This window comes from Coptis chinensis, chromosome 5 (genome assembly GCF_015680905.1).
Source record: "Coptis chinensis isolate HL-2020 chromosome 5, ASM1568090v1, whole genome shotgun sequence".
In the NCBI taxonomy this organism is placed as follows: Eukaryota; Viridiplantae; Streptophyta; class Magnoliopsida; order Ranunculales; family Ranunculaceae; genus Coptis; species Coptis chinensis.
The window spans coordinates 86,347,430-86,635,787 of record NC_141460.1 but is presented as its reverse complement, the minus strand read 5'-3'; the positions used below and the strand labels follow the sequence as shown (position 1 = coordinate 86,635,787).

At 36.2% G+C, this 288,358-nt stretch overlaps 17 protein-coding genes, 5 long non-coding RNA genes and 5 pseudogenes across 38 annotated transcripts in view; 11 read left to right on the top strand and 16 right to left on the bottom strand.

Moving 5' to 3' along the window:
* The window catches only part of LOC147499676 (amine oxidase [copper-containing] alpha 2, peroxisomal-like), a 19,257-nt gene extending 4,027 nt beyond the window's left edge, over positions 1–15,230 (bottom strand). The window contains 2 exon segments of the mRNA XM_086563513.1: positions 1,607–2,068; positions 15,118–15,230. Coding sequence (XP_086419639.1) covers positions 1,607–2,068; positions 15,118–15,230 — 575 coding nt within the window.
* An 11,364-nt stretch (positions 15,231–26,594) lies between these two features.
* On the top strand, positions 26,595–27,723 carry LOC147499675 (putative glucan endo-1,3-beta-glucosidase BG4). Its single transcript, XM_086563512.1, has 2 exons — positions 26,595–27,092; positions 27,146–27,723. Exons 1-2 carry the CDS (start codon positions 26,708–26,710, stop codon positions 27,721–27,723), a joined length of 963 nt encoding a protein of 320 aa, XP_086419638.1. The 5' UTR covers positions 26,595–26,707.
* Positions 27,723–31,870, top strand: LOC147499674 (putative glucan endo-1,3-beta-glucosidase GVI pseudogene; annotated as a pseudogene).
* An 11,501-nt stretch (positions 31,871–43,371) lies between these two features.
* Positions 43,372–45,273, top strand: LOC147499673 (uncharacterized; annotated as a pseudogene).
* Positions 45,274–52,611: 7,338 nt separating this feature from the next.
* On the top strand, positions 52,612–54,266 carry LOC147499672 (uncharacterized). The gene is made up of 2 exons (XR_015196006.1): positions 52,612–53,789; positions 53,963–54,266. It is a non-coding gene; the product is annotated as an uncharacterized LOC147499672 (long non-coding RNA).
* Positions 54,267–54,628: 362 nt separating this feature from the next.
* Positions 54,629–55,385, top strand: LOC147499671 (purple acid phosphatase 5-like; annotated as a pseudogene). The gene is made up of 3 exons (XR_015196005.1): positions 54,629–54,754; positions 54,847–54,968; positions 55,049–55,385. The product of XR_015196005.1 is annotated as a purple acid phosphatase 5-like (transcript).
* A 149-nt stretch (positions 55,386–55,534) lies between these two features.
* On the bottom strand, positions 55,535–58,990 carry LOC147499670 (purple acid phosphatase 2-like). The gene is made up of 7 exons (XM_086563511.1): positions 58,828–58,990; positions 58,395–58,624; positions 57,518–57,656; positions 56,981–57,201; positions 56,444–56,561; positions 56,176–56,251; positions 55,535–55,601 (listed from the first exon to the last, which is right to left on the bottom strand). The coding sequence occupies exons 1-7, from the start codon at positions 58,988–58,990 to the stop codon at positions 55,535–55,537; spliced, it is 1,014 nt and encodes a 337-aa protein (XP_086419637.1).
* LOC147499669 (uncharacterized) lies at positions 57,658–61,580 on the bottom strand (annotated as a pseudogene). Its single transcript, XR_015196004.1, has 4 exons — positions 60,067–61,580; positions 59,425–59,684; positions 58,395–58,624; positions 57,658–57,785 (listed from the first exon to the last, which is right to left on the bottom strand). The product of XR_015196004.1 is annotated as an uncharacterized LOC147499669 (transcript).
* A 13,370-nt stretch (positions 61,581–74,950) lies between these two features.
* On the bottom strand, positions 74,951–80,847 carry LOC147499668 (amine oxidase [copper-containing] alpha 2, peroxisomal-like). Its single transcript, XM_086559154.1, has 6 exons — positions 80,597–80,847; positions 76,508–76,892; positions 76,306–76,419; positions 75,544–76,082; positions 75,295–75,463; positions 74,951–75,141 (listed from the first exon to the last, which is right to left on the bottom strand). The coding sequence occupies exons 1-6, from the start codon at positions 80,830–80,832 to the stop codon at positions 75,097–75,099; spliced, it is 1,488 nt and encodes a 495-aa protein (XP_086415280.1). The 5' UTR covers positions 80,833–80,847; the 3' UTR covers positions 74,951–75,096.
* Positions 80,848–90,638: 9,791 nt separating this feature from the next.
* On the bottom strand, positions 90,639–93,099 carry LOC147499667 (uncharacterized; annotated as a pseudogene).
* A 9,496-nt stretch (positions 93,100–102,595) lies between these two features.
* On the bottom strand, positions 102,596–107,962 carry LOC147499666 (amine oxidase [copper-containing] alpha 2, peroxisomal-like). 2 transcript variants are annotated; one of them, XM_086561470.1, is made up of 6 exons: positions 107,121–107,941; positions 104,317–104,360; positions 103,976–104,172; positions 103,773–103,886; positions 103,024–103,562; positions 102,596–102,943 (listed from the first exon to the last, which is right to left on the bottom strand). In XM_086561470.1, the coding sequence occupies exons 1-6, from the start codon at positions 107,894–107,896 to the stop codon at positions 102,733–102,735; spliced, it is 1,881 nt and encodes a 626-aa protein (XP_086417596.1). In that variant the 5' UTR covers positions 107,897–107,941; the 3' UTR covers positions 102,596–102,732. The 2 variants fall into 2 exon arrangements, with proteins under 2 accessions (XP_086417596.1, XP_086417595.1); XM_086561469.1 differs by having other exon boundaries at positions 103,976–104,360; positions 107,121–107,962.
* Positions 107,963–118,432: 10,470 nt separating this feature from the next.
* On the bottom strand, positions 118,433–120,976 carry LOC147499665 (uncharacterized). Of its 2 annotated transcripts, XR_015194499.1 has the most exons (5): positions 120,793–120,976; positions 120,636–120,689; positions 119,411–119,468; positions 119,148–119,326; positions 118,433–118,681 (listed from the first exon to the last, which is right to left on the bottom strand). It is a non-coding gene; the product is annotated as an uncharacterized LOC147499665 (long non-coding RNA). The 2 variants fall into 2 exon arrangements; XR_015194498.1 differs by having other exon boundaries at positions 120,636–120,970.
* A 10,060-nt stretch (positions 120,977–131,036) lies between these two features.
* On the bottom strand, positions 131,037–135,541 carry LOC147499664 (uncharacterized). Its single transcript, XR_015196002.1, has 2 exons — positions 134,384–135,541; positions 131,037–131,649 (listed from the first exon to the last, which is right to left on the bottom strand). It is a non-coding gene; the product is annotated as an uncharacterized LOC147499664 (long non-coding RNA).
* Positions 135,542–136,434: 893 nt separating this feature from the next.
* LOC147499663 (uncharacterized) lies at positions 136,435–139,687 on the bottom strand. The gene is made up of 4 exons (XR_015196000.1): positions 139,332–139,687; positions 138,326–138,558; positions 136,772–136,839; positions 136,435–136,683 (listed from the first exon to the last, which is right to left on the bottom strand). It is a non-coding gene; the product is annotated as an uncharacterized LOC147499663 (long non-coding RNA).
* Positions 139,688–151,153: 11,466 nt separating this feature from the next.
* Positions 151,154–153,800, top strand: ATS2 (Phospholipid/glycerol acyltransferase family protein). Of its 3 annotated transcripts, none has more exons than XM_086561466.1 (7): positions 151,154–151,448; positions 151,696–151,806; positions 151,880–152,077; positions 152,167–152,573; positions 152,671–152,772; positions 153,072–153,366; positions 153,545–153,800. In XM_086561466.1, exons 2-6 carry the CDS (start codon positions 151,704–151,706, stop codon positions 153,285–153,287), a joined length of 1,026 nt encoding a protein of 341 aa, XP_086417592.1. In that variant the 5' UTR covers positions 151,154–151,448; positions 151,696–151,703; the 3' UTR covers positions 153,288–153,366; positions 153,545–153,800. The 3 variants fall into 3 exon arrangements, with proteins under 3 accessions (XP_086417592.1, XP_086417593.1, XP_086417594.1); XM_086561467.1 differs by having other exon boundaries at positions 151,257–151,448; positions 151,699–151,806; XM_086561468.1 differs by having other exon boundaries at positions 151,257–151,448; positions 152,671–152,752.
* A 1,088-nt stretch (positions 153,801–154,888) lies between these two features.
* Positions 154,889–158,892, top strand: LOC147499661 (amine oxidase [copper-containing] alpha 2, peroxisomal-like). Of its 3 annotated transcripts, XM_086561464.1 has the most exons (6): positions 154,890–155,789; positions 156,282–156,469; positions 156,536–156,666; positions 156,780–156,893; positions 157,076–157,614; positions 157,763–158,283. In XM_086561464.1, exons 1-6 carry the CDS (start codon positions 155,014–155,016, stop codon positions 158,133–158,135), a joined length of 2,121 nt encoding a protein of 706 aa, XP_086417590.1. In that variant the 5' UTR covers positions 154,890–155,013; the 3' UTR covers positions 158,136–158,283. The 3 variants fall into 3 exon arrangements, with proteins under 3 accessions (XP_086417589.1, XP_086417590.1, XP_086417591.1); XM_086561463.1 differs by having other exon boundaries at positions 154,889–155,789; positions 156,282–156,666; positions 157,763–158,892; XM_086561465.1 differs by lacking the exon at positions 156,282–156,469 and having other exon boundaries at positions 156,612–156,666.
* Positions 158,893–170,024: 11,132 nt separating this feature from the next.
* On the top strand, positions 170,025–176,794 carry LOC147499660 (spindle pole body-associated protein). Its single transcript, XM_086561462.1, has 3 exons — positions 170,025–170,359; positions 175,540–175,681; positions 176,466–176,794. The coding sequence occupies exons 1-3, from the start codon at positions 170,067–170,069 to the stop codon at positions 176,544–176,546; spliced, it is 516 nt and encodes a 171-aa protein (XP_086417588.1). The 5' UTR covers positions 170,025–170,066; the 3' UTR covers positions 176,547–176,794.
* Positions 176,795–177,521: 727 nt separating this feature from the next.
* On the bottom strand, positions 177,522–180,564 carry WDR5B (Transducin/WD40 repeat-like superfamily protein). The gene is made up of 2 exons (XM_086561461.1): positions 179,785–180,564; positions 177,522–178,142 (listed from the first exon to the last, which is right to left on the bottom strand). The coding sequence occupies exons 1-2, from the start codon at positions 180,448–180,450 to the stop codon at positions 177,852–177,854; spliced, it is 957 nt and encodes a 318-aa protein (XP_086417587.1). The 5' UTR covers positions 180,451–180,564; the 3' UTR covers positions 177,522–177,851.
* Positions 180,565–194,809: 14,245 nt separating this feature from the next.
* LOC147499658 (thermospermine synthase ACL5-like) lies at positions 194,810–197,744 on the top strand. The gene is made up of 9 exons (XM_086561460.1): positions 194,810–195,110; positions 195,777–195,843; positions 195,940–196,034; positions 196,242–196,344; positions 196,534–196,779; positions 196,921–196,996; positions 197,092–197,150; positions 197,268–197,404; positions 197,504–197,744. The coding sequence occupies exons 1-9, from the start codon at positions 194,953–194,955 to the stop codon at positions 197,589–197,591; spliced, it is 1,029 nt and encodes a 342-aa protein (XP_086417586.1). The 5' UTR covers positions 194,810–194,952; the 3' UTR covers positions 197,592–197,744.
* A 775-nt stretch (positions 197,745–198,519) lies between these two features.
* LOC147499657 (F-box protein SKIP17-like) lies at positions 198,520–203,394 on the bottom strand. 2 transcript variants are annotated; one of them, XR_015195997.1, is made up of 13 exons: positions 202,938–203,394; positions 202,554–202,729; positions 202,067–202,258; positions 201,699–201,809; positions 200,553–200,638; positions 200,335–200,456; positions 200,153–200,217; positions 199,980–200,052; positions 199,827–199,889; positions 199,660–199,724; positions 199,506–199,583; positions 199,134–199,402; positions 198,520–198,945 (listed from the first exon to the last, which is right to left on the bottom strand). XR_015195997.1 is itself a non-coding variant. In XM_086561459.1 (13 exons), exons 1-12 carry the CDS (start codon positions 203,292–203,294, stop codon positions 199,189–199,191), a joined length of 1,602 nt encoding a protein of 533 aa, XP_086417585.1. In that variant the 5' UTR covers positions 203,295–203,390; the 3' UTR covers positions 198,520–198,945; positions 199,152–199,188. The 2 variants fall into 2 exon arrangements, 1 of the variants encoding a protein (XP_086417585.1); XM_086561459.1 differs by having other exon boundaries at positions 199,152–199,402; positions 202,938–203,390.
* A 7,341-nt stretch (positions 203,395–210,735) lies between these two features.
* On the bottom strand, positions 210,736–211,616 carry LOC147499656 (photosystem I reaction center subunit II, chloroplastic-like). Its single transcript, XM_086561458.1, has one exon. The coding sequence runs from the start codon at positions 211,533–211,535 to the stop codon at positions 210,906–210,908; it is 630 nt and encodes a 209-aa protein (XP_086417584.1). The 5' UTR covers positions 211,536–211,616; the 3' UTR covers positions 210,736–210,905.
* On the bottom strand, positions 210,736–216,597 carry LOC147499655 (splicing factor Prp18 family protein). The gene is made up of 2 exons (XM_086561457.1): positions 215,742–216,597; positions 210,736–212,708 (listed from the first exon to the last, which is right to left on the bottom strand). The coding sequence occupies exons 1-2, from the start codon at positions 216,552–216,554 to the stop codon at positions 212,307–212,309; spliced, it is 1,215 nt and encodes a 404-aa protein (XP_086417583.1). The 5' UTR covers positions 216,555–216,597; the 3' UTR covers positions 210,736–212,306.
* A 63-nt stretch (positions 216,598–216,660) lies between these two features.
* Positions 216,661–223,184, bottom strand: LOC147499654 (ent-copalyl diphosphate synthase 1-like). Of its 4 annotated transcripts, none has more exons than XM_086561455.1 (15): positions 222,971–223,184; positions 221,965–222,085; positions 221,147–221,209; positions 220,140–220,222; positions 219,754–220,057; positions 219,468–219,651; positions 219,044–219,261; positions 218,820–218,940; positions 218,593–218,705; positions 218,282–218,508; positions 218,076–218,191; positions 217,790–217,888; positions 217,468–217,704; positions 217,250–217,373; positions 216,661–217,151 (listed from the first exon to the last, which is right to left on the bottom strand). In XM_086561455.1, the coding sequence occupies exons 1-15, from the start codon at positions 222,998–223,000 to the stop codon at positions 216,732–216,734; spliced, it is 2,460 nt and encodes an 819-aa protein (XP_086417581.1). In that variant the 5' UTR covers positions 223,001–223,184; the 3' UTR covers positions 216,661–216,731. The 4 variants fall into 4 exon arrangements, with proteins under 4 accessions (XP_086417581.1, XP_086417582.1, XP_086417580.1 ...); XM_086561456.1 differs by lacking the exon at positions 222,971–223,184 and adding an exon at positions 222,151–222,556; XM_086561454.1 differs by lacking the exon at positions 222,971–223,184 and having other exon boundaries at positions 219,754–220,048; positions 221,965–222,556.
* Positions 223,185–223,791: 607 nt separating this feature from the next.
* FAP1 (Chalcone-flavanone isomerase family protein) lies at positions 223,792–226,998 on the top strand. Of its 2 annotated transcripts, none has more exons than XM_086561451.1 (4): positions 223,792–224,399; positions 225,097–225,343; positions 225,703–225,794; positions 226,543–226,998. In XM_086561451.1, the coding sequence occupies exons 1-4, from the start codon at positions 223,988–223,990 to the stop codon at positions 226,680–226,682; spliced, it is 891 nt and encodes a 296-aa protein (XP_086417577.1). In that variant the 5' UTR covers positions 223,792–223,987; the 3' UTR covers positions 226,683–226,998. The 2 variants fall into 2 exon arrangements, with proteins under 2 accessions (XP_086417577.1, XP_086417578.1); XM_086561452.1 differs by having other exon boundaries at positions 223,870–224,294.
* Positions 226,999–227,305: 307 nt separating this feature from the next.
* LOC147499652 (Metallopeptidase M24 family protein) lies at positions 227,306–234,837 on the top strand. Its single transcript, XM_086561450.1, has 13 exons — positions 227,306–227,663; positions 227,798–227,923; positions 228,023–228,142; positions 228,608–228,883; positions 229,176–229,348; positions 230,389–230,637; positions 230,901–231,052; positions 231,584–231,774; positions 232,106–232,214; positions 232,314–232,468; positions 232,937–233,029; positions 233,726–233,806; positions 234,539–234,837. Exons 1-13 carry the CDS (start codon positions 227,352–227,354, stop codon positions 234,611–234,613), a joined length of 2,112 nt encoding a protein of 703 aa, XP_086417576.1. The 5' UTR covers positions 227,306–227,351; the 3' UTR covers positions 234,614–234,837.
* A 10,040-nt stretch (positions 234,838–244,877) lies between these two features.
* On the bottom strand, positions 244,878–251,551 carry TIC (time for coffee). 3 transcript variants are annotated; one of them, XM_086561447.1, is made up of 12 exons: positions 251,280–251,551; positions 250,681–251,199; positions 250,083–250,577; positions 249,678–250,002; positions 249,547–249,592; positions 249,363–249,461; positions 249,004–249,277; positions 248,822–248,891; positions 248,624–248,702; positions 248,180–248,530; positions 245,558–248,075; positions 244,878–245,450 (listed from the first exon to the last, which is right to left on the bottom strand). In XM_086561447.1, the coding sequence occupies exons 1-12, from the start codon at positions 251,380–251,382 to the stop codon at positions 245,407–245,409; spliced, it is 4,923 nt and encodes a 1,640-aa protein (XP_086417573.1). In that variant the 5' UTR covers positions 251,383–251,551; the 3' UTR covers positions 244,878–245,406. The 3 variants fall into 3 exon arrangements, with proteins under 3 accessions (XP_086417573.1, XP_086417575.1, XP_086417574.1); XM_086561449.1 differs by having other exon boundaries at positions 244,878–245,421; XM_086561448.1 differs by having other exon boundaries at positions 250,083–250,541; positions 251,280–251,548.
* Positions 251,552–275,142: 23,591 nt separating this feature from the next.
* On the bottom strand, positions 275,143–284,437 carry LOC147499650 (uncharacterized). Of its 2 annotated transcripts, XR_015194496.1 has the most exons (6): positions 284,357–284,437; positions 282,572–282,666; positions 282,407–282,475; positions 277,121–277,178; positions 276,697–277,005; positions 275,143–275,875 (listed from the first exon to the last, which is right to left on the bottom strand). It is a non-coding gene; the product is annotated as an uncharacterized LOC147499650 (long non-coding RNA). The 2 variants fall into 2 exon arrangements; XR_015194497.1 differs by lacking the exons at positions 276,697–277,005; positions 277,121–277,178.
* Positions 284,438–288,358: the final 3,921 nt, after the last annotated feature.

The following is a 288,358-nucleotide window of genomic DNA, read 5'->3' as shown; positions in this document are numbered from 1 at the left end:
CTGGGGTCTGTTTGGGTAAAAAAAAAAATAGTATGTATCTAAATCTAAAGCCTAACCTAGTTGCCCAAAAATTTATTTTGAAGTCTAACAACCCAATAATAAACAAAAGAACTCGGCGATATCTCTTGAATATATAGAAATATATACATACGATAAACAAAAGAACAACCGGTGATATCTCTTGAAGTCTTGATTCTTCATTCCTCACTAACAACTCTAATTGCCTAATTCTAATCCACGTTCTTCACTCATTCTGCTATTCGTTCTCCTCGGGTAATTTATTATATATGTTAGTTTTTTTGTTTTTTTGTTTTTTTTTCTTTGTTTTTTAAAATATGAAATGGTGATGGTTAATTGGTTTTTTTTTTTTCCTTTGTTTTTTATTTTAATGTTTCAGACGTCTAAAATGCCAAAGGGGGTGCGAAAGATAGATTCATTCTTTAACCCAAAAGAAACCGAGGCATCCAATGTTGCTAGAACTATTGAAAAGGATGATCAAGGCCGTTCAAAGCTCCAAAGAGTTGAGCCCATTGAACAAGTTTGTCCCAATCCTCAAGGGATTGAACTCATTAAACAAGTTTGTCCCAACTCTCAAGCTAAGGGATTGAATCTAGCAAAACCGGTGTTACTAGTTCTTTAGATGCGTGATCCGGGTTACGTTGTCAAATAAGTGAATATCCTATTAATCAGCGTGACGAGATCCAACGAGCTTATGCCACATTGGGGCCACTTCATTCTAGACTCGACGAATATCTGCCCACCATTGATGGAAAACAAAACCGGTATTTTAATAGTCATTGGTTTGACAATTTTCCTTGGCTAGAATATTCTAAAGAAAAAGGTAGTGTTTTATGTTTTCCTTGCTGTCTTTAGTTCTAAATGTTTTAATTTTCTTAAGAGAATTCATTATGGAGTTAAATGTGCATTTTTGCAACATGTTGGAGGATGAGTTTCTTGCAGATTCAATAGTCATTTACATTGAAAGAGATTTTGCTAATGATATTGATATAGATTTGGTAATAGATGATTTTGGCCTTTTACAAGACTACATAAAATACCGTTTAAGTAGTTTAAACTTTTAAATAGATTTGTAGTTGAATTTAACCAATATTTTGATGAATTAGTATATATATTTGGCTATTTGTGAATTCTGGTGATTCAGTTGTTTATTTGGAATGTCTATTATTTTTTTTTGTTTAAGACTTTGGCTGTCGTTGTTTTAGCCCGAGGAGAGTTGAAATGTTGGGTCCGCCCCTGGTTGCCCCGAATGACTCTTTCTTTTTCACTACAAATTTTGAACACCTACCACATCACGGATACCGTAATATCCCAAAACCCACGACAAGCGGATGCCGTGATGATTTCTCAAAACCACGATAACTTCAATGCCTCCGGTATATAAAAGTTGTGGAAGTTTGTTGCCATGATAAAGGAGGGATACGTCGATTAATGGAAGAGTGCCAATACATACTTGAGAATTTGTCCAAGGGGTGAATCCCATTAGTATTTAGTAGGGGTGTAAATACGTCTTCGCCCCAAAACATTGAGACAAGATTGACAAATGGAAAACATCAAAATGGAAAAGATAATCTAATATCAAACAGACCTGATCATGTGTCCGTCAATCTGGAACCCTGGTCCGTCAGGTTGTGCAACCATTACACCGTTAACCCTTGGACCATACGGAGGTTTCTGCTTCGAAGCTTGATACTCAATCCCGTCAACTTTAGGCATAGGAACCGTGAACCTATCATAATACTTTGTAATCTTCATTTCATCAAGATCAACTACTACAGTTATTCCTTCCAATGGTCTAACATACAGGTTAACTGTGCCATCTAAGTAGTAGCATAAAATTTTCAACTCCCTTTTATCTTTCTTTTTCTCTCCGAACCACCCTATTGAAAAACTCTCACATACAACTTCTGTTAACTTGAGCTTTCTTTTGGTAACTGAAGCAATAAATGGCGGGTACTTTAGTGGTAATTGGTTTGCAGCTATTTCTTCTTCATATGTAATTGAAGGGTACCCATATCCGGCGTATACTCGGGTTGATAATATGAACTGGCTAGATAAGTTATTAAATGGTTTCGTGTGTTTGTTTGTTGACACGGGTTATGACCAAGGCCCCGGCGAGGTGGGGGTTGAGTAGTGTGATTCGATGAATGCCATTTGAGGATGGTTTGTTTGTGCGGGTGATTCTAGACCCACATATTGGAAAGTTAGATTGTGGGTGAATTAGGCTTGAGATTTTTTTATTATGGTTTGGATTTGGTTGAACTCTTTTGCGGTGAGTGGGTCTAGTGGGTGGTGGTGGTGGTGAGAATGAGTGTGGATTGAGGTGAATGAGAGAGAGAAGAGGAAGATGTATATGAGTGCCAGAGCCATGAGAGAGTCTTAGAGAAATGTATGATGAGTAATTGGTATTTAAATGATTCTGATTCTTTATAACAGCTAGCCGTCCTTTTTGGTATTTGTCAAGATGGTCTCTATAATCTCTATGAGCAAGTCAACCATTTGAGCTGAAGGTGCGCCAGGTGCAAGACATGTAGTACTTAACACTAGAATCAAAGTGTAGTTTAACTCACATTGACATTGGCGATAAAGCCTCGAATCTTAGATATGACTAGCATAAGTGCATATAGGAGCGGCGTGGAGGGCACAAAAACTTAGAGCAAGTTCAATGGGGATATATAGACTACTAAAAGCAAATATAATATTCTAACTACAAAAATGTCATTACAATGAGATATCGTAAAAGGTATCCAATAAGTTATTCGATTAACCCGAGGAGAGTAGGATACATTAGACTTCGAGGCGGCATCCCGAAATCCATTGGTTCAAGATAGGGAAAAGGATCCGGTTATGCTTCTAGCGGTGCTTAATAGCCCCTTACTCTATATAGATATATTGCCGCTATATCTGGTTCCTCACCACCTAGTTGCCCGGGACCTTGCCCCTATCCTCTAAAGCCGGTACCCACAAAGCCTATGCTACGCTACTAGTGCCACGGTTGTTATTGGCATAAAAATCCTGACCATAGTCATAGTGAATTAATCAATAAAAGCGTTTCCATTTGGGTTAATGCAAATTTAACCATCTTTAAACATTTTCATTTGGGTTAGTGCAAAATTAAAAACAATTATCTTTAATGCAAAAATTAATCAATAAAACGTTTTCATTTGGGTTAATGCAAATTTAATCATCTTTAAACGTTTTCATTTGGGTTAGTGCCAAATTAAATCAATTATCTTTAATGCAAAAATTAATCAATAAAACGTTTCCATTTGGGTTCATGCAAATTTAATCATCTTTAAACGTTTCTATTTGGGTTAGTGCAAAATTAAATCAATTATCTTTAATGCAAAAATTAATCAATAAAACGTTTCCATTTGGGTTAATGCAAATTTAATCATCTTTAAACGTTTCCATTTGGGTTAGTGCAAAATTAAATCAATTATCTTTAATCCAAAAATTAATCAATAAAACATTTCCATTTGGGTTAATGCAAATTTATTCATCTTTAAACGTTTCCATTTGGGTTAGTGCAAAATTAAATCAATTATCTTTATTGCAAATATTAATCAATAAAACGTTTCCATTTGGGTTAAGGCAAATTTATTCATCTTTAAACGTTTCCATTTGGGTTAGTGCAAAATTAAATAAATTATCTTTATTGTAAAAATTAATCAATAAAACGTTTCTATTTGGGTTAATGCAAATTTAATCATCTTTAAATGTTTTCATTTGGGTTAGTGCAAAATTAAATCAATTATCTTTAATCCAAAAATTAATCAATAAAACGTTTCCATTTGGGTTAATGCAAATTTATTCATCTTTAAACATTTCCATTTGGGTTAGTGCAAAATTAAATCAATTATCTTTAATGCAAAAATTAATCAATAAAACGTTTCCATTTGGGTTAATACAAATTTAATCATCTTTAAACGTTTTCATTTGGGTTAGTGCCAAATTAAATCAATTATCTTTAATGCAAAAATTAATCAATAAAACGTTTCTATTTGGGTTAATGCAAATTTAATCATCTTTAAACGTTTCTATTTGGGTTAGTGCAAAATTAAATCAATTATCTTTAATGCCAAAATTAATCAATAAAACGTTTTCATTTGGGTTAATGCAAATTTAATCATCTTTAAACGTTTCCATTTGGGTTAGTGCAAAATTAAATCAATTATCTTTAATCCAAAAATTAATCAATAAAACATTTCCATTTGGGTTAATGCAAATTTATTCATCTTTAAACGTTTCCATTTGGGTTAGTGCAAAATTAAATCAATTATCTTTATTGCAAATATTAATCAATAAAACGTTTCCATTTGGGTTAAGGCAAATTTATTCATCTTTAAACGCGTTTCCATTTGGGTTAGTGCAAAATTAAATCAATTATCTTTATTGCAAAAATTAATCAATAAAATGTTTTCATTTTGGTTAATGCAAATTTAATCATCTTTAAAACGTTTTCATTTGGGTTAGTGCAAAATTAAATAAATTATCTTTAATCCAAAAATTAATCAATAAAACGTTTCCATTTGGGTTAATGCAAATTTATTCATCTTTAAACATTTCTATTTGGGTTAGTGCAAAATTAAATCAATTATCTTTAATGCAAAAATTAATCAATAAAACGTTTCCATTTGGGTTAATGCAAATTTAATCATCTTTAAACATTTCCATTTGGGTTAGTGCAAAATTAAATCAATTATCTTCATTGCAAAAATTAATCAATAAAATATTTCCATTTGGGTTAAGGAAAATTTCATCATCTTTAAACGTTTCCATTTGGGTTAGTGCAAAATTAAATCAATTATCTATAATGCAAAAATTAATCAATAAAACATTTCTATTTGGGTTAAAGCAAATTTAATCATCTTTAATGCAAAAATTAATTAAGGTAAATTGGCATCAAAGGTTATTCCCTTCCATTAGTTGGGCTTCAAAAGTGGAGTTAAATAAATAAATGTCATTTAGTTCAATAGCGATTAGGCATTTAAGGCATTTAAGCTAATAACGGTTGTTTTAATTTATAATAATTGGTCTATGTTAATGAGCTGGGCGTCCAATGGTTATTTTTGCATATGGGCATCCAATGGTAATGTCAGTACGTTTTCTCATCTAGCTTCTTCTCCAAAAATCAGTTGTAGTGCAAATTATCTATCTTCATCAATAAATTTCTTAGTAACTCCTTGACTCAACTTTAATAAATCTCATGAGATTATTCTCACATTATTCCTCACATGGTGGTGTTTATTTCCCATCAATTGGTGTATTACCAACTTGCTCCTATTCATGCTCGTGCCTACTTCATTTCAAACTATGTTTACTTTGTCTATACCTAGGTAAACACATTGCAAAAATGTTTACTTCTTTTCAGTCATCGTTTCACCTTTTCTTCTTATTCACCTCATCCTTTCTCCCTGGTGTCGATTTCCATGATTTATTAGCAAAGTTTCAGTTACAAGCACAACATGGTTTTCTTAGAACAATCTTACCAGGTATTGAACACATTTTACTTCAGTTATCTCCATTTCTTTTCTTATGAATGGATGGATGATAGTAACACTGGGGACTGGAAATTTTTAATGGTATTACAGAGTTAAATATGGTAAAATTTAGAACATGAGATAACTAGACTGATTGGTAATATATTGTTTCATAAAAAATTGGTAATTTTATTGAGAATTTAACCATTATATTTGGACTCATATATAGTCGTTTTTTGTCTCGACAATTTCTGCATTTTTTTTTTCTTTTTTCCCGGTTGCACCTACCATCTCTACATCAAATCAGGGTATACTCCTTACAACTCTACAATTCCAATTTTTTTTATGAGATACTTGAATGTGGTCTACTATGTATTTGAGAATTGTTACAGTTACTCTATTTTGATGTATCGTCTTCTTTTTAATCGTCGTGAACATATCATCATTTTTTACAATTATTTTTACTTATATAAATTTGATATAGTAGCTGAATTTTTGTTACTTTTATATTTGAGTGCATTTAAATTGAAAATAGTTTTTTTCAGTTTTATGGGTTGTTGCACATCAGGGGCCAATTGTGTCGTCGTCCATTGCATCTGTTTGAGATACCTACCAAAATAATGACACATGCTTGCTTGAACCCACATATTTTCTTAGTTTTTTAACTTTTGGTTGCTTCATCACATTTCGTTTCATCTCTAACCTTAATTTTGATTGTCTTATAAAAGTAATCCTATTTTATTACCTTCACCAGAATGATATTTTTTTATTAATTAAGCAAAATAGTTATTCCAACAATAGCTTATAAATTGGATTTATGTAATATAGGGTAATAAAACGTGTAGTATATCGTTATTTTATCTAATTAATTGTGAAACTAGGGAAATTATGGGTCGTAAAGGAAATTGGATTATTTGGAATCATTCCATTCTTCCTTTGATAGTCCTGGTGAGACTTTGTCTAGCAAATTCTCTGATACTTCTAACATGAAGCTTGAAGACCAATCATGTATCTTTCTTTCTCTACATTCCAGCATTTTTCTTTTTTGTTCCTAGAAAAAGATTTTGAGAGATTTTTTTTATTCGGGGTTTGGTTTTCGGGTTTATAATTCTCTTAAAAATGTGTTTGGTTCCAAGGTACACCAAAGTCTGAAGTTCTTTAGAACCCATAACCAATATCTGGCGACTTCATATGAAATTATGATTTTAATTAAGATTCCTTTGTAATTAAAAATATTACTAAGTAGGTATACACAAGGAAAAGACAAAGGGTGGTCGGGATTTCATAGGGATCTGAGTTTGATGGGGGTAGGTGTGCATTCGATCATTTTGAAACATCTTTGAGTAATTTTTAATGTGTTAATTAATGCAAAGGGGATTAAGTAATTAAGTGCATAAAAGGATTTAGCATAAAAAATAGTTTACGTTTAATGGAGTCTCATTAGGTCTCTCGGGTGACCGGGGCTCCCTACTCCTCACTTGGTGGATCCTCTACATGCATTCTCTGGTAAGCTTGGTATTATTGTATTAGCCCACACTTCATTTTTGGCTCTTATCCCTCTCTTTTATTATGATTTTTTTGCTCTTATCCCTGTTTTAAACATCAACGTTTTGATTCTACACTTATTTATGTTTTAGTTAATTATCTTTTTTATCATTTTTTTTCTTCGTTTCTTGCATTTTTAGGTGTTAGTTTGGAGACAGGCTAGAGTAAAAGCTCAACTAAATTTTGCCAAAGAGTTTGGTTAGTTGCCTTTGCATGTCCATGACATGTCCAATTGAAGAAGTTGTTTTTCTATGTCCATATTATAGTGCTGAACCAAGCTTTAGGTTAATAGGATGCTCTTTGCGCGGTGCAAACTTCATGTTGAGCACAAAGAAAGATCCCAATCTGGATTCTATGTTGATACTCTTGATTCTTGAATCAAATTGGTAAATCTACTACTATTTTATCCAATTTGTTTGTGTTATTATCTGTTAGATTCTTGTATACATAAGTTTGTTGATTATGTTGACTGGGAAAATAATTAGTTACTATTTATATATGGTTAATTTTTGTAATAAACATTTATGGTGTCTGCGGTGTTTGACAAAATATCATTTACTCTCATGAAGAAACATTTTGTGACATATGTTTAATGATTATGTCACCACATTGTGTTTTCTTTCTCCACTTTCAAAATATTGCACCTTGCAACCTATGGTGAAGCAACTTTCACATCGATGCGTTTGCTCTTGAAGTTAACGTTTCTATATGGCATATCACCACAAAGTAGATTGGTTCTCCGATTAAGCTCTATCTCTCTTTAATTTGTTAGTATCTTAATATGTGTTTATTTATATATTTTTTTATAAGATTTTTTGCTTATTTGGTTCATGGCGATTATAGTGAATGGACTATGGATTCAACATGCAAATATATAAGGCTTGGACCTATTATGGAAAGAATCGACAATATGTCATTTGGTAGAAGTGTAAGATAATAGTGGCGTGCTCTGACTACAAGCGAGCAATTAAGTCCATCAACAAGAGAGAGAATTGGTGGCACTGCCCTTCAACCAATATGTATTCCTAGAAGTCGATGTAAGGTTGGTGTATCCACTTTTGGTATTTAGGGAAGATAGTTTAGGGGACTTACAAGTAAGCTTATAGTTAAACTTCTGGTATTTGATTTTATGTAAGTAAAGTGACTATGATATGAGTTAAACCAACATCCCCTTGCTCTCATCGATTGTATGCATAATTTTTGTTTCAAGTATTATTTAGTCTAAAACAAAGAAACATATGAAGATGTTAGAGTAGAACCGATCATATATAAATCGGGTGTTGTCCTTGGCATAACATAGTAACATTATAATCGGTTATGATTACATTGGGTCTTTTTTTGGTAGGAATTTTATAATGTCATTTATATGTTCATATGCATGCATTATTGTAATGAATATTGATCTGGATTACAAAACCATGTATTAAGTTTGGAATTGAAACAGTGTTGTGTTTAGAAACGACCGGGAATAGAACTATCGGAGGGATTGAATATATGAAATTTTGTGGCTACTTTTTGGGAACTATGAACCAAGAGATATCAATACCCTATTTGGCTTTAGAAATTAGCAATGAGTGCATGGTTAATTTGAATATATACATTGGTGTTTTCAATTCACAAACCTTAGCCTTAGTCTGACAACAATGTGAAGGGATTGGATCTAGGTTTCACATTGATAATTCAAAGAATCATGTTACATATATTGATTGCCACCTTTTTCCCGTTTTTGCATTCACCTTTGATGATTTGCATATGATTATTGTTCTTAATTTTATTGCCATTTTATTTTCTTAGTTTAGATGCTACCAAAATTGGCGTGGAAGTAGCGATGCTCAGACATGGAGCGAAGGACATGAAGGAAATGGTTGAAGTCATGCACCGACAAATTTTGTTGGAGGCGGGCACAAGATAAGATAGTTGAATCATTGGGTGAAAATGCAAATTATGCAGGAAAGTGTTGAATGAGGATCTTTGACCAACATAGCAAGCATTATAAATATGCATTAAATACATTTCATTGCAATTTGGTTGACCATCGGTTGACAATCAATTTATGTTTCGAAACTACTCTTGCATGCAATGAATCCCCAAGACATCCCACATTACTTGCCAATGATAATTGTAGGTGTACCAATGCATGATAACTTGGCCACCTGCAGTGTAAGAGCTATTATAGGTGAAAAACTTATTATTATTAAGTGATAAGATTGTTGTGAAAAGTGGGTATTGCGAAATGACCTTTGTTAGTTCAAGCACATAGTTACTTTGATAAGATTGTTGTGGAAAGTGGGTGTTGCGAAATGGCCTCTATTTGTTCAAGCACATGGTTACATAGAATTAAGTGAAAAGATAGAGAAGGTAGTGACTAAGTTGATGGGAATATATGAAGAAGTAAGAGAGAGGGGAATGAATGTATCCCCATCAAAACATGTATGAGATAGATAAAATTCTCTATCTTTGTAGTTTATTTATTTATTTTTCTCTTGGTAAATTATTGTTTATTTATTTATTGACATTGTAATGTAAAGGAGAACTATTGCCATATGTATGGCCCTTTGCTGACATGTTAAGTTCTCCTATTTTTTCAATCATATGTTTGTGATTAGATTTCATGTGTTATGTCTTTCTCCTCTAAGCATAGTATGCCATGTTCCATGACACTAATGCTTTAATTGTATTCTCTTTTGTAGACAATTTCATAGTATTTCTAATAAAGTTACAATATTATTATATCATAGTATTATAATTTGTAAACATCTTGAGAAGATGTGTTGTACTTACTATTAAAAACATCTATGTTTTCTCCAGCGAAGGAATGAGTATGTTTAAGAAAAGCGCTTTCGATTACATGCATGGTTTGATTGTCATAGTGTGCGAATATGACTCGGATAAAAATATTTGATTGATATAATTCTTTTTTATTTCCGATTTAACGATTGATATAATTCTATGAAAAGCAACATTAACGCGACATCCGTGCGTGAGCACGAATAATCTAATAGTATATAAATAAGTAAACAAACTTATTATATTAGGAGATGTACACAAAAACAACTTTCACGAGTAAGACACACACGCACGCTTACCAAAGAACTACTTTCCCTCGAACGAGCCGCGACTTCCGCTTTGTCAGATTCCGCGACGAAATTCAGACCGCATTTTCAGCACATCCAATCAAGGTTCTCACCGACCTTCCATTGAAGAAAGTCCTTCATAAAGAAAACAAGACTACTCGAATGGCGGTTTAAATAAGAACTCGGAGAACACCACATCGAAGTTCGTCCCCCGTGACTTCTCGTCGAGGTCGTCGTTGTTGATTTCCTCATGATTTCAAAATAAGACCCCTAATTGGGAGCAAGAAACCGAGCTCCCAAACACGCAATCGCGAAATAAATCACCCCGTCTCTCTTTGTGGATGGTTCGAGTAACCTCGCGGAAGCGGCATCGAGTCGCCTTTAGTTTCCGACGGAAATAATATGATTGAAAAGTCGGTTCAAGATTGACTTTGCCACTTCCAACAATGAAGCCGGAGTACGAAGCACTAATTAGGGACTAAGGATGGCATACCAAAATTTCGGGTGTCGAAGAGCTCCAAGTCTTTAGTGACTCGCGAACCGTCGCTCGCCAGTTGTAAAAAAGAGTACACCCACCCACGGCGTAACCTTTCAAAGTATCTTCGTGTCGTTCATCGCTTATTGCCTTTTTAAGCAGGTACACATACATCATTTCTTGCGGAGAGAATCGCCACGCAGCATACGCTTTAAATTATTTGGCTACCCAGCACCGAAGTCGTTCCCGACAAGTTCTCATTGAGGTAGTCGATCGACACGCATACCAAGTCGACCATACCTTGATGATAAAGCGACCTATTTCTCTCCCGCCCGTCGGTTAGGCCAAACATGGATGCAACCCATCATTGATTATATCCAAAGACGGCCGCCCCCAGGAACGCATCCAAGGCCAGCAAGTCTCTTTATCAAGCTCGGGCGCTATTGTTTAGTCCAAAACAAGCTATTCAGAAAATCCGGTGGTGGTCCGCGACTTACGATGCATTACCCTGCATCGAGGTCAATTGATTTTTTCTTAAATTCACGGCTAATGTGGAAATCACGCCGGCGGCCGCTCATTAGCCCACAAGGCCATCTCTCAAGGATATTTCTGGCCCCGGATGCAGATCGATGCTAAAGCATACGTCCTCAAATGTCTCAAATGCCAAACGTTCGGCCACAATATCATCCAACCCCCGCTCCTTCGACAACATATAGCGAGCCCGTAATATTTCACATGTGGGGCATGGACATTATGGGACCATTCATCCCACGTAAGAGCGGGCTTCCGCTTTTGTCCTAGCTGCCACCGACTACTTCACCAAGTGGGTCGAGGCCATTCCCCAAGACACGCCAAAGAGTCCCATGTCCGCGAACTTCATCCGGACTCATATTATCACCAGATTTGGGTTACCACATACACCGGTATGGACAATGGGCCTCAATTCAAAGGCGAATAATACCAAAGAGTTCCTAGCCAAGTGGAAGATCATTCATCGTTCTCTACTCCATGAAGACGCCGAGTAATGGTCAAGGTAAGCCGAAACAAAGCTATCTTGGAAAATTTGAAGAAAAAGATTGAGAATAATAAGAGCCAATGGCCAAATCAGGTTTGAAAACATTCTATGGGCTCACCGCCGCAACACCGCCCAAAGACGGGCGAAGTCGCCATTCTCCTTATGTTATGGCACGGCCGCAATTCCCACCGAATCGACCGACCACTACAACTCGATCGAACTTGTCGAAGTCAGGGGCATAACGACTCCGTGTTATCACGCGACGCCGACTTTTGAAGAAAAGCTGACTTAGTTAGCGCCGCCAGAGCCTCTTATCGCAAACTCTCGGAAGAACTCCTACAACAAGCGAGTTCATCCTAGGTCTTTTCAACCTGTCGACCTAGTGCTCAAAAAGACGCAGGACGACTCCAAGTTAGCACCCACATGGGAAGGCCCCTACATAGTGGAACGCTGCGTTGGCAATGGAGCATACCGGATAAGAACCCAAGAGGGAAGATGTTGCCTCGACCTTGGAATACTTATCTCTACAAAAAATTTTATCAGTAGCGCCATTCATGTTGTAAATCTTTTGTTTTCATTAATGTAAGACAAGTTTTTGTGCTGACTGATACTATCTACTCCAGTTAGTTGTATTGAGTGCGACTCACGCAGGGCATAGCCTCTCCAATTCTTGTAACGTCCGAGGACCTATATTTCTAGGATCGACTACACGAGAACGCCTCAAATGAGCGCATTTCCTCGGGGGGCTCACGTGCTACATAGCCTCTCGATTCTTGTAACGCCGAGGACCTATATTTCTAGGATCGACTACAAAGAACGCCTTCTCCGCGCATGACTCTCGAGCTCCGTTATTTAGCCTCCCCAATTCTTGTTACGCCGAGGACCTATATTTCTAGGATCGACTACACGAGAACGCCTTCGGCGAAGCGACATACAAAGCTCACAGGCTACATAGCCTCTCCAATTCTTGTTACGTCGAGGACCTATATTTCTAGGATCGACTACACGAACGCTTCTCCAATGAAAGCACTCTCTTCAAGCTCACGGGCTACATAGCCTCCCCAATTCTTGTTACGCCGAGGACCTATATTTCTAGGATCGACTACACGAGAACGCCTCAAAAAGCGTACGCTCTCGGGGGCTCACGCTACATAGCCTCTCTCCAATTCTTGTTCGTCGAGGACCTATATTTCTAGGATCGACTACACGAGAACGCTTCTCGAAAGCACCGATTTCTGAAGCTCTCTGGCTACATAGCCTCTACAATTCTTGTTACGTCGAGGGCCTATATTTTTAGGATCGACCACACGAGAACGCTCTCATCGCGCAAACGCTCTCCGGCGCTCACAGGCACCGTAACCCATCCAGTTCCTGTCACATCAACGACCTATATTTCTAGGGTTGACTACTTAACAGGACGCATATTTCTAAGATCAAGATATTAGTTACACACAAACACACAGCAGCATGCATACACATCCAAAACAACGTTACATGACAATACGTCATCACAACTACGTCCACCGATCTGCTGGGATTACCTAGGAAATCCAGATCGATGATCATTACAAAAATTCAACAAGTCTTGAATCGCCACTTTCGTGGAAACCGGTCCTCTCGAACAAAAGCGAATCGCGGGCAAGCTCGAAAACACAGCCTCTATTGTTTACTCGTATAAGAGAGAGAATGTAGACTATATTCACAACTTATGGCTTCTGAGACGGGCGATGATCACCTTATCAATTTTCAAGAATGACATGCTTGTCTTCCTGGTCGCTGAAGTCGGCGGTATGTCGAAATGACCTCGGCCATGGTCATACTTTTTCGCCCAGAGGCGGCATAGGCGATCTGAAAGCTTCGATATCGCCTTCTTCGCTTCGGCCACCTTCCGACATTTCTTCGCGTAAGCCGTCACAACCCGCCAGTTCCTTTTCCGGCTCGGTCCACATCCGACACCATGATGCCGCGTCAAGAAGATTCGTTACGGGGTACTTGAGTGGACGCATATCATCCAGTTTTTCTTCCACCCCCACGCAGCTGGATCAACCCTCCACCACGCGGGTTACCATAGTCTCGAACGCTGCCGCGGATCTTTCAACTTTTATCATACCCCTGCGAAAACTCTGCGTGAACATAGTTAGAACACCGACTCCAAGTCGGTCCATAAAACCTTAAGCTATCAAGAACTCACCAAACAAAGCGGCCATATCCATCGTCCCGATGAGTGTCCCCATGTCCTCGCCCTCAACTTCGCTTTATCTCCATCTAGCACATCCCTTCAACGCTTAGTCGCATGGAGCCGAGTGGAAGCTACAATCCGAAGCGTTTCACCATCCGGCTTCTTCCCGTCTTTCCTGTAGTAGAATTCGGCCCCCACATCCTTTACATGGCGGGCCAACTCTCACCGTGAATGGCTACCTTGCTGCTGACTCGTTAATTTCGGTCCGAAGCGACGGTTCGGTCACTTTCCCGTGGCGGCCAAGACAATTCGCCAAATAGGCACTATCTCTCCTTGCTCGCTTATGACCGCCGTTTTCTCCATCAAGAACCTTCCTCTTCCCCTCGATCGCCATGAACATGAGGCTCAAACTCCATTTCCTCCATTGATGGGGGCGTTTCTCTCACAAACGCCGCGACATCTAGCCATCTTACCCTAGCGTAGAAAGTTGCAAATGAAGAAAGTTAATACTTACTCTAGGTATTTCTCAAACCTGAATAACACGATAGAAGAAGCGACATAATACGATGAACAAGCTGCTACGTAAAAGCACAAAGGCAAGAGCAGAGCAACGATGAGGAAGGAAAGCTTAGGCAAAACAATGACAAAACCTCTTGATGATACGTGAGAAGCGGTTTATATTCCTTAGGAAACGTCTTTTCCTAAGTGCCTCATTATCACCTTGAGACGCCAAACGCCATCGCCCGCCATCATTATGTCCCATGAACCGCTTCGTCTCCTACATCGTGTCATGCACGCGAACGGAACACCGCAGTTGGCGGCGAAATCGAGCAATTCGACGCATCTCGAGCCGGACTCGAATGATCCGATGCTCCGCGTTGCGTCGCGCCAGCAATCTCAAGCACTCCAACAACAGGACGCTCCCCCCATTTTACCAATCATAAGTAAGGAGGTCGTCACCACAATGGGCCTACCACGTTCCATTCTAAGCCGTGTCATCCTACATCACTATGAGTGGGCAGACGACTCAGACATACACACAACACAACTATTTACCATCGCATATAAACAAGGGAAGTTCTGGTTTAATAGCTTTATCGATGCGATTTCGATTTTGAGCCGAGTTGCTTTGAGATTACTCAGGAAATCCAACCCGGCCCCACACGAGTTCGCCACATTCGGCTACCCCGAATCAGCAAGAAACACCTACTTGTTCAGAATTACAGTACACAAACATAAGAAAGGCGAACTGCCCAGGTTACCCCAGGAAACCAGTTCTATTGTATCACAGCACATAAGCTGATAAACAGACAAAGAACAAATTTTACAACTCGTCATCCCCAGCCACATTCACTACTCCTCCACGCTCAAACGCTTCATCGACCTCAGCCTCTCTCCCGTCCACAATGATCGCTATGCCATCCAACTCTAAGCTCATCATCGCATCGGGTGCAAATTTGGCCAGCCGAGCCACCCGAAACTACAGCACGCCATAGAATAGGGCAATCGCCCCACCGGCATCCCCTTGAACCTCCTCCACCGAGGGACGGGACGCACAGCGGGCGTGTTCCTCCTTCAAGGCATTGTAGTCAGTCTCCAGTTCAACGAAGTCTGCGTCCAGCGTGTCATAGGCCTGATTAAGCGTCCCGAAAGCAACCTTCTTTGCGGTCTGTGAATGTCGTTCTCCTCGATTTCCACGGTAAAGGCTCTCGCATTATCTTCAGCTCCTTCTAGCTTTTGCCTCAGCTCTTCCGCTTCCGTATCTTTCAACATCTTGGCCAGATTCAACGCTTCATGAGTTCTCTTCAAATCTTCCAGTTCCTCGCTCCCATCGAGGCGTCCCCGACATTTTTCAGCTCCTCACCCAAATTTCAAAGACCATTTCCCTATCGATTAACAGCGAATGAGGCGATCTCTTTCAACTTCGGAATCCGCCACCAAATTTGCACAAACATACACATGGTTAGCACAACAACAATTTGCATAAGCAAGCAAATTACCTCGGATGAAGTTATAGGCATACCACGTTCGCGGTTTCCATTCGTTTCAAGTTGTCGGCTAACCCTTCTCATCTCTAGCTCTGCGGTTGCCATCCAGAGCTATTTGTTCTAGCAAACAACCCGCTATCTTCATCGATCCGGCGGCCAATACGCCGTTTCCACAATCTTGGCTGCGCCCGTTCTCGTCGGATAGACAAAATGTCCTTCCAGGATCGGATCGTCAGACGCCACCGCTTTTCCGATTCGCCTTTACGTGGGGCCTTGGCCTTCTTCACCGGGATCGATCGTCCCGGTCGCGATACTGCTGGACCCCACTCAAAAGTGGCCAAGTCCATGACCGCTTTCAGTCGGGCTCCACTTCTGGCGAGATACCGCGCCCCGCCACCATCGATCCGCCCGTGCTAGCACCATCTTCACGAGCATGCCGAAGCACTTTCGCGGCTTTCAGCCCCACGCCCCGCCGAGGCATCGCGTGGCCTCCTCCCGACCTGCCTTTAGCACGAAAGCGATCAAAACCAATCGGCTCCAACTCTACGGAGCCTCGATCGAACCCCATTCAGGCCGATTGCCCGATCCTCCCAAATCGCGGTTCCCCTAACAGGCCGCCTTAGCCTCCACAGACCACTGCCTCTCCTCTCGTGTTATCGGATCACTTGTATGCGCTTCTCCATCACCCCTCGCCGTTCGACTTAGAGCCCGCTCCTTTTGCACCTTCCTCTTCTCCGGATCGCAGCCCTCCCTTTTCCTCAAAGAAATGAGCGACCTCGGGTAACCTCGCTTTGTTTTTCAAAGACGAGTCGGTAGGCGAATCTTTCTATCTCCCCACGATCGGGCGCTTCACGAAAACTCTGCGGCCTAAAGCAAAACAAAGACTGTTAGAGCGGCTATCAAACGTTAGAAAAATAACAACGTAAAAGTATTCCTACCCACCGGATATGTTACAAATCCTAGTTTGCGGTATACACCCGCTCACACAAGTAATTGCCAACTAGCAACAACGGTCTCTTAGTCCAGGCCTCATTGCTTACTCCATCGATCACTGCCACGCCAGCGTCGTCATGGTTTTGCAAGCTAAAGTTCATGTTCCCCGATCGACGATCACATAGTGCTCCACTATATCGATACACCTATGTCATATTCCCCACTCGCGTTCAAAGCAGTCGAACACCTTAAATAATCGCCCGGTGTTACCCACGAACCGACAGTATGACTTCCAACAAAGCGCCAAGAAGTCGCGATACCGCTTTGAAATCGGTATGTGCATCCGCGGCCTCACCGCCCCTCACAGATTATAACTCCACCGTCGGGCGGGTTATACTCCTCACTACTGAACATTTTCACTCGATTCGTTGGCTCGTATATCTCCGTGTCGACATTAATCCCATACGCTGGCGCCTCACCGGGGAAAGAGTTAGCAAAGACGACGGTTCACTTCTTCTAGGGGCACATCGCTGATGCCGACCTCTCCCTCGACCGACGATACTAGCCACGCCATCTCCTCGACCGAGATCGGGCGTTACCCCACGCATCCTATCTTCTTCTTCTAACTCAACCCCCACGCCGACACTTACCGATTCTTCATCCTCGTGATTTCCACAACTCAAAGATATCTCTCGGACCTCCTCCGACCGAGTGTCATCGAGAATCGACATTATAACAACCCTTTTCTATCAAAGATTCAGCTTCTAAACCCTATAGCCTTACAATAACCTACTTACTTAAAATAACGAACCGGACAGAGGAAAAAGCAAATGGAAATGGGAAAGAAAACAACGACAGAGCACTCACCGGAAAACCCTAGTCGCGTTTTTCGGAAGAAGAAGAAAACAAGTAACTTTTTTCAGATTCCAAATCTGATTTTGTATAAACCGCCCGCTCAGTTACCAAGGAGTAATCATTACATCCTACGCTTATAGCCCGCGACACGCGTGTTCCAAGGCATCGTCCTTTCAGCCCCATGATAACGCGTTGACACGCTTCGCTTCAATCGCTACGATTAAATCGCGTGCACGTAAGATACAACTACCTTTTTCCCGCCAGTTCACGGTGCCACAATATTCAAAAGTGGCGCCCACCGTCGGTTCATCCATCTCATCGTTTCACGCCACGCTCCACCACGCCGTCCGACTCTTTTCTCGGTAGCGTTTCCACTTACACCAACACCCTACCGGTAGGGCGTAGGGGAGCGATACCCATAGGGCATCGCGACTCGCGTGGAGCATAAGCTTAACCGAAGATAGCGAACTCCAAGACGGACTGAGAACAAATCTAGCGGGCACTCATAGATTAATCCAAGGCGACCCTCCTAGACCGACTGCGAGTAGCTCGAGTAGGTGGTGGCGAACGAAGACATCTCAAGATTTAACACTTCATCGAATATAGAACGCCGGATAGAAACACATCCCACTGGGGGTAATGATTGCCAATATCTTAGTGGTAATCTCAACACCGGAAATAGGGACTACCGTGATCTACCCCCAATCATAACAGATCCAACCCAACACTCATCCGCGATCTCCACCCTACATTTGTACAAAAGAATACACGTGGTCGGAAGGATCTCCTCTCAAAACTCTATAAATACCACCTCTTTGGAACTACGCCGGACTGATTCTTCTCTCCCGAAAAAGGAAAAAGCGAGAGAAGATATCGTTAGGCGGTTCACAAATGGCGACCTCGGGTCACATCAAAAATCCTAACCCTTCCCGTTCATCCTAGTAGTAATTAGGAGAAAACCAAAACGCTCCTTTACAAAGATGAGGCATACTAGTTGTGAAAGATGGATCTTTGTCACACTCATTGTTCTGACGTACCAAATGGTCTTCACTGGTAAAACCTCCGTAATTTGCTCTCTTGAGCAGTTGAGCCTATAGCATTTACCATGTTTGCTAAGTTGAGCCAATTTCTTGCAATTTCAAAATTTTGCTCCATTAGATGTTAAAACCTCGGGCCAAATTATATTTTACACAAAAAGCCCAAACTGTGCTTAGCTACTTAGCTCGATCTGTTAAATAGCTTGGGGCCTGGATTGGGTTGATTCCGAATCTGGTTGACCTGATGAAATATTTCCTTGACGATTGTTTTCTCTTACATTTTTTTCGTATTTTGCCAATTGTTTTTGTATAAAAGGCGAATTAAATTACTTATATTCTAATTGACAATGCTGCAGATGCTACCAAAAGAAGAGATGGTACAATTATTGGTGTCAACTATGGGTTGCTAGGGAACAATCTACCACCCCAAAGGAAGTAATAAAACTCATCACGAAAAAAGGGAATTCAAGGTGTCAGGATTTACGAACCAAATCACGAAGTCTTAGAAGCATTAAGAGGTACCGGCCTAATAGTCGCGGTAGGCGTTAAACATGTAGATTTGCCAGATCTTGCAGGGGAGCACGGAAGCTGCGAATAAATGGATTCAAGCAAACTATGTTCCTTATTACGAGGAGGTATTCATCGAGTATATCTCAGTTGGCAATGAAGCGATACCTGGACCCTATGCCAAATACGTGTTTCCTGCAATGCAAAATTTGGATGCAAGTTTTCGAGCAGCTGGGTTATATGAGTCTGTCCATATTAGTACTACAGTCTCATCTCAAGTTCTTGCCAACTCATATCCTCCTTCAAATGCAATTTTCGCATACAATTCCGCTTACTATATGAATGAGATTACGAAATTCCTTGGCACGAACGAATTCCCTCTCATGATCAATGTCTACCCGTACTTTGCCTTGGACGCTGATCCTAAGAACGTTGGATTGAAGTATGCAATATTCGAATCAGAAACTCCTGTCTTTTATGATCAAGGCCTCCCATATTATAACCTCTATGCAGCTATGATAGATGCATTCGTAGCAGCCATGTGGAAACCGACAGAAGGCCGACCTGTAGACATCGTTGTAGCCGAAACTGGTTGGCCTAGTGCTGGTAATTCACGCTTCGCAAGTGTAGAATTGGCAAGAATATATAACAACCATATTAAAAACTTTTCACAAAAGGGGACTACTCCAAAATACTCCAGGTATCCCATGGACACGTATATTTTTGCCTTGTTTAATGAGAACCTAAAACCAGAGGGTGTTGAGCAGAACTTTGGCAATTTTTATCCTAGTATGGAGCCTGTGTACCCCTTATGGTAAGGATCATGCATCTCTAGCATGTGGATTGTAATAATATTGAAATGAACTGAAATATTTCAAAGATTTTCATTCTTTTTTCATGTTTGTGAAATGTTCTGTAGTATTAGATACTAGTGAATGTCCGTGCTAGTTGACACAATACTTGTGCCTTGTTTTTCTTTTTATTTTGATGGGGAAATTCCCCCCCCAAGTACACAAAAAAAAATCAACTTGGGGAGACCCTAATTTCCCATTTAGTGGGGGTGGGGATCCCTAATTGGCTCATCTAGTGGGTGGGGATGGTAATACTCGTTAACCCTCGTAAAATAACTCCCAAAAGACGATCTCCATTGGTAACAGGCCGGATCAGATCGATGTTATTACTTATTTCACATGCACATTCAAGTGAGCTTATCAGAATCTTACATATGCATGTCATTTTCCGTAAACCAACTCATGGCACTTACTGCTTGCATACCAACTCATGTGGAAAGCAGGCTGTGTGGGTCATACCAAATATAATGATCGAAATTGTTTTCAGTGCTACTACACATAACCTAAAAGTACAAACCATAAAACGTTTGCAGAGATACGACCATGAATTAAACTAGTCATCAATTGGATTGGAAAGATGTTACAAAGCAATTTCTTCGTAAAATTGCAATGTGCAAACAGTGATGTAAAAGGCCCGATTGATTTCAACAATTTATTTTGCAAGTATATGGCTACCCTCATGGATACGTGCATCCAAAACAAAATGTACGATGATATAATTTGGTACCTTTTAACTTTCTTTCTTGGTTTCAAACCAGGATTTTTCTAAAACATTTTTATGGACAGAGATAAAATGGTGTCAGGTTTAAAGAATAATTTGATATTTAGTTTTCCCGTATAATCAATTTGCTTAAAAAGGGTGCATTGTCACCGGGGATGTCTTAAACCAAGGTTGCAGAATGCAACACTAAATGGGGTTCATTTCTTACAACAATTTTAGTTTTGCACAATTGATTTATCTGGGACTATATAGGTAAAAAATATTATAATTCCTAGACAACATTACTATTCAATTTATCTGAGAAAAGTAATTTAGCAAATTGACTTGCAAATTGTCGTAGATTCAACTCAGTCCCAGAGGCTTCAGGAGGATTAGTTCTCGAGTATGTATGCCAAGTGCTCTTGAAAGTTACATTGCAAAAGAAAGTTCATCCGTGAGTCTTGGATCAAAACACACAGATTTATTGTACATGGCACTTAAATTATGATAAAGCAACTAATTAAGCTCAAACCCCAATTCATTATTTTTTTTTTGGGCTCCCAAGGTGCTCTATAAGAAAGCTTCAATAATACACATCATCTTTCAATGTTCACTTTAATAACCCAAGACTTAAAATGAAGTTCAAATGATTGACTGACTCAGAAATATGTTGTTCTTAAACTATGATGAAAAATGTACCGATCTTATGCTTCCCGACTGACTCCCAATGTGAAGGCACCCATTCAAAGGCTACAATCCATAAGGAAAAACCCACTCAACTAAGATGGGGTAAAATGAACAAATAACTTTAAGGGTGCTCAAAATGGTAAGAAAGGTAAGTGGGTTCATGAAATTTGCTGTAGGAATTGAGTGATAAGCACGCTTCGGGTTATTCTTACACTTCTGAAGTTGCTAAAGCTGTTAATGAAATAAATGGTGTTGACTAATAACATGAAGTAAAATAGTTTGCCAAATCTATGTTTAAGGGTGCATCAATTAAGTAGCCCCTTAACAGTAAAACTTCCCAACATTTTCAAATTAGAACAATCACAATATACAAACAGTACAATGTATCAATACTAAGAAAAGCAATATGAAGCATACACATTCCATTTTTCATATACCATCATTGACAGAAATAAAATAAAAATTTCAGAGATGGCATAACATGTATGAAGCATGCATAAAATTCCCTTTCCAACTCCTAAAATTTGCTTCCAGAGTTGCATATTAGTATCATAACACTCATTTAGTAAAAACAGTAAAAAATGTACACCATAACACTCATTTAGTAAACAAAAAGAAGTTAAATCCACCCATTTAATATGAACACTACAAAAATTTCCCTCAACCTTTTTGAGTATCATAAGATAACAAACTTTGAGCTACAACATGAATATGAATAAATATGTAAGCAACATTTTCAATAAGAGTCAGAGATGACCCCAAATGCCCAAGTTAAATTTTGAGTATATATATTCTTATGAAGTAGGTGTTTTCCATGTTAAATATCATCAAACTTTGTTGTTTTCAGGTGGCTTCTACTATCCTAATCAAAGAGACACGAAGATTGCTTATGAAGCAAATAACAATCAAAATTTTCTAATTGATATCAATTGACACTCATAAAAACCACCTTAAATGAAATTTGCAAGCATAATAGCAAAAGTTAATTCAGTGATACTCAGGAGTTAAAATTTACAAATTTAACCAAATTGGGGAAGAATAAACAAAAATTTTACCAAGTAGCAGAAAAACAGCAAGTCTTTTTGTAGTACGTCACACTATATTAGTACGCTTTTGAGTTTAGTCACACGAAGTTCAAAATTTTGATTTTAGTCACACTCAGTTAACAAAGTCACGTCTCGGTTTAGTCAACGTATTTGACTAGGTTTGACTAACGGCTTGAGACAGACTTGTTAACGGGGTGTGACTAAAATCAAAATTTTGAACTTCGTGTGACTAAACTCAAAAGCGCACTAATAAAGTGTGACGCACTACAAAAAGGCCCTAAAAAACATGAAAGATAGGTGATGATTACGATGTAAAAAGACCATATATGCATACCTTATTAATGAAATTAACTGAAAACCTCAAAATCAATCTCCATCATCATCAACCGCTACTCCTCAAACAAAAACTCGTGTTTTTCTGGTTCGAACTTGCGACCTAATGTAAGAAAAGCCCATAATAACCAAGTGAGACCCGTTTCCGTTAGTGCACCAGTTTTACTAATTAATTGTGTTTCACAGCAGCCGTTAGATCTTGCTCAAAATGATTTGGACCATCCTTTATGTGTTATTTTGTCCCGGGAAAAAAAACCCTATCTTATTAGATACTAGTATTTACCCGTGTCGTACGGCACAGATACGCGTGCCTTCGGCGCCCCCGACGCGCATCCGCCTCCCATACTAAAAAAAACTCCAACCGAAGTCCGACTAAAAAAACTCCAATCGAAGCCCATTAGAAGCCCGACAAAAAAGCCCAACTAAAGTCCACTAAAAGTCCAAACCAAGATTTGTTGACTTCAAGAATGATACAACACTATTGTTCCACACTATTAAACAACCCACACCTCATAAGTCCTGGATTCGGGCACCTCATAAGCTAAATCCAAATGTTAGGGGGGTGGTTTGGATGTCCAAAGACCACCCTTATTTGTTATATAGATATCAAATGGGAGGCATGAAAATCAAGGCCGAAAGTTTCGAGATTTGAAGATATTTTGGACCCTTCCAAAATCGATATATATCGGAAAAATAAAAAAATCGGATTGATATATCGTTTTTGCCTATTTTGGTGATAATATTAAAAAAAATCGAAAAATTGGGATATATCGGAAATATCACCGATATATATCAGGATATATCAATCAATAGTCAACAAAATTGGTCAAAAGTCAAACTGTCCAACCAAGTCAAACGATATATATCGAAATATATCGCTGATATATATCGTTATATCGGTTTTACCGATATATATATCGGTTTAAAATTAATTTAATTTTCAGAGCTGATATTTCAAATGTTTCAAAGTCGGTAGGCTAAAAAAAAGATAAATATCGGCGAAAAATCGATTTTTCAACCGGTATTTTCGGGCCTGTGAAAATGTACCAACTTCGCCAGGATGAATTGCATCTATTCTGTGAATATATATGCGCCCCGAACCGACGGTACAAACTGTTTCTGGATAGCTAGGAACAGCAAAATCGGACTGTCTCCAGATGTCTAGAGTCTAAACTCTCCAAAAAAAGATGAAAATGCTATGGAAAGTTAATGACCTGGCTTATAACAATTGAAAAGTTACTTATTTCAAATCTTCTATAAGGAGAAACGGGGATTTGAATTAGCCTTATTTAGTAAGCTGATCATATTTCATTTATTTCCTAAGCAAGTCAACCCGCATTGTATTGGTATATATGAGAGGGCTCAAAAAGACTAGTGGTGGCAAGAACATCTCGAGTCATTTCTGGCTTTCTGATCCTCAAACTCATCGAACTATTTGGAATATCCAAAGATTATGAGGCATACTAGTTGGGAAAGATGTATCTTTGTCACACTCATTGTTCTGACGTACCAAATGGTCTTCACAGGTAAAACCCCTGTAATTTGCTCTCTTGATCAATTTCATTCAATTTGAAATGTTTGCTGCAAAATAAGATTTTAGAAGTTAAGATCTCGGCCCAAATTGTAGTTCACATAAAAAGCCCAAACTACTCAAGGGCCCAATTAAGCCGTTGAGCACTTGAGCCAGCTTTTGATTCAATAGAATCTGTCAACAGCTTGGGGCTGGATTGGGTTTATTCTGAATCCGGTTGACCAGATGAAATATTTCCTTGATCCAATTAATATGAATTTGTGATTGATTGTTTTTTCTTAAATATTTTCGTACTTGGGCAATTTTTTTTGAAAAAGGTGAATTAAATTACTAATATTCTAATTGACGATGCTGCAGATGCCAGAAGAAGAGATAGTAAAATTATTGGTATCAACTATGGATTGCTAGGGGACAATCTACCACCCCCAAAGGAAGCAATAAAACTCGTCATGGAAAAGGGAATTCAAGGTGTCAGGATTGACGAACCAAATCATGAAGTCTTAGAAGCATTAAGAGGTACCGGTCTAATAATCTCGGTAGGCGTTAAAAATGTTGATTTGGCAGAAATTGCAGGAAGCAAAGAAGCTGCAAATAAATGGATTCAAACAAATTATGTTCCTTATTACGAGGACGTATTCATCGAGTATATCTCAGTCGGCAATGAAGCGATCCCTGGACCCAATGCCGAATACGTGTTTCCTGCAATGCAAAACTTGGATGCAAGTTTTCGAGCAGCTGGGTTATATGAGTCTGTCCATATTAGTACCACAGTCTCAACTAAAGTTCTTTCCAACTCACATACTCCTTCAAAAGCAATTTTCGCATATGATTCCGCTTACTATATGAATGAGATTGCGAAATTCCTTGACTCGAACTCATTCCCTCTCATGATCAATGTCTACCCGTTCTTTGCCATGTACGCTGATCCTAGCTACAATACATTGAATTATGCGATATTCGGATCAGAAACTCCAGTCTTTTTATGATCAAGGCCTCCCATATTATAATCTCTATGAAGCTACGGTAGATGCATTTGTAGCAGCCATGTGGGAACCGACAGAAGGTCGACCTATAGATATTGTTGTAGCCGAAACTGGTTGGCCTAGTGCTGGTAATTCAACTTTCGCAAGCGTAGGATTGGCAAGAGTATATAACAACAATCTTCTAAATTTTTTTTGAAAAGGGGACCACTCCAAGATATACTAGGTATCCAATTGAAACATATCTTTATGCCTTGTTTAATGAGAACCTGAAACCAGAGGGTGTTGAGCAGAACTTCGGCAATTTTATCCTAGTATGGAGCCTGTGTACCCCTTATGGTAAGGGTCATGCATCTCTTTGCATGTGGATTGTAATAATATTGAAATGAAAAGATTTTCATTCTCTTTCCGTGTTTGTGAAATGTCGCAGTGACACAGTAGGATTAGATATGAAATGGGAGGCACGAAATGTACCAACTTCGCCAGGAAGACTGCATCGATTGTGTGAATATATATGTGCCAAGCTTCTAACCATTTATTCCAGGGTCTTCTTTCTTCTCTTTCTCATTATATCAAACTTCATGCAAGTCTCATTTGCTCATTAAAGTTTATTTGAATCTTAGAATTTTATCATAGGCATCGCGATGTCCATTCAGTTTGATGCCTCAGATGGGTGAAAATCCTTATTTTGAATTTCGCAGGTCTCGTTGTATACAAAAAATTATTTATGGTCTCGTTCACCTTAATATATTGAACCTCTATTTTCGCATATAGCTTTACCAGGTAATGCAAATCACCACGAATATTTAGAAAGTAACAGAGCTTACTTGCAATTTATAAAAATATTTGTTTTGCAAGTAGGCCTTTACTTGGATCAGCCAGACTCTATTTCCTTTCACCGCACCATTTTTAGATAATTGCTCGCGTTTAAGCTTTACATTGGAGTAATTGTTCAAGCGGAAGAATGGGAAAAATAGTATATATCTCCCACTTCATGCAAAAAACATAAAGCACCATTGTACTTCTCATAATTTAAAGGTATAAGACTGATCGATTTTTCCGAGTCTTGTCTTAAACTTGTATGTAATCAATCAGATGATATCTATGACAGCTCGACCCCTGGAGCCCGTCAAATAAAGCAATAAGGGTATCTCAATTTGTTTAACAATAATCGATTTGCTAACTTATAAGAAGGATCGGAAAGATGGAGGATAGAGATAATAGGGACTAAGAAAGAGAGAGAGCTGGCAAGATATCCATGAAATGTGGATTCCTTAAAGAAAACACGACCATTGTTTGTTTATACGTATGCGATAAGTGGCATTTACAATTTTCAATGTCAGCCCCGAATCTGTGATAACAAATAGTAATGCGCGCACTTGTGCAACTGTCCGGCCTTATCCCAAGAAAATTTGGGTCTTTATATAGATTTGTATCCTTTGAAGAGATGCAAAGTCTAACACAAAGAAGATGGATTTGCCAAAGTCGATAATTGTCATGGTTATGGTAATGTCTCAGCAGATCCTACTTCCAAATCTTGTAGGAGCAGTACCTGCAGTAGGAGTCAATTACGGATTAGTCGGGGATAATTTGCCACCCCCAAAGGATGTCATAAGTTTCATCAGAAGTAAAGGAATCTCAAGAGTTAGGCTTTTTGAACCAATACCTGAAGTCCTTGAAGCATTGAAAGGTTATACAGACATTGCTGTGTCGCTCGGCACAAGAAATGAGGAACTGCCTAATCTTGCAATGAGCCAACAAGCTGCAACTGATTGGATTAATAGAAATATAATTCCATATTCCAAGCAAGTTTCTTTCATATGGATCACGGCAGGTAATGAAGTCATCCCAGGAAGTTACGCTCAATATGTTCTCCCTGCTATAAAAATTTAGATGCAAGTCTGAAAGCACTTGGCGGCTTCCAAGATACAGTAGTCACCACTGTGGTCCCGTCAACCGTTCTTAGCACCTCCTATCCTCCATCAGAAGCTGTTTTCAATGATGAGAACATGATAAACGTCGCCAAATACCTGAATGAGAAAGGGTTTCCTCTTATGATCAATGTTTACCCATACTTTGCCATAGCCTCTGATCCAGCACACATTACTTTGGATTATGCTTTGTTCAAATCACATACTCCAGTAATTATGGATGGAAAGCTGGCCTATTACAATCTCTTTGATTCTATTTTCGACGCATTTGTAGCATCCATAGAGAAAGCAGTGGGAAGCAAGAACATTAATGTGCCAATCATTGTTTCTGAAAGTGGCTGGCCTAGTGCTGGTGGTCCACTGGCCACTGTAGAAAATGCAAGGACTTACAATAACAATCTCAAAGCTCATTTTCATAAGGGGACTCCAAGGTATAACAAACCGTTCGACGTATTTCTTTTTGCGGTGTTTAATGAAAACCAGAAAGCTCCAGGAGTTGAGCAGAATTTTGGTAATTTTTATCCAAGCATGGAACCTGTGTACCCCTTATGGTAATGGTTCTCATGTACTTTTGTAAATTACAATGTGTTATTTGTGTTCTGAGCCAATTAATTGATAGAAGAATTGGCGAATTCGGACTTAAAGTTGCTGGTATATATGAAGTGGTCTTCGGTTTAAGTTTGCCAGATTTGAGGATTGAGCTAAATTAGTTTCTTATCAAAAAAATATATTTTAAAAAGAAAAAGAAAAAGAAAAAAATGATTGAGCTAGCCCGGCCAATACTTTCACTTTAGCTGTTACTATCTTTGCAACAACTCAAGAAGACACGGTTGGGTTGGGTTGGGTTGTTACCAGCCTCACAGGCTCACACTTGGAACGGTTGTGAGGCAAGGTCATACGACACAATCACAGTCTCACACCACTAAATGACCTTGCCTCACATGCTCATATTTGGAACAGTGTGACCGCTAAAGTGGTGTTCACAGCCCTTCGAGTTCCTTATTAAGGTCATGCACATACACCATTCGGCCTAATACCTTGGCGTGACCGCTAAAGCGATGCTTTGAAAGATTTTAGCTCGGGATGAATGCTATGCCATCGGCACCGGGATTTAAAGCACCTTAAATTTTGCAACAATTTTTTGCTTCCGGCCCTAATCAAACATAGACGTGTGAGCAAGCAAACACTATGTTACATTAAATCTTGAACTTCATAATTGAGTCTTTTGTTTGTTTGCACACATGTCGGCATTTGAGCGTGACCTTATTGAAGGTCCAAATCCCACTCCAAACTATTGTTAAGGCTAGAAAACCTCAAGTAAAGCATCTAACAATCATTTATTTTACGTCACCGTCTCTGGCGAGGATGTTCCAATGTCATGGACATCAACATGTCAAAAATCATTCATTGTTTCCAAATTTCTAAACTCGCCAGAAAAGGATGGAGATTCTACATAAAATTGACACTTATAAAATATTTAAAAGCTAATTAAACTCCCCTACTTAATTTGTGAGGCAAATCTTTATAATTGGTATGTCAGTATGTAGGAGCCAAAATCTTTATTTTCTGAACTAATCAGTGACTGTAAGCAGATTCCCTTCAATTTAATGAGGATCATTCTGGGAAGGAGAAGGTGAGAAACATAATTTTGAAATGAACCTTAATCCCCTTATTTGGTAATCAAATTGTATCAATTTAATTTCTAAAACAAATCAAAACTCATTGTATTACTAATTTGCTATATATATATATAAGAAAGGGAGCTCAATGCTCAAATGACTTGTGGTAGCGACTTGCAAGAACATCTCAATTTCTCAAGTCATTCTTCTTCGGCTTATTAGTTTGTCCACTAAACTATTCGGTGAGTACTAGAGCTTATTAGTTAGTTATATGTTTATTAGTGATCTAACATTAGGATGCTAGTCCACCTTGCCCCTAAGCTTGGAACCAATCGTGCTGAGCTTGGTTTGCACCCAAAAGCAATCTGACTCCAATGGCCCAGTCCATTATTGGGCGAGACAGGTTGATAAACTAATGCAGATTGACTCTAATCTGACTCTGTCTTGTTTAAGCTTTTGTAATTGTCTCCTAACTCCAAAGTGATTTTTTTTTTTTTTTTTTTAAAACAGCTAGGGACTCCAAAGTGAATTTTGATGCATCATTTGGTGTCCTAACTTCCTGGTATCCAAAATGAAAAAAACAAAGCCATCACACACATACAAGTCACAACAAAAGATGAAAAATGTAAGCAACGCCTAGCGCTCTCATTGGAGGTCCTTGCAATGAGGACCCTAAACCCCAAGTTATTAATGAATTGGAGTGTTAGCTGGGTTTTTTTTTACACCCGAAATTCATGTCTCTGCCTAGTGTTGCGAGCTAACAATAGTGTTGCCTAAAAAAAAGGAAAAGAGTCAAAAACAAAAATGAAAACTCGATTTTATAATAGTGTATATTTGACTTTTTTAGACATCGGCAATGTATAGGCAGTTTTCGCCATTGTTGGTCAAGCTTCTGACTTGTTGTATACGATGTTTTGCCAATTCTTTTTGTTTTGTTTTTGATAAAAAATATTAAAAAAAAAAACAGAAGACTTTCCAATTCAAATATTACAGTCTTGTTTTAAAAAATTGATTTTTTTTTTTAAGTCCTCACAATTTGAAAATTGTAACAAGATTCCTCATATATGAAATTGCTTAAGATTTCTTATTGTTGTTATCTTGTAAAAGATTGCTTCATTATATCTCTCCTCTTCACTTTGGTAAACGTTAGTGAATTTTCCAACAACATTATAAATATTACAATTCTTTTTATTTTTCTTTTGATGGTTTGTTTTTAGGATTAATTAGTATTAATTTCCTACTAGATGAGCCAATTAGGATTTTCTTCCACTAGATGGGGAAATTAGGGTCTCCTCCAAGTACAAAAAAAAAATCAATTTAGATTGACCCATCTAGGGGGAAAGAATCCTAATTGGCTTATACCCTTGTTTTTATTGTGCAGTTGTCCCTTTGATTATACTTTAATGCATTCATTTGTTTTTCGGTTATTAATAATATACAAGAGCAAATGAGTATGCTAGTGAAAAATGTTAGTGAAATGCTTCAGTTTAAGCTCTTTTAATATATTGATTGATTGTGTGGCCTACAGAGCAGTGTAGGAGGCGATGGAACCTACGTGGGCAAAGTTGATCATGATTATGATTATATCTCAGCAAATAGGCTTTATAAGTAATTTCATACCACATTTATTTCATTTTTTATTAGGGTAAGAAAATTAAATAAATATGAGAACTTCTCAAAGTTTGAGGTGTTTGGATTCTATTTATTTACTGCCAAAAAGTGTTTATTAGTGAAAAAATATTTTTTGAAAAAATAAATGCGTTTGGTCTCTATTTTTTTTTTTTTTTAATTTTTCATCCAAAAAACTTGTTTTATGATAATTAGGTAAAACTTGTTTTTCAAGTTAAAAAACTGTTTTTCTTTGAGAGAAACACTTGGGCACTCGAAGCAAATGAACTGCCAGGATGATTTAGACTTTAGTACTTTATGCTGAAATATGTCGAGAAATATAATACAAAAAATGGTTTGATAAAATAGCTTTTAACAAAAATCACAACCCAATCATGTTTATTTAAAAACTGTTTTTAAAAATAAATATTTTTTCATAAAAATGTTTTTTAAGAAAAAATAATTTTTTGAAAAATAGAACCGTTACCCACTAATTACGTTTATTGGAATTTATTTTTCATTGACATTTTGCAGGAGCACCGGATGCTGGGATCAATTATGGATTAAATGGAGATAATCTATTACCCCCGAGCAATGTAATAGACTTCATCCACCGAAAAGGAATCTCAAGAGTTAGGCTCTTTGAACCAAATGCTGCAGTCCTAGAAGCATTGAGAGGTTTTACAGACATTGCTGTCTCTGTTGGTACAAGGAATGAGGATCTAGCTAGTTTGGCAAATAGCCAACAAGCCGCAACTGATTGGCTTAACACAAATATTGTTCCATACTACAACAACGTTGCTATCGTGTGGATCACAGCTGGTAATGAAGTAATTCCAGGGGAGAATGCTCAGTATGTTCTCCCTGCCATACAAAACTTACAGGCAGGTTTACAAACACTTGGCCTAAGAAACGTGGTAGTTACTACTGTTGTTGCAACTTCAGTTCTCGCTACATCCTATCCTCCATCACAAGGTGCCTTTGGTGATCAAAATATGATAGACGTCGTTGAACACTTGAATGGGAACGGTTTGCCACTCATGATCAATCTGTACCCTTACTTTGCCTTGGTCTCTGATCCAACCCACATTAGCTTGGAGTATGCTTTGTTCACTTCCACCACTCCTGTTGTCACTGATGGGAACCTACAATATTACAATCTCTTCGATGCTATGTTTGACAGTTTCGTAACAGCCACAGAGAAAGCTGTGGGAAATACGGACCTTAATATGTCCTTTATTGTTTCTGAAAGTGGCTGGCCTAGTGCTGGTGATCAAACCTATGCTACTATAGATAATGCAAGAACTTACAATAACAATCTCAAGAATCACCTTCAGAAGGGGACTCCAAGGTATCAAACACCGTTCGACGTATTCTTTTTTGCACTATTCAATGAAAACCAAAAATCTCCTGGAGTTGAACAGAATTTTGGCAATTACTATTCGGACGGGGTACCTGTCTACCCATTATGGTAATGATAACTTTGTGTAGATTATGAAATAGTGACTACATGTCTTGTAGCTTAGTAATATAAGCATTGGTTAATAACTCATGTCTAATGCTCCTGGTACAATAGAGGGGGATTTAGTTCTTGATCCCGAAGTGCTTGTAATCACAGTCTTTTCTTATTACAAACTAAGCATTGAATCCTGGTACGATAACTATGCTTCTTTTGTGACTCAAACGCCCTATAATAGGTCAAAACCATAGACCCTTGTTGATAAGATGAAGAACCTTCTACCACTGAGGAGACTAGAAAAAAAGGCAAAATACTCTGTTAGGTTCTTTTTCAAATTGGTTTACTTCCAACGAACAGGAAATTCAAAGAATAAACTCTGAATAATAGATAGATGGGCCTAAACCTTGTTCCATTTTCTTCATAAGGGATTATGGCCCAAGGACAAAGCCCAATAATAGTTTCGCCCCAAGTCTATCTTGAAATTTAATTATGGATTTGAGGAAAATCGGGCTGACGTAAGCAATCTTCATTAATAATTTCAGTTCAAGGACAAACCAGGCTGACATCATCATATGTAAATTTGTATTTACATATGACAATAATATAAAATTACGCAGTTTTCTTTACCCTATGTAAATTTAAAGTTTCATATGAAAATGTTTATATGAAAATGTAAATTTACAAAGTATTTTACATATGACAATGTACATTTACATGTGGAAATTTAAATTTACACAGTATTTTATGCAATTGAAGAAGTATGTAAAATTATATTAACATAGTTGTCGTGTAAATTTAAATTTTCATATGTAAATATACGAAAATGTTCATATGTAAATATATAAATTTACATTGTTGATGTCATCTTATTCTCTCATGACAAATATTCTTCTCACTTTGTAATCTATTTTTTAATTTTCCAATTCTAGATTATTGTTAATTGAAGAATAATTGGGTCAATTTCGACACCGATTCGATAAACAAGCAATTGAACAACAATTTAATTTCCTCTTCAAATCCTCGAATATTGTGTTAATCAATCGTGTGATTTATCTCGATTTTGATATTGTTGTCATTGATGATATTTTTAAGTTGGAACTTGGGAGTAGCAGTCCGATATACATGCAAACACCACTATGCATGTATGACATGTGTATACCAATATGCACACGCTATTATGTATGTGTGTAACACCCATGCAAACATCATTATGCATGTATACAACACACATGCAAACATTATTATATATGTGTGTATACATATGCATAACATACATGCAAACACTATTATGCATAACATACATGCAAACACTAGTGTATATATATCACACATGCGCACACCATTAATTATGCATGTGTGCAACAAACATGCAAACACTACTACTACACATGCACACACACCAGTATGCATGTGTCAAACAAACATACAAACACGTACCACTATGCATGTGTACAACATGAAATAAATTAAATATCTCATGTTAGTCGATTGTAACATAAAATGTGAGCGTGCTGGGGTGGTCAAAAACAAAATTGAAAAGTCGCGTTAGAATTTTCTCCACAGGCTGACATTTTGATTTTGATTTAATTGATAAAAACTTAAATGAGAGTAATATCATCTTTCAGCCGTGGTCAACCCGATTTGTCCTTAAGCCATAATTATCTGTCAACCCAAACTAGAAGCTAAATTAAAACTTGATTATGTCCTATGGACCCGTTCTTAAATGAATCTATCTAGCCATATTTTATTATGTGGACTATGGGTTTTGGGAGTAAGGACTTAGCCCAGTTATTAAGTTATCTAGTTGTTACTTGCCCTGGCTCATGAACTCACTATGGATTTTTGTAATGTTGGAAGCAGATTAATTAACAAGAAATTGGTTTAAAGGCCCATTTTCGAGGTGAAAAACACTCTCAGAATTATTCTTTTTTTTTTTAATCACTCTCAAGGACAATTTTTGGATAAAAATAACCCTGAAAACCAATTTTCGAGTGAAAATAACTTGCAAGGACAAATAGCCCAGATTTGAAATAAATATTTTTCAATTTTACCTTTTCTGTTGTTTTATTATGAATAATAAGTGTCCATACCTTATGTTGATGTATGAACAACCCACATAGGTGAACATACATTATATATACAATATATTAATGTATGAACAATGATTTTTCATAGCTCATATTGAGGTATAAATAATGATTATTCATATTTCAATCGGTATTCTTACTGATCTTACATTATGTTGAGGTATGAACATTGATTGTTCATATCCCAAATAGGCATGAACAATCATTCATACTCCAACACGTGTTATTATTGATCAAACATTATGTTGAGGTATGAATAGTGATTGTTCGTACATGAAACAGGTAAGAACAATGATTGAGGTATGAACAATGATTGAGGTATGAATAGTGATTGTTCATACTCCAATAGGTGTTTTTATTGATCATGCATTATGTTGAAGTATGAACATTGATTATTCATACCCCAAATAGGTATGAACAATCAGTGGTGGAGCCAAGAAATTAATCCAGGCAGGGCACCATAGAATGAATATAATAAATATTTCATTAAAAAAAACAACAAAAAAAAAAAAAAAACAAACCAATCAACAAGAATGACCATAGATTGTTTATTTAATAATAATATAAATGCAAAAAATATCAGTTCACATACCTCCAATAACATAATAATTTTCACAATTGCCCTCGGCGAGTTGAAGGATGCCCTGAAGCTGAACGACCCATCTTTTGGAAGTGTTGAAGGATTGCTTCATCATCAACACAATCAAAAATGTCATTTTCGATGTATGTAATTAACCAAACAATCATTCAGCCAACCATCTCCCATTCGGTTGCGCAATCGGTTTTTTATGATGTGCATAGCAGAAAATGCTCTCTCCACGATGGGGCGAGTAATGCAGACAAGATTAATGACAATGTCATCAACAAAAACACTAACAGATAGACGATACTTTTCTTTGTCTCTACCATCTTAATTCCTAACAAGATCACTGACTCCATTTAATTATGAAAATTTATGGCTAGAGCGCACATCGATAATATAATTATCTAGCTGATCATGAAGTATCATAAGAGTTTTAGGGGAAACATCACTCGGATAAAATTCAACAAGACGTATCAAACCTTTCTTATCAAATGCAACAAACAAATTACTTGGATTTAACAAACAAATTACTGAGACAGAAAGAGAGATAGCAGTTATACCTTTTTTGTTTTCCTTTTGAATTAATAACACTAGTAACTTTTTTTGGGTCCAAAGTTGAAGGGGCCCCCTACTTGTCCATTAATAGATCCGCCATGTTGATGTATGAACAACGATTGTTCATACTTCAAATAGGTATATATGAACAACGATTGTTCATACTCCAATATATGTTCTTACTGATCATGCATTATGTTGAGGTATGAACCCCAAATAGGTATGAACAATGAGTGATCATAGCTCATGTTAAGTATGAACAACCCAAATATGTATGAACAATGACTGTTCATACTCCAATATGTGTTATTACTGATAATACATTATGTTGAGGTATGAACAATCATTGTTCATACGAATATATATATGAATAATGATTGTTCATAGCTTATATTGAGGTATGAACAATAATTGTTCATGCTATATAGTATATACACCGAGTCGTTTCAGTTGGATCGGGCCATTTACTATTTCGTGCCAGGGGTATATTTGATTTTTCATTTACCCGAGCCGTTTTTAATTTCGCATTAAAAGTATATTTGACTTTTTATCTGCCCCTATCTTTATGAGTAATTAAAAAAAAAAAAGGTTATAAGAATTACTTTCCCCCGATCTATCCTGTCCTGCAGAGTCACTCCCCGATTAATTAAAACTTGGTTAGTTGATATCGCTGTAAACTTTTCGTGTTATCAAAAAGAATTTCACACTTAAAACATTTTATCAACATTCTTTCTTTGTTCTCCTTGTTTGTTTATGTTATTTGGTGGGGAGGGAGTGGATAAAATGTTTCAAATCATAATTCATATATGGATTGATAGTGCACATATCAATATATGATAGGCATGTCAAGGTCAGTTAGTTCAAAATTTCATTCTAGACTACAACTCTGTCTATTTCATATACGCAATGGTGGAATGGTGGATCATGTGATGTATTCATGTCATGTGCTTCTTTGGACACCTAATACTAGTAAATTCAGATCCATAACCAACCTTGAATTACAATTTTCTTCTCTAGGTTTATAGGAATTGATGAATATCAAACAAACTTATTCAACTATAATAATTGCATGTTTAGAGGAATTGGAGGAAAAAATTGCACAATAATTATTGAACAAACGTTTATTTATTTGTTAAGATCTTCATGATTCTAACATGCCTATCTTATTGTTAAAGTAACACATACACTTCGCAAAGCGTGATACTTTCTTCAGGATGAAAGCACCACCCAATGAATCTATGATAGCTCTCACTTTTCACTATTAATCCAAAAGCATGGCAACCACAAATCATGGTAACCTACTGCCTCTCTTTCAAACATATATTTCCTTTCCGTATGTTTTCCAAATTCCATGTTATAAGGGCATCACCAATGCGGCCTTCATAATGCAGCCCCTATATGGCCTTTATTCCTACCGATTGCTTTAAAGACCCGGCCCGTTTTGCTAATTTTTGGGAAGAGTCGAACTCACAACCTACTCACTCCCAAACTAACTCAAGACTCAAACATCTACCACTATTCCAATAGAACTTGTTATGATAGAGTCTCTCACGATTTTAATCTTACTTTTTAGAAGTTGCATTGTAGAACCCATTATTTGGAAGTCCTCAATATCATGTTTGTCCTTTATCCTAACCTCTAAAATGCTAACGTGGCCCTCTATTTTGAGGGCCTGCATTGGTGATGCCCTAAGAAAATATTCCAGAATTAGTATTCGAACATGGGCCATGGCCCACGGCCCATGGTGAGCAAATGTGACAATAGCAACAAGAACTCGCTTCTGTACACGATAAGTAGTTTTAAGTTTTTAATCTCTTTCAAGTTCCACGATATAGTTAGTTTTTGGAAGTTTTTTGGAATCTCTTTCAAGTTCCAAAACTTCCAACTATAAATTAGGGATTTTCTTTGATTTTGGGGATTTGAGGTTTCTATTCCAAAGAAATTGAATTCCACCCTAAAATCCTGGTTGCCAAACACACCCTTAGGGATTTTGGAATTATTGGAATTCCGAAAATCTGAAAAACCGAAATTCACAATATTTCAACCTATATCATATTTTGATTTCGATTAATTTCAAAATCATCAATATTTCGACTCTATGTTGTTTTTTTATCCTGCGGAATTCTGACATTCCATTCAGAATCATGAACACTGCTTCCAACACAATTTGAATGTATCAGAATTTAGTTATCATCTGCATTGAAAATACATTCAGCTTATATGTTCATAATTTTCACAAATTATAGAATTATAGACGATGGATGGTTGTACGTGGGCATATAAAAGTGGACAAAAATAGGTCGGTTGCACATAAACCATTGAGTGATTACCATGTGATTTGTCAATTTACATGTTGTACATGGAAAGTCTCTTTATTTAGCGTTACATATCAAGATTTTGGTGAAAATGAAATTTCATTCCTAAAAAAGCCTAACAAATAACAATATTAATGAACAAAACCACTACATTTTTCTCATTAGGCTATAATATTAGGTTGTTGTTAGGAAAATGTTTGCAAACTAAAGATGAACTTTGATAGTTGAGACCACAATCCAAGTCTAATTAAGTTTGTTAAATAGACACTTGTTATTTATATGGTCATTTTCTTCAACAAAGGTGAACCCCCTAACTAGCAGTTATTTTATAACCCCTAAGTAACTAGATCATCCCAACTAAAATTAAGTTTTACGTGGAGGCAAGTACAAATTTTGGGAAAGGTAAAATTTATGTAAGATCAACATTTGTAACTGAATATGCAGTCTTCAAGGGAGATATGCAGTCTATGCTCACTATTAAGGTGATCCTAAACACCTTTGCTTAAGTAACTGGTCTTAATATTAACAACTCCAAAACTACTCTCATCACTGGAGGATTGAATCTTGAAGAAAGTCAATTCCTGGTTAACATCATGGAGGTTAACCTTGCTCAACCACCTGTCACTTACCTTGGACTGCCTCTTGTTTCTTCTCGGTTTGGCAAAAGGGTATGCCAGCCTCTCATTGAAAAGGTTACTAACCGTATTCAAAATTGGAAGTCAAGGTGTCTTTCTCATGCTGGCAGACTTGAATTAATTCACTCGGTTCTCTCATCCTTTCATGTATACTGGACTAGAACCTTTATTTTGCCATTTTCTGTCCTTGATGAGGTCACAAGAATATGTAACAGATTTCTATGGAGTGGGCCTAAAATGGAAGGAAGCATGCACCATGCAAGTAGGGCCAGAACTACAATGAGTAAAAAAGAAGGTGGGCTTGGCATCATGAATCTTAGGCTCTCGAACAAAGCAGCATATCTAGGGCTGGTTGGTTTTCAAACTAGTGTCTAAAGAAAACTCTCTTTGGACAGAATGGACATGGCACAACCATATTAAACATCAGTTTTTCTGGCACCTCAAAGCCCCTAAAAATTGTTCATGGGTATGGCTTAATATTTTGAAGTCTAGGGATGACGCTAAGAGGTTTATTAAATACAGCATCTCCAATGGAGAAAACACTCATGTTTGGTATGACCCATGGTGTTCTGAGACTCTGCTTATTGACATGCCTGAAGCTAGAAATCTTTTGCATGTGTCTCTTGATGCTAAAGTCTGCTCTCCGGGGTCCTGGAATGATCATGTTATGTCTCTGCCTCTAGGACCTCTTAAAAACATGATTCTGGGTACAAATATCAACAGATTCCTACATGAAGATAAGATTATTTGGACTCCAAGTTCTAACGGACTCTTCTCCTCCAAGTTGGCTTATGAAGCTATGAGAATCCCTAGAGAGAAAGTGATTTGGTTCAACCTTGTCTGGGGTAAACTTGTCATGCTCAAGCATTCCTTCACTGCTTGGCAATTATTTGCCAATAGTCTTCCCACTCAAGATAGGCTTATTAAAAAGAAAGTCCTTCATTCCCCAAGCTGTTGTTTGTGTAACATGGCTAGGGAGAACTCACATAATCTCTTCTTTGATTGCCAATACTCTCTATATATTTGGAGCCGAGTCAAATCCATGTTAGGCATCAATGCATCAATTTTGAGCTCAAACAGTGAGTGACACCATATCATGAGTATCTGTAGCTCTAACTCAGCAACAGCTGAGATTATCAAAGCTTTTGCTTGTGCAGCTATAAGCTTCATTTGGAATGAGAGGAACCAGAGACGCTTTGAACATAAATCACTACCATGACAAATTATCTATACCAATCTTATGAACACCATGAAAGTCTATCTGCAAGAGCTTTTAATTCAGGTGAAGCTCAATCCAGATGCAAAGTCCCTCTTGGACAAGCTTGGCATCGAGGCTTCTTACAAACAATGCATTCAATCCAGTTGCATATGTACCAAACCGGAAGTGGACAAACAACTCGATGATGCTTCAAAAACCGATGATCACATATCCAAGGCCCAAACTATTTAAAATATCGAAAATATATAATGGTGGACCCAAATATTATTATATATAGTTTTATTTTAAAATGGTAAAAAAGTCCAACCGATATATCGGAAAATATCGAACTATTTTAAAATCGGATATATATCCATTTTTAACAAATATATTTAAAATCCTATCGGATATATTGAAATATCGGATTTATATTTTAAAATGGTAAAAGTCAACCGATATATATCGATTATATCGAAATGATATAAAGTTTCATATCGGAAATTCCGATATATATCGGGAAAAATTCTATATTCGATGGATATATGTCGGAAATCGATGTCGATTGTACCAAAATACCGATATATATCGGAGATATATCGGGCGATATTTTGGTCCATGGATAACACCGGCAGGTCTTATCGGCTCTAATGGAGAAGTAATTCTAGGCGCATTAATCGGGGAGGAACTAGGTTATGTTATATCAAGAGATGAAAGCCATTTATGAAGGCTTACTTGGTTGCGATTTGATCCAAAAACGAAAAAAATTAGTTGCTTCGACTCCATGAATGCAATTCAAATTTTGATGGGAAAGGAACTAGCTTTTTGAATGCTTCTTTGGGACATCCATGCGGCCATCAAAGATGTTGTTTCTAGGATGCAAAAGGTGGATTTCATTCACGTTTTGAATGTAATCGGCATAATTGGCGGAGATTTATAATGGTTGCAACTACTCAGAAACCCACTTTTGAAGCTAGACTTCAAGACATTGTGGGTGAGGACAAAGCAGGACACTTGTATTTGAGACGTTAATGAACAGGGGGGGTCTGTAACCCCAAGCTTTATTAAAAAAAAAACATTTGTAACTGAATATAAATTACTATACCTATATATATATACCTACCTATATATATAGCCCAGCTCCTAAAAGGACCTTAAATAAGGACCAAATCTAAAACAACTACAACTTCACCTACAAAATGATTTAAAACCTAATCTTTTGTGCATATGATCTACTAACCATAATGAACATCTTTACAAAAATTCAACTCGTTTGACAATTTTTAATATTGGCAAAAGATGATTGCAAAAACTAGACATTTCTGGACCATTAGATATTTTTTCAAAAGTGGACAACAATTTTTATCTAAGTTAGAGGATATCAAACGAGTTGAATTTTTGTAGAGATGTTCTTTATTGTTAGTAGATCATATGCATAAAATATTAGGTTTTAAATCATTTTGTAAATGAAGTTGTGGGTTATTTTAGATTTAGTACTTATTTAAGGTCATTTTAGGAGTCAGATATATATATATATATATATATATATATATATATATATATATATATATATATATATATTATCATTCTCAAAAAAAGTAGCTACATAAGTTAACTTAAAATAAGTACATAAGTAAAACTTCACCTATAAAATGAATTCAAATCTAATTTTTTTTTGTGGTTGTGAAACACTCATCATAAAGATCATCCCCACAAAATTTCAGCTCATTTGGAAACCTCTAACATAGATAAAAATTGTTGTCATCTTTAAAAAAAAATCTAACGGTCTAGAAATATTGAGTTTTTGCAATAATTTTTTGCTAATGTTAGAGGTTTCCAAATGAACTGAAATTTTATGGAGATGATCTTTACAGTGAGTATATCATATTCACAAAACATTGGGGCTGAATTCATTTTATAGATAAAATTTTACCTACGTACTTATTTTAAGTTAACTTAAGTAGCTACTTTTTAGAACAAAAAACTCGTCTCATTCTTCCAAAATTTGGAAGAGCATTATAAAAGCTTGCAATAAATTCCTGCCAAACTTGTGTTGGCATATTGGTAATGGTGCAAGCATTGACATTTGGCTGGATCTATGGATCCCTATCATACGTGACAATAAACTCTTTGGGCCACCACCCAAGCCAATAACCAGTTTAAGTTTGTATCCGATTTTATTGATCCCATAACCAGAGTATGAAACTTGATTATTATAAATGAGTTATTCATTTTCGCAGTGACAAATGAAATTCTTAAGATCCCACTCAGTCAAATTGTTCATGATGATACTATCAGATGATTGGGAGAGAAAAATAGTGAACTCACAGTTAAGTTAGTGTACAAATATCTTAGCAGTGATTACCAAAAAAATTCACATTTCTTTTGGAATTACATATAGCACCTTGACACTGCTCAACCGGTAAAGCTCTACTTATGAAAAGCAGTGAAAAATGCCTTGCAGACATAGGAAATTTGAGTTATCGGAATATAGCCCAGTTATCTATCTGTCCGAGATGTAATAATCAGGTGGAGTCAACCTCACATGCTCTCTTCCATTGTACTATGCTCAAGCGTATTTGGTATGATTCTGGTCTTGGCCTAAGAACTGAAAATTGGAACCTGAGTGATAATCTCAGCTCTGTTTTGAGTAGTCTTATCAATTGACACAATACTAAGCATGACATCATAGACATGCTTTAGCTCTCAGAGCTACAACCATGTACTCCATATGGATTGATCGGAATGATCTCATATTCAACAACAAATAAACTCCTATCATCGTTATCCTTTTCAGGGCAAACACTTACATCACCAAGAACAACAAACCACTTATTAGCAGGAGTACCAATTGGCCCAGCATAGGCTCAGATTGGTCTTATATATCTACGATGCATCCCGGGTGGACAATTACACCAAATAGGCTTCAATTTTGCTTTATGGAACTCGTTGGTGTATGCATTGATGCAAGACATGACAGGGGTAGAGTTGGGGACGCAAAAGAGGCTGAAGCCAGAGTTATCTTTGAAGGATTGAAATTAGCACAGCGGTTGCACATCAATAAAGTAGCAATATTATCATACTGCCAAACCCTTTGTTCCTATTTTGGAGCCGTGAGAAAACAATATTTTATTGGGGAACAACGTCTATAGCTCATGATATATACTATTTATTATCTAAATTAGTTGAGTATAAACTTTACTATGTTAGTAGAACTCTAAACTTTGTCGCCCATAGTTTAGCTTTTAGAGGTAGACGGCCCCTACTTACTTTTGTCTAGACCCTCATTCAGCACGGTCCTTAGTTGAATTGTCATCGAGTATGTAATTTTGTAATTTTAGGGAGTCACTGCTTTTTAGAGGCTAACTTCCATTTGCTCAAAAAAAAAATAATAAATAAATAAATAAATAATTATGAAATGATAATTTATAGGCCTTACCAAAAATTCCGGGAACAAAGAAAGGTGTAACAACTGTATTGTCGTTCCAAGTTGGGCTTCACGTATTCTCCCTTTCAAATCAACACCAGTCGGGTCTACATTGGAAGATCAGATACTTGTTGGGCATCTTTTGTTAGATTAATGTTCTGATCTTCTTGAAGGACCACATAGAGGTGCTACATCAATATTTTCATGAAGATGATGGCACCAATTCTTCTCCTCAAAAGTTTTGGGTTATTAGTGTCCCTCAATGTTTCAGGGTGACCCTCCAACTATACCACAACTTGAAAATATTAGTTCATTTGATCTACCCTCCACATTTTCAATAATAACAAAAAAAACGAAAAGAAAAATGTGCTATCGTAAGATGACACAGGGAGCTCATATCATAAAAAGACTATACTTCAATTCATGTAGGTCTACTTTTTGAATTAATATAAAATGCCAAACAATTTGGTGAGCATGTCAAATATTGCATAATTACATGTCAATAAATACTGTAATTGGATGTGTAATCCTTAAGCAACCATTGTAAAAAAAAAAAGGTTTACTCCTGATACCACAGGGCATTGAGTACTACTTCTACAGTTTTAATCATTTTTACTTCAATTTCCTGCTTCATTTAAAAAGTCTTACCCATAGAATACTTATTTCCCTACCAAAAAAAACATGAAAAAATTAGTAATAAGTTTAAGAATGCTGCTGGCATCATAACTTTGATTTCTCAGCTCTAATGGCATGTGATTATGTCTGTTAAAGAAACGGTCTTTATGTATTATTTTGTCCCTGTGTCTGTATGTGTAACTGAGACTCTCTGACCACTCTGTCTATGTGTGAGAGAGAGAGAGAGATTCTTTCTTGGCTTTTTCCAGGAGAAGTAATGTTGTAAAAACCAGCTTTCCAGTTATACCCCTGTTGTTTTTTAAACTGGGCTTGATGTTCATTATTACAAGGTCTCATTCCTTAGTTGTCTCTGTTCCTTACTATTAACCTCGCTCCTAAGTCCTATATCTATAAGTCTCACCTCATTCTCATCTTTTTTCAGTTAGTATCTTAGCTACGTACTGGTTTTAGCAAAGATACTGATGGTGAAACTAGTCCCATCTCTATCTCTCTCTCTTTGGATATTTTTTAGTTCTATTTTAAGAGTGGGGTCTTTGTCCTTTCTGTAAATTTTGGCTGGTTTCTGAATCTGTAAAGGAGATCTTTTGGAAAACAGTTTCTGATACATATAAGTCATATTTTCTTCATACTATTATTATTTGCTTTCTTAGTGATAAGCTGTTTTGAGACATGGTATCTTTGAAACCAGTACTACTCTCCACATTTCACCGATTTAAAGGTGGGGCCTTTTCCTTTTAGTCAAATTTGACTGATTTCTGTATATGTGAAGGAAGTCTTTTAAAATTTCAAAAAAATTCATATACCCAAATCATATCAAGCCTTGAAAGCAGTTTCTGAAGCACCTGGGATATGGTATCTTGATTTTTTGGTTGAGGTAACTTACCATCTTCATTTCTGTTTTGTTTTTTTACAATTTGAGTATATATATATAAATTAAGGTTAGTGAGTTATCCTATTAGAAGAAAGGAATAGAGTTGTGTTGTTGGTATAAGGATGAGGGATTTTCCTACCTGTTTTGGTGAAAATGCAGTCCAAATCGCTGATTCATCATCGAGTTCTAATAAAGCTGCTCAAAATTTGGTTACTTGTGTTTATCAAACTAAATTAAGAGGTAATTCTTGTTTAGTTAATGTTACATGGAACAAGAGTATGATGGGTCAAGGCCTTAGTGTTGGGATCGACAATTCGGCCAACCAGTGTCTCTGTAAAGTTGATATTAAACCTTGGTTGTTTTCCAAAAGAAAAGGTTCTAAGAGTTTAGAGGTTGATGCAAGTAAAGTTCATATATATTGGGATCTTTCATCTGCAAAATTTGGGTCAGGGCCTGAACCATTGGAAGGATTCTACCTCAAATAGTTTTTGACAAGGAGATAGGTCTCCTACTTGGAGATTTGACAAAAGAGGCATACAAGAAATCAAATGTAGCTCCAATTCCTTCAGACGCCAATTATATTGCCAAGAGGGAGCACATCTTTGGGAAGAGGTTTTATTGTACAAAGGCTCAATTTTCTGAAAATGGGAAGTTTCATGACATAGCAATTGAGTGTGATACTGGTGGCCTCGTTGATCCTTGTCTCATGATCCGTATTGACACTAAGATGATGATGCAAGTGAAACGGTTAAAGTGGAAGTTCCGAGGTAACCAGTCCATTGTTATTGATGGGAACTCCGTTGAGGTTTTCTGGGATGTTCATAGTTGGCTCTTCGGTACATCCCTGGGCAATGCAGTTTTCATGTTCCACACATGCTTTACACCTGAGAAGTTGTGGAGCAGCAATATGTCATCTGACTCTGCTATATTATCCCTGTCTAAGTCACTGACATTCCGAGATTCACAGTTACAAGGTCTTGGTTTCTCCCTGATATTATATGCTTGGAAAAATGAGTAGAAGTCTCCCTATACAGATATTTTGTGAGTGAGGGTTTTTATAGCCTATATGCTTGAATTAAGCCAAAAATTGTTTGTAAGTGGATGCATTTGTTTTCCCTTCTTGACTATAAACTATCAAATCTGATTTGATTAGAAACTATTATATTTCTAGTACATAGTCATCTGAATGTCATTTAATTTGGAAATATACTTATTATAACTCTCGAGAACTGTCTTTACTTGCACAGTTGCTTTTCCTTGCTAACAAAAGTTACTGACATCATGTATGTATCCTACAAGAGATTAAACATTTTGACACACTACTGCTATATAGTGTAATAGTGTAATCCCAAAACGAATGCCCCTGCAGATATGCAATATGTATTATATTGATACATGCTTAAATGTAGTATGTAAAAGCTTCATATCTGCTTTTAGTTTTGGCATAGATGTCTCCTTGATCAAATAGTTGTCAGTATATGAAGGTAAAGAAGGTTTTGCTTAGGTTTTCCCTATTGTGATGATTATAGAAGATGTTTGTTATTATCTTTTATCTTCTTGTCTTTGTTGATTCATTGATTGCTCTTGGCTCTTAAGAGGTTGATATCTTGAGCCATTTACCTATTCAAGAGCTTTGATTATACTTTTGTAAGTTTTCCTAATCCTGTTGTCTCTCCTGAAGCAATTAGTCGTGCCATATTATAGATAGATTGATGCTTTAGGTGAAGGAGTTGCATGCTTGTGAAACAACAGTGTAGTATCCTGTAGTGGGGCATCTCTGTCTACAGTGGGTAAGAGGCTTACATTGCAAAACAACTATTCCTGCTCAAAATAACTAGGTCATTAAGAAATGTGTATCCTTTTATTGGAAGGCTCACCTAAGCCCATCACCTCACACAAAGTCGCTCGGGTTCACTCCCAGTGCCTAGCCAATGCAATGCCTAAAACTGCAGAGGTATAACTTCATTAACGCCATCCAAATTGGTTTATTCGTTTTGAACTCGCCACCAAGGACTACACTTGCTTAAGGCTGACCTTGGAACTTCCATTTGGACTTGGATTCTGCAGATTGAATTTTCAATACATAATTTCAGCAACCTCTTTTATTTCTTTTTTATTGTCGGTAGTGGGGGAGGTTAGTTCCGAAAGACTGGAAATCAGTAAAATGAACTTGAAGCAGCGAATCTTTATTTACCAGGATCTGTTTGAGTGATTCAGTTTGTCAGGCACTTCATGTTATTATTGGTATGTCAAACTTGTTGGAATCTCTAAGTGTATTTGAAAATACTTGTGAGTGTGTGCAAAGTGGAGGAGATGAACCATATGTGTTCTCTCCACTTTAGTCATAGTAGATAGTCCCACATTGGTTATCCAACATCGGGTTGGGTTCGGGCTTGGGGCTTGGAAAACTTCTTGTTGTGGGTAGTGGTTTGACCAATGGACTAAACTTGTTTTGCTTTTTTCTTGAAAGGCAACCAGTTTCAAAGTGTTCTATTAGGAGTTGGTCTCTTCCTCCTAACCTCTAAATAGGAATTTTTCCATAGAGAGAAAAGACTTGATGAAAACTCAACTCGGTAAAAACTAAAACCAGTCCTTTTTCTTCTTCTCTTCTTCTGTCCCGGCCGCCCGATTATATATTGCTCTAGGGGGAACAAAGTCAGTCAGCCGTTAACCATTGAATCAAGACAATTTTTTCGCACCATTGGAAGGGGCGAAATCTTTTTCCTTAAGGGATGTTCTAATCCGCTTTGGTTATTCCCGATTCTTTATTGCTCTATCGGTTCTACTTTAGTTGCTGTGTTCATACAACTATTCTAAATAATCTTAAGGAAAGAGTTTTGTAGTAGAACAAAGGAGAGTGTTTTTAAGACAATCAAAAGATAAGTCTTTTACTTTGAGTTATTGTTTGTGTTATTGGGTTATGACTTTAGAAATTTTCTAATAATTTCGTTTTGATAGGGAACCAATTAAAGATTGAATATTTATTGATCTTTTGTGGTTTATCAAACCCTATATGGTTGTAGACTTTTCTCCCATGTTTGTGGGAGTCAAATATGAGGAAACACGTCAAAGTTCGTCTTTTTTTTTTTTCTGTTCACGGAAACTGCTATAACTTTCAGCTCAGAGGCTCGGTTTTGCAATCCGCTTCTTGTGTTGGATAGCTGATTCAAAGAGCTTTCCAGTGGTATAAGGCTTGATACCAATTCGTCCTGAGCTGGTTCAGAGTTACAGTTCTTTTGAACTGTTTTTCTGGAAGGAAGAAAATATGGTAATCCGGTTTTCAATCGGTTAGGTATCGTATTCTTTCACTATTTGCAATTCTTTTGGTTTGATTATATAGTGATATTCTTGCCTTGAGTTGCATGCTAGTTTTCTTAGGAGGGAAATCCCTAAGCTTAAACTTCTTTAATAACCTAGTCAACAAATTATACGTGTTTATCAATCGAGGAATTAATTAATTGGGTTGACTAGAAGTAGTTTGATATTAATTTTCTTTGTACATATGTAGATGTATGTAGATGGTCTAAGAGAGACCTTAAGATAGTTAATATCAACCACACTCAAATCTTGGATAGTAATTATAATGTATTCAATGCATAATTGCTTACCTTTATTGAAACGTGTTGTTGGGCGATGGTTATAATTGTCTTTTGTTGTGAAAATACATGTTAGATGAAGTAACTTGTAGCTTATATCTAATATAGCATATGTTAAAGTTGTGTAGCATGCTAATTTTGGATATTAATCATCGTAACTTGATGATAGTTTATTAGTAATTTTTTTCTAGTTGGAAGACATTAATGGGTTGAGCCATTAGATGTTGTGGTAATAATTTGAGGTCTTGTTAATAGGGTATCCTATCTTGCTTGAGCTCATGTAAAAATAGGAGGTGAAGTCCTCGGTTGTTTTGCATATTCATTGGCTAGATTTGCTTAAATATCGTTAATTTTTGTTGTAGGGGTACCTTAAAGTTTACTTTTCCCAACCTATGATATGATATTTACCATGTTTGGCATGAATGCATTATTTAACATTGACATGAAGTTTAACCATGTCATATATTATTAAGAATGAGTATCGTTGCTCACGAGAGGAAACAATATCAATTATATCCTCCTAAACCTAATTTAGTCAAGGAGATGTAAGGTTATGGATTGTCTTCTTGAGACAATATCCTCCAGATGACTATTTTTCCACAAAAGAGATGTATTGTCTTATTAGGCATTATCCTCCTTGACTATGGATAAATAGCTAAGGTGATGTACAAGTCGTGGATTGTCTCCCTATGATAGTTGAATGTTGAATGATGAAAAAGAAGGATGATAATGATATTATCTCTCGTAATCCGATTCTTCTATTCTTTAAGATTCATTAGAATCTTTTGTAGATTTCCTTTCATATAGATAACATGAACATAATATGACTATGTTTATATGATCTAGAATCATAGACTTGAGTAAAATATATTCTTGTCATAAGAAGAGTGCATTTTATTGTTGTTGTTTCTTTTAGTGTTAAGAAGCGGTATAATGTGTTTTTGCATGAAAGTTTGATTAGGTTGAAAGTAACTATTGAACTGTAGGGGGTGGTGACCCATATGCATAACACTTGTTTTACCATAGTTCATCTCACAAGATAATTGGAAGAGACATTTGAACTAACAAAGTATGGAAAGGTCTTAGGCCTATCAAAAATGCTTCAAAATGTGGGGGTGTCTTGCCAAAATATTGTGAATGAATCTAAAAAGAAGTCTTTTTGAGACCTAGAATTATCTAGTAGATATTCATTGGTGAAACTCATAATAGTGATGTTTGTTTTCTTGTCATGGTGATAACAATTTTGTAGATACCACACTATTATTGAATGTCTTATATGCTAATTTTATTTGAGGTCATTTGTTTTTTTGAAAATTGGCATAATGAACTACATAAGATAATCCCATTATTTTTTGGAAGACTATCAATTATTTCCACCATTCACGTGATGATGTTTATATGTTTCTTGAGGAAGATTCATTAACCTATAAGGAAATTGTCTCTTTGAGAAGTGTCCTTTTTGGAAGGATACAACTTTCCTCTAAACCTGGACTCTTGATTTATTGGGGATCTATAGGTTGAATTGGATCTTCAAAAGAAAAAACTAAAAGCGTTGATAGTTGTATTGCAAAATACAATGCTAATAATAATAGCCAAGGGGTTTCAATCGAGACAAGATTTATACTATTTTGAAACCTTGCTCATATAACTAGAATTTCTTCTGAGAATTCTAAAGACTCTAGTTTAGTTAATGCGGAACTACAATACTAAGTAGTACCGGTGATGAGCAATTTAGTTAAATCTTTGTATGAGTTGATTCATATAAATGGTATGAGCAATTCAACAACATATTAGTGTCATATGGATGTCAAAGCACCGTTGTTGATAAAAATGTGTACTTTCTTTAGAGCAAAACCAAGACATATGTGTTTAATCTCTCTTTGTTTAGATGATTTAATATCATGAAAAGCTAGCATTGAGAATGTGTATGAGACGAGAGAAATTCTATTTAAAACACATCATAAACCGTTGATAGTTTATTATGTTGTTAAACTCATTTCTCAGAATCGCTATATTCAGTTGTCAAGATGTTGACGTTTGAATATGGTTGAAGGCCACAATAATCCTTAAACCAGTCCCGGCCGGATGGTATAGGGAATTTCGGCACTACGTAATTGAATGATCGTGAATATAGGAATTAAAACTCATGTTGGTCTCATTATATTGTTATAGCACTTAGTAGAAATATTTTTCATTGAAAAGTATGGATATTATGATAGTAAGCATGTTTAACACCTTTTGTGGCAAATATCCATCTTATGAAAAAATAATCTCATTTTGTTTTCTCATACTAAATAAAGTCAATATCATTGGTAGCCAATTGTACTTGATGGATAATGTATGTGAGACATGACATTGCCTACATTAATGGCATAATCGAAATGATAACCCATTGTGGTCCTTATAAGGAACTTTGATGTATATTGTCGATTATCCAAGTACTATAGCAGAGCCATTGATTATGGACTATATTTAGTAGATTTCCATTATTGTTGTTAAGGGTAATATGTTGTAAACCGGATCCAATGAATGTTTATGTGTTTACCTTTGGTGGAAATTGAAAGTCTTGGATATCATCCAAGCTAATCGCCTTAGAAAAGGCATGTGATGATCTTTGAGTGGGTTAGCAACCTCTTGGCAAATCTTCCCATTGGCTCTAAACAACCTCCGATGTGTATATGCTTTGTAACTGCCTCATTGCAATAGCTAAGACATGTTAACTTATGTGCAAATCATGTAAGTTGAGATATAACTTAATTGCAACTTTATGTTAACTTAGTTTGGCCACATGTCTAACCGCACCACTTCTTTGGAGGCAAGTGGTTATCGCCGTCATGGGACTTTGCCTTAGATAGAGGGCTTTAATCGACCTATGTGATTGGAGATCCCATGAAGTAGGTTCAAAGGGAAAACAAGTCACCTCGTAAAAGCTCTTTGATTGTCTTTCTTTGAGACGCCCCACCCTATGACTAGATAGCATTATTGTATACTTTGTATAACTTGAATAGCAATGAGAAAAGGATGAGTTATTTTACTCTTAATGGAATCCATAGTCCATTATTTTTTTTATGAGATAGTGTATTTTAGTTTATGTACACTTGATGGATATCCACCTATGTGAATGTAGAACCTGGTCGGTTCTTATGAGTATTCGTGGTCTACATAACACAGTAGCTGGGCCAAAAAAGCAAACAAATGTTTGTGGGTGCATGTCCTCTATTTTACTACAAAGGAATGTTGGTTCAAAGATTTTTAATCCACCACTTTCACATTATAAGACATGTTACCCTATGACCGGTTCAAGCCCTAAAAGCACCAAGATTTATGCATTGTTTTTCGATTCTCTCCGGCATTCGTTAACCCTTTCTTTGTAATATCCTATTCCAAAATAGTGGGGGACTATTAGTATTTTGAAATAGTGGGGGATTTTGGAATCTCTAAGTGTATTTCAAATACTTGTGGGAGTGTGCAAAGTGGAGGAGATGAACCATATGTGTTCTCTCCACTTTAGTGCATAGTAGAGATAGTCCCACATTGGTTATCCACCACATCAGGTTTGTTTTAGTGGTTTGACCAATGGACTAAACTTGTTTTGCCTTTTTCTTGAAAGCAAAGGTTTCTTTGTTCTATTAGGAGTTGGTCTCTCTTCCTCCTAACCTCTATAAATAGGGACTGTGAGTCCATAGAGAGAGAAGACTTGATCGAAACTCAACTCGTGAGAAACAAAACTAAAACCAGTCCTTTTCTTCTTCTCTTCTTCCCGCCCGAGAGAGAGTTATATTGTCATCTCTAGTGCAAAGTTTGTTAACCATTGAATCCCGTGAGGAGGAAGACGCATTGGCCTTTAATGCACCATTGGAAGGGGCTTAAATCTTTCCTTAGGAACCTCCTAATCCAGCGCTTTGGTTATTCAGTTGGATTGCTTCTGTTTCCTCGTTTCTACTTTTGTTGCCGTGTTCATACAACTATTCTAACAAAACTTGGAAAAGGTGCAGGGGAGTTATGGATGAACAGCAGAGAGCCTCACTTCCTAGAGGAAACATCTTCAAAATTTTCAACCAGAAACACAGAGTACGTATTACAGTTTTGGACGTGTCCCTCGTGTATTTTGAGCCTATGAATGAAGGAGAGAAACAAACACAGTTACTGTTAAAGATGGCTGGGGGCATAAAAAAAAATTGTGCCTGTGAGAGTCATCATTGGGAGATGATCCTAGAATAGCGTCCTTGTATTGTTACGAGTTGTGGTTCCCATGTTCTATAAGGCCCATGTATCTGGATTTAACTAAATTTGTTTAAAAGGACTATTTGTGATAACTGCAAGAAGGGTAATTCAAATCGTACTCTCGTTGTAATTAACATATATAAAATTCAGTCTGAAACTCTGCATGGAAACTCATATAGAAAGCCTTCAATTTATTAGCTCTAAAAACTTATAGTTGATCAATCCAACATTTGCATGCTAAGTAAATATTGCTTGAGATTAGTTTCATCTCAGTTCTCCAACTATCAAAAATTTGATTGGGAGCTTCCCAGCGGATGGATGATCAACAGCATATAACAATATAAGGAGCTTGGGAAAGGGCTGCACAGGTCCAAGTCTTAAAAATAATATCGAAGTCGAAGCAGACTCTGACATTGCTTAAACAAAACCAGTATGTCATTATAGAGTTTATGAACTCAAAATTGAGTGTAGAAGAAGAAGAAAAAAGTTTTGCAACATTCAAAACAGTAAGGAAATCAAAGGTGTTTAATGGTTTTCACTTTTATATTGTCGAAGATATGATGTTCAAGTAGCCTCTTGAGATCATTTTCACAGATCACATTTTGGTCCAACTTTTCATTTATTTCTGCAATTGTTCATTCTTTTTGGGATCGTTCCAAATCCCGTTTCTAATTTCTCAACGTGAATCCTGAATAGTGACTACTTTATAATTTATAATTTCTTAACTAAATGGTAGTGCTAAGGTCTCTAGTTTGGTTATTGAAAAGCTATTGAACAGCAACTTACACCCCACACATGGTTAGCTTAAACATGAGTGTTGTAGCCTATAAAGTTTTGGAGGAAGGTTTAAACCTTAATCGAAGCACGATAATCTCCATTTCTTATTCTCAGAGGTATGAGCCGATCAATGCCTGTCATATTATTGTTCCTATCAAGTGTTATAGTGCTTCGATTCCATCTTTAAATTCCAGTTTTTTAAGTTTTTTCCTAATTTCAAGTGATGATGCATGTATGAGCTTGATTTAAGCTTCAACATCTGAAAATCTGTTCTTTGATTCTTTTAATGCATGTATGCTTGTATGGTTATCAATCTGCATTTAAGAAGCTCTTTTATTAAATTAGATTGTCTCTTATCAAAATGTTGGACATTTTAGAGATTTTTCAGATAATTTGGGTAAAAGCACTGCTTGAGATAGATCACCAATGGTTTATCATGTTTTGTACATCTCTGGTAGTGTTTAAGTCTTGTTGATGCAACAATTGTTGTATGCATTACGTTCTCATGTCCTACATCGGAGCTCTTAGAGTCCAAATGCTCATTAAGGAAATCAAAGGGATAACTTGGTATGTTTGGACATCAACGTTTTCTTTTCTTTCTTTTTTTTTTCTTTTTTTTGTGTGGAGATGAAATCTGAAATATATATTTTGCTCTGTGATTCATCTTCAGTTAACTACATTGTAATTGTTTGTGATTGCGTGTTTAGTTATGCCTTTAGCCTTTAAGGTTGGAACATTTAGGATTACCTTATGTAATTGGATTATTGGACTACTTCTATGAATGACCAAATGACCTTCTCTGGAATACATCCAAGAATGATAAAATGTCCTTTCTATAGGGAACTAGAATGTCGCTTACGAGACGTGAAAGACCATTGATTTCTCAACTGACAAAACCAGTTTTGTATGGGCAATACTGGTATGGTGTATCACCCGCCTGCTTGGTTCCGGGAGAGGATGATATTGATAATGACAGTTGAAATATCTCTTATAGCTTACTTTGTAGTGTATCGATCAAACAGTGAGATCAACAGGTTGGTGTTCTTACAATTTTTACTCGCTCAGTTTTCTAATATGTATATTATGGGCAGTCATATGCTATGATTGGTACTATGTCTTATTCCTTGTCGCAGCAAATACATGTTTTGGGTGTGATTGTGTCAATATGTTGAATTAATTTTTCGGTCCTCTGTTTTTATTTCCTTAGGTTATTGAGCGGCCAATTAGAGTCTTGGGGTTTCTCCTCCAAAGATAATTTCACCTGGACTTGATGTTCTATTTATCCTTATACCTTCAGTATTTTGTAGTCGCTGTGAATGCGACCATATTTATTACTGTGACTGTGATAAAGAGTCATTCTTTATGGACCACCAGGTGCGGGGAAAGCACTTTTGCATTACATCTTTTATTTATGTTGCAGAAACCTCTTTGGAAAGGAGTGGTTAGACACACACCCTTTGGTAAAAGAGTTGGGTCGTAAAAGGTTAATAATGAGGTGAGCTTAGAATTCACTATTATAATTTGTAGATGTGTTTACCGCGATTTTGCTTGAATCAAATTTAGAAGTGCGTTGAGATAATTTAGCTGGAAAGATTTGAAACTGATTTGTACTCAATCAAACGTGCCTCGGCGTATATCATTGTTCTTTCATCATATTCAGCTTATGGTAAACAATCTACCTGTTCTCAATAGTTCTTTTCATGGTAAACAATCTTGCAAGTGAATAGAATGTTTAACAAGTTGATAATTGCATATGGTTGGATTTCCTGTGCAGGAAAATATATATACCGCAGTATGTTTGGCTTCAAAATGAGTTCTCAAAGGCTGAATAGATCAGAGACCCCCCATGGTTGATTGTTCTGCTTCACTCTCCATGGTATAACAGTTATGAGTACCACTTTATGGAAGGAGAGAGCATGAGAGTGATGTTTGAACCTTGGTTTGTTGAAAACAAAGTGGATATTGTGTTTCTGGTCATGTTCATGCTTATGAGAGATCGGTAAGTTTCAGTTTGTGACCTTTTTACTACATGAATCAATCGTAAGTTCTTAATACTGTTCTAATTTGTAATTTTCTTTATATCTGCTACAGGAGAGAATTTCAAATATAGTATACAAAGTTTCAAATGGGAATTGCACACCAGTGTTAAACTCATCTGCACCGGTTTACATTACAATCGGCGATGGAGGAAACATAGAAGGCCTTGCGAATAAGTAAGTCTTCCTGCTTTTAACCTCGTTACAACAACATTATGTAGCGTCTTCTTGAATGGCGTGTTATTTTCTATGTGCAGGTTTACAGAGCCACAACCTAGTTACTCAGCTTACAGGGAAGCAAGCTTTGGGCATGCAATGTTGGAAATAAAGAACCAAACGCATGCCTTCTACTCCTGGCACCGTAACCAGGACAGCGAAGCAGTTCTTGGAGATTCTCAGTGGTTCTACAACAGGCAGTGGTATCCACACGAAGAGAGTAGCACTGCCGGTACTGTGGCTTAAGGGAAGAGTAATCAATTTTAAAAATCTATGTGAACCATATGAAATAGAGCATTCTAGCTTGGAAGTTTTGGTAGCCTATACCAGCAATTGTGCGAATAATGAGTAGACAGTCAATTTCAGTTATATTAGATACTCGATTCACATTCGTTTTCAGTGTGATTAGCTGCTCAATATTTGTTCTATCTTTTTCACAACCTTAGTTCTCTAGATCATACTAGTATGCTCAATATTGTTTTTTTCTTTACAAATTAGTATACTAGCACTAGATTTCTGAACTAATGTTAAAGATGATTGCCTGGAGCTGCAATCTCTTCATTCTTTTTTCTTCTTTTAACTCTTGTAACTCTTCTGCTATCAGAAATTGCAAAAGGAAAAAAAACATGTCCTAGTTCTAAGAGTTCTTTTTTTTTTTGGGTAAAGAGTTCTTCTGTATTAGTATTATCCGGTGAATGTAAACAAAATAAACAATACAGGTATTGATGGAAAGAGTCTTTTCTAAAGCGGAAACTGACTCATTTTACTGGTAGTCTGTAACTCCTAATATTCTACCTTTGGTTTTCCAAAACTTGAGTGGAACAACCAGAAATCCACTTCTTTCTCATTATCAAATGAAAATGCTTTATATCTTGCAACACAAGTATTGGTTGGCCAGGAACAGATAAAAATGTTACCATCAACACACGTCCATCAATTATCACGCAGCCTAAAAAGCAGCAGTAATGGTGGATGGCTAACTCAACCCGTCTTAACACACCAAGTGATCAAACAGATTCTTGAAATATGGAACTTAAAAAGAAGAATAAGTCCTCGGGCAAGAGGGCATTGATGAGCAATTACTTCACAATTCAATAAATTCCAAGCGGGGAAAAATGAAATAGACAATCTTATTATTTGAATGCAAAACGTTAATTCCCTTTCATACAACATGGACCACTTCAGAGTTTTGTCTAGTTTTAGTGCTGCAGCAAGTGCTATCTCTAAAGCAAAATCGTATCTACCTATTGAAAGTAAGCATGGGTCCGATTCTTAATATCAAACGTGGCATGACCAAAGCTTGCTTCACGATACGCCGAATACTTTGGTTGAGGTTCGGTCATGCTGCATATTCAAAGAAAACTTTATATATTCAATGGAGAGGAAAATAATCTATAAGTAACTGTCAGAATGAATGTATGTGAGTACTATCTTACTTGGTTGTCCTTCTAGATTCCCTCCATCACCAATGGTTATGTAAACCGGGGCAGATTGATCACTTATAGGAGTGCAAATACCATTTACTACATTGTATGCAATGTTTGAGACACGTTCCTGTAAGGAAAAAAATCTTTTCAGACCATAGCAGAGAAAGTAGCAAGGACGGCTACAATTCTTTTTACCATACTAAAAGCAACAAAAGATAAAATGGTATACCAAGGGTGAAAGAAATAAGAAGCTAATTTAGCAAATAGAGCCCAGTCCTATTGAAAAGTGAGATAAATAACCCACTTCATATAGAGATTACAAATTAATTTAACTCGCCATAGTATGAATCTTTACTTGGCCTGGAAAGAATGCGTACTCTTAGAGAGAAGTATGGCCAGCCATATAATACAGCAAATACTCATAGGAGTATATAAGCCAAATACAGTCACATTGCACTTGCCGATAATTTTTATGAACAAAGAAAAGGAATCAGGTTATCTAGATTAGTCAACTTAAACAGAACAGAGAGAAAAAAATGCACTTACAGATCGTTCATAGGCATGAACATGTCTAGCATATACAACATCTACTTTGCATTTTACAAACCATGGCTCATATATTACTCTAATGGTTTCCCCTTCCATAAAATGATAGCTGTAGCTGTTATACCAGGGGGAATGCATAAGAACAATCAACCATGGTGTTTCATTCCTATCAACTTTGGGGAATTCCTGTTCAAGCCATTTGTACTGAGGGGTGTATTTGCCTGCACAAGAGAGAGGAATATTGTGCCATGTAAAGCGACTGTGCAACCACATTAACCTTTTACTTTAAATACATGATATAACTAGCAGTTAACAATTTGGGTATTCATCAATCTAAATCATACTCTTTCTTCTGTTAAGATAACTAATAACATGCAAAAAAAATTGCACTTCATCATTATTGTCATTTCAGGACAGATAAGTGCTTTCATAGATGCTAACTTGTAGAGGGATAGTATGACGTTTTTGTCCAGAGACATCTTTGCAAGGGAGCAAAACATTAAGCACAACATGCATAAATAAGGTAAACAAGCTTACCATAGGCAGAATATGAAGAGAGGACAATGATATATGTGGAAGCTTGCTTGATGGAGTACCATAGTGGAGCGGTGCTTCCAGATGCTTTATAGGGCACATGATAACGGCGCATATAAGGCTTGAAAGGAACAGTCTCACCCTTCAAAATAAAAAGACCGCCTCCAGTCAGGAAATCAACTCTCAAAAAATTGTTTCGATTTGAACAAAAGCGGATTGTTCAGTGAAAACTGGAGGTAATCATGGAAACTGTTGGAAAGCATCATTTCAGCTGAAAGTGCACAAGAGAATAACTGGGTGATGATGAAAATTGTTATACTTTCCATTAACATAAGTTTGCATTTATCTCCCATAAAAACAATTTCAAGATAGACACACTGATTCAAAGAGCAAATAAACCTTCACAAGTGTGTTGGTTACTCAGGTCATTTTGAGGTAGCATAGTCGGTATGTATATTACCATAATATTATAAGGAGAGAAGGCCTAATACTTAGAGAACGGGTCTCCTCGGATTTCATAGTGTCCCTAAGATGAAAAAGTACCATTAGAAAAGGCAATCAGTTTAAAACCCAAAGAAAGGGGGTTTTAAGTCAAAGCAACCTAAACATTGATGAAGGCATGAACGACAACATAGTCAAGTAAAGATACTCTTAAAATATTTACATCTCTTTGTTTCTGTTAATATAAATGTTTCTAGTTTATCAACGACAATCTTTCAGCTGCGTAGGAATAACTAGCCTGTAAACTTTTTAGATAGAAACAAGTTTCTAGGAAATGTAAAAAAAATGATGTCAGAATTGTGGCATTAGGTGGAAATTTCATAGAAAAACTGATAAACATATTGACTTAATCTGCTTTGAGTAGATATGGAGTGCTTACAATTTCAGGAACAAAATCAATTTCATAATTCCCTGCAGTCCATATCCACGGTTGATAAGCAGTACTTCTCTCCACAAACCTGCCCCATGTATCCCATCTTACATTGTCGTGAAATGGATAGTTATCAGCATAAGAGAGATCGCCAACGAACAACACTGTCTGTCCTTTTGTTGGGTTCTTTTCATAATGAGTGAGTGTTATATTTGAATCATAACTTTGGTCAAGATCCCCTGCAAATGACGTCAAAAGGAATGAAAAATTATTACAAAACATGTCTTTATCAGCACTTGTAATTCTTTGAGTATCTGCCAAAGTTCTATATCATAAATTGATAAATGCAGATAACCCATGCTTTCCATTTAAAGCTTCATAGGAAATGCAATAACTGTTGTAGCTAGTAAAATTCACATGGATTAAGGTTCATATAATTTACCGATGAAACCAAAAGTATAAGGAACATCTGGTCCAACTTCAGGAGGGGTTCTAAACCAGAACTGCTTCATGGTGTTACCCACTCCAAGGGCATAGTAATATTTTGCCTTGGGATATAGCTGGGCTAGGCCATCAGAATATTCATTAGCCGGATAGCATAGCATCCTCTACAGTGTACACTGGTACCCATGCCTGAAATAACTAAGTCTCCTTTCAATTTTTGCTCCAACCAACACAAATAAAACTCCTATCCAAAAGGTAAAATCCAACGGTATCGACTTTAAATTCAGCCTTCTAAGGAAAACCTAAAAAATATTGTATGAAATGGCTGAACCTGTATCATCTACCACCTCCCCCTGCCACAAAACCCCACCACAGCCTAAACACATTACATCTAATCCACACAAAAAAAAACCTAATGATGGTGCACAAAGCAGCCAGAACTCAGACACAGCCTGGGTCAGCGTATCTTTGAATATATACCACCACACTGAGCTTTCAAGAACTAAGAACCGTTAAGAGACTATAAGATGTTCTCCTGCCCCATCTAGAAAAGACAATATACACGCCATGAAGTTAAAGAAACTAGCATTCCTACCATAGTGCAGCCTGCAACCTTCGGCAATGAACTTCTCCCAGTCATCAGCAGATTTTTCTCCACTTCCTTCTCAAGACATCAGTGAATCTTATTTCGTCAGTTTTACTAGCTCCTTCCCACCACTAAGACATCATTGCTTCTCACCACTACCCAATCGTTTATTCAGAGAACTGATTCCACTTAAACTCATAGCATCCCAATCCATTCTATATAAAACATTTTCCTCCTCCAAACAACTGTACCAACCCTTCAACTTCCTCCTTGAGGAAGAACAAATACCAAACCAAACTATGTTAGATTTTTCAAGAAGGTCAAGAATTGGAGCTATTATTAATTCTAGATAGAAAAGCATTCATCATTTCAAATTCATTTAAAAGTTATATCTCAGCTGTTGTAAATTCATTAAAAGCAGTCATATACATACAGAAACAATATGAAACTTTTATTTCCAACAGTTAAAGAGAATTGAAACTAAAATGACAAACTTCTCAAGGCCTTTAACAAGTATTAATGCACTTAACTATATCTGATTATGAAAGATGTTTTTCCTCAGTTAGGAAAATCATATACTGCAACAAACAAAAGAAGTACAAACGATAGGCATATCGACTACAGTTCCATACAAGAAAATAACAAACATACCAACTAGAATGGTAAGAAATAACAAAGGCACAGAGATTATGTTTCACATCCATGAAGATCAGGTATCAGCATCATCAGTGGCTTTTCCCCCAAAAGGATCGTGGGTAGGGCCAACATCCTCCCCAATATGGCGTTGAACCAGCCTTTGCAAATCAGCCATAACCTTGTGCTCACGTTTTGCTTTCTCCTCATAGTTGAACATTGCCAATGCCCTCTTATCCTCGGCACTGTAGACTTGGTTTTCCTTTTCTGATCTGAATGGCATTCATCCTTTGATGCCTACTACCACTCATAACATAACCAAGGTCTTCAAACCTCTGAATCTCATCAGCTGAAAGACCCACTTCTCCTCTTCTAGGAATACGCTTCCCCTGTTTGCACATACTGAGCAATAGCATCACCTTCACCAGGCCATAAAAGCTCCTCCATAACTTATATGCCCTTCAGCCCTCGGCAAAGGCATAGGACCCACAACAGCATCACTTTCTAAACCAGATTTCTTTTGTAATTCAAGCATCTCTTTAAACGCAAGAGCCTCACTATTCATCTCCGCTTTTAATCCATCATCATCAATCTCAATAATTTTTTTATCCGTATCAGAATCCAACAAACTTTTCTCCGAACCCTCACTAACTGACTCACTCCGCTTCTTTTTCTTACTGCTTTTTGAATGTGAAGCAGAACTAGAGCTTCTCCGATTCTTGGTTCTTGCATTATCATCCGCTGATCCGCTCTCAGACTTATCACTCTCAATATCCTCACTCTCACTTTCATCCGAGTCAACCCTACTACTTCTCTTCTTACTTTTGTTACTTCTCCGGTTACTCCTCTTTTTCACACTACCCCTCTTCTTACTTCCCGACTTCCTCTTCCTCCTCCTATCAGTCTCAGTCTCACTCTCATCTGATTCATCCGACTCACTATCATTTCTCCGTTTCGATTTCTTACTACTCTTCCTTCTCCTCTTCTTCTTCTTTTCCCTCATATCCTCATCCTCAGAATCATCATCACCATCCGAACTCGACAACCCCTTCCCCACTTGTTCCTTCCTATCCCCTTCATCTCTGAGCTCAATCTCAATATCACCTTCATTCTCATCCTCCTCCTGTAGGTCCCACTCGCTACGAGGAGGACTAGGAGTAATCCTATAAATACAATTCCTGATATTCTTCCTCAACTTAATCCTTTTGGTTGTTCGATACTCTTCGTAACTCAATCCTTTTAATTCCTCATCAGATTCATCACCTTCAGGTTCATTTATTTTCCCATTCCTATTATAATTATATTCCCTATCAAGAAACTTTCCAGTGGAATTACGGTGGTCGTATTCATCATACCTAGGGCTAGTTCTAGAATAGTCTCGAGATTTGTAATTATAATTTCTAGTTTTTGTACCTTGCTGTTGTTGTTCTGGTGAAACGCTACGGTGTCTTGAGTCTTTTTCGTCGCCTCTTCTTCTTGACATTATTGTGAGGTTTTCGTTAAAGAGAAAAGATGTTTTATTTATGGGTTGGATATTGGACATTTGGACGACTCACTTGGGCTTATTTATTAAGTCTGTCATCTATTCTAACAGTATAACTATACTTAAGGGCAGGGATCGGGTCAGGTTCGGCTATATCCGAATCCGAATCCGAACCCGATTATATCCGAAATTTAATATCCGAATCCGACTAATCCAATCGGATAACACTAAAAATTCAAAAAAAACCCAAAAATTATATCCGAATCTAAACCCGAACCCGAATCCGACCCGAATACATAAACGAATATGAAAATCGACCCGAACCTGATATATTCGGTAATCGGGTCGGGTCGGATTCAGGTCTACCCGACCCGATTCCCCCTAACTATACTAAAGCGCTTTCAACACACTTGTAATCCCAAATAAAGGCAACTCCAATGGGGGTGTAAACTGTATAAAGTGGAAATTTTACACTCCAAATATAAAAAAAACTTTTTCCAATGGGGGTGCTATACCGTAGGCAATAGTGTATTAGCTAATAGAGATTAGTTAATAAAAAGCCCGGGCGACACTCGAACTAACGTCTGAGTGAAATAATTTTCGGACGTCACTTGGAGTAACGTCCATTTCTAATTCTAAAGTAATTTTATAACTCGGACGTCACTTTAAGTGACGTCCCAGTTTGTATTCAATCAATTTAGGACAATCATCATTTTTTTCCCAGTTATTGTTTCTTGAATGAAAGACAACTCTTTCTCTTATCTTTGCTACATTTAGTTCATCACAATATGAATGATGCATACTTATCCACTAGCTTTGCGAGCTTCAAAATTAGAAAACAAATAGCGACTCTCAACAGGCTGATCTTCCATTCACATATATAAATTCTTTTGTTTCTTAAGGGGACAACACTACCTTGAATAACAATTTCATCTATGCATAAATTATTTTTTTATTTTTTTTTCTCAAATCTTTATTACAGGCGGAAAAAATGAAATAGCCAAAAACATTATAAAGTTAGTTTGAATTTTTTAAGATTTAGTGTTGTGTATTATTCTATATTTATGCCTAATTTTCACTTGAAGAACTTTCACATGTGTGATCTTTTTGTTTTATACATAAGCCAAGGGGGACTGCGGAACAATTATCTTACATTTAATTGATAGGAAGTGGTTGTGCCACCATATAGAGTCTCATTCCATTAATGTTTACCAAGTTGGATAGTGTTATTGATACAAAGTAATATCTCCGTAGCTTAGTTTGTTTCTTTTTGGTCTCAAAAAACATTCTAATAGACAAGAAATTTAACAATAAATGTCGCTTAATTAGTCACACTAATCAGTTCTCTTTGTATTGTGTTGCTTCAAGGGCATTACTTCAATCTTCCAAACAAGGAAGACATAAGAGGAACAAATAATGAAGTGTCGCAGCATCATAATTGATCACCATTCACATATTTATCTTAATAATATTTTCAATACAATTAGCACAAATTTCTAACTAAGAGTAATAATATTGTAACCTTATTATGAAGTAGATCAAAAGAAGGTGGTTTATGTTCTTTGCTTCCAAATTCTAGACTAAAATATTTCCATGAAACTAATAGGGCATTACATAATGTGGGCACTCACTGGTCTTTGTGTGGGTCATTTTAAACTGTGAAGCTTTGTCATTAGATCTGTAATTACATTAGTATTTGTTTAGTAACTAATTATTGTTGCTGGTCGGCCTTATGGTTTTGAATTTTCACATAATTAATCCAGTGATCATAAGCATATTATAAAGAATGAAAGAAGAGGTGGGAACCGGAGGAGTAGACATTTGTTGAGGTATAAACAACATTTTCTTCTTAGAATTTCTACTCAAATCAATTGCATAGTAGCTAATTATTTCATTACTTCAATGCAACTAGAATCAAGAAAAGTAGCACATAATCTGTAAAATAGTTAGACTTATAGTTCAATTGCTTTTTTTGTTGCAATTTGCTACTTTAACAACCACTTGACATGTTTGCTTCTATCTTGCTAATCAAATTGATTGCATAATATTTATATACTTCGTGAAGTTCAGAGAAATAATCTCAATTGCGCACAATCTGTAAAGTAGTATTTGCTAATTTACTTTTTAGGTTATAAGTTTATTTTTCTAACCAACTCATCAGATAATCCGAGTGTCATAACTAATTTCCTTATGGTTGTAAGGTATGCATTATGATTGGAAGGGATCATAATGCTAACCGTGTGTGCAAGTGCGTGTTCAAGTTGCTTAAATGTTATAGTCACTCTCATTTGTTAATGTTTATTGTAGTAAAAACTTGTTTGGATTTTCTTCATTGGGTTTTGATTTTTTTTTCAAACAATTTAGATTGAATTACAATTCACTGGGTCGAAAACAGGTTTCCTGTTTTTTTCCCAACTTTATTCGTTTTTTTTTTTTTTTTTTTTTTGGGTTTTATTGTTCATGGTATTGACTTGCAGTTACTGTTATATTGGGTTGATGTGTTTGCTAAAATATCCTTGCGAGACATGATGTTAAAAAGTTGATGATATATGTGTTAGAAAAATGATTTGCTCAAATCCATTTGAGATATGAATGAGTAATTTGTCTCCCAAGCTATCCCATATTGATATGAAATGGGTTTCTGAAAAGAAACAGTACGTAAAGTGATAAAAACCTTTTCGAAAGGGTGCACTGGTTCGAAATAGTGCATTATGCCGAAAAGGTGCGACCTTTCGAAATGTGCACTGGTTCAAAACAGTACATCATGCCGAAAAGGTGTGACCTTTCGAAATAGGCACTGGTTTGAAGCAGTGCTTTATACCGAAATGGTGTGTCTTTTCGAAACATGTGACTTTTCAAAAAGTTGCTTACTTTTTCCCAAGAGTCACTGTGTTGTTTCGAAGAGGCACCACTCACCTATAAATAGTGGATGAATTTGGAGAGAAAGGGACACCAGATCACACAGAGTTCTGATCTTTCTCTTCTCCTCCTGTTCTTAGTCAAATACTATGTTGTGTTCGCTGATTCTATAGAATTGAAGTGTTAGCTTTCTATAGAAGGAAATTCGTTCTATCTTGGGAGACAGTTTCCTATCAACCTTCAAGCACCGTGAGGGGGAAAATCTGTCTTAAGGATATAGTGTATCTACACTAGGCTCGGATTTAATTAAGAAGTACAAGACACTTACAAGACAAAAGGTTTGTATAGTTTGGTAATTGGTAAAGAGTAAGTACAATTAAGTTGTATATTCCTAACAACTTAAGACAGATTCTTTTTTCTTCTTCTTCTTTACCGAACAGAATTTGTTTCTGTTTTCCTTTCTTTTTTTATTTATTTAAAGGAATAACAAAGTATGGTTGTATTTCAGAATATGGCAACACCACCAATTACACCTACTGTTACTGTTCCTACTACTGTTCCCCATTCTGTTCCTCATGGGGAGAAGCCTGAAAAGTTCAATGGAACTGATTTCAAGCGCTGGCAAAATAAGATGCTCTTCTATTTGACCACCCTTAACTTGGCAAGGTTTCTATGGGATAAGGCTCATGATGTAAGCCCTGATGAAACCGACAAGGAGAAGGTTTTGGCCAAGGATGCTTGGTTTCATGCTGATTTCTTGTATAGAAATTATGTCCTTAGTGGGTTGGCTGACTCATTATACAATGTGTATAGTGTGTTCAAGACTTCTAAGGAACTTTGGGATTCGTTGGACAAGAAATACAAGAGTGAAGATGCTGGCATGAAGAAATTCATAGTTGGCAGATTTCTTGATTTCAAAATGACGGATAGTAAGACCGTCATAAGCCAAGTCCAAGAACTTCAAGTAATCCTCCATGATGTCATTGCTGAAGGAATGACCCTAGGAGAATCATTCTAAGTGGCTGCTATGATTGAGAAATTACCACCATCTTGGAAGGATTTTAAGAATTATCTTAAGCATAAATGTAAAGATATGAGTCTTGAAGAACTGATTGTCCGTCTAAGGATAGAGGAAGATAACCGCCTATCTGAGAAGAAAGGCAAGGATCCCATGGTGGCAAAGGCCAATGTTGTGGAAGGATCAAGTGCTAAGGGAAAGAGGAAGCGCCAAGACAAAGCTCAAGGTGAAGAGAGTAGTACGCCTACTAAGTTCAAGGGCAAGTGCTACAACTGTGGGAAGGTTGGACATAAGGCAAGTGAATGTCGCAATCTAAAGAAGTACAAGAAGCAAAAGACTGAAGCAAATGTGACAATGGACATACTTTCTGATAATATTAATGATATGAACCTATCTGCTGTGGTTTCTGAATGTCTCATGATTGGAAATGAAAAGGAATGGTGGGTGGATACTGGTGCTACTCACCACATATGCTCCAATAAGTCGATGTTCACCACTTATCATGCTGTGGAAAAGGAAGAACAACTCTTTATGGGAAACTCTTCTACGTCCAAGGTTGAAGGCAAAAGAAAGGTGGTGATGAGGTTAACTTTTGGGAAGGAACTAACACTGAATGAGGTGCTCTATGTGCCTGACATTCGCAAGAACTTGGTTTCTGGGTCGCTGGTGAGCAAGAATGGCTTTAAGTTAGTCTTTGTTTCTGATAAATTTGTACTAACTAAGAATGATGTATTTATGGGAAATGGCTATCTTCAGGATTGGCTCTTTAGGATGTCTTATTTTACTATTGCGTCAAAGAGCGCCAATAAAGTTGAATCTTCTGTTTACTTGATTGAGTATTCACATGTATGACATGGTAGATTAGGACATGTTAATTATGATACCTTGCGTAGATTAATTAATTTGGACTATATACCAAAGATAAAAATAGACCCACACCATAAATGTGAAACTTGTGTAGAATCCAAGTTGGCTAGATCATCCTTTCATTCCATTGAAAGAAGTACTGAACCTCTAGACTTAATACATACAGATATATGTGATCTTAAGTACGTACAAACTAGAGGTGGTAAAAAGTATTTCATTACTTTTATTGACGATAGCACTAGATATAGTTATATTTACTTGTTGAGAAGTAAAGATGAGACAATTAAAGTGTTCAAACACTATAAAAATGAAGTTGAAAATTAACTAAGCAAAAAGATTAAGGCTATAAGGAGTGATAGAGGAGGTGAATATGAATCATCTTTTGAAGGTTTCTGTTCTGAACATGGAATCATTCATCAAACTACGGCTCCTTATTCACCTCAATCAAATGGTATTGCGGAACGCAAAAACCGAACTCTAAAAGAGATGATGAATGCTATGTTGTTAAGTTCTGGTTTACCCCAGAATTTGTAGGGGGAAGCTTTACTTTCTGCCAATTACATTCTCAACAAGATTCCTAACAAAAAGATGCTTAAAACACCATACGAATTGTGGAAAGGTCATCAGACTTCCTATGAATTCTTAAAAGTGTGGGGGTGTTTTGCTAAAGTGGAAGTCCCTAAACCTAAGAAGGTGAAGATAGGACCCAAGACTATTGATTATGTATTCATTGGATATGCAAACAATACTAGTGCATATCGTTTTCTGGTTCATAAATCAGAAATTCAAGATATACATGTTAATACGATTATTAAGTCAAGGAATGCTTCATTCTTTGAAAATACGTTTCCGTATAACATATGTATTGAGCCAAGTTCAACAAAGAGAACTTTAGACGTTACAACTAGTAACCATCCTACACAAAGCGAAATTGAGGAGGAACCTAGACGTAGCAAAAGGTCAAGGACGTCAATGTCTTTTGGACCTGATTTTCTAACATACCTGTTGGAAAATAATCCTCAAACGTTCAAGGAGGCAATGTCATCTCCAGAAGGTACTTATTGGAAAGAAACAATAAATAGCGATATTGAATCCATAATGCAAAATTATATATAGGAATTGGTGGATTTACCACCAAGTTCCAAGACTTTGGGATATAAGTGGATATTAACAAAGAAATTTAAGACTGATGGATCAATCGACAAGTACAAAGCTAAACTTGTGGTTAAAGACTTTAGACAAAAGGAAGGATTGGATTATTTTGACACTTACTCTCTAGTTACAAGAATAATTTCCATAAGGATGCTAATAGCAATAGTATCAATACATGGATTTGAGATACATCAAATGGATGTAAAGAAGGCATTCTTGAATGGTGAGTTATATGAAGAAATATACATGGAACAACCCGAAAGGTTTATTGCTCCTGGACAAGAAAGGAAAGTTTGCAAGCTTGTTAAATCTTTATATGGATTAAAGCAAGCACCTAAGCAATGGCATGAGAAATTTGACAATGCAATGTTGTCAAACGATTTCAAAATAAACGAGTGTGACAAGTGTGTCTATGTAAAAAACACTCAAAAGGGATGTGTGATTGTTTGTCTCTATAGACGATATGCTAATTTTGGGTAGTAACATGGATGTCATAAAATCTACCAAACAAATGTTGTCTAGTAAGTTTGGCATGAAAGATTTAGGTGTCGCTGATGTTATCCTAGGAATTAAGATCTCTAGGACGGAGGATGGACTTGTTCTATCACAATCTCATTACATTAAGACGATTCTTGAAAAGTTTAAGAAATATAACATCACATCAAAAAGGTCACCAATTGACGTAAATCTTCATTTAGCCAAAAATACTGGAGATAGCATATCTCAACTAGAATACTCTCGTATACTTGGCAGTTTAATGTATGTCATGAACTGAACAAGACCTGACATAGCATACTCTGTGAGCAAGCTAAGTTGATATACGAGTAATCCTGGTACATAGCATACTGTGCGAGCAAGCTAAGTTGATATACGAGTAATCCTAGTAAAGATTATTGGACTGCCATACTGAGAGTTTTGGGGTACTTAAAGTATACTCAGAATTTTGGTCTGCACTATACAAGATATCCAAACCGCCCGTATGGGTACTGCGATGCTAATTGGATATCGACACTAAAGACTCAAAGTCCACAAGTGGATATGTCTTTACATTTGGAGGTACAAATTTCTTGGAAATCCTCAAAACAAACGCGTGCATACGAGGTCCACTATGGAATCGAGAATTCATTACATTGGACAAGATCGAGAAGAAGCGAGTGGCTTCAAATTTCTTAGAAGATATTCCAAACTGGGCTAAACCTGTGCCAGCAGTGTGTATACACTATGATAGCCAATCTACTATTGGTAGAGCACATAGTAGCATGTATAACGGGAAGTCTCGACACATACGTTGTAACGCCCGTATTTAAAATACGTATTTATCTATTTATTAATTTATTTATTTATTTATTTAAAATTTGATTGGATTGGATTTGGGATATGTGGGCCTGGTTTCTGGGTCCGAGTCTGTGTTGGGCTTAGGTTTCAAACTCAGATATATATTTATATTGTTATGGAGAATAGGGTTCTTAGATAATAAAATTAAAAAAATGGAGGCGGAGATAAAAGCTCGTTGGCTAGAGCGTTGGAGCGCGACGATTCGGACTATGAGGGATTCGTCGAGCTGTTAATAAAGGTGAGTAGTTATGTTTTTCGTTTTCACCGAAAACTGGAGTTGTACGGCTACGACTAAAAAGTTTTACTGTCGAGTGCTTCCGATCAGTTTTTGTTTTACTTATTTATGTATGTCGATATCTTTTAGCTTGATTGAAACTGTTGATATTCTTTACTGAACTGTGGGACCTTGGAATAGGCCGTTAATGGCGGCTAAAAGCCCAAAGGAAAGAATCGTCGAACTGTCGAACATTATGGATTGAACTTGTATATAGTTTTGTATATAGTTTTGATGTTTGGTTGGTATGGGTGCTTTTGGTGGATGGGTTGTAGACTGGTAGTGGGGGTTTGAGTGATGTCGGGGGCTGTTGGGAGCTTGGAGAAGTCGTTAATGGCTGACGATTCACTGTGGAGGAAGGGTTCGATACAATTCATTTTTTAGTTACCTTGGTTGGTTGAGAATTGATTGTAGGGGATGGGACTGAGTGTTGTGAAGTGGGGGAGCTCTTGAACAAGCTGTTAATGGCGGCAAGAATTTATCCAGATCTAGTTTGGAGGTAGGAGATTGAGTTAATAAATCGAGTTAGAGCTTTTAGTAAAGTTATAGGGTTTTTGATTTGGGTCAAAACCGATATGATGAAGAGGAGAGTTGGTGGCCGAAAAAGGTGTGGGGAGAGGTCTTTGGAGTAGCTAAAGAAGACGACCTGGTGGTCTCTCTTGAGCTTGAGCTTAGTTGGTTTTCCCTTGGGCCGAAATCTATTTGGTTTGGGGCCGGTTTCAGTTTTTGGGTTTTAGTTTTAGTTTTGGGCCAGACTAAATTTGTTAGTGGGTTGGGCCATTTTCTATTTGTTTTGTTTTGGGCCAGTTCTATCTATTGTTGTTGGGTTGGCTCACATTAGTTTTCTTTGGACCGGTTTTTCTATTTTTGTTTTGGGCTTGGTCCATATGTTTTAAAGTGGGTCAGGTTGATTAACTAGGCCAGTTTAGACTTTTGGGGCCGGGTTCTAAGGTTTGGGGTTTGGGCTGGGCTTTGTGGGTTCGAACCGTTACTTTAGTCATGAGCCCATGAGCCATGTACCTTTGACCTTAGCCGTGAACCATGGCTATGACCATGAACTTGTTGAACATGGAAATGACGTGTTGCCTTTGACTTTGACCGTTGACCATTGACTGTTGACCGTTGACTGTGGAATGTTGACTTTTTCCAAATTTTCACATATTTAAGAATATGGACAAATATAGTAATAAAATATTGTCGAAAATTGTATAACTTTGTTTGTCATTATCTAATTAAGATTTGACGTAAGTAGTGTGTAAAACATATAAATATTGGCACGTAACAATGGGGGAATTCTTATAAGACTTAGATATATACGTTTTTATGAGAATTAAATTATATACGGACTTAGATTCATGGACTTTAGTTTTGGGCTTTTGACGGCTGATCAGTTTGACTTAACTTGTGATTTAGACTCGAATAATTATGCGTGATATTTGGACTTGAGTTGTTCTTTCTTTTAAAGTCGCTTTATTTTGATATTTGGTGGAACGGACTTATATTTTAATTATTTATATACTATTTATATTGTGCACAAATGGAAATAATGCGTGCCATTGAGGGTGACTTGAGTTCACATAAATATATTGAACGAATATATTTCATGATTGATTATTATTATGAGTTGCTACTTAAATGAATTGTAGTATGTATGAAGGCTGAGATATTCCATATGGTGTAGTGCAATATATAATTGGCACGTGAAATAATAAGTTTCGAGATTTGATATAGAGATATTTGGATATCGTGCAATGAATAGTATTGGCACGCGATAATAATGGATTGTATTATAACGAAACGTTGAGCTTCGATACAATTAAGTATCTTGGCATGAGATAGAATAAGAATTATTCGAGATATAAAGGTATGACACCGAATAAATTACGAACGAAAATCCTAGAACCTAGCTACCACAACTCATGTGATTTGCCTTTGTGATGGGCGATGTGATATGATTGGCCCTTTGAAATGCTTCAGTGAATCTAAATGGCCCTTTCCGGGTAAGTAATGTGATTGGCCCTTCCGGGCGTTTCGATGAATCTGAATGGCCCTTCCGGGCGTAAGTAATTTGATTGGCCCTTTCCGGCATTTCAGTGAATCTGAATGCCCTTTCGGCGAAATTTAATAGTGGCCCCGACTATTCCGTTCGCAAAATTAGAACGAGACGCGCGATATTTTATGCCGAATAGTAGCAGTACTTACATAATGGCTTTCGTGTGAGGGTTACCTGGTGTGCGGCATCCCGCTCAGGGTAGTTACGCACGGAGTGGTTCATTATGTAAGGGAAGGCATGTGGATGTACATGTTCGGCGTTGGGAAGCGATTGTGGTAGCAAGGGAAACTAGGTAAGACATAGTTACGACGTAATTTTAGGGACACGCAAAGAAAGCCTTAATTAATATAATTATGGTAATATGTTGGTTAATGATATATCTTTAGATAGATGATTGTATATGGTTTTGCAGAAGGGTGGGTCAAACTAATTATTTGTGCAGAGACGACCCACTCTATAATTAAGCATAAAATGCGGTAAGTATAGAATATGCTTGGCTGGTTATTAGTTTAGTTAGAACCTAAAAATCTCGTGGAGGAACTAAATGCCTTTTATTATGCATGGTTTGTTGTGTGGTTAGTGGGAAGTTAAGGCTTCAAATGGAGGAACTACACCGCCTTTACTTATTGTAGTTAAGAATGTTGTATTAGTTGTTGGAAGTTAAAAGGCCGGTGGAGGAACTAACGCCTTATGGATTGTGTATGTATATGTATAAATATATGTTGTATTTTAGAGCTACTCACACCAAAGATTTTTATAATGTCACCGATTTGAATGTTTGCTTATCGGGTGTGTTCATTAAATGAACATAGTTGATAAGTCTTGACAGGTTTAGTGTTGAAGAAGGTTGGTTGCTGCTTGTGGTTTGCGTTAGTGTTGCATTTCAGGATATGTTTTGGTTTCCCTTGAGGTGATATAGATTTTCAGTTGAGACAAGGTTATTTGTATTTTCATTTGTAAATTTAAATAAAGAGTTATTGAAAAGAGATTTGTAACCTAATCTTATTTGTAAATTTTTGTAATGAAGATGACTTTTGTTTAAGTTAAAATTTTTATTGGTTTTTAATTATCCGCATATTTAAACTGTTTATGGGTTTTTGGGAGTTGAGAGTGCGTCACACCTCGAAGATCGAAGAGTCGGGAACAAATATTGTTTTTCCGAATTCTATCGAAATTCGGGGTGTGACATACGTCGTAGACATAACACCGTTAGACAATTGCTCTCAAATGGAGTTATCTCAATCGACTATGTAAGGTCAAAGATAACATTGGATCCGCTTTACAAAAGGTTTAACAAGAGAGCAAGTAGAAAGATTATCAAGGGGAATGGGCTTAAAGCCTTTGAGATAATCAACCAAGAGTCATCATAATGGAAAAACCAACCTAGTTAACTGGAGATCCCAAGATCTAGGTTCAACGGACCAACTGAATTATGTTTGTGACTCAATTAGCACTGGAGAGTAATATTATACTCTAACCCATTCCTATATAAGACAGTGAACCAGGATAAGTCCAGCTTTTAATGATTTACTATATCTTGGAAAGTTATGTTATCCAAGTGGAGTATTGCAGGATACTCTTTATAGAAATCACCTATGTTAATGCGAAGTGGGGCCGCTTCTATGATAATTTTTAAAGCAAATGTCTCAAAAGCACTATCTAAAATCAAGAAGTGTTCAAGGCCAAAATGAACACAAACGTGAGAACCAACAGTATTCGAGAAGGTACTGCGTGGAGATAATTGTTTAGGTTTATACAAACGGCTAACAGTTCAAGGACATTAATTGAAGTCTACTGATCGTCCAATTAAATCCGATCATCTTTCACTAAGGCAAGTTCAAGGCCTCCCATGCTACTTGACCTGATACGGTATCTTTTCATTTGTAAAAGAACAGAAATCCGATGTTTATGATAGAAGAAGCCAAATTTTCTTTTTCTTTTTTTTTTATTGGTAAGCCTGTTTTTAAATGAGATCGAAGAACTCTTTGATCTTTGGCGGGTTCGAGCCCCAGACCTTTGGTATCATCACCCAAAGGTTTTACCGACTTTGGTAGTCGGCACCTGCAGCCAAATTTTCATTCATGTGGGGGATTGTTAGAAAAATGATTTGCTCAAATCCATTTGAGATATGAATGAGTAATTTGTCTCCGAAGTTATCCCATATTGATATGAAATGGGTTTCTGAAAAGAAATAGTACGTAAAGTGAGAAAAACATTTTTGAAAGGGTGCACTGGTTCGAAACAGTGCATTATGCCGAAAAGGTGCGACCTTTCGAAATGTGCACTGGTTCGAAACAGTGCATCATGCCGAAAAGGTATGACCTTTCGAAATAGGCACTGGTTTGAAACAGTGCTTTATACCGAAATGGTGTATCTTTTCGAAACATGTGACTTTTCAAAGAGTTGCTTACTTTTTCCTAAGAGTCACTGTGTTGTTTCGAAGAGGCACAACTCACCTATAAATAGTGGATGAATTTGGAGAGAAAGGGACACCAGATCACACAGAGTTATGATCTTTCTCTCATCCCCCTGTTTTTAGTCAAATACTATGTTGTGTTCGCTGATTCTATAGAATTGAAGTGCTAGCTTTCTATAGAAGAAAATTCGTTCTATCTTGGGAGACAGTTTCCTATCAACCTTCAAGCACCGTGAGGGGGAGAATCTGTCTTAAGGATATAGTGTATCTACACTAGGCTTGGATTTAATTAAGAAGTACAAGACACTTACAAGACAAAAGGTTTGTATAGTTTGGTAATTGGTAAAGAGTAAGTACAATTAAGTTGTATATTCCTAACAATATGAAGTTTGAATTAGAACAAATCTTCGTTAATTTTTTTGAATGATCACTTCTACTTATTCAATAATGCATGGTTTCCTTACTCTATTGAATGCAAGTGTTTAAAACTCACCTCTTCTTTGAATGAGATTTTCAAGGTAAATTTTGGTTCTGCTTTACGGTTTGCATTCTATGCTTTGCTATCACATTTCATTTTATTCTCATGATCACTCCAAATTCCCTTTTTTGAAAAAAAAAATGATTATCATATGGACTGCTTCTCTTTGCAACAATGATAATTTTCTACTCCTTTTGATATGTGACATCCATCTTTAACAGTTGGTTTTATGGAAGAAGAACTGGCTGCAAAGGGAAAGTGCAACAAGAGCTATAATTCATTAGCAGTGATCTTAATTCCTAATGTCAGTCGTGATGAGTTTGAATTTGCATACTGACTACTACTTATTTGAGTAATTATTACTGCTTAGAATGCATGTTCGCTCATATAGTTATGTTTTCATTTGAAGCTAAATGCACATCATGATTCAACTGCTGGAATTGGACTATGTTGAATGGAAGGAGTACAATGCAGTGGCCAGTGGCTGAAATTGACTGCATGAAGATGAATACAAGAAAGTAGATTGGAATGGGAATAGAGTGCAGGGTTGGATAGAACTCACAGAGTGACTGAAAACAAGTTCCCTACGCTAGATTTATTATGTTGCATTCGCACTGTCAAAAAAAAAAAAACTATGTTACATTCAAACAAAAGCAGAATGAAGCAATAGTGAATTAATTGTATGGATACAGCTGAGAGAGTAACTGAAAACAAGCTACGCAATATCTGTTAAATGATTACAATAATTGTGCTTGGCCTATATGTTTTTTAATTATTTGATGGGGCAAACTTAAGGGATACTTATGAAAACAGCATTCTACTGTATATGTAAAATTGTTACGTGTTTTACATATTCGATTTTAAATCATGGAGTTTATCAACTGATTAATTATATGATCTATTCTTTTACTTAATTAAGATAGAGTTTTAGTAAAGTTTCAAGTTTCAACTGACTTCCGATGCTGGTTGTCCAAAAAGAAAAAATAACAAGTGATTTTCAGGGTGAAACTTTATCAGCTTATAACTTTCGTATGCATTGGAGGTTCCTTGAGGGTGGAGATTCCTTGAGGGTGTATTCGTTTCACTGTACTCTTCTCTTGGATAATACAGTCTTCACTTGACAACTTCACTTTTCAAACACGATCCATATTTCGATTCCTGTGCAACGCACAGGTAAACATGCTAGTTCAGTCTAAAGCAGGGAAAAATACAGATTAATTTCTCATTAAGTTGCGTACTTCTTTGGTACATTATGTTTCGAATAGTACTAACAAGTGTCTATGTAGAGGTGCAATTAGGCCAATGTGCAACCTTGGGTATCCTTGTTTTGAGAACGGGATTGCTGTCGAAGAAATTGGCTGGCCGGAGCTCAAATCCACCGCTTAGTGTTGGCATTATAGGGAAATCTTCTTGGTAAGGGACATGGTGAAAGCCTAATGTGTACCATAAGACAATATCTTTGTTCTCAATGTCCCTATTCCTGCATTATAAAATCAAGCCAAAATAATTAGTATTTTGAACTAATCGAGAACCAACCAGAGTCAGTGGTAGACTTGTTACCTTGCACTCCAAATGGCTAATGTATCATCTCCGCGACTCCTGTCAACATACTCCCCTCCGGCCCATTTCTCGGACTTGTTATAAGGGGTCACCCATACATGGTACTTGGTGAATTCTGCCCGAATCTGAGGGTAATCATCGTCGGATAAAAGTGGGCTAGCTAACGATCCTGGAATAAGACGGTAACCAACATGGTTTCCTATTTTAGTTTTCTTGTTGGGATTTATAACCAACAATTCAACGGGTTCTATACCAAGTTTTGTCTTTGCATCTGATTCCGTTTTAGCTGTTTCTCTCGCAACAGTCCAGTAACTCTTCCTCAGTGAACTGTGATCAGTAACTCTCTTGGTTACCAATTTATCCTTGACAAACGAGTTTTCGTCACCGTCAACGTCTAGATCAAGGTGATAGGTGAGGAAGTGGTCATGGTATGGGCCAAGAGTGTAATCCGCCAATAGTGTAGCATAAGGATCTTCCTTTATTTGGTCTGTGTGAGTGTAAGGTGCAGCCTTCACTTCTAGCACACCAGTTAGCCCAACCTGATACACATCATGATAGAACCAGTTAAATGTTGAAATGTGAATGTTCTGTAGATATATATAATTTCACGAGCAGCACACAAATATAATCATGTCTAGAATCATCATTAGCCCCTGAGGCCTGAGCAAATACTAATTCCATAGATAATAATAGCATTTCTAATATATACCATTTACCAGAACTTTAGATACATTGAGGTGAAAAAAAAAAAAAAATTTGTACCCCAACTTTGATAGAACCACTCTGCTTGAATTCCCAATCAACAATATAGTCATAGTTCGCCACAGTTGACACCATTCTCACTATTAGACTTACCTCAGGTCTAACCTCCCTTATCTGCAAATGCCACCAAATGCAAGTCAAACCCACCAAAATATCAAATGAAAGGATGAAGTATTAGTTCTAACAAGATGAAATCACTCACCTCTTGCCCAATAATCCCAGTTTCAGTGTGTCGCCACATGACATCCCCAGCATTTTTCTCAAATATACAGAACACATTTGAAATTTTAAAGGGCTTGCCATTCTGCCCTGCAAGATACCCGTCCATAAAAACTGCATTGGCTGGGCAATCAGTCATGGGTTCTAATGGTACTGCGCAAAGCCCAAACCCGGATTCACCTATATCGAAGAAGGTTTTGTAATACCATTCTTCTGTTGGGTCCATATATGGTATAAACATTTCTGATACGAATCCTCTGTATAATACACGACGAAATGTATCCTTCTCAAGATCATAAATTGATGCTAAAGATATGATTGGACCTGCTCGGATGTCAAAGCCCAAGTGAAAGTTCCAATTCGCCCACCTGATTATTGATTAAACGGATCATTAAGTTCAGTAATGAGAACTTTCCTCATTTGGCTCAAGTGGTGCATCAGTGCATGGACTAAATAGTTTGGCATATGAGAGATAGTGATAGTGTTAGTGATAGTGATAGTGATAGTGATAGTGATACTGATACTGTTTTTTATTTTTTATTTTTTATTTTTTGGTAAAGTTTTGCTTTGCTAAATCGCTAGTCAAATTACTGCAAACACTTGGGTACTTCTCAATTATTAGGCCCACCAATATCAATGAACACAATCTTAGGACCAGCTATCAAGGCCAAATTGTAAAATAAGAAGCAAAGTTGCCTTCGAAATCTGACCAAAATTTAAGTTAGACTAGTATCATGACGATTAGAATTACAGGAGTGACTCTCATCGACAAATCGGACGAAAAAGTCACTCTCTTATCACCACATTTTGTTTTTAATCACTCACAAAAATCGAGTAGATGAAAGATCAAGTATACTCTTGACGCAAAATAAAAAACAATTTGGGTAGATGAAATGTCAAATATACTCTTGACACAAAATAATACACGGCCTGGCCCAACCAAAACGGCCCGGTGTATATAGTATCATACTTCAACATAATGTATGATTCGTAAAAACACCTATTGCGATATTAACGTACAATCATTGTTTATACATCAAACATGAGCTATGAACAATTATTGTTCATACTTCAACATAAGCTATGAACAATCAATGTTCATATGAGCAATTACTGTTCATACTTTAACATGAACTATATACAATCACTGCTCATACTTCAACATGAGCTATGCACAATCACTGTTCATACCTCAACATAATGTATGATCAATAAGAACACTATTGGTGTATAAACAATCATTGTTCATACCTTAATATGAGCTATAAACAATCATTGTTCATATGAACAATCAATCAATGTTCATACTTTAACATGAGTTATGCACAATTATTGTTCATACCTCAACATAATGTATGATTAGTAAGAACACCTATTAGAGTATGAACAATCATTATTCTTATATAATCAACACAGTGTATGAGATATGTTCACTTATTTGGGTACGAACAATCACCAAATTTCTCTACTTTATAAACATAACAAAGAGGGGAGAAACTGATATTTTAAAATAAAATAAAATTTTATATGTTTTATATCTATAATAACACAAAGGGATAAAACTGGTATTTTAAAAAAAGTAAAAAGGTCGGGCCAACTTATTTTGTCATTACGGATTACTAAAATTGAAATCGTGGGTTACTTAATACTGGAATTTGTCTTTGTGAGTTACTAAAAAAAACTGGTGTCTTCTAGAGTTGTTTTGGCCCGAAATTATTGGACCTGATCTAGACTCTTTTCTTGTTAGAATTAAGCATGTGTTGGTAGGTAGCTAGGTAGCCGTCCATCACTAGTCTGTAGTCAGGGCTGGCTCTGAGGGATAGGCAGCATAGGCCACCGCCTAGGGCCCTACTTATTGCTATTATTTAGGGCCCCCAATGAGCTACATACCAACTACCCATGTCCATAGTATTATTTTTCTTAAAGTCTAGTTAAGCCCATTTGGTTCATAAGTCCAGCTGTCCAAAGTTTTCTAATGAAACAAAAGAAACAAAGTTATGGTAAACCTATTTGTTTTTATTTTTCCCAAGAAAAAGGGCCCATTTTGAGGAGGCTTGCCTAGGGCCACCCAAACCTCAGAGCCAGCCCTGTATGTAGTCTACATAATATATAATATCATCACAAACTTCACTATAAAGTTGATGCAAACTTCAATTACATACGCCAAATTAAATATGATACTACAGTCATGTCGAGTATAAAAATCGATTAACATGTGAAACACCAAAAACATGCATGGCGCGGTATTTACACCCCACTTTATGGGATTGGCCCCTTTTTGGCAAAAGGGTAGAAGAATAATGGTTATTTCTTATGTGTCCTTTTACACCTCGATCACATGCCCAATATTTTCATGACAGCGAGTTACCACGAGATCTCACATTCCAAGGTAGCAGGTTGCCATGAGTTTTCACATTCCACGGTAGCGAGTTGCTGCCAGGGGCAGACTCAGGAAAGGGATACACCAGGCTTTATTTAGCCCGGGTCCGTTTGGGTAAAAAAAAAAATAGTATGTATCTAAATCTAAAGCCTAACCTAGTTGCCCAAAAATTTATTTTGAAGTCTAACAACCCAATAATAAACAAAAGAACTCGGCGATATCTCTTGAATAGAAATACATACTATAAACAAAAGAACAACCGGTGATATCTCTTGAAGTCTTGATTCTTCATTCCTCACTAACAACTCTAATTGCCTAATTCTAATCCACGTTCTTCACTCATTCTGCTATTCGTTCTCCTCGGGTAATTTATTATATATGTTAGTTTTTTTGTTTTTTTTTCTTTGTTTTTTAAAATATGAAATGGTGATGGTTAATTGGTTTTTTTTCCTTTGTTTTTTATTTTAATGTTTCAGACGTCTAAAATGCCAAAGGGGGTGTGAAAGATAGATTCATTCTTTAATCCAAAAGAAACCGAGGCATCCAATGTTGCTAGAACTATTGAAAAGGATGATCAAGGCCGTTCAAAGCTCCAAAGAGTTGAGCCCATTGAACAAGTTTGTCCCAATCCTCAAGGGATTGAACTCATTAAACAAGTTTGTCCCAACTCTCAAGCTAAGGGATTGAATCTAGCAAAACCGGTGTTACTAGTTCTTTAGTACGTGATCCGGGGTTACGTTGTCAAATAAGTGAATATCCTATTAATCAGCGTGACGAGATCCAACGAGCTTATGCCACATTGGGGCCACTTCATTCTAGACTCGACGAATATCCGCCCACCATTGATGGAAAACAAAACCGGTATTTTAATAATCATTGGTTTGACAATTTTCCTTGGCTAGAATATTCTAAAGAAAAAGGTAGTGTTTTATGTTTTCCTTGCTGTCTTTAGTTCTAAATGTTTTAATTTTCTTAAGAGAATTCATTATGGAGTTAAATGTGCATTTTTGCAACATGTTGGAGGATGAGTTTCTTGCAGATTCAATAGTCATTTACATTGAAAGAGATTTTGCTAATGATATTGATCTAGATTTGGTAATAGATGATTTTGACGCACACAAGACTCGCAAAATACCGTTTAAGTAGTTTCGCTTTTTAAATAGATTTGTAGTCGAATTTAACCAGATATTTTGATGAATTAGTATATATATTTGGCTATTTGTGAATTCTGGTGATTCAGTTGTTTATTTGGAATGTCTATTATTTTTTTTGTTTAAGACTTTGGCTGTCGTTGTTTTAGCCCGAGGAGAGTTGAAATATTGGGTCCGCCCCTGGTTGCCCCGAATGACTCTTTCTTTTTTCACTACAAATTTTGAACACCTACCACATGCGGATACCCGTAATATCCCAAAACCCACGACAAACGGATGCCGTGATGATTTCTCAAAAACCACGATAACTCAATGCCTCGAGTATATAAAAGTTGTGGAAGTTTGTTGCCATGATAAAGGAGGGATACGTCGATTAATGGAAGAGTGCCAATAAATACTTGAGAATTTGTCCAAGGGGTGAATCCCATTAGTAATTAGTAGGGGTGTAAATACGTACTGCGCCGCCCCCAAAAACATTGAGACAAGATTGACAGGCGTGGAAAACATCAAAATGGAAAAGATAATCTAATATCGAACAGACCTGATCATGTGTCCGTCAATCTGGAACCCTGGTCCGTCAGGTTGTGCAACCATTACACCGTTAACCCTTGGACCATACGGAGGTTTCTGCTTCGAAGCTTGATACTCAATCCCGTCAACTTTAGGCATAGGAACCGTGAACCTATCATAATACTTTGTAATCTTCATTTCATCAAGATCAACTACTACAGTTATTCCTTCCAATGGTCTAACATACGTACAGGTTAACTGTGCCATCTAAGTAGTAGCATAAAATTTTCAACTCCCTTTTATCTTTCTTTTTCTCTCCGAACCACCCTACTGAAAAACTCTCACATACAACTTCTGTTAACTTGAGCTTTCTTTTGGTAACTGAAGCAATAAATGGCGGGTACTTTAGTGGTAATTGGTTTGCAGCTATTTCTTCTTCATATGTAATTGAAGGGTACCCGTATCCGGCGTATACTCGGGTTGATAATATGAACTGGCTAGATAAGTCGACAATGGTTTCGTGTGTTTGTTTGTTGACACGGGTTATGACCAAGGCCTGGCGAGGTGGGGGTTGAGTAGTGTGATTCGATGAATGCCATTTGAGGATGGTTTGTTTGTCTGGGTCGTCTAGACCCACATATTGGAAAGTTAGATTGTGGGTCGGGTCGGCTTGAGATTTTGTTATTATGGTTTGGATTTGGTTGAACTCTTTTGCGGTGAGTGGGTCTAGTGGGTGGTGGTGGTGGTGAGAATGAGTGTGGATTGAGGTGAATGAGAGAGAGAAGAGGAAGATGTATATGAGTGCCAGAGCCATGAGAGAGTGTTAGAGAAGTGTATGATGCGTAATTGGTATTTAAATGATTCTGATTCTTTATAACAGCTAGCCGTCCTTTTTGGTATTTGTCAAGATGGTCTCTATAATCTCTATGAGCAAGTCAACCATTTGAGCTGAAGGTGCGCCAGGTGCAAGACATGTAGTACTTAACACTAGAATCAAAGTGTAGTTTAACTCACATTGACATTGACGACAAAGCCTCGAATCTTAGATATGACTAGCATAAGTGCACGTGGGAACGACGTGGAGGGCACAAAAAAACTTAGAGCAAGTTCAATGGGGGATATATAGACTACTAAAAGCAAATATAATATTCTAACTACAAAAATGTCATTACAATGAGACTGCTAAAAAGGTATCCAATAAGTTATTCCAGAACCCGCAGGAGAGTAGGATACATTAGACTCGGGCAGGCGAAATCCATTCGGCAAGATAGGAAAAGGATCCGGTTATGCTTCTAGCGGTGCTTAATAGCCCCTTACTCTATGTGGTCTTTGCCCCCTATCCTCTAAAGGTTCCCTCACCACCTAGTTGCCCTACTGCCCACCTTTGCCCCCCTATCCTCTAAAGCCAATAAAACCCACAAAGCCTATGCTTAACTACTAGTGCCACGGTTTTATTGCTTGGTAAAATTAAGCCATAATCATAGTGAATTAATCAATAAAACGTTTCCATTTGGGTTAATGCAAATTTAACCATCTTTAAACATTTTCATTTGGGTTAGTGCAAAATTAAATCAATTATCTTTATTGCAAATATTAATCAATAAAACGTTTTCATTTGGGTTAATGCAAATTTAATCATCTTTAAACGTTTTTATTTGGGTTAGTGCCAAATTAAATCAATTATCTTTAATGCAAAAATTAATCAATAAAACGTTTCCATTTGGGTTAATGCAAATTTAATCATCTTTAAACGTTTCCATTTAGGTTAGTGCAAAATTAAATCAATTATTTTTAATCCAAAAATTAATCAATAAAACGTTTCCATTTGGGTTAATGCAAATTTATTCATCTTTAAACGTTTCCATTTGGGTTAGTGCAAAATTAAATCAATTATCTTTATTGCAAATATTAATCAATAAAACGTTTCCATTTGGGTTAAGGCAAATTTATTCATCTTTAAACGTTTCCATTTGGGTTAGTGCAAAATTAAATCAATTATCTTTATTGCAAAAATTAATCAATACAATGTTTCTATTTGGGTTAATGCAAATTTAATCATCTTTAAACGTTTTCATTTGGATTAGTGCAAAATTAAATCAATTATCTTTAATCCAAAAATTAATCAATAAAACGTTTCCATTTGGGTTAATGCAAATTTATTCATCTTTAAACATTTCCATTTGGGTTAGTGCAAAATTAAATCAATTATCTTTAATGCAAAAATTAATCAATAAAACGTTTCCATTTGGGTTAATGCAAATTTAATCATCTTTAAACGTTTTCATTTGGGTTAGTGCCAAATTAAATCAATTATCTTTAATGCAAAAATTAATCAATAAAACATTTCCATTTGGGTTAATGCAAATTTAATCATCTTTAAACGTTTCTATTTGGGTTAGTGCAAAATTAAATCAATTATCTTTAATGCAAAAATTAATTAATAAAACGTTTTCATTTGGGTTAATGCAAATTTAATCATCTTTAAACGTTTCCATTTGGGTTAGTGCAAAATTAAATCAATTATCTTTAATCCAAAAATTAATCAATAAAACATTTCTATTTGGGTTAATGCAAATTTATTCATCTTTAAACGTTTCCATTTGGGTTAGTGCAAAATTAAATCAATTATCTTTATTGCAAATATTAATCAATAAAACGTTTCCATTTGGGTTAAGGCAAATTTATTCATCTTTAAACGTTTCCATTTGGGTTAGTGCAAAATTAAATCAATTATCTTTATTGCAAAAATTAATCAATAAAACGTTTCTATTTTGGTTAATGCAAATTTAATCATCTTTAAACGTTTTCATTTGGGTTAGTGCAAAATTAAATCAATTATCTTTAATCCAAAAATTAATCAATAAAACGTTTCCATTTGGGTTAATGCAAATTTATTCATCTTTAAACATTTCCATTTGGGTTAGTGCAAAATTAAATCAATTATCTTTAATGCAAAAATTAATCAATAAAACGTTTCCATTTGGGTTAATGCAAATTTAATCATTTTTAAACATTTCCATTTGGGTTAGTGCAAAATTAAATCAATTATCTTAATTGCAAAAATTAATCAATAAAATGTTTCCATTTGGGTTAAGGAAAATTTAATCATCTTTAAACGTTTCCATTTGGGTTAGTGCAAAATTAAATCAATTATCTATAATGCAAAAATTAATCAATAAAACATTTCCATTTGGGTTAAGGCAAATTTAATCATCTTTAATGCAAAAATTAATTAAGGTAAATTGGCATCAAAGGTTATTCCCTTCCATTAGTTGGGCTTCAAAAGTGGAGTTAAATAAATAAATGTCATTTAGTTCAATAGCGATTAGGCATTTAAGGCATTTAAGCTAATAACGGTTGTTTTAATTTATAATAATTGGTCTATGTTAATGAGCTGGGCGTCCAATGGTTATTTTTGCATATGGGCATCCAATGGTAATGTCAGTACGTTTTCTCATCTAGCTTCTTCTCCAAAAATCAGTTGTAGTGCAAATTATCTATCTTCATCAATAAATTTCTTAGTAACTCCTTGACTCAACTTTAATAAATCTCATGAGATTCTTCTCACATTATTCCTCATATGGTGGTGTTTATTTCCCATCAATTGGTGTATTACCAACTTGGTCCTATTCATGCTCGTGCCTACTTCATTTCAAACTATGTTTACTTCGTCTATACCTAGGTAAACACATTGCAAAATGTTTACTTCTTTTCAGTCATCGTTTCACCTTTTCTTCTTATTCACCTCATCCTTTCTCCCTGGTGTCGATTTCCAGGATTTATTAGCAAAGTTTCAGTTACAAGCACAACATGGTTTTCTTAGAACAATCTTACTATTGAACACATTTTACTTCATTTATCTCCATTTCTTTTCTTATGAATGGATGGATGATAGTAACACTGGGGACTGGAAATTTTTAATGGTATTACAGAGTTAAATATGGTAAAATTTAGAACATGAGATAATTAGACTGATTGGTAATATATTGTTTCATAAAAAATTGGTAATTTTATTGAGAATTTAACCATTATATTTGGACTCATATATAGTCGTTTTTTGTCTCGACAATTTCTGCATTTTTTTTTTTTTTTTCCCGGTTGCACCTACCATCTCTACATCAAATCAGGGTATACTCCTTACAACTCTACAATTCCAATTTTTTTTATGAGATACTTGAATGTGGTCTACTATGTATTTGAGAATTGTTACAGTTACTCTATTTTGATGTATCACGTCTTCTTTTTAATCGTCGTGAACATATACGCCCTTTTTTTACAATTATTTTTTACTTATATAAATTTGATATAGTAGCTGAATTTTTGTTACTTTTATATTTGAGTGCATTTAAATTGAAAATAGTTTTTTTTTCCAGTTTTATGGGTTGTTGCACATCAGGGGCCAATTGTGTCGTCGTCCATTGCATCTGTTTGAGATACCTACCAAAATAATGACACATGCTTGCTTGAACCCACATATTTTCTTAGTTTTTTAACTTTTGGTTGCTTCATCACATTTCGTTTCATCTCTAACCTTAATTTTGATTGTCTTATAAAAGTAATCCTATTTTATTACCTTCACCAGAATGATATTTTTTTTTTATTAATTAAGCAAAATAGTTATTCCAACAATAGCTTATAAATTGGATTTATGTAATATAGGGTAATAAAACGTGTAGTATATCGTTATTTTATCTAATTAATTGTGAAACTAGGGAAATTATGGGTCGTAAAGGAAATTGGATTATTTGGAATCATTCCATTCTTCCTTTGATAGTCCTGGTCAGACTTTGTCTAGCAAATTCTCTGATACTTCTAACATGAAGCTTGAAGACCAATCATGTATCTTTCTTTCTCTACATTCCAGCATTTTTCTTTTTTGTTCCTAGAAAAAGATTTTGAGAGATTTTTTTATTCGGGGTTTGGTTTTCAGGTTTATAATTCTCTTAAAAATGTGTTTCGGTTCCAAGGTACACCAAAGTCTGAAGTTCTTTAGAACCCCGCAACCAATATCTGGCGACTTCATATGAAATTATGATTTTCGTAAGATTCCTTTGTAATTAAAAAATATTACTAAGTAGGTATACACAAGGGAAAAGACAAAGGGTGGTCGGGATTTCATAGGGATCTGAGTTTGATGGGGGTAGGTGTGCATTCAGGATCATTTTGAAACATCTTTGAGTAATTTTTGTAATTTTTAAATTAATGCAAAGGGTCGTAATTAAGTGCATAAAAGGATTTAGCATAAAAATAGTTTACGTTTAATCGTCTCATTCGGTCTCTCAGGTGACCAGGCTCCCTACTCCTCACTTGGTCAGTCACTCTCGCCATTCTCTGGTAAGCTTGGTATTATTGTATTAGCCCACACTTCATTTTTGGCTCTTATCCCTCTCTTTTTATTATGATTTTTCTGCTCTTATCCCTGTTTTAAACATCAACGTTTTGATTCTACACTTATTTATGTTTTAGTTAATTATCTTTTTTATCATTTTTTTTCTTCGTTTCTTGCATTTTTAGGTGTTAGTTTGGAGACAGGCTAGAGTAAAAGCTCAACTAAATTTTGCCAAAGAGTTTGGTTAGTTGCCTTTGCATGTCCATGACATGTCCAATTGAAGAAGTTGTTTTTCTATGTCCATATTATAGTGCTGAATCCAAGCTTTAGGTTAATAGGATGCTCTTTGCAGTGCAAACTTCATGTTGAGCACAAGAAAAGATCCCAATCTCGCTTCTATGTTGATACTCTTGATTCTTGAATCAAATTGGTAAATCCTACTACTATTTTATCCAATTTGTTTGTGTTATTATCTGTTAGATTCTTGTATACATAAGTTTGTTGATTATGTTGACTGGGAAAATAATTAGTTACTATTTATATATGGTTAATTTTTGTAATAAACCTTTATGGTGTACAGTGTTTGACAAAATATCATTTACTCTCATGAAGAACATTTTGTGACATATGTTTAATGATTATGTCACCACACATTGTGTTTTCTTTCTCCACTTTCAAAATATTGCACCTTGCAACCTATGGTGAAGCAACTTTCACACGTGCATGTTTGCTCTTCGAAGTTAACGTTTCTATATGGCATATCACCACAAAGTAGATTCGGTTCTCCCAGTCGCTCTCTATCTCTCTTTAATTTGTTAGTATCTTAATATGTGTTTATTTATATATTTTTTTATAAGATTTTTTGCTTATTTGGTTCATGGCAGTATAGTGAATGGACTATGGATTCAACATGCAAATATATAAGAGCTTGGACCTATTATGGAAAGAATCGACAATATGTCATTTGACGTGGTGTAAGATAATAGTGACGTGCTACGACTACAAACGAGCAATTAAGTCCATCAACAAGAGAAGAATTGGTGGCACTGCCCTTCAACCAATATGTATTCCTAGAAGTCGATGTAAGGTTGGTGTATCCACTTTTGGTATTTAGGGAAGATAGTTTAGGCGGACTTACAAGTAAGCTTATAGTTAAACTCTGCGGTATTTGATTTTATGTAAGTAAAGTGACTATGATATGAGTTAAACCAACATCCCTTGCTACTGTCGATTGTATGCATAATTTTTGTTTCAAGTATTATTTAGTCTAAAACAAAGAAACATATGAAGATGTTAGAGTAGAACTAATCATATATAAATCGGGTGTTGTCCTTGGCATAACATAGTAACATTATAATCAGTATGATTCGTAGGTCTTTTTTCGTAGGAATTTTATAATGTCATTTATATGTTCATATGCATGCATTATTGTAATGAATATTGATCCTGGATTACAAAACCATGTATTAAGTTTGGAATTGAAACAGTGTTGTGTTTAGAGAACAGCCTGGAATAGAACTATTGGAGGGATTGAATATATGAAATTTTTGTGGCTACTTTTTGGGAACTATGAACCAAGAGATATCAATACCCTATTTGGCTTTAGAAGTCGCAATGAGTGCATGGTTAATTTGAATATATACATTGGTGTTTTCAATTCACAAACCTTAGCCTTAGCTGACAACAATGTGAAGGGATTGGATCTAGGTTTCACATTGATAATTCAAAAGAATCATGTTACATATATTGATTGCCACCTGTTTTCCCCGTGCCTGCATTCACCTTTGATGATTTGCATATGATTATTGTTCTTAATTTTATTGCCATTTTATTTTCTTAGTTTAGATGCTACCAAAAATTGACGTGGAAGTAGCCAGTATCATAGACATGGAGCCGAAGGGCGAGAAGGACATGAAGGAAATGGTTGAAGTCATGCACCGACAAATTTTGTTGGAGACGGGCACAAGATAAGATAGTTGAATCATTGGGTGAAAATGCAAATTGTCGCAGGAAAGTGTTGAATGAGGATGCTGACCAACATAGCAAGCATTATAAATATGCATTAAATACATTTCATTGCAATTTGGTTGACCATCGGTTGACAATCAATTTATGTTTCCGAAACTACTCTTGCATGCAATGAATCCCCAAGACATCCACATTACTTTGCCAATGATAATTGTAGGTGTACCAATGCATGATAACTTGGCCACCTGCAGTGTAGAGCTATTATAGAGTGAAAAACTTATTATTATTAAGTGATAAGATTGTTGTGAAAAGTGGGTATTGCGAAATGACCTTTGTTAGTTCAAGCACATAGTTACTTTGATAAGATTGTTGTGGAAAGTGGGTGTTGCGAAATGGCCTCTATTTGTTCAAGCACATGGTTACATAGAATTAAGTGAAAAGATAGAGAAGGTAGTGACTAAGTTGATGGGAATATATGAAGAAGTAAGAGAGAGGGGAATGAATGTATCCCCATCAAAACATGTATGAGATAGATAAAATTCTCTATCTTTGTAGTTTATTTATTTATTTTTTCTCTTGGTAAATTATTGTTTATTTATTTATTGACATTGTAATGTAAAGGAGAACTATTGCCATATGTATAGCCTTGCAACATGTTCGTTCTCCTATTTTCAATCATATGTTTGTGATTAGATTTCATGTGTTATGTCTTTCTCCTCTAAGCATAGTATGTCGCATGTTCCATGACACTAATGCTTTAATTGTATTCTCTTTTGTAGACAATTTCATAGTATTTCTAATAAAGTTACAATATTATTATATCATAGTATTATAATTTGTAAACATGCGAAGATGTGTTGTACTTACTATTAAAAACATCTATGTTTTCTCCGCGAAGGAATGAGTATGTTTAAGCACTCGATTACATGCATGGTTTGATTGTCATAGTGTGCGAATATGACTCAGATAAAAAATATTTGATTGATATAATTCTTTTTTATTTCCAGTTAACGATTGATATAATTCTATGAAAAGCAACATTAACGACATCCGTGCCGTAGGCACATGCAATACCTAGTATATAAATAAGTAAACAAACTTATTATATTAGGAGATGTACACAAAAACAACTCAAGTAAGAATTTTTAACTTTTTTTTTTGCTTAAATACTTGACATGTATATATTATAGTAATATAGGAATACACTTAGAGTCCAAACAACATTTTGGAAGAGTACCCATATCAGATGAGTTAAACGCCCATTTTGTAAGATCATGGGCCTCTCCATTAAAACATCTTATTAACCAACTGAAGCATAAATAATTAAATTTACTAGAAACTCTAATAATGGTTTTAGCTATGTTGTGTAACGACCAAGCCAAACTGGACTCTAAGGCCTTCAACCTGTTAATGACATTGATGTTATCGACTTCAAACACAAAATTTCGCCCCCCTAGATGTTTTGCTAGTTGCACTGCTACCTCAGTTGCTAGAAGTTCACTCTCTTCAGCTGACTTTGCCTGAAATCTCCTTACTACAGCAACTACTAGAGATCCTTCCTCATTCCATGCCATGGCAGCAACACCTAACAGAGTCCTCTTATTGAAAGTCGCATCAAACCTGACATTTCATAATTAACTGAGTGAGCTGGTTGACACCTACTTACAACCAAATTAGTATTATTACCACTTGTAGAAGTTATAGCTTGTATGTTAGTGTGATTATTGCTACTTCTATTTACAGAATTAGAGCTAAGGTTAAGAGTCTCCCTTTCAAAGGCTTTGAGTCTTCTATCCCATTTGATTTTAGTGCCTGTCAGGATTGCATCTCTGTCCATAGCCCCTTTGTCAAGATTTTCTAAGTTTATGTTGTCCCACATATATAGCTTGTAACAAGGTGCAAGCATACACCCCCAGTTTTGCTATATCAGTGTCTTTGTTTTCACACCATTCCATGATTTCATCCATCCATCTCCTTGAACTCCATCCATGATAAACCTCTGTTCTTAACCCTAGTGGTGAAGCAAACCACAGAGTTTTAGCCCAGTCACACTCAAAGAAAATATGTTCCTGGGTTTCATTTTAGCAAGTAAGAATTTTTAACTTGCTAAAATGTAAATATTAAAATTATTAAATTTTATGTAAGATACAACTGATAGGTAAAGGGCAATACATTCAAATTACAAAAAAACACCACATAAAATCAATACAAAAGCGGTAGAATCTGGTATGTTGTCTCCATGTCTTAGTAACAATTCATGGCCTACAACATAATTAATATGAATTAGCTAGAGTATGAAGTGAGATAAACATGATAGTAACATTGCTACAATATAAAAACATTCATGTTAGTTTAGAGCATTACAATTCAACTAATTTTCAGTAGCACATGTTTAATAAGGTCAGTTAAAAAAGTAATGCAATCACTATTTGACTACCAACCACCAACAACAATTGAGATTACCCAAAACTTAGCAATGCGCTTAGCCGAGATTAATCGGTCTATATGGAAGTTTTCAATAGACTGTAGTTGTCCAAGAGTTTACACTACATGAATATTGGAAAACATCTTAAAGACATGACAAACTTCTCAAGGCCTTTAACAAGTATTAATGCACTTAACTATATCTGATTATGAAAGATGCTTTTCCTCAGTTAGGAACATCATATACTGCAACAAACAAAAGAAGTACAAACGATAGGCATATAAACTATAGTTCAATACAAGAAAATAACAAACATACCAACCAAAATGGTAAGAAATAACAAAGGCACAGAGATTATGTTTCACATCCATGAAGATCAAGCATCAGCATCATCAGTGGCTTTTCCCCCAAAAGGATCATGGGTAGGGCCAACATCCTCCCCAATATGGCATTGAACCAGCCTTTGCAAATCAGCCATAACCTTGTGCTCACGTTTTGTTTTCTCCTCATAGTTGAACATTGCCAATGCCCTCTTATCCTCGCGACCTTTAGTAGACTTGGTTTTCCTTTCTAATACTTAATGGCATTCATCCTTTGATGCCTACTACCACTCATAACATAACCAAGGTCTTCAAACCTCTAAATCTCATCAGCCGAAAGACCCACTTCTCCTCTTCTAGGAATACGCTTCCCCTGCTTCACATACTGAGCAATAACATCACCTTCACCAGGTTGCAAAGCTCCTCCATAACTTATATGCCCTTCAGCCCTCGACAAAGGCATAGGACCCACAACAAAGATCACTTTCTAAACCAGATTTCTTTTGTAATTCAAGCATCTCTTTAAACGGAAGAGCCTCACTATTCATCTCCGCTTTTAATCCATCATCATCAATCTCAATAATTTTTTTATCCATATCAGAATCCAACAAACTTTTCTCCAAACCCTCACTAACTGACTCACTCCGCTTCTTTTTCTTATTGCTTTTTGAATGTGAAGCAGAACTAGAGCTTCTCCGATTCTTGGTTCTTGCATTATCATCCGCTGATCCGCTCTCAAACTTATCACTCTCAATATCCTCACTCTCACTTTCATCCAAGTCAACCCTACTACTTCTCTTCTTACTTTTCTTATTTCTCCAATTACTCCTCTTTTTCACACTACCCCTCTTCTTAATTCCCGACTTCCTCTTCCTCCTCCTATCAGTCTAACTCTCACTCTCATCTGATTCATCCGACTCACTATCATTTCTCCGTTTCGATTTCTTACTACTCTTCCTTCTCCTCTTCTTCTTCTTTTCCCTCATATCCTCATCACTCTCCGACTCATCCTCAGAATCATCATCACCATCCGAACTTGACAACCCCTTCCCCACTTGTTCCTTCCTATCCCCTTCATCTCTGAGCTCAATCTCAATATCACCTTCATTCTCATCCTCCTCTTGTAGGTCCCACTCGCTACGAGGAGGACTAGGAGTAATCCTATAAATACAATTCTTGATATTCTTCCTCAACTTAATCCTTTTGGTTCTTCGATACTCTTCGTAACTCAATCCTTTTAATTCCTCATTAGATTCATCACCTTCAGGTTCATTTATTTTCCCATTCCTATTATAACCATTATTGTTATTATATTCCCTATCAAGAAACTTTCCAGTGGACCGGGTTTTTTCGTTATTACGGTGGTCATATTCATCATACCTAAGGCTACTTCTAGAATAGTCTCGAGATTTGTAATTATAATTTCTAGTTTTTGTACCTTGTTGTTGTTGTTGTTCTGGTGAAACGCGGCTACGGTGTCTTTCTCTGCTATGGTGTCTTTATGGGATTTCAACCTTTGATGAGAGTCTTGAGTCTTTTTCGTCGTCGTAGTAGTCGCCTCTTCTTCTTGACATTATTGTGTGTGTTCTGACTTGTGAGGTTTATTTATGGGTTGGATATTGGACGACTCACTTGGGCTTATTTATTAGGCTAGTATGAGCCCAAAATCTGTCATCTCGTGCTTTCTGAGCGTTCCACGACAAAAATTTTTGACCCCATACTGCCTAAATACAATTTTCTTTTTTTTCATCTTTTTTTTTTATAGTGAATGCCCGTCAACACGGGCATCAAATCATATCATTAAATTCAGAAAAATAAAGCCATTACATATCTTTTCTACAGAGTCCACTCCTCTTTTCCATGCCCATTCAGCTGCCTTGTGGGCAATCTCATTGCATGTTCTAGGAGTATATCTAAAATCTACATAATCAAAATAACCTAGACTGGTGAAAACATTACAAAAGATGGCTCCATTTCCAGCTTACATTTGCAGTAGTCTTGTCTTTACAGCGAGCAATCAACTCCTTAGCATCGCCTTCTACAATCACTGCTTTCCAAGCTTTCTGTTTTGCAAATTGGATAGTCATTGCTAGTGCCAGAATTTCAGCTTCCTCAGCTGATGTAGCTTGTACCTTCTTCACACAACCACCAGTTGGCATACCATTTGAATCCCTACCAATAACAGCAATATGAGCACAATAATTACATTTGTTAAAAGCTGCATCAAAGTTTAGTTTCAACCACCCAGGAGGAGGTGGCAACCAAACTAAGTCTTTCTCTGTACCATTCTGCATCTTTTCATTTTCCTCCACCTGTGGCTCAGTGTGTTCAAAAGCTGAAAACCAGTTTCTATGTATTGTATAGGCATGTTGTAGTACTGCCTCTCTGGTAGGTGTGATTTTGTTAAACAACAAATTGTTTCTAGCTTGCCAGATGGCATCTAGAATAGCAATGAATAAAGTCACATAAGAAGGTCCTTCTGAGGTATCCATCTATTTGAGCTTGAAACAGTACTCAAGCCAATCTCCGGGATCAAAGTCATTAACATCTATTTTAAGATTCAGCTGAGATGAAAACTATATACCTATAGTCCATTCATATAGGAAGAAAATGTGGTTAGAGTCCTCTAAAGTGTTACCACAAAGGCAGCACATGGGTTCTATATTAAGGTGGTGGTTGATGAGGTTTTCATTGGTGGGGATGATGTTTATAAGGATCTTCCATGTGAAAAGTTGAACTCTAGCAGGTATAGGTAAAGACCATATTTTTGTAAGATGCTTATGAGATATGCAACTTGAGGATTGACATAGTAATCTTTTTCCACCTCTATTGACTTATACTGATAAATGGTTGGCTGATTTGGGTGAGAAAAGGCCTTTTCTATCAGGAGTCCATACTAATTTATCATGTGTAGATATGCAAGAGTGGATAAACTTGATGGCTGACCTAAGAGGAGGCTGTAAGAGGTTCAAAATGTCATCATTCCATCCCCTAAAGTCTGGCATAACATTCTGAACCTTGTTAATGTCGACTAACCTGTTCTCTTCCATCTCTCTTGGTGCCACATATTTATTCATCATAGGCACCCAATGGTCTGTCCAAAACTCCACACATCTACCATCACCAATACTATATGCTGAACCTTTTTTGATGATCTCCTTAGCCTTGTGTATACTTCTCATCATGTAAGAAGCATTACTTGGCATTCTAGCTTCAGAGGAAGGCTTTAAGATTTTCCCATACTTAACCAACATTATATTCCTCCATATAGAATCTTCACCATTTATAATCTTCTAGTACAGCTTAGCCATGAGGGCCAGGTTCATATGCTTGAAGAGTCTCAACCCAAGACCTCCTTCACTCTTCTTCTTACAAATAGAATCCCACTTGCAAAAATGAATACTCTTACTTGTACTACTACCTCTCCACCAGAAATCTCTGCATAAGTTATCCAGTTTAGTAGTAATGCTAGAGGGAACAAAAAAAGATGAGAGATTATATATAGGAATAACTTGAGCCACAATCTAAATTAGAGTGGTTCGACCTGCTTGGGATAAAAGGCTAGCTTGCCAACCCTCAATAGTAGCATACACTTTAGCAATGAGAAAGGAGAAATCCTGGGTTTTAGATTTTGAGAATTTGATAGGGGACCCAAGATAGAAATCTTTAAGGTTCATGGCTTTAACCATCAGATGATCTGCCAAAAGCTTTTGATGATTCAAATGTACATTATGACTGAAAGATATGGTTGACTTCTCAAAATTTATGGCCTGCCCTGAAGCCTCATAATACACATTAAGAATATCCTTGATATTGGTAACATCTTGGATAGTAGCCTTGCTAAAAACAATTAAGTCATCAGCATACATCATGTGAGTTATTCCTGGTACTTTCCTTGCTATCTTGAGACTGGAGATAGATTGAGAGATTTCAGCTTTATGGAACATTCTAGAGAGAGCTTCTGCTAAAATGATGAAGAGGTATAGTGACAAAGGGTCACCTTGTCTGATACTTCTAGAGGGTGTGATGGTTTTGAGAGGGATACCATTGAAAAGGACATTGTATTGTACAGTAGATATGCATAAATCAATTAATTTGCTGAGAACCCAAGTTTGTGAAGAATTTGGGCTATAAAAGGTCACTCCACTCTGTCATAGGCTTTGGCCATGTCCACTTTAATAGCACACCAACCTTTTTTCTATTTCTTCATAGATTTCAGTTTATACATAGCCTCGTGAACTACCCCTACATTGTCTCCAATAGCTCTATTGAGGGCAAAAGCTCCTTGATGGGGAGAAATGAATTTGACAAGAAGTGGCTTTAGCCTATTTACAAGAATTTTGGAGATGATTTTATAAGTGACATTGCGAAGACTAATGGGTCTGAACTGCTGAATTTTATAAGGATTGGCTATTTTTGGGATCAGGGAGATAAAAGTTTTATTGAGAGGGGCTCCAAAAACATCATTTCTGAAAAAACCTTGAACCACACTTATCACTTCCTTCCCTATTGTTTTCCAGAATTTCTTATAAAAAAGAGGTTGGAAGCCATCTGGGCCAGGGGCTTTGAGGTTTCTCATCTTCTTAACTACTTTATGAATCTCTAAGGATGAAGGAATGGCTATAATGGAGTTATTTTCTGCTTTAGAAATGCATGGATGGAAGAGGGAGAGGATATCCTCATTAACAGATGGTTGAAAAGATGTAAAGAGGTCAGAGTAGAAAGAAGTGGTTTCCTCCTCTATCTCTTTAGAGTTAGAAGTCCATACACCTTTCTCCAAAAACAATCTATCAATAGAGTTCTTCTTTCTCCTGTAAGAAGCATAAGTGTGGAAAAATTTAGTGTTTTTGTCTCCACACTTAATTCTAGTATTTTTTGAGTTTTGCCTCTAATATCCTTCTTCTCTCAACAACAGTTTTTCGAGAGAAGCTCTCAGACTAATGATAGATAGTGTAATCTCAGGAGTGTGGGGGAGATCATTTAATTCAGCAAGTTTTCTCTCACAATTTCTCATATGAAGAAAGATATCTCCAAAAGTATGTTTATTCCAAGTAACTAGATCATATTGAAGATTAGAGAGTTTGGAATTGAGAATAAAAGAATGTGAACCTGATACATCCATGTTCCATGAATTTGAAACAACATTGCTAAGGGAAGCATCTCTCAACCACATCTCTTAGAATCTAAAAGGTTTTTTCTGCTGGGGAGATTTTTTGATGAGGTTTAGATATAGGATTAAATGGTTAGATGCTGCATTGGGAATTTGTTGAAGGAGAGCTTGAGGAAAGATGTTAAACCAGTCCACATTTGCTAAATCTCTATCTAGCCTTTCCTTGATATTAGCCTTCCAAATTCTATTATTGCACCACGTATATTTAGGACCAGAAAAGCCTAAATCAACAAGCTCGAGATCACAAGTGAGCTCTTGGAATTCAGACATGGCTTTCAAGTTTACTTTAGCCCCCCAAAAAGCCGGGGGCCATCACAATAGGCTTTAACAGTTCTAAGGTGGTTCCAGATCAACCTTCTTCTACTTGCAATAGGATGTCCATATACTAGAGATATAAACCAATCATGATTACAAAGATAGTTGGTAAATTTACCTGTCACCACATGTTGAGAAGAGCCTATAATGTCCAGAGAAATATTGTCTTTATATAAAATTTCTAATCCTCCACTCCTGCCCTCCGCGTCCACTACATAGGAATTGGGATAAGAAAGAGCCTTCTGTAAAGTTTTCACCTTATTACTATCTGCCTTTGTTCCTACCAAACAGATGAGGTCCGGATTCTCCCTCCGAATCAGGTCCTTTAGAGTCTGAACTACCGTGGAGGTACCCATTCCCTGGCAATTCCACATCAACATTATATCTGTGGTGGCCTATTGAGGAAGGCCACCCTTTCCCTGTTCCCTGACTGATAATTGAGACCCTCTTCATCAGATTCTGCTGCTAAAAGCTTCTTGTTGAGTCTGCACCTCCTCGCTGTTTTCTTGTTCAAAACCTGGAGCCTCTACTTAACCACTTATCATTACTCTTTCAAACTGATCTTCAATCAAGAGCATGGTTGGGTACATTTGAGCCAATGGAATCACATCTAGAACTTCCCGATTACCTTTAGTTAAAGCAATGGGAAGGATTTCATTCTCTGAGACTTGAATGATTTCTGTTCCTCTCTCCACAACTACTTTAACTGAATTTCTAGGAATCATGTGTTCCACTCCTACTCTTGTTCTTTTTTCCCTTATCTCACTTGCCCTTCGTTCAGATTGCTCCAAAGCCATATGAATTCTTCTCTCTTTTCTATACTCAGTCACACTGTTCTTTCTAGCTTCAACTTGTGCTCTAGCTCTAGCATTTTTAGACCTCATATTCTCTCTTTGGCCTTGATCTCTTTGTACTCTCCTTAGTAGAATATGGCCTCTAAGTGTTTTCACCGAACCAACAAAACATCATTTTCTCTCCCTAGTACTTGGTTTCTTGAAAATTCTCTACATAGCCTGTTTAATCGTGCTCAAGTCTCTTGAGTTTCCTTCTGGAAGGCTCATTTATGGATCTTGGACATCTGTCACAGATTATGTCCTATGTGACATGCAGCCATAAGATTAGAGATAGGTATGCTCCTGCTTACATGTTCTACTAAAGGCTGGAACATAACACTTTGTAGACCTAGATTCTCCTTGAGATGATTATTGATCATGGCAGCATTACTCAAGCCCAATTGACATTTCGGATTAACCACTCGTAAACTATTAGGTTCTTCTTTGGGCCTGGATGAGTCTTCTGCATTCTGTACCCCACCTACTTCTGCTTGGTGATTTGTCTGTAGCGAAAGAATATTTCTTATTAAGCCCAGGCTATGGTCCGTTATGACAGGTGTCCTAATCTGGATAGCTCTGTAACTTGCACATTTTCTTCTTCCTGTGATTTCCCTTTACCTTTCTTAACCTGCGCCACTTCTATCTTCTTTGATTGTTGCTGAGATTTCTCCTGTTCCCTCAAGATTCTACAGCTTGTGTTTGTCTCTATTTTCTCTTCCCTGTCACTTGGACCTCCATCTATTTTGCTCGACTCCATCTGTCTTGCTTTGCCATTGTAGTATATAGAAGCCTTGAGACCTAGATTAAAATGAATATCCATCTCCTTTGTTTCTGGACAATCATAACCAAACCGTGAAATATATTTTTCCTTGACTCCACAGTTTTTAATCTCGTGACCAATAATTCCACAAAAGAAACAAAAGAAAGGGAGTCGTTCATACTTGAACCTAACTGTTAAAAGGTTTCCGTCCCCAAATCATGATTGCTTTTCTTGGCTTCCTTCTCAAATCCTGTACATCATTTGAAGGAAACCCTGCATTCCAAGAGATGCCAGTTGTGTCTCCTATCACTTAACCCTCCTTTATAGTTCCTCTTTATTCCATCTTGATTTCGTTAGTGTTTCGAAATTATATTTTGATTATTGTCGCTACGACGGTTGCTGGTTTCAACACACTTGTACTTCCAAATATACCATACATATTAGTGCTATAAGAATACCATCTATTCCATTTTCGCTTCAGGCACTCATTTGTTGAGTTGATTGAGTCTATTATATTTATAAGGTATTTTAAGTTTAGTTTGTATTCAATCAATTTAGGACAATCATCATTTTTTCCCAGTTATTGTTTCTTGAATGAAAGACAACTCTTTCTCTTATCTTTGCTACATTTAGTTCATCACAATATGAATGATGCATACTTATTCACCAGCCTTGCGTGCTTCAAAATTAGAAAACAAATAGCGACTCTCAATAGGCTGACATTTTCACATATAAAATTTTTTGTTTCTTAAGGGGGAACAACACTACCTTGAATAACAATTTCATCTATGCATAAATTCTTTTTTATAATTTTTTTATCAAATCTTTATTACAGGCGACAAAAATGAAATAGCCGAAAACGTTATAAAGTTAGTTTGAATTTTCTAGGATATAGTGTTGTGTAGTATTCTATATTTATGCCTAATTTTCACTTGAAGAACTTTCATGTGTGATCTTTTTGTTTTATACATAAGCCAAGGAGGACTAGGGAACAATTTTCTTACATTTAGTTGATAGGAAGTGGTTGTGCCACCATATAAAGTCCCATTCCATTAATGTTTACCAAGTTGGATAGTGCTATTAATACAAAGTAATATCTCTGTAGCTTAGATTGTTTCTTTTTGGTCTCAAAATACATTCTAATAGACAAGAAATTTAACAATGAATGTCGATTAGTCACACTAATCAGTTCCCTTTGTATTGTGTTGCTTCAAGGGCATTACTTCAATCTTCCAAACAGGGAAGATGTAAGAGGAACAAAGAATGAAGTGTCGCAGCATCATAACTGATCACCATTCACATATTTATCTTAACAATATTTTCAATACAATTAGCACAAATTTCTAACTAAGAGTAATAATATTGTAACCTTATTAGGAAGTAGATCAAAAGAAGGGACGTGGTTTATGTTCTTTGCTTCCAAATTCTAGACTAAAATATTTCCATGAAACTAATAGGGCATTACATAATGTGGGCACTCACCAGTCTTTGTGTGGGTCATTTTAAACTGTGAAGTTTTGTCATTGGATCTGTAATTACATTTGTATTTGTTTCATAACTAATTATTGTTGCCGGCTTTATGGTTTTGAATTTTCACATAATTAATCCAATGATCATAAGCATATTATAAATAATGAAAGAAGAGGTGGGAACTGGAGGAGTAGACATTTGTTGAGGTATGACCAACATTTTCTTCTTAGAATTTCTAGCACATAATCTGTAAAATAGTTATAGACTTATAGTTCAATTGTTTTTTTTTTGTTGCAACTTGCTACTATAACAACCACTTGACATGTTTTCTTCTATCTTGCTAATCAAATTGATTGCATAATATTTCTATACTTCATAAAGTTCAGAGAAATAATGTCAATTGCGCACAATCTGTAAAGTAGTCTTTGCTAATTTACTTTTTAGGTTATAAATTTATTTCTCTAACCAACTCATCAGATAATCTGATTGTCATAACCAATTTCCTTACTTATGGTTGTAAGGTATGCATTATGATTGGAAGGGATCATAATGCTAACCGTGTGTGCAAGTGCATGTTTAAGTTGCTTAAATGTTATAGTCACTCTCATTTGTTGATGTTTATTGTAGTAAAAACTTGTTTGGATTTTCTTCATTGGGGTTTGATTTTTATTTTTTCAAACAATTTAGATTGAATTACAATTCACTGGGTCGAAAGCGGGTTTCCTGTTTTTTTCCCCAACTTTATTCGTTTATTCTTTTCTGGGTTTTATTGCTCATGGTATTGACTGGCAGTTACTGCTATATTGGGTTGATGTGTTTGCTAAAATATCTTTGCGAGACATGATGTTAATTAAAAAGTTGATGATATATGAAGTTTGAATTAGAACAAATGTTCGTTAATTTTTTTGAGTGATCACATCTACTTATTCAATAATGCATGGTTTCCTTACTCTATTGAATGCGAGTGTTTAAAACTCACCTCTTCACTAAATGAGATTTCCAAGATAAATTTTGGTTCTGCTTTACTGTTTGCATTCTATGTTTTGCTATCATATTTCATTTTATTCTCATGATCACTCCAAATTATTACCTTTTTTGAAAAAAAAAATGATTATCATATGGATTGCTTCTCTTTGCAACAATGATTATTTTCTACTCCTTTTGATATGTGCCATCCATCTATAACAGTTGGTTTTATGAAAGAAGAATTGGCTACAAAAGGAAAGTGCAACAAGAGCTATAATTCATTAGCAGCAATCTTGGTTCCTAATGTATTGTCAGTCGTGATGAGTTTGAATTTGCATACTGACTACTACTTATTTGAGTAATTGCTATTGCTTAGAATGCATGTTCGCTCATATAGATATGTTTTCATTTGAAGCTAAATGCACATAATGATTCAACTGCTGGAATTGGATGACTATGTTGAATGGAAGGAGTACAATGCAATGGCCAGTGGCTGAAATTGACTACATGAAGATGAATACAAGAAAGTATATTGGAATGGGAATAGAGTGTAGTGCTGGATAGAATTCACAGAGTTAGGGGTGACAATTTTGTACACAACCCGCTAACCCGGCATGAATCTGACATGAAATTAGCGGGTTTGGATTAGGAAAAAAGACTTTTGGGTTATTTAAGGGTTGACCTGCCAAACCTATCAAATAAATGGGTTGGGTTTGGGTCACATATATTAACCCAAGTAACCCGTTAGTAGACCCGATTAGTTTTTGGGTCTAATGGGTCGGGTCATCAATCTGTGACCTGTATAACTTGTTTTAAGATAAGTTTCATTAACCCAACAACCTAAAATAAACCACTAAAAGAAGAAAGATTAGCCGTCATATTGATTAATTCGATAAATATATTTTTTGTTATTCAATTTTCATTGATATGTAATTGAATTATGGATGGTTTTTGAGAATTAATATATATATATATATATATATTTTTAAATATACTTTTTTGATAAATAAAATCGTGAAATACTAAATATTTTGCATATAGGTTGTCTGTGAATCCGATCCAAAACTAATCTAAAATCTCATTTATCATCTCAACTACTTAAAATAAACGACTAAAAGGTGAAAGATTAGCTGTCATATTGATTTATTCGATAAAGATATGTTTTATTATTCAATTTTCATTTATATGTAATTAAATTATGGATGGTTTTTAAGAATTAATGCATATTATATATATATATATATATATATATATATATATATATAAAATATATATTTTCAAACCTAAGTTTTTGTAGTAGTTATGAAGCACTCACCATAATGATTATCTTCCCAAAATTTTTAGCTTTTTGGAAACCTCTAACATATAAAAATTGTTGTTATCTTTAAAAAAGAAATCTAATAAATCCGAAATGTTGAATTTTTGTAATTGTTTTTGCCAATGTTATTTAAATGAAATTTTGTAGAGATGATCTTAATATTGATATATCATATCCACAAAAAATAGGTTTAAATTCATTTTGTAGGTAAGTTTTACTTACGTCTTTATTTTAAAAGTTAACTTAAGTAATTTACTTTAAGAGAATATTTATATATATATATATATATATTTTGATAAATAAAATTGTGAAACTAAATATTTTGCATACAAATTGTTTATGAATCCGATCCGAAAGTGATTTGAAATTGACTCGCTGGCTTAGCGGGTCACTCGTTGGATAACCCGTTATATAGGCGGGTTGGGTTTGGGTTTGACAAACTCGACATAATTAATAATTAGATCGGGTTTGGGTTTGCTCTCCTAACATGTGATCCGAATATGACACATAACCAGACCCAACACGACCATTGCCACCTCTATACTGAGAGTGACTGAAAACAAGTTCCCTACACTAGATTTACTATGTTGCATTCACACTGTTAAAAAAAAAAAAAAAAAAAAAATCAAAAATCAAAAATAAAAAATATGTTGCATTCAAACAAAACAAAAAAGAATGAAGCAATGCAATAGTGAATTAATTGTATGGATACAGCTGAGAGAGTGACTGAAAACAACCTACGGCAATATCTGTTAAATGATTACAATAATTGTGCTTGGCCTATATGTTTTTTAATTATTTGATGGGACACACTTAAGCGATACTTATGAAAACAGCATTCTACTGTATATGTAAAATCGTTGATACGTGTTTCCATATTCGATTTTAAATCATGGAGTTTATCAACTGATTAATTACAATATCTTTTCTTTCTACTTAATTAAGATAGAGTTTTAGTAAAGTTTCAAGTTTCAACTGACTTCCGACGCCGGTTGTCCAAAAAGAAAAAATAACAAGTGATTTTCAGGGTGAAACTTTATCAGCTTATAACTTTCGTATGCATTGGAGGTTCCTTGAGGGTGGAGATTCCATGAGGGTGTATTCGTTTCACTGTACTCTTCTCTTGGATAATACAGTCTTCACTTGACAACTTCACTTTTCAAACACGATCCATATTTCGATTCCTGTGCAACGCACAGTTAAACATGCTAGTTCAGTCTAAAGCAGGGAAAAATACAGATTAATTTCTCATTAAGTTGCGTACTTCTTTGGTACATTATGTTTCGAATAGTACTAACAAGTGTCTGTAGAGGTGCAATTACGCCAATGTGCAACCATGGGTATCCTTGTTTTGAGAACGGGATTGCTGTTGAAGAAATTGGCTGGCCGGAGCTCAAATCCACCGCTTAGTGTTGGCATTATAGGAAAATCTTCTTGGTAAGGGACATGGTGAAAGCCTAATGTGTACCATAAGACAATATCTTTGTTCTCAATGTCCCTATTCCTGCATTATATAATCAAGCCAAACTAATTAGTATTTTGAACTAATCAAGAACCAATCAGAGTCAGTGATAGATTTGTTACCTTGCACTCCAAATGGCTAATGTATCATCTCCGCGACTCCTGTCAACATACTCCCCTCCGACCCATTTCTCGGACTTGTTATAAGGGGTCACCCATACATGGTACTTGGTGAATTCTGCCCGAATCTGAGGGTAATCATCGTCGGCTAAAAGTGGGCTAGCTAACGATCCTGGAATAAGACGGTAACCAACATGGTTTCCTATTTTAGTTTTCTTGTTGGGATTTATAACCAACAATTCAACGGGTTCTATACCAAGTTTTGTCTTTGCATCTGATTCAGTTTTAGCTGTTTCTCTCGCAACAGTCCAGTAACTCTTCCTCAGTGAACTGTGATCAGTAACTCTCTTGGTTACCAATTTATCCTTGACAAACGAGTTTTCGTCACCGTCAACGTCTAGATCAAGGTGATAGGTGAGGAAGTGGTCATGGTATGGACCAAGAGTGTAATCTGCCAATAGTGTAGCATAAGGATCTTCCTTTATTTGGTCTGTGTGAGTGTAAGGTGCAGCCTTCACTTCTAGCACACCAGTTAGCCCAACCTGATAAACATCATGATAGAACCAGATAAATGTTGAAATGTGACTGTTGTGTAGATATATATAATTTCACGAGCAGCACACAAATATAATCATGTCTAGAATCATCATTAGCCCCTGAGCAAATACTAATTCCATAGATAATAATAGCATTTCTAATATATACCATTTACCAGAACTTTAGATACATAGAGGTGAAAAAAAAAACCGTACCCCAACTTTGATAGAACAACTCTGCTTGAATTCCCAATCAACAATATAGTCATAGTTCCCCACAGTTGACACCATTCTCACTATTAGACTTACCTCAGGTCTAACCTCCCTTATCTGCAAATGCCACCAAATGCAAGTCAAACCCACCAAAATATCAAATGAAAAGGACGAAGTATTAGTTCTAACAAGATGAAATCACTCACCACTTGCCCAATAATCCCAGTTTCAGTGTGTCGCCACATGACATCCCCAGCATTTTTTTCGAATATACAGAACACATTTGAAATTTTAAAGGGCTTGCCATTCTGCCCTGCAAGATACCCGTCCATAAAAACTGCATTGGCTGGGCAATCAGTCATGGGTTCTAATGGTACTGCGGAAAGCCCAAACCCGAATTCACCTGCATCGAAGAAGGTTTTGTAATACCATTCTTCTGTTGGGTCCATATATGGTACAAACATTTCTGATACGAATCCTCTATATAATACACGACGAAATGTATCCTTCTCGAGATCATAAATTGATGCTAAAGATATGATTGGACCTGCTCGGATGTCAAAGCCCAAGTGAAAGTTCCAATTCGCCCACCTGATTATTGATTAAACGGATCATTAATTTCAGTAATGAGAACTTTCCTCATTTGGCTCAAGTGGTGCATCAGTGCATGGACTAAATAGTTTGGTATATTATATGAGAGATACTGATACTGTTATTTGCTTTTAATTTCTAATTTTTTATTTTTGGTCAAATTTTGCTTTCAAAGCATCTTTAGGTGAAATACTATCATAGCATCAAATACTAAATTTTCAATAATTTGGTGTTTTTTCATTTTCAGGAGAGACACATGATGAAAACACCAAAAAAATACCAAACCAAACACCAAATCGGCCAAAATTTGGTTCCAGTTTTGGTGCTGTCTCTTTTGCGGTTTTGAAAAAACCGCACGGCTTTTTGAACACCGCGTGGGCATGGGCTAGAGTGTGGACTTCAATCACGCGGTTTTTGCAAAACCGCGCGAGAGATTTGGACAGAGAAAAAAAAAAAAGTTGATGTGCGACACATCGCGCGGTTTCTGGAAAACCGCGTAAGCTTGGACTTTTAAGATGGGCTTCAGTGGAGCGGTTTTGAGAAAGCCGCATGGGTTATATGGCACGATTTATCCAAAATTGCGTCATTTGATGTCGAATATTTGATTTTTTCCTGAAGTTGGTTGGTGTTTTTTTAATTTGGTTAAAAAATTGGTGTTTTCATGGTTTCTCTCCTAAAAATGCTCTAAATGGCTATTTACCTAGTTAAATTAGTGCAAACATTTGGGTACTTTTCAATTATTTGGCCCACCAGCTATCAAGGCCAAATTGTCAAACAAGAAACAAAGTTGCCTTCCAAATCTGACCAAAATTTAAGTTAGACTAGTATCATGAGAATTAGAATTACAGGAGTGACTCTCAATGACAAATCGGACGAAAATGTCACTCTTAACACCACATTTTTTTTAATCACTCACAATAAGATAGATGAAAGGTCAAGTATACCCTTGACGCGAAATAAAAAACAGCTTGGATAGATAAAATGTCAAGTATACCCCTAATGCGAATAATAAACGGTCCCGCCCAACTGAAACGACCCAATGTATATATAATGAACAATCATTGTTTATTCATACTTCAACATATGTATAATTAGTAAGAATACCATACCTATTGGAGTATGAACAAATTTGGAGTATAAATACCTCAACATGAGCTATGAACAATCACTATTCATATGAACAATCATTGTTTATATTTCAACATAATGTATGATTAGTAAGAACATTTATTGGAGTATGAATAATCATTGTTCATACATATTTGGGGTCATTGTCACATCAACATAGTGTATGAGGTATGTTCACTTATATGGGTACGAACAATCACCAAATTTCTCTGTTTTATAAATATAACACAGAGGGGTGAAACTGGTATTTTCAAATAAAATAAAAATGTCTATGTTTTATATCTATAATAATACAAGGGTAAAAATGATATTTTAAAAAAAAAAGTAAAAAGGTCGGACCAACTTATTTTGTCTTTGAGGATTACTAAAATTGAAATCGTGGGTTATTACTTAATGTTGGAATTTGTCCTTATGAGTTACTAAAAAACTAAAAAAAAAACAGTGTCCTCTAGAGTTGTTTTGGCCCGAATTTGGTCATCTGAACTCTTTTCTTATTAGAATTAAGCATGCCTTGGTAATATGGTAGGGATTGGGTCGGGTTCGGCTCGGATATGGCTATATCTGAATCTGAGCCTAAATAGTTTCACAATATCCAAAACCGAACCTAAATAGTTTCACAGTATCCAAAAGCGAACCCGAACCCGAATAAAATCTAAATTTAATATCCGAACCCAACCGAACCGGTCGGATAACACTAAAAATTCAAAAAAAATTCAAAAATTATATCCAAATCCGAACCCAACCCGAATAAATAAACAGATATGAAAATACACCTGAACCCGATATATTCGGTAATCAGGTCGAGTCAGATTTGGGTCTATCCAACCCGATTTCCTGCCATACTTAGTAGGCAGGTTGTCCATCACTAGTCCGTAGTCCACATAATATATAATGCCATCACAAACTTCACTATAAAGTTGATGCAAACTTCAATTACGCCAATTAAATATGATACTACAGTCATGTCGAGTAGAAATTAAAGTTCGTTTAACATGTGAAATACCAAAAACATGAGACGCGGTATTTAATTATATCCCACTTTGTGGGATTGGCACCATTTTGGCAAAATGGTAGAAGAATAATAGTTATTTCTTATATATCTTTTTACACCTCACATGCCCAATATTAATACACGGGACAACAAGTTGCTACGAGATCTCACATTCCACAGCAGCAAGTTCCTGCATGATCCCACAATTCCATGGCAACAAGTTCCCGTGAAATCCCATATTCCACAGTAGCAGGTTGTCGTGAGTTTTCACATTCTACAACAGCCGCAAATGACTCTTTCTTTTTTCACTACAAATTTTGAACACCCACAGCATGCGATACCATGATATCCCAAAACTCACGACAAACGGATGCCGTGATTTTTCAAAACCCACGGTAACTCAATGCCGCGAGTATATAAAAGTTGTGGAAGTTTGTTGCCGAGATAATGGAGAGGTGTGGGGGTGTACGTCAACTTATTCGAGATTAATGGAAGAGTGTCAATTCTTGAAAATTTGTGAAAGGGTGCCAATCCCATTAGTAGGGGTGTAAATACCGCGCCCCAAAAAACATTGAGACAAGATTGACTGGCGTAGAAAACATCGAAATGGAAAAGATAATCTAATCAAATATCGGACAGACCTGATCATGTGTCCGTCAATCTGGAACCCTGGTCCGTCAGGTTGTGCAACCATTACACCGTTAGCCCTTGGACCATACGGAGGTTTCTGCTTCGAAGCTTGATACTCAATCCCGTCAACTTTAGGCATAGGAACCGTGAACCTATCATAATACTTTGTAATCTTCATTTCATCAAGATCAACTACTACAGTTATTCCTTCTAATGGTCTAACATACAGATTAACTGTGCCATCTAAATAGTAGCACAAAATTTTCAACTCCCTTTTATCTTTCTTTTTCTCTCCGAACCACCCTACTGAAAAACTCTCACAAACAACTTCTGTTAAGTTGAGCTTTCTTTTGCTAACTGAAGCAATAAATGGCGGGTACTTTAGTGGTAATTGGTTTGCAGCTATTTGTTCTTCAAATGTAAATAAAGGGTACCCGTATCCGGTATATACTCGGGTTGATAATATGGAGTGGCTAGATAAGTCGACAATGGTTTCGTGTGTTTGTTTGTTGACACGGGTTATGACCAAGGCCTGGCGCGGTGGGGGTTGAGTAGTGTGATTTAATGAATGCCATTTGAGGATGGTTTGTTTGTCTGGGTCGTCTAGACCCACATATTGGAAAGTTAGATTGTGGGTTGGGTCGGCTTGAGATTTTGTTATTATGGTTTGGATTTGGTTGAACTCTTTTGCGGTGAGTGGATCTAGTGGGTGGTGGTGGTGAGAATGAGTGTGGATTGAAGTGAATGAGATAGAGAAGAGGAAGATGTATATGAGTGCCAGAGCCATGAGAGAGTGTTAGAGAAGTGTATGATGCATTGATCCGTTATTGGTATTTAAATGATTCTGATTTTTATAACAACTAGCCGCCCTTTTTGGTATTTGTTAAGATGGTCTCTAATTTCTATGAGCAAGTCAACCATTTGAGCTGAAGGTGGGCCAGGTGCAAGAAATGTAGTACTTATCACTAGAATCAAAGTGTAGTTTAACTCCCATTGACTATGGGTGCCAATGGGGACCGATTATCCGAAACCAAAAAGGAATATTTCGGTTTTGGGTCTTAAAAAGTTAGACCCATTTAAAATGGGTCATTAAAAACTGAATTGATAAATAACTGAAACCATTGAACCGAATAGTAAAAAATTCATGGGTATCCAAACCGAAATCGAAACCGATTATTATAATTTCGATATATAAAATTTAATATTATATTACATTTAAGATAATCAAACTCATACATCATAATATAAAATATATTTTTTACGTGTAAAAGTCTATTAAATATATATAGCATAATAGTGAATGTGTGTTGTTAAATGTATATTTTATAATTATACGTTAAACAAGTGTATCATAGATTGTTAATAATAATGTCAACGTGTATATTATGAATCAACTAATACATTTTATATTTATTAACTTATGCACGTGTATATTTAAATAGGATACACATGTTTGATATATTGTAGTACACACAATTATTATAAACCAATATATAGTGTTCATGTTAAAAATTAGTGATGAGATATAATTATAAGATGCATGTACTAGCATGTTCGATTTAAAATGCGAGTTAATACACGTGTACAAATATATGTGTATACACGTAAAATATATCAATGTAACAAATATATGTGATTGCACGTGTACACGATCGAGTTAATACAAGGAAACAAATATGTGTATGTACGTAAAAAAAAATCAAAATTATAAGATTAGATATTTGATTATTTTAATTTCTATATCAAAGGTTTAAATTATCACATGAATAGTAAATGTTTTAACGTGTATGATTGATACATATTCATAAATTGATGTAAATATGATTGTTGATACATCACTAATTATATATAAAATATTATCGTGTAGGAAAATAAAAAAATAAAAATAAAAACAATGCAAGTTTTAGTATTTAAATGAGTGAAATTGTTTAATAATCATAATAAATAATAAAGACCCGAATTAGAACCGAAACCGATAAAAACCCATGGGTTTTTATGGTTTTGGGTTGGGTTTTATAATTCTCTTACTAAAACCGTTGAGAACCGAAACCGATAAAACCACAAATAGTAAAACCCAAACCCAAACCACTAAGACCCGACCCAAAACCTATCCGTTGGCACCCCTACCATTGATGACAAAACCTCGAATATTAGATATGATTAGTTTTCAAACCCGTCCTAAAAACGGGTGCCATTATATTAAATTATTTTAAAAAATATTAGCAATTATGCATAGCTATGATATATGAAAATTATATTAATCACTCATTCAAATTTCTTACACCACTCTCTATAAAGAGGAAGCACCAAACCTTGATAAAACCCATCGACTTCTTTTTGTTTTAGGTTTAATGATAGAAGTTTGATTGAAGTTTTGTGAAAATCCCCAATATGACAAAGATAATATTGAAGCTACTTGAATAACAAGGTACATTCCCAATCATAATAAGAGAATTATGATAAACATTACTTAAAATGAAAAATTATATTTGTCGAGACATTTATTCCTCCTACATATAATACAAACATGTTTTAGGGTTATTAGTTCAATACATTTGCATCAAGTTTCTGATTTTTCATTAATTATTTTTTGAGGTTAGTTCAATGTAGTACGTTGCATCCAGTTTATAATTTCTCATTAATTATTCTTTGAGGTTAGTTCAATGTAGTTGCATCAAATTTTCGATTTTCCGTTAATTATTATTTGAGGTTAGTTCAGTGCAATTGCATCGACTTTATGCTTTCTTACTAGTTATTCATTAAGTTTAATTCAATACAGTTGCATCCAGTTTTCGATGTTTTGTTTATTAGTTTTTGAGATTAGTTCACTGCATTTGCATCCAAGTTCCAATATCCCGTTAATTACTCTTTGAGATTAGTTCAATACATATGCATCCAGTTTCTGATTTCCCGTTAATTATTTTTCTAGGTTAGTTCGATAGTTTACAATTTCTAGTTATTTATGTTTAAAGGTCAGTGCAATGCAATTACATCCGGCTTCCGATTTCCAGTTAACTATTCTTTGAGGTTATTTCAATGCATTTGCATCCAATTTCTGATTTTTCGTTAGTTACTTTCTGATTTTAGTTTAATATAGTTGCATCTAGTTTATAATTTTTCATTAATTATTTTTTGAGGTTAGTTCAATACAGTTGCATCCAATTTCCGATTTTATGTTAATTGTTCTTTGAGATTAGTTCAATACATTTGCATCAAGTTTCCAATTTTTCGTTAATTATTTTTTGAGATTAGTTCAATATAGTTACATCAAATTTATAATTTTCCATTAAATTAATTATTCATTTAGGTTAGTTCAGTGCAGTTTCATCCATTTTTCAATGTTTCGTTAATTAGTCTTTGAGATTAGTTCATTGCATTTGCATCTAGTTTCTGATTTCATATTAATAACTCTTTAAGGTTAGTTCAATATATCTGTATCTAGTTTCTGATTATTTATGATTTGAGGTTAGTTCGATACAATTACATCCGGTTTCTGATTTCCCGTTAACTATTCTTTGAGTTTATTTCAATGCATTTGTATTTAGCTTCCGATTTCCCACCAATTATTCTATGGGGTTAGTTCAATGCAGTTGCATTCGGTTTTTTATTTTATGTTAATTATTTTTTGAGTTTAGTTCAATGCATTTTCATCCAGTTTAATTTCCGGTTTCCCATTAATTATTATTTGAGGTTTGTTTAATGTATTTGCACCGTTTTCGATTTCCCGTTAAATATTTTTCAAGGATTTGCATCCAATTTCTAATTTCCCATTAGTTATTCTCTGACGTTAGTTTAATGCAATTGCATCTAGTTTCCGATTTCTAGTTAATTACTTTTTGAGTTTAGTTTATTGCATTTGCATAAAGTTTCCGATTTCGCGTTAATTACTCTTTGAGCTCAGTTATGTATTTGAATCCAGTTTCCGATTTTCTTTTAATTATCCAATGTGGTGTGTAGTACCAAGTTCTACTGATCCATCTTTAGTGTCCTTGCAAACATGACATAAAAAATAAATTACGCTTGATTTACTATGTGGGATCATCGAAGATTATCCAGTTCCCGATTTCCCGTTAATTATTTTTTAAATTATGCATGACTCACTATGTGGAATCTTCAAAGATTATCTTCGAATGGGTGTTAGTTGTTATATTAATTATTCTGAAAAATATTTGCAAATATGCAGAACTATTATATATTAATATTATATTGATCACTCATCCAAATTTCTTATAATGTGAAAACCTTACTCTCCATTAAAAAAAAAGAACTCACCTTTGATAAAACCCTTCAACTTCATTTTGTTGTTTGATTGAAGTTTTATGAGATTGCCTAATAAGGCGAAATTCATATATATTGAAGCTACTTGAATAGCAATGATTTCCCAATCATACGGAAAGAGATAAGATAAATATCATTTTAAATGCAAAACTATACTTGTCTAGACATTTCCACAACATATAACCCACCAACTATGTTGTGAGGTTAGTTCAATGCATTTGCATCAAGTTTCTGATTTTTTGTTATTTATATTTTGAGGTTAGTTCAATGCAGTTGCATCCAATTTCTAATTCCCGTTATTTATTTTTTGATGTTAGTTCAATGCAGTTGCATCTAGTTTCCGATTTCTCGTTAATCATTCTTTGCGGTTAGTTCAATACATTTGCATCTAATTTCTAATTTTCTGTTAATTGTTCTTTGAGGTCAGCTCAATGCATTTGCATCCAATTTATGATTTTCCGTTAATTATTCTGTGAGATTAGTTTAATGCATTTGCATCCAATTTCCGATTCATCGTTTAGTATTTGATACGGTTGCATTTGCATCTAGTTTCTAATTTCCCGTTAATTATTGTTTGAGGTTAGTTCAATTAATTTGTATCCAGTTTCCGATTTTTCGTTAATTATTTCTTGAAGTTAGTTCAATGCATTTGCATCCAGTTTATTTTTTTGAGATTAGTTTAGTGCAGTTGCATCCGGTTTCTGATTTCTCGTTAATTATTCTTTAAGATTAGTTCTATGCATTTGCACCATGTTTTCAATTTATAATTATTTTTTCTTCGAGTTTAGTTCAATATAGTTGCATCCAGTTTCTGATTTCCCGTTAATTTAATATTTGAGGGTTAGTTCAATGCATTTGCATCCAGTTTCCGATTTCCCGACAATTATTTTTTGATGTATTTGCATCCAAATTTTGATTTTCCATTAATTATTATTTGAGGTTAGTTTAATGTAGTTGTATCCATATTTCGATTTTCTATTAATTATTTTTTAAGATTAGTTTAATATTTATATTTGCATCCAGTTTTCGATTTCCCGTTAAATATTATTTGAGGTTAGTTCGATGCATTTGCATCCAGTTTTCGGTTCTTTGTCATTATTGCTTTACCGTTATTTTAATTATTTTTTTCATTTTCTATTATATATATTTTGTGATGTTATTTTGTGTTTAATTAAAATTTTCACATGTAATTTGTTTTGGTTTGGTATATAATTTATTTAAGCCCAACGTCTACTTTAACTGAATCTCGTTATTCCACCGAATGTATATTATATATATATTACGAGCATGTTCCGTTTACATTATAGTGTTGAAAAATTATAAATTCATAAATTTAAGTGGAATATGTCGTAATTATTATGGCCAGAATTGTGATTTTTGGAATCCATAACTATGAATAAATATCTAAATCCCACAGTGGATGACGCATCAAATCGAAAGGGTTTTAGGAAAATCATTTTCGGTGGAAACTATTGTTTTTAGCAATTTAGTTTTTTGTCTCATATTTTTTTTCGTAATTAGCTATATTGTTTAGGAAAAGGTGGAGACTCTGTGAAACTCTAAATGAGATTATTTTTTCGTAATTAGATATAGTGTTTATGAAAAGTTAGACTCTGTGAAACTCTAGATGGGATTGTTTTCTTATTTATATCATACTTTTTTATAATTAGTAATGTAGTTTAGAAAAAACTGGAGTCTCTGCGAGTGCTCCAAAAAATAGATTGGTGAGAGTATAACTATAATATATATCTAAGGAATTGGAATATGTCGTAATTATTGTGGTCGGAATTGTGAATTTTGGAATCCATAACTATGAATAAATGTCTAAATCCCACAGTAGATGACACATCAAATTGAAAGGGTTTTAGGAAAATTGTTTTCGGTGGAAACTATTATTTTTAACAATTTAGTGTTTTGTCTTCTATTTTTTTCGTAATTAGCTATATTGTGTAGGAAAAGTTAGAGACTCTGTGAAACTCTAGATATGATTGTTTTTTCATAATTAGCTATAATGTTTAGGAAAAGTTAGAGACTCTGTGAAACTCTATGGAATTGTTTCCTTTTTTATATCCTACTTTTTTATAATTACTAATAGAGTTTAGAAAAACCTAGAGTCTCTGCGAGTGCTCCAAAAAATAGATTGGCGAGGGTATAACTATAATATATATCTAAAGATAAATATAAATATTTGTTTCCTATTTTATCTCCTACTTTTTCTTAATTAGCCATGACACGTGGACATTCTAGAAATACTTCCTTAATTGAAGATGGTAGAGCTATAGTATGTATATAAAGACTATCATAAGTGCACGTGCGAACCACGTCAAGGGCAAAAGAAGCTTATGGCACTATACACCCAAAAAAACATGCATTCTAAAATTAATTTGCTATGATCTATTTTAAACGTGTTTAAGTTGCATATATAAATAAGTAAACAAACATATTATACTAGGAGATGTACACAAAAACAACTCAGGTAAAAAAAATTAAGGTGCTAAAATGTAAATATTAAAATTATTAAATTTTATGTAAGATACAACTGATAGTTAAAGAGCAATACATTCAAATTACAAAAAAACACTACAAAAAATCAATACAAAAGCGGTAGAATCTGGTATGTTGTCTCCATGTCTTAGTAACAATTCATGGCCTGCAACATAATTAATATGAATTAGCTAGAGTATGAAGTGAGATAAATACCCTTTCGTTGGAAACCTTTTGTAAGTGCCTTCTAGCTTAGTTAGTAAAACCTTTGGGTGATGATACCATAGGTCTAGGGTTCGAACCCCGCTACACACAATTGAGTTACTGATCTCTTTAAAAACAGACTTGCCCACACATAGAGCTTTCCCTCATGAAATATTATATTGGGTGAAAACAATTCAATCTCCCCAAATTTTAAACTCTTGAAGGCAAAACCCTATTATCAGTCAATCACCGGCGGCGGCTGCCTCTTAAGGCACCATCGCCGGAAGTCATCTTTTTCTAAACCCAATTCTTCTTCTTCTTCTCTTCTTCTTCTCATCTTCTTCTGAGGGTTGCTTGAACTGGTTTGTATGGGAAAGTTTTATGTTTGTCAAGGTAATGTTAGTCTTTGCCCGCGGGTTGAAAGCTAGGTTTGATTCCTCTTGATCCATCGAAGCCATACTGAGTTCGCGTTGTGACAATGCATTGATCCATTATCGTGGTTGTCCTTGGAGGTTGGAATTGAGTAGAGCTTGGATCTAGTGGGAGAACTTGCAAAGTTTGGGACTTGATTCACGTTGTGCTTGGATGGAAACAAACGAGGAGATCACTGGTAGTGGTTGTGTTGTTATACATCCGTATTCTCTATGGGCGACTACTGTTGATCGTTTGGGATTGATATTTATCTCTTGCCGATGAACTTTGGTTTTATTGTTGAGTTTGGGTTTTGGAGAGAGGAGTTGAGGTCGAGTTTTGGTTTTATGCTGCTTTTAACATAAGCAAATGTTGCAGATCTGATACTGAGCCAGAGTTCAAAACCTAGATCTTGAATATTTGTTTGGAGGCTACAAAGGCTTTTTTGAATGTGAAATTGGTATTGGCTTCTCAATTTGGAAAGATCAAAGATTTGTGATGGGGCTGAAACCAACGAAGGAGATGGTTGCAGGCGAGTAGAGAAGGTGATGGTTCGGGTCGCCCAGATCCAGATCCAATTCCATACGCCTGAATCATGTTGGGCTTGAAGCAACACAGTCTTGGGCTTTAGCAGTCTTTGGGCCTGGATATGTCGGTTTTATCCAATAATCCATGGCCACATCCCTTGAAACATAATGGACTCGGGCTACTGCTGAGATTCACTCACAGGAGGCTACTTTCAGTGGTTTCGGCAGCAAGCATGACACGGATCAACCCTGGAGAAAGAACACCTAGATTCTCAGGATCTGTTATACTTTGGATTCATCTAAAGTCCTTACAGATCAAGTTTCTAGCGCAGAAATATAGCACTTGTACCGTTCATTTGGGCCTCCTCTAGATATAGTTTTATAAGCCTATTTAAAAGAGGAAGCCAGTGGACACGTCTATGTAAGCAGTTATTGATTTTAATACAAGTGAGGGTCTGCCTAACCCTAGCTTTATTTTTTTTATTTTTTTTAAAAAAAAAAGTGAGATAAACATGATAGTAACATTGCTACAATGTAAAAATGTGCATGTTAATTCAGAGCATTACAATTCAACTAATTTTCAGTAACACATGTTTAATAAGGTCAGTTAAAAAAGTAATACAATCACTATTTGACTACCAACCACCAACAACAATTGAGATTACCCAAAACTATACATAAGCTTTCAATAAATTGTAGTTGTCCAAGAGTTTACACTACATGAATATTGGAAAACGTCTTAAAGACATGACAAAGACGACTCATAATCTCTATATCATTTGAAATTGGAATCTCCCACTCCTCCCACAGGTTCATATGTGAAATTTGAAGTTACATCATACTTGCAAATGCTATTACAACCACCTAAAAATCAATATAAGGAGAAGAGATCAAGACCTGAAAATCCGCAAAAACACCTGCATAGTCCCACTTCCTCGTTGCAAAAAATTTGGCCACTACAACTACTCTTGCATGTCTTTTCACCTGTTCTCTATAGACATATCCAGTGGGTTTAAGCAAGAGATAAGGTGGAAGCGATTAATTATATCCACAACCTTACAATCAGTGCAAATGCAAAAAAAATCAATAGGTAGGAAAGAGCATAAAAATGAAAGTATGAAATGTGGCATTGTCATATGTAATGATAAATTTCAGTTCGTTAAAAATATAGGTATGAAACTAAATTGGCAGTGGATCATTAAAATATACCAAGTGAAGGAAACAAAAATCTGATAAAGAAGTGCATAGTTAAGTAGTAGCTACTTAAGTACCTTATAAACTTTGACTTGGTGATGAGATACAATAACGACAAATTTCAGAGAAAATTATAACAACATGACAAATAAAAATAAATAAATAAACAACAAATAAATAAATAATTGTTTAGACAATTTGAGTAAGTGATAACTAATTGTGTTGTCCTTAACAAATCCTCCAAAGAGAAGAAAAAAGAACAATGTTGAGATGATATCTGATTATAACTTTTAGAGCAATAAAACATACTAAGGAAGTAACCTAATGCGGCAAGCTTAAAAACATATGTGTCTTATATTTGAACTTTAGCATTGCAACTTCAAGTGTTACCAACAACAACATATTTATCATATATACGGTCAACATTTCTATTAGACAAGACAATGGTCCATAAACTTCATATAATATGTGATTATTATCTAAATATTGATTAGCGAAAAAAAAAATCTAAATATTACCTGTTTCATTGAGAAGTTCTCATGGAGTAATTGTTGAACTGTTACATATTACCTGTTTTTATAAGAGCTTAAACTCCATATACATATAGCTCTCCACAGAAACCTAATCACTCGCTGCACATAATTCTTACTGAATTTAAGAGCAAACAATTCAAATACAGTTAGGTAAATTGAAATCTTTTTTTTTTTTTTTTTTTTTTTTTTTTTTTTTTTTATTTTGGTATGAAAACAGATAAAATTGACATTTGATCATTATACGTTATTATTCATTTCTGGATTGATGGCATATGCTATCCATATTCAGTGAAACATTATACCATATATTAATTTCAATTGCAATATGATATTGCAATAGATGTTATCAAGTAATATAAAATTTGGTTGCCAGGGGCAAAATAGAAAGGTTCCGCTGCGACTGAGTAGTCTTTGTCAAGATTCGAAAAACTAAATTTAAAAAAAAAAAAAAACTGCAGCAAAAAATTTTAAATGAAGAACTATTAAAAACAACCATGACATCCTTACGTCTCAACTCTCAAGGATCACCAAAAGAAGTATGCGACCAAACAAACAAAAAGTGCAAGTAACACACATAACACTTGATCCCAAACATTTCGAGATCCATGAGAATTGATAGATTTGGGATAAGAAGTAGTAGTATTCCTCAAATTGAAACCAAGAAATGTAAGAAAGCATAGCAGCATCATTCCTTCAGTTTATGCTAATGAAAAATTAAAATAATAATAATAATGTTCACGCCAAATACACATAAAATAAGTATCGGGCAGTCAATTATGAGATAAACTTTAAGGTGAGTTAAAACTTACATGATTTTGAATACATGGTTCAACTCTTATAAAAAAAATGACTTAAGAGAAACAATTATAAAAGAACTTAGTTTTGTCTATTTCCTCAAGTTATCTCCCTATATATTTTATTGTATATATATTTCATTAGTGGGTTGGGTATATACTTTGCCGAGTTGAATAGCTATTAGGTTCCTTCGAATAGCTATTGGAAAAATAAGAGAAGATGGACTACTAAAAAAAGGGCGTTTTATGACAATTTTTAGCTGTCATGAAATACATATCATGACACTTTCTAATTGAAAATCTAGCCGTCATTACTGAGGGTGTCATAAAAAGTCAACCAAAACCGTCATTAAATTTATGACGGTTCATAGAAAGATGTCTTAGAAGGTCCTCCCATTATGACATATATTAGTCTTTAAAATGTCATAGTAGGTAAGTTTTATTATGACACCTCATATATAACCGTCATTAATTATAGTTAGAACCGTCAAGAAATTAACAATATTTTCTAACAGTTCACGTCAGAACCATCATGAAATGCCAATTGACTAATGTGGAACCGTCATGAAATGCCCATTGACTACTGTTGAACTGTCATGAAATGCCCATTGATTATTGTAGAACCGTCATGAAATGCCTATCAACTACTACAAAACCGTCATTTTATGGAAGAAAAATACGTCAACAAATAGTTTACACTGTGACAGTTCTTCTACAACCGTCATCTATTTTTTTTTTTTTTTTTTTAATTTATATTATATATATTTTTATTATATCTTTTCTGTAAAAAATACTGCATAATAACCTGTAATTCAATTCCTACCTAATAACCTGTAATTCAATTCCTAATCTGTAAACTTATTTCGCCAATAAAACAGCTATAAAATTCTCAAAAATAAAATTAAAACATCCACAATAACTTCAACCCATGTATTTTCAAACCATTCGGAAACACTTATTCCTTACATCAATTTATCATTTATCCAACATCACTGAAAAATGCTAGATACATTTATTTGATAGCACATTCAACCAAACTAAAAGTCATTCTAATAAACTCCATCATCAACAAATTAAATATTAGCCAAGGAACTGCATATACCGATCTAAACTCGAATTGTCTTTAAGCTCAACCCTGTAGTTCCAGCTGTGCAAAGATTGGAACCATTTATCATAAAATTTTATTGCTTAAACTAAAATTCAAGATAACTTATTAAAGAAAAGAAAAGACAGATAATCTTTAGTTGGTCAGAGCTATTTGCAAAACGAAAAAATCACAACTCATTGAAATGCCATCGAAAATGCCTCGAATGCCCACCAACATGAATAAAAAATCAGTCCATCACCTAGTGCAAGAGCAGTCCCTACTTTGCCAATTCACTTTACACCAATGTTGTTAACACCGAACAATAAAAAGCTTACTATTGGACACCCCATCTTGTATAACACACATCTAGCATGATTAAAAAAAAACTAAAGTTCATCTAATTAGGGACAACACTTATTTAGAGCTAGTCCATACTATATACAAAGATACAAGCGAGATGTATAACATGCAATGACCGGCCATTAGGGAAGGATATAGAACATATTATAGATAATTAGACAGGTACCTTATTTAAAGCTTGAAAAACAGCCTCAACATTGTTGACTTATTTCATTAGGCTAGCTTCAAGATGCAATTGCTTTGACAAGAAAGCAAGGGGCCACACAAAACAAGCTTATATTCAGTCTTTTAATAACATCCCTTGGTCTGAGCTTCAATGAGAATAGAAAACCTAAAACATAATCCCTAAGAGAAGACAGTAAAAACAAAAGTTTAAAGCTAACTTGAGAAAATCTAAACAATAATGAGAAGTCACAATTGAAACATTACCATGTCTGATTCTTGTGTACCATCAGAGCATACTTCTAAGTGTCATTCTCCTCTCCTCCTTTAGCAAAAGATAGATTAGACATTAATTGCTTGCTAATGCCTAGTACCATTCAATACTTGATCCCAATTAGTTCATGTGCACACCACACAATCCTTGAATCTAGACTCTAGAACTATGCGAGCCAAAACTAGAAAAAACTATGACCACTAACTCTAGATATATACCTACAGTATCATGTGCAAGCCAACTCAATAATCCCAAAGACTTCAGTATCAAAACATCAAATAGAAAACTTAAGAGATAATATGAGCTATAAAACCACAAGATCTTCAGATAAACAATTGAGCCCAATTAGAATCATATAGCTACAAACGGTCCAATTTCTAATTTAATTGAGATTAAAATTTAACTTAAAACATAACATGGCAGCAAACGAGATAGTCACAAAGAAGTTTAGTAGCACAAGAAATCAGAAGATGAAAAACAAGATATGATATAGATCAAACACATTTATTTCACATGTGAACCAAATGAAAATTTAAAATTGAACTTTGTGAAACTTTGTTCTTACAAGAACTATAAACACATAATGGTAAGTTAGATGCAACCCAACTATAGTAGCAGAAACAATGCACCTAGAATTAACTCCATCGGATTTAACCATGCATTGGGGACGTTGATGTACATGCAATCAACATTATATTTGTTGTCACTTTATCAACGACAATTAAGTTCTATAAATTACAGATAAAAAAGAACAAGGGAAATAATTTGGTCCAAACCCTCCCAACAACTAACCAATAAATAAAGTAACATAATATGGTCAAAACCCTTCGAAACAAACAATCTTAAACCATTAACGATTTGCAAATACCCATTTCGAGTTAAGCCCGTAATAGTTTTGTTAACTAAGACCACATTTCGCTTCGGGCATCTCACAAACATGATATTAGCATCTTTTTGAAAATAACCATTTCAAAAAACAAAGATGAAATATCTTTTTTTATTAAGCTAAGGGGAGATCAGATTCAACACAGTACATTTTGACAACCAAAATACCCCACCCTTCTTATTCGATATGAGACAGACCCTAAATACCCAATTTAAGAATATGAAAAATGTGATAACTCAAACAACAAAACTAAAAAATCATAATACAATAGTAAAATAGAAAAATCGTGGTTTAATCCTATATTTGAAAGGGAGACAATGAGAGAGACAAACCTGTTTTTGTTGTTCTTTCCCGTACTCCACCAAAATTCACCGAAAAAGATTGTGCTTTTTCACCAAAATACATTACACCAAAAAAGAAAAGTGAAATTGAAATGTAACGTGAGATAGAATTGGGAGAGGGAAGAAGAGTTGAGAGAGTGTAGCATACCTACCTGAATCGGCTTGAGCTGGAGGTATATTTTTTCCTCCTTGACCTAACGTGCTTCTGGAGAAATAAATATTTCGCTGAAAATTTCGTAGGCAGTTTAAAGGTTTTCATTTTAAATTTTCAGTTTTCTTTTCGATATTAAGTTCAGTTTTGAACTTTTTTTAAAGGTAATTGGGCTAATTAGAAATATGGGGAAATCACTTTCAAAGTGATTAGCTTCATCTAGTTTTAACACCACTCATAAAGTGATTTGATATTTCTATTACTTAGAGCATTCCCAATGCAGGTGAAAATGGGGGGTTTGTGAAAATAGTCATCTTTATTTTGTGGAAAATTAGTGCCTAATGCAAAGGTAATAAGAAGGATTATGCCATCAATTGAACCATCATATTTGATGAAAATAATAATAATAATAATAATAAAATAATAAAACATTAAAAAATGATTTTTTCAGATGAGATAAGAAGGATAGAGAACTTCGGTTCAATAGGTAACCATAGACTCACTGTGCAACGTTGAGGGAGGATGGAGAAGGGTCTGGTCATTGGAGAAGAAAGGTTTTGGGTTTTTCTCTGTCTCGTAAGTTTTAATTTTCTCAACCGAATCTATCTACCGAAAATACCCTTTTAGGATTTGTAGAAGGCGTGGAAATAATAATGTAACCGTAAATGCTAATAGAATCTAACGGTATGGATTTGGAGTGAGATTGGAGTCTAAATAAGTGGAATCTACCTAACGGCTACCATATATACCTTAATTGAATGCCATTTTTATTTGTTAAGTTGTTAACGGTTTAAGTGAAAGCAAAATGTTCCAACCCAGCTGGTGCCCAAATTTTTTTTAGAAGGTTCACAATTTATTCTATTGCTAATTTGACTGTTTTAGAAACGCCATTATACTTTCTTGACGCTTGTGTTATATACGACATAATGTTGCAACAGCCGTCATAAAAGTATTATATTTTCTTAACGTTTGTCTCATACACGACATAATATTGCAACATTCGTCATAAATTTATTATATTTCTTGACGCTTATGTCATACACGACATAATATTGCAACAGCCGTCATAAATTTATTATATTTTCTTGACGCTTGTGTCATACACGACATAATGTTATAACAGCCGTCATAAATTTATTATATTTTCTTGACGCTTGTGTCATACACGACATAATGTTGCAATAGCCGTCATAAAAATATTACTAAAACACCTATCTTGACGGTTTTTAGCAAAGCCGTCAAGATAGATAAAAAACAAGCGTCATAATATGTACTTGGGTAGAGGTCGGACCGTTCGTAGAGGATGTACTTGGGTCGATCACGGTGTAGGCTTAAAAGATGTCATGGCCAAAAGAAAATTAATCAGGAAGGAAACAAACAGATCATCATAGTATATAGTATATACACATATAACATTAAGAATCAAAGTTAGCCCAAATTGAATTGACGAATCTATGAACAAACATTAAATAGCTAAAGTAATGCAAACATGCTTAGCTAACCTACAATAGCTTTGAATAGATAATGATTGTATTTACTGATGAAACAACAAAAAAGTAATGGGAAGCACTCCCAAAATAGTTCAATGTCATAGAAATGAAGTACAAATATATTATGAGCAAAAATGTACCTTTCCAATCATGGCTTCATTGGTGTTATCTTATAGCCATCTGCTGTATCAAAGAAGATGACTATAACACCCCGTGTTTTAATCTTTTATTTTTCCTAATAATAATAATAGATAATAAATAAAACAAAAGATAGGATATATATTAGTAAGGATAGGAAACCTATTAGGGTTAAGAGATAACTTTCATTCCTTGTTTTTAGGGGAGTTTGAAAACAAAAAGGAGTTTACGGAGTTTTTAAAAACATAGAGAGTTTTTACCCATAAAAGAAAAGAAAAAATGGAAATGAGAGTAACATCAGTGAAGGGTTGCTGTGTAAGAGTAAAAAGAAAGGTTTCGAATGAGGAAGACCGTCTTCTTCGCGCGACAGCCGACGTCAGTCTTTTGGGAAAATCTAGGTGTTCGGTTTACAAACAGCGAGTAGATATTTTACGTTTTTTTTATTTCTTGTTTACTGTAGACTTTATGATACAAGGAAAATGAAATATATGATTTTTACTGTTCATACTGTTCACATGCTGCTTTATTCAGTACTGTAGGTAATTTAGTGTTAATTGCGTGTACATGACTATCGTTTGAAGAACGTCTGTCTCCGAAAAACTTGTCCATATCTAGTGATAAAACGAGGGTAATAAATCGATTATGGTTGCTGTAAACAAAGTGGTCGACTTATGTATTTGCTACGCGCTTTCGCCAAAAGAACCAAATCGCACTGTGTTGTTTTGTTTGAATGAATTGTTTTGGTTGAATTTTGTTGTGATGTGATACTGTGGGTTTGATGTTGATTATTGAGGATTGATTGAGTGATGTAGAGTGAGGGGAAGGCGCTGGCAAAGCTTGTAGAAGTCTTTAATGGCGTCATCAAGCCAAATGAAGGAAATCATCCTGATGGTTTTAGTTTGAACTCTTTTTGGTTTTGATTGTAAATTGTTGGTGGGTTATGGGTTGTTGATGGTTGTTTGGGTGCTGGAGAGTGTGTGGTTGAAGCTTTGAACAAGCTTTAATGGAGGTCAAAAATTTCCAGATCTAGTTTAGAGGGAGTGGATGGAGTTAAGGGTTTTAGTTTTACCTTTTGTTAATGTTGTATGGTTTTTCCTCAGGAGCAAAACCGATATGATGAGGAAAGGAGGAGAGGTGGCCGGAAAATGTGAGCTGGTGGTGGAGGGGATGACCGAGATTTGGATCCGGTGCTCCCAGTCTCACCAATTCTAATTCTATTTCGGTTGGGCTTGGGCCTGAACAGTAGTTTGTTTGTTGGGCCGGTTTCTAATTTTTGTTGTGGGCTTGAGTGTTTTGTTTAGATTGTGGACTTAAGTTATTTTGTGGGCTTAAGTGTTTTGTGGACTTGTGGGCCGAAACATACTTGTGGGTTTAAGTTACTTTAAATTTCATGTTGGGTTTAAGTTTTAGATTTTAGGCCTTAGTCTTTGGGCTTTTGGGTTAGAGGAGTTTAAAACTGATTGACTGTTGTTGACCCTTGACCAGGGTTGACTTTGACCAGTTGATCCAATTTGACCTTTGACTTGACTAAGATTAGGTCTATTATGACAGGTTTAGGGCTACTAGCGTGTTTGGCTTTAGGCTAAGACTTTTCTATATATACGTGTGTACGTGTATTAACTACTATGTGATATTTCAGTCTTTTATAATATACAACATTATGACACTTAAACATCCATATAATTAATAACGCGTAAACCAAAAATACAAGAAACAAGATACTCCTCCGTTCTCTGAAATAATATATGTAATAAAGTTCAATAATGCTAAACAAATTTATCACACCCCTCTTTGAATCTCTCCACGCCTCAAGTTTTGGAAATGAGATTTTATGACTGATGATGTTATATGCTATGTGGGCATTTATTGAATGTGCCATAAATGTCCCGTTAGTGTTATAAATGGGTATTCATTGAATGTGCATGAATGACCAGATTGTTTGGACTGCCTTAGAGAGGAACTAAGATAATAGGTACTAAATGGTGGGTGTATAAGAAAAGTAATCGATTAATTAATAAGATAAATTAATATGATTGTGCAAGTGTGCTTGGGTTTACATTTGAATACCTATAGGATATCTACCTATGTTATATAAAATTTCTAACTTCCGTTTGCAGGAGGATAGGACTTAATAATCTTTTGTGCAGGGACGCTGTCCTACCCTTATACCGAAGTAGATATCGGTGAGATTTAATTCAATTATTAAGCAATTAAGATGGGTTATTATAATGAGTTAATAGAATGGAAGTCTTGTTTGGGAAGAAACTATGCCGGTTGAAATGACGGAACTACCTGTCTTCCAAGCTGAGAATGATTAAGTTACTGGAAAATATAAAGTGATTGTTTGGATTATTAAAGTATGACATTGTTTTTATGTCATTAGTCTACTCATACCAGGAAATTTCATTTTGCTAACACATATTTGCAACGTGGGTGTGTTCTTGGGAACATAGGTGGAAGGCAGTGGAACCACGACGTTTGATTTGCACTACTACAGAATAACACATTTACCACGGTAAGGAAGAAGTTTTATACCACTATTCTACCAAAAATAGTGGCTAATATAGTTATACCACGGTCGAAATTTTGTTTGTTATTTGTTTATTAGTTTACACCACTGTTTCGTGTAAACTGTGGGGTCTAATTTGCCATAAGCCACCGTTCCAATTATTTATGTATTTTAAACTACATAACCCCACTGTTTCCCTCAAACAGTGATTTATAACTTTTTTTATTTTGGGCAAAATAATTAGCTACCGTGGCTTTTGAAGTTTTACACCAAAAAACCTCACTCTCTCAGAACCGCCTTGCGCTATTCACTCTCCATTTCTCCAACTTCTACTATTCTTTTTAGAAACCATTTTAATTTAATTGTGTTGAGCATCTTTCAATCGTCGATTGAAGTGGTTCTGGAGAGACGAAAGCAGAGGCTTGAATCCCACTAATTTAATTTACCTCTCAACTGGAGCTTCAAAGTGAATCAGAAAGGAATTGAATCGGTTAAGCCTTATATCTCGAACTCGATTTCTATCTCAAATTCTCTTCCGCCAAGGCAAGCTATTCTGGGTTTCTCGTTTCTAAATTCATATTTGTTTTTTTTTTTAATTGTGATTATAAAGTCTATCTATTAAATTTCTGAATTTTACCTCAAAATTCATGCTTATTTGTTCTTTTGAGGAAACCTCATGAGTCTTCTTAGCAGTTAAATTAAATAGGGTTGGATACTTAATTAGGGTCCTTCCTTATTGCTTTCTAGTGATTTATTTTAGCTATACCAATCTGCAAGTTTGATTATATGTACTCTGAGTTGCTTGCCTTAAACTGTTTGATTGAACGAGTATGTTGGTTGGATGATGTGTCTCGAAGCAGACAACAACGACCAAGTAGCAGCTTATATCTGTGTTTTCGGTTTATTGTCGATATATAAAGTGTTTGATAAAATGTCACAATAATGGGGATTTTATTAAGGGTTAATAAATTGTCTCCCCAAGGTCTTTGATTAATCATTTCAGCACAAATTTAGAAGCAAGATTTAATCAATGGTTTAATTATCTTTGATACTAGTATTGTTTTGCATAAAGCTTTCGCTTTGCATAGTAAATTTTTATATGGATATAGTAGCTCAGTGAAATAAAATCTACTGGCATATCAACTTTGCCTAGGATGATAACCTATTACTTGTCATTTTCGTCTTTATACCTTTTGCGCCTCTATTACATTTGACTAGAAATGGCCCCACTTATAATTGATTTTGGCATGTAGAAGCCCACCTGTGCTCATTGTTAGCCAATATTGTAATTGCTTAGGATTAGACTATATAAAGTATTTTCTTTGGACTTAAGGTTATGTAGTTTAAAATCTAAGTTGGTAGATTTGTGTCTTAGCATGTGGTATTAGTGTTTTTGTTAATCATTGGTATTAACATAAAGGCTTTTGGCTGTAAAAGTAAATCACTTCACCTGTTTAGTTTAACTGAAACTAATTAAGGAACTTCACTATTTTTTTAAGCAATTTCACAATTCACAAATACCTTTAACTGGTTATCTTATTGTTACTTTAGATTGTTCCTCTTGTTACCTCAATCTGTCCTTGTGTATCTTGTACTTAAGCATAGTATAAATTGCTTTGGGAATGTCTAAGCGACTTCCTTGCAGTATGCATTTGGCTATGTGGCTTGCATTTTGCAGATAGAGGTACGTGAAGTGTTATTGGATTTCCTTTCCCTTTCATCAGCATCTTTACTGTTTTCTGGTTTTTATTTTTTGTAGTACCTGTATAAGCTCGACCTTTGTGATACTTGTATCTATGCAGAACTTGAAGGTTCACGAAAACATAAGGCAATTGTTTTCCTTTTTTGCTTCAAAAGATTCCGCAAGTCCTTTTGTTCGACAACGTCCACTGGCGGCCAAGACAGTTGCAAATGCCTTAAACCCACCTCCTCCCCCATGGGCCTATGGGTCAATGTCATCATCCAATTAATTATTTCTCAGGTAAGTGCATGTTCTTTCCTTTTAAATATTTTAGTAGATATTAGCAACTAATGAGAAAGTATCTTCTGTTCTTAGTTTTAATTGAGCCATTTGAGGGTTGTAGAGGACTAGGACCACTTTATCAGTAAGTAATCTTGATACATATGACTTTGGTTAGTTGCGACTTTGGTTAATCTATATTACAAGTACATATGGTCAGTAGGTCACTGGTAATTGGTATGTGTGTTGTGTTGTGTAGTCTTTGTGCAGGTGTGTTGTGCTTTTGAAGGAAGAATTTGTCCACATTCTTCATCGCCATGCATAGCACCGATTCGCAAGGGGAGCTCCAAATACTGAGGTGTGTCACGCTTCACAAATGTGGTCGTTAGGAAGCTCGTATGGGACTGTTCCTCAGCAAGAAGTAAGAAATCTCCAACTCGACTCCATACATTTACAGAATGTCTGTATGTAGCTATTAGGCCTAGCTATTGGGCTAGTTAGCAATAAAATAGGGGTTTTGTTGTTGGTGTTGTTCTTGGTGGGATAAAAAATAAGAAGGAAATGGAGTTCTTGCAAAATACTAGAATTTCATTTGTGGGTATTGTTGTATGTAGCTGTTGTTGCAATTGTTGCTGGTGCTTATTATTTCCACTTTTCCAATTCAAAGGTATATAAAACCACTATTCTTGAGCTTAATGTTGTTATTTCCTTATTTTGGTTTGTTGAAATGTTGTGTATGGTAGCTAGAATTCTGAATGTGTTTTTGATTCAATTAATTAATTGCATTTGCAAAGATTACCTTCGCTTGGGGAATTTTATTTTATTTTTTTTAAAAGAAATCGATAGACTATAGGCTATGGACAATTTGTTTTGAAGTCTCATTGTGAAATTATGCAAACTCATTCTAAACTTTACTGCAACTTTCCAAGCATTAAACTACAAATAACTTAGTTTCCCCACCATGCGCTTACTTTTAAGTGAGATTTTATACTAAGAAATGACCACGCACTTAACCCCCGAAATAATCTATTACTTTATACTAAGCCTATAGGAATTGAATTTATAGGCTCTCGAAGACGGGATACTAAGCCTATAGGAATTGAAACTCAAGAGTACACGTGAGGTATTACATAACTCTTTCGTTGTCAGTGTTTTTTTACTGGTTATATGTTGTGACTTGCCTTGTTATAAATCATTAAGGCCTTTCTTGTATTTAATTTTGTGGTGCAGATGGCAACTTGGATAGAGATGAAGGATACTTGAAGCAATTAGTAGTCGGTTAGGGTATACGTAATCCCCACAGTTAGTGTTTTCTCTTAGCTATTTGAATAGGAACTTTTGGTGTATTTTATGTGATGCATGTGAGGTTAGCATAATTGGAATTTATTTACTGTTATCGCCACTCATGACTATGAGAACACTCTAGTACATACTTTTTTCTCTTGCAATTCCTTATTTATAAGATTGTACCATGGATCACTCTCTTTTATGATTTTCATATATAATTGGTTAAGTTAAAGAGGAGGCCGGTGGCTATACTAGTCTTCTCAGTGGGCTATTTCTATTAGTGACTTGCTAATGCCTACCACAGGCAGAGCATCCGATTCATGCCCGGATGGAGGACAAGGTAAAAAAAAAAAAAATTAACCGATCACGGTAGTGTCTGCGAGCCCTTGTTTGCTATGTAAGTTTTTGCGGTCTTATGTTTTTCAAAGGCATTTTTCCTCGTCAAGTATGTTGTGATGAGCTCAGCAAAGATCAATTTTTATAGTGTTGGCCTGGTTGTGCTTTCTTTTTAAGATATATTGTTGCTAATAGAACAAGTTTGTCTTAGCTTCCATCTGCAAATTAAACTACTTAACTGAACTTAGGGGTGCTTAATATATTTTCTTAACCCATGCAGACATTGCATACAGTTGCGATAACAAATCTTGTGAGTGCAACTTCTTGTATACAATATCTTGTTCTTGCTTCTTTGGACCACGACTTCTCTTCATATTATTTAATTATGTCCTTTCTTTTATATTCAGCAGAAGAGACTACCATATGCATCCAAGAGCTTCGTATGTTGTTTTTAAATTTATGAGAATCTGGCGTACTAAGTCTTAGTGTTGTAGTGATCTCATTTTGCAAACCAGTTACTTAACTGCTTTGGCATTGGTCGAGACGGTTAAGTAGCTGGGTTAATCAATGAGAAGTATATTGCTTAAATTTTCAGGTTATGACAGGATTTTTATTTATGAAATGTTGAAAATATAGAGGAGATTCTGCTAAAAATTTTCCAGAAAAAGTCATGTATCTTAGATATATATAGTTGTTTGAGATTTGGGGCGTGACACTTTCCTAGCTCGATAGATCATTTTGTTGTTGTTGAGTGTGTTGTGTAGGGTATCAATTCGATGAAGGGGGAAAAGCAAGAAGACCAAAAGAAAAAAAAAAGAATTGCATGCTCTCCAATCTGACGATCATCACTGCTATTTGAGTAAGGTATTATCCGGGTTCTTTATGCTTATATTATCCGAGCTCTATGTACTTGTAGCATATTTATTTATATCATGCATTCACTTACCTTCGCCTCATTAGAAAGGTGCCAAATGCTTGCATTTTTTTGTAAGCTTGCTTGTTAAAGAGTCCACAGGGGGTAAATTCCTTGAATGAATATATGCCACCGATTTTAATTGTTTTGATCCTTGAATGAGTACTTTTATATTTTATTTTTAATCACTTTACTATTTCTTTTGTAGGGTGACCAAGTTTTGTTTAATCTTGGCTGAATGTTCTTGGGGGCGAGAATGCCAACATAGAGGAGGATGTTCTTGGTGAAGTTATTTCAATACAAAACAAAATAGAATAAGTTGGTTTGGAGGTTTTTTATAATATATTTGTATTGATTATAATTTGGATTTTCGATTGGGAATGGATTGTTTTCAAATTGTGTTAGCAATTCAATGTCTTTGTGTTGGATGTGTAAATTTATTTCTTTTGTTTGTGTTGCACTATGAATTGCTTATTTGAGCAATGTGTTTTTAAATCCAGTGTGGATATATATGGTGAAAATGGGCAGGTTGCAGGTTGAATAAATATGATTAGAATCAAATAATTAGGGGTTTTTATATAAAAAAAAAAAATACTATAAACCACGGTTTGATAAGAACCGAGGTATAAGCAATTTATATAACCCACAGTTTGTAATGACTATACACCACGGTTTGATAAGAACCGAGGTATAATCAGTTTATATAACCTACGGTTTGTATCCAACCGTCGTATATATTATCACTATTTCCCACGGTTTGTAAATATAAGACCAAACTTTTTGGACTATTAACCACGGTTTGTAAATCCTAATACCATTGTTTTACTTAAAACCGTGGTATATAAGAGGTACTTTTCCCCACAGTTTTGTTAGAAGTATTTGTCAAGGTGGTTGTTACCACGGTATGAAAACAGTGGCTAAAGGCTTTTTACCACTGTAAATAACAGTGGTATATGAGCTTTTCTGTAGTAGTGTTGGATTTGTTTCTGGAACAGTCCAGGATTTTATTTTTTTTATTAGGTCTGATCTGTTTGGAAGTATGTAATAACGTAGTTTCATATTCATCATGAAATGAGAATACAATGTTGAAAATCTTTTATTTTTAGAGTTTGTTTTGATGGTTTTTGGACAGAAGATAGTCTTTTTATAAAGTGATGGTTGAGGAATTTTGGAAGATTATTATTGTTAAGTTGATTCTTTATGATGTGGGTTTTCAATTTTGGCATGTGTTGTATCCACCCCATCATAGCCTGAGTTTTTAGACAATTGAACGTAGCGATGCTTGAGATATTTATATTTCAAATATTTACTTTGTAATTATTTAGAAATTCGGGCTGTGACAATAACTCTACTTTGAACTAATCCTTGATTATTATAGCCTCCTTATAAAGCCCATGAAACCATGCAAAACCCAACTTAGACACCTCTAAAGCGAGAAGAAAAGTATCATGTAGAATTGGAAGAAATAACAACTAAAACTAGTATATATTATCAGCTAAAGTTGCATTCTTGGAGCAGGGCATGTAGCGAAATCTTCATTTTAAGAGGCAAGTAAATGTAAGAAAATAAGGTCGAAAAGAGAAAAGGTAAGCACATGATAAACACAAATTCCTGCAAACAGATTATAAATATGAATGTAGAGTCGCGTGTTACAACAAATATAATAGGAAATATAATGTTAGCACCAGCCACCAGTGTGTCACTGAAAAATTTATTTGGAGTGGCGAAGCTAATTGATTCGGCCAAATCAAAACGACAGTGGACGGGGGGTGCACCCACTCTCACACAAACATTTTTACAAAATAAGGGTGATACTAAACTACATGATACAATGGTCAATCGAAGAAGAACATCTATTTCTGGTACGGTAGGCAAAAGCTAGCACATGTTCTTATGTTTGAAATCTAAACTTATTCATTGCAACAGTTACTTCCAAAATATATTGCAAATGACCAGTCCCTTGCTCATTGAAATTTCACTTTCCTCTAGTCTTTCATGATGAATACATATGTTAATTCAATAGCAAATGGATATATATAAGTATATTATCTATTATGTAAGTATCTACAAAACCTTTTCCACATAAACTTATACCAATAAGATTAATGTTTAACTTTCTATGTATGTTTATGGGTATTAGTGAATAGTGAATTACATACGACGAAACTACATCTAGCTTCTCACTCTACTGAGCATGTGAAAGGTTAAATAATTCAGCCACCTGCACACACAAAAAAAAACAATAATAAGGCAAGTGTAATATCACTTTGACACTCGCTGATTGAGTCTGGTATCTTTGTGAACTTGACAGGCATGGAGCAAGCTTCCCAAGAGCATTGTGTTTAGTGTCCTGGGAATGCCCATTACCAATTTAAAAACCTCTTCAAGGGAACCAACTCACACAAAGAAGGTGACCATGCAACCATAGTGCCCAATTATATATAGGCTCAACCTTAGAGATTAAGCTTGAATGTTTGGGTTGGGTAATGCTACATTGCCACCATCTAATTGTATATTAAGAAAAGTGAAAACTGATGCAAACCATTGTGGTTGCCTAATTGAATAACAAATGTGATCACGTTCTTCATAGTGTCATACTAATGAAGAATACCTTGCCGTAAGACAACTCAGTAATTGTTTCATAACCCAACCATCACCAAAATTAAAGTATATCCATATCACCAACAAATAAGCGATACCCAACTCCAAAACTACAAACAGATTTCACTATCTTCCAATCTTCTGTCATTCATAATATGATTAATAAAATATAAACTGATTATCAATCAATAGACATATGTAGAAGAATTTAAAAGCTAGTATTTCTTCTTCGGACGATGCTACATTAATGATTCATAAAAAGTGTAAAATTAGTGTTCTGCCACAAAATAGAATGGTTGTTAGAATTTCTCACCAAGTCAACAACTGAACAACACAATTGCTATAATGCATTCTTCTCTAGTTTAACCAAGCCGATAATATCTCTGCTCTCAATACCCCCGTATTGTCACACCCATATATTAAGAAATTTCATTCAAGTTTCTGAAATAGACTTATTAATTAATAAAGCATGTAGTACTATTCAACTAATTTGAAATATAAATCAAATATGAAAAAGGATTGGTCTCACCTTTAAACTAATAATTAGATGGAAAGTCAACGGAACTCGAATCTGGATTTGTCGCGAGAAAAATAGTCGTACAACTACACTACTCGAGAAGTTCTACTCTAATTTAAATGCTTATTAGAATATTTAGAGGGGGTGTAGAAACTGAAGTGGATAGATGAGTAATTAGCAAATTTGGATTTCTCTTAACTATTTATTTGTAGGAAAAAAATGCATAGATGGGTAACGAACTATACACGAAATCAAACATTGGTGTATAAACTTTTTTTTGAGCAAATATGGGTAACGAAGTGTACCATGTTTTGCAATGTTGGCTTCTGTCTCACTTCCGTCCAGTTTTTTCATACATGTCAAGTTTTTTCATTCGTGTCAGATTGCCACTAGATAGCCACATTAGAAAATAAGTGGCACATAATTAAAGAAAAAGAAAAAAACTTGACACGTATGAAAAAACTTGACGGAAGTGAAACAGAAGCCAACGTTGCAAAACGTGGTATACTTTGTTACCCAAATTTGCTAATTAAAAAAAAATATATATATATATATATATATATATATATATATATATATATATATACACCAATGTTTGATTTAGGTGTATAGTTAGCTTTACTCATCTATACATTTTTTTTTCTTATTTGTATAAGCTATTGGCATGAAAATATAATGATTTGATATTAAGATTGTATGCAGCAAACACTCGCTTATAAATTTCCCATGGAATTGCATCTTAGGTCAAAAAACATTCACAGATAAATAAAACTTAATTTGGGCGCCAAGTAGAATCCCAATTCATATATAAACATAGATTGAAAAATAACTACTGGAAGCTTTTAATTCAAAAATAACTATTGAAAACTTTTGAATTGTTTATAATGAAAATCATGTCTCCTTAAAGTATTTTACTAATATCTAAGGTTTTAACTCAAACATATTGTTTGCAAAATTTTGAGCAACTCAAGCCTCTCCAAACTATAGTGTATTCAAATGTGTTGCAAACCACCATTAGTTTTAACTCTATCCCTTTTCATGCTACATAATTAATATAGCATCGAAGTAAAAGAATATATGTTCTACATTACGAAAAAAAAAATACAAATTACAAATCCTAGAAAGATATTTCAGTTAAGCTGAGCTAAAATAAAACTGATTTAATTGACAAAGAATGATTTACTTCACCTAAACGAAATCAACACCATGAAAACTCTAAGAGAAGTGATGTACTCAAAGGAGCTGCACCACTTGAAAGTTGTTTCAAAGCTAGCTAGAAATTTCTTCATATTCAGTTTAGCCTATAAGTTTAATCTTCATATCGGAAATCGGACTTCTTAATCTACTTCGAAGTGCAAGTTGTCACAGAAAAGTACTCAGTTGCAAAAGGAGATCTGAGATACCATATAAACTGCAAATTTTCAAGTTCAATAGAAACAATGGTTTCTATGATACAAGCAAGCAGCTCCAACTAAGATTATTTTTTAAAGAGAAGTGCATGACATTTATCGATAGTCTTAGTGGGCCATCCAAACCAATAGTGCTACAAATGTGAAGTTGTTGAAAAAGTCGTGAAAGATCACTATCACCAGAAAGAAAATAGTATAAGTGAGACATTATCACAAACACTTAGACCCCAATTCTATTGAACAAAAACAAAAACTATTACTAATTCGAAATAAAATAAGAGAGCATATGAAAAACATCATAAAAAGGGATTTTTTTTTTACTTCAAAATCACACATAAAAGGAGTAATACTTGAGGAATTCGATAGTAATTAAAAAAAACCACAAAATAAGTAATCAGTGATAACTGTGAAAGAGCAAAAAATCTCACCTGGAAACTCCTTGCCAAGCCCCTAAAGTTTAATGAAGTTGAAGAGAGGGAGTTCAACAGACATGGCTATTATAGAATCTGATGAAGGCAGATGATTTGAGAAGATAGATAAATTATGAAGAAGGCTAGAATAAAAATATACGAAAAGAAAAATGCAAAATTGTTGTTGATTTTGTTGTTGTTCTTGTTGATTGATTGAAAGAGTTTTGAGTGGATGATGGTGTTTTGACGAAGGGTTTTGCTTGTTTTTTGTTATTAAAGTTTTGTAATTGTAACGTGAATGGAGAGACTAAGAGAACCTTATTTTTTGATTCATGAAAATAGATGATTTAATTTGAGAGAACAAAGTTTGCAGTTAGGTTGACAAAGGTTTTGTAAATTAAAGGTTCGAAAAATATAGCTCGGAGGCTTGAGCAACTGAGAAAAACAGGTGTTGATCGAATTCTAGTAAGTTGAAAGGCCTACATACAGCTGAGATGCTTATAAGACTAAAATGGACAGTTGTTAAAAGGTGGTTAGATAATAGTGCGGTGGAAGGCTAGCTCGCCCACGCCTCGATATTATGGTGGCTAAGTATGACTTAACACCTTGGGCACGGCTATTTAAAGGTGTTTAGATAGAACTACCCAAATTTTCTAGTAAGTCTATGTGCCAACTAATACGTCATATATATTTAAGGGTTTAACAATATATATATATATCGGGCCGGCTACGTCGACATACTATTCTAACATACTATCTTGACATACCCAACCGACCCTCAGATCAAACAAAATCTAATGGCGAGATCTACTTCTAGAAAACCAAATAAATAAAAGAAAATGGGCCACAAATAACGGGGCAAAAATGTCATTTTCTTTTAGAAAAAAATAAAAACCCTTTCTTCTTCTTCATTCACGTTGATTTGGGCCGTGTTTTGTTCAAGTAAAAAGGTAAAAATATGTATACGACTTTATGGTGCATATGTTTGTATCTATTGGTTTATATTAATACTTGTTAGGGAATTTGAGTTACATATTAATCGGAAAATTGTGAGATAGTTTCTACTAGGGCTGTCAATGGGTTTTGATAACCAGATAACCAATCCGAACCAACCCGATAAAAAACGGTTTGGGTTTTGATAATTTAGTTTGCCCTCTACTGACCCGAAACCAAACCGAACCGAACCGATAAGATATTAGTTTGGTTTTGGGTTTGCCCTCCACTGAACCGATATGAACCCGAACCGATAAGATAGCATTTTAGTAATATTTATGATTAATTTTGTATGTGTTTATCAATTGTGTGGTTAAAATTAATAAATTTAATTTAAGATTTAATTGATTTTATAGTTTTCAGTTCAGGTCGGTTCGGGTTTGGTTTGCAATATATCTTATCGGATCAGTTCGGTTTGGTTTCAGATTAGATGTAATATTATCGGTTCGGTTCGGTTTCGAGTTCCTAATTTTCTTATCAATTCGGGTTCGGATTTTTCAAAACCCGACCCAAACCGATCCATTGACAACCCTAGTTTTTACATAAGGATGTAAAAAGTTATGTAATTAGTCTTATGAGTATTTGAAGAGTGTCACTACAAAAAAAAGGTTTTAACGAGTCACTTTTAAAGTGTCTTAAAAAGTGGTTTGTGTTACTTTTATGATTACTATGAAAGCGTCTTATTTGCCGCCCGTCACTAAAAATTGGTAAAAGCGACTCAAGAAACGTATTTGTTGTGTCACTTTTTGAGATAAAAGTGACACAATATAATTTTATTTGTGTCACTTTTGCATAAAAAATGACACTCTTATTCCTAAAAAGCGTCACAAGAAGCTATTTTTGATGTGTCACTTTTTAAAAATAAGGATTTGAAAACTACTTAGGAACTAGAAAGCAACACAACAAGTGCTCAGTTGTGACGGTTTGACTAAAAATGAGATAAAATACATTTTTTTTTTAAAAAAATTATTGCTGGTGGATTATATTATCCATGAACCTAAACCTCTACCTGGAAATCCTTGAAATGACATTTAACTTGCATGTTTAATAGACAGTACACTAAACAATGTAGGAAGTAACATCCAATAAGAACCGTTTCATTAACAGCAAAAACAAGCGATCACCATTCACATTAAAAGACTTTCGTTTATTGAAACAACGATGCATCCAAAATAAAACAAAGACAAGTTACGGTCATAGTCATTCTTCAATAATATCAACCAAAATATTTTTAGAATAAAGCCCCAACAAAACCAAAATTGAGCTAGCCTATCTAGTTGCACTTGACGAAAGGTCTTGCTATCTCCTTCAAGTTCGTCATTCACCTACAAAATATTAACAATTGGACTAAGTATCAATAATCCCGTAAGAAATAAGAACAGATTTTAACCAATAGCTTATTAAAAGATATACCTTTATATAGACCAAGTAGCTCCACTTGAAGAAAGGCCTTGTCATCTCCATTCAAGTTCGTAGTTTACCTACAAAATAATACCGAAAGGACAACATAACTACCCAGGAACAACATAAGCAACCGAAAGACATACACTGGCAAACACAAAAGGCGCAAAGGCATAGCATGTCCATAACCAAGTAGAGTTAACGGCTTGATACCCTAAGATTTACTAGACAAGAATCTAAACACCATCCATCACACGTCACGTGAACTAGTTCGAGCAATTTACTCAACCCAAATAGGTCATAATTCTAATCTCATTAAGAGATTGATTTTGCCATTGTGCAAGCTTATCCAAACTAGTAGTAAGTGTAACGTCCAATTGATTTTGCCATAGTGCAAGCTTATCCAAACTAGCTGTAGTAAGTGTAACGTCCAATAACTGAATTAATAAACTAGTACTATTAAGAAGAAAATGCAAGTTCTAACAGCTTTAAGTAGTTTTATATCGTAAGTTGTGTGCCTTAGAATTCTAATATACAATCACCAGCAATTTAGGACAAATGATAGCATGACTGGTGTGGTTCAATAGATTAATTGATTAATAACATGCACAATGTGTGGTGCAACAAAACACTTATGCACTTTATATAAATTAAAAGTAATTACCCTACTTTTAATTCTATTGAAAACAGCTTGCAAGATTTATGTATTAAATGTCTAAATGCTTACCTGAGCATGTTTCAATCCTTTAGAATAACACCTTTACCTTCATCTCTAGTAGTAGCTAGATCGGTGTTTGACAAAACCCCAAACTAGTATAGTAGCAAGCTTCAACCAATGAACTTATCGACACATCAAAAAGAGAAGGCAATGACTATATACCTCATACTCCAATTCCCAATTCAATTGTGTTGTTGTCCTCTTTGAGAAACATCCACATAAACTTCTATCTTATATCTCCCATAACTAAAGGTTAATACCCATATTCAATCCTACCAAAGAAATTGATGTTCACATGGCAAATATATTATAAAAGAAAAGTGATGTTGAAGAGTAAGAATTTCTGCCAAGGTAACCAACTTCATCAAGATTCCATAACTTAAATATCAAACCAAAGGCGATAACTAAATCATCAAACAAGAAAATATGGAACCATCACCAGCAAGATGAACAACAAACAATTAGACTAATAAGTTTAGTCAATCTAAGAAAATGAAATCAACTACCAATCAGTACTAAGTGCCATCCACAAATCACTTTTGTATCAAACAATGATAGAATGCAATACAAAGCACTAAACACACCTTAATTTGACTAAGAGTGTATACCCAACTTCAGACACCACCGTACCACATCAAGCAACCCACAAATAAAAAATATAAAGAAACACCCAAGTTTATAATAAGGATAAAAATAATAAAACTTGCATCAATTCCATAGCCATAGATTTCAATTCTCTTATGTAGAAGGTAAACACCCTTAACTAGAGTCAAACCCACGAAGAGAAAGAAATATAATAGTAGAGACCAACATGGGTTTAGTATTAATTGAACTATAAATCAATTCACCTTACAGCCAAGCACTAGTTTGGTCGTTTGGGTGCATCCCTCCAAAGCTTTCCTTTCCACTTACTTTTTCTTTTGTTCTTGCTGTCCTTCCTCTCCCTTCCAACCAAGAGTGTTAACCCACCTAACATGAACCATCTGTCCTTCCGCCAACACTAATTTGGTGCAAGCTTGAGGTGCAATAAAGAGAGAGACCCTCACATGGAGCCAATGCGTTGCTCTTTTAAATCCAGCACCTAATTCCAACAAGCAGGAAGTGTAAGATAATCCAAACTTACTAACTTAGCCCATAGCCCATGGCCTATGGACATTTTCTTTGATGGCTACCTAATTCATGGTACCTATATACTAAATATATATAAATTCTACTTTACCATAATTAACCCATATGATAAAACCCAATTAATATATATACCACTAGTTGCATACATATTGTGTGCAAAATCAACACTCTTTCGAAATCTTCAGTATATATATTTATTAATGTTAAACTTAACAATTTAGCTTTGAAATAAAGAAATTAATTAAAAACTCTACTCATGTATGGTGAGCGTACCGTTGAAAAACCGAAACACTAGTAAACTTGATTTTACAAAAAACACCCTTAGGTGAATTCTAGATTATTACAGTAAGTGTAGGATATATTTTCTAAATGAATTAGTCCCGTTGGCTACGATATTCTTGGTAATATGAGAAAGCAAATTGGCAAAATGAAATTCAAATAGGAAAATAATCTGACCTTCCCTGAAAAAATTCGCCTAGTAATTTCAAGAGTTCCCATTTCCAGTAAGAAATATTTTTATTGGTTCGATTTCGAAGCTTCACAAAACAATCATAATACCAACTAGACCCAAACATTTAATTTCCTACTACACAAACAAATCTATCAAATTGAAGCAAAACAAACTAAATCATACTCAATTAACTACTAGTAATAGATCTAACTGAGCTGACCAAATATATAATATCAATCAATCAATCTATGGTGGAAACATTAAAACCCACAGACCTGCAAGTATCAGCTATGGTAGCATGTCCAGATCCTTCACAACAAACAAGAACAAGCTCCTTAAACCGCGAGAACCTCATTAGTAATCCACATCCTTTTCAAACAAGGATATGCTGAACTCATTGAATTCACCCATATATGGACTAAAAAGTGCACCCCAATTCATGGGCAACAAATTAAAATTAGCAATTAGTGATGTTACGGTCATGGAGTGATCATGTTAGAAAGATTAGTGAGTTTTCAATAACGTTTTCTAGTATTTGGGGAGATGGAATTTCAATAGCTTAGAGGAAATGGAGAAGAAGAAAGAGAGTGAGGGTTTTCAATTTTTTCTTTCTCTGGTTCGTGCCATAGATTTAGTTACATTGTGTATGGGTTTTTTTGTTTCTTTGCCAAGTCCAATAAAATACAATTTTGTGTCGCTTATGGTTTTCGACTTTTTCTCTCATGATGGTCTGAAGGATCGCATGGACCAAAACTGACACGACAAGTTTGTTTCTTGTGTCACATTCTACCAAAGTGACCCAATAAATTTGTTCTGGGTCGCTTATGGAAAAAGTGACACATCAACTCTTTAATTTTACAAAAGCTTCTTTAGAAAAATTCGTAGTAGCCAACCTAGTTTAGTTGATCTAATTCTGTAGATGTGCAACTTAAAGCAGAGTAACCTGGAAGCTGTTTGGCAGTTACTCGTTCTGTCACAAGTTTGGTGTGCTTTCATTTGTTTGGTTCACATTTGTATTTTGTTACAATCGATAACCTATTACATACTTGAAAAAATAATAGAATATTATAAAGCAAAAGGAAAATAATAACTTAAATGCCCCTATTCTCACCCAAAAAAAATTTTAAAAAAAAACTCCACAAAATATTTAATTAGAAACACGTACCATCGATCATTTCATTCTTAACATGAAACAAATCTAAAAAGGAAAATCAAAATTATTACATCAATCTGCATTGTGATAGTCACAATAGTCATTCCACATTGCAATGGCAATAGACTTTCTATAATTTGATGTCATTTCTCGTATTCTATTTCTACTAAGATTTCCTAGATGTTGTCTCCTCATTCCAGAGTCTCCTTCAAGTTCTTCTTGCTCTTTCCAATCCTTATCGAAAAATTCGTCATTAAGTTTCTCTTTTCATATGTGATTGTGTAGAATACAACATGTTATTACTATCTTTACTTGTGTTTCAAACGGACATAGAGGTGGAAGAGCCAAAATAGCAAACCGCTTTTTCAAAATTCCAATGATACGTTCAACAGTATTCCTCAAGATGAATGATGAAGATTGAACAACTCTTTGTAATTTGTAGGATGCAACTCCAAATTCTTTTAGATGATAGCGAGCGCCACGAAATGGAGCAATAAAATTTGGTGCATTGGCATAGCCCGCATCTACCAAATAATATTTACCTACATTGCAAATTAAATAAAATTAGGTTACAAATAGTATACAAAACACCCTAGAAAGATTTAAGAAACTCTTAGTTTATTACTAGAAATATTTTCCAAAATAGGTCTATATGCACCTACAACGACAACATGATGAAGCTATTACTTTCTCTACATTCAGCCAAATGACACGTGACTTGATTATTTAGAAACTAAGATATGTACACTTATTTTTTCATATTGAACACAAAATCTCAATGCCAGCCTATCCTAGAAGTAAATATAGCACAAACTCGGTAAAAATCATGATTTCTACAGACTAGAAATCAGACCGACTATCTTCCGGATGGCACATGTCTTTCCATATATGTCCAAAATCTATGAGGCCTTTTGCGTTGAAAAGAAGACTCACAGACCTTACTTTTATATGTTTTACAAAAAATCTAACTCTTATGCTAACTATACAAAAACGGGGCTCGAATACAGTGCGTAGAAACTGTATTCTGACGAAATATTTTTCTGCCAACCAAATTTCTAGACGCCATAACTATCTCCACATGCCTCGGAACGGGATAAGGCCAATTGGATTAGAAAGAAGACACTCAAAACTTACATTTTTATGTTTTATCAAAAACTTAAATCTCAACTTAATCATGTGAAATCGTGGATCCAATCCAGTGCACACAACCTAAGTTCTGCAGTCAGAAAATTCTGACAGCCTAAGTTCTCGAGTCCATAACTCTCTCCTCACAAATCCAAAAGGACTGTGGTTTGCTGCATTGGATAGAGGACTCAATAAAGTTTCATTCAGAGTTGGATTTGGTGAAAAAGACTAACTATTCAATTTTAGATGGAATTTCAAATATCACCGCAGATACAATATTATAGCTAAAAGCAGACATCAAGTTTGTTATACAAAACAAATGGATGCAACAGGCCATCATTAGCTAACTTGTCACAAAACAAATGAAATGTATGAGCTAACTTGTCACAATAATCTTGTTTAGAAAAGAATGAAACAAAATGCTACAAGAAAAATGTACGAGCTAACTAGTGTTACCAAAAAGCTCAAACTAAAACAATCTATAAAGAAGTTAGTGTGTCCCCCGACTCTCTTATACACCCATACACTCTTACTTTGACAAATATTTCCAACTTGAACACTATATAATTGATTAAGCAATCAGCAATTCAGCACTAGCTTCATGTTCGACAAGTCGATTCTTGATTCAACCTCATTCGCCCTAAGTAAGGCATATGGTCACTTATACATAGAGCATACTAGACTACTAGAGTAATAAGTTGTTCACTGGGCACCTTTTGGAAGAACTTCACACCTTAGTTCATGGGAACCTTGAACTAATCTGATAAACGGTCCTCATCAGTGTAATAGTTTTAGTTGGACATAGTAACTCATAACAGGGAATTGAACTAACCAGTATGTCATACTAATATATTACCTACAAGCCCACAAAATATGTAAATCGTCCCTCAGCTCCTTTTCCTCTTCAATTATTACTCTCTAGTTGAGTACTCCTTTTCCTAAAAGCCTATGGAGCTCTAATCGATTGACTGGCACAAACAATAGCATATACATTTTCCAAACTCCAAAGGCTAGATCGATGACTTGTGCCAACCACATACATATTTTTTCAAAGGCTATAAAGTCTTGCAAACCACTTGAAACTAGTTACTTAGTTAGTTAGAAACCATTTTGCATAACAAATTGCCCAAACTTTTAGCAAAAGAATAGAACGCATAATAAGCTACTTGAGAAAAAGTGATGGATTTCAGGGGGTAAATTTGTGTTTTCAATTTACCAATATTCCTAAATTTTGAAACCCTTTTATATTGTTCAAACTCACACTTTCATTACCAATGTTCTTGAAATATAAAAGTAAGAGAGAGAAGAAATACCAGATTTTGAATCAAAAGGCATTAAGGTAGAGAGATCAATGGATAAAAATGGTGGGAGCTAGCTGGTAGCAGGTTGTTTCTTCACTTCTCTTTCGCGGTCATTTTTTTTTTCTTCTCGTGGTTTTTTTCTTTTATTTTCTTGTTTATGGGTTTTATAACTTAATCTGTAGATTGGAATCCAGTGCTCCACAAGTGATACCAGTATACACGCTTTTGTGGTTGGGCCAACCAACTAGTTGCCTACGGTCTATGGAATTGGGCTCAAAATATAAGAACCAAACATAAAAACCTGGATAGTGCACCCTAACCCATGTACAGGTTGGCCCATACATGCTACCAAACAGGGCCTTAGTGTGTCACTTTTTGATATAACTGACACAAACCAAGCAACATATTAGACCCTTTTTTTTTTTTGTGTGTCTAAGTGGGAGGGTGGGAAGTCATTCCAAGGCAGGTCCTATCCAAATGGAGAACCTATCTTCATTTAACCTTCCTCGCCATAGAGAAGTAACATAAGCGTAAGCCTTAAAATTATACTTTTAGCTGTTCTTGGTTGTTATTGTCACCTTTCTGTCATCAATGAATGAGATATGAAGTTATCACAATTCATAGAATGCTAGTACTGTTGACAACATGAAAATGATTTACATGCACAAAAATAAAAGAGGTGGGTTTTTGTGAAAAAGCAACGTGATTGAAGAAAAAGAAAGGATTTTTATTTTTTTTCTAAAAAAAAATAACATTTTTTCCCCTGTTATTTGTGGCCCATTTTCCTTTATTTATTTGGTTTTCTAGAGGTAGATATATATGGCCATTAGATTTTGTTTGATCTGAGGGTCGGCGGGGTATGTCAAGATAGTATATTATAATAGTATGTCGATGTAGCCAGCCCGTATATATATATATATATATATATATATATATATGTGTGTGTGTGTGTGTGTGTGTGTGTGTGTGTGTGTGAGTTAATTAGACTAAACCCCCCATTTTATGATTCCTTAGACATAAACCCATTTTGTTTTCTCTCCATCATACCAACGTCAATATTTTACTTAATACCCTAATTGCTCTTGTTGTGTTTAGTGTAAGTTACGACACAAAAGTTGTTTTTAGAAAAAAAAAAAAAAAAAAAAAAAAAAAAAAAAAAAAAAAAAAAAAAAAAAAACGAAAAACGAAAAACGAAAAGTGTGGTCAGTATTGGCTTTGAGGATTAAATTGTGGTCAAGGGTCACTTGTGGTTTTAAATCTTACTCCAAATTCACATCATGAATGCAAAATTTAAATCATTTGTTTGTAATTTTGAAATGGCAGCGAAGCGTAAAACGTTGGTTGAGTTTGCAGCATCCTAAATGGAGATTTTGGTAGTCAGATATTATTAGTCCCTACCAAGACAACCATAATCCTCATAAACGCTTTTGTTTTAGGTCTATTTTGAGTTTTGGCTATTTAGCATTTGCTAAATTTGGTGGTATACTAATCAGCGACGTAGTGTCTCTAGGAGTTGTAGCTTAGAACCTTGTTTTTGTAAAGTAGTAGATATTAAAATTGCAAGGGAAATATCGTATTTGAGCTATGGATTGCTTGTTGATTGTGAAAGTCCACCAAACTTCATCCAATTCCTTAACTGCAATCCACGATAGCCTCTGCTCCATTTTGCAGTTGTCTTCCTTATACCCATCCCTCCAGGATTAATATAATCCAATGCTCTTTTCCACTTTTTTAGTGATTGGAGATTGTAGAGATTGCTTTTGCAAAGGAAGTTGCATTGTTCTCTTGCAACATTATTACCAATGTATATTGGCTCATTTAGGTGCAAAAGCAACATCCACGTTATTTTGGTTTACCAATGAAGTGACGATGTGTCCTAACAGAAGTTTGGTATAATCCTTAGAGCTTGTGCGTCGACTTTCTAATATAATTTATTTTACATCATATTGTGGTTATATTGTTGGTGTAGAGCGTTTGTGGAAAACTGTCCTAATTACCTCCCTGTTCATTTTAAACCTTGCTGCAAGAATCTCACAGTCAATTTGGTTTCAATAAGGAGGAGTTAAAATATTGTGAAGGTCTTTAACTTGCTTCTAGAAGCTGCAAAGAGTATGTTTCATTTCTTCCACTGATTTTTTTTTTAAACCTTACCATAGTAGGCCTGTAGAGGAATCCAGCTTATGCACGTTGTGTCATGCTTTTGCAAAGAGTATGTTTCATATTTCAATATTTGCAAACTTTGAATTGAGTGTTAAATTTTGCAGGGTTGACGAGTTTGTGCACTAAACACAACAAGAGCAGTTAGGGTATTAAGTAAAATATTGACGTTGGTGTGATGGGGAGAAAACAGAATGGGGGTTTATGTCTAACGAATCATAAAATTGGGGGAGTGTGGTTTAGTCTAATTAACCCTATATATATACTAGCTTGTAGGCCCGTATATATGCACCGGCTATTTTGAAAACATTTATATTTTTTTTAGAAAATTGGGACTACCGTTTTAGTCGCTAACCCATTTTAATTTTCTAACAAATTGTTTTAAATTAAGTTTTAAAAACCCGTTTTTCAATTAGGAGAGAGATTCTGTTTTAATAGGAGAATGATTCGGTTTTAATTAGATATGCTAGATTTTCGCTTAATTTTCAATAGGGGAGGAATTCTCATTTTAATAGGAGAAGGATTCCCTTTAATTAAAAGTGTTAGAATTTGTTTTAATAGGATAAGAATTCTCGTTATAATAGAAGAGAAATTTCCGTTTTTCAAATAGGAGAGAAATTCGTTTTAATAGGAGATGACGTGGAATTTTTCGAGTTCTATTAAAATTCTTATTAAAGCTCCCACAAGGGGTATTTTTCGAGCTCTATTAAAATTCCACGTCATCTCCTATTAAAACGAGAATTTCTCTCCTATTTGAAAAACGGGAATTTCTCTTATATTATAACGAGAATTCTTATCCTATTAAAACAAATTTTAACACTTTTAATTAAAGCGGGAATCCTTCTCCTATTAAAACAAAATCTCTTTTCTAATTGAAAAATGGGTTTTTAAAACTTAATTTAAAACAATTTGTTAAAAAATTAAAACGGGTTATCGACTAAAACGATAGTCAACAGGGTTAGAAAAAAAATCTAAATATTTTCAAAAGAGCCGGTGCGTATGTACGGGCCTACAAGCTAGTCTTAATATTAAAGCTCCCACAAGGGTATTTTTCGAGCTCTATTAAAATTCCACATCATCTTATATTAAAACGGAAATTTCTCTCTTATTTGAAAAACGGGAATTCCTTTCCTATTATAACGGGAATTTTTCTCCTATTAAAACAAATTCTACTACTTCTAATTAAAGCGAGAATTATTCTTCTATTAAAATGGAAATTCTTCTCCTATTGAAAAGGGAAAATCTAGCATATTTAATTAAAACGGGAATTATTCTCCTATTAAAACAGGATCTTTCTCCTAATTGAAAAAATAGGGTTTTAAAACTTAATTAAAACTTAATTTAAAATAATTTGTTAGAAAATTAAAATTGATTAGCGACTAAAACGGTAGTCCCAATTTTCTAAAAAAAATCTAAATGTTTTCAAAAAGAATTGATGTGTATGCACGGGCATACAAGCTAATATATATATATACTAGGGTATGCCCGTGTTCATTTAGAGTCGCCCTCTGACGCCTAACTCAGTAAAGCAACTGAACTTGAACACACCCCCTCCCCCGTTTTGATTCTATTATACTGACTATTGTTCCATTTATGATCAAGAATGATTATTAGGCTGAGAAACTCGACATCACACCAACTTGAACCACCTAAGGGGTAATTTGGATAGAACCTCCCCATTATTTTATGACTTTCCAATGTTTTGGATCATGTTAAAAGGCTGCAAAGACAATTCTCATTCAATAAATCCGGTAGTGATTCGCACAGATGCTCTAAACTCATTCATCTAAATGGACTTAAACATAGAAGAACACCAATTAAACCAAATGAAATAAGAACAATATGAGAAACAGATACATAATCAGACTCCCACAAGTGGTTTGAATGAGGACATCAAAACAGTACCAAAAGAGCACCCACAAAAGTACGCCAAGTACAAAAAAAAAGTGAAAGTCTGGATAACATTGTTGACAATCATAACTCTTCCAGAAACCCTATCCTCATTCGCCAATGTCAGGGTCATTATCATAAATCCCAAACCTTGAGGAAACTTCATTGAAGAAGTATGTAATTATCTGTTTTAAATTCGTTAAATAGAGTGAGTAGGAAATACAATATATACTGAAGGGAATAAGAAATTGACAATTTGGAAGTGAAACAATGAATGATTGTATTCACCTCTAGACTCTTTTCTAGTTTTGGAACAAGCAAATATGTAACGCCCCAAAACTCAAACAATTACAAACCTGACACGTGGTTTTTATAGTAAAATTTCGGCAACATCTCCTCTATATTTTTGATATTTCATAAATATAAACCTGTCATAACCTGAAAATCACAATCATATATTTCTCATTGGTTAATCCAGTTATTTAACCGCCTCGACGGATGCGAGGCAGGTCAAATAACTGGCTTACAAAAATGAGACCACTTCAACATTATGACTTAATGCATAAAAGTATTTGAATGTCTCGACTAATGCCGATCATCAAAGCACCTTACAAAGTCATTACCGAAAACACAAGTAAAATACATACATCCGACTATCTGAGTCCCATAACTATCAAAAGGTCTACACCCTTAACAAATAATATTTACAATGTATACATATACCATATTTCCTAAAGTTTCTATTGGGGTAGTTCCATAAACGCGACTTTATGTAACAACACTAATAAATCAAAGAACAAACAATAGCCACCGAAATGCTACCTGCACTAAAATACCTATGAAAGCAGCAGAACCAAATCAAAGCTCAAATCAATCAAAATTAATACTTTTCGACAAACCCAAAATCAAAAAATAGAACCCTTAATAAATAAGCAAATAAATACCTGTAATACACCAGAAGAAGCTTAGACTAAACCTTTACATAGAAGAAAACAAATAATTCATCTCTGGCTAAACGATTTTAAAACGAACTGAATCTTTACATGGAAAATCAAAGAGATTGAGTTATAAGAGAAGAGATGTTACCTGTTTCACTTGACCTGCGAATCAGCAGAGATCACTAAGTTATAGTGATTGGCCAAGGTCCTATCGCCACGTTCATGGATGAAAAAATTAAACAACACAATAAGTAGAGAAAGACCAGGGAAGGAAAAATGAAAAAATGAAAAGGAACATACCTGAAAATCAGCAGAGATCACTAAGTTTGAAGATATGAGAATTGAAATTTCTTCGTTCAGCTAAATACCATATAAACAGACGTCACCATTTAGTAGGAATTGAAATAGATTTGTATAGAACTATAAATTTAGGTGTTGTAAGATCAAAAAGAATAAATTAGGGAAAAAAAAACTAACCAAGGTTGGCAAAAAGTTATTCAACGCAATACTGACAAAATGTAATTACACACCAACTCGTAAAACCTACATAATTTGAACGAAGCAAATTAACCAAGTAAGAGCAAATACAAATGTATCAATTTGATAACTATAAATTCAATGAGAAACTATTCAACACGTGACTATAAATGAAAAGAACTTATGGATTATAGTAAGACTTCTGGGTAAACAAAGTTTGGGGTGTGACTTTCCGAATTTGGAGGGAGGAGAATATTGATTCTGTCTGAAGAAGTGCACCTTGATAGTGCGACATATAATTGACCGTGGCTGAAAACTTGGAACTTGATAGAATGGCCTCATATCCCGATCTGCTACTGGTTCATCTCTGGTTTGGTTGAAATGCTACTTGTGGTTGGTGCTCCGACCGCAGTTGGTGGATCAATGAATCTAACCGGAAAAAAGCTTAGAAAGAGCAACTCTTAAAAAATGTAGGAGTGACGGCGGCTGGAAGAATAGGGCATAAATTTTTTGTTCGAAGATATGAGGAAAGAAGATCCAGTAGATCCGAGTATTTTGGACGTAAGGAAGCATACTCTTTAGGAGCAGCTTATTCTGCCATGTCACAACTTAGAAAAGACAATTACAACCATTGGATGGAGGCCCTGCGGGCCCCACACCATTGCTTTTTATTAGATAGATTAGTATACTTTTCTTTCTTTCTTTTTTCCATTCTTGGATGCTTACAAGGATCAAAATCTTTGACTACCGAGTGGGGATTTTCATTCACCTCAAGACATCATCTTAGTGCTTAATATGCTGCCCCGACCAGCCAACACACGCAAAGCATTGGGAATGACTTGGGAAAAATCAGTGACATAGTGCCTAGATGGTGAACTTGTGAAGTGTCAATTCCCGACCAGCCAACACACGCAATAAATAATTTCTTATGTTTATGCAGGATGAATTTTGTTAAACTTGGAAAAAATTTAGTTTGAAAGTGAAGAAACTTCATGAAGACAAAACTGGAGGTCCTGCACCAAGGGAGCCTGAAGAGTTTCTACGCTAATCCGTATTCAGGATGTATATGTGAAACAACATAAGAAGTTAAGTAAAGACTGCAATTACACGCTCTGTAATTTTTAGTGATGGCTCAGGCCTTGCTCAAAGTCGAGGATTGCTGCAAAGCTCGTCTGACGATATACTTCAAGATTAATAGCCAAAGAAACATCAATCATTTCCATCCGATAAGTATTTATTACCAAAAGAATAACAGATGCTTTGGGCAGTTTGGGGGCACATTTAATTCTAATTCTCCATTGATTTCTAACAAAATAGATAGTAATAAATACAAAAACTTGCGCACACACCTTTTTGTGCCAACTTTCAATTTCATCGATAAAACAATAGAAGCGAAAGATCATCCAGCGATTCTAAAGAGTTCCCTCACTAATTTTGGACCTTCTCCTAAGTACTTTTGAATCAATTCACTCCCAACAACATGCAAGAAAGTTGCTAATGTTGAGTTTGCTACTTTTAAACAAACTTCCATGTCAAATAGTCCAATACCTAATACATATATCTGGAAATGGAAACAACTAAATTGTATTAATAGACGTGAAGAAAGAGCAAATGGAAAATGTGAAATGCCCCAGTCAAAGAGGACGCTCAAACATGGAAGAAGCATATGCTAAGCTACTAATTAATAGACATGCTTTATTTACCTAATTATTAACATTCTCAAACATATGATAATACAGTACTCCAAGCTATAAACAATGTATTGATAGTTATAAACAATTCTCATAACTATAAACAACACTTTCTTTTTAGCGAAACATTGACTGGAGTTAACATTATCCTCAAGCAGGAATAAACTTACAGGTTCTGGTCGAGAAACGGTATTTCGAGATCCCATAGCTTTGTAGAGTTCACAAAGCTCCGGTCATCTATATTTATAATATTTGCTGAATAATAGGGGAACAATTATACATTCAGTCTTCTGCAGAATTTTAAAATGTAACGAATTGTTTCATTTGATTCATATCGTCTGATCCTATCTCAAGAGGCCCCGTAACACATGAACTCCCGCTCCTTCAATCATTCAAGAGATGAATAAAAGCATTGTACATATATGCACGTGATAACAAAAGATTGATTAATAAATTAAAACAATGAAAACCCGTCGGACCTCATTTACCCTAAAACGGGGTTTTAAAATAATCTGAGGCATGAGTTGTTGCTTGTGGAAATGAAACAAGGCAATCAAATTTCCGGAAAAAACACATCAAGCAATTGCCTAGAATTTTTTCTCGGAGTGACTCACGCAAAAGGATAAATACATAAATTGTTTGAAGAATAAGATCCAATAGATCCAAGTGGTAGGCGTAAAGGAGCATACTCTTTTTGGGATTGACTTATTTTTCCAAGTCACAACTTAAAAAAAACGATAGTAACCACATGGAGCTCTGCAATTGTGTTTTATTAGATAGATAGATATATATATATATATATATATATATATATATATATATATATATATATATATATATATACCATATACAACAATTTATACAACACCATTTTATAAGTTGTATTAATAGATAATACTTTGTGGGTATTATCTTACCACTATAGAGATCATATCCACAAAATTTCATATCATTCTAAAATCTCTAACCCTTTCAAAACTTGATTTGAAAATGTGATTTTTTAGTGGTCAAGATTTAAAATTTTGCAATCCTCTTTTGACATCTTTAGAAATTTTCGAATGATCCCATTTTTAGCAAGATGCTCTTTATGGTAGGAAGATGACATCCACCAAAAATCAAGTTGTAAATAAATTTGTAGAATTAGATGGAGGCCATTATATAAACTATTGTATATAGATGCGTATATATTATATATGTGTGCCATTGGTAAAGATTCAATTATTTAGATAATTTTAAAGCAACCTAATTCGATTATAAAAAATTAAAAAGTCTCCTCTACTGTGGAATTTAACAATAAGCAGAGTAGCAGACAAAAATGTTTAGCTAAAAATAAAAAGAGAAGAACTAGACAACAAACATGTAGGTAGGGTAGTGATACTGTGACACAAAAGAAAGCAGGGGTTGTATAACTTCTTGTAGCACTCCAAAAAAACAATGTATTTTATGGGCCTTAGCTAAGTTTTCCAATGGGCTCTTCATCATCATCACCCTTCCATTCTCCCCCAGTAAAGATTTCAACTGTCAACCGATGTCCTAGAGCTCTAACCGATTGCCGTGCCACACACTCTCTCTCTCTTTACTTTTTGTGAACTCTATTAAAAAAGGTCTCTTTCTGACGCCATCATCTCGGATTGTTCGGTTGGTCTTCAGCTATATTCAGGTTAGCTACTATTACTTTCAAGTTCCCCAGTTTTTCATTTTTTATTTGATGGCTGATCAAATATTAATCATATTGAGCTAATTTTTTTTTCATTGATATATAAATGGAAGATGTAAAGATTCTCATATTGATAAAACTGCATCTCTACTAATATATTTGTGAGCAAGTCCGCCTGGTTGTTGGCCGTAAACGTAATAACATTTCCACTTCCTTTGAGTGATTTACGTTCAGTGTTCTCTTGCTGCAGCAGAAGAAATGGGGACCCTGCCATGTTATATGCAGTCTACTTATTTGCCTTATGCTTCACTAAGACCTAGAGGTTCTTCGGCAAGCCATTTACACAGATCGATTGTTAACTGTAAGCACCATTTTGACCCTTTGTCTGAGTCAGCTCTAGCGACAATGAGATTTATTTTAATGTTCTTCTGTAGTTGTCCCAAGAGACGTAGCTGGATTTCCAAGAAGAAAGTGTGGTCCATTTGAATATGGACTGAACCAAAAAACTGAATTTTGTAAACTATATTACGACAATAGTTTACAAAAGCGGTGTCCACTGCCCCGGAATATTGTTGTCAGATCCGAGTTTGCTGCTGAAGCTGGCTCTCCTGATGCTTCCTACTCATTGACAGGTTATTAAAAGATCCTTCTGATTTTGTCATACTTTTGTTCTCGACTTATGACCCATAAATAACCACTTCTTTTTTTGTTTGAATTGCAGAATCCCAGCTTGGTTCAAAAGTTAGAGGAATATGTTTTTATTTTGTCGCTGCTGTTGCAGCGATCTTTTTGTTTATCTTTATGTTAGTATCACATCCTTTTGTTCTTCTTTTTGATCGATACCGGAGAAGAACCCATCACCTTATTGGTAAGATTTGGGCATCACTAAGTGTGTTTCCATTCCTTAAGGTCACGTTTGAGGGATTGGAGAATCTGCCTGCTCCAGAGACACCTGCTGTATACGTTTCCAACCACCAGAGCTTTCTAGACATATACACTCTACTGATTCTAGGAAGAAATTTCAAGTTCATTAGCAAGGTTGGGATATTTGTTATTCCCATTATTGGGTGGGCCATGTACCTTATGGGTACTATTCCTTTGAAACGCAAGGACAGCCGAAGTCAGTTGGTACTGATCCCCATCTCACTCTTTGGTTTGAATGCAGTTAAAGTCAATTATTTATTCTCTTTGCTAACAGAATTTAAACTTGCTGTCTTAAAAATAGGATTGTTTTAAGCGCTGCATGGATCTGCTGAGAAAGGGTGCATCTGTTTTCTTCTTTGCAGAAGGAACTAGGAGTAAAGATGGTAAATTAGGGGCTTTTAAGGTTGGGTTTATATGTTTATTTATTTCAGTTAAAATCTTGTATTCTTATTGCTGATCAACTGCGATATTGATGATAATACAAACTAAGAGTACAAGTTGCATATACCTTTTCACCTGATCAATAGTCAATCCACTGGGCTTTATCTGTTTAGTTCTAGTTTCTACTTTCGTTAGTTGTGTAGTTGCGTGTTCTTAACTATAGAAATGGATTCAAGCTTTGCCTCTGTAAATTGTTCGGTATAGTAGGCTTCAACAATCATCCCCTGACCTGCACTGTTTTCTCTTGGTTTTGACTTGTAGAAAGGTGCATTTAGCATAGCAGCAAAAACTGGAGTACCTGTGGTACCAATTACTCTTATGGGAACTGGCAAGCTTATGCCTGTAGGAATGGAGGGTACATTGGGTTCAGGATTGGTAAAAGTTGTTATTCACAAGCCCATAGAAGGAAACAATCCAGACATACTATCTGACAAAACGAGGAATGCTATATCAAGTGCACTCATTCATCAAGGCTAATTGTGCACTGCTACATTCTTGCTACTCTGTGATTACCAAGGTTGCATTTCTGGTTCAAGGCATACCTTTTCTGTTTAAGGTACATAATTACTGCCCTATAGTTAGTCCAAATAGTTTATACTGTTGGGCACAATGCCATTGGAAGCAGTCCACTGTTGATTGATGACTTTCTTCTGTGTTGTTGATCTGCATTGAATCTTACAATTAGAGCCGTACTAATTCAGAAAATTGAGTATGTTTTATTGCTCCCCTGGCAGAAGTTGCATGTGTTTGGAGCTCAACCTTTCAAATACTTCTACGCTGTTGATTCGCAAGTGTTTACCGTCAAAACGACCAGATTTAAAGTTATCTCGTGAGCTGTAAATGAGTCCAGAATGTAGCTTAGTAAGTAAATAACTTCATACTAGTTGGTTAATTGTTGCCGTTACATTTGTATTTGGACATGCTTTTTGCAACTGAGGCATAGAGTCCCATAGAAATCTAACGCGGAAATGCGAAACAGTAATTTTGGGAGTTGATGACTTCATAAGATATGCGGATTGCTGGTGCATTAAAATCGTTCTTTTTTTCTTTTCTTCTTCAGTAAAATTCTATCAGGAATTTTATTTTAGGGTGAACTAGTGTTAACCCCTAGATGGGAAATTAGGGTCTCCCCCCTAAATACACACAAAAAAAAATCGGTCAACCCAATCTGACTTTTTTTTTTGTGTGTATTTAGGGGGGAGACCCTAATTTCCCATCTAGTGGGGGGAAATCCATATTGGCTCATCTAGTGGGGGGGTAATATTGGTTAACCCTTTATTTTATTCTATCAAGAATTTTTTTTCTTTGGATCGTTCTTTCATTATCAGCGTCTATTTAACACCTAATAGATATGGCATGGACAACCATTCCATGAATTGCTTATGTGGAAATATTAGAGCTAGTTCTAGGAGTGTTAATGGCATATTTGTTTTCTATAATATTCAAAGAGCAGTTTTAAGCTGACAGACAGTTATTAGGAGGCTGCGCAATGCATATAGTTGTGCATCCAAATGTAAACCTGTTGTGCATCTTGGTGGACAATTATTGCGCGCTTTGGACTGTCTATATTGGAGACCCACTAGTTCCTTTATGTGTAGAGCGCCTGAGTTCCTTGTTCATGAATTAGCATCTCGTCATCTTCATGCATGGGATGCAAGTAACAAAGAGAACACAAGCAACAAAAGTTCTCTATTATGTTGGAATTTCCCCCCAGCCCGTCGTCTCGTGGTTCACCTAACACTGGTGGAGTTGAAGGGATGGCCGTGATGGGCAAATACAACTTACAGGGTTTCTGGACCTCAATCTTTTAGGTACTGTGCTTCTAAATGACGAGCTTTGGCTTCTGTTCTTCAACCCTATGCCCCTCTTTCATAGCAGACACCTTTCAACTCGTATGACCTTGTGGGTATCTCAGTATATCTTCTGATCGTTGATCTTGCTGCCTGGGCTTTCAACGGCACAGATATAGGTCATTTTCCAAGCTGTATTGCAGAGTTTGACGTTGAACTCTTAATGAAAAAATATCCATATATGTCACCCGCCTTCCGAGTTGGACTGTTTTTATGTCACCCACCTTCCGAGAAGGTTGAGTAGCTAATAGACACCATGTCTGTCAAACAAAGACCCGAATGAAAGGTTGAAATGATCAGTCAGAACCATTTAAATACCAGTGCAGACACTATTTTGATATTCGCACTCTCTCATGGCTCTAACACTGAATACACTCATCTACATCTTCCTCTTCTCACTCTCCTTCACCTCAACCCACAGCCAATCTCACCCACTAGACCCTTTAACCCCAAAAGAATTCATCCAAATCCAAACTATTATCAAGCAATCTCAACCAGACCCAATCTACAATATATCCTTCCACTATGTAGGTCTAGACGACCCAGACAAACAAGCCATTCTCTTATGGCATTCATCAAACCACAGCACTCAACCCCCACCACGTCGAGCCTTTGTCATAACCCGAATAAACAAACAATCCCACGAAACCATTGTCGACTTATCGACCCAATCCATAGTATCAGCCCGGGTCTATACCGGATTCGGGTACCCATTATTCACATCTGAAGAACATGCAGCTGCAACAGCACTACCCATTACATACCCACCATTCATTGCTTCAGTGACCAAAAGAAAGCTTAAGATAACTGAAGTGCTGTGTGATACTTTTTCAGTTGGGTGGTTTGGTGAGAGAAAGAAAGGAAAAAGGGAGGTGAGAGTTTTGTGCTATTATTTGGATGGAACAGTTAATATGTACGTTAGACCGTTGGAAGGAATAACAGTGGTAGTTGACGCTGACGAGATGAAAATAACTAAATACTATGACAGACACACTGTTCCAATGCCAAAAATTGACGGAATTGAGTATCGAGCTTCGAAGCAGAAACCACCGTTTGGTCCTAGTGTTGAAGGTGCAGCGTTGGTGCAACCTAATGGACCAGGGTTTGAGATTGACGGACACATGATCAGGTTCGTTTAATTACTTACATAAATTACAATCACTATATATATGGCATATATACAATTATTAACTGCAGTTTTGTTCAGTACGTGCTTTTAATTTTGAGTTTACCTTAGTTTCAGCATGCATGATACTATCAAACGAAGACTGAGCTAGTAAATGGATAAAAGATAATCCAGTGAGCGGAGAGCGAGGGTATGTGGACAAAAAGTAATTTGGTCGGTTTCTGTCTGTCCTCATCTCTTCGTCCCTCTCTCTCCCTCTCCAGGCCTCTCACTCTCTCCTCTCCACTCGCCCCCACTGCATACCAGTACACTAGTATATTTTCGTAAGGATCCTAAAAAACTAAAAAAGAACATGAAGAAAGAGTGCAAGTTGCTTGGCTTTCATTGACTCATGGAGTACAGTGAAGCTATCGATCCATTTATTTAGTTCAGTCCATGTAAAAAACAATTGAGCACAATCATCATTGCTCATTGATCAATTTTGTCCAAAATCAGGTGGGCAAACTGGAATTTTCATTTGGGCTTTGACATTCGAGCGGGTCCAATCATATCTTTAGCATCAATTTATGATCTCGAGAAGGATGAATATCGTCGTGTACTATACAGAGGATTCATATCAGAGATGTTTGTACCGTACATGGATCCAACAGAAGACTGGTACTATAAAAGCTTCTTTGACGCAGGTGAATTCGGTTTTGGCCTCTCTGCGGTAGCATTAGAACCCATGACTGATTGCCCATCCAATGCAGTGTTCATGGACGGGTATCTAGCTGGACAGGATGGCAAGCCCATTAAGATGTCTAATGTGTTTTGTATATTTGAAAGGAATGCTGGGGATGTAATGTGGCGACACACTGAGACTGGGATTGTTGATCAACTGGTGAGTGATTCTACAGTTAGAAGCAATTGTCCATCCAATTTTATGTGAAGTTGTGAACTATTCTTTGAATTTGGTGTGGCTTTGATTTGGATTTAATTTTGGCGGTTTTGCAGATAAGGGAAGTTAGACCTGAGGTGAGTCTGGTGGTGAGAATGGTGTCAACTGTAGGGAACTATGACTACATTGTCGATTGGGAGTTTAAGCAGAGTGGTTCCATCAAAGTTACGGTATGTAAAATCGTACACTAACAAAATAAATGGATGAATATGACATGATCTGTATGTATGTTGCTCGTGAAATTATGCATATTCATACAATTTTGACAACCAAAACACAAATCATGATTTGCTTCTAGATTTTCTCCGTCAAAGCTAATGCTGCAAGAATACACCTATTTTTGTTCCTCCAGGTTGGGCTAACTGGTGTGCTTGGAGTAAAGGGTACAACTTACACTCACACAGACCAAATAAAAGAGGATCCCTATGCTACATTAATTGCTGACTACACTCTTGCCCCATACCATGACCACTTCCTCAGCTATCACCTTGATCTAGACATTGATGGTGACCAAAATACCTTTGTTAAGGACAAGTTGGTAACCAAGAGAATCACTGACCATAGTTCACTAAGGAAGAGTTACTGGACTGTTGAAAGGCAAACTGCTAAAACTGAGTCAGATGCAAGGATAAAACTTGGGATGGAACCTGCTGAATTGTTAGTTATAAATCCCAGTAAGATGACTAACATGGGGAACCATGTTGGTTACCGTCTGATTCCAGGATCATTAGCTGGCGCGCTATTATCCGACGATGATTATCCTCAGATTCGGGCAGCATTTACCAAGTACCATTTGTGGGTCACTCCTTATAACAAGTCCGAGAAATGGGTTGGAGGAGAGTATTCGGATCAGAGTCGTGGGGATGATACATTAGCCACATGGAGTGCCAGGTAACAAATCTATGGCTTACCGAATACTACAGAATTTATTAGTTGAACAATTTATACTGCAATCTCTTAGTCATACTTTTTCCATAAGTTGCATCGGTTGCGTTTACCTATAATTGGATTAATTATGTTTGGTGATGATCTAATGCAGGAATAGGGCCATTGAAAATAAGGACATTGTCTTATGGTACACATTAGGATTTCACCACGTCCCTTACCAAGAAGATTTCCCGGTAATGCCAACGCTAAGTGGTGGATTTGAGCTCCGGCCTGCCAATTTCTTCAACAACAATCCAGTTCTCAAAACAAGGACTCCTAAGCTTGTCAGTTCTCCGAACTGCACTTGTCCAGTGAGCGGAGCGAACGTTCTAGGCCGAGGGGGGGTATGTAGACAAAAAGTCATTTGGTTGGTTTCTGTATGTCTGTCTGTCTTCATTCCTCATCTCTTCTCTTCGTCTCTCCCTCCCTCCCTCCCTCCACACCCTCTCAATCTCTCCCTCTCCCCTCACACCCCAACTGCATAACAGTATACTAGTGCATAGACATAAATTTCAAAGTCTTGTTAGTACAATTGGAAACAAATGTACAATACTGTTAGAAAAATAGATTTGTTTTGCACAAATCCAAAACAAATCCATTGATGTATGAATGAGTAATTTGTCTCCTAAGTTATCCCAATTGAGATAAAATAGGTTTATCTTGAAAAAATAGGTAAAGTGAGAAAAACCTTTTTGAAAAGGTGCACTGGTTCGAAACAGTGCATCATGTCGAAAAGGTGTGACCTTTCGAAATAGGCACTGGTTCGAAACAGTGCTATATGCCGAAATGGTGTGTCCTTTCGAAACATATGACTTTTCAAAGAGTTGCTTACTTTTTCCCAAGAGTCACTGTGTTGTTTCAAAGAGGCACTACTCACTTATAAATAGTGGATGAATTTGGAGAGAAAGACACACCAAATCACACAAAGTTCTGATCTTTCTCTTCTCCCTCTGTTCTTAGTCAAATACTATGCTGTGTTCGCTGATTCTATAGAATTGAAGTGCTAGGTTTCTATAGAAGGAAATCCGTTCTATATTGGGAGACATTTTCCCATCAACCTTCAAGCACCATGAGGGGGAAAATCTGTCTTAAGGACATAGTGTATCTACACTAGGCTCGGATTTAACTAAGAAGTACAAGACACTTACAAGACAAAAGATTTATATAGTTTGGTAATTGGTAAAGAGTAAGTACAATTAAGTTGTATATTCCTAACAATTTAAGACAAATTTCTTTTCCTTCTTCTTCTTTACCGAACAGAATTTGTTTCTGTTTTCTTTTCTATTTTGGTTTAAAGGAATAACAAAGTGTAGTTGTATTTCAGAATATGGCAACACCACCAGTTACTTATGTTGTTACTGTTCCTACTGTTGTTCCCCATTTTGTTCCTCATGGGAAGAAGCCTGAAAAGTTCAATATAACTGATTTCAAGCGCTGACAACAGAAGATGCTCTTCTATCTAGCCACCCTTAACTTGGCAAGGTTTCTATGGGGTAAGGCTCCTGATGTAAGCCCTGATAAAACCGACAAAGAGAAGGTTTTGGCCAAGGATGTTTGGTTTCATGCTGATTTCTTGTGTAGAAATTATGTCCTTAACGGGTTGGCTGACTCATTATACAATGTGTATAGTGTGTTCAAGACTACTAAAGAACTTTGGGATTTGTTGGACAAGAAATACAATAGTGAAGATACTGACATGAAGAAATTCATAGTTGGGCAGATTTCTTGATTTCAGAATGACGGATAGTAAGACCGTCATAAGCAAAGTCCAAAAACTTCAAGTAATCCTCCATGATGTCACTGCTGAAGGAATGACCCTAGGAGAATCTTTCCAAGTGGCTGTTATGATTGAGAAATTATCACCATCTTGGAAGAATTTTAAGAACTATCTTAAGCATAAACGCAAAGATATGAATCTTGAAGAACTGATTGTCCGTCTAAGGATAGAGGAAGATAACCGTTTATTTGAGAAGAAGGGCAAGGATCCCATGGTGGCAAAGGCCAATGTTGTGGAAAGATCAAGTGCTAAGGGAAAGAGGAAGTTCCAAGACAAAGCTCAAGGAGAAAAGAGTAGTACGCCTATTAAGTTCAAGGGCAAGTGCTACAACTATGGGAAGGCTGGACATAAGGCAAGTGAATGTCGCAAGTCAAAGAAGTACAAGAAGCAAAATACTGAAGCAAAATACTGAAGCAAATGTGACACTGGACACGCTTTCTGACAATATTAATGATATGAACCTATCTACTGTGGTTTCTAAATGTCTCATGATTGGAAATGAAAGGGAATGGTGGGTGGATACTGGTGCTACTCACCACATATGCTCCAACAAGTCGATGTTCACCACTTATCATGCTGTGGAAAAGGAAGAACAACTCTTTATGGGAAACTCTTCTACGTCCAAGGTTAAAGGCAAAGGAAATGTGGTGATGAGGTTGACTTATGGGAAGGGACTAACTCTGAATGAGGTGCTCTATGTGCTTGACATTCGCAAGAACTTGGTTTCTGGGTCGCTGTTGAGCAGGAATGGCTTTAAGTTAGTCTTTGTTTATGATAAATTTATACTAACTAAAAATAATGTATTCGCGGGTAAGGGCTATCTTCAGGATGGGCTCCTTAGGATATCTTGTTTTACTATTACGCCAAAGAGCGCCAATAAAATTGAATATTCTGTTTACTTGATTGAGTATTCACATGTATGACATGGCAAATTAGGACATGTTAATTATGATACTTTGCGTAAATTAATTAATTTGGACTATATACCAAAGATAAAAATAAACCCACAACATAAATGTGAAACTTGTGTAGAATACAAATTGACCCGATCATCCTTTCATTCCAATGAAAGAAATACTGAACCTCTAGACTTAATACACACAGATATATGTGATTCTAAGTACGTGCAAACTAGAGGTGGTAAAAAGTATTTCATTACTTTTATTGACGATAGCACTAGATATAATTATGTTTACTTGTTGAGAAGTAAAGATGAGGCAATTGAAGTGTTCAAACACTATAAAAATGAAGTTGAAAATCAACTAAGTAAAAAGATTAAGGCTATAAGGAGTGATAGAGAAGGTGAATATGAATCACCTTTTGAAGGTTTCTGTTCTGAACATGGAATCATTCATCAAACTACAGCTCCTTATTCACCTCAATCAAATGGTATTATGAACGCGAAAACCGAACTCTAAAAGAGATGATAAATGCTATGTTGTTAAGTTCCGTTTACCCTGAAATTTGTGGGGAAGCTTTGCTTTCTGCCAATTACATTCTCAACAAGATTCTTAACAAGAAGACGCTTAGAACACCATACGAATTGTGGAAAGGTCATCAGACTTCCTACAAATTCTTAAGAGTGTGGGGGTGTCTTGCTAAAATGGAAGTCCCTAAACCTAAGAAGGTGAAGATAGGACCCAAGACTATTGATTGTGTATTCATTGGATATGTAAACAATAGTAGTGCATATCGTTTTCTTGTTCATAAATTAGAGATTAAAGATATACATGTTAATACGATTATTGAGTCAAGAAATGCTTCATTCTTTGAAAATACGTTTCCGTATAACATGTGTATAGAGTCAAGTTCAACAAAGAGAACTTTAGATGCTACAACTAGTAACTATCCTACACAAAGCAAAATTGAGGAGGAACCTAGACGTAGCAAAAGGTCAAGGACATCAACGTCTTTTAGACCTTATTTTCTAACATACTTGTTGGAAAATAACCCTCAAACATTCAAGGAAGCAATGTCATCTCCAGAAGCTACGTATTGAAAAGAAGCAATAAATAGCGAGATTAAATCCATAATGCAAAATCATACATGGGAATTGGTGGATTTAACACCAGATTCCAAGAATTTGGGATATAAGTGGATATTCACAAAGAAATTTAAGACTGATGGATCAATCGACAAGTATAAAGCTAGACTTGTGGTCAAAGACTTTAGATAACATGAAGGATTGGATTATTTTGACACTTATTCTCCAGTTACAAAATAACTTCCATAAGGATGCTAATAGCAATAGCATCAATACATAGATTTGAGATACATCAAATGGATGTAAAGAAGGCATTCTTAAATGGTGAGTTAGATGAAGAAATATACATGTAATAACAACCCAAAGGGTTTATTGCTCATGGACAAGAAAGGAAAGTTTGTAAGCTTGTTAAATCCTTATATGGATTAAAGCAAACACCTAAGCAATGACATGAGAAATTTGACAATGCAATGTTGTCAAATGGTTTCAAAATAAACGAGTGTGACAAATGTGTTATGCCAAAAGCACTCAAAAGGGATGTGTCATTGTTTGTCTTTATATAAACGATATGCTAATTTTAGGTAGTAATATAGATATCATAAAATCTACCAAACAAATGTTGTCTAGTAAGTTTGACATGAAAGATTTAGGTGTCGCTGATGTTATCCTAGGAATTAAGATTTCTAGGACAGATGATGGACTTGTTCTATCATAATCTCATTACATTGAGACGATTCTTGAAAAGTTCAAGAAATATAATATCACACCAAAAAGGTTACTAGTTGACGTAAATCTTCATTTAGCCAAAAATACTATAGATAGCATATCTCAACTAGAGTACTCTCATATACTTGGTAGTTTAATGTATATCATGAATTGTACAAGGCCTGACATAGCATATTCTGTGAGCAAGCTAAGTCGATATATGAGTAATCCTGGCAGAGATCATTGGACTGCCATACTGAGAGTTTTGGGATACCTAAAGTATACTCAGAATTTTGGTATGCACTATACAAGATATCCAGCCATTCCAAAATGGTACTGCGATGCTAATTGTATATCTGACACTAAAGACTCAAAGTCCACAAGTGGATATGTCTTTACACTTGGAGGTGTAGCTATTTCTTGGAAATCCTCAAGACAAACGTGCATAGGGAGGTCCACTATGGAATCATAATTCATAGCATTGGACAAGGCTGGAGAAGAAGCAAAGTGGCATCGAAATTTCTTAGAGGATATTCCAAACTGGGCTAAACCTGTGCCAGCAGTGTGTATACACTGTGACAGCCAATCTGTTATTGATAGAGCACAAAGTAGCATGTATAACAGGAAGTCTTGACACATACGTCGTAAACATAACACTGTTAGACAATTGCTCTCAAATGGAGTTACCTCAATCGACTATGTAAGGTCAAAAGTTAACATTGCGAATCCGCTTACAAAAGGTTTAACAAGAGAGCAAATGGAAAGATTATCAAGGGGAATGGGCTTAAAGCCTTTGAGATAATCAACCAAGAGTCCTCATAATGGAAAAACCAACCTAGTTGACTAGAGATCCCAATATCTAAGTTCAAAGGGCCAACTGAATTATGTTTGTGACTCAGTTAGCACTGGATAGTAATAATATACTCTAACCCATTCATATATAAGACAATGCATATCTGCCGTGAGATCCAGAATAAGTCAAGCTTTTAATGATTTACTATATCTTGGAAAGTTATGTTATCCAAGTAGAGTATTGCATGATACTCTTTATAGAAATCACCTATGTGAGTATGAAGTGGGGTCGCTTCTATGAGAATTTTAAGGCAAATGTCTCAAAAGCACTCTCTGAAACCAATAAGTGTTCAAGGCCAAAATGAACACAAACGTGAGAACCAACAGTATTCAAGAAGATATTGCTTAAAGATGATTGTCTAGGTTTATACAAACGGCTGACAGTTCAAGGGCATTAATTGAAGTCTACTGATCATCCAATTAAATCCGATCGTCTTTCACTAAGGCAAGTTCAAGGCCTCCCATGCTACTTGACCTGATGCGGTATCTTTTTATTTCTAAAAGAACAGAAATATGATGTTTATGATAGAAGAAGCCAAATTTTCATTCATGTGGGGATTGTTAGAAAAATGGATTTGCTTTACACAAATCCGTTGAGATATGAATGAGTAATTTGTCTCCCAAGTTACCCCACTTAAGATGAAATGGGTTTCTCTTGAAACAATATGTAAAGTGAGAAAACCCTTTTTGAAAGGGTGCACTGGTTCGAAACAGTGCATCATGCCAAAAAGGTGTGATCTTTCGAAATAGGCACTGGTTCGAAACAGTGCTTTATGCCTAAATGGTGTGTCCTTTCGAAACATGTGACTTTCAAAGAGTTGTTTACTTTTTCCCAAGAGTCACTGTGTTGTTTCGAAGAGGCACCACTCACATATAAATAGTGGATGAATTTGGAGAGAAAGACACACCATATCACATAGAGTTCTGATCTTTCTCTTCTCCCTCTGTTCTTAATCAAATACTATGTTGTGTTCGCTGATTCTATATAATTGAAGTGCTAGCTTTCTATAAAAGGAAATCCGTTCTATATTGGGAGACAGTTTTCCATCAACCTTCAAGCACCGTAAGGGGGAAAATCTGTCTTAAGGACATAATGTATCTACACTAGGCTCAGATTTAACTAAGAAGTACAAGACACTTACAAGACAAAGGGTTTATATAGTTTGGTAATTGATAAAGAGTAAGTATAATTAAGTTGTATATTCCTAACAAATACGACAATAATTATATAGAAATCTGGATTTTGCAAGTTTCTTGATTGATTGTAGGAAACTTGTCGCTAACTTGTTCTAAGTTCAACACATTCTTTTCACATACAACAATACTTGGGGGAATGTAAAAATAATTTCTAAAAAAAAAAGAAAAGAAAAGGAAAACAATTCTGTTTGTTGTATCTTATAATCAAGTGAGCGGAGCGAACGTTCTGGGCCGAGGGGGGTATATGGACAAAAAGTAATTTGGTTGGTTTCTATCTGTCTGTCTGTCATCATCACTTCTCTTCTCTTCGTCCCTCTCCCTCTCCGCTTACCCCCAATGTATAGCAATATACTAGTCTAATTAGTGGTATTGCCACCAAATTCGGCCTTTTTTTTTTTTTTTAAAAAAACGCGTTTAAAACCCGTTAAATTGGCAAGGCGACTTGTTCCAGTTTAAAACTTGGGTTTTTCAAAATATCGCGTTTTAAACTTAAAAAAACATTTAAAACCCGAGATTTTGAAAATCTCCCATTTATTTATTTATTTATTTTTTTGTTGATAAAGATAACGAATTTTACAAATAATTAGGACAAGCGTGCAACAAGCTGCGCTGCAAGTCCTTTCTGAATGGCAAATCCTATTCTTCTAAATACAAACTCGTTGGAACCAGCTGTCATTACGTTGCAGTCCATAACTTTCTGCAATCTCTTAAGGAGCTCAATAGACTGTTGGGCTAAGAAACCAAAAGTGTCAAAACTGAAAGGAATGAAACAATGCTGGTTAGCTCTACAAGCCTCCTCGTGTTTCTCAATTTTCCCTGCCGCTGCTCTATTAGTTGTTTCTCCCACCTCAAAGACTCCATTCCCAAGCCCTACCAATGGAGAGGCTCCAGTTACATCAACACACGCATGCCTCCCCTCAGACCAACTGTAGACCAATACATCCATAGGCCGAAGTGTCGATCTTCCCTCATTCGGATTAGTGAGAAAATTCACGGGAGCTTCCTTCTTCACTTGTACCCTAGCCCTCCAAAATGCATCACATAAAATATCTCTGACATGATCATGTCGGTATTTGAAACCTGGGAAATATCTACAATGTGCTGCATGGTCGTCCCCGAAAGCATCTAGTATACTCTTTTTGCAAACCGGGCATAGACCACCATCAGAGTACAAAGGAATCATGAGACGGTACCAGATAATAGAACGATACTCCACTAGCGACATACGCTGTCCAAGTCCCTCAATCAGAATAGCAAGTAGAAAATCCTTTGCATGTTCTGACTGCAAGCATCCAATGACTGCTTTCTGATGAGAAGATAACACAAACTCCCTCTCAAGACTAGCAACAATCTTACCGTAAAACGCTTCCGCCAAAACTTTTTGTGGTTTTGAGGGGACGGTAACATTCACAGCTAGAGAGTTAAAGTCAAAATCGGGTAGACAGAGACTCAATGCACTGCTAGCAACATCAAGAATCTCATCCACAGGCACTGTGCCACAACTCCTAAGAATATGGTTTTGAAGCTCAAAAGTCTGACAATGGGAGGCCACAAAAGCAAAAGTAGAGACATTAGTGGCACAATAAATACCTAACCCACCCAGATGTAATATAGGAGTGTCGATAGACGCCACTGCAAATCACCGAAAGCAGGACCAGCAGAAACCACAATACCCTGGAGAACACTACGGAGATGCCGATCAAAAGTCTTAGATGTCTCTCTGAAAAGAGCTGGTGGACAAGTACGAATCGCAAAGACCAACTTAGAAAGCCCAGCACAAGCTCGTAAGAGCGCTAACTCACACTGTGGATCTTTCAAAACAGCTAAACGGTCCATCAAACTCATAGCCTTTTCAACACACTTGCGAGCAAGGCCCATGACAAAGGATGAATCAGTGCTGACTGCACCTAATCAACTTGACCCCCTGCTGAGGACGAGTGGAGCGACGTGGATCCAGTGGTGGCCAAAATATCTCAGTTTTAGCCACATTAAGAACCAACCCATAGGAAGGTCCTTCTTCCTGAATCATACCCAAAGCTGTCGCCACCTATTCTGTATCTCCAATCAGAGTCCCGTCATCTAGGTACCAAGCCTGTAGTAATAATTGACAACTAGACTAGATCCATAGAATCAAGGGATGCAACACTAGTGCAAAGAGAAGGGGACCCAAAGGATCGCCTTGTTGGACCCCAGTAGCAGACCATATGTAGTCGTCCCCCAATATAACCTCGCAGGTTGACAATACAAGTACTCGACCCAAGGGGCAATAGCTGGGCAGTGGATACGAACCTCTCTTAACATGGTAGTCCGATCAACCATGTTAAAAGCATTCTGAAAATCTACCAGTAGCATCGAAAGAGAAGTACTGCCACTATTAGCATAAACTATACAGTTGACATCGTGCAAAATCGCTTCTGCTCCACCAGAAACACCAACCCCATACTGAAAATCCTGTAAGTACCCTACCACATCTTTGGAAACTCCTTTCATTGAAATCTTGGAGACCAAGCGGCGCCAAACCATACCCACAGCTATAGGACGAATGTTATTATCTGGCTTAAGAAGTGGAGTAAGCGGAGCACTCGCTATGAATTCTGCTAACGGCTGTGGACATCGTCCCTGTAACCAAAGATTTACCACAGGGGTCAAAGCATCTAGCAAATCAGACGATATAGCTGCCGCAACACCACTCATGGCATCCAACAAATGTTGAACTCGGAGACCATCACGACCACAAGATGTACCTTTTGGAAACGACCTAATGCATGACAATAAGGTGTCTCCTCTCTCTACCAACAAAGGGGCCTCAGCAGAAGGAACCGAAGGTCTCACAGGTGGTTGTCGTGTCGGGTGTTTCTCCTCTAATGCTTGTATAGTCTCCGTAGAATTAGAAGTAACCCCCGATGATGACAACACTTTTTACGGCTTGCAACAAAATGTCCATCGAAACTTTCTCGTAGCATCGACGCACATTTTGAGTAGGGGACGATTTCCGGTAGATTGGATTGAAGGATGCTCTATTACAGACTTTAAGAGATCTAAACATCCCCGCACTCATTCCATGTCATCAAAGCATGGAGAATCTGTTTCCTACGAAGATAGGGTCGGTCATCGAAGTCGAGCTATTTGTGAGTAACTCGAGCTCGCTCGGCTCGAAGGCTCGACTCAAACTCGTCGCGACACAAAAGTATGAGTCGAGCTTGAGCTTAATTTAAAGCTCATTCTAGAAGCTCATTCTAGATAGCTTCGCGAGTTAGCTCTACTCGAAATCGAAGCCGACTAGCTCATGAGCTACTTTTTATAAGCCCATACGTAATATATAATTTATAATTTATAATGACATTTTATACTTTATACCCAACTATAATTTACAATTTATACTAGTTTTAATGTTTTATATACATTTTTTTCGAAGTTTGAGCTCGAAGTTCGAAGTTCAAACGAGCATAATCAACTTCGAAGTTCGAACCTCGAACTTGAGCTCGGTGTAAAACGAGTCGAGCCGAGTCGAGCTCGAGCTATTAGTATAACTAGGCGAGTCGAGCTTGAGCTTCAATATTAAGCTCGAATGCGAGTTCGAGTCGAGCTTCTACATGTGCGAGTCGAGCTCGAGTATAGCAAAACTCGACTCGGGTAGCTCGATGACCAGCCCTAGCTGAAGATCTTTCTTAGTACCAGAGCGACGTTCCTGCCGGTTCTGTGGTTGAAAAACTAGTAAAGTGCAACGCGGTAAAAGGAGGAGACGAACCCAAGACAGAACAGAACCAGGATCAACCGTGATATCCCAAAGGGCTGATTTTAGTGCACCAGAAAAAGCCAAACGACACGCGCGTGGTATACTTTTCACAGTACGAAAAGGTATATGGAATGCGTTGTCAAGTAATGTCTCATCAAGAGAGGACGCAACAACAAGCAAATTAGGAGTATTATCGTCACCCCTCTGTGTTGTGGGTGTAAGATCTGCAGTGTTGGGGTTAGGGGTGGTTGTGGTATGCCCACAATAGCACATTCGAGTTCCCCATTCTCCAACAAAGTAGGTGGTTGTATAGTGTCATCTGGATGACGACATGGTATGCCAAATGCGTGGATGCAAAGACAAATGCCACAAATCCATTTGTCTAATGACTTTAAGGAATCCTCTAGTGACAGAAAAAGTTCACGATCCTCCTTAAGTTCATCCCGTACCCTGTCAATACTCAACTGGCAATCCATGTGTTGATTATCGAAATACGTGAAAATATAGGGAACAGTAAACCCATTATTGTTTACTCCATTGGTGCATCCATGACAACCCCGAAAAGGACAGTGAACTCGCTTCTTAGGTGTTGGGGCAATGAAACTAGAAGAAACAACCGAGAGAGCAAGACTTTTCTTCCCTCTCGTAGCCAAATCCCGTCGAAGATTCAAAAAATCCAATCGAACAAAAAAAACCCAAAACCGACAAATCCCAACTCCCGTCGAACAAATCCCAAATCGGCAAAACCAAATCCCATCAAACAAATCCCAAAACAGCAAAACCAAATCCCGTCCACAGTTCAACAAATCACAAAACGACGAAACCAAATCCCGTCGACAGTTCAACAAATCTCAAAACTCATCCCACAAAATATTTGATAATTTCAGAAGTCAGTAGTCAATACCAGAAGATCCCAAAGGCCTGACACTGTATTTTTTTTTAAATATATATATATATATATATATATATATATATATATATATATATTTTTTTTTTTTTTTTTTATCGTGAATTAAGGAATGGGGAAGGGAAGGTGAGGTCAAGGTGGGGGGTGGGTGTTTGCAACTGGTCAGCCGGTGATGGAAGGGATGAAATTGGTGGAGGAGTCGACTGATGGTTTGAGAACAGTGGAGATCAGTGTTTTTGGGTGGGGGGATGATGTTGGTCGGGTGTTTTGGGGGAGAAGGTGGTCGGGGTTTGTGTTTGGGGTTGGGAAGGTGATTCAAGGTGGTGCGGCGAAACGATGGTGGTGCAGCAGCAGCAAGGCCGCCGAGTTTTAGAACGGTGGAGAGATTGTGACGGTGGAGGATTGGTGGTGACGGTGGCGGTGGCAGCAACAAGCTAGTGCTGGTGGGAGGAGGCGGCGGTGGAGTGTGGTGCAGCACAAGTGGTGCGACTCTGGGGAAGAAGTGATGCGGGCTAATTTTTTTTTTTTTTTTTTTTTTTTTAAAGAAAACGTGAGAAGAAAAATGAGTTTTGGAATTTACCTTTTTGAAGAGTGGGAGTTAGATTGACTTATTGAAACAGTTTTATTTTGCTTTTGACTATTAATACTTAGAAATTTTAAAGTTATTAACTTATTTGTAGTACTTGATTATGTAATTATGGTTGGTAATTAGTAGTATTTTATTTAGGGTCGTGTTTTGGTAGTTGGTACTGAATCTTAAACTTCTAGTATTTGGATGAGTAATTGATAATTTGATACTTTCATGTATTTGAATTTTCTTTCATTTGTATTATTATTATTTTTATTTTCTGTGCCTATTTTTTTTTTCCAATCTTATAAAAAATCAAACTCGTATTTTTTATCATCAGTTTTTACCGTTTCTTTTACGTATTATACGTTATAAACCTATTTTACCGTTTTTAAACCCGTTTTTTATGTCTTATGTTTTTAAACATTTCTTTTTTCCGTTTTTTTATCCGAAACGTTCAGTTTAAAGCACAAACTAGAACTAAGGTTTTTTTTTTTTTTTTTTCAAGTACCCCGTTTTAAACGTGTCCTGTTTTGGTGACAATGAATAGGAGTGAAATTAGCCATAGCCTATTATTTGGAATTACGCAGGGGCAGTTTCGTCAGTTTGAACGTTCTTTTCCACACTAAGAAGTACAAATTGCACCTAAGAACATAACTAACGGTCGAAAACAGTTGTGGCAGTTAAAAAATGGGAACTCTATCGTTTCTCCCACTCTCCATTTCTTCTCTGCTACTGAACCACAACAGGCATCACTCCTCACCTAAAACCCACTTACTTAATCACACTTTGTCTTCTAAAACTAGCTCAGTTAAGCTCCCAACAATAACTTTTCCTAGAAAAAGACTACTTCTTCGATGCAATTCAAAGGACTCTTATGACTCTAAATATGTGGATGAAGATGGTGTTGTTGAAGATATGGATGGTTTTATGAACCAACTTTCTCTTGAGTATGAATCTGTTTGGGACACTAAACCATCTTGGTGAGTTTTTAACTTGTTCGGTACCTTTTATTTTCAGTAGAAACCTCTTACTTCAGTTGTTATAATGCTAATTAATTTTATAAACCATCTTGGTGAGTTTTTAATTATTATTACTGTAAATGGGTGAAATTCGTTTATCCTTTACATAACCAAACATGATTGATTGATAGATAGTATTGACTGAATTTCTTATGTGAAGCTGCCTACGTATCTAGTTCTTTTGTCGAACCAGAATCAAGTCATACGTAGTTCCATAGAAATTGAACTTGATTGGGGCGGTTTTCCTCCTGGGAGAGAATGTCCTCAGATGTTTAGATTCATCCTCCTTTTATTGATTTGGTTTGTCTCCCCGTTTTCCTCGTGGAGACATTATGTAATAATGATCTGAGCTCTTGCTCTCCTTTCCTTTTATGATGCAGGTCTGTTATGTTTGGCTCTTGAGATGGATGTTCATTACAAATCTGTTTAACTCCTTGTGCTATTAATAAATGCTTTAATTGTGCTCGAATTGATTTCTGTTTATAGAGATTGTATGTGTGCCTTGATGTGTTAGGCGGGTACGACCTGTTGCTCTTGGAGTAGACTTAGATTATAGGTCGTATGTTAGACCTGTGATTAGACTTTGGACACTGGACACGTGGACCGTAGTGATTGGTTGAGAGCGTAGGGTATTAACACAGCCCCCTTTCTTTAGATCACTGTTTGTAGAACAGTGGTGTAAAGAAAGATAATAAATGAGACCACGTGTTAGACTTACTTGGTTTGAAATGGAGATTATTGAGAATTGAATTTTCTTATTTTCTGTGTTTGTTAGTTGGATGTCGTTTGTTGCTTAGAGTTTTGTTGCGAGTTGTGTGCTAGGTCCTGCTCGTAGATCGTAGTTCGTAGATTGGATTTGACTGATAATTAGCCTTTGAGTGGTAATTATAGTTGAATCGAACTTAACCCTTGTGTAGGCGCTAAGTTGATTTGTGGCCCTTTTGGGGGCACCTTTGATTGAATTTGACTAATAATTAACCTCTGAGTGGTAATTACAGTTGAATCAAACTTAACCCTTGCACAGGCATTAAGTCGATTTGTACGCTTTTTGGGGGCGTTTTTTTATTGGATTAGATTGATAATTAGCCTTTGAGGGACAATTACAGTTGAATCAGACTTAACCCTTGCATAGGCGTTAAGTCGATTTGTACCCCTTTTGGGGGAGTTATTGTTGGTAGCTAGCCTTTTGGGGGCGTCACTATGGTCGATTCCCGTGCGTCTTTGATGACGATCTAACATTGTAGTTTGTAGATCGTAGTTCACAAATCAAACTTGATCCTTAGCAGGGCATCAAGCTGATTGGTTAATAGCTAGCCTTTTGGGAGCGTCACTATGGTTGATAGTTAGCCTTTAATTGGCGTGAGTGTAGCTAGCCCCAGTTTTGGAGCTTGATTGACCTTTAACAAAAAAAAATTGTGCTAACACCAAAGAGTGAGTACAAACTAACGGTAGCAAGTCTGAAGGTGTATAGAGCATAATAACTGAATTGAACATGTTTAGATGGCAATGACTAGCCCCGGTTCGGAGATAGTTGTGGCTAGCCCCCAGTTTGGAGTGTAATCGACCCTTGCAGTAGGTCGAGCTGTAGATCGATATAGAAATTAGTAGTATAATCAAGGTTGACAATTTTAGTCGAACATTTGCATATTAAGGAGGGGGTCAATATGTGGATGACTGCAAGGTGGCACTAAAAATGCCAAATGGCAATATTAGTCATTGAAAATGTAGGTTATATAGTTGATCTAGCTCAGAATGAATCTGTTCAACATGCTAATGTAAGTGACCACAGTTGCTGTCGTGGCCTTCACGTCATATTGTAAGTGACCCCAACTGTCACAGCCCCAAATTTGGAGTGGAATTAACGAACTGATAATGCCGCCAAAGCTTGCTCCAAGGCAACTCATGCATTTTGTGACCCTCTCAATTCATCAACTCTTAATATCTGGGGAATGTTAATTCAGTAGAGACTTGAAACTTGCATTGAGCTGATATACTGAAGTATATCTGCTACAATGTTAAGGTATCACCATTTCGTATTATAGGCAACCTGCTGCTTCAGCTGGCCAAAAGCTTAGGTAGGATATGCCCATGTCCACAAGGTTTGTTGTTAGTTCGATCAGGTTGAAACCTTATGAACTGAAGATCCCGAAGTAACTCCAAGCAACAATCTTCCCATAATTGTTGGTACAAGTAAGTATATGTCTGTTTAGAATTGAAACTTTGAGTCAAAGTGACTCAAATTGACAACACACATTAGAAATTATTAATAGCTTATCCTAGATATTAGGAATTGGAAATAGAAAGCTTAGTGTAACGCTTACGAGGGGCTGAGGCTCATTAATGTAATTGAAGTTACACTAATATAAGCAATATTCAAAATAGCAAGAGTTCGACTAACAAGGGCAACTAGCTATGATCAGGTCGGTCCCCATGTGAAAAGACATTAATAATAATCAAAAGTCATGAATAAATTGTAAGTGTTTCTTCAGGATATATACAAGACGTACTGTAGAATTTGGTGATGGATCGAAATAATCAAGATCAAGGATGAATGAAAGAATCCAAATCTGAGTTGTAACGTTCCAGTATAATAGTTGCAAATGGCCATCTTTTGGCATGACCAGGTCGGTTGAATGGTAATACGAACAATAGAAATGGTTTAAAATCTGCAGCACTCATCCTATTGTATTTGGACTAAGAGATGACCACATCAAATGTAGTGATCGAGTGCCTTCAGGCAACTTCAGATCAGGGGGTATCATAGGTGCTACCATACCCCATAATTAATTAAGCTCGTTTGTGGTATGCAATGTAAGATGCCAATGACATACAATCATGTGACTGATGAATATTGAATACGAGCAATTGTACCGACTCAAGACTAAACTGGAGATTATATATTTGATCAGATTGAAACAAGAAAATTCAAAACAGTAGAACTGAACCTTCGGTTGTTCATGTGATCATGCAACTAAACAAATCAGGGAGTTTGTATATCAAGGAAAAACTTATCTTTCATTTATTGATCAACTCCATAGGCAAACAAGCTTTTTGATTGATCTCTTCGGAACAGCCAACACCGCGCTTCGTGGGCTTGAGAATAACAAGTGAAAAGTGTAGTTTTCTCAAGAACTTCGACCCGCAGACGACACCAATGTAAAAGGGAGAGATTCGTTTATCCTTTACATAACCAAAAATGATTGATTGATAGTATTGATAGCTAAACCAAAAACCACTTCGTGGGCTGGATTTCTTATGTCAAGTTGCCTACGTATCTAGTTCTTTTGTCGAACCAGAATCAAGTCATATGTAATTCCATAGAAATTGAACTTGATTGGGGCGGTTTTCCTCCTGGGAGAGAATGTCCTCAAATGTTTAGATTCATCCTCCTTTTATTGATTTGGTTTGTCTTCCCGTTTTCCTCGTGGAGACTTTATGTAATAATGATTTGAGCTCTTGCTCTCCTTTCCTTTTATGATGCTCGTCCGTTATGTTTGGCTCTTGAGATGGATGTTCATTATAATCTGTTTAACTCCTTGTGCTATTAATGAATGCTTTAATTGTGCTCAAATTGATTTCTGTTTATAGAGATTGTATGTGTGCCTTGATGTGTTAGGTTGTGTGCGACCTGTTGCTCTTGGAGTAGACTTAAATTATAGGTCGTATGTTAGACCTGTGATTAGACTTTGGACACTGGACATGTGGACCGTAGTGATTGGTTGAGAGCGTAGGGTACTAACAATTACTAATTCATCTTTCATTTTCAACTGTTAAATGCAAGTATAAAAGCTGATATCATGATTACTAATTCATCTTTCATCTTTTATGGCATGAATCGATATCATGATTCTTACTAGAGCTGTAGAAAAGCTGATAGCACTTGGTAGTATAGCATGAATATCAGATAAATATATGAGTGTGTCACTTGGGGTAGCTGAGAAGCCTGAGAAGGACCATTCAACAGAATTATAACAACATCGCAATATCTAAACCATCTGGTTTGGGTGCTTGGCTGAGGCATAGCTTTTGATAATCAATGTTTGTGAAATGTAGTTGTTGATGATTGACCTCTACTTCTAAATGAAACACTGATGGAAACTATGCTACTAATAGTTCCTTGTTTACATGTATACCAACCTAAGTTGGACAAAATTGATGATATGCATACTACCGTGGAAACTGAGTAGTATGAAGCAGTGTAGTCAAGGCGCAAGGAAGCACGCGCCTAAGGCGCAAGGCGCGGAGAGGCTTTTTTTGTGCCTCGCCTCAGCCCAGGCGCGGATACTAACATGAAGCGTGCGCTTTTCACGCTTTTGTGCGCTTTTAGTTGAGGTGTGAGGCGCATAAGGCGCACGCCTTAGTAACTTTTACCGTTTTTTTATTTTTTTTTACAATTTTTGCTATTTGTGACACATTTACACTCAATCCAATTGTTGTATGGTACAAGAAATTTTACAAATTTAGTAAGTTTTATTTTGGAGTACACTCTAAATTTAATTTTGACTAGTTTTTGTTAAGTTGTATGGATGGATTGAGAGAAAACACAAAGATGAATTAAATGAAGTTTTACGGAATTCTAAAATTTGAATCATGTGTTCTATTTCATAAAGAACTCATTTGGCTCAATTCGATTGGTTCATTATTTTAGTTTATTGAAGTTGAGCTAGATTGTTTTGAGAGATACGAGTTTTATTTTGTTCTTTACTTATTGCTTAAGATTTTTCTTTTAAATGACTACAATGGTTTCATGTTTACAATCACATAAAATTAATTTTAAAGTTTGGCTAAGTAATTCAGTGATAATTCATGTCATATTTAATATTTATTTTATTTTTTATTTGATATATCTATTTTTTTATTACTACTACTACCTCAATTCAATCGGTATGCCATTTCAAGACCTTGCCTAAGGCACATAGAGGGTATTGCGCCTTAGGTGCGCTTTAACGCCTTGACTACACTGGTATAAAATATCTTTAGATTGGGCCAAGAGAATATTCCAAAATGCATCTTCTCCACTTTGTTTCTGCATATGTCAAGAACGATAGAAGGTTTATGTTCATAATTGACTAAAATATAAACTTGTAAACTAAACATTTTGTGTGTTCTTTCCATTAAATTCACTTTGTGCTTCGTTCTAGGTGTCAGCCATGGACAATAACACTTACAGGAGTACTAATGATTGCGTTTAGCTGGATCATCTTGCACTCTGCCATAGTCACTACTATTGTACTCACTGTAATTTGCGCCTGGTGGTACATATTCTTGTATTCATATCCCAAGGTTTGGATCCATCCACTTGTTATAGCATTCTCTTTTGTTGTAGCAGGATTTACTACACATTTTTTACACATGGAATCTTTCTTGATTAGAGTAGTTAGTAGTGCATGAAAACCTTATGGTGTTAGAATAGAGAACCCTATTCTCTTGTACAAGGTTGACAGACAAGCACTTCAATATCTGAGATCGGGATATCTGATCCAGGGACCATTTAATTTTTCATTTGGTCCTTTCAACACCAAAAGACCAATATCATTAGCAATATAGTGTGGATTTTGGATAAATATTTTGAGTAATAATTCCTTGAGGCTCGACATTTAGGGTTTCACAGTTCTTGAAAAGTTTCCAAATAAAATGTTAGTCATTAGATGGTCCTAAGGACTCTCTTCGGGGACAACTGTTACTGTGTACAGTGCAACAAATTGTTGTGCAGTACTCTGGTATATCTGAATAAAATTGTTGTGCAGTAATTCTGATTTTGGCTTTTCTCTAATCTAACACAGTGAGCTGTGATATAAAAAATAATCTGCAAGGAGCACGTGTGAGGAATAGCTACGCTTGGTTCATATTAAATTCACCATGTGATTTCTATAAACTATTTTAGCTATAGATATTTGGTTTAAGACCAAAAACAAAAGAAGATTCATCAATTGCGTGAAATCTTTGTTTCTGGAAATGCAATCTTATTTGCTTCAGCAAGCTTGTAAGTTGAAGTAACTAAAACTGGTTCATCTTTATATTTTGCTTAAATACTGCACAGTGAAGCTATACCTTGTTCTTTTCGCAGGCATATTCAGATATGATAGCAGAGCGGAGAAAACAAGTGAACAGTGGTGTTGAGGACACATTTGGTTTTACAAAGAGCTGATGATCCAAAGGAACCTGTTACTTATATGAGCCATTTTGATCTCTCTTATTGATTCTGGTTAAGTAAAACCATCAGCATTAGTTATAATTTAAAATTTTGCAGGTGTAAGTATTTTTCAATTCTTATATATATATATATATATATATATATATTTTTGGCTGACAGAAATACTGAAACATGGATTCCAGAAATACTTGTTTTTTACTACTTCATATCTAGCATGAAATTCAAATGCAGTCCTATTCAAATACTTGTCTTTAACTTGAAATCCGGAAGTTGTATGTCATGTATGTTATAGAGGTACTGTTCACTACCAGGAAGAGGAAGAAATTTTAAAAAAATCCTTCGGAGAATATGGATTCAACGCGTTAAATTCATCCTGAAATGAAAATTGAATAAAACCTTAAAATACAATTCTATGCACAACCATTAGTTGGAAGTACTTGGGAAATCCTTAGTGCAGTTATTCTACTCTACCCAAAACTTTAGGCAAATCATAATTTCAACAGAATAAGCTCACTATACATGCCCAATTTTCATTTATAGTAGGTAAACATGCTAGCTGAGCATCTCTGAACTCAGCACCGTTCACAACCTCAGTACCTAAGAATCAGTTACATGTTTTGTAATGCAGAATGTCCTCTCTACATGAAATAGCATAGTGGATTTCACATTTCGCTAGAGCACGTCTCCTTCACAATGTAAAACATCAGCCAAAATTGGTTAAACACCAGGTTTGCCTAAAATTGGTGCACATCCAGTCATCCACCCATATTCACGTATATAACAGCATAGTGTCAGCCCTGGTCGTGCCGATCCACGTCTTTGAAGAATTATCCTAACACACTTAAATCGGGTGCAAAATGTAGAGAAAACATACTAGGGTTCGCTAATGGTCAAACTTACTGAGGTCCAGGCTAGAAACCAACTTGCAAGCACATCTATACAATTGGTTCGAGGTGTGCAAGTAATCAGTTAAGTCTGGAAAAACATACATACAGGTTTCCAATAAAGGATTTATGATTCCAAGCTGTCAAAAAAATCAAAAAAAAAACAAGGAGATCTTTACAATTGTATTTGGATGTATATTGTTTGAATTACACTAAATCAAACCAATCAACAATGCCCTTAAGAAGATAATAGCTTGTGAATCTGTGTTATGTCCACCCTGATATGATAGCAGCCTAATATTTCTTGTTGTCATGGCTATGGTTGTCAATGTCCTGATGAACCTCAAGACCAGCTACTAGGACTGAGCAAGAAGCCCTAGAACTTTGCACTTGACGACCTTTCTCTTCAATGTTGTTATGTGTCTTGAACCCAAATCCTCACTGTTCTATCATTGTCCAGGCCTGCAGAAGCAATTTTGTTCTCTGTGGGGTGACATGACACTGAGATCACAGAATCAGTATGACCTACGAGCTTTTGAACCATATTTTTCCCCTGTAGATCCCAAATGTAGACGCAATGATCCTCTGACCCACTGACAATGTACTTCCCGTTGGTAACAGAAAAGGTGGATGTTATGCAGTAAACTTTGTTAACATGACCCAAGTAATTTTTTATATACCTTCCGGTTGAGTAGTTCCACAGCCTCTGCAAGTTAAAAGATAAACCAAAATGAATCAGGCTGCTGCTAGATCATGGGCCGTAGGCCTCCAAATACTTCGAAATCTGTATTTTAAAATAAAAATAAAAATGAAATAATGGATATACACACAGGCAAATGTTAAACAATATCAGTGATCCTATAGTACGAGGTAACATCAGCAGAACCACATACAAAGATCAGTGAATCAACTAGAAATCATTTAATTGACCCAACTGAGTTGAAGGAATACGCATACCACAGTAAAAGTAATAGGAGTCATTGAGAAAATTGCAAGTTCAGATGCAACTATAATCTAGTCACAATAAGTGGATATACTTTTTCACATAAAAATAAATAAATAAGTATCAAGAGCATATATTTTGGGTACCATTACCGACCTCGAACAGCATCTTAGACAAAAAAAAGGAAATTCTTAAAGAGCCAGCCTCATTTCTACTCGCATTTGTGACTTCAAAGCTAAAGTATGACGACTCCCCAAGGCTGGCCTCATTCGTGTTTATTGAGGCTTACTTATTGAAGCTACAACATACCTCTCTCTTGGCTCAACTCAACATTTCAGGGAAAACATATCAAGAGACATTGATGTTAATCCAATAATTCTTTGGTAAACATTGCAATTTGATACCTTTTTTTTCAAAGGTTAAGCTAGGGTTAGGCAGACCCTCACCTGTATTAAGAAACCAACCTAGTGTACAACAACCTATTAGCTACCTCCTCTTTTACAATGGTATCACTTTCAAGATCAAGAGGAGGTACAAAATACACGACATTCTCATCTAAACACTACCTAACCCAGCTAGATGATCTGCAAGTCTATTGGTCTTCCTATATTGCAAGTTGATACTTCTTGATCGTTGATATGAAAACAATTAGTATGTAAATAAGGTTAAATGTTTAAACCCTACGTTTGCTCAACTCGAGGGATATTCTGGATATGATTTTATATTACCATCAACTATGATGATTACTATTACTACCCAAATATCAATGTATTACCTCATACATCCATCAAACACTTTTTTTTTTTCTTCCTGATCAGTAAACCATCCATCTAATACAGGCAACTAAACCAAGAATCTCATTGTTTAAGAATGTGAACTTTTCTATTACTGTGCATAACTGCAACAGGTAGCTGTTCTAAAGATTAAGTCTCTCCTGTCACATACCAGGTAACATGGGAATTGAGAAATAAATTTCTCACAGACCAGGTGTAGTTTCCATAATGAAATAATACTTTAAGCTCATTCCGTTGGCTCCCACGTGACTTCCCAGTTTAACATGTTGACACCTAACTTTTAGCGGTTGAAGGTCCACATCCATCCTAGGACCACAACAAACTACCAGATTAAAAGCAAAACCTACAAAGACTTGTCGACAACTAAAGCCTGTGGTAATTTCCCCACTAATTACAGCTTGCTTGACCTATAACCCACCCTAAATGTTGATGACAAACGTTGTAATGAGCAATGTGTAAGTCTGGCATCAACTCATGGGATAGGTAAACTGCCCGTACATTCTCTTACAAAAATCAAGCTGCATTATCACTTTTTCCACAGTTTAAGACAATATCGCATAAGTCGCCAACTAATGGTGTTCTTGATTAATGAAAACACAAAAAAAGCTTACCAAATTATCATCAAGAGTAGCAACAAGTACAAACTTGCCATTGGGCGAAAACTTAGCAAACGAAACAGCCGGGCCATCTTTTTCATCAATCAAAGTTTTCAAACAAGCACCGGTAGCCGCATCCCAAATCTTACATTTCCCATCATGACTCCCGGACACAATAATAGAGCCATCTCTTATAAAATGCACTGACGTCACTGGCATTGCATGTGCTCTAATTACATGTATCACTTTCCCAGTCTTCACATCCCACACTCTAACCGTCTCGTCAAACGAACCGGAGACGATTAAATTTGACTGCGGGTTGAAATCTACGCAGAAAACGAACCCCGAGTGTCCGCGTAGCGTCTTTACGGACTCACCTGAACGGGCGTCCCAAATACGGAGAGTTTTGTCGTCTGACGCGGAACATATGTAGTGGGAATCTAAGGACCAGGAAAAATCTGATACGCCAGCGGAGTGGCCGATTAGGTGGGAAAGAGAGGATAGGGTTTGTGATGAGTAGACTATTAGAGTTTTGTCTAGGGATGAACTGGCTAAGAGTGACCCGTCGTTTGAGAATTTCACGCAGGAGACGGCTTGTTTGTGGCTTGTCAGACTTTTATAATGACGGTATGCCCGGAATGGCGGGGAGGGTGGTGGCTGGCTCGAACCTCGGCTTGCCATTGCCTATTCTTGTTTTTTGTTTCAGGACTCTCTATTTAAGGCCCATTCCATGAAGTTATTCGAGCCCAACTTCATAAAATCATTTCAAAGCTCACATTTGAGGCATATTTTCCCCACCCCTTATCACCTTATCTTTTCATACTAGTAACATAAGTAACATAAGCATTGTCTAGATTATTCTATGCCTTAATTTTTTCATACTAGTAAACACATGTGAGAAGTTGGATCAAATAAATAGGGATTTTTTGTGAATGGGAGTGAAAATTCCAATGCATGGCACACTCTTAGTTGGGACAAACTGCGTAGAGCAAAGATGCATGGAGGATTAGACTTCAGAAAGGCTAGAGATGTGAACATGGCAATGCTTACCAAGCATAGCTGGAGATTGATACAAGATGCTGAGTCAGTATGGGCAAGAACATTCAAAAGTCTGTACAAGTGGGACTATTTTGCTACAAAGACAACTCAGAAAAAAGAACCTAGATCTTATTTCTGGAAAGGTGTCAAGAACAGCTTGGAAGTTGTAAGGGAAAACTTAGTGTGGTCATTGGGAAATGGCAATGGCATAAAAACTTTTACTGAACCTTGGATCGTACTAAACAACAAATCAGTGATACTCTGAGACCATGTTAAAGCAGATTTCTCTTTCTCAGCAGTGGACAAGAGTGGATATGTAAAGGACTTGGTAGCAGATGGCAACACAAATTGGAATCAAGAAAAGTTGGGAGAATTATTTCCCATGCCAATCAAGGAACACATCAGCCTCAAATCAGTGAGGCCAGATACTCAGGATCAGATTATTTGGTGGAGAGATAGTCAAGGAAATCTTACAGTAAAATTAGCCTACAAGATGCTCACAAGGAAACTAAGAGAAAGCTCAAAATGCAATTATAACTCTATAAAAAAAATATATGGAGTTTAGAACTTGATTCTAGTACTCAGCTATATATTCTTGTGGAAATTGTATATGGGAGGTTTAGCCACTGGGGATGTTCTATTGAGAAGAAAATAAAAATGAAATGTGAGTTGTGTGTTTTACTGGAAAGAGATAGAAACATATTACCATGTGTTTTTTGGTTGTGAATGATCTAGAAGATTGTGGATGGGATCTATACTTGGCCAAAGAATGATGCACAATAAAGATAAATATGACAGAATTGCACTCGATTCACTTCTAAATTAAATTAGGGTATGCAGAAACAAGACTCTGAAGGTAAATATGCAAAAACATATGCAATTTGTCTGCTATCAGAAATATGGGCTTGCAGAAACAAAGTTAAGTTTCAAAGAAAAGAAACAAGGATTCAGGACATTTACAAGCATGTGTACACTCACACACACAAAGTAAGTTACTGAAGCATATAAGAAGGATTCAGACACTCACAGGAAGACTGAGATATCAAATACTATGTTTGAGTTTACAAGAGCTGAACAAATGAAATTAACATGAGAATTGGCACAGGATCTATGGTGATGGTGCTTATATGAGAAAGACACGGGAAGAGGAGTTGCAGTAACAATATGTAAAGGACAAGATGGGGAGCTAATTGGAGCAATATACAACAATTTTAAATGTTAAAATGTCATGCAAGCAAAATGCAGAGGTGTAGAACTTGCGATAATACTGGCACAGAAACTACAGATTCTGAACATTGTGATACTATGAGACAATCAAAGGCTCATGAAGACTACGGCAGCAGGAGAAAGCACCCTTACGTGGGATTCTGAAGAGGTCTATAACAGGCTCAAGATCACTATGAAAGAATATTATGAAAACTATCTTTCAGTGATAGTTAAATTATATTGGTTAAACAAAGAATGTAATAGAGAAGCTAACCAGGTAGCTAAGTGGGCCAACAAGTATGCAGCGATTAGCCCCCCAATTTGTTGGTTGCATGATTTTGTAACACTCCTTTTCAAAGTTTAAGTATGAATGGAAGTTGATTATCTCTTAAAAAAAAAGGTTATTCGAGCCCGGCAAACATGATTTTTTTCATTTCTTTTCTTCATCTTGCCAAATTGGAAGAGGAAATGAAGAATATATTAAAATTGTTTTTAGCATTGTTTTTTTTTTCTTTTTTTTCTTTTGATTATAAATTCAATAAATTTATTAGATATTTTCATTTAACAACAATTGCTAAAAAAAATTACGTTACAATTTGGTGGTAAAATTCTCCCCATTGGTATTGATACAAATTTGAATTCTCGGTACTACAAGAACATCCCATAAGATAAAAAATTATATTAGATCCGTCAATGCCATTGTTTGTCGTTTGTTAGGTTGGATTGAGTTATGATTTGTCATTCAAATGATGAGTTGATTTGCCAACATTAGCCTTTGGCACATTTCTTATCGTGTGTCTTGCACTCGTTCTAATACAGCTTAACTAAGTCTTTTTTGTTGGTGTCTTAAAAGTATCTTACTTGACCTGAGTGTGCCTGTCCACGTGATAACACAAATAACTCAGGACCACTCTTGCGAGGGAAGTCTTCCTCTACATTTGATTCGTTTAAGATCAGTCTTGAATAGTTATGAATGAAAATGAATGAAATGCCTCCATTTATTTATAGTTACAAAAACAAAAATGTGGTTTGAATGGTCTAGACTCAAGATATAACAACTTAACCTACATCTATCGTTATTCTTAACAACGTATCCAATTTGTAGAATCCTCAGTATTCCCAGCATATTCTACATATATTATTGACAAATATCTCATACTTCTAATATTTTAGACTTATCCACTAATCTAGATTTTTCCAATTTTGCAACAACTTCAGCAAGTTTAAACACATCTACTATCTATATACTAAAGCAGAGACCTCTTATAGAAGATTTTCTCTCTCCTATGTAGCACTCTAATATGAGAGTTAATTTTTTCTCTCACTTATGTGGTACTATAATATGAAAGATAGTCTTTTCTAATAGCCTACAATCCCACGTACATGGAACCTCTTTAGAGAGTTTGAGTGTATTTCTAATTCTTATATTTGGAGAGTTTGAGTGTATTTTCAATTCTTATATATTTGATCAAATAAAAAAAAATTGCTAAAAAATAGGTGATTTGTAAAAGGTAATTTTCTATTACGAATCAAACAATTTTAGTGTTCCAATTCTTATATATTTGATCAAATAAAAAAAATTACTAAAAAATAGGTGATTTGTATAAACTAATTCTCTATTACAAATCATACAATTTCAGTATCTATGATAAAACACCGACTTATTTCGAATATATCCTTAACACGGCTTCAAAACATAGTTAAAAACAATTATACAAAAAATAACATCACAAAATATATAATAGAAAATGAAAAAATAATAATAATAACGGCAAAACAATAATGACAAATATTTTAAAAAATATAAAATACTGAATGAAACTAACGTCAAAAAACAATTAATGGGGAATCGAAAACTGGATGCAAATGCATCGAACTAACTTCAAATAATATTTAACGGAAAATCAAAAACTGGATGCAAATGCAAGCATTAAATTAATCTTAAAAAGTAATTAATAGAAAATTGGAATATGGATACAACTGCATTAAACTAACCTCCAAGAATAATTTATGGAAACTCAAAACTTGGATGCAAATACATCAAACTAACATAAAAAAAAAAAAAAAATTGTCGGAAAATCAGAAACTGGATGCAAATACATTGAACTAACCCTCAAAGATTAAATTAACGGAAAATCGGAAACTGGATGCAACTGCATTGAACTAATCTCAAAGAAAAATTAATTATAAATTGAAAATATGATGCAAATGCATGGAACTAATCTTAAAAAATAATTAATGGAAAATCGAAAACCGGATGCAACTACACTGAACTAATCTCAAAAAATAAACTAGATGCAAATGTATTGGACTAACCTCAAGAAATAATTAACGGAAATCAGAAACTGGATGCAAATTCATTGAACTAGCCTCAAACAATAATTAACGGGAAATTGGAAAATAGATGCAAATGCAACTTTATCAAATAATAAATGAGAAATCGAAAACTGATCGAATGCAAATGCATTAAACTAATCTCACAGAATAATTAACGGGAAATCAGAAACTTGATGCAAATGCATTGAATTGACCTCAAAGAACAATTAACAGAAAATTGGAAATTGGATGCAAATGTATTGAACTAACCGAAAAGAATAATTAACGAGAAATCATAAATTGAATGCAACTGCATTAAATTGATCTCAAAAAATAAATAACAGGAACTGAAAATCTGATGCAACTGTATTGAACTAACCTCAAAATATAACGGAAAATCATAAACTGGATGCAAATGCATTGAACTAATCTCAAAATATAGTTGGGTTATATGTTGTAGGAATGTCTCGATAAGTATAGTTTTGCATTTAAAATGGTGTTTATCTTATCTCTTTCCGTGTAATTGGGAACTCCTTGCTATTCAAGTAGCTTTAATATATATGAACTTCACCTTATTAGGCAATCTCACAAAACTTCAATCAAATTTCTTTTATTAAACAACAAAATGAAATTGAAATGTTTTATCAAAGGTGAGTTCTTTTTTTTTAATAGAAAGTGAGGTTTTCACGTTATAAGAAATTTGGTTGAGTGATCAATATAATATTAGTATATAATAGTTCTACATATTTGCAAATATTTTTCAGAATAATTAATATAACATCACCCGTTCGTAGATAATCTTTGAAGATTTCACATAGTGAGTCATGCATAATTTAAATAATAATTAATGGGAAATCGGGAACTGGATAATCTTCGATGATCCCACATAGTGTAAATCAAGCATAATTTACTTTTTATGTCATATTTGCAAGGACACTATAGATGGATCATTAGAAGTTAGTATTACACACCACATTGGATAATTAAAAGAAAATCGAAAACTGGATTCAAATACATAACTGAGCTCAAAGAGTAATTAACGAGAAATCGGAAACTTTATGCAAATGCAATAAACTAAACTAAAAAAGTAATTAACTAAAAATTGGAAACTGGATGCGATTGCATTAAACTAACGCCAGATAATAACTAACGGGAAATTAGAAATTGGATGCAAATCCTTGAAAAATATCTAACGGGAAATCAGAAACGGTATGCAAATACATCAAACAAACCTCAGATAATAATTAATGGGAAACCGAAAACTGGATGCAAATGCATTGAACTAAACTCAAAAAATAATTAACATAAAATCAAAAACCGAATGCAACTGCATTAAACTAACCTTATAGAATAATTGGTGGGAAATCGGAAACTAAATGCAAATGCATTGAAATAATCTCAAAGAATAATTAATGGGAAATCAGAAACCGGATATAATTGCATCGAACTAACCTCAAAACATAAATAATCAAAAACTAGATGCATATGTATTGAACTAACTTTAAAGAGTTATTCACGGGAAATCGGAAACTGGATCCAAATGCAATGAACTAATCTCAAAGACTAATTAACGAAACATTGAAAAATAGATGAAACTGCATTGAACTAACCTAAATGAATAATTAACGGGAAATTATAAATTTGATGTAACTGTATTGAACTAACCTAAAAAAATAATTAATGGGAAATCGAAAACTTGATGCAAATGCATTGAACTAACCTCAAAGAACAATTAACATAAAATCAGAAGTTAGATGCAACTGCATTGAACTAACCTCAAAGAATAATTAACGAAAAACAAAAAACTGGATGCAACTGCATTAAACTAAAATCATATATTAACTAACGGAAAATCATAAATTGGATGCAAATGTATTGAAATAACCTCAAAAAATAGTTAACTGGAAATTAGAAGTCGGATATAACTGCATCGCACTGATCTCAAAGCATAAATGTCCGCTTTTTTAGCCTTCTCACATGAGTAATTACGAGTAATTAGGAACCTAAAACGAAAATGAGTTTGTAAAAACAGACTCTTACATGTATGCAAACTGTATAGAAATTGTAAACTATCGAACTAACCTAGAAAAACAATTAGCGGGAAATTAGAAATTGGATGCAGATGTATTGACCTAACCTCAAAGAGTAATTAACGGGAGATTGGAACCTGGATACAAATACAATGAACTAATCTCAAATACTAATTAACGAAACATTGAAAATTGGTCGGATGCAACTATATAAAATTAACCTTAATGAATAACTAACGAGAAATCATAAAGTGGATGCAATTGCACTAAACTAACCTCAAATAATAATTAACAGAAAATCAGAAACTTGATGCAACTGCATTGAACTAACCTCAAAGAATAATTAATGAGAAATTGGAAACTGGATGTAACATACTACATTAAACTAACCTCAAAAAATAATTAAAGGAAAACCAGAAACTTGATATAAATGCATTGAACTAAGAAGGAATAAATGTCTCGACAAATATAGTTTTGTATTTTAAGTAGTGTTAGTCATAATTCATTTATTGTGATTGAGAATGTCTTGCTATTCAAGTAGCTTTAATATTATCTTTGCCACATTGGGCATTCTCACAAAACTTCAATCAAATTTTTATTGTTAAGTCTAACAATAAAAAGAAGTCGATGAGTTTTATCAAGGTTTGATGCTTCCTTTTTTATAGAGAGTGGTGCAAGAAATTTAAATGAGTAATTAATATAATTTTCATATCTCATAGCTATGCATAGTTGCTAATATTTGTTAGAATAATTTAATATAACGACACCCGTTCGTAGGACACGTTCATGTGATAAATCTTTTCAAGTGGGAGTAAATGCATTGAACTAATAACCCTAAAATATATTTGTATTATATGTAGAGGGAATAAATGTCTCGACAAATATAGTTTTGTATTTTAAGTAGTGTTAGTCATAATTCATTTATTGTGATTGGGAATGTCTTGCTATTCAAGTAGCTTTAATATTATCTTCGCCACATTGGGCATTCTCACAAAACTTCAATCAAATTTTTATTGTTAAGCCTAACAATAAAAAGAAGTAGATGAGTTTTATCAAGGTTTGATGCTTCCTTTTTATAGAGAGTGGTGCAAGAAAATTAAATAATTAATTAATATAATTTTCATATCTCATAGCTATGCATAGTTGCTAATATTTTTTAGAATAATTTAATATAACGACACCCGTTCATAGGATACGTTCATGTGATAAATCTTTTCAAGTGGGAGTAGTGTATTCTTTGAGGATATGGAAACAATCAATCTATTTTAGTGATTTGTACACATTAGTACGTAAGCCGAACGGTGATGATTTACCGCTAAATTACCATAAATCTAATAAAACTATTATACAAACTAGATCGAGTTTAAGATAATTCCATTTGAAAATTACGGATTAATATCCTAAACCACAAAGTGAAGAAGCTATCTCAATTTGACCCCTTAGTTTTCAAGTACTTATACACTATAATCGCTGCTCATTAACGTATTTTGGTTTATTTTCAATAAAAATATATTCTGATTTGAAAATTTGCCGGTAAATCACCATAAATATAAGAAAACTATTATACAAGCTAGATCGAGTTTAAGATAATTATATTTGAAAATTACAGATTAATATCCTAAACCACAAAGTGAATAGACTATCTCAATTTGATTACTTAGTTTCCAAGTACTTATGCACCATAATTGCTACTCATTAATGTATTTCTGTTTATTTTCAATAAAAATATATTCTGATTCGAAAATTTGCAACTAAATCACCATAAATCTAAAAAAACTATTATACAAGCTAGATCGAGTTTAAGATAATTCTATTTGAAAATTATAGATTAATATCATAAACCACAAAGTGAAGAGGCTATATAAATTTGATATCTTAGTTTCCAAGTACTTTTACACCATAATCGCTGCTCATTAACGTATTTCAGTTTATTTTCAATAAAAATATATTCTGATTCGAAAATTTGTGTGAGACATTTTGTAAAGCCTTTTCAACACACAAAATATTTAATAGATCCCGGGCATACGCCCGGGTTAAAAATCTAGTTGTGAACTAAAACACCCTAAGTAGATTATGTTGATTTAACAAAATTGCCGTGGAAATAATGTGAACTCATGACGATGTATGTTTTAAAGTTGCACATATTTTGTTTACAAGTCCAAATAGTTGAACGAATGGAACCTGAAAAAGGAAATCATCAAGGGAATCAAAGGTGCTGGACTTATGGCTACAGGCTCAGTGGAAGATTTAACTATTCTACACTCTTCCAATATCAAGGGAAGGGCAAGAGCATCGGTAAGAATCAAATAAGTTTCATGGAACCCATCAATAATGGGATTTGTCAAAAGCAAATACAGTTGGATCAGCCTTTGGCAACCCGGGTCATGGAGGTGTATGATTGATATTCAGAGGCAAGAATGCAGTGCAAGAGCATCAGTAAGAATCAAATAAGTTTCATGGAACCCATCAATAATGGGATTTGTCAAAGCAAATGCAGTTGGATTTGCCTTTGGCAACCCGCCGGGTCATGGAGGTGTATGATTGATATGACTACTAGCTATGACGCTGAATGTGCAATACTTGCAAAGAAAATAAGTATGGTAGCTGGAGGCCGGAATAAATTAACTAGAAACAATAATGGGTAGAATGCGAACCAAAGTTACCAGTCTTGGCCTTTGAGAAATGTACAATTTCTTGGAAACTGCAAGCGAGGGGAAAGAGAGCTATTTATGAACTTGACTTCGATTTGGTACATCTCTCCTATCCACAAGGAAGCCAATTTTGAAGCAAATGCAGCAGCAAATAAGGGTGCAATACTCAAGCTAGGAGACAATATGGAGATATCCAATACCCTTCCCAATATCGAGTAGGCAATTTAAGATCTCTTTATTTGCTTAATTTAGAAACATCTCCCTCACTAAATTTAGAATAAGCGCCACTTTTATTAACAAGGTCTCTTTTTTATTAATAATTTAGAAACACTTTTATAATGTCACTTAAATTAATTAAATAATTACTCCCATTTCTCACATTGAAATTAAAACAAGCCCTATTTTATTATTGGTAATTTAAAAGAACATACTTAATATCACTTAAATAACATAATTATCTCTCATTTTATTTAAAAAAAATAAATAGATGAGTCGCTCTTATATAATTAAAATTAGCATTTACAATTAGAATCAAAAGAAACCATGCCTAACTATCGATCTCGAGGGACGGGTTTTAAGACTTAAAAAAACCGATGCGTATGACGGTTTGCATACTTATTTATAAATCAAATTGAGTATCTTCTAAAACATTATAATACCGGGAATCAAGATTTTACCCCCAATATTTTGAGGTGATTCAATCGGGCACTCATCAAATTAGATTGGGCAACCCCCAAAAAAAAAATATATATATATATATATATATATATATATATATATATATATATATATATATATATATATATATATTAAAGTTTGTCATATTACAAGTTTGCTATAACACCCGTCTTTTTCTTTTATTTTTCCTATAATAATAATAATAATAATAATAATAATAGGTAAAACAAAATATATGATAACTATTAGTTAAGGATAAAAGCCCCGTAGATAAATAGATAACTTTCATCCTTGTTTTTCGGTGGGGATTTTTTAAAATAAAATGGAGATTCTCACGTAGAGTTTTTGGAAAAACACAGAGAATTTTATACAGAGAAAAAAAAAGTTTTATTGAGAGAGAAAAAGGATGAATTTTTTCTGATAGCTAGCTGATTAGCTAATCACGGGTGAGTAGATAGTTTTATCTTTTCACTGAACTCATAGTTTTGTTCCTAGTTTGTTATTTAAAAATTTTACGAAACTTATTTCACTGCTCATTATTTTCTGTTTGTTCTGTTTAGTTTACATATTGCCGAACTTTGGAATGAACATATTTGTCGACATTGTAAATTGAACAATCAACTGCCTATTTTTCATTTGAATCCTATAAATTGTTATGAATTGAACATGGTGGATATAGGTAGTTATTTTTGTTGGATGTAAATGTTGTGGATGATCTTTTGGGTTTGTTGTTGAATTGAACATGGTGGATGTCAGGTAAGGTGTTGAGGGTTTTGTGTTGAGTGGACACTGCTCTGTGGTGCCGAGCGATACTGTTGAAGCTCTGAAAGAGCTGTAATGATCGTCGGATGTTTTTTTGTGAGTGGGGAAATCAAGTAGATGGTACAATAGGGTTGGGTTTTGATTGGGAATTGAAACCGAGTGGTTTAGGTGTGGCATGGGGTTGAATTGTGTTTGAGTGTTGTGAATGTTGACTAGAGCATCAATGGCAAACAAAACACGAATTTTGAGAAGGGAGGAAATCATGATTTTGTGGTATAGGTAGTTTGGGTTTTTTATAGGGATTAAAACCGTGTGGTTTAGTAGTGGTGGCGAGTGGTGGTTGTGGTGGTGGTGGTGGAGGCGCTCGTGAAGTGAGGAAGAAGATGACAGAGAAATTCATTTTTGCTGTTGGGCTTGGGCCAAAATTAGTTAATGGGCTTGAGTGTTTTCTTTATCTATTAGGCTTGGGAAAGACTAAACCCATGGGCTTAAGTTAAGTTATTTTAGATTGGGCCTGGAAAAGACTAAACCCATGGGGTCTTAGTCTTTGGGTTTTCGGTTAAATTGACCCTTGGTTGGTTGACTACTGTTGACCAAAGTTGACTTTGACTAGTTGACCAAGTTTGACTTTTAACTCGGATTATGATTTGGTCTATTAGGATAGGTCTACGGCTATTAACGTCCTTGGCTTTAGGCTAAGACCTTTATATATATACGTGTGTACGTGTATTAACTACTACGTGATATTTCAACCTATTATGATATATGACGCTATGACACTTAAACATCAATCTAATTAATAACGCGTAAACAATAATACGTGAAACAAGTTACTCTTCCGTTCTCTGAAATAATATATACAATAAAGTTCAATAATGCATAAACAAATTTACCGCACCCTTTTAGAACTCTCCACGCTCAAGTTTTGGAAATGAGTTTTTATGACTGATGATGTCATATGCTAGGTGGGCATTTATTGAATATGTCATAAATGGCCTGTTAGCATTATAAATTGGTATTCATTGACTATGCCATGATTGACCCGGTTCATTGAATGTGTCATGAATGACCAGATTGTTTGGACTACCCTAGAGAGGAACTAAGATATTCGCCTTGTAGGTTAGTTGTATTCCTTGAGTGTACGGGAATGTAAGATTGGGTATTCCTTGAATGTGGCGGGAATGACCCAGGACATTCATTGAATGTGCCATGAATGACTCGTTAGTGATATGATAGGTATTCCTTGAATGTGGCGGGAATGACCTAAGGTATTCATTGAATGTGCCATGAATGACCTGAGTTTTATACCCAAAGAGGCTGTGAAATATGTGTATAAAAACCCAGAGATGGCTCTGATATTGTGGTATTCAGTAGGAGAGAGGCACACAGGAATGTGTGATTTGGCAAATGTTTGGAGTGCAAATCGTGGAGTAGGTACTAAAGGGTGGGTATATAAGAAAAGTAATCGATTAATTAATAAGAGAAATTGATTTGATTGTACGGGTGTGCTTGGACTTACATTTGAATACTGATATGATATCTACATATGTTTATTTAGAATTCCTAACTTCCGTTTGCAGGAGGGTAGGATTTAATAATATTTTTGTGCAGGGACGCAGTCCTACCCTTATACAGAAGTGGATATCGGTAAGTTTTAATTCAATTACTTAGTTATTAAAACAAGTTATTATAATGAGTTAATAGAATGAAAGTCTTGCTTGGGAAGAAACTATGTCGGTTGAAATGACGGAACTACCTATCTTCCAAGCTGAGAATGATTAAGATATGGGTACATATAAAGTGTTTGTTGGATGATTAAAGTCTGGAAATGATTTATGTTGTTAGTCTACTCATACCATCAAATTCCATTTTGCTTACCTATGTTTGCTTTGTTTTGGCAACGTGAGTGTGTTCTTGGGAACAGAGGTGAAAAGCAGTGGAACCACGGCGTGTACGTGATTGAGATTCTTGCCTAGAGCAGTTCGTTAGTTCTTTTATTAGGTCCGATTCTTATTGGAAGGATGTAATAACGTAGTTTACATTTTCAGCATAACATGAGAACATGGTAGTGATGACTTTTATTCTTAGAGTTTGTTTGATATTTTATTGAGACAGAAGATAGTATTTTAATAAAGTGATGGTTGAGGAATTTTGGGAGATTATTGTTGTTAAGTTGATTCTTTTTTTATGTGGGTTTTAGGTTTTAACATGTGTTGTATCCACCCCGTCATAGCCTTGGTTTTTAGACAATTGAATATAGCAATGTTTGAGATATTTATATTTCAAATATTCACTTTGTAATTATTTAGAAATTGGATTGTGACATTTGTCATCAAAACCCAGGCCCAACAACCAATCCAACCGGGTCTCTCGCCATAACAAAACCCTCAGGTCGTTTGAGTGTACACTCAAACGGTCTCGCAATGTAGTTTGAATGCACACTCAAATGACCTCACCATATAGTTTGAGCGTACACTAGCTCAAACGACCTCACCGTGTAGTTTGAGTGTACACTCAAATAGTCTGCGCATGTCGTTTGAGACAAAATTCTTGAATTGGTTTTTAGCTAGACGATATGGTGAGGTCGTTTGGGCAATTTCCAGGACGACATGGCCGGGTCGTTTGGGGACTCTCTTGGGTGACATAGCCGGGTCGTTTGGACTAAAAAAAATTGAGAAATTCATTTTGGTTTTTGGTCACTTTCATATCCTTTTCCAAACACAAATTCTACTTTCATGTTTGGTTTTTGGTCACTTTCATGTCGGGATTTGTCAATGCTAGAAATTTCAAAACGAGAAGATGAAATTTGTTCCAAATCGAATTCGGTGGTTGCCAATTCAATTGAATCACCAAACGAGGGAGATGATACCGGCTCGAAAGTATCATCTTGATTCCAGACTGTGCACATGTGTGGAATGCAATTTGAAAACGAGAATATGCAATTTTTTTTTTTTGGGTTCAGACTCGCGAGGGAATGATACCGGCTAAAACGGTTTGAAAAAAATAGTAGCCAGTATGCATAATTCATGTGGCGCCCAAGACTCTATTTTGACATAATTAAAGAAAACGTTTTCTCATCGTGCCACTAACTTACCGACTTAACCATTGAACAATTGGCTAGATATTGTTATACAAATCAATTGAAAACATTGGTTATTATTACACTTGCATATCATGGATTGGGAACAGAGCAAAGAGATATCGATCATATCTTTTCCAGAACAAAAGAGGTGGGTGACTCCATCCTATCCCCCAGAAAGCCCTAAAAGAAGATAAATTCCCTCCATTCAGGGTTAGGCGTGCATGAACATATCCACACAAATTCTAGACAAAAATGTGTTTACAGCCCCCACAATCCACACAAGGCCATACATCATCCTGATGAAAAACTTACATCACAATGAAACTAAACATGCAGGCCCACTTGTCCACTTACATGGCCTCTAATGGGCCCATATGTTGCTGACACGTGTACATGAAACTCAACTGAGTGGGGTCCAAAAACTTCGTGGGAGATGGATGATTGTGATGGTGTGGTGATGATGAGTGCACCAATGCATAGCACGCCGTCTAATTTTGAGTAAGAAAGAATATGATGATTATATCGAGAGCACGCCCATTTCACACTCTAAGTCCAAGAAGAAACCAAATCGAATATATTCCCCAGAAATATCAATTTTCGGTATTTGTCAACCCCATCATAATCTTTACTTTTTTTAACTATACAAGTAATCCATACACTTCAAATTCATGTTCATCATCATCATCATTTGTCATGCACCATCATGTTCCATTGTCCTACGGCATTGCATCCTAGCATGGTTCTCAATAGTGGCCACACAGTGACACAGTGTGGGTGTTTGTTTGTTAGATGGATACAATATGTTTGCTCATACGTGTAATCTGATTAGTTTGTAATGCATCATGGCTATGCTATATATATACTATTAGGTAAGGTGAAATTTTGCACGTAACATACTACAACACAAAATCAAGAAGACCAGTCATAATTCGTCCCATTATCATTTATCATCACATTTCTCCATGACCTGCAGATGAAACTGATGAAAGAACATGATATGCAAAAAGAGTATAGCACTAATGCACCATAGCAAAATAAGCAAAAACGATAAGAAAAATATAAAGACAGATGGGATATGATTATAAAAAACAGAATGAAATCAACCCACGCGAGGAAATCAACCTTAGAAATCGCAAACTGTCTTCTCCTTTATTCTTCTATAGGCTTCCAAAATCCATGCAGTTCTTTCATTCTCTTTATATTCATTTGTTTTTACTTTCTCACCAACTTCACACCAAAATGATGACCATTTTTCGATTTCTATGCCCATTCTCTTTGCCAGCCTTCCATATAATGCTCACCCACACCTTCCTACTCCTTACAACACTCTCACTACTAAACTTCTGTCTTCCTTACGTTCTCTCAATTAAGCATCAAAGTTTCTCTCTCATTTTTCTTTATAGTTTTTATTTGCAAGAATATGGCTCACATATCTGGTACTAATGGAAATGGTGTTGTTACTGGAAATGGAGTTCAAAATGGGAATGGCCACTTATCACCTACTGAAGGTCGTAGGAAGAGTTGTTGGTATGAAGAAGAGATTGAAGATAACTTGAGATGGTGTTTTGCTCTTAATAGGTACATACATACATGTTTATACGCTGCAATGACCTGAATTTTGTAACTTTTCTGCCATCTTTGTCTTCATTGTTTATCTGGTATATTGATCGAGTACGTATATAGGCATTTGATTAGCTCCTTTCACACACACGCACAAAACCAATATCATCTTATTTTTTCTCTTCTCATTGAATTTTTTGTACTTTTAACCATGTCTTGCTTTTTATTTAATAGTGAGGGGCAACAACCAATTAATAAGTTTTTTTTCCGTTATAAAATAAGAAGATTTTAAGGACAAGATCAAAAAGAAGCTTCAAGAGTTCAAGGGGAAAAAGAAAACGGAGAACCAAATCAGTGGTGACTTTTTGTAACCCTTTACACCTACCTAAAAAGGACTTTTTCACATGCATGACCAGAGACATTAGTACAATTGCGGGCTTTTGGTTATTTTAAAAATTGTATCCTTCCCTTAGTTTAAATGTGAGTATCAAGGAAAGTATTATCTAATTCTTTATCACTACATCCAAATGAGTTCCTTGATTGGTTATGAAAAGCTAGACAAGATTAGAGTAATGGAAGACAATTAGTGCTGGTGACACCCACTTTCAGAACACAATCATTTAAAACTTTCTTTAACATTTGAAGTATATATAGCTCATGTCCTATAATGTTTTCTGTTTTTAGCATTTTGCATACAGGGTGTAGTCAGTACCAGGACATTGCTTTGTTAGATACAAAGCCCTTTGGAAAGGTTAGCAATCTCTCTTTTATACTGAGATTCTTTGGTAAAGGCTTCTTTCTGTCCTGTTGAGATTGCTTAGTAAGATTTTCTCTTTTTCCCAAACAGGCTCTAGTCATTGATGGAAAGCTTCAAAGTGCAGAAACTGATGAATTCATTTACCACGAGTGCCTTGTTCATCCACCCCTCCTCCATCATCCCAAGTACTGTTATAATTATTTTCTCTTATTATACAACAATTAGGACAACCAGCTTCTAAATTAAATAAAATAGTACTAAAACCTCCTTGTCCATTAACTATAATATAAATTAGAGAATCATATATGTGCGTTAGTTATCACCTACTATTGTTGTATATGGTTATGTTACTACAAAATTTGATGACAGAGTTCCTATATGCTTGTTTTCAGCCCAAAGACCATTTTCATCATGGGAGGAGGTGAAGGTTCCACTGCAAGAGAGATCCTAAGGCATAAGACTGTAGGCAAGGTGGTAATGTGTGATATTGATGAGGTAATAATCATGTGTTTTATGTTAGAACTTAGAAGTACCAGAGAATTGAGGATGGGATCCAGAAAACAAGGCCCCACCAAATCATCCCAACAGACTAGTCGTTTAGTGGAACTACCTTTTAAGGTCTCAAATATTTTTGCTCTTTGTATGCCAAGATTGTAATTTATGCCGTCTTTTCCTACGGTTCAGGAAGTGGTGGACTTCTGCAAGTCATACTTGGATGTAAATAAGGAAGCTTTCAGTAGTTCAAGGCTTCAACTCATCATCAATGATGCAAGGGCTGAGCTTGAGAAGAGTAAAGACTGTTTTGATGTCATAATAGGGGACCTTGCTGATCCCATTGAAGGGGGGCCATGCTACCAACTTTACACTAAATCTTTCTATGAATCAACTGTTAAGCCAAGACTCAATGAGGGTGGCATTTTTGTCACACAGGTGATAAACAGAACCTCAATGAGAGCACAGTTCGTGGATCAAACCCAAAATTGGCTTTATCCATATCCTTTCGTTAGTTGTAGACCACAGAGTAGAATAATATAAATGTTAAAAGTTTACGTTTTCCTTCTGATCATGCAGGCAGGACCAGCAGGAGTGTTCAGTCATACAGAAGTTTTTTCTTGCATCAATAACACTCTAAGACAGGTTTTCAAGTGTAAGTAGCAAACTTTTCTTCTAAATAACTTTCTTTAGTTGAATAAGTAAGGGTGGGATTAAGGTGATATTCAAATCATGTTGGCTCATGTGCAGATGTTGTTCCTTACTCAGCTCACATTCCTTCCTATGCTGATACTTGGGGATGGGTCATGGTATATAAATTAATCATTCTGTATATGTTATTATTTCCCAGCATTTCTTTGATATGAGTTAGGAATATCAGTAACAGTATGTAGCTAGCATCCTTAGATCTTTTTGATGATTCTCAGGCATCAGATACACCATTCACAGCTGATTCCGAAGAGTTAGACCTAAGAATCAAGCAGAGGACCAAAGGCGACAACAGATATCTCGATGGAAAGACATTTGCATCAGCTTCCATCCTATGCAAAGTCGTCAGAAAATCGTAGGTTTTCTCACTTTGTATTGATATCTTCATCAGTGCTATCTTATCATAATCATCACATTGAGACTGTAGTAACGTGATTACTCTGGCTTTCAATAGACTGGCTAAGGAGACTCAAGTCTACACAGAGGGAACAGCAAGGTTCATCTATGGCCATGGAGCAGTTCACAAATCGCATAATGCTTAGTGAAAAATGGAAAAGTGGGATCCCCTTGCAACATAATCTTTTACTTCTCTTTTCTCTTTTCCCTTTTTTGCAATGCTACGAGGAATTGATATAAGTTTGTAATATGGTGCTTCCCTATATGATTATCCGTATCCATATGCCTCTGTTTGTCTCTTCATATTGGCAGAATGGTAGAGATGCCATGGTCTAAACTTAAAATCGAACTGCGAGCTTTTTTAACAGTACAAATCTGAATACACTCCCAATTCACGAAACTTCTTTTTCTCCAATTCATGCAAGTCTTAGCAACTAATCAAGTCTTCATAGAAATTTCCCAGTACAAATATTTCAACCCGTGCATACAACTCAACTACTCAACGTTGAATTCCGATTACATAGATTTCAACCTGTAGTCCTATACACATTACTAATTACAATATAGTACATATACAACTCGAGACTTGCAACGTTGAATTTGTAAGACATCGCCACACACACAACTGAACTTTGATCAATTATGATTTACAAAATCAGTATGTACACTTTAGCAAAGATTGATCAGAATAGGTAAGGAGAGATGGATGCACTTTTATGAACACCAAAGTCAGGTATTTTGGTGAAGTTAGCTATTTCATAATTCCCTCTCAAAGGTGTGCCGTTGTAGTATAATTTTTAAACCGTTGTATTTGTGCGCTCCTCTAGTTCATCTTCTTTTTAGTGTTGCTAAAGCTCTAGTTCATCTTTTCTCCAGTGCTCTCTCACTCTTTACCTATTTTTCCATGGGATCTTGGTTCCACAAACCAAACACAACCTTAAACGAAACCTCTAGCAAAACGTTGCATATAATCAGACAATTCCGTGTCTTATAAGAAACATATTTGGCGACATTGAAATCTCATGGTATATATCCAAGATAATGTCAAAAAATTGATGATAATCATGTAAAATATACTCTGCAAATTGCTTGTATTAGGCCAAAGGCAAAAAGAATTCACCAAACAAACAGTGTAATATGGCTTCAAACAGGGTAAAATTGCACCGGACTGCAAACAAAATGACGTATAACACCCTTGGCAAGGATCATTATTAACAGTTACCAGCTCATTTACAAAGTCGAGTTCCTCCAAAAGGGGTTTCCTCCATTTTATTTTTCTTTACCACTTTATCTGAAAAACCAAAATGCCGATGGAGCTGCCAATTAGCCACCAACCTTTATCTCCTCGACCGAGAGATAAAAAACCGTGTAATATAACTTCACGTGTGGATCACATCTGCGATTCATGAGACTTGCTGGTTCACGAATCATGGCATGAAGCCAGGTGCTCCAATAATGCTTATAACCCTAACAAACAAGACGACCTTATAACCCTCTTTCCTACATTACAAATAGAGACGCGTCACGATTATGAAGAATTTGAAAAGCCAAAATACACTACCGACTCAGATAAATTGCAATGAACCGAATTTCTAGTGAGTGAGGTAACTCAACATGCTGAAACTAGTTGCATGCATGTGTGTGTGTGTGTGCGCGCACGCGTGTGTGTGTGAAAGAGAGAGAGAGACCAAAAGTTTCTTAGTTACCGCAACTCCATTTGCATTGCCATCCCAAGCATTTCCATTAAAGTGACAAAAACTCCACTTCATCTGAGCTTTCGTCATAAACAAAACCTCCATGGTGAACATCCTCATTGCCGCTACCCTGATCACTGTTATAGCTGCTCTCCGATGAACTCATAAACAACGAAACATCTGACGAGTGACTGCTAATCTCTGATGGCAAGCTTGTATCACTGTTTAATTCACTGTTCATTATTTGCTCCATCTCAATGAAGCTACAAGAGTGATGCAAACAAGGTAGTGGTTAACTTGAGGCCTAGCTATTTGTTGGGGGCGGGGCTTAGAATAAATAACACAGCATCTATGGGGGTAACATACCTCCCCTCTGGAGGAAACTCTGCCAGTAAAGTTATCTCAGGCCTCTCTTCCAAGACACGTTTAACTGGAAGAATTATACTGCAGAAATGCACATCGAAGGATTGGGAAAGGAAAAAAACAATCTCTACATGTATGAAAAATGGGAAACTCATACCTGGGGCTATAGCACCTAGCGTCCCAATCACTCTCTGAAGCTAACCCTTCCCTGTTGGAAATATCCTACACAGTCCAAAGCAAAAAATTATAAAATCCTAGTAAATACAGCCATAAACTCATATATCAATATCTCATTAAAAGAGAGACAATTATTTCTTCACTCACAAGATGTCTAAGGAATTTGAAGTCTCCTGCAAGAACTGCTGTCAAAAAGCGGGCTACCTCTACCTGCATAACTCATGAATGGTGCCAAATTACAATAGGAAAGAGCAGGCATGTAAAGCAGGAAAAAACAAACAACCAAATGGTAACAGTCACCTCTTTGAGATGCATACAATCACGTAAAATAAGAATTTCCAGTAAATGCCCATTTGTGCCACTTCCAAGATTCCTAACATGATGACTACAGTCAGTGGCAGAAGATTTGAAAGCAATGACTGCAATGACAAGATAAACAGCACAACTTGTATAAACCTTGACAAAGTTCTAACCTTAAGAAGCTACCGGTAATTGAGTAAGACGTCGAAAAATCAACAAATTTCAGCTTACGAAACCCCTACATGAACATTGTCAATGAAGAAAACCATCAGGAAGCATACATAGTTACTTTTTCATTGACCAGCTATAATATTGATCCCATGAATTGTTCATCTCAAATTCTTGATTCTTCTACCTTAAGCAGTATACGGGCTTTGTAATCCTGTAGCTTGAATCCTCTGAGGGCCAATGATGTCATATTAGGACAACCATTAACTAGGTCAACACAAGTTGGTGACTTCAAACTGTCATCTCTGCCTGACAATAGGAAAATGTAGTATGTGAATGAATCATAGAACTTGTTCTATTCTTTTTTCATTATAAAAGCAGAAACACCTGGAAACAGAAGCATACCAGTTCTAGAAGACTCAAAGAACAAACGTTCTAAAAGACGACAATTTTTGCTCACTGACTCCAAAGTTTGCCTCAGTTCAACGTGACTGTAAACAAGACCAAAAGTTTAGGCTCCTCAAATTATCCCAGTTATCAATTAAGCAAAGATACAGATATATTATCACTTGTGAGTTATGAGTGCTCAGAAAGTAACAAGTGGCATTGCCAAGAGAACAACACCCAAATGGATAAATTTCTTCTGCCCAATAACATAGTAGAAAATTGTATCATCCATCTCCACCTTATGACCAAAGTTTCACATGCAACACAATTGGGCCCTAAAATTAACAGTAAAATTGCACAACAAAAGCAATCAGGTCAGTAATTAATAAAACTTAGTTATTTGTCGGGTGAGAATCAAGATAAGATATACGAACATCATGGAGAGTATCCTATACATAGTTGTACCCAGAAACAGAAAAATTCAACGAGAAATTATAAAAAACAGCACAAAAGGAAATGGCAGGACAATCACAGTAATGACAAGAAAATCATGAGGTTGAGCTCTACTACTCCAATGCAAATAGCCAAAGAAATACACGGCTACTAACCATGTTATCAGTCTCCTTAATACTACATGAGCCAAAGTTAACATCAACTCAACTGGAAAGTTAAATTTAGATCATATAACCATGGTGACAATTCGCGACATTTTATAATATTTTGTTAGTCGTAAAATCATCTATACTAATTGTCTCAAGGAAAACACAAGTCAATTTGAACTTTTCTTTGACGGTAACTAAATCAAAACCAGTTTTCCAATTCACCATACTTCCCATCTCACTAAACATAATGGAGGACAGTTTATACTGTACACCTTAATAATTCCAGGCCATCTAAGTGCAATAATAGATTTAGAATTTTAATAGAACAGACTAACACTATGCGTTCGTAAAAATTTGTTCCTTAAATATAACAAAAACATGCATGATAAATTGATACTTATGTAGGATAGTCCTTAGAAGTTGACAATCCAATATATCATATACCACAAATGCCAAAACTCTCAAGATTGCCAAACAAAACAACATTACAGAGCTGAAACCAAGTAAGTTCTGAATAATGCAAGTTCTAAATAATGCAAAAATTTTAACAAATGAGACTTACAGGCCTACAATTTCCAGATCAACGAGAGATGGGCATGATGATAAAGCAGCACAAAGTGCAGTGTTGTCCATTCTATCAATATTGTAGAGGTGCAACCGTCTCAGGAGGGGCCTTCAAGGGGAAAAAAAATGAAAAAGAAAATAATGTTATCGGTGATAAAATAGACTTCATGTCCCCTAATATTAACAGGATTGCAGGTGCCGACTAACAAAGTCGGTAAAATCTTTGGGTGATGATACCAGAGGTCTTGGGGATCGAACCCCACCAGCATCAAAGAGTTACTGATCTCATTTAAAACAGGCTTGCCAATCAAAAAAATTAAGATATATATATATATATTAACAGGATTTCATTAGATTAAACCATACCCAGAAGAGCCATTTTCCATGTTTAACGACATCAAGCAAGACCTTGTAAGGACATAAGATTCTTTCCCTTGCCTTGATCTCCTATCATTCCATGAAAAACCAGCATCTACAGAGTTCCCGATAGTATAATACATAGGACAAGAGGGTGCTGGCGATGGAGAAGGAGCAGGCATTATTCCAAGCTTAAGCGACCTGAATGCATATAGGATTTCAAATGAAAAACTATTATACAAAATTGAAAAAAAAAAAAACAACTAAACTCCTATAATTTGATGTAAAGTGCTTCCACACTTGTAAATACTAGAAAATATAATAGAATAAAGAAAAGAGCACTGAGGCATGATAAAGGGAGTGATACTCAATGCACAAAATCTTCAAAAACAGAACACGGCATATACATTGTTGAAGATGACTTCTCAATGAATATATAGGAAAATTAGAAGTCAAAACATAAACCATAATAAACACTAGAAAGGGGAATTCTTACTGAAGTTTCCTATCTGCTCGTCGAATCATAGTATTAACAACAGTATTGTTGATCTTTGGAACTACTGAAGTCAAATCTATATTGGAATAGCACAACGGATCCATGGCACACTTGTTAAACATTGAACAAGTAGCTGACGCATAGCAAAGGCTTTGCGTATCAAGCAAAGAAAATACCTAAATGCCAATGAGCACCACAAACAAGTGTTATCTTTAACGAAACGCAGAGTCCATAATCAAAATCTAAAAACCAATTACAACACCACAATCCAAGGTTTACAGGACACTTACACAATGTAAGTAATACAAATTCCAGGTAGATCTTCACATTGACATATACAAATACAGACGATTGAATAACAAAAAAAAAAAAAAAGGAACTTACTTTGATAGTGAGATCAGGTGGAAGAACCCAAGCCATAGAATTGTGTTTACTAAATCTTTTCCTTTGTAATTTTTTGCCAGCTTCAAGTAAAACAGAACCTAATTCAAGTGCAGATTCAATTAATTGATTCTGATCACAATCATTTGTTTTCATTTCAATTAATCTTTCTAGCGATTCATCAATTGATGACGTGTCATTATTATTATTAAATAATCCTAAAAATGTTTCTAAAAAACTTTCCATATTTTTTTCTTCTGTTTTTGGTGGTGCCCTAGAAATTATTGATGAAGAAGATGAATGGGGTTCTAAACATGGCCGTTTTGGGACAGATGGATACAGGAGAACAAGTGTGTCCATCTTTTTTGGATGTTTTGGTGATGTAACGAAAAAATATTTATTCTCAGACCTCAAAACTGTTTTTTTTTTTTTTTTTTAATGATGAAAAAAGTGAGAGAGTGGATCAGTGGAGTTGAGTGATGTTCAAGTTCTGGTGTACGGACGATGCTGCTCGAGGTGACACGTGTGTTGGTTGATTGGGATGTACACGTGCTGAGTTTTTTATGATGTCAGCTGACGGTTTTTGTGACCCGCATTTCACGGAGGCTCTCTCGGAATCCTTGGCATTTCGACGAGATTCAACTGGTTCAAGATCAAATGGATATTATGAATATGAATTGTGTAGCTAGTAAATTCGCGTTTAATATCCGTTTTATATATTTTTATATATAATAAGGCGAACGTTTCAAACTTAGGGATTAATACACCATCCAGACCTATAATTGTTGAATAATAAGGTCCGTATTTTTTAAATGAAAAAAACGTAATATAAAAGGTACGATGCAACTTCAAAACTTAAGTTAGAACCTTTCAGACCTAAAGAATATTGAAAAACTAAAGTGTTAGCAAGTAAATATAAATAAAAATTTGAGTTATGTATGTGTAGTTAATGAGCAATTCTTGACAAATTATTACATTCTAAACTTGTAATGCAACAAAGTATATGACGAATTGTATGTTTGGCAAAAAATTTCGTTTTTTTTACCGAATTTTTAAACGTATTATTATTCAAAATTTCAAATTTTGTATAGAATTGTTGGAATCTCTAAGTGTATTTCGAAATACTTGTGAGTGTGTGCAAAGTGGAGGAGATGAACCATATGTGTTCTCTCCACTTTAGTGCATAGTAGATAGTCCCACATTGGTTATCCACCACATCGGGTAGGGTTCAACCCTGGCTTGGAAATAATGTTGTGGGTAGTGGTTTGACCAATAGCCTAAACTTGTTTTGCCTTTTTCTTGAGCGAAGAAGTTTGGCGTTCTATTAGGAGTTGGTCTCTCTTTCTCCTAACCTCTATAAATAGGACAGTCCATAGAAAAAAATAGACTTGATCGAAACTCAACTCGAGAAAACGAAAACTAAAACCAAATTTCTTCTTCTTCTTCTTCTTCCGAAGAGTTATATTCTTTGTTCTAGAGGGTAGTCCGTTCGAACCATTGAATCCTGTGAGGAAGAATCGTTGCCTTTCGCACCATTGGAAGGGGCGAAATCTTTCCTTAAGGAAATCCGCGCCTTGGTTATTCCCGCCATCACTTGTCCTTGTTTCTTTATTGCTCTTTTTCATACGTTTCTACTTTAGTTTGCCGTGTTCATACAACTATTCTAACAATCTTAAGGAAAAGAGTTTTGTAGTAGAACAAAGGAGAGTGCTTTAATCTGACAATCAAAAAGATAAGTTTTTACTTTGAGTTATTGTTTGTGTTATTGGGTTATGACTTTAGAAATTTTCTAATAATTTCGTTTTTGATAGGGAAACCAATTAAAGATTGAATATTTATTGATCTTTTGTGGTTTATCAGACCCTATATGGTTGTAGACTTTTCTCCTATGTTTGTGGGAGTCAAATATGAGATTTCTATCAAGAAACACGTCAAAGTTCGTCTTTTTGACAGCTTTCACGGAAACTGCTATAACTTTCAGCTCAGAGCTCGGTTTTGCAATCCGCTTCTTGTGTTGGATAGCTGATTCAAAGAGCTTTCCAGTGGTATAAGGCTTGATACCCAATTCTTCATGAGCTGGTTCAGAATTACAGTTCTTTTGAACTGTTTTTTCTAGGAGGAAAATATGGTAATCCGATTTTTCAATCGGTTAGGTATCGTATTCTTTCACTCTTTGCAATTCTTTTGGTTTGATTATATGGTGATATTCTTGCCTTAAGTTGCATGCTAGTTTTTCTTAGGAGGAAAATCCCTAAGCTTAAACTTCTTTAATAACCTAGTCAACAAATTATGCGTGTTTATCACTAAGATATTAATTGGTTTGACTAGAAGTAGTTTGATATTATTTTCTTTGTACATATGTAGATGTATGTAGATGGTCTAAGAGTGACCTTAAGATAGTTAATATCAACCACACTCAAATCTTGGATAGTAATTATAATGTATTCAATGCATAATTGCTTACCTTTATTGATAACAAGGCGATGGTTATAATTGTACTGTTGTAAAAATACATGTTAGATGAAATAACTTGTAGCTTATATCCAATATAGCATATGTTAAAGTTGTGTAGCATGCTAGTTTTGGACATTAATCATCGTAGATTTACTTTAAACTTGATAATAGTTTATTGGTAAATTTTTCTAGTTGAAGACATTAATGGGTTGAGCCATTAGATGTTATGGTAGTACTTGAGGTCTTGTTGATAGGGTATTCTATCTTACTTGAGCTCATGTAAAAAGAGGAGGTGGAGTCCTCAGTTGTTTTGCATATTCAGTGGCTAGATTTTGCTTAAATGTCATTATACTTTTTGTTGTAGTCAAGTACGCAGTTAAAGTTTATTTTTCCTAAACCTATGATATGATATTTACCATGTTTGGCATGAATGCATTATTTAACATTGGCATGAAGTTTAACCATGTCATATATTATTAAGTAATGAGCATCGTTGTCTACGAGAGGAAACAATATGGGAAACAATCAATATCCTCTTAAACCTAATTTAGTCAAGGAGATGTAAGGTAATGGTTTGTCTTCTTAGACAATATCCTCCAGTGACTATTTTAGACAAGGAGATGTAACGCTTGTATATTGTCTTATTAGGCATTATCCTCCTATGACTATGGATAAATAGCCAAGGTGATGTACAAGTACGTGGATTGTCTCCCTATGATAGTTGGAATGTTGAATGATGAAAAGAAGGATGATAATGATATTATCTCGGGTAAAACCCTTTTCATCTGATTCTTCTATTCTTTAAGATACATTAGAATCTTTTGTGGATTTCCTTTCATATAGATAACATAAACATAATATGACTATGTTTATATGATTCAGAATCATAGACTTGAGTAAAATATATTCTTGTCATAAGAGTGCATTTTATTGTTGTTGTTTCTTTTAGTGTTTGTAGCGGTATAATGTGTTTTGCATGTAAGTTTGATTAGGTTGAGTAACTATTGAACTGTGGGGGTGGTGACCCATATGCATAACAATTTTACCATAGTTCATCTCACAAGATAATTGGAAAGACAATCAACTACAAAGTATGGAAAGGTCTTGGGCCTATCCAAAATGCTTCAAAATGTGGGGGTGTCTTGCCAAGGATATTGTGAATGAATCTAAAAGAAGTCTTTTTGAGACCTAGAATTATCTAGTATATGTTCATTGGTGAACCTCATAATAGTGATGTTTGTTTTAGGTTGTTATGAGTGATAACAATTTTGTAGATACCACACTATTATTGAATGTCTTATATGCTAATTTTATTTGAGGTTGTGCTTTCGAAAATTGGCATATAGCGTGGTTGAATGTTCATAATGAACTACATAAGATAATCCCATTATTTCTGCACAAGAAATTTGGAAGACTATCAATGAGTATTTCCACCATTCACGGTGATGATGTTTATATGTTTCTTGAGGAAGATTCATTAACCTATAAGGAAGTTGTCCGCAATCTATGAGAAGTGTCCTTTTTGAAGGATACAACTCCTCTAAACCTGGACTCTTGATTTATTGGGGATCTATAGGTTGAATTAGATCTTCAAGAGAAAACTAAAAACGTGATAGTTGTATTGCAAAATACAATGCTAATAATAATAGCCAAGGGGTTTCAATCGAGACAAGATTTATACTATTTTGAAACCTTGCTCATATAACTAGAATTTCTTCTACGAATTCTAAAGACTCTAGTTAGTAGTTGTCTTGGAACTACAATACCAAGTAGTACCGGTGATGAAATTGAAGGTATACAATTTAGTTAAATATTTGTATGAGTTGATTCAAAGCCTATAAAATGGCATGAGCAATTCAACAACATATTAGTGTCATATGGATGTCAAATTACCGTTGTTGATAAAAATGTGTACTTTCTTTAGAGTAAAGCAAGACATATGTGTTAATCTCTCTTTGTTTAGATGATTTAATATCATGAGTGCTAGCATTGAGAATGTGTATGAGACGAGAAAATTCCTATTTGAAACACATAATAGACCGTCATTAAAAACGATAGTTCATTATGTTGTTAAACTCATTTCGGAATCTAATATATTCAGTTGTCAAGATGTTGACGTTTGAATATGGTTGAAGAAACCACAAAAGGCATCTTAAACCGACCGGCCGGATGGTATAGGGAATTTCGGCACTATAGAATTGAATGACCGTGAATATAGGAATTAAAACTCATGTTGGTCTCATTATATTGTTATAGCACTTAGTAGAAATATTTTTCATTGAAAAGTATGGGTATTATGATAGTAAGCATGTGTTAGCACCTTTTTATGGCAAATATCCATCTTATGAAAAATAATCTCCTTGTGTTTTCTCATACTAAATATGTCAATATCAATGGTAGCCAATTGTACTTGATGGATAATGTATGTGAGACATGACATTGCCTACATTAATGGCATCTTGGTGATAACCCATTGTGTCCTTATAAGGAACTTTGATGTATATTGTCATATTATCCAAGTACTATAAAGAGCCATTGATTATGGATCGATATTTAGTAGATTTCCATCATTGTTAGAAGGGTAATATGTTATAAACCTGATCCAAATGTGTTTACCTTTGGTGGAAATTGAGTGTCTTGGATATCATCCAGCTAATCGCATATAGAAAAGGCATGTGATGATCTTGAGTGGGTTAGCAACCTCTTGGCAAATCTTCCCATTGGCTCTAAAATGACCTCGATGTGTATATGCTTTGAAATTTGTCTCATTGAATAGCTAAGACATGTTAACTTATGTCGAATGGGAAAAGAATACATGTAAGTTGAGATATAACTTAATCAAGCAAATTCCTAGAGATTATGTTAGGTTGGACTTAGTTTGGCCACATGTCTAACCGCACCACTTCTTTGGAGGCAAGTGGTTATCGTCGAGGGATGGGACTTTTGCCTTAGATGAGGGCTTATTACACGACCACCCCCCACCTTATGTGATTGGAGATCCCATGAAGTAGGTTCAAAGGGAAAAACAAGTCACCTCGCTCGGTATGCTATTGTCTTTCTTTGAGGCGTCCCACCCTATGACTAGATAGCATTATTGTATACTTTGTATAACTTGAATAGCAATGAGAAAAAGGATGAGTTATTTTACTCTTAATGGAATCCATAGTCCATTATTTTTATGAGATAGTGTATTTTAGCTGCTATGTACACTTGATGGATATCCACCTACGTGAATGTAGAACCTGGTCGGTTCTTATGAGTATTGTGCAAATACTCTACAGAGCATTCACATAACACGCAAGCTTTTGGCCAAAAAAAGCTTTAACACATGAGAATAGGCATATAATGAAAAGAGCAATGTGGGTGCATGTCCTCTATTTTACTACAAGGGAATGTTGGTTCAAAGATTTTTTAATCCACCACTTTCACGTATTATAAGACATGTTACCCTATGACTGGTTCAAGCCCGAAAAGCACCAGTATCTTATGCATTGTTTTTTCGATTCTCTCTGGCATTTCGTTAACCCTTTTCTTTTGTAATATCCTATTCCAAAATAGTGGGGGACTATTAGTATTTTGAAATAGTGGGGGATTGTTGGAATCTCTAAGTGTATTTCGAAATACTTGTGAGTGTGTGCAAAGTGGAGGAGATGAACCATATGTGTTCTCTCCACTTTAGTGCATAGTAGATAGTCCCACATTGGTTATCCACCACATCGGGTAGGGTTCAGGCCTGGGCTTGGGCTTACTGTTGTGGGTAGTGGTTTGACCAATAGCCTAAACTTGTTTTGCCTTTTTCTTGAAAGCAAAGAAGTTTCATGTTCTATTAGGAGTTGGTCTCTCTTTCTCCTAACCTCTATAAATAGGACTGTGAGTCCATAGAAAAAATAGACTTGATCGAAACTCAACTCGAGAGAAACAAAAACTAAAACCAAATTTTCTTCTTCTCTTCTTCTGTCGGCCGCCCAGGAGAGTTATATTCTTTGTTTCTGAGGGTAGTCCGTTCTAGTGCAAAGTCGGTTTTTGTTAACCATTGAATCCTGTGAGGAAGACGCCACTGTTGCCTTTCTCGCGCACCATTGGAAGGGCTAAATCTTTCCTTATTCACAACCTAATCCGCGCCTTGGTTATTCCCGATTCGTATAGTCCTTGTTTCTTTATTGCTACTGTTCCTTCTGTTCTACTTTAGTTGCTGTGTTCATACAACTATTCTAACATTTTTGCCGTCCGTAAATTTACTAAGTATGCGTTGCGGCTGCCTGGGACTGAATAATATCTCCAACGAAGTGTTTGTTTTTGACATTATATTTATCCAGAACTTATTGGGATTTATGGGATGCATGCCTCACTATTAGATGAAGTTGGCAAGAATTAAACCTATCGTCGCAGCTGGAAGCAATAAGATTTTTGCCTTTGGGGTAGTAATAGCATCCATGATGCATCATGAGGAGCAGTGGGCTGAGTGCTATATGACATCAGTTCTCGTACATGGACTTACTTGCCCGCTCCTACTCCATGTTTTGTTGATATAGTTGTTCTTATTACACAGCAGCTTCTTCTCGATCTGGGCGTTTGATGTGTGAACTCTCGTCCACGATATTGCTGGTCCTTGTGTGGAATCTAATCACACCGGAGCTGTAGTTGTGAGAGATTTTCAATTTTTTTAGATTTTTTTACCACTTGGGGCGATTTGTGTCCATGATCTTATTAGTGATGAAACTCATCCTCTCTGTAGGTTTGAAAAAGTTGCTGGTAAGGGAAGGTTGTGTGTCTTTAATGGGCAAAATAGAGATGGAACTATGGAAGGATCACTTCGAATAATCAAGACTTGTCAGGAAGGGAAAACAAGTAAACAACTAATTTTGCTCTTGTCCATGATTCTTCTGGATGTTTTACTACAGCGGCAGGACATGATTTTCTACATGTTTTGGAAGTGTGATGCTGTGAGTATGTAACTGCGTTTCGAAGTTATTAACATTCAATAGGTAGAAGCCATGGCACAGTTAGTTACCAAAAAAAAACATTCGATTTTCTTTTTCTGCTCAGTTGTACGTATTTGAGGAATTGATCGAGTCCGAGTGTCAACATCTTTCTGATGCTCTATGTTATTTGAATGATCAAATATAATGTGGTTTGGAAATGATTATCTCATTTCTCTGTACCCCTTAGTTGTGCCATCACTGCCATGGACAGCAATTATGCATCACAGTATCATAGTGACATTTCCCCTTAAAATAAAGTAGCTTGTTTTCATTATTAAGAAATCAGTCATCAGTAAGACTCAGGAATACTCGAGATGGTTGCATATCTCAGATCCCAACTGCGTTAGAATTACTCACAATGCACCTTTATCATGCAATGTTGCAATTGTCTATTAACCTTATTCTGAATTTGGGAGATCACATAAACTTACAAATTAAATCCAAATATGTTTCTTGTGGGAACGCATTTAAACAAAGTACTCCAATACTACAATAACATAATCACACAACATCAAGTCATTAACAATCTCTCACCTCACAAATCATATGATTGCTTTCCAGTGAACTTAACTTCAATTGGATTCACATTCTTTCCAATAGACCTTGCGTTAATCCCAACGCCTTCACGACCAGGGTTCACCTTCTCAGGGTAAACTCCATCCTTGGGATGCAAGTATTGTACCTCCCCATTAGGGAAGACCCTGTAAAACTGGTAATTAATCTTGTACTTGGACCTTAGTCTAGTGCCAAGTGCCAAACATTGTTCTTTTCTTGCCAACTTCAGCAAATTAGGACCTTGTCGCATAATAGCTGCACCACCAGTTGGCATTTCAAATACTTGTTCCTTGGGTGAATCCCATGTGATCACATAGAATTCCTCGACTTGGGCCTTACGTAAAAGGCCTCCTGTACTTCCACCGAAGATCGGAGATGGTGTGTTTGGGTCCAATTGTGGTGGGGTGAAGCCCACTGGTGCCTCAGTAGTGGTACTCTTTCCTTCTGCTGCTGCGGCCCTAATAGTTTTTTGTGCAATAGATGATTTTAGAGGCTTAGGACTAGTGAAGCATAGAGATGAGGATTGTTTCCATGGCACCAACACGCGGTTGCCGGAACTTGGGGTGGAAATGGTTGGGGTGAATAGGGCTGATTGGGCTGCCATGGCCATGAAGAGCAGATTATGGGTTTGATTGTTTGTGACTGAAGGTGGTGTGAGAATGTATGGTGGTTTTGTGTGGAATATTGGAGGATTTTAGATGGGTGGTAGTCAAACAAGTTTGGATTCTAGATAAGGGGATATTGGCTCAACCAATGAGGAAGTATGATTTTGATATGGCCTTAACCACACCAATTTGTAAGTGGTAGTGATTGAGTGATCCTTGTGTGAACGAGCTAGATATCTTACTGGCCCCATCTTTTGAAATCCGAACTATTTTTCTCACAAGCAAAATCTGTGCAAATATGCAATGCATGGTATCTCATTTCTCAAGTAGACTGTAGACATAATAAATGGGAACGTTCTCATTTTTAAAACTTTTGTTAAAGGGGTCTCTACTCTTTCACATATTTTACACAGCTTGAGCAAACCAGCCGTTCAGGAAAAGAATTTAAATTACTCCGAGTATAATTGGATTCATTCTCTACGTAGCAGCAGCATACGACAGATCCTTATTCAATAGCCCATTAACACTTTATATAGATCGAAATTCCTGATAGCACATAGTGTTCAAAACATTTCCATGTTAAAAGTTAAAACAGCTCAATTCCGCTGGACTGCAATTTTGACTAATAGAAGAAACATCAAACAACCATCATTTAGAATCACAGTCACAGTACATACATCAAATAAGCATCATTTAGAATCAGTCATAGTACATTTTGACAGAGTTCTCTAAACATTGCAAAATCATAACCATAGTACATGTTAATGAGTTCTCGATTATGCAGACATTAACCTAAGCAAATCTTCAGAACCTTGATTGCCAGTAACTACCCTTTCCTCAGCTAAAAGGGATTGCAAGTCGCTACCATTTGCCAAGCTATTGAATTCTACAGCCTTAGATGGCATTGCTGGGTACTTCCGTTGGCAGAATGTCATCAACCTCTTCACAGATTGCAGATACTTGCGAGTAGTCTCATCGTTCATGATGTGCGCCACACTATTAGTGTAGATCTTCTCACGAGCTGAACGCTCGTGGATACCAACCATAGTCACACCAATGGGCCATGGTGCATTACCTATTGCCATCTTGATATACTGGTCCATTGCAGCTAAGTAGTCTCGCTTCATGCAACAGTTGACCACGACCAGCAATGCTTGTCGAATATCATCTGGAAGAATCTGTAAAGGAAAAACAGAATCAATGAATCTCCAATTTCATCCTTTTGCAATTAAAAACAGGTTCTTTAACATGGTTATAGAAAAAGTTAAATAACATGAAATTCATAATTCTTAACCATAAAAAATTGGGGTTTTTAGGTATTGGTCCTAGTTGATAATAAGAAATTAGACATTGAGGACCAAATAATGTGTAATTAGGGATTGGTCCTACTCCAGTCACTTGACCAGTTTCATCCTATTGCAATTAAAAACAGGTTCTTTAACATTGTTATAGAAAAAGTTAAATAACAGGAAACTCATAATTCTTAACCATAAAAAATTGGGGTATTTAGATATTGGTCTTAGTTGATAATAGGCAATTAGACATTGAGGACCAAATAATGTGTAATTAGGGATTGGTCTCACTTGACCAGTTTAACCATAGGATGACTGTTACTTTTTTTTTTATTTTTTATTGGTAAGCTTGTTTTTAAATGAGATCAGTAACTCTTTGATGCTGGCAGGGTTCGAGCCCTAGACCTCTGGTATCATCACCCAAAGGTTTTACCGACTTTGCTAGTCGACACCTGCGGCTAATTGTTACTTGACTCAAATCATCTGTTAAAAGTTGGTGTAATGTCTAAAATACCCATCACATGGCAAACACATGTTTCTTAATATTTCCTCAATTAAAAAGATGCCACGTGTAATAATCTTACATATAATCCAACAGCTAATAGATTGTCTTCTTCATTCAACTCTGAAAAAAGTCAATCTAAACTTCTAAAGCATAAGATAGAAACATCCCATTTCTTCTTCTCCAAATTGTGTCTCATAACCTCCTTGCAATAGTATGACTCTTTGAAAGGGGGTTTACTAACTCTAACAAATTTCTCAACCCAATTATTGAACCCCAACATGCAACAACTCAATCCATTTCTAGATTCCGGCCAACCCTGAATGTTAAACCCCACCAAGCAACCACCCAATTCATTTCTCATAAACTTCAAGAGCTAACCCTAGTTATCTGGCTTAACGTTTTTAACTAATTCTAGATATTTGAAATCATTCACATGACTAAAGGTAAGATCAATTGAGTTGAAATCCTTTACATGACTAATAGTTATCACATGCTATCAAGCTTTAGAATGAATTAGTGGATTAAAATGAAAGTTTGGAAGAATGGGGTGTTATGGAAGAGATGGATTCGATATGAAATTACTCAAATTAGTAGGTTAAGATGATATTGGTGGGGATGAAGGGATCAAATTGATATTAAACATGTTCTGAAAGAGCAAAAGGTCTTAATTCCTTTCTACGAAATTTCGATTTATAAAGTAATCGAAAATTCATTAATTTCGACATTCTGCACTATGGTTGGATCTTGAAGCACCTGCTGACATGCCCCTCTCACACTGAAGGGTATTATGGGAATTCAGAAATACATAACTTTCAACTTACGGTCAAACTGGTCAAGTGACAGGAGTAGGTCCAATCCCTAATTACACAATATTTGGTCCTCAATGTCTAATTTCCTATTATCAACTAGGACCAATACCTAAAAACCCCTAAAAAATTATACTCCCTAATCGACAACGGTTGAAAAAGATAAGAAAATGTAGAAATTTGAGTCCACCTACAAGGCCTGACACAGCAGGAGTATCTGCACTCTCTAAGGCATTCCCAACTATGTAAAAATCAATTTTATCCACGTGTCTATACAATTGGCTTCCAAAATATGGATTTGAACACTTCATCAAAATAGCAAATTTTATTGACAATATAGTAGTTTACAGTCATATCAAGTTTCTGCTCAGAAGTGTAGAAATGGCACTGACCCTCATTACAATGGAAGCCAAACATTATAACTTCCCATACACAGATGAGACTCTCGCATCTCAACCCTTTAGTTCTAACATCCACTCTTACCCAAGTACCCGACCACTACAGCAACTTCACATTGCAAATAGCATGCTCAGAGATAGTGGATTCGTCATAAAACACTGGGATATTCCTGTCCTTAGAGAGTATTTTTGGTAGATATGATTGGAATAAATCATATTACACCACAGATGGGTGACCAACCTTCATGCTAACCACAAATACAAAGCAGACTCAATATTAACAGCTCGCTCTAGAATGAATGTACAGGACAGAATTAGCTTCACCTTGTTGGTTAGACGAAACCCATATGTCCTAAAAAATAGTGGTATTTTAGGTCATAAAAGGCTTGGCCCTGAAATACTGAAATTGGACAAAACACTGCAACTATTGGAGGAGAGGGCATCGGTGTTGGTTTAGAAACAGCACTCAAAGGTGAACCTAGGCGAGCCTATGCACCAGGCATACCTAAAAGGGCCTACAGCTACGTCTTAAAGACCACCTGCGCTTATATTTCTAGGGGCTGGTGAGGCTGCATAGTCAAAGTGATATCCCTAGGGGCAGGTGCATGGTTAACCATTTCATGCAGCAGAAAATGCAAACTTATATTGATAAATCAAAATTAGTTTATCAGTAGCCTTTTTATTTTCTATCGTTTAAAGTTAATATGTTGATATAATTTATGGAATTAAATCAACACCAAGATCAATAGTCAAGGGCTAGTTCTCCAGGACCAGAACCCCCAACCCCAGTACTCACGCAAACAAGTAGAACCAGCAAATATGAAGCAGAAACCGAAGGGGAAAAAAAATGAAAAGCGCTAAAAACCAACAAGATACTAGGAGTAGATTTTCTAAAAATTCCCAAGGACTAGGGTTACTGCACAAATTCCTTCCCTTCGAATAAACATTTCACAAAGAAAAATATATATAAAACATACGGATACACTATCAACAAGTGAAATCGTCAACTAAATGTACATAACACAACTTGCACTACGTTTGTGAATGAAGCAAGCACACCAATACCAACAAAATATGGTGAAAATTTAAAACAAAGGTGTATAGCTTACTACAGAATATCAAGCATTACTTTCATATGCGAAAAAACTCAACCCAAGCACTATTAAGTAAAATTTCCATAATTTAAGGAAACATAAAAAGAGACACACACCTTCTTCCTGCAAAACTTAAACAGCGGATGCAAATATCTGGCACACTGCTTAAACGTAGCAAACATTTGTTTCCCCTTAGCAGTTCTCTTCTCAGAATCGGACTTATCATAAAGCTCCAGACTCCACTCAATCAAAAGCTTCTTAAAAAACACAAGTATCTTATCCTCATCACACAACTCCTCAAAATTGGCCTTCATCCGTTTCAAATCCTCCCCGATATCCATCCCCGACAACTCCTCATCTCCACTTAATTCATCTTCCCCACCACCATTCCCTCCTTCCCCATCTTCCAACCCATCCTCATTCTTCTTCCTTTTCCTATCACTCAACCCCGTCTTCTGCCTTTTCTTCAACTCCGCTATATCTCGTAAAAAATCATTAGTCTGCCCTTCAGTCATATCACTATCCACCTCAAAAACACCAGCTTTAAGTGTAAACTTAAGCCTATTCAATCTAGAATCATCATCTTCACCAAATAAAGTAACAGGCTGTTTTAAAAACCTTAAACGACGTATTACTTCCTGTTTGGGTAACACCATGTCATCAATCTTTTGTTCTTCTGGGGTTTTTAATAAGTTTTGAAGACTGGGCGTTTGTGTATTAGTATTTGAAGATGAAGATTGATTATGATTGTTGGGCTGTTTTGTAAAATGAATTTGCTTTGATTTTGATTGTAGTTCACGTTGTTCTTCTTCACGGTTTTTTTGGATTCTTTTCTTTTCTAATTCTGAACGGTTGAAATATTTCTTACCTCCTCCTGCTCCTGTTAATTCTTTTCGTTTCTTCTTTAATTCTTCTTTCAATAGATCCATCCTCAAATCTGCAAACTTTTTTCTTTTTTGTTTCAATAATCATAGAGAAGATGATATATGTTTTACTGCCGGACGAAATGCCGTGATATATGTTTGATATTTCAGATATTTGTGCCGACAAGAAACTAGTAGGAAACTTTGATTTCCAGAAAAACTATTTGTACATATAATGTGCAATCAAAGGACTGTGTCAAATAGTACTTTGGAAATGTGGAGGTCTATGGTGGTAGGATCACAGTGAGCAATGTAGTTGTAGCTCTTTGCAACAGTTAAAAAAGTTTGTTTGATGTCCTGAGCAATTTCGTTGTTGTTCCTCTTGATGACATGTTGGACAAGCTTTTGCATTTCAAGCTCTACTGATTCTGTTGGTTTGTTGATGATGGCTTGTTCTTCCTTGATGTTGGAGTTTTGTGTTTGTTGACGAATGCGGTTGCAGATGTTATTGGTTAGGTTGGTCAGATGCATGTACTCCGGTTGAGAAACGAGGTCTAATGAGAGGGAGTGGCCAGCGCATAAGTTTATAGTGTTTACTAAGAGCTCTGCTTCATTGTTTGGGATGAGGTGTTTGTCTTGCCAATTATGCAACCATGTATTCCACTGCAACCAAAAATGATATCTACTTTAAGGCCTATATATGCGCCCAAGTCCTTTAATTAAGAGATGCATTGAAGTAGTATTAAACAGTGTGCACTTACAGCGTGTTTTAGGCTGTGGTGCACTTCTTTTTCGTAGACCTCTAGAACTTTTGATGAGATATCACTCAAGGTAGTAAGTATAGCCTCTGCAAGTTCATTTCTAGTCTCTTTGAAACCCAATCTCCTGCATTTGCAACATTTTAATTTTCTCCAAGAACTATTCTTAACCAAATAGACATATGAAAAAGTTGTGGTTCAATGTTGAATTGATAATGTACCCGTTAATAATATGCTCGATACTATTGTTAAACGCTTGGATGAAAGCTCTCTTTTGTTTGATGGTGATTGCCTCAAAGTAGAAGGATACGGCTTCTATTAAGGCTGTTGTTTGTGCCCAGGCAAGTCTCTCAATTGCTCTGTCTGGTTCATATATATTTGACATTGCCAAAAAGTAGGCTTTCAGTAGGCTATCTTCACTGAGACCAAAATCTTTCAGGTTGAACTCCTTATACCACCTGCACGAAGAATATGGTGATTTTTTATGTCAATAAATAGGATTAATTTTTGTAAGAGTTAAGAAATAATACTAATTCCACATACCTTTCCATATCAATCCACTCCAGCTGATGCATCTTTTGGCAGTGATCATAATCCAACTTTGCTAAGTCAAGGTAGAGGTTGTTGCTCACGTTGTACATCCTTCATCAATATGATTCATGTTAAATCTTTTCAACATAAGGTTGTTTGATTCATTGATTGTGCTGAAAAACTACTATGGCCAGGCATGCTGCAGTTTCTGTACATTGCAAATTAAAAGCCTTTCCCCCACTATATTCTCCTTCCAAATCCATCTATCGTTACATTTTACACGAGTACATGTGCTTACCTGTATAGCACTTTTCCGATCCAGACATCATCGTCTCCACCATACTGGTCAATGTAGTACCTTGTCTCTATACGAGGCAGACTTGCACACCATGGAACATCCAGAGCATATTGTACCTAATAATATGAGCTTATTTTGGTTATTGGCAAAATACATCATCTTCAAACCACCCATAAAAAAGGCATGAAATTATATCTCTAGATTACCTCTCCCTTTAAGTCCTTTGAGACTATCCATCTGTCTACAACTTGTCCTAGATCTTGTTTCTCTCTGAGAAATTTAGAGGCAAACTTCATTGCTTCTTCAAGAATATTTTCACCAGGAAACAATACCTGAGATGCTCTGTACAAGCTTAACATTTCTGTAACTCCTTGGTTCATTTGTCCAATGAAACAAAAAAATTGACCTTCTTTCTCAAAATGTTTAAATGCATCTGAGAGAAAACTCAAGTTAATAGCACACACGGATAACCTAAGATTGATTTTAAATACTTTGCGAAATGGGATTGCCAACTTACTAGCCCCAACTTCATAACCATGTAAACGTAACATCCTAAAACCCATTGATGTATCATCGATGTCAAGTTCAACTGTATCTCTAGACCAACTGATCCCATTGGGTGTCCAGTATCTGACAAATGCTAGTGTTAGAAAAGGCAGAGCCTCGAGAAAAATACAACAATTCAAATATGATATATGATAATTTTCTGTTTGATAGATTTAATTCTAATTTAAATTACCATACCCATGGACATAGTCAAGGAAGTCATTGATTTCTGACTTAAAGTATCTTGAAACCCCTAGGCGCTCCAAGCGATCGACAACCCATAGACGCTCGAATAAGTCAGTTGGGTATGTATGTGGTACTACAAGGTCAAAAACTCAAAATGAGCATTTTGTTTGTAACCATTAAGTAGCGCAGAAGAACATTCACTATACTAAACAAAAAAACAAAACATTTTATTTTACCTCCTCCATTGAACCTGCTAACAATATTCGTGAGATATTTCAAGCATTTTTCATCCTTCGTCTGCATAAGGGCGTATGCTGTAGCAGACGTCGAACATAAGAATGAACCATTTGGATGTTGCAGCTTGAGAAGTTTTTCCCAGTCCAGATCATGAGGCATTCCTTCCAAACTATATAGCAGTGTTGTTGGCACACTGTGCAGAATTTCCATTGGAATCCTACCTTACACACAAATGCATGTAAATAAAATCTGTAAATATCAGCTTAACACACTTATAAGCTATAACTATGATGTTAAAGGCGCAAGTGCTAGCTAGGTGTTGGAGGCTTGGAGCTGAGTGTAGGTTCTATGTGCGAACCTAGCCTTTTACTGCTGAGACTTGTACTACCTATCGAACGTGGAAGTACGTAAATGAAGTTTTACCTTTTCAGCTTTACCTCCCTTCTTGCATATAAGTCTTGCAAAACGGTATCATCCTTCATAATTTCCAATCCTAACTTCTTCGCCATTTCAAGGAGACGAGGAAATCTAACTTCATAGCCACTTGGCATGTGCTCAGGATCTTCGTCTTTGAGTTTGTGCAGATTTTTTTGAAGAAAAGACATTCCTGTCAAAAGATACAAGCAAGGAATTAAGAACTAGGAAAGTTACTTAGTATACATAATTAAAGGAATTGAAGCTAAGCTGAAATTGAATCATTTCTCATCACCTTTCTGAACTCCATCTGGGTACATGTGCCATGTTTTTAGTGCAACTACACAAGCCAGAGTGCAACTTAATCGGTCGTAAGGAGAGAAAAAATAATGATCACCCCATGAACCATCAGGTAGTTGATTGTTGACAATCCATTCAAGGCTAGATGGAAATTGAGGAGCACCATTTCCATGGATGTCTTCGACTAATGCAACCCATGCTGTGTCATAGGCTGAGATACTTAGTTCTCCATCACTGATGGATTGCAAGTTTGCTTTAATGACCTCCATTCGTTGGTTAATCTTGTTCAACTTAGAAACCTTCAACGAAGGCATTACTTTAGTATTACCATAAAGAAGATTTAAAATCATGTCATTTTGAGTATTGAACTAATTACTATACATGTAGGTTTCCTTCATAATCTTCGTTTGCTTTTAAAATCTTCTCTGGCCATTCTGTGACTGGTAGCTCATAATGTGATAAACCTGAAATGGTGGCATTTAGTGCATATGTTAGTTGGTCATATGATCATATCTAAACAACTACTATACATACTGGTGCTCATATGTCTTCATGTGGTGATATGACACACTCTAAAATTAAAAGTACCTCAATCCATATGAATATGATCCACAAGATTGAGATCAACTTCAATGTACGTAAATTTAAAACGCATATGATGTATGCACACATGAATGTATTTACGAGTTCACTTGTCCTCTGTATGATCTAATGCAAGTTGCATTATCATAAAAGAATAATTTTAAAGCCTTCTTAGAATAACAAGAAAACCTATAAACATCTCATCCTTCTGTCCAAGATGGCAAATTCGCTCTTGCAAGGAAATAATTGGCGTTAATTATAAGGTTTGGACTCAGGCACATGCCTTGAGGTGCGCCTCGAGGCGAGGCGGACCTAAAGCGCCCTAGAAGCATTGAGCGAGGCACTTTTACACTGGAAGCCTGCGCTTCAATGTGTGAGGCATTCATGAAGCGCTGAGGCGTTCCTGAAGCATGCGTACGCCTTAGTAGTGTGAGGCATACTGAGGCGTACGCCTCCATTGCAAAATAATTTGTCCACATTACTATAGCATTTAGAATACTTTTTTTCATTAAAAAGAAGACATCAAACTTTAAGTATTATTAAGTGATCAATCTAACCAATCTTTTGAATTTTCCAAGTGCTTCAATTGTTTATCTTTTCGTATTTATAATCTTTTTATTTCTTGTCCTGTAGATGTTAAAATACCAAGATTAGGGGAGTATATATAGCACATATATATTGATATGAGAACGTATAAACTGGAGGGAGCTTCTGGGGGCGTCCAACTCCCTGTCGGCAGCAGACATGGCTGTGCTGCATGCTCACTAAGACATGTACGTGAACTGTGAAGTAGTCGATTTTTTTACCTCGAATACATCTTCTATGAAAATTTATCTTTGCACTTCTCCTTGAAGCCACTTTGAAAGTACCTGAAAAACGAAACCAACTTTCTTAGCTAGAGAAGCGAATTCCTTCATATCTTCCTGGAAGTTTGACGTGCTAATGTACTATGTTTTCCGACCACATTTGAATAGAATTTGTGTTTGCATTGCTTAATCTAAATTGAAGCACTGCAATATCTAATCTCTAATATGCTAGTTTGCATAGGTGCGACACTTGCTGTTTAGAAAGCAATCAGCAGAAGCATCGACAAGCAAGTTTTGGTAATCACTTCCAATGACTAAACTTCGCTAGGGGACCAGCATATACTTTATTTGCTATCAACGTGTGCCATTTTAACCTGCCTGCCTCTTTGCGCTGGCCATTGCACTAGAATGCTTAGAACCTAATGGAGCAGTCAAATCTGACCAAAGGCTAGTCATTGTAGTAGCCATTGTTTCCCAGTAACAGCGAAACAGTGCAAGTGAAAGTTCAAAACAAGAATCACTTCCACATTGTTGATCAAGAAAGGTAAATATGAGCGGATAAATTCGTAAGTTTCAATGAAATACGTTGTGCCTTAGTATTTAGTGTCTACTGCAGTCAATATAAAGTAATGCACTAATTGTGGAAACTGAAGCTAAATAGGTCTATGTAATGGCTCAGATAAAAATCATAAATCCGTTTTCTTAAAATAATTATAACTAAAAGATAATAAGTATTGCAAAACAATTGAAAGAAGTGCTCGTATCATGCGTATACGCACAATGTGACTTAATATATAAACTTTGTGAAGCAAAATTACCATAGAATGTACCAGAGTAGGATACTGTAATCGTTGAGGGAAGCAAAAGCTCGGATGCATTGCAACTATGTGGGGAAGATAGGCCGATAAGAGTTGCCAGCTGAGATGTCATTCTAGCTTCCTGGATTATTTTACAATAAGGAGAGTGGGAGACCAAGTAAAGGCGGTTCATAACACTATTTATACCTGCGGCATAGAGTACTCCGAAGGTAACGACTATATAGTTTTATTGGAATCTCCTCCAAAGTGTGAGAGAGTGGGAGGGAACCATCCAGTCATTCAGTCATTGTTTTTGCTTTCTTGTTGCATTAGATAACCAATATTCTTTAATCTTTTAGCCAGCTTATCCATGAATTTTAGAGAATACATGGGGTTACTAGTCTTATTTATAGTGACAATTAAGACTAGTTGCCCCCCGTGGAGAATCCTGCATCCGCCCACAACGAGCATACATTTGTTCAGTAAAGTCAGGTGTCGTATACCATCATTACAAGTGAGCATTCAAACTATTTTTCAGTGAGTCAGTATACTGTAGAAAATTGGATAAGCAATATTTTGATCCGCCGGCTTGAAGCTGGGACAGTGGGACCATTATTAACAAACACTACTATCATAGCAACACTTAATTATATGCCACAATTGGCTAACTCTTAATCTTTATCGGTTCAACCAATCTTCCAAAACAATGAAAAATAGTTTGAATGCTCACTTGTAATGAACAAACGTATGCTCGTTGTCGGCGGATGCAGGATTCTCCAGGGGGGTTACTAGTCTTAATTGCCACTACTATACGTTTGTTCAGTAAAGTCAGGTGTCGTATTCCATCATTACAAGTGAGCATTCAAACTATTTTTCAGTGAGTCAGTATACTGTAGAAAATTGGATAAGCAATATTTTGATCCGCCGGCTTGAAGCTGGGACAGTGGGACCATTATTAACAAACACTACTACACTATGTTTGGCAATATTCAACAGTGATTAAGTTGAATGAATATCGTTATCTTACCTTTTCCAAGAGATAGGCTATGTTTGGCATCGTGAAATTCTGTAGTACCTGACGATACCCCAAAAGTAATCAGTTTGGAGACTGTTTGGTCCTTCAGATTTGTCTGGTACTGTTCTTCATTTTTTTTTTGTTTTTTTTTTATCAAATTCTCCAAATTGAATGAAAATAATATCAAATTTTTCAAAAAAAATAACTACAAATCAACCGAATGATAACTTGGATTAGTAATTTTAAAATGACAACCAAACTTCAATTCAACATAATTTCAACATTATCTCCCTATTACTTGAGTTCCAACAAAAAAAATTGATAATTCAAAAGCACTCCACTAGATTGTGAAAACAGAGAGAAGATTGAAAATATAAAAATGAGGAAATTGTAAAGATGGTTCTTCTTTGAATACCCAAATTCTATTTGTGGTAATGCTTTGGTTTTTTGTTTTTTCAAATACATAAAAAAAAAAAATAGTAGGAGTTAGAACTTAAAACGGAGGAAGTGACATTTTTGTGGTGGTCGGTTGAGATCGGAATGGAGACGGTGGAGAAGAAGAAGTCATAGAATGGGTGAAGAAGAAGGCTTTCTTATACAAGTTCTTGTGTTTTTTTTTTTTTTTTTTTTTTTTTTTTCGCGTGATTAAGTTGAATGAATATCGTTATCTTACCTTTTCCAAGAGATAATATAATCCTTGTTCCCGGGCCATTTATGTTCTCCTTATTCATAAATTGTGGTCCATATTCTGAAAATGGACTGGACCAAACAACTAAACACGTTATAAGGGGTCTTATACATTATACATGCTACCCAAAGCATGCTGCCAAACAGGCCCTATAACACAAAAAACAATTGTTGGATTGGGCTCAAGTTGGAAGTTGGTGTTCTTATTATTGGACAACCAACCACAACCACCTTCATGGGCACCCCCATAACCATTTATATTGAATTGAACAAACAGTACACAGCTCACTTCTGCAACATTTCTCTGTCACACTTCGATCTTAGAACACAAGAAAAAAAAAAATGGTTTCATTGCGTTTCCCATCATTCTTGTTTTCTCAGCCAACAAAGTTTCCAAACAACCCCCAAAAACACCCTTCCTCAAGATCATTCTCAACAGTTGCTTCTGTTGCAGCAGTTGTTGGTGTTGGTATAGGACTTGGTGTTACCATTTCACATAAAATAAAAAACCAAAAAGACCCCTTTACTCAAAACGCACTAGACTTCTTCCTTTCACATTATAAACCATCATCATCTTCTTTACCACTCTGGGGCTCTCTTTCATTAGCTGATACTTCTTCTTCTGAAAATGTTGTTGATTCTAAGACTGGTACTTCTTTTCCTTCCACTTTGAATGATACTCAAAGGCTTCTTGCAATTGGGTTGAGGAGAAAAAGCGTTTTCGGGTTGAAGAATGTCGATGTTTACGCTTTCGGTTTGTAAATTTCACTCTTTTTTGTCTTGTTTTGGGTATATTTGATGTTGAATGTGTTGTACTGCATAGTATAGTTATGGAAACTGAGAAAGAATTTAACTTGATGCATTAGAAAGAGAAAGTATTGAAATGCTGACAGACCCAAATGTAGTATTGGTGGAATTTTGTGCTTATTTCACTTTTTTAGTCTTTGCTGAGCTGAATTTTTTTAGTAAGTTGTGAGAATATTTATTTTGATGTATAGATGTGTGGTAGCATTGCTCATTGATAGCTTAACGAGGATATAGTACTTGGATAAACGGAGAAGAAGAATATGACACATAGCTTCTAAGTTGAGTTATGCGCAATAATTAGTTTACCAGAAAATTTTGCACAATTCCCGACTAGCCTTAGAAACCAGGACCTTGATTCTTAGTCTGTAATGTAGAGGAATAATGTGGCTACCAGGTCCAAGAAACCAGGACTCTGTGGATTTTGGCTACCTTTCGAGTTGTTATCCATGACCCTTGCTTCCCTCTTGACTATATTTCCTTAGCTGATCAGTAATTATTATAGTCAATCAAAATGAGTTGTAAAACTCAATTACTTGTGAAATATGATATATTGATACGGTCTTAGTACCTCCGAAGTGCTGACACATCAACTCTAGCTCAGCCAGTTAAATTCTATCTTTCAATAACTTTTCTTCTTCGGACAGGTGTTTATGCTGATGATAGTGATGTAAAGAATATGTTGGGTGAGAAATATGGTGCACTATCAGTTTCTGAACTGAAAGAAAACAAAGATTTTCACGAGGATATTATGGACAAGGATATATGCATGACAGTTAGGCTTCAGATTGTATATGGGAGATTAAGCATTCGTTCCGTGAGAAGTGCCTTTGAAGAATCCATAGGAAGCAGACTTAAAAAACTAGGCGGAGATAATAAAGAATTACTTCAGAGGTAAATGTCTTCTCTAGCTTGGCACATACCATAATATTCTTAAACTATCATTAAGGTTATTTCTTAATTTGCTTCTCTGAGTTTTTGTTTCTCTTAGGCATTGTTGTACTTAGAGTTGACTGGCTTGCCTTGTTCTTTCTGTATATGCCTTCGTTGGACTGTCCTTAATTGCGTCACATCCTGATCAGCCCTTCATTTGCACCTCCCGTCTTCATAGATCATATCCTCTACTATCTAGTAGTCTGTTCAGTATTTCTCAACAGGATAGTGAGCAAATACATTACAGATTGAAACTGCAGACTTTCCTATTTTTCTTCCCACTGTTTCAGCTAATCTCTAATTTGATGCTTTCGTTGTAGGTTCACTTCTCTATTTAACGATGACGTCAAGCTACCACGGGGATCTGTAATTCATCTTTCAAGGGAACATGGTCATATACTTCGGACAACCAGTAAGACACTTTATTCTATTTTGGACTTGTTAAGCATTCAAAATGAGGCACAATGTTTCCAATTATTATACTTATGTTTTTCTTCTCATTGTCACATAGTGCTACATTTTGAGTATTTTCAGTTTCCTGTCTTTCACTTTTTGTTGGATAAACCTAAAGTGCCAACTTTGATAACATCTGGATAATACACTTAGAATTCGAACTGTTAAAAGCGATGTATATTTCTACCTCTCATTTACCACCGATTTATGTTTTGTGCATTGAGACTTGAAATAAGCTGATGTTATCCATGAAATCAGTAGGCCAATGAGCAAACTAAAAAGTGACCTGTGCCAGCATGGCAGATAGTACAAGCAATGCCGATACTATCATAAGTCTCCACATTTGTCTACGAAATTAAGTTTCTTCACCTGTCAATGCCATACTGGCTAATGGAACTCGGATAACCTTAGGCTACTCTTCTCTTACTTCATATCTTCTTGTGCTCCAATAACCAAACATGGATAAGAAGGCAAACATAGGTAAACGGGAATGTGCCAGTATCTGCTCCTTTCTGACTGCTAGACTCTCTACAATTTGATGAGAGCAAGGTTATTGCAGATCAAGAGAAAGTACAAGAATTCACTTGAGATAATCATGACAAGTTTTTGTTCTGTGATGAATCAGACTCGTTGAGTTTCTTTACAATGCTATAACAACACTGAGGTTTCTATATAATACTTGGTTACATCTTTATTTCTTTTTGCAGTTGATGGGAAAGAGCTTGGGAACATCCAGAGCAATCTCTTGTGTCGCGCTGTTTTAGATCTTTATATTGGTGAAGATCCATTAGATGCTCGGGCCAAAGAAGATACTGATCTTAATCTGGCTTCTCTTATTCAAAATTAGTTGAGCGGTTGTCGAAATAATTCTCAAAAAATACTTGTCAATATTTCTCAATAATATCCTGCACGCAAAATTCATCATTTTCATCAGATGCAGTGAACATTGGCAATCACTTCCAACTTAGTTCACAATATACATTTTTTGTAACCACAATCCTTCTATATTTATAAGCACACGTGGAGAGTTGTAAGAAATAAGGCAGGGATAAGATGTATCCTTCTAATTCAATTGCATGTAATCAAGCAGCTGTTTCTGTTTCAGAATTTGAGAATTTTATGAAATGTTTGCATGAGGTGTGAGCCCAGTCCTTATTCACTGATACATTGGTCTTTCATCTTTGTATAGTAAGTTAACAAAACAATTACTACAACAATTTATTTGAGAAATCCCCCATTGCTAGAAATTATACATATCTATATTCATTGCTAGAAATCCCCCACTAAGCTTTATCACAACATATACCAAAAAAATAAAAAAGCTTTATGACAACATTTCTCACTTCCTGACCTGATCTCTGGCCTCTGGGTATCTGGGTATCTGGGTAGTACACCATGGGCTGGGCCGGAAGCCCATGGACCCATGAACCCAGTAGAGTAGTAATGTGGACTGTAGACCAGAAAAAATGAGGGAATCTCTCTTATCAACTTGTGTTTTTGAGTGCCACGCAAAACAATGGCTTCTATGCATTATTACCCAAAAACACTGTCATCATCTCCTTATTATTCTTCAAACACACGTCGTCGTTGCTTTCATCTCTTTTCATTCTCAATTCCCTTTTTAGCAAAACTCAAAACCAGTCAGCAAACTCTTTTCATTGTGAGAAACTGCACTGGAGTTACTGCACAACCTTCTTCTTCAGAGAAAAAACCCCGTCTTGTAGATACAAAGAAGCCCGAAGAGAAGCTTCGTGCTATAAGAGAACTTTTTTCTAAGCCTGGAATTGGTATTGATGCTTATATTGTCCCTTCTCAAGATGCCCATCAGGTTTGACTTTTTTTTTTTTTGCTATTGTAACTTTGTTTTGAGTTCATATGATGCTGTATTTATAAGTGGGCTTTGATGTTTTTAGTATAAAGAATTGATTTTTGTATTCATTTGGATTGGATTTTGATATACAGAGTGAGTTTATTGCCGAATGTTTCATGCGAAGGGCATATATATCGGGGTTTACTGGTAGCTCTGGCACTGCTGTTGTCACAAAGGATAAAGCAGCTTTGTGGACTGATGGGCGTTATTTCCTTCAGGTTTGAAGTCACTTATTATATTCGTAATATTGGTCGTGGTTAGTGTTTGAATCTTTTGTAGCATGTTTTAACTTGTTTTGTACTTGTCATATCACCTAGGCGGAGAAGCAGTTAAGCCCTAGTTGGATTCTTATGCGAGCGGGCAATTATGGTGTTCCTACAACTAGTGAATGGCTTAATGATGTTTTGGCTCCTGGTTGCAGAGTTGGCATTGATCCTGTGAGTTCTATTGTGCCCTTGGTTCTGTTTATCTTAGTTTTGTCCACAAAACAATTATACGGAAAAAACACAAATACAATGCTTGAATGTATGGAAAGAAACTCGTCCATCTTGACTCTTTTGAATTCGTTAAAAGTACTAATCAGACGGAAAAAGAAATTGATGAATGGCTTACCAATCTGTGACTTTGAAGGACTTGTCCCCCTCCAAGTCATTGTCGTCGCACTTCTGTGTCGTGTGTTGCTAATTCTTAATTCTTTCTTTCCTACATTCCCTCTTTTGTTAGTTATTTTTTCACCGATCACCTAAAAAGGGAAGTGTGATACAGGAAAACCAACAGAGTTATCATCAATTGTTCGTTTTCTACTTATGTTCAATCTTCACGTCCTTTCTTCTTTTCTTTTAATCTTTATGGTACTGCCACGGTCTTGATTTCATAATTCTTTGATATTTTGAAGGGCGCAGTTTCTCTTTTCTTCTGATGCAGCAGATGAACTGAAAGGCGAAATTTCTAAGAAGGATCATGAATTGGTTTATCTACACAATGTTAATCTTGTGGATGAAATCTGGAAAGAATCAAGACCAAAACCTCCAATGGAACCAGTTAGACTACATGACCTCAAATATGCTGGTGTGGATGTTTCATCAAAATTGTCGTCTCTAAGATCTAAGCTCTTTGAAGTTGGTTCGTCAGCTATAGTTGTCTCCATGCTTGATGAAATTGCCTGGTTGTTGAACTTGGTAAGTTTTACTTAATTCAAATATCCTCTAGCTTGCATATACTTCTAGAGATATGAAATTAGTAACCATTAGAAAGCTTAGTGGCTTCTATGGTACTTCATAGTATTTATAACCACATTGGAAGCATTAGTTATGACAAATAAACAGGCTTCTTTGTAAGATATGTCTTTTTTCTGTGTATGTATGCCCTCCTGTTGAATATTCAAGTTTTCTTTTTGTCGGGTTTTCTCGATTATGGTGTGTATGTATTTAAGTTGAATACTCTAAAGATGCCTTTAATCATTGGTTGTAGAGAGGAAATGACATTCCTCATTCACCGGTGATGTATGCATACTTAATTGTGGAGACTGCTGGAGCCAAATTGTTTATTGACAATTCTAAAGTTACCCCAGAGGTGATGACTCACTTGAAGGACTCAGGAGTAGAGTTGAGACCGTATGAATCGATTCTCTCCGAAATAGATAGGTATCTTCTTTTTTTTTTTTTTTTTACCTTTTTATTTTTTTTTCTGTTAAGTTTGAATTTTACTTTACTGGTATAGGACTAGGTCATATTATCTTCTTCCCTGGCTATTGTCATTTTACTAAGTATAGTTTTTATTTTTATGGCAATTTTAGTTAGTATAAGTAGGTTGTTAAAGCACACTGTTTGATTGGTGACAATACAAATAATTAAAAACAAAAAATGTTTGAAAGAAAAATAATTGCTATATGAACTTTTACCATAAAATGAATGGCCAAGTGCAATAAATTTGGCCCATGAAAGAAATGCTTTAATTATTTGTTTAAATGTCTCTGCTGATGATGACGTACATTGGACAAAGATGTTTTAAGGATGAAATTTAATGGATTAGTTAAAGGAGGTTGTATAAGTAGGTTGTTAAAGGATGAAAACCATGGGTCTAACCAATGGACACAGTTTTAGTGGTGACAATAAATAATTAAAACAAAAATGTTTGAAAGAAAAATAATTGCTACATGAACTTTTACCATAAGATGAATGGGCCAAGTGCAATAAACTTGGCCCATGAAGTGCTTTAATTAATTTGTTTAAATGTCTATGTGCATAGTCCTTGGTTATAAGATTGTATGATGATGTACAATGGACAAAGATGTTTAAGGATGAAATTTAATGTATTGGTTAGTCTGCTGTTTTTCTGACGATAGTAAAGCAAAACAATGTTTGATTCTTTGCAAATATGTTCTAAAGAGGGAAGGAAAATAATTGCAGCAATTCTTACTGAGAGGTCGTATGGCCCAGGACTTGTAATGTTTTTCATGCAGGATTCAGTAATCTTGATTTATTGAAGTGTCTGCAATGTAAACAATTTCCTTGGTTGAAGCATATGCTTACTTTAAAATGTATTAGTTAAGTGATTAATAAGCTACGAATGCTCCTGCTTATCAAAATTATACATTTGCTCATTTAAGCATGATTATCTATATGTAAGCATACACAGGGATTCAATTCATTGCAAATCTGTTCTAAAGGTTCATAATATTTAGGTTAGCAGCCAAAGGTGTACAGCTCTGGTTGGATACTTCATCTGTGAATGCCGCAATTGTCAACACCTACAGATCTGCTTGTGATAAATATCTTGCAAAACTTTTAAGTAAGAACAAAAGTGGAGCACTTGAAGGGCCAAATGGTCGGATTGCACATCCCTCTGCAGTGTACAGAATTTCCCCCATCTCTATGGCCAAGGCAGTGAAAAACAAAGCTGAACTGGAAGGGATGCAGAGTTCACACTTGAGGTACATAATACCTTTTTGTGAATGTGATATATATGATCCTGGTTTGAACCATGGTTCATGCACACAGCTCACTCCTATTAAAAGAGATTCTTATCCCGGAAAAGGTTTAGCATGTCTCTCTTATATATCTGTAGGTATCGTATTGACAAAAGAGAGATGTATCTGACTAATATTTAGGATGTTTTGAACCATGATTTGAACGTGTACAAAAAATATGGAGAATCTTAACAACATGAGTATAAGGTATTATATTTCATTTGTAGGGATGCAGCTGCTCTCTCACAATTTTGGGCTTGGCTGGAAGAGGAAATCCATGAAAATGTGGTATTAACAGAAGTAGAAGTTGCCGACAAACTTCTTGAATTCCGTGCGAAACAATATGGTTTTCTGGATACAAGCTTTGACACTATAAGTGGTACGCAAGTGTTTCATGGTTTTAAGTTGAAATATGGAGTCTCTCTATGATAATTTCATACGACCAACATATTTGTAGTGTCACAATGTTAATGTGTCCAATTGTTTATCCTGTTTTTACAAAGCCAGTGGCTTCTTTTTGCATCCATATAGTGCAAGAAATCTTAGTGCAAATAAGCCATCAATTTTAGATGTTTTGCATAGCTGCAGCTGTAGTCTATAGACTTGAGACCTGGGATTTGAAGTTTTTAGACTTCTGATATCACAGGAGAGGAAAGAGTGAAAAGAATGGATGGAAAATATGGACTAGGAAGAGTGTGAATGCTGAACTATAGGGATACAGATCTTCCCAATTCTGGTCTAAATAGTCAATCCATGATTTGGTCACTGATATTACCACTCTTAATGTACATTATTTAGAATGAAATAATTTGTTGACAACAGTGTAATCTGGTTTACCAGTACAGTGAAATTTTCTGGAGTCGGTTTAGTTAGCTTCAAATTTTGTTGACCGTGGTTGATACCTTTTCAGGTTCCGGTGCAAATGGAGCCATCATACACTACAAACCAGAGCCAGAGAGCTGTAGTGTTGTCAATGATAAGAAACTGTTCTTATTAGACAGTGGCGCTCAATATGTTGATGGTACAACTGACGTAACAAGGACAGTACATTTCGGAGAACCAACTTCATGGCAGAAAGAATGTTTCACCCGAGTGTTACAGGTGCAATGTCTCTAACATTACTAGTTGAGATAAATTAAATGGTTTGTGTAGAATAACTTTGATGTGAGGAAATAAGCTAGGCAGATGGTCACGGGTTCACGGGCAATATTTGTGTTGTGGTATGGATTGCATCATTTAACGTTTATGATTATTTAGAAAATATAGCACATTCTATTTACACCTCAAGGCCCTAATCATGTTTTTCCTGATTCTTGAAATTGTATGTCTGCACCATATTAAAGTAAACCTTTTTCAGAAAAAGCCTTTTACTTGGTCCTTTTAAAGAGAGTATATTGATCAAACAATCCATTCTTTTGAGTTACAATGACAGGGTCACATAGCTCTTGATCAAGCTGTTTTTCCCGAAAATACTCCTGGTTTTGTACTAGATGCTTTTGCCCGTTCTTTCTTATGGAAGATTGGACTTGATTATCGCCATGGTATTCTTTTTGGACTTCCATGTGCTTTTTGCAATTTTTGTTTATAACTTATTCTTTTTAAAACAGTAGTATCTATTTTTTCCCCTTGTCTGTTGTCAGGCACTGGCCATGGTGTAGGAGCTGGCTTAAATGTCCATGAAGGCCCTCAAAGCATTAGCTTCCGTTTTGGAAATATGACACCTTTGCAAAAGGGTATGGTTGTTAGCAATGAACCTGGCTATTATGAAGACCATTCTTTTGGCATTAGGATTGAGGTAAAGACATAACGTGTACTATTATATTCGCAGATGCACCTGTTGAAATAAGTGCCTTCTGAGCTCATTAGTGAGCAAGGAGATTATACGCAGAATCAATTTCCATATATTCGCAGATGCACCTGTTGAAATAAGTGCCTTCTGAGCTCATTAGTGAGCAAGGAGATTATACGCAGAATCAATTTCCAATATTGTCTATCTCGAACATTTAGGGATACCATGTGCTTTATAAGTACTTGTCATTGTTTAATCTCATGTTCCATGGCCCACTATGGAAGACATACTTGTGACCACGAACTTTTAGATGTAAATGTCATGTTAGTGTAACACAGTGGGTTCTAAAGTGGAGCTCTTATCCATGTTTTCCAAACACCGCACTCACAATCACAGTCACGGACAGCACTCTGTCGTCTGTATTTTCTCTTCAGCTAGTTGCAAATATTTTATGTCTCAATCTTTATGCTGCAGAATCTTCTTTTCGTGAAAGAGGCGAACACACCCAATCGATATGGTGGAATTGGATATTTGGGATTTGAGAAGCTGACTTATGTCCCTATTCAGGTATGGTTTGAAATTTTATTAAAACTTTTTCATGTGAAGGCAGTGTCTGTTTCTGGGTTAATCTTAATTCTCAAACGATAATCTATATAAACCATGCTGAATAGAATTTCCGCTTTACTCCCCTTTGTGCTTTTCATATTCCTGATCTGGAGATTAGTCAAAGTGATACTGCATAAATAGATCAATTGTTTTTTAAGTTTTATTAAGATAAATATACCAATTGTATAGCGAGCATAGTCAGAAAAGTTCTTGGAGCTATTGACCTGGGTTCGAAACCACCAGCACCATAATCTATTTTACCTATGAGATAAGTAATATTCCAATTATCATCCCATGCCATACCATGTAATATAGGTGACACATCAATATGGGGGGGAGGGGATTGCGAAGGATAGTGAAAGTTAGATACGAATATGGTGTAGTCATTGATGCATCATTCAGTGACTCATCAATTCGTCAGTATTTCCAACAGAAGAGAAGCTGACAGTTCTTTGCATTTGTATATACTTTACCCTGAATGTTTCTTAGTTGTGCAAATATAGAACGGTTCGTGATAGCTGCATGATATGCTATTATTTCCAGTGATTATGATGCTAAGATTAGCTGCATGTTATGTTTCATCTCAATGTTAATCTGATGGTTTGGGCCAACTGGAATGCCTTTGATTAATTTCTTTGTCCTTGATTTTTCTTGCAGAGTAAACTGGTTGACTTATCCTTGTTATCCACTGCCGAGGTTGATTGGCTTAACGAATACCATTCACAAGTTTGGGAAAAGGTTGGTTCAGCTGAATCCTTATCTTATGAGTTGTCTAATGCGGGGTGAAGCCTGGGGTTTATTATTTTAAGAATTCCATGTAAGAGCCTAACTTAATGTGGGGCAATGATATTCACTTGCATTTGACCACTGAGTTCGATCCTTACAAATGACATGGAATGTTCGTTTCTTCCAATGACCTGGAACTGTTTCCTTTGTTTTCTGCTTTTTCTGAGGTTTTGATAAAGCAGTTGAAGGTTTAATGACATGGGTCTCAGCTTAAATGTTTAGAGTAGTATTAGTGTTCAGTTAGTACATGAATAGATTAATAATGAGAGACCCTAAAGTTTGTTGTAATAGTCGGAGGTCTATTAGTCTCCTTAACATAGAAATCCATTAAATCATTAGTGGAAATATAAAAGGCTTATGGCAAGTTGAAAATCTGATGTAAAGATGGAACAATACCAATGAGCTACTCCTGTAAAGCGAGCGCCAAGGTCACAAGAAAAGACAATTTTGTGGATTTCCAAGATTAACGTCATTTGAAGCTTTCTGGTTGCCATCACAAGAAAAACTTCTTCTACTAGGATGATTCTATGCTTCTGTTGTAGCTCTTTAGCATTTGGTCACTAGTTGGACAAAGTATGTCCACCAAAGAAAAGAATTAATGATGCAGGCCTTGACAATATGATTTGTTTCTTCACAAACACAAATGCCTTTACCATCAATTTTCTTGTCAACGTGTTTTTGCAGGTTTCTCCGCTGCTTGAAGAAGGCTCTCCTCGTCAATGGCTTTGGAACAATACAAGGCCTCTTGTTAAACAGTAACTGTCTTCTCATCTTACTATTTGTACTTTTTATGTCAATAAGCTGTCAACAGCAATGCCCTATGTAATTAAAGAAAAATGCAAATGTTAATTGTAAATATTGTTTACCAAAAGGGATCTTTAGATTCATGTTTCTATGGATTCAATCATTTGAGGGAGTAGTCTCAGAATATTTATGTGAACTTTCTCAGCACTTACATTCATAATTTCATATATAGTTTGGTCTATCAAGAATTTAGGAAGTGAAATTTTTTATCACCGGACATGCCTGATGTCTCTGACTTGTTTTCAGCATTAAAGTATTGATTAATCCACTTCGAGGCTTCTAAGTAACAAGAATCGATCGTATACCATTATCTATGTCTTCCAAACTCTTTAAACTTGTTCCATCAATATTCAAAACATATCATCTTTTTGGGCCCGAAATTTATCATTATCTCCATAATCATTTTTTCCGTAAATTTTTTAACACAGCCTCCCTAGCCCCCTCACCTACCACACTATCACCTCTTCAAATTGAAGCCATAAAAACATATGAGAGCTTATAATTTCTGAGAGCTATTTGTGGAAGAAAATGTTCCCACCACTTTACCCAAAAAAAAACATCTGAACCCAAGTATCCGAGTGGGCTGATCCACATTAAACGACCTGTCCGTGTCAGTCTGTCACATGGTTCATTGGACACCTTTATGACCAATCACCCGAACAAGTTTTTTATGTATAGAGTCACCATTGCTTATTATTAAGGTACAAATTAACTTGCATATATAAATAAGTTTTGAACCCATAAGTTTTTGTTATATATGCAGTTCGGGCACGGGGCACCTCTTCTTCTCGACATCAGTCTCATTAATATTCTTATTATGTTAAGATCTCCGTGTCAATAAAACCAAGTGGATTTTAGCATATTCATTAGTTGTTTGCATACAATTTCTTTTGAATATTTGTTCGTTTATAACCATTATCCATGCAGATTATGCGCGATGCACTTAGAGAATAATTCAAATGGCTCTTTGGCAATGTATCAATTAAACAAAATTGCATTGTCATTTATAATAATAAAACAAGTTGCATAGAAATCGAAGTTCTAACAAACCGTAAATCTTCTAAGAAAAATCGAAGTTTGTTTAGTGAGGTAGTTACTTAATGAACTTTTGAGTTGGGTGAATTTCTTGTTTTCGGAATTTGGGCAATGATCACAAGGTAATTTCGAAGAAGATATTATATGGTGTATGATTGTCTTTGTAGGACCAAAAACATAGCAACTTTTAAAGAGCATGGGGTATAATCACCCCCAACTACTACTTTGGGTTTTGAACTAGTCCATCTTGAACTGAGTTTTCAGTTGTATATACTTGTATAAGGGAAAAACTTAGATAGTTAGATATAGAACTTTTATCCCAAAAAAAGATACTTAGATCTGCTCCTAAAAGTGGTGGGGCATTACACTCACACAGAAACAATGTTGCATAGGTTAGGGGTCCACTATAAATATATTTTTTCCTTAAATGTGGGGCGGCTTTCAAGTTGGATACTCTGTCAGTCTGTCCTCTTTGGAATTTTAGAACAGTTTTTGAATGGTGGAAAAGAGTAGAAAAATATCATTTAAATTTTAATACTTGTTTAACAGGACATAGCAGAATGATATTTCCAAGAGATTCTGAAGGTGATTGTGCAATACTTATCTAGAAGCAAAAGACAAACAGAAGCATTACTGGAAACCTGGAATAATCAGTTTTACTTGACAATATTAAATGGGCATATCTTTGATCACAATATTAAATCCTGAGGCTGTTGTTGTCAACTGGTCATTTCTTTAGTATCACTAGCATTCTTGGCCCTTGGCACGCTCGATAATCGCAATGCGTATGTTGTTTTTCACACTTCTTTTATGCTATCTATCTAAAACCGAAATCAATCGGGTTAATAAAAAATTATAATTCCAAAATTCAAATTTGAATTCCCAACCTAATTTGTTGCTCTAGATATAAAGAGGTCCTACTAAACATAGTTAGCAATTCAACAAATTATTTGTTTAATTCGAAAAATGTTTAAAAATATCGTATTTATCAATGATATGGAATAATTCGTTAATTCGGTAAGAAATCATTAATTCGCAAATTATTCGTATTTTCATTATAAATTTGCTGAATATGTTGTCAAATTTTATCGTATTTTTTTTATTTTTAGCTTTGTATTATACTCGAATTACTTACAAACTAGAACTTTTGTCGTTTCCATTTTTTTTAATCCGAATTGAAAAAATAAATTCTTATCAAGCTCGAATTTTATTCGAATATTTTCCGTATCAAATTTTTGTCGTATTACGAATTGCTAACTATGTTACTAACTCACTGATTTAGACTAAATATGTTAAATTTGTTGGGATAAAAAAAATATATATTATGAAAATTTGTCCAGAATTTCTAATGAAATTGTCGAACTTTCGGATAGAATTGTTGGAATTTTGGATGGCATAGGATGTGGCATGGGTTGTAATAATAGTGTAAAATTTGTTCGGAGTTTCCGATGAAATTGTCAAAATTTTGGATGGCATGGGTTGTAATAATAGTGTTTGACGATGGCAAAATCCGGAAAACGAAAAAATGATGTATGAAAAAAAAAAACTGTAGGTGAGAGCGCGTTCTTTAAAAGAGAGATGTAATACAATTCATATGTTTAATTGTGTATATACCAAACATACTTTGAGCCCGACAGCCGACGTCTTGCGACCTCTTGCAGGGGATATATGGCATATAGGCCCTTATCTACCCTTTTGATTAGGGGTGTGTACGGGTTGGTTCGATTGGATTTGGGTCTAAATCGACAACTGAACTAATCCTATAGATTTATATTTTTTTGGAACCGAACCGAACCAAACCGGTTGTGTTATACTAATTGAATCAAACTAATTTTTAGCAGAATCGATATCCGAACCGACTAGGTTACGTTTAACTAATATTAACCGAACCGAACTAACCAGTTTTACATATTTTTAAATTAAATCAATAAAATATATATTCTAATATATATTATATATAACGGGTCGGTTCAGATCGAGTTTGAGACTAAATCGATAATTGAAACGATCTTATCGGTTTTCAAATATACTTAACCGAACCGAACCGACTCATAAATATAACCGACTTGAAACCAATTAGTTTGGTTCGGTCGGTTTTATCGGTTCAACCGGTTTTATGTACACCCCTACCTTTCATGTCCTGTAAAAAACACGACGACACAGTTTTCCGCTGTATTATAAGTGTACCCAGTGTAAGTGTTAGAGCATCTCTAGGTGGTAGTATAACCTGTCATTTTCTTCATATTTGAAGAAAAAATTCGAATTTATCGGAATTCCATCTCTAGGTGGCCTTATTCATGGTCGCATCACCTGCTTGTTCACATTCTTGTTTGCAAATTTGACAATTTGAATGCGGATGCAGAGCGACAATAGTAATGTCGCGCGCCAGTACAAATGGTGCTCCAAGTTTTTTTGACTTTGACCAGCACCACGCGCCAGTGGTATTGGCGCGCAAGTTATTTTTTTTTACTTTTTCAATTTGGTGCGACAGTGGGAATGTCGCGTGAGTTTTTTTTAACTTTGGGGGCGACAGTGGTAATGTCGCGCATGGTAGGGCCTACAATTGCATTTTCGGTCGATATTTGTGACCACCTAGAGTTGGTCAAAATTTGCGACCATATTCTTCAAATTTGAAGAGTATACTACCACCACCTAGAGATGCTCTTAGTATAGTATAAGTGTTCATATAACTACTACGACTATTATTGTTTATTTTTTTGTTACTACGGCCTTCTTTGGCTGCTAGAAATTCATACTCTAATCTCTACCCACTTCATATGCAAATTGAGTTTATGAGATGGATAAAAATGAGCACCAAAATCCAAATATATCATAATTTTTTAGATTCCCAGTTTTGGACGGACAATTATGGACAAATATACCAGAAAAAATATTGATGATAATAACAATAATAATATTTTTATTATTATAATAAATTTCTACACTATATGATAGCCGGGTTTGTAGGAACCACACTTCTCAACCGAACAGTGTATTTCTAATCTCTTAATTTTAAGATTTTAGAACCACCTCCCTACGTTTATTTAAATTACATCTCTCCTATTTATTAATAATTACAATTGGCTCCCTGATCTCTATTAAAGTTGAGCCACCTCCTTTTTCAATAATTGTAGAATAGTCTTCTTAATTTAAAAGCTAAAATTTATGTATAGGAATTGTATATCTTCTCCATTTTTAGAAAATTGTTTCTCTTTTCTTAATGAGAGATTCACAAAAAATTGTTTCTCTTTAGTTTTTTTAACAATTTTCATTTTAATTCTTTACAACTTGGCGAACTGATGCGTAGCATAGGACACATGCTAGTATTCACAATAATGAGAAAACTCATCGACAGGACACAATCGATAAGATGCCCAATTGTCCATACTTCTGGACGTCAGGAGTACGACAGAACTGTAAATGGGTAGTTTCCAACTTAAAACTGTCTACAGATCTAAGGTGTTGTGTTGTTAACTGGACAGAGTTATATGGGTGTAGGCTCAATGGAGGTATCCTTTTGAAGAAAACAGAAAGTTATACTCATCAAACTTTGAAAGCCCACAATTAGCCCACCATCTGCCCCACACGTCTTCTCTCTAAAGTCTCTCTCAAACTCATTCCCAAGTGCTTCATTACCGCTTTTCTAGCTGCATGGTCACCCTGTGACATCTTTCCCAGTTCACACTTTCACTTCAACTTGGGCCCGTCACACCTGTTGCTACTCTGGCCAGCGGCCACTAAATCACCAATCACCATAAGAAAACTATAGCTGTCTGTAATTTTTGGTGTGTAGCTAGGGAGTTGAGATATCGAGTCCCTCTAGCACGAGTCCACTTTTGCTTCAATTTTGGTAATGCTCAGTTTGTTTTCAGTCCAATAGAGGCATGACACGTGTTCAGCCAACTAAACAAAACTAGTTACAAAATTAGTACCATTTTGAGTTTTTTTCCTTCCTATTATGCCCTCTCCTTTCCCCTTGCAATCAACAGTTCATTTGTTCATATTTCATACTACCACCTATTTTACCTCTCACTCACAAATCATCAATGCCAAACACCCATGTAGCCATGTAACATGCCTCCATCTTCAATTACAAGTATCAAACTGCATATCAAACAATAATAAGATTTTTTATAAAAAAAAAAACGAAATAAGCCTTCTTATTTTTGAACAACTGCATATCAAACAATAATAAGATTTTTTATATAAAAAAAAAAACCAAATAAGTCTTCCTATTCTTGAACTTGATCAAGTCTCTAAGAATCTTAAACTTGATTAAGTCTTTGCATCGTTACATTAACTTGACATTACTAGTTTTAACCTTCTTATTCTTCAATCGGTCATTTGAATTGGTTAATAAGTTATTTTTTATTAGTGGTAGAGTAGGTATTATTTTACCACAATTTTACTAAAAATGTTCTTATTTTTTTCTTGAGTAGATGATCCTATATTACAGTAAGTTTTTCAGCTCACTTCATTACGCTCGATAGCTCAATTGATTGAACAACAAAGAAGAAGAAAAAAAATATGGTGGCGAACTTGTTGGTTGATTCATTGATTTTAGTGAGGTTTGGGGTCTTTTTCTTTTGAACAAATTGGAAATTCTTCAAAAAAAGAAAAAGAGAATTGGAGGAAGAGAGAGAAATTTAGGTTGTTTGATTTTTGAGATTTTAAAACACAAACTTGTAAAGCAATTGAAACTTTAAGAGTGAAAGATATGGGAAAGGTTCAACTTCACCATTAGAGTTGAATCATCCATTTAAAAATATGTAACACTTGTAAGTCTTTATATTTATTTTTATTTATAGACAAACCAAAGTAAATGTGTAACTATTGATTCCTAAAAGATATTTTCTATCTCTATATTAGACTCAACTAGTATGAAGAAAAAATATATAAGATATATTTATATTTAAATGATCGTCTTAATCATTAGTTCTTTCTCCACATTAGCTATTTTGGAGCTTAACATGGAGAAAAAACTTGTGAAAACCTTATACAACAACTATTTCCATTAAAATAGAGTTTTCTCCTCCAATTGGCTTCATTAAACTCTCCCCAATAGGAAAAGTTAGTCAATTGTCATTGGAACTCCTCTTACACTAAGAATTAAAATCATGAAAACTAGATAAGATAAAAGCTAAAAAGTTTGTATTAATAAAGGCTAAAAAGAGAGGCTAGTAAATGAACTAATTAATAAAAATAAAATATCATAGGATTTGGATGCTACCCTAATTTTATATATTTCAAGTAGGGTTTACATGTGTGGGTTAGTCAATGGGCCAAAAATATCATTAGAGTATATTACATTACATACAAACCCAAAATATACTAAAAGAGCACGTGTTTGTTGGGTTTGTGGAACCGTCTAGCTTTGTTCCGGTGATGGTAGCGAGGAACTAACAATTGTGAAACATATATGGCTGGATTAAGCCGCTTTTTTTCACTCTTTGACTGACGTCAAAGACTATCCCCCACCTTTTGTGTAGTTTTTTCTCTCCTGCATCGAAGTCAGCCTGATCTGACCAACTTTAAGAAGTTTGGACGGCCCAAAAGAACCAACTGAGATCCATGCACATTTCTTCCTTCCTGTTTCGAAGTCGGCTTGATGTGACCAACCTTGAGAAGTTTGGATGGCCTAGGTGAACCGACCGAAATTCGTCTTGATGAAATATTATGAAATTTTGACAGTTTGTCGAAATTTCAATAACCAAATCCATTTTCTCATGAAATTTTCTCCCCACCTATATAAAGAAACTTATGGTTAGGGTTGAGATAACTTTTGAGAGATTCATTTCTTGGGTATTGTGGGAGCTCTATTGAGCTAGGGTTTGAGTGAGGCCTCTTGTTCTTGATTCTTGATATCTCTTGTAAACTCTCCAATCTTTCTTTAGGAAACTCGGCTTCGGCTCTTGTGTGGATGTAGATAACATTTACCGAACCACCTAAATATTTGTGTCTCTTTACATTATTTACTTCCTTATTTATTGTTTGCTTGTTATGGGTGATGATAAATTAGTGGTTTTGCTTGTTTGAGTTTGTTGTGATAACTACCAAAGTTTTGGGTGGGTGATTTCCTTGGTGTGAGCTCCAAATTGAAATAATTTGGAATATAAAGTAGCTAGATTGAGGTGTGACTTTCTAGTGAAATCTCTCAATAGTGTTTTACTGTGGCACCATTATTATCCATTTATATTGGTCTTGTGCAAACGGGATTCATATCACTGGAAAGATCTTCTCGAGCCAGTCGTTTGACATATAATGGACCTTAATCCAAGGTTCAAGTCAAAAGGTATACCCATTTGAATTTCTGTTGGCTTTTAAGCATTTTTGTTGTCCGGGTTTGCTCGACTTCTTTGACTTGGGCTTTTTAAAGGTTTTTTCCTCTTGAATCTTGGCTTAAGTCCATGGAATTCTCCTAGCAATCAACTTAGCTCCATTTCCATGTAAATTGGACTTATTTTCACACATACTCAATTCCAAATCCTGAAACATTCAAAAGAGAGTAAATGGTGATTCATTCATATTATTACAAACATAGTTGACATAAATAAAGTGCTCTTAAGAGGTTTAAACAACAGTTTTGGGTGCTTATCATGGGTTGAGTTGGAAGATGAGGGCATAATAAGGAGATAAATAATTCAGGACAGTACCAATCTTTTAACTATTTTTGGTTTTGTTGGATGGAGACATGTCATGCCTCTATTGGGCTGAAAGCAAACTAAGCATTACCAAAATTACAGCAAAAATGAACTCCTCTAGCACCAAGCTTACATGATGATGATCATGGATTTTTGTGTGTAATTTTGATTCTCTCTAGCATTTCGTTAACCCTTTTGTCATATCTAATTCCAAAATAGCAAGGGATTATAAGTTTTTTTAAATAGTGGGGGATTGTTTGAATTCTCTTTTTAGTATTTCAAATTACTTATGTGAGTTTGGTTGAGAAGATGAACAAGAGTGTTCTCTTTCTCCTTGTATTTTGTGTGATAGTCTCACATTAGTTGGTAAACTCTTGAAAACCAGTTTTGCAGTCTATATTATTGTTTTAGTCCCACATTGATTAGTTAACTATTTGTCTGTGACTTGAATCTCTATATAAAGACTTGTAGTCATCAACCAAATACATTCAATTAGAAAGACCTAAACTCATCTCTTTCATTCAAGCTTTAGCTGCTAAAGAAAGTTGTATTGTTGTTTGTTCTAGTAGAGTAGGCTGGGAAGCCTTTAAATGACTTTACAATGACAGTATTTTCACACGCCTTGACTGTCCGTTCATAGCCTTTACAAGTACAGTGTGCGATGCAAAAATAGACCCGCAATCTCCACCAAGGAGACGATTTAAGCAGAAGTTACAAGTATGTGTGAGAGGATCATGACCACATACCAATCGCTTGTACCATTGTATGGATGTAACTCTTGTATGGACCAGTGGACCACATGCTACTCCTTTAGCCTTTCTCATATTTGTTTAGTGAACACATCAAATACCCCTAAAAAGTTCACCAGTAGAGCTGGCCGTGTTTTTGTCCTAAACTAAAGCCAAAAGAAACACCACATCAGCCTTATCTCTTTTGCCTATACCAAATACTTCAATTGAAAATGTTGAACACAATTAAGAAAGAGAGTGCTATTCCACATTTCAACCGTCATCAATTATTAATTCTTAAAAATACGATCCATGATAAGAGCTCACACGCACTATCGCCTCTTCCATCATTGCTCCCTCCAAGGTTCAATCTGGAGACAATAATATTGACTCCAACCCTTCAGTCTTCACTTTTATAACATTTTCAATCGAAAGCTTGAGTTGTTTTGTTGCAAATCATTTTGTCTTTATCAAGCTTCAGCTTTTAAAATTGATTTCACACACTACTGATCATCGTGAGAGTGAAATTATTTTGGTTTTATATTCGAAAACCTTTCCTAATTTTCAGGTGATTGAATATACTAAATATATATAGATAAGAAAAGTTGAATACTTCCATCGCTTGATACCACAAATGCAAGTTAGTGTTTCTGTGTTTGGCCTCCACTTGCACCTGATGCAATCCGTGGATGTGCCAATAGTTGAAGTGCAAGCTCGCAAGCACATTGAACAGGATAGCCTCAATCAAAAACTTGATAAACCCTTTCATCCAATGGCGCATGTCCTTTTCATTCAACAAAATTAGGCTTCCAGAATAAATGTCGTGACACATGACACATCTTGTCATTGAATGATTGCCATCTAAGGCTTTTCCTGACATACAAATAGCCAACTTGGCTCTGGAGGCATTCCTTTGTTTGTTGCATTATTAAGGCTGAAATTCAAGCACAACGAGCTGAGCTTCAGTGTACTCCAGCTTGATTCGTTTGTTCAGGCTCAGGTCATATTAAAATGCTCGAGCAAACGAAGAACAAGCCAAGCCCAAGTAGGTCGGTTAGATTACTTGTCGAGCTTCTATTTGCCCAAGCTCAAGAAGTTTGCTTTGAATTGTGACAATGACATTGCCACTTTGTTTGGATCCCCTCTCTTTTTCTGGGTCATTTTGTTTTCTTATGCATTCATACGCAATTTCATCACCTTGTACACAAAAAATCCTCATAAATCACTCGGTGCAAAGATTTAAGATAATATAAATTCCAAGCCTTACCTCATATCAAATCGCACTTTCTAGGTTTCTTCTGGTCATGTAAGTGGATACCATAGTAGATATTTGTCTTTTCACCGTTTTTATCCCCTTCTATGTACTGCAAAAAACTTGTACTGGGCTACTGGCTTCCTTAATTGCTTGGCCTATCCAAGGAATCCTACTAAATGAGACTTCAAACTTTTCAACGTAAATAGCTTCTTCACTGTGATGTTTTCTTAACTGAGTGTAAACCTGCCTTTTATGGCTAGTGGGCTGTGAGCCGATTAGATACGATACACAAATCGATTTGCAGGACAGCAGAAACCTGAATCTACATTATTCCATGAAACCTGTACTTCGAGTTCCTATCAGTGCTATTGTGACCGAGTAAAGAGAGTTTGGGCACATGGCTTGAATTGTTGTGGGCAACCGGGCAAGTGCTCATCAGAACTTTGATTTCAAAGGGGTCCATTAGACTTTATTGACCATTTGGTACGTTTAACGTTTCTTATGCGAACCATAACTAAACGAAAACAAAACAATGATAAACGAACGCAAACATAAGAGAATTGAAAACTAAAAGTGGGGAAGTGTATTAATAAAATTTCGATGCTTCCACAGTTCCAATTACCCCAAAACATTGCTTTCTTCCCCTTTCCTATCCACCCCTCCCTTCCCAAAGAATCAAAAGAATTCAAAGAAGAAAAGGGAAGATTGATTTTCCTTCATTCTTATATGTACACACCACCACATATGCCCACAAAAATTAAAAACTACGTGAAAGCTCACTATTTCCAGATTAGTAATATTCTGTCTCACCAACAAAACACCCATTCACATTAGTAATCTCAGTGCTTCACACAGACTTTGTCAAACATTTCAACATTTGCACAGTTGTATCAAAATGCACAATCCAATATACTTCGGAAGGTGACTGGCACTTTGCGATCCTTCCCCTCTCCCCAAATCATGCCCACGGACCAACCGATGAAATCTTGGTGCTGTGCACCCATGGCACTCCCCATAAACAGGGGAAGCCATGTAGTTGTCAAGAGTTCAGAGAATTCTCTGAAGTTTGAGAGACAGCTCCATCAATCTTCATCTCTTCTCAGGCTGCCAGCAGGCATGTAAATTGTCATTTCCTGGACAAGAAACCGTTTTTGCTACATAAATGAATGAAGCCCCATAGAACTGAGTTTATTTTTTCTATTCGGGGAAAATCAAGTACGGTAGTAAAGCTTTCACTCACCAGCTGGTTGCTTCTGTTCAGCTGGTTTCACCACAGCAGGCACCGAATGGATGTATGGGAACGCTGTTGGCATGAATTGGTGCCCACCGGACTGGCTAGCAAACTGTGCCGCTTGAAGAAGCCCTGGAGGGGGTAATCCACCTTTCATATTTGCTGCTTTAGCAGGATCAGATGTTGCAGTACCAGCTAATGTGAGTGAAGGACTCAATGAAAGCATTCCAGAAGAAGTTGTACTAGACGACAATGGTTGCTGTTGCTGTTGCAGATGTTGTTCTGATGGTTGTCGCCTTTGTTGCTGGTAGTAATTACTATTTGGTGCACCTGCGGTGTTCCCGGTGGTATTTGTTGACTGAGGTGATTGTCCTTGCATATATGCATTAGAAAAGAAGAGTTGTGTTTGATGTAATGCATGTTGTTGTTGCTGCTGCAGCTGTTGGTGTTGCTGCTGCTGCAGCTGTTGTTGTTGTTGCTGTTGAGTAAGGTGATGGTGTGATTGGGACTTTGTGTTTGAGCAAGGTGCAGGGGTGGCATGAGAATTACCAAGATTTGAAGGCACATTCCTTCCACCAACAGGAGAGGACTTCCTGCTAGGACCAGACGAAGAGTTTTTGGTCTGCTGTTGGGAAGATAACGAAGGAGCTGAGCCCACTTTGCTCCCCGTTGATGATGCCCTTGGGCTGCCCCCAGCACTTTTGGTATTGGAAGTTGGTGGAGACCCCACAACCACAGGAGGAGATGGGGACTGATTGCCACTGGGGATTTGTTGCCCATGTTGTGCCATTCCTTGTTTAGAATTCACTCCAAAAGATATCTGTGTGTGACCTTGTTGGTTCCTTCCCTGCTGTTGAGGAAGGTTCTTGAGGGAAGTAGTTGAGGGCACAGAAGGTGAAGAACCCGGGGAAGCATTTGGCCTTGTATTCTTCCATTGCGGAGACTGAGCAGAACTTCCACCTTGGATAAGTCCTTGAGGGAAAACATTCTGTGTATTTTGAAACTTGACAGCCATGGATGATGAAGAAGAATGGCGATCAGAGTAAGCACTGTTGCTGCTGGTTGTTGATGGCTTACCTCGAGCTGCTGTAGCCGCAGCAATTTGTTGTAACTGCTGCTGCTGCTGCTGCTGCACGAGTTGCATATGCTGTTGCTTCTTTTGAAGAAACTGTTGCATATGTTGCTGCTGCTGCTGCTGCTGCTGCGAGCTAGATGTATTAACAGTGGGTGAAGATGTGGGTGGGGCTGCAGTAGTAGACGTATTAGAACGAGGCGCTCGATTCCCATTGCTAGAAGAAGAAATGAGGTTTAAAGTTCGAGCAGAACTCTCAACAACACTGCTGCCAAGAATTGTGGATACTGCTGGATCATTAGAGTCTGGTCTAGAGAACACAATGGACTGTGCCATACCTGGCTGACCCTTTCCTGCCACTGCTTTTCTTTCATCATCAACATTGTTCGAGTCACTAGTTGCCTTTCCTTCCTCTGAACTCTGGTGGGTCTTCTTCTGCTGTGCAGCCTGGGCAGCAAACGGGTACCCATTCCTAGCTGCCTCTGGGAGGTTTTGGAAGATAACATGACTCTGTGCCATTGAAGAGAAGTCTAGCCCAGAAACAGCTTGACCACCACTGAAAGAAGCAAAAGGCATTGCAAATGCCTGAGCTGGAATGAGCTCTGCTCCACCCTTTGAGTTTGGCAGCAGTGGCTGCTGCTGCTGATATCTTTCTCCAGGAATCCCACCACCGCCGCCACCCAACGCAGCTGAGGACATTGATGCAAAATTCTTTGTATGTATCGGCATCACAAAATTATGGCCGTAAGCATTCTTTTGAATTTGAGAAACCCTACTATCTTCAGTGGAAGGGCTATCTTCAACATCTGCCTCATGCTGACGAACTTGATGAGAAACTGAAAAAGATTGATTTTGCTGCTTCTGAGGACGGTTTTTCGAGGAAGGGAAGCTATTCGAGTTTCCACTGGCAACATTGCCCCCACCACCCTGTACTCGCTGTTGTTGTTGGTTCGCCTGTTGATTTTGCTGATGCTTCTGAGAGGATGACGAACCACTTGATGTACTTGTGTTCTGATGACCCTGTTGGACTGGCTGTTGCTGAGACTGAGTCTGTTGCAGCTGCTGTTGAATCTGCTGCTGTTGCTGCTGAAGCTGGGAAGGATGAATCATTTGAGAAGAATAGAATGACCCATTGAAAAAGGGCATTGCCTGAGGAGGCGTTCCTCTAAATGCTGGTGCAGCACCAACATGTGCAGGAACAGGGAATGGGTAACCATTGTTCTGCAGAATTGCTACATACTGAGCCTCATTGCCAGGCATATTCGCATAATTGAAACTCATAGTGGTTGCGCCCGCTGCTGCGGTTGAAGGGTTCCCTGGAGCCCCAGCAGCAGATTGAGAAGCAATAGATGAAGCGGCATTGCTAGAAGTAGAAGACTTCGAAGCACCAGATTTATTGGCTGGAAGTGGAGTGGCTTGCTGCTGGTTCAGAGGGAAAATAAAAGCAGGGCCATGCTGCAAACAGAAAAAAAAAACGGATATAAGGCCACTAACCTCTATAAAGTACTTGGAGGAAAATCAACAAAATGTTATCATTAAAATGAGAGCTAGGACCGTACAAGAGCCGCTTGCTGTGGCGGTTGCTGAAGCACCAGCTGCTTTCTCTGTGCAGGATCTATGAAATTTGTGACAACTGCACTTTTTTCCTTCGCCCCCTCCACTTGAACTTTCTCTTGAATGGGATTCCTCCCAGGAAAGCTTCCCAACAAGGGACTCCCAATAATTGCTGCCTCTGTTGGTGGCAAAACATTAAGATTGTAGGGCTTGTTCCCATAAATAGAAGGTGATCCAGCTACGGCAGGCCAGAAATTCATCTTTGCTACTTGTTGGTGGTAGTAGATATTCCGAGCAACATAATAATGTGTTGCACACCTCTTTGGTCTTTGCTGAGAAAGAGGGAAATGTGGTGGCTGCAATTCAATCACCATCACCAAATTCAGTAAAAGGGAGGAAGACAACGTATGGAAGAATTTGTGAAATTGAGCTCAAAATTCAACAAGTACCTGTACAGAATTTGAGGATGCAGGATTTCCATCCAAAGTCGCCATTCCGTGAAGAGGTCTAACTTGACCGACAACATTTCTGCTTGATGGACATGGAATAAAACATCTTTAGCATCCAAAGTAGATCCACAGCACGAATGTACTAATAATGAAGAAAAAAGCAAAGGGGAAAAAGCAATAAAGTAATTAGATTCGCACCCCATTGGAGGAAGTCCTCCTGGCCAACCAGCAATTGTCATTGGCAAAGGCAAGGAAGAGTTAGATTGAGCTGAAGACCAAAAAATCAAGGTAGACCCAATCAGATTATTCCCCACAACAACCAAACAAAATAAATACACATTTTGAGGGTTAAAAAATTTATGTTGATCTAGATAACTTACCAACTTTCTCCATCTTTGGTTCATTTCTTATAGTAACTTTAGATTGCAACTGCTGCTGCATTTGAAGTGGTTGTTGTTGCTGTTGCTGTCTGACACTGTTGGGCCCACCACTATCCTTGTTCTGTTTCTCCAAGTCAATTTGTAAATCAACAATTGATTTCTGTGACTCACACTCTTCAACCATTACCTCTGTCTTCTTCTTCTTCTCTACTAGTACAGATTCTTCCACGTCCTTTTTAGTCATTTTCTCCACATTTTCTCTAACCTCCATTTTCTGCACCATTAACAAAATCCATACCAGTGAAATTAGTCAAAGTAAAAAAAAAAAAAAAAAAAAAAACACCTCTCACCATACTCACCATTTCAGTATTATTTTCCGAACAAGGCATTGTTGGTTTGGAATCTGAAACAAATCCCATTTCGCTGTCCCTATCAGGTGATGATTTCAAAGGAGTAGCCTGTAAATCAAAAACAAACTTTATTATTAAACTGAAAAAAAAAAGTAAGAAAAAAAAAAGATAAGAACAAGAATCACAAACCCACCATAAGATCAAACTTGAAAGTTTCTTCTCTCTCAACAACAACAGACCTGATAAAAAAAAAAAAAAAAATCCAAATAAATTAGAGATCTGAATTACAAGAAATAAAAATAGACACAGATCATTGGTGCTCACGCTTTAGTGGTCGTCGCTGTCGCATTCTCGGAATCAAAATCCACCTTGGCAGCAGTAGATTCCTTTTTGGGAGAAGTGACAATTGGACCATCTCGAACTTCTGATTCTTCATTTACTACTACTAGCCTGCCCACTTCAGATTTCGTCTCAACACCTTGACTACCAAAATCGTATTCCACAGATCCTGAAATTTTCACTTGTTTAGGTGATGAAATCTCAATTTTCGGCATCTGCTCACTCTCAATCGAACCATTTTTATTCCCAAACTTGGCTGAATTTTCCTCATCGAATTTATGCTGCGGTCTCGGTCTTTTCCTCTTTGGTGCTGCAAATCAAAAAAAACAAACCCATCAATAGAGTGAATAAAATAAAGTTAGATAAATTCATCTAGCTGAACTTACTGACCTACAGTAGACATGGGTGGAGTAGATGAGCTGGAATTTTGAGTCAATTTCGAAATCTGAGAAGGAGAAGCTGAAATCGGAGAAGAAACTCGTGACGATTTCACATCATTACTATCTTTCGAATCTAACCTTTGCTGTGAAATTTCTTGCCTTGAAGGACCTTGTGATTGCCTCATTAGTCCATATAAAACTTCAGCAACCTCAATTTCAATCTCATCCTGAGTCGATGATGACGGCGGCTTGTTATTATTATTGTTGTTGTTGCTAGAAACAACTTTCGGTGGTCTATGCTTGTTGCTCCCCAACGGCTTCAATTTCTTCCGAATCGAAGCTGTTGAAGACGATGGTGAACCTGGAGCTAATGAAGCCGGGGTAACAACTGCGCCACCTGTCGGTCGAGCTGGTGAAGTAGAAGCTTGTCGATGAATCAAAAGCTCACCACTTCCTCCATTTCCACCACCTGAAACCCAACATTCATGTGATCTTTTCGTCGAAGCTGCAGATTAACAAAAAAAAATAAAAATAAAAATACAATTAAATTGGAAAAATGAAAAATGGAAAATTTCTACAAGTCCAAATCCGGATCCATTGAGAATTACCTGAACGAGCCTTTTTCGGTACTGAAAAACCCATCTCATCGGAAACTTTCCAAGGAGTAGTAGCCGGTCTTAATACCTTATTATTATGATTATTATTAGAAGGTGGAAAACTCTTTCTGTGATGAAGCTGATTCTGATTCTGATTATTATTATTATTATTGTGGTTTAGATTTTGATGATGATGGTTGGATAGAATTGAGGAAGAAGAAGATGGATTGTTGTTATTAGAAGGCGGGCGCATACGAATAGCTGGTCCGGGTCCTGGCATTTCTTCATCGTCATCTTCGTCTTCATCATCTAGACTGTCTTCTGAACTCTCTTCACCACCATCTTCTCTATTACTATTTCCATGTATCAATCTTTCAGGTCTTCTTCTCTTATTATTATTATTATTATTTCGACTACTAATCCGATCTCGTTCTCGTTCTTTCTTACTACTCGTTGTTGTTGTTGTGGTTGTTGTTCCTCGATCTCGTAATCTACCACTTGTTTCTTGTAATTCCATACCACCATCTTCTTCTGTAAATGAAACCAAATGAAATTAGTAATAAGAAAAAGAAAACAAATTGAGAATATAGATCTGATGGGAAAAAACAAACCAGGTGAATCTCTTAAACTACTACTTGTTGTTCTTTGTCTTCTTCTTGATAATCCATTTGCAGCTGCCATACTTGTTCTTCTTACTTCTCTATGTCTATCCATTTTTCTCCTCTCATCAAATCAATTTCAATCCTTAATACAATAAATACCCAATGTTCAGAACGAAGGTTAGAAGAGAAGGTATCTTCTTCTTCTTATTTTTCTTCGCCTCCGTTTCTCTCTCTCTTTCTCTCTCTGTGTTTTTAGCTTGTGCCTTTTTTCTGCTTTCTGAACTAATCTGATCTCCTTTTTGGGTTTTTCACACTTCGCGAAATCCACTCCAAAGCATCACTCAACGGTTGAGATTTTTCTACTCTAGTCATACTTCACTCGTAACCGTGGATCTAAACCTAATCCCACGTACTCTATCAACTTATTGCCAGCATGGCGGATTTATCACCGTGGGATATTGTGAACACTTTTAAATCCACGTGTCTCTGTAATAACGCATGTATCATTATCTCTCTATCAGTGTATCTCGTGTGATTCTGTCTTTACTGTTTACCGCTTGTTTCCGGTAAAACAAAAAATTAAAATTGAGTTCACATGCAGTTGGTGGGTCCAAGTATGACCGCCTTCACTGCTCCATGAAAATATCGGATCTAACCGGTCAAATTTTCCATTTATTTCGTTTCCACGCCTCGTGTGTGTTTTCTTATTACTTTTCCTTTCCTTAAGTGGGTCCTACACCGATAATTTCGGAAACTAAATCGATGGTTGAGATTAGACACTTTAGTGAGCAAAAGCAGGTGAGCCCTGGATTTAGATCTTACGTGGCAATAATATCGCTTTTTGAGCTTGATACGAAAAACCCGAAACCACCACCCGCTTCGTGCGTGTCGACCAGGCAGAGATATCTCAGCCGTTGAATTTTATGGACGGTGAGGATGAATTACCTTTGTTGCGGAACTTTCGAGATGGATGGGACCCACGTCATCTGCCGATCTATTGTGTAATTTCCTCGCGGGTACCTTTTGTCTGGTCGCTTACGTGGCAGTAGTGTGGTGAGTGGGTGACATCATTTTGTTCTTTTTGGTCAAAACCGACTATTTTTAACTCAAAAAATTAGTAGAAAACGAAGTCGTAAAAAAAGGAAGGAGAAAAAAATATATAAAAAGTTAATTTGCACACGTTAATGTCTCGTTGCTTTCTTCCACGCGCATCTTTCAAAGAGTTGTTTTTTTAGGGGTTACTTTAATGTCACCGGTTAAACATCTGAAATGACTGAGTTCAAATAACGAAATGACACGTGGATATAAATGTACAGGTTAAGTGAGTGAGTAATTAATGTATTTTTAGTAGCTTAGGTTCTATAGCCTTTTATTCATCCAATGTGAACAGAAATAAATACTTTAAGCAGAAAAGTGAGAAGTTAAGAAACAAGACAAGTTTCTATAGTTTACTCAATTAATTATCAATCGATTGTGCCTAATCTTATTGGTTTTATCCAGCTGATTGTGACTATAGTACTAGAGTGTACTCGTATTATATTCCACCTGGCATATATCTAGGCCCACCACCACCTATAATGTACCCACCAAAAAGTAGGGTCCGCAATGCTAGAAAAGTTAACTTGATCATGATTCCAGCCTAGCACTACTTTCACTGTGAAGAAATTCTTTCATTCAAAGTTTAATGTTCATCAAATCAAGATGAATTTTTATGCGGTGAAGATGGGCCCATATGTGGGGTATTTATACGTGTCACTTATCATCGATGTGTCTATGTCAAAGTTGATAATGTTTTGTGTCACGTGTGAATGTTGTCAGTGTGACACGTGGTAGTTTCTACGAGTGTGATTGGTTGAGTGAAGTCTGGCCAGTAGCTACCTTGCTCCACTCACAATACTTTCTTGCCTCCAAAATTTTCCAAAGTAATATTTTTGTCCTTGTAAAAGCAACAAAATATCTCACTTTTTTACCATATAGGAATTTCCTTTTTGAGTAAAGTTCGGGTCATTTTGGTCATTTGAATACAATATAGACATATTACAGTAAGTGGGTCCACAACAAACTGGTGGGTCCACCCTACTACATCCTTTTCCGCTTTCTTTTGTCGGCTCTCTCACATTTAATTCTCCTCGCTTTTATGCGGCAAACTACAATCACCTGGTCTTGCACGTAAGTATTAAATTCTACTCCTTCCTCCTTATTGCCACGTGTGAACATTTATAGAAACTATCCATAAAGTTTGGGCCCACCACTTGGTCAATCAACCATATGCTGACTCACTAACCATTCTTGCATTTGAGCAGAAAATCAGTATGCTAAATTTCATATACAGCGTAAGGGACCATATGTCGAAACTACAACCAAAAAGGTCGTTAACTGTATATCTGTTCTTGCCACATCATCATATCACGTGGCAATTTTCAAGCCGTGTTAAGAAGACCAAGCTCAATACACATTGGTACACTGAGAAGAACAGCTTAAGGTAGTATTATACTAGTAATTATTATTGTTAATACAAAGTTCCTTATCCTTGGTCACATTATAAAAATCCAAAGTAAAATGATATAATAATACAAAACTTTGTTGTTGGTGATGGCTCCTTTAATCCTTTTTTAAATAAAAAGCATGCTTCTTAGAGTTTCAAACCCTAGAAAGAGAATCCATCCTTGCACCCATTTGGCCAATGCAAAAAATATATATTTTAAATTGAAACTAATTTGTCTTTTTGATTAAATACAATATTCTGACCTGAATATAAACATTATTCTACTTATATTCTAGGTTTGCCAAATTTGAAATGAAGGGAAGGTGGTAATGACCCACCACAATTTATTCACATCCTCATATACTTGATTGAGAAAATTTTATTTTAGAAAATAATTTAATCACTAGATCCAAACTTTAATCAGTTAAATAAGTGGGGTTCATATATCTAACTTTGTCTAGAACTGTTGAGATGGCAAACAATCAAGATGACACGTGGACACCACACATGGACCTTTCAGATAGTCCATGCCCATATTGTAATGCTCACGCTAGCTTGTATGAGGTTGTTGATGTGTATTGATATGTTTCCACATCTTTATTACATGATTTTTGGGTCCCATTTATTTCAATGCAAAATTCATCCCCCCACCCAAAACCAAAATACCCCACTGACCTATCAAAGAATTAACCGAAATCTTGTTTTGTCATATTTGAGAGGGTCTTCGAAGGAAAAAGACTAAATATGTTATCAAATATAGACATTAGTGGTGTATGATTATGTTTTTAGGTAGCATTACCTGAAAATTAAGTGGTTATGCCAAGGGACAGAAGTCCAACAATTAGGGATACGTGGTATAGGTAATCTACTAACAAGTTTTCTAACAAAACAAAGGAAATTGAAATTGTGGTTCAGAATAGGTTCATAAGATTTTTTTTTATAATATATACATACAACCCGACTCTTAAATGGACATCTGTTTACGGATTTGTTATATAGTGTTTGTCGAAACTTATATAATGTCATGTCCAGCTTATATAGTGTCACATATAAACATAAATTAAAAAGTTAATAAGTGTAAATTAAAAAAATTGTTCACGACACTATATAAATTGTTCACGACATTATATAATCTGTTCAAGACACAAGTCTGTAAACGGACTAATCCGTTTAAGAGTTGGGCTATATATATATGCTTCTATTAAAATTACTTTCATTCATGTATATTCCAAGCATCAACTTAGAAATTTCACATGGTGATAATAAAATAATCTATGGAAAACAAAACATAAAACTAAAGAATAACTGCATAAGACATAGGTTCTATGCCAAGAAAATATTTTGAGTTTTGCACTTCGAAATAGCGAGATACATAATTCGTGAGTTTGGAAGGAATGTTAGAATTCTTTTGAATATTTCGACTTTTTAAGAAATTGAATAACAATATAGGCAACTCTTTTTACTTATAGGAAAAAATGATTTAAGTTAGATGAATCTCAATCCATTATTAGGGCCTTTTTATATAAAACTCCACCCGACATCCAAACACGTAAAAGATATACTCAAAGATGTATACAAACGCTGAGCTGCAAAATTATATATGCAAAGTGAACTAAAATCATCGAGCATTGGCATACAATCACGATTTTACATATATTCTTATGTTCTATGTGTTTATATATATATATATATATATATATATATATATATATATATATATATATATATAATTTTTGTGATTAATGTAAATTACTATGGTGACTACACTAGAACTTATCATAGCGCGCAACACGATTACACGAATTCGTCCGACTGAGATATTGACTCCCTTAAGCTAATAATGGTGGATCATTAACCCATCCATCAATAAGTCCTTGACTAATATATCTTGTTGAATAAATAATGGCTATACAATTATATACTTCCATTACTTTAAGGTTTCCGAAGCAAGAGCTGTGAGGAGATTTTAAAATTAAAAAAAATAATAATAAATAAATATATATATATATATATAGAAAGAGAACTTATAGATGGATATTTAAACATATCATCATGCAAGATTGGAGTTTTTAATCGTTCTTTTATGTCTATTCAAAGTGAATTGAATTATTAAAATATAATAGATTATATTAGTAAATTAATTATATGATACAATACAGTAGATCATATTTCTTAGTATGCTTATCGAAAATCGACGCCACGCATAAACTCCCAATTATACTGACACCACGAATGTGCGGAGTAGATCTCAAGCGAACAATTTAAAATAATTAAAGACTTTTTTAATTGATTATTATTTTCTGAACTCAAGATTCAAGAACATCAAGTATATTTTTCTACATAAACTAGAAAACAAATAAAGATTCGTGACCATGTACCTGTTCGAAGTAAAGAAATTTTGCTTAGTTATATACTTATATATGACTACAAGACGTCACATGTATGGGTGCGCGCAATTGGAAGAAAAAACGCATAATACATATATGATAGATCTAACCATTTCGTCCTCTCACACATTTTTTTTTCTGAAGCTATATTTTATTTATGAAATTTATACTGAATCTACTCACAACAAAGAGAATGCCTAGTAGTACTCTCAAATTATAATTCTCAATTGTTTGTATAAGTTTATGTATCCTTGTATTGTATTTGGAGACTAACAAGAAAATAGGATTTGAGGTGTGGTTTATTACTCCAAACCGCTTTATTACAGTCGAAACCTATGATAGCATTGACACATAACTGAGAAGAACTTAAAAAGAATAACCAACTGTAGAGGTTTAGTATTTCTAGAACTACGACTTGAGGTTAGGATTGATAGGAAATGGCTGCACTTTTTTTTAGGATAAAAGTTGTTTACGTATCAAGTTTTTTAGGATAAACTTGAATCAAGCCTTACGTAATTCCTCTTTCTCTACTTATAGATGTTTGAGTTGATCTTCCTTATTTGCTTCAGGGTTGTTGTCAAGGGTAGATCCACATTGTGTACTATCTTGATGATTCATCATTACTCCTGATGTTACAAAGTAAATGTCTCCTTGATTGGTGCGTTGATTGAACTCTAGGATTACGCTAGATGATTTGCTTCCATATATGGCCGTAACTGCGATTTTGGATGACCTGAGTTTGGGTCGTTATGACGTGATAGTCAAGTGGTATGAGCTGGTGGAGATAGGGGTGCCAATGGGTACCCGATTATCCGGAACCGAACCAAAACCGAAATCGAATATTCCGATTCTGGGTTTTAAAAAGTTCGACCCATTTAAAATGGGTCATTAAAAACCGAACCAATAAAGAACCAAAACCGCTGAACCGAATAGTAAAAAACCCGTGGGTACCCGAACTGAAACCAGAACCGATTATTATGATTTTGATATTTAAAATTTAGTATTATATTACATTTAAGATAATCAAACTCATACATTATAATATAAAATATATTTTTTACGTGTAAAAGTCTATGAAATATATATAGCATAATAGTGAATGTGTATTGTTAAATGTATATTTTATAACTATACGTTAAACAAGTGTATCATAGATGTTAATAATAATGTTAACGTGTATATTATGAATTAACTAATACATTTTATATTTATTAACTTATGCACGTGTATATTTAAATATGATATACATGCTTGATATATTGTGGTACACGTACTTATTATAAACCAATATATAGTGTTCATGTTAAAAATTAGTGATGAGATGTAATTGTAAGAAGCATGTACTCGCATGTTCGATTTAAAATACGAGTTAATACACGTGTACAAATATATGTGTATGCACGTAAAATATATCAAGGTAACAAATATATGTGATTGCACGTGTTCACGATAGAGTTAATACAAGGAAACAAATATATGTGTATGTACGTAAAAAAAAATCAAAATTATAAGGTTAGATATTTGATTATTTTAATTTCTATATCAAAGGTTTAAATTATCACATGAATTGTAAATGTTTTAACGTGTATGATTGATACGTATTCATAAATTGATGTAAATATGATTGTTGATACATCACTAATTATATATAAAATATTATCATGTAGGAAAATAAAAAAATAAAAATAAAAATAAGTTTTAGTGTTTAAATGATTGAAATTGTTTAATAATCATAATAAATAATAAAGACCCGAATTAGAATCGAAACCGATAAAAACTCATGGGTTTTTATGGTTTTGGGTTGGGTTCTATAATTCTCATACTAAAACCATTGAAAACTGAAACCGATAAAACCGCAAATAGTAAAACCTAAACCAAAACCGCTAAGACCCGACCTAAAACCGACTCGTTGGCACCCCTAGGTGGAGATACGACCTGGTGTGGACACGTGTGTTGTAGTGACATGAGCGCAGAATGGAGGGTAGTTACACAACCCCCTTTATTTTATTTGTTCTTTGATAGCTGTATTGTGAAAAAGAAAAATAGAATAAAGCGTTCAACACGTGTCGCATAGCTGATCTAACCCATGGGTCCAAAATCGTGGCTGTTATTTGTGGACGAGTTATGATTGTATTGTGTGGGAAACCCAAACATTTTGTCTTTTTCGAGGTTTGTGCAGCTTAAGGGTTTAGGGTCTGGTGGTGGCTTCTCATTTCTCATTCTATCAACACGAGTCAAGAAAGCAAAGAGAAAAGAGAGAAAGCAAAAACTTTTCGAGTTTTCGTCTTTAGGTGCGTCTTTTGAACTTTGAAATTTGATCTCTTTGGCTCTTTTGTTATTATAATGTCGATTACTAGTGATAGTTTGAGTGGGGAAGTGGAGATTGATCAGTGGAGAGAGAGAACTGTAAGTGATGGTGATGATGGTGATAGGGCACGTGTGGTGGAGGTGAGGTGTCATCATCCTCTTCATTGGAGACGATGACTGACGTAGCGGTGTCCAGGTCGGTGTGGGATAACTTTGGGGACTTGAGAAAGGAGTTTGGGTTTGATAGCCCCGACCTGATGATATACGACCTGAGCAGTGAGAAGAATGTATTTGGCTGTGATTATGTGCCTCGAGACGGTGGAGTTGTAATTACGTATGGCCAACTGAAGGCGGGGTTGAGGTTACCGTTCTCACGTCTGACTTTGGACGTTCTGAACTTTTATGGTAAGCCACCCTTGCAATTTGTGGGTAATAGTTAGAGGGTGCTCAACGTGCTGGATTTGTTGAGACTCAAAAGGTTATAACGTCTATTTGTCTGATGTGCTGGAGCATTTCGCTGTAAAAATATCTTCTGCTTTGAATTTTGGTTTTTAAGTGATGAAGGGTAAATCACCGGTGATTGTTGGTGTGAGTAAAGAGGAGTGGTGACATAGGCCTCTGTTGATTGTGGGGAATTATTTTCCTCTTAGGTATAAGGTGGAGAATCGTAGTATGAGGACTGATGGTAGGTCGTTTATTTGATGTGGGTCATTTATTTGATGTGGGTCATTTTTATGTTGTAAGTTGTAGGTTGTAGGTCGTTTGTTTTGTTATAAGTTTGATATGATGACGTTCTAATGTTTGTTTGTTTTGCAGAGGTCATAATTTGGAATTGTACGTCCTCGGGGCTATTGAAGAGTTTGCTAGGCTAACTTTGGAAGAGAATGCATCTTTGTTGGGGGAGGTTGCTCACTACTTCAAAGAGAGCGGCGGTCTTGTATTAACAAGAAGAAAGCCCGAAGCAAAAGAGGGGCTCTAAGTTTGTTCTTGATATCTCTGATTCTAGCTTGGATTCTAAGATGGAGAGGGAGAGCCAAAGGAGGCAACTTATTTCTGGAGTGAGAACGATTGAAGGAGCTGCTGATAGCCGTTCTGCCTCTAGACGTTCTAAAGGGGGCGAAGGTGACTGAGTTGGTCGTGGTGCAGGTGGAAGTGTTAGGGGGAGTGGTGATGCTCCTGCTCCTTTTCGAAGGCCTCAACTGAAAAGGCGCTCTGAGGTGGTTGAGCCTGAGCGGGTGAAGAGGACTTGAACTGAGTCTGAGGAATGACCTTGTATGGTGGAAGGTCATACTTCATTAGGTCTGGCTCCTCTGAAGAGGATGAACCTGAAGGAGCTGCGGTAGATGTTGGGGTGGCTAATGCCCGAGGCAAAAAGGAAACTAGTGAAACTGAGCCAGCTGCCCAAAAGTGCAAGGTGTCGGGGAGTGCGACCCTAGGTGACAAGGCTACTGAGTCTGACGTCCTGGATAGGGTGGTCAGCTACTATGACCCAGTGAGTGGGTTGAGAAAGATAGTGAAGAACAATGACTGCAGCTTCAAGTCTTCACTAGTTGCTGGAGGGTTACTGTAAAACATTGTCTTGGATGGAGATAGGCACCAGCTAGAGATGGGGAAAAGACTTTGAAGCGAACACTTATGGATCACTCATCGCTTTGTAAGTGTCCCTATTTTGTTTGTTTTGTACTTTGATTCATGGCCATGTATAGGAAGTTGAAGGAGATGACAACTATCTCCGACCTATACAAGAATGACCTGGATGCTGCTAAAGAGGCCTATGACAAGCTGCTGGCGGTGCAAGAGGTGGAGCGTGCTGAAGTTAGGGGGCTGAAGGCTTAGGTCGGGGAGTTGGCTAGTAGGGTCACCTTATTGTAGCCGTCTCTTGACGCTTCCAGGTGGAGGTTGGGCATTGGGTTACTGAGTGCAAAAATACGCAGGCCGTTGCTGAGCAAGCTCAAAATGAATACAATGACCTGGTCGACTTGGTAGAGAGTGGGGATGTTTACGTTCTGGTGGATGATTACATTGAGCTAGAACGTAAGTACAAAACCTTCAAGAGGTCGGTTGAAAGTGGGGCAGCAACAGTAGCTGTGAAAAGTGATGTTGCAAATGCTATTAGACGAACTGATCTACCCACCAACCAGAGTGCTACTCTAGCTGCTCAGCCAACTGAAGATGTTGCCACAGAAGTGCTTTGAATGCAAGTGGTGATCCAGCTAGTGGCTCTGTTGGGGAAAAGGGGGCAGCCCACTGGAGCCCTTGAATGTGGAGAATCTTCCGTTTGTATAGTGATCTTGGTTTTGTTGTTTTTGATTTGAGGTTTGGTTGAAGATTTTTGAACAAAATTTAAATACTTATCTTTTTGATACTGATAACTGATTTTTTATGATGGGGGTGCTGAGGTCGTTTTCTCAGGATAACCTGGAGGCCTCTAACATCTAACCAAATTTGTATGAAGTAAAAATTATTTTAAATTACTTACTTGTTGAGATTGTGTTTGAAGTTGGTATGAATGTGATTGCTTCTATTGCTTTGCTATTTGACTTCCTATGTTGTATAATAGTAGAACCGACGACCTGCTGAATATTGCTAGGTCGTTTGATGGTAATAGGTCATAAAGTGTTTGTGTACGACCTAATATATGCTCGTGGTTGGCACCTAGGTTTCCTCGTGTCCTTAGGTGTATGTGTTGGTTGAGTTGTTCCTTTTGGGGGAACTCCTTATTGATCTTTGACAAATAAATAAAATTTGAATGGCCTTTATAGTTGAGTCTAACTTTAACCCATTTCAAGGCCTTAAGTTGACTTGAGGGTCCTTTTGGGGGTCTCCTGGATTGTATTTGTCTATAATTGGCCTATGTGTGGCAATTATAGTTGAATCATACTAAACCCTGTCGTTGGTGTTAAGTTGATTGCGGTCCTTTTAGGGGACCGTAGATTGAATTTGACTGATAATTAACCACTATGTGGCAATTATAGTTAAGTTGTGCTCAATTCTAGCGTTAGTACCATGTCAGATATTGTGATACCCCAGATTGGCTAGCGAGTGCAAGATGTGCGGTATTCATGTAATGCAAAGATAACATTCATACGCGAAATGCTGATGAAATTTCATTCAATTGATTGATACAACTAGAGACATATTATTGGTAAAAATGCTTGAGTAGAGCTGTATTCCAAGGTCGGGGAAGCATATCACCGAGCTGGGTTGTGATTGTGAGTTTTGATAGTATGATTGCTTCTGTTCCGAAGCAAAGTGTGAAAAGAGACTCGTTGGTACTGGCTCTGGCTATTGTTCTATATGCCCATAAAATGTTCTCGAGTTGCTTTAGCCATTGAATTTTCTTGCTCTCCAACTTCTTTTGAAGATTTTCTTTGATGGATTTGTTTGTGGCATCTGCGTGGCCATTGCTTTGTGCATATCTAGGTGTAGAAAATGCTTGAGTGATGCGTCATTTTTGTAGAAATGCCTTAACTTGTGTTCCAGCAAATTGGGTTCCGTTATTCATGACAAGTGTGTGGGGTAGACCAAATCTTGTGATGATATTGGTCCATATGAAGTTGATGACGTAGACTTCCTTGACTTGAACCAGTGGGATGGCTTCCACCTATTTGGTGAAGTAATATGTCGCTCCAAGGACGTATTTAAGTCATGTTTTCTTTTATGGGATGAATGGTCCCATGATGTCTTGGCCCCACATGTGAAAAAGTCCATGGGCTGGCTGTGCTGATCAACTCTCGTGCTGCACTTAGATGGTTGTGGCCAAATGTTTTGTAAAGACTCAAATTCTTGTTAAGGGTATTTTAGTAAATTACATAGCAAACTGTTTCGACCAAATATGATCAAAACACCAAGTGTTGATGAAAAAGGCGAAGAACGTAGAAAAGTAATTAGAAAAATGATGGTGATCGGGGAATGATGAGGCGTACCTTGCGGTTGCCCTCATTACCCAAATTATCGATGGGATCAAGTCTCAAAACGTAGTTCTGAATGAAAAAAATAGTTTTGTATTTATATAGGTAGAGTAGAGAGTCCTTGCGGCTCAAGTAATCTTGTAGCTTGAGCAATTGTGATAGACTATAACTTTCAACCGATAATTATCTCTTTGATAAGAAATGAATGCGGACATAAATCAATGTACATTAGTGGCAAGCCATGTGGCTAAGGTTCACCTTAGACACATGAGTTAATGGTCCGTACTTTGATCCATGATATTGCTGAATGGGCTTTAGCCCCGTCGGTCGCGAATAAAGTGGAGACTCTACCAATGGGCGTTTGCCACGTAGGTGGGGGTCGAAACACCGCCCCCTCTTTGGCATGCGAACAAAGTTCATATGGCAAAGAAGATAGAAAAATGAACGGAATTATAACGAAGTGTCGTGCGAAAGGAAATGATAGGAAAATTGACTGTCGAAAAAAAAATCGTGAATTATCGGGAACGAAAAAATGTCAAACTAACGGATCACGAACGCAAATGTAATTAAATAAAAGATGGCGAAAATGCATAGAAAAAATAAAAATAAAAAATAAAATATGCACGGACATAATTTCAAAAGAAATTGATTGCCGGCATGCAGAACGCGTTACGTAAAAATACTGAAATTTGAATCTGACGATGCGTGCCGAATATATCGATCGCGGATTATATCGTTAAAAATTAAATGGAGGGGCAGTTTAGTAATAATAGTAATAAAAGGAAGTTAAATACTAATTGGACTCAAAGTGTGCGGATGAGATAAGAATGTGGAGGAGATAAGAATTGAGATTAGAGATGGAGTTGGATTAGTAAAGAATCCTATCGGGCTGAAAAAGCAGCTTCGACCTTATATAAGTCTTGGCGACTTATCAAAACAAATGCGTGGTTAAGAAAAAGGTTTGAAGTCACAAAATACTCATCCTCTTCCGTGATTCTTGCCGCTCGAGCGTTGTAATGTGCGTCATAACCTTAGACTAGTAGGTGCGTTTCCTTACCATCAAGCTCTTCTCATATATAAAAGTTGTATCGGTTTCCGGAAAGCGGGTCTGGCCGACAAAGCAACAAGGCCCATGATAGAAACACCGGCCCGAGAAGAAGAGGACCTCATCCGAGAAGGCCGACGACCGTCCCATAGTCATATAGTAGTCCAAACTTTCAATGACGCCTTTAGCCTTTGCCATAGAGTTATGAAGTTTGGTCTTGGCATGACCATGCAAAGTCGTTCTTGACTTCCGGCATGAAATCGTTGCGTTTCTAAAAAGAGGCACTCTGGCGAGATAGATCCAAGTCACGCATGTATGCCTTATCCTTTGGAGTTTGGCGGCCATGGGATGAACCTGTAGACTCGGTCTTTTCCCGTCGTTGTGCCTTTGGAATTTACATGGGTTGTTAGTCACGGTAGTTGTAGTGGCCATCCTCTATCCGAACTCAAAAGATGGGATTCCTCAACAACTTCTTTAATCTCGGTTGCAAGTTCCCCGAGTTGGTAGTTTACCCATGTCCCTATAATGGATATCCGGATTTTTCATGCGGTGGTAGCATGTTTGAGTTTTGGAAATCCGGATTTTGAATTGGTGGTTGAACGTCCTCACTCATTGGTTGCGGTGTGACCTTAGTCTCTTCCTCAATAAAAACTGGGACACATCTCTTTGACGCGACAAAACAAAAAAGGAGTGAACTTTATCAAAAACTGGTGTGGAAGACGCTGATATTGCAAAACTGATGGCGCCACTTATTCAAAAACTTGTTTCAACAAAAACATGATACCGTGCACTTCCAGTAAAGGAGGGGCATCATAACCGCTGTTTATAAACTGGTTTGGTGCATCCGGAATTGAAATAACAAATATAATAAAATATAATACGGTGCAACACCAGCGAAAGAAGGGCACCGTACCTGTGTGACACCGATATGGCCCGATGAACCCGGTTTTGAGCTTTTCGACCCGTTTTTTTTTTTTTTTGCAGGTAGAAACGACCGTACTATCACGGGCAAAATATAATCGAGAAAGAAGAAAATCGTTGACGATCGTAGAGTTGGTAAAGGTGGAAAGAAGGTGACGGTATAACGAATACACGAGGGCGCGGCATAATCTAGCTCAGGATCGAGCAGCTTCAAATTGGATCGGCTAGGATATTAAACTTAAATTATTGAGTTTCGATAAAACTTAAATTTGGCCTGTCGAAGAAGATGAAGAAATGGAGAAAAGTGCGGAGAATATGACAAAAATTATGTGAAAGCCTTGATATGTTAGTATTTTTTATCGGTTATCGTAAAATTTTGGTTGAGTCTAAAAAGCGACGAAAAGTTTATTCTTGTCGTCGCAGGTAGAAATAATGACATTACGGGCAAAAAATATCGAGGAAAAAGTCGACAAAGAAAAAATTTTTCGAGCGGAAAGATCTCAATGCCTTATAAAAAAAAAAATAAAGGTGGAGAAAATTTTAAGCTCGAGAAAATTTGACATTTGGCGTAATCTGAAGTTTAAGCCACCGCGTAAAAACGGTGGTTTTACAAGTCAAATATATTTACAAATAGTCAACGTAGAAAAGTTTTTGCGTAACAAGGTGTCAATTAATGCCGTTGAAGAATTAAAGAAGTTGCTGAAAGAAGTTTAGTGGAAAAAGATCGGCTCATTGTGAAGTTTTGTCGAAAAAGATCACTCAATGCCTTCGAAAAATAATGAAAAAAATCGGAAAAATTTAACCGAAAGTGCTAAGAAAAGGGAATGCAGATTCGAAGAAAACGAAGATTGAATCAATAGCGACCGTAAAGAAAATTATGCGAGTTGTATAAGTGAAAACGATAAGGAACCATTAGATTTTCTCAAACCAATGATTATGTGATTGCGTGAATGTAATACCATAGAGCTAAAAATTCTTTTTTAATAAAACAAAGTATGTGTTGGCTATTGAATATCATTGTGATGTTAGATAACATACATGTGGAAAACTGACAATGTTGTTGAATTATATAGATGACACGAAATAGAATGAAACTCCCCCAATGCTAACTTTAAGCTTGCAAAATTAGATTGAGCGAAAAAATGCTCGATCTGAGCAAAGCGAAACGAAACGGGGCACTTCATCGGATGTTGACATAGCAGGCAGTAACCGACTTAAGCGTAAAATTGTTCAAGTTAGATTGGTGAAATTAAACGTGGTAACCGTCATATTTTGTCGTCGAGCGATATTAACGACTAAACCGGCGTAAAAGCGTTCAACTTAGGATGGCCGAAATTAAACGTGGTAATTTCGCCGAGTTTGTTAATAGCGATAATACGACTAAGCGGCGTAAAAGCGTTCAACTTAGGCCGGCGAAATTAAACGTGGTAATTTAAAATTCCGATTTTGTTGTAATGGGATAATAACGACTAAGCGGCGTAAAAGCGTTCAACTTAGGCCCACGAAATTAAACGTGGTAATTTCGCCGGATTATGTTATAGCGATAGTAACGACTAAAAAGCGGCGTAAAAAGCGTTCAACTTAGGCGATAATAAATTAAGCGTGGTAATTTCGCCCGGATTATGTTATAGCGATAATAACGACTAAGCGGCGTAAAAGCGTTCAACTTAGGACTCCAAAATTAAACGGTAATTTCGCGGATTATGTTATAGCGATAGTAACGACTAAAGCGGCGTAAAAGCGTTCAACTTAGGCGAAATTAAATTAAACGTAATTTAAAGCGGTTATGTTATAGCGATAGTAACGACTAAAGCGGCGTAAAAGCGTTCAACTTAGGTTGGCGAAATTAAAACGTGGTAATTTCGCCCGGATTATATTGTAGTGATATTAACGACTAAGCGGCGTAAAAAAGCGTTCAACTTAGGCGAAAGCGAAATTAAGCGTGGTAACCGCCCGGATTTTGTTGTAGCGATAATAACGACTAAAAGCGGCGTAAAAGCGTTCAACTTAGGCGATGAAAATTAAACGTGACAATTTTGCGATTTTGTTGTAGTGATTATAAGGTTAATAAAACCAAAATCATACCATTGGGCCCGGTGAAATAAGCTGCTTCTTTATTGATTACCGAAGTCTTAAAAATGCAAAGATAACAACGGAAAATACATGCCTGAACTGGAAACAAACTAAATATTGTATTATTTTATTTCTCGGGGATAGCGGAAAAACACAACTAAAATCTACTTATAGAACTTGCGCGGATGAAACGCGTTCCGCGGCTTATCGAGAACATTCCCATCTAAATCTCGGAGAAAATAAGATCCTTTGGTGGCGAGGCGATCTATGATGTATGGACTGTCGGTTTTCTCAAATTTACGGAATCTATCAACCTCGTCTTTTCGGCCAAGTACCCGATCATCTTTCTCAAATACTTTAAATTCGAACTTTCTTATCATATTTTCGTTTCATATCGGCGATAACGAATTAAGCTGTTGAAGACCAACATCTCTTGTCTCATCTATCAAGGCTTTGGCTTGAGCAAGTGCTTGATCATTCGACTCAATTCCACGTTAGAAGTTAAATGTGGTTGGTGTCATCAACTCTGTAAAACAAGACCGCTTCCGTCCGTAAGCAAGATTAAACGGAGAAAATCCGGTTGAATGCTTAGGTGTGGTTCGATAAGCCCACATAACCGCGAGGAAGTTCCTTAACCCAATTTCCTTTGGCTGTTGAAGTCGCGGCTTGAGCATTGCAAGAATGGATTTGTTAGTAGCCCGGCTTGTCCATTAACGAGGATGGTATGGTGCTTGAAATTGTGATTAATCTTCAAGTCGAGAACAAAATTGTCGAATTTCTTGACATCAAATTGTTTGCCATTGTCCGGAAGTCAATGATGTTGGAATACCGAAAGCGACAAACAATGTCTCGCCATAAAATTTTTAACATCGAAGCATGGATCACGGGCTAAGGGCATAGCTTCACCCACTTGGTAAAATAATCGATTCGCGATGAGTAAAAAACGAACAACTTGCCGGGAGCTTTTCGGAAGAGGACGGCGATGTCAAGACCCCACTTTGCAAAAGCGGCCAAGGGCTCAAGATTGGATGAAGTTCCGTTCTTTGGAAGATTTCCCATATTAGCATATTTACGACAAAGGAACACACTTTTCGGACAAAGCGCTTAGCATCCTTTTGCATGTCACGGCCACCGGTATCCTTGTGTCATTGCTCTATGGCGAGACTTAAGCCAGGGAGTGGTTCCCACATAGGCTGAATGAATTTCCGCCCGGGGCGAGCAAACCTTCAGCTTTGCTTTGACAACGCAATAGGGTTAAGACTTGTGCCTTTCGCGATAAAGTTACAAATGGACCGTTCGAAGTCGATATGAGACAATATTTCCAAGCATCGCGTTTGACCACGATCACTCACTTTATGATCGGGAGGCAAGATGTGATCATGTAAATATGTGATATAAGGAAGACGCCAATCATCTTCGTCACAAGGTGTAAGTGGAAAACTTAGCTCTATATCGGGGAACCTCTAGAGCATTGTCGACTTCATGATGCGTCGTCGGTATGGACCGAGACAATATCATTAATCATTGTGGTCATCGATAGCATAAGTTGTGGATCAAAGCGTTTTCTCTGCAATGATAGCTTGATTATCAAGATCAAACGCTTAAACTTTCTAGTCAACACACCGGGAGATATCAAATTGGCATGGCGTGATTCCTCGAAAAATGTCTTGATGAAAAAACAACTCGAGTGATGTACATATCGCGCACATCCTCGATGGACGGATCGATACTTCGGTTCCTTTTGAAATTCAATGGTAATCTGGCGAGGCTTATCGACTTAACTGCATGGATAAATAAGCAAGAGAATCCGCGTATCGCCGCGTCATGACGCTGGACGCCGCAATCTTGATAGAATCAAAATTTCGAGCAATCCGATGAACTAAGTCCACATAAGCCGCCATTCTATCGTCCGCGAGTGCATCACGATCCACCAAACTGGCTAGCGACTAACTTAGAATCTGTGAATAATTGTAGTTTAGTTGCCCCAAAGAAGAAGCGGTCGCATGAAGCCGCAAATGACAACCGTACTTTCGGCCTCATTATTTGAAGCGTCAAAACCCAAACCTTGGCCCGACTTCTCAATTTTTCTCCATTCGGTTGCAAGATTACACACCCAATACGGAGCCATACTTATTATCACGAACCATCGGTGTAAACAATCCAACAATCGTGGATACATCGATAAGTTTGGCAAATCATCATCCCCAGGTAATGGCGTGTTGTCGATGACATTTTCTTACGTCTAGTAATCGTCGGACATAAGAATATCATCAATTGGAAAATCAGCCATTAAGCGAAGCCAAAGCTTGTCCTTTCTCCGGTATGCGAGTTTCAAACACAATGCTATAAGCTAAGGTAACTTTCCCATTCTGCTGGCGACTTGATTCACGAGCATTCACGAAAAAAAAGCTTTATGATGGATATTCGGTATAAACTTTGGCGACTTCGTCCACTAGAAATAAGGTTTAAGGCGTCGGGCGGCATGAACCAAAGGCCAATGCAATTTTCTCCACTTTCGAGAATATCTTGTTTCAGCGGTTGTAAGAGTCTTGCTAACAAAGAATATAGGGCGACCATCGCCACCGTTGACAAATAAGGCGGCACTTACGGCATGATCGATGGCGGCTAAATCTGAACCTATAGGCTGCCCGTTCTTTGGGTGGCAAGAACTGGAGGTTGGACTAAGTATGCTTTCAAATGGCGAAATGCAAGTTCCGCGTCCTCCGTCCAAATTGATCGTCTTTCAATGTTTGGAAAAAGGGCGGCATCGATCGAATATCGAGAGATAAAGCGATTTAGGGCGCCAAAGCGTCCTGTAAGTCGTTGAATTTCTTTCTTTGGCGTCGGAGAAGGCATTTCAAGGACGGCTTTCGAATCGATCCGGTTTGCTTCAATTCAGCGTCTAGTCATCATGTATCCTAAGAATTTACGGATGATAAACCGAAGAACACTTAGCGGATTCAAACGCGTATTTGACATTGGAGAGTCAACCAAAAACAACTTGCAAATCGATAAGATGATCGAGTGCTTTTGTAGATTTAACAACCATGTCGTCGATGTATGCTTATTTGTCTTTCCAAGTAGGTCGAGAAAAATAGTGTTGACTAGCTTTTGATATGTGGCTCCGGCATTTTTTTGGACGAAAGGCATTACAGTAACGATAAATGCCTTGGTGCGTAATGAATCTGCGATGAACTCTTGGTCCTCGATGAATAACGGAATCGATGATAACGGAATAAGCATCCAAAAGACAAAGCGCTGAAACCCGGATGTTGCATCGACCATTTCGGATATCTGAGGCAATGGATATGGATGAACCGGACAAGCCTTATTGAGATTTGTGAAATCGATACAAACCGTAATTTGCCGTTCTTTTTTAGGCAATGCGACAACATTTGACATCCATGTTGGATAAGTCCGCGGGCCTTATAAAGTTAACGGACAAAGAGGCGGTCGATTTAGTCTTTCACTTTCATCTTTCTATCGGGGCCATCCCGGGGGCTTTTGTCGAACTGGTTTTGCATTAGGATCAATGTCGAGTTTATGACAAACCACCGAAGGATCTATACCAGGCATTTGCTCTATTAAGCCAAAACAAACACATGATTATTCTTCCGATAACAAAATAAGCTCTTGTCTCTCCTCTTTACGGAAGTTCGGCTTTGAAATAAAAGTAGTCTCTTCGGGAGTTGGCCAATTTGAACTTCTAAAAGTGGATCATTTGTCGGGGGGGGTCTTCAACATTTCTATTGGCGAGTAAAACGAAGGTCCCGGATCTTTGTAATTGCTATTTGTGGCGTTGGAACTTCGAGAATAGTTCATCCAACAACTTCAGACTTCTTATAATCATCGAGAACATTATGCGTGGCAAATTAGAGATGCCGGTTGATCATTGCGCACCTTCTGAGGACTTTTTATTGAATGGGAACTTGATGAAGGCGATGATATGTTGAGGCGACGGCTTCCATATAATGAATCAATCTCGACCAAGGATGACATTGTAAAGGGATTTACAATCCATCAATAAGAAATCAATATTGACTTCCTTACGCATAAGAGTGACCGGAGAGACACCTTTCCAACGCAATGAGTAAGCGGTACCATCAAAACCAACGATAGGCATTTTCGGGGGTGACCAAGTTATCAATAAAAGGAATCTTTGCGATAACACCGAGAAAACATGGCGCTTAGCTGAACTACCGATGTCGATCATTATCGTTGTACACGCATACAAGCGATATCTGCGATTATCACGGCGGACATCATAATGAGGAACATGCACCCATTTAGATCTTGGTCGATTGAAACATAATGGTTCATCTTCAATAGTCTCCGTCGCGAAAACCTTCCACGAAATTGATCCGTTAACCGTTACAAATTAGGCGGATATTTGACTTTAGAGCGGCGAAGCGGTTTTCGGTGAGTATTGGACAATGAATCAATGATGGCATGTCCAACCTTAATGACGTTGTGATCGATGATAGTTAAAGCTTGAGTTGTTACTTTCTTACGCACATATTGATCAAGTTTCCCATTACGCACAAGCTTTTCAATTCTTCCCATAAAAGACCGACAATTCTCCGTCTCATGACCATAATCATTATGAAATTTGCACCATAACGATTTATCGCGAGTTGATTTAGTGTCGTCGGCGCAAAACGGCCGGTGTGCGGACTCTTATCCTTGATTTTGTAAGTAAACTACGCATATTTGGTATTAAAGCGGAGTTAATTCAAAATCGATAAAAGGCTTTCGGTCCTGCTTTCGTGGAGTCTTCTTTCTTATCTGGAGGCTTACATTTGGGTTCTTTGTTGATCAAAAGTCGGTTCTTACGTTTATTTATTTGATCATTGAAATCCTTTCCTTTATTATCTTTGTCACGAGAAGTTCGGCAGCGTAGTGTCGTCTTCAACATTGATAAATTGTTGAACTTCGGCTTGGTATAACGCCGCGTCGGAAGATGGAATATCGAACAAGAGAGTTGTATAACCCATCTTTATCAAACAAGATAGCTTCTTTAAAAGCGTAAACCACCATTAGATCGGATTGTTCAGAAATCTCAGCTTCAGCTTGGCGGAAACGAGCGATAAAACTACGGAGAGTTTCCTCGCGTTGTTGCTTGATGTTGAAAAGAACTTCGGACTCCATTTGGGCGTTTGAGATTATGATGAAAACGTCTTGAAAACTTTTCGGTTAAGTCCTTGAATCGACGAATAGAAGCCTTGCGGAGGTAATTAAGCTAAACCATACCAACGCTTCCCCTTTTAATGTAGAAGGGAAAAGTTTGCATTTTAAAGCATCATCACCTCCCGATAAAACCGGTTTGTTTGTGAAATTAATCACATGAAGCATAGGGCAACCCTCGACATCATCATATTGATCAAACTCTGGTTGTTTGAAGTCTTTGTTATATGAGTAGCCCTTTGGGGCGAAAAAATTGTCCAAAATACCATCTTCAACTGCCAGATTTTCTAGTGTCGATTCAAAGGATCGGCTTGTCGGAAGAGCTTTTTAATCATTTCTCGACACGTTGAGGAGTCATCGGATCCATATCTGTTGGATCGTGATCATAGTCCGCGATGGCGCTATGGGAAGCGAAACGAGCGAAAGAAAAGCGGCGAAGATTCATCGTTTCCGTGTCGAGATGATTGTGGATGAATGCGTTGGGCTTTTCGATGCGATAATGTTGAATGATAAGAACGGCGTTCTTTGAAGTGTTTCACCATCTTGATGGTTCACGATCATGAGTGCGATCATTATTCTGTTCGCCATTTGAATTCCTCGGGACTTGCCGAAAATTTGTATGATCGTGGGGTGCAGTCGGACGATTATTAGCAGTACCTTGCCTACCGAGAACGTGACCAAGTGGGTGGAGATTTCTCGGCGGAGGTCGGGAATTAAAATTAAGCCCATTACTCTTAACTCGTTGATGGCTGTTGCGAATATCGCGAATCTCATCCTCACCACTTAAACGATCCCACACACTATTATGTCGTTGGCGTGTGTGACGTTGTGGTGTGACAGATACAACATCATCTACGAGTGGAGTGCGTCGTTTAAGATGGCGCTTTTATAGTAATTATTCTGTTTTTATGACGGATCTTTAACTTTTGAAGAAGTGCTTCTCGAGACATATGACTTACATTATCCGCGTCGATCTTGGAGAGAATCGTCGGAAGCAATAACCTCAGCTGAATAATTTGGCGCGTTGGTGGAACGAACGGTATTAGAAGGTATTATCTTTGTCGGCGCCAAGTTGTCCTTGACCATCATGTTAAGTGATGATCGTCGATAATCACATCGGGACCTTGAGCTCTTCGGTATCGTCATAACTTTTCGCGAGCGTGATCGAGGGTGTAGTATAAGAACCGCAGACGGCGCCAATTATGTTTCGACCAAATATGATCAAAACACCAAGTGTTGATGAAAAGACGAAGAACGTAGAAAAGTAATTAGAAAAATGATGGTGATCGGGGGAATGATGAGACTGTACCTTGCGGTTGCCTACGTACCCAAATTATCGATGGGATCAAGTCTCAAGAACGTAGTTCTGAATGAAAAATAGTTTTGTATTTATATAGGTAGAGTAGAGAGTCCTTGCAGCTCAAGTAATCTTGTAGCTTGAGCAATTGTGATAGACTATAACTTTCAACTGATAATTATCTCTTTGATAAGAAATGAATCTGGACATAAATCAATGTACATTAGTGGCAAAAGCCATGTGGCTAAGGTTCACCTTTAGACACATGAGTTAATGGTCTGTACTTTGATCCATGATATTCGCGAATTGGGCTTTAGCCCTGTCGATTAAACGAATAAAGTGGAGACTCCTACCAATGGACGTTTGCCACGTAGGTGGGGGTCGAAACACAAACCTAGGGACATTTATGTAATTAGTCGGTCGGGATTACATTTCAAACGTACATAAATTAATGAAACTTAACTCCGACTCATAAGCCACATTAGGTAAGCAACTCATATACGAAAATTTGACAACAATGTCGGTTAGCGGCTTTTCTGCGTTTGAAGCTGGCACGAGTTAACAGTTTACACGCATGAGTGGGTTATTGTTATAGCCTGCGGTGGGAAAGAATGTAGGAAATTAAATTAAGCTGGTTGGGCCGGAAAAATAATTATGACGCTAAGTCAAATTAGTTAGTGGTTAGAAGTTAATTAGGACTTTAAACCTAATTTGGTCATATTGGGCTTGGGCCTTGATAACTTAAACATGTAAAGACAAAAACAACCAAATCGCACAACCACAAAAAAACGCACCCAATTCTTCTTCCCCAATTTTGCAACTATTCAAAAACCTAGGAGAGAGAATCCTCAATTCTCCCCAATTTCATTGATTAAGACCAAGAATTCAAACACCCGATCCTTAGTAACACTAAACCCAAGCGTGAAGATTCAAATTGATTGGAATTTAGGTCATTATCGCCAAGCGAAAGGTGAGTTTAATTTCATTTCAAACAAATTTTTAAACTTATTTCATAGCTTGTGATGTATTCTACTGAAAATAATGGTAGGGGTTTTAATTTCGATGATATGTTTGGAGAAGCTAGAGTTGAGCAATATTGGTGAAGAAGCAAGCTAAAGGAGCCGATTCCCTCTTGGTGAGTAAAATTTTTGTTATTCACTCCATTTTGAGCAGTTCATGTTGATTATTGAGTGGAGGAGAAGAAGCACCCACCGATTTTATTGTTAAAATTATTGTGAATTGAAGGTGTGGACTTGGTTGTTGTTGGAGTTGGGAAAAATCTCACTTGTTAGTGGAAGTAATATGATTGGCGTTGACGTGAGGGCCTGCAGTGGCTGGAAATAGCCTGCGGAGACTTGTCAGAGGCATAGTACAAAATATCGGGATATGGCAAAATATCGACCTCTGATTTATGGATATGTATCGTGGATATATCCCCCTGTATGGGGATATATTACATTTGGGCATCTGTAAATATCGTGGATATATCGAGATATATCAATAAATATCGATAAATATCCACAGACTATGTGTGGGTATTTATGACTGCAAATATCGTGGATATATCGTGATATATCGACAAATATCGACAAATATCAACAAATATCGATAAATATCTATATTTTCTTTGAATGTGGTAATTATAAAGGTTGAATTTGATCAGTCCTTACAAGTGTGAATAATGGAGAAGATTGTGATGGGTCGAGTTTTGATTGAGCTCGCTTTGGGACGAGCTGCCTACATATCAAGATTTTGTGATGAACTTGAATCAAGTCAGACATTGTTCCCCCCTTTCCTCTGTCAGCTCAAGTCCCTGTCTTGATGAGAATAAATGAGCTTTTAGACAGTGTATTTATAAGCGCGACAGATGCTACGACTTTAACTAACACAGCTATGTTGAGCGTTACTGCCCGTTGCGTGCATGTGCCAGGTTGTCACCTCGTTCTGGACGAGGTGTTATGTTGTAACGATCTATCATGAGTCCTGGAGATTATCACCTCATTCTAGACAAGGTGTTATGTTATAACGATCTTCCATGAGTTTTCCTGATTCGTGTTGGACACGCATAATATATATAAATATATTATTCCCTCACGATCATACTTTTAATATAAATTACTCTCTAATACTCAAAAAATACACCTCGGAATTCCTACATATTACATTGACTTTTCATTCTTTAACAATGAATCTTGAATTTTTTCTACATATTACAATACTTGTTGTACTTTGCACCGAAATGTTCAATCTCATATCGCATCTATTAGATCTTCTGTTGTGATTGAATCCATGATGAGGCGTGAAGGCCTGCAACCCTGATGTCCATAGATGCCTCGCCTATAGAGTCTATCCAACACTCTAACGTCTTCAGGAGACGACCAACACAACTCCAATCCACTTCATCAGTTGTCAATAGGATGTGTTCAATTACATCACTTGCCAAAACCATGCTCCCACTAGTATCCTCCCCATCACTGCCATAAACCGCATCCATCATCTTGATCAGGCAATCTACAACATATTGCAGCCCTTTGGTTGAAGCCAGGATTTTACATCCTTCAATAGAGGTTGTTATTTGAGACAATAGGGGAAGCATAAATAAAACAGAATAGAATGGTCTTGGTTCATCCTCACCCTTGATGGAAAGAAGGTACTCGAGAAGATCTAGAGCCTTTAGCATGCAGGCAAAAGGTGATTCCGCCAAGTACTTCCCAACAAACAACACTGAATCAAGAAGATCCTCTCCTTTTCTATGATCATGATCCTTTGCCTCTTGCAAGGACTCTAGAACCTTACCCATCGTCTCGTTCGGACCATTGACCATCATTATTCCCATGCTTTTATCAATATAACTCCCATTGATTTCAGAGACGTTTTCTGCTGAGACCGATTTCATCATCTTTTCTGCTTAGACTGATTTCATCATCTTTTCTTATGATGATTCATTCATGTATGAATCTTCAGTACAGATGCGCACACACAAGAACAACTAGCCCTAGCATTTCCAGAGAGATAAGAGATAAGAGAACGAAGATAACAATAAAACAATCAAACAATAAAACAGTCACTGAATACCAAAGACACGTGGCATCTACAATTATTACAAAACTCAGGATGTGATACAGACCAACTAAGCAAAACCCAAACTACACAGAGACGGAAAAATCCTACAAAAATTTTGGCGAGTTTCCTCTCAGATTTTCGACATTTCATAAACTTAAATCCTGTCATAACTTGGAAATCCAATAAAACTACACCTAACTACTAAAGATATAATCGATTAAGATAACCGGCTACTTAACCATCTCGACTAGTGCCAGTTAAGTCAAGTAACCAACCCTCGAATCAAATATCAACAAATTCAAGCTAACTAGAGGAAGGAACAGCTTGGTTCAACTCACCTCAGGGCTCAAAGTAGAGGAATAAAATTTCAAAATTGTTACGACTTTCTACTTATGCTGATTTCCACAATTCCAAACGCATATGAAATGATAAACTAGCTAGATTAAGAATTGAAGAAAGCAAGTCAAATAAGTGAATAACATATGTGAGCTGGAAAGGTAATTCTTTCAAGACAAGCTATAGATTTTAAGAAACAAACCTATAGATTTCAAGATAGCTACTCTTAGAAGTTAAAATAAGGTTGATAAGCTAATAGAATCCTTAAGGGATAAGCAAGTAATGTGGGGGCATCAATCAAGAGCAACAAGACACGCGCGGCAAGAGTAAAATCAGGATAACTACAAATTATAAGACCTTTGGTTACAGGTTGTGAACAGAGTCATAATTACACAACGAGTAAGCATCTTCACTCACCTCTTAGCTCGAGAAACATAAGCTTGAACTTGCAGCAGTTTACTTCTCTGAGGCGGAAAAGTTGGTTCACACTATCAAAAAGTGGAGAGATGCTATGCTGTTGAAAGCGTACAATGCGTCAAGAAATTCAAAAAGATGCAATTGTAACTAAGAAATAAGCAAGCCCAACACTACATTAAGAAGAAAACATATGAAATTGAAGGATATAAATATCAGCTCCAAGAACCAGATCAAATCCCCCTGGATACTGATCTGAAATTTGTTTTATATGATTGTCATCTCCCCATTCTAGCTTCTCTGCTGCCAATCCTAAGTACAAGTGTCCATCAAAGACAAAGCTTATCAATATAGCTTCCTTTTGTTACTAGACACTCGGCTTAATTAAAACAAATAAAACCCCATAGGAAGATTATTGTTTTCTTACCAGAACAATTACTACGGCATTCTGAAGCTGCATGGAGCTCTACATTTTTCTTCAAGATCTAAGTGGCTCACCAAAAACATAACAATTACAACTAATCCATAGACATAAAGAACTCACAAAACAGAGCGATATTTTGTACTATGACTCAAACTTTATTCAAAACCAACAGAGAGGCTGACACTCCAAACCATTAAACATGATAAAAAACTGACAGCCAATACAAAAACACTTTGACTTTATTCCAAACCAACAGAGGATGACACTCCAAACCATTACAAAGAATACTACTGCCAGAATGATTTGCGACCTTCTTGTATGCCTTTGACACCATGTAATGCCGATTCAAAAAGAAAATCATTACAATACTGGTTCTAAGTGAGGGTTTGGCCGAACCAATTCTTAAAGTTTTCCACGTACAAGTCATACGCTGACTGATCCAAGTTCTTGCCACACAATTGAAGGTAACCAATAATCGGATACCCAGTTTCCTCAACAACGGGTCGACTCGGAGGTTCCCATACAGTTCCCCATGCAGGTGGAGGCATGTCCACACTATGGTCCGAGAATGGCTGAACATCTTCCATACTTTGGTCCTTTCATTCCGTCCTCCATAAGAATGGCGAGGAGGTGCATATTGTTCCGAAGGTAGCACAAATGTAGATTCATGGGAATACTTTCGAGATGGAGCATTCCAATCTCCATAAAATTTGAGGGACGATATTGTTCAGAAAGAAGTAGCATAGGTGGAAGCGATGAGAGTATGCTTGAGGATCATTCCAATTCCCATAATATTGAGAATGTGAATATTCTTCGGAGGATTAAGCGATATGAAGAGTCTGTAGAATATTCAACCATATTTGAACCAGTAGAAGAATATCCATAAGGCTTATCGTAAGAAAACAATCCTCCAAATTGGCCCGCCAACGAGTCCACAGACATCTCGACCCCAGTAGACGACCCTTGCCCATAAAAACAATTGCTAGAGTCCGTGCCCTGTGTAGGATCTGCTCTCCTTTGTCGACCTTTTCTTTGACGAGATCCTCGTTGGGCGGAAGCCCCATGGTCAGAGTCTTGAGTTGCATGGTCAAACCCATCCTCTTCAGTAAAGTATACTCCTCTATTATCACTTCAAGACTTTGCTGAGGAACCACCCCGTTGCTTGTTGAGACCCAACAATAGTGCATCCACCCTACCACTTGGTGGGCGCTGTGAGGACCAGCCCCTTGATTGTTGTGAGGATCCATCCCTTTGATCTGCATTGATTGACCCACCCACCCTCTCTTTGTGACCTTGGTGCTATCACCCGTTGTGACCCAACACCACCACCAATGGAAACTCTAGGTTGTTGTGACTGAACCCCATCATTACCATCAAAACCTGGAGGACCACCACCACCTACTCGACTCGGACCACAGCCATCTCCACGACCACCACCACCTCCTCGACTTTGACCACTAGCACAAACTTGAGCATGATCATCATCAAAACCGGGGGGACCACCACCACCTTTCGACTTCGGACCACTACCATCTCCACGACCACCACCACCTCCTCGACTAGGACCACTGGCACGAACTTGAGCATGATGATGATCATCATCATCGCTATCGTTATCGTCATCAACAAGATTGTAAGCATTATCGTGCTCCCCATCACTAGGCATTCTCCATGCATCAGGATCATAATATGTTTCACCATCAAGTTGAGTGTCATTAGGAGATTGAGCTGCTTCAAAGTTATCCTCAGGATTGGGATTCGGAACAGGTTCCCAATTTCCATCTATTGGCACACCAGATTGCTCTGCAATGTATGAATTAGGACGACCGCTTTCATCTAATAATGCCTCAGGGGTTCTCTCTCTGTCATCGATCCAATAAAATAGGATGGTCCGAGTCATTATCGACCGGTACAATGATGTGAGGTCCAAGATCTTCTTCTCTTCTTGAATTGGTTCTTTAGTTGGACATGCTTGCTTTTCGGTCGAAGGTTGTAGTGGACAAAGACTTCGATCCTCCCTCCAGACTTCGGTTCTCGAAGTTACAACGTTTTGTCGAGTGTATGAATCCAAACATGCTCCAATTCCTCTCACATCCGGATGATGAGGTAGTTTGTGAGAGGATCCGTGTATAGCTAACGTTTTTCAAGTGGTCGACATAACCGTCTTCAACATTCATCCACCAATCAGTTTGCGTCGATGACAAACAATGTAGACCATATTATATAATTTTGTATGGACTAAAACTAAAATAGGTGGATTACAAGTTAAGTAGTGGGTTAACAATGAAACTAACCCGGCATGACTTTGGTTCTTCCATATACAAGAATTGGCAGAGAATACCCCGAAGCCTCTCGATAAGCTTTACATTCATTTAAGCAAGCCAATTGATCGATAGGTTTGGGATCAATTGGTTAATGACTATCTGCATTCGAGAGGAACTCCCCATTGTATGCAACATTTTCACTATCGGGGCCGTAAATTACGGCGGGGATTAAAGTAGTGTGCTACAAGCAAATTTGTAGCATATTAGCTTACAACGCTTATGGTACAATTAAATAAACCTCGAGTTAACAAAAATATTACCAAACTTTGTGTAATGGGTGCCCCAATTGGTTGTTCCACCTCCTCTTAATGATTCCAACAATCCATTCAAAGTGACGAATCTTCCTCCCAACTTGCTCAATTGTTATTTCTACCCATCACGTGTAAAAATGGCATGGTCGGTTTATCATCCCTATCCACCTTCCGCAATAAAACCACAATGGGTTATAATACGACTACAATCCCGCTTCACATTCTGCCAAAATTCTCCGGTTCGTTTATAATATCCTCGACCATCATCATCCGGACCGTAGGATTATCATTCTTGATTTCAAGATATCCTTCGAAGTAAACATTGACCGGAGCTTGTTCTTTTTCTTGAAACAAACTTTTCAATGCCATGTAATTACTAGCAAATCTAGTTGGACCCATTTCGGACTAAGTCTCCACCACACACTTCCCTCATAAGGGAAACAACTTCGAGAGTGGTTATAAATGAAAGGCGTGATATCCTTCACCGATCAAGGATTGCTTTTCGTCAATGGGGCTCGAAAAATTCTTTCAAGATAAGGTCTATAGAATGAGCGGCATGGGGTCGAAAAGGTTATACCCTATTGTACATGAAGTAGTTTAGTAGGCGGTTCATACAAAAACCTATTTGCAAAAGGAATCTAAAATTGGAGAATAAAACTTATTTTTAAGTATACCATTTTCTCTTGCAAGCATCTCTCCAACTTTCTTAAAATTAAGCCCGTTGTCCGTTACAATCAACAACATTCTCCTTGCCAACCTTGTCAACAACACGCGTCTCATGTGTTTTGATGAAGTGGCGGTGATCTTTCTTGTGTTTCGATAGATCAATGGATCGAATCAAAAGTCATGAGCCCATCACAATACACCATGAAGTTCATCAAGAATCATTGCGTTGGACAGATCCGTTATCACACATAACGGTGACACCATATGTAGACCATTTTATTTTCATATGGTCAATATACAATTTGCACTCTGCCTTAAGCCTCTGCAACTCTGAATTTAGTAGTTGATAGGCTGAAGGAGGGGTCACTCCAAGACCGGCGCGACATGCCTCATCGAACATCGGCTTGTAATACGGGTTGTTGGCCACTGCATTTGGAGACAAGTTTCCCCAAAGTACAAATCTAGCCACAGCTGTTCTAAACACCCCAGCTTTTGACTTACCAGCTGGAGTCATCTGGTGGACAGATGGTTGATTAACATCAGGCTTTCTCGGCGAATCGACATCAATAAGCTCGGGATGCCTAGTGCTCTTCGAACGGGAGAAGAGAGACATAAGACCTTTGCCTTTGCGAGAGCTTGTGCTTGCAACATTGGTGTTCTCTCTGGTTGAAGCCCTCTTATCCCACGAGCCCATCTCGCAGAACCTCTGGTACTCATTCCTAGATTGTTGTCGTGCCATCTTGAACTTGTTATCATCCTCGTCTGAGTCTTCTCCAGGAGGGTGTGCATACATGACAGCTCTATAATGTTCTTCAGCTATCTTTTTTCCATTTCTCTTCTCAATTCCGGACTCAATTATTTGTCAGAACATGTCTCGAATTTCCTTTCCACACTTCAAACATTTCTCAACATTTTTGTTCCCTCCACCAAGATGTACTTTCAGCATTGTAATGCCACCTCCAGCTAAAATCTTGTCACAGTATTTGCACTGTGTCCCGTTTTTATTTCCAGGGATACGGATAGCGTGGTCCCACCCAATATCAAATCCCTTTGGCATTTCTATCCTCATTTATCACAAACGAGAATAATTTAATATATACATCAAACCAAAACATAATTAAATTTGATGATTCCTATTTAAAGATACATGGATCAAGTCATTGGTCCTATAACTCAAATTCAATGTTGCCTTAACTGTATCTGACACTTTTTCTACATTTAATTCTAGTAGTCAAACATCCAAATATTAACAATATCAAACAATTACAGTCAAGTTTGAAACCGGCATCCGGGCTTGTGATCGGAATTAACCAATCTTTAAACAAGTAAGAACTCTCAGATCACCCGTAGGTGCACCGTGTTCTGGAACCAAACTGTACTTTGAGTGATATCAAGAATATTCCAATGCTAACTGTGTACTTTTATTGATATTCCAATGTTGCCTTAACTGTGTCGGGCGCTTTTCCTACATCTAATTCTAATATTCATGCCTCTACCAATGCTAATCATATCTTCCCTGTACTTAGAAATAACGGTATAAATTATTTAGACAATTTTACCATTGCATTATATTTTAACACTAACTTGCTTGTTTATAAAACAAAAGAGCTAAAAATATTTTGACAGAGTTTCTTTTGTTTATTCAAATTTTTGACCACCTGTATTATGCCTAAAATACTTATATAGTAAAAAATAATAATAATAATAATAATAAAAGGACAAAAAAAAAAAAAAGACAACAAAAAGACAAACATAAATTCTATAACTATCAGTTTATCCATAGAATCTGAATACCAAGTTAAATTACATTAGCCATTCAAATTAATTTAAAGTCATGCGCAAATAAAATATAAAAAACATATAACCTGCACACTTGATAACTAAACCAAGAATAAATCTTAACACTACCTAATATACAAACCAAATGACTTTATGGCACACAAACAAAACATATCCCTTATATGTATACAAACACCCACAATTTCAATTGTTGCAAAAAACAACAAGTAACAAATAAAACTAGTATACGAAATGGGTAGAAGTTTTACCTCAAGAGAATCAGAAGCCAACTCCACTACTACAAATCAAACTCCACTACTGCAAATCAAACTCCACTACTGCACCAACAATGAACAGGTTATTTGAATTATTCCCTTTCTTACTCAAAATACTAGAAAAATTGATATTTGCTGGAAAAAAAAAACACGACATACCTAGTGCGCAACAACCAAAAGTGGGAGAAGAACAAACCACTGAGACAACACGACGTACCTAGAGCGCAACAACTAAGTTTTCAGCTGTGTTTATGCTGCAAAATAGAAAAACAAGCAACCACTGAGAACATACTTGTACAAAAGACAAGGAAGAGTTCATGGAAGAGTTTGCTCTACCCTCAAAGACAAGGAGCAAAGACGGGTACAATCCTCTTCTAGATGACTTCAAGAATACAAAATATCTTATGATATACATAACTCAAATATAAAACCACCACTTAACATCACATTCTAAAAAAAAAGCAGAGAGTTTCCTTTGTATTTTCAACATTTCATAAATTTAAAACCTGTCATAACTTGAAAATCAAATAATATACTTCCATAACATATATTAAAACCTCATACCTCATAAACCCAAGTACCCAACTACTCAAATATATATTGATTGGTAGAAAAAAAAAACAAACAAAAAGTAGATGATCCCTCTGCTGCATTTCGACATAAAAAACTTTATATATGGTGGAGTTTGATATCCGTGGTCGCCGGTGCAAGTCGGCTATGACTCGTCCCGGGTATGAGTAGCGACTTGACTTACTTGAGAAGCTTTTTAGTAGAGGATTGTAAGTATTTAAATGAAAAGACAACTTGCAATTTAAAAGAATGAAAGAGACCCTAATCGTAATGTCTTCAAATGCAAATTATCCCTTTCAGTTTAACTCTATACAACTTGCATTTTTTTATGTTACAGTCTTGACCAAACACAAAAAATGGAGAAATATTATATAAAGACAAAATTTCTTCCACCACTACGTCTATTTCTAATATTCCATCACTGTATTTGACAAAACATATTAGGAATGATGAAATCTTCAAATGCGCTAAACTGGTACGTACTAGGTATTGGTCCTTAAAAGAAGTTCACTGGACAGACTCGAAACCAGAACTCAATTTAATTTCCACTTGGAATTGAATAGAGAATATTTGAACCTTATTTCTTACCCTTGTCAAATTACTAGATTACACTTGCCGACAACATATATTGAAATAGTCTAGTTCCAGTACATTCCCTTGCTACCATCAAAACTCCTCTCTTACAAACATCGTCAGTGTCATACCTATATTCCATCATAAATGCCCCTACGAAAACTATAGTGAATTGCCGATGGATCCGCTAGTCTATATATATTATAAGAACAAACTTTTATGCCCAATTGCTTAGGTGCGAAGTGTACTCCTAAGCATCTCAGCATACATGAATTGCTGACGGATCCGCTAGTCTATATATATTATCGTCGCAAGTCACAGAGATTACTACCAGGTCTTGCAAAACCAGAAACTGGACTGCTATGGTGGCTAGTGGCATATGAGAAGGTTTGGCATTAAGCACTTAGGGATAAAATCTAAGGAATATTCAAGAAATCGGCGAAATGGTAGAAGATATATAAAACATGTTGAAAGTTGAAATAGATGTAAAATAGATAATGCTGAAGCGCATACATACTCCATATCCAGTAACATCACCAATATGCATATATTGTTAGAGTGAATGTATGCATTTTTGTTAATTGTTTTTAGCAAACAAACACTCTATCCACTGATCTACAAGCGCATGTTCTTAAGAGTTCAAAAACTATTTTTCTCAAGGATTTATCACATCAAATGGTGTCTACCAAAAAAGACATACATAACATTCTCACTTCAATGAAATGCTATATGGTTGAACAACAATAACATGGTTTAAAACAATACGAAAACATAAATCTAATCATATTGAAGTAGACTCACTTCTAGGAACCTGTATTTTTGCTTGAATCTGGCCAACAAGAGCTTCTTCAGCGAGGCAGTTCTTTCTCCAGCTTCATATACAAATGAGAAAGACAAAAAATAAAAAAAGATCATGCATCTCTATTTATAGGGACCCCTAGACAAATATACAACAACAATTAACGTAGATACAAACATGCCGCCTAATACCATTTGACAAACTAGCATACTACTTGGGCATTAAAGGAGTGCTACAACAACCGAACCAGCATGCAACATTTTGGTCATTGGCACTACGAAATATCACCATTTACTAACTCATCCATTCAGTACAAGTAAATCAGTTTTGTACCTAAAAGACCTTCATATATAGTTCTAAGTCATTGAAAACCATTATAGGGTACAAATATGAGAAATAGTATAGGCTACAAACTAAATGATGATTTCATCTAACGCACCAAAAAGCGTATCCCGAACATGCTATGTGTAGCTGCTTCTTTGCTCTTTCATCACTTTAACAACGCTTAGGAACCATGCATAAGCTTTCAAACAAGCAATTAACATATATATGTCATAATATATGCCACAATCACGAAGCCTCAATTGTTATCCGACCCTAGCTATTAATACATCGACTTTCAAGAAATCAATTAGTACTACATTTGTGAGTAATGGTGGTTTTATGGTTGTTGAATGATTTGGTTCAGGGATGGCAGAAGTTCCAAGACATAAAAAGACATTTATTGAAATGAGAGCTCTCTAGGGTTGATGACAAGACTATCAAAACAATTATTGAAGAATTTATTGAAAGTGTATAAAAACTGGGAACCTATTGAAGAGGAAAACTATAGAGTTCTTGCCGATGTGATATTTGAAGATGGGAAAAATCGGGGTTATTGTTTTTATATCATTTTTGTGGTGAATTGTTGGGCTTGTTTTACAGCCTTTAGTGAAATGTAAGTAATCTTATTTGGTCATGATGTTATCAGTGGAGGAAGCAAGGAAAAGGAAGGAATCCCGAGTTCTAGTGATTATGAACGCCAACCGAAGAAATTAAATTCGACACAACAAGAAAGTCGAGCTTCACATTCTCGGTGGTTACCCTCTCCAATCGTCGGTGTAACTCCACGGTAGTCCCGAGTCGAGGAAAGGGAAATAGCATCTTCCCAGCCTTTTCCTAGGGAAGATTACGGAGACCTGTGCCTTCTTCACTGGATTGGTTACTAGGGACACACAAAATGGATATAATATATCTCAAACTCATAACAAAGAATGCAAGTCCGGTTTCACAAATGAGCCACTTCGTGAGAACGAGGAAACAACAATGAACCAAAGCTTACTTCATCTAGATTGTGGTCTAGAGACAAAACAAATGAACCTAAATCACCTCGGACTCATACCAGATCGATGTAAATGAACTCAAGCCTGTTTCAAGAATCGGAGCCACTTCAGAGAGCAAGGAAAAGACAATGTCTCGTCATCTCAAAAGTAGTATGAGGCGTGATGTCGTAGGGCATCTAGTTCTTGTCCTAGGGCCAATAGACCAAACTCCAGCTCAGTTTCACCACAAGCACGCCAAAAACTCAAAGGAAAGGAACCTATCATTCATCAAAATGGTAAGAAGGTGAACAGAGAAATTTTCAAAGAAGTATCTATGGGGTTGTCCTTCAAAGAACCAAAGGTTGAAAATGGCTACGCAATGGTTCCTAGCAATTATGGTTACAATGCTCTCTCTGAGATAACTTTTGAGCCATATATCAATCACAACCCCGAAGTTCGAGGTTCCAGTTTGTTGTAGTTCGATCAATCGAACCAAGATCCCGCTTTGAAAATGGTATGCCCATTTCTATTTACGTGTTAGTAGTACTTTTATTTTTATTATTTTTATTTTTCTTTGTACTTTCGTGGTTTCAAGTATGAAGTCAAGTTTAAAGTTTGTTTGGACCGAATCACTAACTAAACATTTCACTTGAGCGAACATTTCTAGTCGAGACCAATTACCAAAATAAGATAACCTTGAAAACTTGAAAACTATTACTAGTGAAAAGAGTTCTCAGAGCCTCACTTGACCCTAGTTTGCAATATCATGCTAGACACGCTTAAAGTTCACAGAGAAGAATCGAGAAGTTAAGTTACTAATCTATTAATAAAACAAACTTTTAAATGAGTGCTAAAACAAATAACAGTATTTAGAGTTGGAAAGTTATACATGAAGCAAATAATCATGGATGGGAGGGGACAAGAAAGCTTACCTTATTGAGCTCTACAATTGAATTTTCACAAGCACTGCAAGATACCGAGAGTGGAGAAGAATGAGCTTATAGCCATCAAAATTTCGCGTGGGAGATAGAGTAGCTCGCGTGGGAGAGGGTAGTAGTAGCCTTTTTTTTTTTCTTTGTCGGTTTGCAATCACCAGCCCTTTTCTTCTTCTTCCTCGTCAGTTTGCAATCACCCAATTCTCTCCAAAAATATCGTATAAATCACACATATCGTGGAAATATTGCGAAATATCAACAAAAATCGTTGATATTTGCACTAGTTTTTATCCAAATTGGTATCACGATATTTATTTACCCTTCTCTGAAATCTCGATATATATCGCGATATATCGCGATATTTTGTACTATGGTCAGAGGTACAGTGCTAGGAATGGCCTGTAGCTTTGTTAACTGTAGTTAGAGAAACAATTACCTGAAACCGAATTCTTAGCGTCGAGATTCTTCTCGACTTACGTTAGATAAGAATTTCGCGTTCGTTCGATAAATTCTAATAACCTATGTGTATATGCTGTTATAGGAGTTAAATAAGAGTGGATTCGGTTAAGCGGGCTCGATTCGGTTAAGTGGGCTTTGAGGAGAACGGAGCTTGCTAAGGTAGGAACTTACATACCATATATAGCATTCTTATTTTCATGCATGATTTGATTGTTTTAAATTGGGAAAGATAGTTTGCGTATCAACCATGCATGTATATGTGTTATTCATGTTTTGCATTGTATTTACTCGATATAAACTAAATATATGAATAGCTTTCGTGTGAAATGGTTTTTGCGAAATCTGGGTAGCGGGGATTTATTTTCTTTGTTAAAAGAGCAAAACTGGTTTTGGGAAGGGTTCTCGTCTCTTGTCTCAGTAAGGGAGATAGAGAGATGGATTTTGTAATACGGGTAAGGATTACCCGGTTGTTTGTAACTATGTGTGAGGTTCTGGATTGTTCCACGGATGGTTTGTTGTTATTTACGATGATTCGCCGTTTGGGAATCATCGGTTGTCATTTACTATGACTAGCCCGTTTGGGAGTCATAGGTTGCATTACTCGATTGTTGGAAATCCAGGAACTCACACATACAGAATCAACAGTTTTAAAAGAAAAACTAAATATGTATCTATAATATTTGGAAATGACCGGTAATACGAGTATATATATATATATATATATATTGCTTATCACGAGGGGATTTAGAAAAGGAATTGTGAATTCCTATAAAGAAGGAACTGTTGTCGCATTTCCGGAGGCGTTAAACTTTTAGATTCCAACTGTGGTGTACACCTGTCGAGGTGGTGGGCTACCTTTAAAAGGATGCATCACTGGATGTAGTCCGGGAATTCCGTTTTTACTTTTCTAGATAACCATGTTTGTACGTGTCACGATGTATGGTGCTTAGTTTGTGTGAGGTTACATGTTACCTCGATGAGGTTTAGACGCGAAGTGAGAGTTTAGTCCACTCGGATGTGTGTCGATCCCCGAAAGTCCTGCAATCGTCGAACGGTTGACCACCGTAAGTTAGGTGACGGCAGATGGGGTCGTGGTCACAAGGCCCACCTGAGCCCTAAAAGCTTTGGGGATTTTGTGTGTACGAACACAACAACGACATTTTAGCTCCCTACCGGTAAAATCAAGAAAACAACGGTGCATGGTTCACACTGGAAAGTACTGAACCGAGATATGTCTGTGACTGAGGATGAGTACCAGTCGTACCCTCACCATTCTAATAGAATGCAGCGGCCATAATAGTTGTATGAT

Bases quoted from the DNA above. Each gene is read 5' to 3' on its own strand.
- LOC147499675 (XM_086563512.1), top strand. From the start codon at position 26,708: ATGGATTTGCCAAAGTCGATAATTGTCATGGTTATGGTAATGTCTCAG. The intron at 27,093-27,145 runs GTTACGCTCAAT...CAAGTCTGAAAG, and splicing joins TAATGAAGTCATCCCAGGAA to CACTTGGCGGCTTCCAAGAT.
- LOC147499670 (XM_086563511.1), bottom strand. From the start codon at position 58,990: ATGCTATGCTATCCGGCTAATGAATATTCTGATGGCCTAGCCCAGCTA. The intron at 57,657-58,394 runs GTAAGCACTCCA...TTTATTTTGAAG, and splicing joins TTGATTTTGTTCCTGAAATT to GGTGAGACTGTTCCTTTCAA. The intron at 55,602-56,175 runs GTATGAAAGGGA...TTCTGATAGCAG, and splicing joins ACTCTGAAGTGGTCCATGTT to AAGAGTTACAAGAGTTAAAA.
- LOC147499657 (XM_086561459.1), bottom strand. From the start codon at position 203,294: ATGGACACACTTGTTCTCCTGTATCCATCTGTCCCAAAACGGCCATGT. The intron at 201,810-202,066 runs GTATGGTTTAAT...TTCCCCTTGAAG, and splicing joins ATGGAAAATGGCTCTTCTGG to GCCCCTCCTGAGACGGTTGC. The intron at 200,639-201,698 runs GTAAGTCTCATT...TCTTGTTTACAG, and splicing joins GATCTGGAAATTGTAGGCCT to TCACGTTGAACTGAGGCAAA.
- LOC147499658 (XM_086561460.1), top strand. From the start codon at position 194,953: ATGGCTCACATATCTGGTACTAATGGAAATGGTGTTGTTACTGGAAAT. The intron at 195,844-195,939 runs GTTAGCAATCTC...TTTCCCAAACAG, and splicing joins ATACAAAGCCCTTTGGAAAG to GCTCTAGTCATTGATGGAAA. The intron at 196,780-196,920 runs GTGATAAACAGA...CTGATCATGCAG, and splicing joins GTGGCATTTTTGTCACACAG to GCAGGACCAGCAGGAGTGTT.
- LOC147499652 (XM_086561450.1), top strand. From the start codon at position 227,352: ATGGCTTCTATGCATTATTACCCAAAAACACTGTCATCATCTCCTTAT. The intron at 228,884-229,175 runs GTAAGTTTTACT...CATTGGTTGTAG, and splicing joins TTGCCTGGTTGTTGAACTTG to AGAGGAAATGACATTCCTCA. The intron at 232,215-232,313 runs GTATTCTTTTTG...GTCTGTTGTCAG, and splicing joins TGGACTTGATTATCGCCATG to GCACTGGCCATGGTGTAGGA.
- ATS2 (XM_086561466.1), top strand. From the start codon at position 151,704: ATGGGGACCCTGCCATGTTATATGCAGTCTACTTATTTGCCTTATGCT. The intron at 152,078-152,166 runs GTTATTAAAAGA...TTTGAATTGCAG, and splicing joins TGCTTCCTACTCATTGACAG to AATCCCAGCTTGGTTCAAAA. The intron at 152,773-153,071 runs GTTGGGTTTATA...TTTGACTTGTAG, and splicing joins GTAAATTAGGGGCTTTTAAG to AAAGGTGCATTTAGCATAGC.
- LOC147499660 (XM_086561462.1), top strand. From the start codon at position 170,067: ATGGGAACTCTATCGTTTCTCCCACTCTCCATTTCTTCTCTGCTACTG. The intron at 170,360-175,539 runs GTGAGTTTTTAA...GCTTCGTTCTAG, and splicing joins TGGGACACTAAACCATCTTG to GTGTCAGCCATGGACAATAA. The intron at 175,682-176,465 runs GTTTGGATCCAT...TTCTTTTCGCAG, and splicing joins TCTTGTATTCATATCCCAAG to GCATATTCAGATATGATAGC.
- LOC147499656 (XM_086561458.1), bottom strand. From the start codon at position 211,535: ATGGCCATGGCAGCCCAATCAGCCCTATTCACCCCAACCATTTCCACC.
- LOC147499654 (XM_086561453.1), bottom strand. From the start codon at position 222,136: ATGAACCGCCTTTACTTGGTCTCCCACTCTCCTTATTGTAAAATAATC. The intron at 220,058-220,139 runs GTATAGTAATTA...CCTTCGTTGAAG, and splicing joins ATTATGAAGGAAACCTACAT to GTTTCTAAGTTGAACAAGAT. The intron at 217,705-217,789 runs GTATGTGGAATT...TTCTTCGTGCAG, and splicing joins GAGTGGATTGATATGGAAAG to GTGGTATAAGGAGTTCAACC.
- LOC147499655 (XM_086561457.1), bottom strand. From the start codon at position 216,554: ATGGATCTATTGAAAGAAGAATTAAAGAAGAAACGAAAAGAATTAACA. The intron at 212,709-215,741 runs GTGTGTGTCTCT...TTTCCTTTACAG, and splicing joins TTAAGTTTTGCAGGAAGAAG to ATTCTTCCAGATGATATTCG.
- FAP1 (XM_086561451.1), top strand. From the start codon at position 223,988: ATGGTTTCATTGCGTTTCCCATCATTCTTGTTTTCTCAGCCAACAAAG. The intron at 224,400-225,096 runs GTTTGTAAATTT...TTCTTCGGACAG, and splicing joins TGTCGATGTTTACGCTTTCG to GTGTTTATGCTGATGATAGT. The intron at 225,344-225,702 runs GTAAATGTCTTC...CTTTCGTTGTAG, and splicing joins AATAAAGAATTACTTCAGAG to GTTCACTTCTCTATTTAACG.
- LOC147499668 (XM_086559154.1), bottom strand. From the start codon at position 80,832: ATGGCACAGTTAACCTGTACGTATGTTAGACCATTGGAAGGAATAACT. The intron at 76,893-80,596 runs GTCTGTTCGATA...ATCAATAATCAG, and splicing joins ATTGACGGACACATGATCAG to GTGGGCGAATTGGAACTTTC. The intron at 76,420-76,507 runs GTGAGTGATTTC...TGGCATTTGCAG, and splicing joins CTGGGATTATTGGGCAAGAG to ATAAGGGAGGTTAGACCTGA.
- LOC147499661 (XM_086561463.1), top strand. From the start codon at position 155,014: ATGGCTCTAACACTGAATACACTCATCTACATCTTCCTCTTCTCACTC. The intron at 156,894-157,075 runs GTATGTAAAATC...TTGTTCCTCCAG, and splicing joins GTGGTTCCATCAAAGTTACG to GTTGGGCTAACTGGTGTGCT. The intron at 157,615-157,762 runs GTAACAAATCTA...GATCTAATGCAG, and splicing joins TTAGCCACATGGAGTGCCAG to GAATAGGGCCATTGAAAATA.
- TIC (XM_086561447.1), bottom strand. From the start codon at position 251,382: ATGGATAGACATAGAGAAGTAAGAAGAACAAGTATGGCAGCTGCAAAT. The intron at 249,593-249,677 runs GTGAGCACCAAT...TTTTTTTATCAG, and splicing joins ACAGCGACGACCACTAAAGC to GTCTGTTGTTGTTGAGAGAG. The intron at 249,462-249,546 runs GTGGGTTTGTGA...TTTGATTTACAG, and splicing joins CTTTCAAGTTTGATCTTATG to GCTACTCCTTTGAAATCATC.
- WDR5B (XM_086561461.1), bottom strand. From the start codon at position 180,450: ATGGCAAGCCGAGGTTCGAGCCAGCCACCACCCTCCCCGCCATTCCGG. The intron at 178,143-179,784 runs GTAAGCTTTTTT...TTTAACTTGCAG, and splicing joins CTACTCTTGATGATAATTTG to AGGCTGTGGAACTACTCAAC.
- LOC147499666 (XM_086561469.1), bottom strand. From the start codon at position 107,896: ATGGCTCTGGCACTCATATACATCTTCCTCTTCTCTATCTCATTCACT. The intron at 103,887-103,975 runs GTGAGTGATTTC...TGGCATTTGCAG, and splicing joins CTGGGATTATTGGGCAAGTG to ATAAGGGAGGTTAGACCTGA. The intron at 103,563-103,772 runs GTACGGTTTTTT...GATGTTTATCAG, and splicing joins GTTGTTCTATCAAAGTTGGG to GTTGGGCTAACTGGTGTGCT.